This window comes from Colius striatus, chromosome 2, assembly GCF_028858725.1.
Source record: "Colius striatus isolate bColStr4 chromosome 2, bColStr4.1.hap1, whole genome shotgun sequence".
Lineage (NCBI taxonomy): Eukaryota > Metazoa > Chordata > Aves > Coliiformes > Coliidae > Colius > Colius striatus.
Window position 1 is genome coordinate 114,268,919 of NC_084760.1, and position 288,358 is coordinate 114,557,276.

Genomic DNA, 288,358 nt, shown 5'->3' on the forward strand with positions numbered 1-288,358 from the left:
CAGGTGCAGACAGAGTAGTTTCCTGGCAAACTGACTCCTCTTCCTGAAAGCAAAACACTTGCTTCAACCATTATCTTCAACAAGGATATTTATCATGTGCTTCTCATGTGTTTTTTAATTTTCTTGACATTTAAAAATAAAAGTGCATTTGGCCTTACTAACTGTCCCCTCACCGGTACTACCTGACACACTGCTCTGCTGACTGGGCACATGACCTTCTGCTCCTCTGAAATTAAATGAAGACTCAGAGATTTTGTTACCAAGACGACTCCTTCTGATATTTGTACAAAGTTACATGCTTTGGAGAGAACCTGCTGAACCCCACAGGAAAGACACCTGTGGCTTGCTCTTTCAGGCTGATGTTCAAAGGACCGCATCCATACAGGCTGAAGCTCTAACAAAGTCCTGAAACAACTGCAGTATATTAATCTGACCGTCTAAAACAAGAGGAGCTCTGTTATGTGAAAGTAGTACCAGCTTGCATATTGCTAGAAAGGATGAGAAATCTTTGCTAAACGCTATGCTTTCAACACAAACAATATTTCTGCAGCCCAAATGAGAGTACAACCTGCAGAAACATAAAACAGCCTTACAAGAGAGCAATAAAACTGAAGAAGCAAGTATCTCTTGGATGTGTCTGTACCAGAAGTCCCAAAGGGAGAAGAGGTTTATTGAACACGGTTCCAGAGGGTAATGGACATGTTAATGAGAGCATCTTTTAATTTTCCATGGAACAAGTGAACATGAATAAATTACTCTGAAATGACAGAGTGCTCAGGAGCTAACAAAGCACTGCCAAAAAAAGAAAAAAATCCTAACTAAATACAGCTCATGTTAAGCAATGCTGAAAACTCCAGGGCATGGCAAAGAGAATGAGCCTCTCCAGCAAGAGTCACAGAGTAGCTACATCGAACATTGCTGTAGGTAAGAGAAGTCATGAAAATGAGAAGATGATGAGATGGCCATTTCTGGTATTTTAGTCTTGCACAGACTCCATGGGCTAACATGAAGCATGAAGCCAGCAGGATGTTTCAATCACCAGGAAAAGAGACCGTTGTATATTTGTTCTTTAATCCCATTACTGTTATTCTTACAAGGGACCATATACAATCCAGTTTATAATTAGTGCAACTAGAATTTACCAATATTTCCCATGATAAGATGCTGTTCTCAGTTGCTTACAACTTTGTCAAACTATGAAAATTGCAAAAGGAGTTTAATTTTGCCATTTTAAATTTTACATTTTCAACTTGGAGCCTTAATACCTGCATTTTCTAAGATAAGGATGGGTTTGGATTTAATCAGAGAATAATGGCATGGAGTATAAAATCAGCAAATTGAAAATGTAAGGGGAAGGATCATTTTCTCATTAATTCAAAGCTTTTTTCCCAATTCTACAGCAGGACTTCTGTGCAAATCTGCATGGAGGAGAGAACCAAGCTGAAAATGCTGAAAGGTAACAAATGCTGAACAGTACTTCAGTTATATTGAGACCTGCTCATCTCTCCTGAAATCACATATCATTTTAGGAAGACAATGCTCTGAATAAATTCTTGCTTAGCAAATACAATCTTGATTGAAAAAGGTCAGTAAGAAAGTAGATAAAGTAAATATCTGCATCTCTGTGAACTAACTGTATCAAGACCTAAATTCAGTTAAGTACATAAATATATCTTTACAGAAAACAATGTATTATACCTTATTAGAGGTTTCTGACTTCAAGGGCATCTAGAAACAAACAGAACTGAGTCATTCCAAGTTATGGGGAAGTTTGTTGTTTTGTTTTTTAATTAGTAGCACACTCTTTTCCTTTAGAGTTATTCAAGGTCTAGGTAAAAAAGATCTGTAATTATAAATTGTCAAGTAAAATTAAACTGAATTGAGCCTAACCATCCTCTGCTGCTGTTAGCAACCTTCAGTCATGCTTTCTTTTGGCTTTCATGTTGCTTCTTCCCCTTAAAGGAACAAAGCCAGCATCTCTTGCCACCAAGGGAAAATGTTCAGGAAATGTAGTTGCCTCCAGCCTAAACAAATCCTAATATAAGTTCACCCAGCAGTACACAAAGACCATCATCATTGCTCCTAGTGGATGGTTAATTGGGTTCTCTGTCTTATTACACTCTATTACAGTAGCTACTGTAATCAAATGGCCATGTTCAAAGAATACATCAATGACCTGCTGTATGCAATTTTTCTTGAGATATGCTCTTGGTTTTCACCATCAGCGACCATTCCCTAGAGATAAATACACAGAATCTGTACCATCTATCAGACAGCACCTGAAGGAGAGATCTGACTTACTTCCCCATCTGCTTTTTTTTTCATTTAAACCAGAGCATATATCTCAGAGGAAGGAAAGCAAAACTGGCAGAGGAAAAGATGATGCAAAATTAAACAGCGGCGCTTGCATAATGGATGGCGTGACTTGCTAGAAATTTTTAATTGCTTTTTACCATTTGGTGCAAGTATTTTCAGATACACAATCATCCTCCACAACAGAGCATGGATCCCTCTGCTACCACAAGAGCACTCTCCTTCACAAAAGCAGGCATATTTACTGTTTCAAAACTAATTAGCAAAAAGAAACACAATATTCAAAGCATGGATGCAAGCCCTAAGTTTGGATAGTGCCTGTTCCTGGTATTACTGAAAGACCACCAATTTTGAGCCCTTTATAACCACATCTGAAACTCCAGCATCAGGAAAGGGGCAGGTCCAGCCCAAGCATGAAAGAGTTTTTGAGACATTTGAGAGGCTTGTATTTCTTGTGCTTGAACTCAAAATGACTTGGCAGCATGCTGAAAACAAATAAACAAGATGTTTTCTCCTCCATACAATGCTTAGTTTAATTCTAGAGCTCTCCACAACTGAATGTTGTGGAAGCCAAATTATAAATAGGTTGAAGAAGGAATTAGACTCATTCATCATTGATAGATATTAATCAGGATGGCCTAGCCACAGTCGCCTAGTGTGGAAAACAGTACTCAGCAGATTACTGAGAGCTAAAAAAAAGATGTGTGGAAAGATATTTTAGGCACACATTTTTAAACACATACAGTTTTCCCAAGTTTCTCCACAAGTAGCTACTGGTTGAGACTATTTGTGAGGCTCGATCAAATTCTGGACTGAGCCAGAATGGCAAAAAATATGACTCTAAGAAAAAGTACTAAGAACTCTAAAATAATTCTTGTTTTGTTTGGTTTCCAAAGTTTGAGCAGAGAACCTGTACTGTAATTCAATCAACATGGATATTATGTTTGCACTGAAAATATTTAGCTATTTTATGATTGAATCACAATAAAATATAGTCATTGAAGTCAGCCCATCCTTTGTAAGAGTGTTCCTTGATGCAATGAAAAACAAAATTAAACACAAAGACAGATAAGGCACAAAGGAAAATATCTATCAAATTCATATGCAGTGAAGAAATGCTGTAAGGTTTGCACTGAAGCAGTAACCCCAAAACTTTCAGCGGGAAATGGGTGAGTGCTTTCCATTTACCTCCCAGAAGAGCTATGCACTTTTTCAGCAGCCATTTGAGATTCTCCTTTTTCCAGATCTCTTACTTTGAGCTAAGGAACTACAGTTTAGGAAGAACTATTCCCTTGTGATGTTGCATTTCTTGTGCTGCACTTCTGAAAGTGTCATCAAACCACAAAGAGGAAAAAATCTCATTCAATCTGGTTTTGAATTAGGGTTCTGGGTTAATTTAGACATTCTTTCTCAAAAACCATATATGACAATTAGAATCTTGCAAGAGTTTTACAATGAGGTATGAAAGAAAGATGTAGACTTATCTCTGGGATGGGAAATGTACACAGAATATGAAAGGAATATGGAAGAATCAAGTCAGCTGCTTCAAAGGAGGAAGGAGGAAAAAGTAAAACATATACCTTCTCCAAGTAGAAATTCATTATCAAAGAATTAAGACAACACATTTACAGTTGGTACAAGTACAAATATAGTTATATGTGGCTTGATGTTACTTTCTTCTACAAGTCACCATAAAATTACTCAAAACTCCCTAATTTAATCCAGCCAAGGATTAAGACTTTAACAAAAAGATTTGCATTTGCAACTTCTGGAACAAAGAAGACTAAGTCAATTGTAACTAGTTTGAGGTTGAAAAGACACTTAAGAATATGCAGTTGTGCATCAGAACACATTTGAAACATCTGGTAGAGGCCAGGTTTTTCAGAAGTGGCCTTGGTGAACATCTCCAAAGCGCGTAATCCTTTGGCAAACAGAGAAGGATCTGTAAGTCAGTCATTTTTACAAGCAAAGAGGAAGGAAGCAGCAGGAAAGCAATTTAAGAGTATCTCCTCAAGAAATTAACATGAACAAGCTCCAAGACAGTAAAATAAAATAGTAAAAGTAAAATAATGCAAGGGCAAAGAAATTAAATGCCAGATAATCAAGCGTGACCTATGTTCCTGAGTCAAGATGGAACATTATCTGGTTTCCCTTTCTCCATTGACATGTTCCTTGTAGATGAATGTAGCTGAAGTTGACTGACTCAAAAATCATCAGGGAAAAAGTAGGACAGACTACAATATCCACATGCACTTACAATCACTGTGTAACTGCAAATGCCAGATGCCTTGGGAAGCCAAACAAGACTTCAGAAAATTGTTTAAAAAAACAACTGAAGGCAGCATCTCAACTGACTCATGAAAAGATCAGAGCAGAGCAGAAAGAGTCATGAAGAAGGGAAACTTTAACGATCAAGAAAAGCAAAGTGCATTTATGGAAAGCAAGCCAAGACAATGAAATGCAAAGATAGGTTCAAGCAATGACAAAGTAGCAGGAAATGACAAAGAAATTGTCACCAGAGTGGAACCCATGAGATGTGAAGGAAGGAAGTAATCTACACTGAAGCCTCTGTATCCCAAACATCCTGCACATTATGGACAGTCAAAATACTCCAGCTGAGAGGGACTGAGGACTGATGTACTAAACACTTGTCTGCTGAAATCAGATGAAACCAGAAAATTTTGTTGTTTTCCTTTTTAATCATAATGACCTGCATATTCCTGTCCCTGACACATGACAGGTTCCATAAAATAAATGGATGACAGAGGTCAGAACAACAGTTAAGTTGCAGAAGCAGTTATTGCCATCTCCTTACAATAAAGCAAACCCTGTATTTCAACTCAGAATGTGGCAATACAATAGTAACAGGTATCAGACAAAAGAATTCCAGGGGAACTTTCAATACAGTTATGCAGGTAGAGTGGGAGGTTGTACAAAAATCTTTAGCTCAGGAGAAATCTTGAAATCTATCCAAGGTTAGATTGCACAAGTAATGCGTGTGCACAAGTAATGCATATGCAGACTTCCATCACTTAAAACAATAACAGTGGGAAGAATTGAGGGAAAGGAATGGTGTTGAAACTCAAGATATCTGAAAAATCTGGCAACAGAGAAGAAAAAGAGAGCTAAAGATAAAAATCGGAAAAAAACCTAAAGTATAGTGACAAATGAAGTAAATGTGGGAAAAATAAGTGTCATACTATAGAGATAAGGATTAGGAACTAAAGAGAGCACTTAATAATGGAGGAGCTGATTCTAAGCACTCAAAAATACACTAACATCCTGTCTGGTCTGGTTTTTTTTCTAAACTGTCTCTCCTTACAATGAAATAAAATATTTGCACAGGTTTGGTAGACTATACAGTACTCTGTAAACAACCTACTGATAGCTACAGTATAAGGAAATTCTAAGAAAATGTCAGGATAAGGAATTGGTTGTATCTCTGGAAATGTCCCCTGGGGAAGTACAGACCTCTAAGTACTGAGGATGATTTTATATTCCAATTTCTTGTTTCAGAGTATCAAAGCTGAAAATCATACTGTTCCCTGCTTAGATCACGTAGCTGGCTCAGAACAAGATGAATTTCCTACTGATACTATGTTTAAGGAAATTGCTCATCGCGTGTTCCCTCAGGCTGGATGCCAAAAGGAAATTAAAGATACATTGGCCAGCTCAGCTGCTATGCAGTAAAAGCATCTGAAAAATATAGCTCCTGATCTTCATCATGTCAGGGTAACCTCTCTGCAAATGAAAGCTAATAAGGTTTGGATTGAAAGGGGTGGTGATCAAGTTTCTAAGGTCTGGGACAGACTCTCAAGCTGTAAGAGCCAAGATAGAGTACTTGCTGAGGACAAGGGCCCTCAAAACTGTCAGATCTACCACAATCCTTCCTACCAAGTAATTTGTAAGAGAGAAGGAAAATGCTGCACCTCACTAAGGAAGACTTTGTCAGTCCTCAGGACAGTGTTTTCTAACTAGTATGAAGTCAGAGGTTTTTGACTGCTGATTTCATCTTGGCAGGGAGAGGAAATGAGCTGAAAAGGAATCAGCATTTTTTTTTCTTCCGTAAATTTAATCCTTCTTTAAAAAAATCTCTCCAAAGTGCATATGACTGGACAATCTGTACACAGCTTGAAATGAAAATAACACCTTAAACCAGCCAGCTGTTGAGAAAGCAGCACAGGCAACAAACCACTAAATTATGCAACCGCTTAGAACAAGGACACCTGGCTCCAAGGGCTTTCACCTCACTGCATTCCTCTGAGGCAAAGCTTTCCTAGTCACACAGATATTCAGTGACATCCCTTTCCTTTGAGATTGTGAACACTGTCGCAAATCCTGAATAACATTCGAAGATCAGAGTAATCCTATTGACTCCTTGACATCTCACATAGTCTCAATAACTAAAAGCAAAATCCATAACTGAGCCCATTTTCTGTTGTCCACTGTCTACATCACTCCATCCTTCCCATCATTGCACTACTGACAGCCACAGACTTGTGCGTTTCTTCTCAATATCCCTACAAAGAACAGCAGAAATCCTTCGGAGAAAGGGGAAATAGTCCCACACATCTATTTGGGCTCCCTTGGACTCGGCTAAACTTACCTTTCTTTGAATGTTGCAGTCATCTGAATTTCTCCTTTAAGTCTTAATTTAGCCAGTGTCCATGAGAAAGTATGATTTTCAGCACTGGCCCTCATATGATTACAGCATATCTGTAAGATACTTTTAAGGTTCTATCCACTACAATGCAGAAAAAGTTATGCCTACTGCAAGCATTGTCAGGGCTTGCTAACAATAACCTCAGTGAGAATGAGCATGGGTCTCAGATGCAGAGGGAAATGTATAAATATTCTCCACAGTTACGGATTTGGAACAGCCATTTGAAGAGCGAGTGCCTTTGTGTTCCATTTAGTTTGATAAAGGTGGAAGTATCTTCAAAACCAAGTCTCAGATCCTATTTAAATCACAGCCAAAATCCTGATTCTGCTATCTATAACAGAACACACTTCCAAGAAAACACAGCATGTTAATGAAATTAATAAGATAGAAATGATACATAAGGAAGGTGCATATTCAGCATGAATGAATGCTTGGCTGATGTTATATGGTGAGTATAATAAACCATGCAGTAAGAAAGATCAGCTAGAAAACAATCAGAAATGTAGAAGACATGACTTATGAGTGAAGAGGAAACTGATGTTCAGTCTAAAGAGGAACCATCTGAAAAAGTACAAAATGTGAAAGCATTCAAAAATACCTCAAAAAAGCATTGCAAGGAGAGAAAGAAAGAAACAAAGAACTTGTAAGAGCATTCCACCGAAAGTTATTAAGTAGAGAAGCCACAACAGGCTCAGAAAACTCTATGATCCAAAATGGATCTGGCTATACTTTTATAAGTGTGCTTATCACATATGCTTATCATGGTTGCACCCCTCGGGCATCTTGCTGTCACTTTGCTCTGGACCACAAAAGCAGCTCTTGTAATCCTACATGTTCTCCACACCCATGGTAAGTAGAAGACAGAACAATTAGGCTTAAATCTACACAAAGTAAAACTCAGGTTAGTTATGAAGAAAGAGATAACCAAAAGTGTGTCGGCTGCTAAGGGCAGTGACTCTTCTAACTGACTCCTCATAGAAAAGTTAGTATCTCCACCACAGGAAGTGTTTCAAACAAAACTCTTGTCAGGGATGATACAAATCCTGCCTTTGGTGAGAAGAATGGACTGGATGACCATCATGCCTTCTCACTCTATGAGGATTTAATATTAAATGGTTGATAGCCTATATCCTCCCTGCATTAAAGATCTCTGGACTGCTTTCAGAGACCTGGTCTAGTGAGAAAACATCTGGTTGGAGCACATCTATCATGCTGTAATATCATTTTCTTGAGTAGTTTTCTAATTAAAAAAAGGTGAGGAAGACAGCCTATCTACCTGAGGCTGCATCTGGGACAGTTACTGAGCACTAAGGAAAGTACATCTGCCAATAGGATCCACAAACCTTCTTCATATGCTGAAAATATCTTGCAAACTGGTTGCTAGGTGCTCTGCTCCTTGACATTTACATGCTTGAACAAAAACACATCTGCTGTTTAGCAAAACGTCATAATAAATGCCATTTTTAAGCATTGTCTGCTGCAGTTCTGATTAGCTTGTAAGCAAAACATAAGCATCATTTTAGTTCTTAGAGGGAAGTCCTGTTATGTGACAGCCAAATATAGGCTATCTCTTCAAAATGCTGGGGACTGGTGCAGCCACTTGTAGAAAGCAAGTTAAAAAAAATTGTCTATTTTACTGACAGTAATATCTCAGTTTAAAAGCTTAACTAAAACAAATGGCTTTGTAGGCATTTTCCTATTAATTCATCGCCTTTCAATAACACAAGCTAGAAAGAAAGTGAGCAGGTTCATGCAATCCATTACATAACCTAAAAAGAAAGGAGAGTATATCTTTTAGTAGACATTAGCCTGGACCTCAAAAAAGAATAAATCTATACTTGAGCTCTGGTTCTGGCAGACAATAGCATCTATATTAGTAGCTTATTCTCCCTGTATGGATTTTGCAGGTGTTGGAGAAGAACAATGCTATTTATCTAGTTTAGTTGTTGCAGGCACTGCATTCACCTTTGGTGAATGTTCTGGGCAACTGCTATGTCATTATGAAGGCAAACACGGGCACAAACACAACTAGGTGGCTTTTCAGAGGGAATCCAATGGTTTTGCTGGACCAATAAACATTACGATGGAATACTACAAAAACAGTTTCCTCTTGACAGCTCTTTACTTCAGCTTTGAATGGTTAAAGATATTATTTGCTGAGCATGCCAGGAACTCACTGTTACAATTGTCTGCAGCAGGGGCAGTATGAGATGAGCATTCACTGCAGCATCGCTCCAGGGAAGAGCTGGACTGAGAACAGGTAGTCTACATCCCATCAACTTCTGCTGAGCTGTAAGAAGCTGTGAGAAGGGCAAATGGAGAAGCAGGTCCTTATTTTATCCCTGCTGCTATTATACAAAGAAATCAATGGAGAGCAAAGGCTTTCAACCTCTAAGCACAAGACAAAGTGACAATGATGAAAAGCCTTTAACTGGGCTGGCTGTTCAGTGACAAGGCACAAGGGAAAGGTTTGAGCAGTATGCCACTGGCTTCCAAGGGGTGTACATCAGCATTGCAAGAGGCTGACAGCCTCCAAAATGACAGCAAAGAAATAAGCAGCAATTCTACAACATTACAGGAGTTTGGGGTACCCCACATATCCACAACTTCTGCAGTAATATTCTGGGAATAGTACACTTGGACTAGCTTGAAACCTTCAGCTATTACTTCACAAAGAATAAGAGAGAGGAAAAAGTCTAAGCTGATCGGTCTCCTGGGACAGCAAGGTGAGACCAGGCAGCACATCACAGATCAATGTGACAAACTCCCAAAAGCAGTTAAACCAATGCTTTCCTTGCACCTACTTTGGCTTGACTTCAACAACCAGAACTCTTCTGCAGCTCTGAGTGCATTAAACTACTCATTAGCTGATTACATCTGAATTTAGCAACATTGAAGAAACTCACCACAAGGGCCAGTTTTGTCATGGTACATAGGTTAAGGAAGCTGAGGAATCGTACTACACACTGAAATGTATGAATCTACATCTAGCCACAACATTGCATGGAGTGTAAGGCTGGAAAGTTTAGAAGGAAAAAATGGTCTTGAGTAAAATATGAACTTGGGTTAAAAGGAAAGGAGGAAAAAATGGCTTTATATGTAAATAAGGGATTCTGGGAAACAGAGATGGTTACAGTTAATATAAAACTAATCTAAATATGAAAAAACATAAAAGCTCCTGCTCTGCATGTTCAGTCAACTGCATTTTTGAAAAAGATAAATATGCTGAAGGGTTCCCCATCATTTGAGATGGAAAGATCTCCATTCTGGTATTTGTAATCAGGCACATCACCAGTTACTGTTACAAGTGATGCATTTGCCCTTATGGCTCAGTCTGTTGTAACAAATCTAATGGTCATAATAATGACAGCTTTCACTTCTGTCATAGGAGAAAGGCTGATACTGTGAGAAAAGAATATCAATATACATCTGACAACACACATTTATAAACAATACAGATAATACTAGGAGGCATTCAAGTTCCCTAACTGCGCTAATTAGAGCTACAAACAGTTAGCGGGGGAGGCCTGTTTCACAGCATCTGATGTTTATGCATGTTTTGGGGGCTATATTTAAAAAGCTGAAGGCAGAGTAAGGTTATTTCAGGAGCATTTCAGTGTGCATTTCACACAAAGCTTAAGTAATTAGTGCTAGGGGTAATTTGTGTTGAGGTGCTTATCACCTTTGTGCTAGTATTTTTTACTACAGTTTTTCTATTAATTCAGCAGTTTGATATCCATCTGACACACTGAAGGCTGATACAATGGAAAAGCAGAGACAACATGATAAATAAAGACCATCTCAGAGTGTGGGCATTTGACAGCTATGTTAAAACAAGTTGAACTAAGCATGCAAAAAATAAGTTAAATTTCTACAATTTATTCAAGGCCACCTATTTAGTGAATGGGAGGAATGGAAACCTGAGATTCAGTATCCTACCTCTGCCATATTTTCTTCTTACAGCTTTCAAATATCATATAATTTAGACAATTATATAAGTGAAGGTTGATAGTTTTATCTCTACAGTAGTAGACTAAGAATCTAGTTCAGGTTTAAATATTCAGATATGTGCATCCTACTTGGAAGGAGGAGAATCTCATGTAAATTTTTGCTGGAGTGATCTCAAACATGTCCTTATTTATAGGGAAAGGATACGAGCTAGTATGAAATAAAGAACAGCCTAAAGATTAGGATTCCAACTTGAGAGAATTCTATTGTTATAAATTGTACAATAGCCTTCCATGAATCAAGTAATGAATCAAGATCCAGTTATAAGCACTCTTCAGAGTTAATGGTAACCATATTAATCAACATGTTTTAATTCTTTGTAAAAATTATTATAATAAACCTTTCAGACTCATGTCAAAATACTCTATTCAGACAAAGCCTTTAAGGAGCTGAACTACACATGAGAAGTCAACATTTGGATCAAAACAAAACCCCCACAAACTAAAATAAATGCATTAACTCCAATGCAGTCCTCAGAGGCACTCTGAAAATTAGCTCCATCGTTTGCAATAGGTGATATATCTTTTAGAAAGCTGAATCCTGTGCAGTGCTGGCCTAGTCAACATAACAACAAAGCACAGTGCTTTTAACTCATTCCTTTCCACCACCTGAGACAAAGTCTCAAGGAAGGCGGACATAGGCTCCATTTCACGCATTGTAGTATAAACCAAATTGTCTAATTGAGGATGAATCTCTGGTTACATTTCTGGACTATACTGCAGAGCACAAAGTTTTAGAAACTGGCAATGCATCGCTCAAGTTTTGGTTTATGGTTAGAGCAAAATATCTCCGTTCATTCTGAACTTAGTTTATCACATAGACTGGCAAATTTCACTTCCACATTTCCTGACACAAGAGATACAGCATCTCTGATTTTATGTGCAAATAGATCTCTATAGTCATAGAGTTCCAATCTTTTCTGAGCTGATTACCAGACTGGGATGCAACTCCCTGACATGCACAGAAGAAAGATTAGGAAGAAATTTATGAGATCAAAATACTACTTGGTATGTACTTGGGAAAAAAACCCACACAAAACCAAACCACTGTAACTGAGAGAGGTTTCTTATGACTACAGAACTCAAAGAAAATAAAGACACCTAAAGCTTTTCATATAAAAATATTACCTTCAAAAATATTTTAGATGAGCTTGCCTATCCTGAAGAGAGACAAGAGGGTAATTTTTATCATTTAAAAAAAAATCACAAATCATTGGAAAAATATTATTCTTCTCTAAGTGTTCTGCCCTAGCAATTTATTTTTCTAATTCACTAAATCAAAATAGAGAATAGGTCAAATTATCAAAACCTAATTTGTAGTGCAGAGATCACAGTGAGTAATCTCACTTAATGAAGCTGTAATCAATGTCTGAGCAACTCCATTATTAATATTATTACGTTATTTATGCTCTGTATGGCTAAACTCTTCACCATAAACAGTCTTCGAAGGCAACATTTGCATAAGATGAAGCATGTATTACTTCAGAGTTTTACAAACAACCTCTTGCACAAGTGAGGTGTGTCTCATGCAAAACAACATGAAATTTAGAGGGTCAGGTTCAGCCATTGGTTTAAGTCAGCCAGATGAAGATGATGTGGGATTTGTCTTATCACAACAAAAGCAGCTTAAAAACTTTTTTCTTTAAAAAAATCAACATTATTTAAAAAAAAAAAAAGAATTTATAAACCATTTAAGAAAGTTTAAGGGCAAGTGCCTCCATCTCCACTCATCCAAACAACTCTTTTGTCTCTGCATGCCTGCTATGGCACGGAAGCAATTGCTAGTCACTTACTCAGTGAAGGCATTTCTCAGACGTTAAATAAACGGTGTCAGCTCAGAGTACTAAGAAACCCATTGTTTCCTAAACTGACTTTTTCCCCCTAGTGGCAAAAATGGAGCAGTTTTGTCACTATTATTCACCACGTATTACACTAGTTTCACCCAGTGGCACCTGTAAGGACTTGGGACAATGACACCCAGAATGCTCGAAGACCCAATATCTTCCCAGCACTAGCAATGAAATATAAAGACATGGTATGCAGAGGTTGCTTTGTGCCAAAACCTCTAGAGCCATCTATCCTAAAAGACACAGAAGCCAAAGCATTGCCATAAGCTTGTAAACCCCTAAGAGGCTCTGCATTTACCAAGCCAGAACAGATATAATAAAGTTTGGTATATATGAAAATAGAGATATTTTTGTTTTATTGAAAGAAAAAATGAATTGCTCTCATCACTTTTGTTAAAGTATTCAATAAGTTGGTCAAGGCCTGAAAAAAGTACAGCAGTCCTATAGGTCCTGCAGGAAAAATTATTAAACTTAGATGACCTCTTAAGTTCCTTTCTCTACTATTCTGTGATTCAGTGAAATGTCTTCATCAACTAACCTCAAGCATAAGAGGTACTGCTGATTTCATGAGACTCAGTTTTACCCACTGATACAGGTGCAAAGTAATATTTTACAATCTTCAAAAAGATTGTATCATTATTCCAATATGAAAAGCTGCATCCTGTCTAGTGATACAAAAATGAAATGTTTTCCTAGAGATATGTACTTCTTAGGATCACTTGTCTGTCTAGATGAATATTAAACAAAGGCTAACAAAATATGGAAAGCTATTAAGAAGCCAGATCCCCCTGTACACCACTGGAATAAATTAACTGGCTGCAACTGAAGAATAATACAGAGATTTCTGGGAGAAAAGAAAATGTACAGACTGAAAGTAATTTCTGAAGGAGTATGAAAAAATGATAAACTTGCATTTCTGCCTAGGAGTAACTCAAAGTAATTGCCCTTACTTGTACCATTGTACAAGTGACCATAAAGCTGTACGAGAGCACACACATTCAGCATGCTTTGAAATGATAACCAGTGACGCCTTTATTAACTTATAATAATAAGTTTGAATATCTTTCACCATAAGATCCGATGCTGCAGAACTAAATCTGCAAAGTGATTATCTGTTTATTCAGTTTGTGGTCTGTACACAATGTTTTTGCATAGGCCATTGAGACATGTTCTGACTCTTTCAGGTGCAGATAAAAGGAATTAATTACAGATGGAAAATGAAGGCTTTAAAATTGAAACAGAAGGTCAGCTCTTCAACTGTTATAGAAGAGTTTACCTCTGATGATACCGTTTAGCAGTCTCCAGTTAAGCAATCTTTCAAGTCCACATAACAATGCCAAATCTGAAAGGGGGCATGCTACATCTGGAAATCAGCTCTGCTTTCATTCCAACCAGAAGATTCCCTAAGTAAACTTTGTGTTATGTGATAGAAAGATTACACATGTATTTTATTTTGAAATGATTACTAGTATCATATGGCATGATCCAATTACAGTGGTGCCAACCATTTTCATTTTCCAGTGTTCTATGTGGAAGAAGCAAACTGTGACGCCAAGATTTAGGTCTGGACTAATGGAGATCTTCAGGCAAATCCTATTTTATTTGTAAATAAGCGTTAATTTATGAATGATACAGCTAAAGCAGAGATAAATCCCCTAGAGCTTTGTCTTAATACACACTACTAGTCCTGTCTTTCTAAACACAGGGCATGGATCACATTCTGTAGCTTATCTCCTCTCAGGTGTTGCACACTCAGAGAGCTGCAGAAACTGCAAAGACAAGAGGGGCTCTGAAGACAGAGCCATATTCATGTATAAGCAATCCAGTGTATGGATATTAATCACATGTTCCATCTATGCTTTATGCTATGTTCAAGGGGCAAGAGTTAATATGAAAATGGTCAGCATTTCCTGTAGGCAGTGGTTTGCTTTCTACCAAGAGAAATTTCCTCAAGTTACTGCTGGCAGCTGTCCGTTAAGGGAACAGCATCATGATGGTTAAAACAGTACTTTAGCTAATTTAGCCAAACTAAAAATGAAGACACTGTCATGATTCTAATAAACTGGCATGTTATAGCAGAACTTATCAGAAAGATCCTTTAAGAAAATAGAACATAATTTCTCAGAGATTGCCTTAGAAAAAAAATAAGCATTTGGCAGCCCAGTTTTGTTACTGGAGCTCTTCAGTATGCTTCAGAGTCTTCTATCACACGTCTAGTTACACAATAGTTCACTCAAAGGAAGACAACTGCTGAAGATGAAGCATGGAAATTTACTGCAGCTGATGACCATTGGAGAAAAGCAAAGACAGAGTCAAAGAAAGCTCCAAATAAAACCAGAATCCAGTTATGTGAGGGAAAGTTGCTTCTTTTAGGAGGTATGGAACTGCTTTACACTTGCTGTTTTGGGTGCACTCCTATAAATCAACAAGACTATGATACAAATTAATCCTTCTTAATCCAGTATTGTTGTATACTTCATATCTATTACTGAGAGTAGCTACAACTGGCCCAAACATATTGCAGTCAAGTGTTGACTTAATGCACTAGAATTTTCTTTTAAATCTCATAACAGATTATGTTCAAAACAAATGCAATGGTGAATAAGCGCCCTCTTAAGGGCATTTCTTATGAATAACGTTCCTTCAATGCAATGGAATTGAAAGGCTACAGAAAACAGGTTTACCAGAAGCTGAAGCTTGCTCAGAATGCTGTCAAACAGTCTTTGCTATTTAAGGTCTCTCATCTGATCACAATGGCAACTACAGGCTCCACAAACAATTTGGATAAGTTGAATAACCTCTCCTTCAACAGGATGCTCTAATGGTCATTTTCACATCTGAGGTTAGTGAAGGTATCATCTAAACACATGTCCTTGCACAATGACGCTGTAGGGAGCAAATACCTAGGACATCGCCAAATTTTGTCATATACATTTAGCTGTAAAACTAACTTAAAACTAATAAAGTAACTTCTTCAGAGTTTTCCATCTAGAAGGCCCCAAAATCCAGGTCAACTCTATACTTCAAAGCTGTTCATCAGGTCACCTAATGTTATGTGGACATCAAGGATTTTCTTAAACATCATTCTTATATAGCTTAAATAGGGTGAAAAAGTACATAGAAGCATGTATTTCTGGTAGGAGACACCTATAAACTGTTGAACACAGGAAAATCTCGCCCCCAACTTGACTACTTTAGCTTCAGGGAAACCAAATGATAACATCACTTGATCCCCATGAAAGCAGCTGTTTATTCTGGTGTTGGTTTGGGATTTTTTTTTCTTCTTTCTAAGCAAGCTGGGTCATCCTATTCCTTTTGGTTTCTTTCTTAAACAGCTTCATTGACAGACTTTCTACTTTCAGAGTAGCTATAGCAGTCAGTGCTTCAGCAGGTAGACCAGTCTATAAGGAAAAATATTTCAGGAACTCAGTTTGAAGAAAGCTTACTTTTGGACACCACACTCCCATATTTCCTTTCCTGTAATCTTATATTTTAGATAATTGCTTATGGAGCAAACACTAATATTTCTCAAAATAAATTGACCTAGAAGTATTTGTTTAGGATATTTATAGACACAAGCTTTGGAGTGTTCTTTCCAAAAATGCACTACAGTAGCCAGCAGAGAAAGAAGTAATCCTAGGAAAACGTATTACCAGGTATTACCGGGCCAAAAGAAAGGTAGCTCGGTAAACTTCTCCTAGTCTGCTTTTGGAAGTGATTATTTGGAAATTTTCTGTACTCTTAGAGAAAGTAAAAGAGAAATTGAAGGAAGGATGACTGAAAGAAGAAACTGAAAGGGAGCCTGTGTTATGGTTGATACTAATGTTCCCTCAAGATATATCTCAGCTCTTTTCTGGTGTTTTTAAGACTTTAGCACCAGTTCCATATGGGCGGGATGCACCGGTTGCTCTGACTGTGTAACATTATACTTCAGATCAACACTTCTGGCTCTCCACTATTTTAGTGGGCTAAGCAGGAGAATAACCAAAATATTTTCCCCCTTTTTCACTGCAGATATCTTGCTGGTACAAGAGCGCAAAATTCCCAAACCACATGCCCAGCTGAACAGTGCCGCACCTATACACATCACCTTCCATTGTCAGCTACCTGCAACTCTTCAGAGTCTGCATACTGAGTAAAAAATTGCCAAGAGTGTTACATAAGCTGCTTTGATTTCTTGGATTAATTATTTATCTTAGAAACATACCTGTTTTGGGAAACCATGGTGAACAGGTGAGTAATCAAGGACACCACAGTGAAAATTGATGTTTTACAGATTTAAGCTACTGGGTTGCAGAAACACTGTGGAAATACTAAAAGTTATTCTCTCATAGCTGTTTTTATTTGTAAGAACTAATTTACTCAAAATAGCTGTTGAACAATTCTCCTAGTTTAGCATAACCAGGCATCAGAGGACATATATTCATGAAGCAGTAACCAATTAGCTCTGTAATATGGTATTGCCACTGCTAGTTACAGCCCATAAGCTTTGTATCAAGTTTGTAGGACCTCAGGACTGAGACTTATCAGGCTTTGCTCTATCTGAACTTACCTTGGCCTGCCTGCATCTGAGTTTTAGCTTCATTTAGCTTTAATAGGAATTTTCCCAATTGACTAGGTGTCTATGGCTAATTCGGTTTACTTCTGTGTATCTTTGTATGGCACCACCACAGTTCAATGACTAACAATGTGATACAGAGAAATGCAGCCTGATATGACATCAGAGGCCTGAGGATGTGTAGATACAGGATGCAGTATAGAAGTACAGGCATGAGATAAGAGATGGGGCACAAATTTGGCACTGGGAACTCCATAGCTCTGATCAACTCACCAATGGTCGTTAAAGAAACACAGAGTGAACCTGGAAAAAAACTCAGGAGTAATAAAGGGGACAAAGATATAGTGTCTAACATAATCGAAAAGGTCACATATAGTAAATTTGAATGTAATGTGGAGCTGCAGAACAAAGACAAAAAAGCGAAGATGTACAACTGTGTTGCAGACAGATAAAAAGGAATTCAAGTATATTCTAGGGTAACAAGGATATCCTAAGGTAAGGAAGAAACAACCATCAAGAGAAAAAACCTATTTTTCTTGGTGAAGAACTCCAGATGCTAACAGCTCCCCCATCAACAGCAGAGTGAAGCCACAGGTCATGGTACTTCAGAAAATGGAACAGTTATGTCTGTATAGTTTGCAATTTGGTAGTAGACTGGTTTATGTACTGAGATGTTATCACTCTGTCATGTAAATATATCAGGAGTAAAGCTAGGCTAAGAGGATTTCTAAAGAAGCACTGCATTGCACTGAGCAGCACATATCCAGGTCAATATAGAACTTCAGATGAGCACTTTTATTCCCATATTTCACTGAGAATTTAAATAATAAAGCAAGAAACTCCTTCAAGGACCATAACTGAAATAACTGCCCAGAAAAGGCTCTGTCTGATGTTACTGTCATAGATATACATTCCTCAATTAATACCTAAATAGCAATCTGGTTTTCAGCATTATCCCAGTCATACATGAATATACTAGCAACAATCCTCTCTTTAGACTTGCACTTCGCTACTTCTAAGTACATGCAAGGCTTTTTTTCCAGACAGATTAGACTCTTGCATATATGCAGGGCTCTTCTTACTCAGATTAGACTCTTGCATATATGCAGGGCTCTTCTTACTCAGATTAGACTCTTGCATATATGCAGGGCTCTTCTTACTCAGGCTCCCCAAAGTATTGGTATAATCAGGGAAACAATACAAAGGGGCAGGGTGGGAGACAGCTAGCTTTGCACCCTTTCTCCCAGGAGTCTGTCACAGCTCTTCAGTTACACTGCAGTGGAAATGCCAGTTTAATTTGCCAATACTCTCCTCAGTCTCTTAGGTTGCAAAATACAAGTTGCATTGACATAAATCATTTTCCATAATGTAAAACGAGTATTAATTGATGTATCTAGGACTCTACACTCAATTTCACCATTTTTTTCCCTGTGAAGGGCTTGAGCTGGTCTTCAGGAAGATAAAAGTATGCTCTACCTGTTCCTCTTGGACTTTGAGAGCTAATTATATCTAAAGTGTGCTTCTGGGCCTTCACAAGATAAACCATCAGTTTTGTCAAGTGTCTCTTAATAGCAATGGATCCATTACCACATAGTTCTGCCCATTTCTCAGACAGGAAGATAGTGCATATGTTGCTTCTTTTGTAATCATGGACTAATTCTGATTAAATGTTGTTCTTCTCAACAAGGCCACTGATAGCCTAAGATTATCCTTCTTACAATTACACATATAAGGAAAAAATGTTTAGGACATGCAAGTGAAGAGACGAAAGGCAGCTGGAGAAGCAATAAGGGTGACTAATGGACAAATTTGCTTTGAATATTTTCTCTGTGGAAACTTTCTATTCCTGCTCAAATTTGCTCTATGAGATGATACTCTCTCTCACTCCCCCACACGCCCATTTGCATTTCACACACAGGTCTGACCAACAGTAACTGAGGAAGAGAAATACTATTATAGACAGTAAATGTGCAAACCTGACCTTTTATCTAATTGGATAATGTCTCCTAAGACATTCCAAGTCTGATTTTATTCTCAGTTACAGGGATGTAAATCTGGATGTTTCTTTGAGATCAGAGGAATTATATTCTTAGCCCTTATGCATTCTGGTGGTCTATTATACAAAAGCACTCATGTCCTTTTGCTGTAGATAGCCAAGGCTGTTGTCTGTCTCTAGTACACTGCCAGTAGGATCCAAGATGAGCCAGACCCCTTAAGATATGGGGCAAGATCCAATGGACATTGAAATAAACAAATGATTTATCCAGTCTCTGAATCACCAGCACAATGACTACCATCTAAAATACAGCTTAGTCTTAGGTGACATGGTACAACAATATTGCTGTGTAAGTAAACCTGTTCATGAGGATTTGCATTCTGCAGGACAGCTTTTAAAGATGAGGTTTAGAAGGCACTAGAAAACTAAAAGGCTTTTGTAAACTTATGACAATTAGTTTCAGTCATCTCTACTGCTTAATATGTAAGTTTACCTTTATAATCACTAGCTATAGAAACAAGACTAGCATAATAGTTTCAAACAGAATTCCCATCCTTTCTTTTTGGGATGAGGCTACCTTCTGGCTATAAAATTGACAGCCCACTGAGAGCCTCAGAAACAGCTTGTAAGAATGTAAAAAAGCTCTCTTGGCAGAATTCTGAAGTTCTTATCTTCATCTCAGTTTTAACTTAGAATAAAAAAACTCTTTCAAAAACTGTTCCAATTAATTTTAAGAAATCCGCCAAAAGAGCATTTTTGATCAAACAGAGGATGAACTCTGGTATATAAAGAACCAATTTTCGTAGTTAGTCACAGAAAGCATTGCCACAGTCACTTTTAATGAGTGAAAAACAAAAGACTTTGTAGGAGCAAATATAAGCCACTGAAAAAAAATGCAGCATGTCTGAAATCTTAGTCCATAAGCTTGTCAAAGAATAAACATCAAAGTATTTTATGGCATTAGTAACTGAAGATGGATTTAATCAAAGGAATATTTCCATATGAATAATATAGCTTGTTACACATTTATAGCCATCCATGGAAAATTAATTTGCAATGCAAACCAACTGGGTCAGCTAACAAATGCCAATAAATGATGAACATTGCTAATGACAGAACTGTGCTTAATTGGTTTTAAAAACCTTACTTCTCCTCTTGGTAAGGGGTTATTGTACACTATAAAGATTTTTAAATGTCACTGTGCAACTATAAAAGAGACCAGAACTCACCAAGTACTTGAACAACAGAACAGTGCTTAAGCTTCTACTCTGTCTTCCCAGAAAGTATTTCATAAGGCAATTTGAGTTAACACGTCCTACTACTGAAATATCACTCAAAGAAATTAAAAATATCCTGCTCTTCTAAATAATTATACCTTTAATTTGCCAGTGACATGCAGTGGTTAGGATTCATAAGAGCAAATGAAGCTGTCTTATCCATATTCTCCCATCTGGAAGCTTGTAATATTACACACCTCCATTCCTTTTGGTTAGGAGACCAAATAACATTTTGGTGCCATCTGTTATTTTGGGACTCCTCATGATTATTTCATGATCCTGCCAGAGTGCCACTTTGCTGTTATTGTTTATTAGGGAGGATGAACAGCTAGCTCTGACATTGCTATGTGCGTAGCTGCACATCCTGTGAAATCTGAGACATTTCCTCCCTCCAGAGGCTCTTGTTAGAGGAAAGTAGGAGCTCATAAATGGGATGTGTGAAAGTAAAATGAAATACAATCCTTTGCAGTAAATTATACATGAACTTGATATCGGTTCCACTCATCCATGATTATTAAAAGTTGCAAGGATGTTGTTGTAGAAGCCTCTTTCTTCAACTCTAGGACACTGAAGACAAGCTACGACATTCCATTTTTAAACATAGGTTGTGTTAAAAAACATAGTACTTAACAGCAGATGCAATGGTTTTTTTCAAAGTTCTCTTTGAGCAAGTGAAATTTTGCTCAAAATTATGATCAAATTCCTTCTGGTTAATAAAAAAACCCAACAAAACCATGCAAGAACATACATGTTTAAGTATTTTAAGTGTGCCAAAACAGGTAAAAGTGCAAGAAGGGTTTAGTAGTTCACATGAAAATCTTGATAGAAATACTGTTGCCATAACAACAGCATATTAGAAGGATGGGGGGGAATGCCAGAAACACATAACTTTAATAATGAAAAAGATCTCGTTTCAAGTCTTCTCTATTATATGGTACAGCTCATTTACCACAGCTAAATAAGCACGGACTGTACGCAACACATTTCAAACCAGCAAGTGTCTTTTTTTCCTTGCTACTCCTAACCTTTATCATACCTAAATACTTCAGAAAGCTTTAGTCATTAAAGTACCCTTGTGAGGAAAGTGGCTTTATCACTGCTATTTGGTATTAGAGGAAGTCAGAGAGTACCAATTAACCTGCCTTGTCATTGTAGAAACCTAGCGCAGAAGCAGAACCGTGCTCCAGGCTGCTGTACAATTCACCAATGGCGAGCACTTAGTAGATGCTCAGCCCCTTACCTAAAATTCAGAAAAGGACATGGATATTTTGGTAACGGAGGAAGTGCTGTTCTGAATAACTGCTGTAGTGAGCATTAGAGATTCCCTCTGCATTTGTTCCAATTACAAAATAAGCTTCCCAGGTTCCACCAAAAAAAGCAAAGATTTCCTCATTTGCACAGTCTGTACTTGTGTGGAAGGAAATGCTGGGAATGGGATCTCTCTTTAAAAGGACAGTGGTCTCCAGAAAAAATTGTAAAGCATAAATTTATCATCTGTATTACATTGCCTGGAAGAAATGCCCCTCAGGACAAAGCACGTGAAGCTACTAGTAGATGTCATACTTTTCTTTTCCTCCTCCTATTTTTGTATTCTTCTGGAGGCTGAATTACTCCAGTGCTTTATTTCCCTAGAGTTCCTAAATGCTATTACTATTATTCCTTGGATACACCTGACTCAGAGCCCTACAACTTGCTTCCTCACAGGTTTCAGCCTAGCCTCTCTGACATGGGACAAATTCTTGTAAAGGCTTTTTGTTTGATTTAACATTTTATGTATTGCATGGAAGGGTGCTTTTAAGCCATGACCCATTTTACCTCATCAGCTATCTTCCCTCAAATATATTTAGGATATCACAAGGATTTTTGGCATATTATTCTCTGGACCTCTGTTGTATATTCCTTATGGCCATTGAAGGTTTCTCTTCTGCGTATCTGTCTTGTGGTTATGAAATTAGCCTCCACATGGTGTTTAAGTCAACTCCATCATAACACGATAACAAGACACTGGCAGATAAAATCTGAGGTTAATAGTGCCTTTTACCTGTTACACTACTATGTTGCTGCTTTACAATGACATTAGAGATTAGCCAGTGACATGGCACACAGCACCCTGGTGCATGTCTGCTCATGTTCCTTCCTCCCATCCATCAAAGCCATGGTCAGTCTCAGTGCAAATGCCTGCTCCTCCTGTGGAGGTTTGACCACGTCTCCTATCTCTTAGCATACATAGTGCTCTGCAAGACTTGACAGGTGGAGAGGAGAACACAAGGCTTTTGCTAGGAATATTCAAAAGAATATTCTGCGTGACCACCTTACCTCCCCTGGAATACAAATTCAGGTCTCTTAACAACAAACACTCATCCCTTCACCTTGACTAACACAGAATCAGTACAGCAGTGACAAAAATCACTGAACCCAGGTTTCATTTACAGGAGCAGATCATTCCCTGGGTCTCTCTCTTTGTGCAACAAGGTAAAGGGACCTCCACAAAATACCATGCCCTTCACTGTATTTAGCTTACCCTACGCACATGCTCCACTACTGGAAGGAAAACATCATACTACAACGTGAAGATAGCCTCACAAAATCAGGTGGCAAATGTTATGTTCTGGACTAGCATAAGCCTTCAGTTCATAGCCTTGAATTCAGATAATAGGAGAGAGTAGTTTGTATCTCAGAAATACTTTCCTGACTTGGAAAAAAATCTACCAAAGAGAAAACAATTGCCGAAGGCTTTCTGAAGTAAATGGCAGCATGTCATTAGCCTCTTAATTTCCCATGTCATCTACTTGATTGACCTAGTCACTCACCAACCAGTCTCTAGCATTTTACTAGTTGCATTTCCTCAAAATACCAAAGTGCTAAATCCCCCATTCTTCATTTGATGAGAAAACAGTGGGAATCTCTAAGGGTAGGTATAACCATCCAATCTCTTAGTAAATCTGAGTGATCCAAATGTCTTTGCAATTTTTTTGTGTATTCCCTGAAACTCACTCAAGGTCACAGAACCTTTGTGAGAACCAGTATGTTGGGGGTTTTTTCTAGACCACTACTGTAAAGACTTGAATATACCATCTTCAAATACTTCTTTGTTACTTCTAATAGTACAGTAATTTTTTTGGCCATCTTTTCTCTCATTGTAAAGTTTGTCCCAGTGTAGTTTTCTTAGCTATCATGACTACATTTGAACTTACTTCATCTGCGTTCCTATTTTTCTTAAGGATGATAAATACTACCAAGGGCCTGTGGCAGGTCAAGTGTGATGCCACAGCCCAGGTTTTTAGTGTGTTTAGATTTCCAATTCGTGAAATAGACTGAGAACTACAGTGCTTCCTTCAAAGTTTCACACTGTCTGGGATTGTTAGGAAAAGAGAATAACCTACACATTTCTTCAGCATCTTTATTTATATCTATCTGTCAATGTGCTAAAGTAAACAAGTTATACTGGGAAGATAGACCTTTGTGCAATGAAACTATCTCTTTGGAATCCTTTTCAATAGGAACCCAAGCCTCAAGAGCAGCAAACTGTTTATCCTTTCTTCTTGTTTCTTATGCAGCACCATCCTGGAAGAATATTGGCTGCTAACGTCCCCCCTGGAGCTCAGGCACAGCATGTTCCCACTGCAGAGAACACCCTTCTCCTGACCCTGATGAATGATTACAGAGGAGCTCTGATTCAGCACTAACTTTCCTGCACTGCATCATTAGGCTGGAACACAATAAAACTGCCTCTGCATTTGTCCACAACTCTCAGCAACCTCCACACTGGTAAAAACTAGTTATTTTCTGCTTCCTCTATTAAAAAACACATCTCTGCATTTCACAATGGTAGCAATGTAGCTGCTTTATTCTCCTCAGCAGACTCACTTCTACATAATAACCTTATCTCTCCCCAGACAATGAAAATCTTGGTGGTAAATACCCAGTCTTGCAAGCTTTATACTTTTCCAGTAAAAAAACAATTATCTAACCTCATTTCAAGCAGCAATGACTGAAGTTCCCATCTGAACCCCTATCACACTCCAAAACAATTGTCACACATGCTAACTACAGTTTTGTACCCTCAGTACTGTGAATCCATCTCAAATATTAGCTTTCTGAAAGATTTTGTGAGATGATGTAATATACAGTGTGTAAAGATTAAACAAATTTTATTATACAGAAACAGTGAGCAATTATTACACTTTCATAGTCTTCCCAAGGGCAACTCATAAATAGTACAATGCTTATTAAAGGAATGTATGGGTCCTAAATTTCTACACAAAGACTCTCTGAATTTACATCCACATCCTCACTTTTTAATATAAATACAATTGGAAGATTTCCTAACAGTTTTCCCAAAGATCACAGAAGGATGCCAATAGACTTCAGTTACCTCAGTTGTCACACTTCCCTCATTTACACCTACTCTGAGCTGCGACAACTTCAAGACTTACTGATCAGGGGTTTAGTGTAAATGTCAGTCACTACACTGCTCTGCTGTGTTCCCAGAGCAGAGTCTTTAAAATCAATGGATTATGGTCTCTTGCTCTGCCCTGTATCTTTGAAAGTAATGAACTAACTACAGAAGGCAATAAGGAGTGCACAAGGTCACAAAAAAGACCCCAAAAGGATGGTTCAGAACTATTGTTGTACCATTAGCAACTTTTGAAAACAGCATTAGCATGAAGCAAACTGTTATTAGAACCATCCTTTCCTTGTCTTTCCAAAAGGCTGCCTGCCTCTAGTTTGATGAAAGAAAGGCACTAGTTCTACATTTCATGAACACGAGGAGAAGAGACCAAGAAGTACATTCCAAATGGAATTATACTCTGTAGAAGTTGTAAGTATTTTTAGATGCAGTACACTAACAAGATCCTCATCCAAAAAACAAAGTTTCTCCTGGAATTTCAACTCTTGCAGTACAATTCTTCTGACACCCAGCTTCCATTTTTTCTATAGAATAAAAGTCTTTAAAAACAGGAGACTTTAACAGTTCAGTAAACACCGAAAGTAAAGTATAATCGCAACGTTTAGTCATGTTTTCAGTCTGATTTCTTTTCTAACCTGATGCAGGTTAAAATGAAGGAGGCATGCCACAAAATATTAGAAAGGTACAGGTGCTATTCCAAATTTGTAGACAGAAACATTGATTTGGTCACTCTGATACTTTCTTTAACGGAAAGAGAAGAAAGAACAACACTTAAACTTGAACAAGAAAAAAATGATCCATCATATAAAAAGATTCGAAGACAAATTCAGGAAAAAAAAATACAAAGATAGCACATAATACTGTGTAGTTAGAACAAATGAATCCCAGAAGAATTGAGAGACTTTTCTGGTATATTTACATGCCTGAACCCAAGAGATACCAGTTTATAAATACAGATCACCTTTGAGTACCTACAAAATTAACTAAACAGGAATTGGAAACCTGACCAAAGAGCTATTTCTATAAAATTAATCAATTACACTTTGAGTGTATGTGTCCTTTGGGACAAACTATGTGAACTCAAATCCCCGTTTCTCCCATGCCTCTCCAAGGTGGCACACAGATTCTCTCTGCCCAGCTCTATCACACCTTGACTTGCTTTGCCACAAGGCCAGGACATCTTCAGGAGGGATGTTTATGACTGGCAATCGATCCAGAGGCTCCTTACTTTAGCTTCCAGTGTCTTCTTACACCCCCATCCCCAAGGAAAAAAATAATTCAAACATCTGCTCAGAGTGGGCAGGAATTTTAAGATTTCTTTGGCAAATAAGCTAGCACCTCCTTGACTGCAGAGGCATAGCAAAGTACCAGATGCCTCTTCTTCAGCATATGTAGCAACTTCAGGTGCTATGCCCATTCTTTGATTAACTTATACCTTTTTCTGGAGGGTTTTTTATCAGTTTGGATCACACATGTTGTTGGCCTGATCTTTTTATACTTGTTAAAAATATTTTAAAAAGGATTTATGCTGTTTTACAGATAGATAAGGCACAAAAGGGAACTCAAGTCCTGGGTTGAGAAAAGAATACAGATTCCCTGTCCTACTATACTTGGTCATGCTTTCTTCCTCAACAGTGATCAGAGTATGCCTGATAAGGCATCACACTTGCTCCCCCTCACAACTAACCATGACAGCTTAGGCAGACATTTATTTGACTACCAAATTTCAGGCCAGCTCCTCAGCTGGGGAGAAGCAACTCTATCCAGGCAGTTCTGACTTCCTGCAGGCACTGCCCTGGGGACCTCTGAGGCACTTCTGCATCACAGATTTGAGATGTGAACTTGACTTCACAAGAGGTAAGCATCCAACATACCTCTGCACACTGAGGAAAGATGGTGGTTTCCATGGCAACACTCATCTTAGAAGAGCTTTCAATTCATCCAACCTGCTCCTCTCTGCCCTGTAGCCCAGGCATGTATCTCTCCCAGTGCTCATCAACATGCTCACAAAAGGAGTATTTAGACATGCACGGCTTTCTGCCTTCCTTCTGCTTGCAGGATTCCCATGGGTACCTGCAAGGGCAGAGAGGCCTTTGGGGATGTGCCTAAATTTTTCAAATACAATGAACAATTAGATGGTGAAAGCCCCAGTGGGCTTGAGAGGATGGGGATGTTTTAACTGTGAGTGGTTCCAACTTCAAATGCTGTATGACAATATGAAAATAGAATGGTCTTAATATCCAGACTAAGGTCCCACTGATACAGTGAAAGACATAGCAAGATACAGTCATTGCTTTGGCAATCTAAAAGCAGTTCTCTACATGCCATTTGTTCACTCATACTGGTACCTAAAATCTCGTTTCTCTTTTCCTGTACTAGTAGGGGGTTCTAGTCATGTGAAAAGGTAAACAGAAAAACACTCCATTATCTTTTTAATGTAAAGTATCTGAAGCTGTCATATGTAATGCATGCTTTCACATGTAGATCTATATGGACAGACAGAGGAGGACTCCTGTCCTGAGGTCCAACATGCACAGAGTAGCTCCTGAGTCATGACATATTTTGCAAGTTACTGATACACCATCATTACTCTATTTCCAAAGAACAGGTATGTGGGGAGGAAAAGAGTTGGTCCACAACTCCTCTACAGAATACATGGAGATCCACTGAAGTGGTAAATTTAACCAAGCTGATGCCTTTCACGTAACATCCTGCAAACTTTATGTCTGTACAAAGCAATGCCTCACTCTCACAGGAGGAGCATAAATGCCCCAAAAAGGAATTAATGATTTAATGTCTTATTATCACATTTTTCTAGACAAAGTTGCAGTGTATTTCTTAAATTGTCTGGACTTGCCTACAACTCAGGAGCTGAGATCTTTTTTCAATACTTGTATTTGTAATAGAAACAAATTGTCTGAGTGTGCAGGTTGTAGGCTGTAGATTGAAAATGCAGTACTACTCCTGCCCACTCTGTGTCAGTGACTGATGACATAGCATGAGGCAATATCATGCAGTGTCCCGCTACCAGCATGATGAGCAGCAACACAGAGGCAACCGCCACTGCTACAACTTGCCATACTTTTGAGGGTACCAGCACTCACAACAAAAAGGCAAAATCTGGCAAAGCTCATACATCATGCAGTAACACCCCTGGACAGGGCACAGCCATGTTTACAGTGAATTTACTCTCAAGTTACTGTTTGGCAGTATTGAGCTCTGAATACTGATGCTGTAGTGAGGGAGAAAGAAAGGAAAGTTACTGCCCTCTGCACGTACACACAGAACCACAGAATCACATGATAGTAAGTCTTTTCTTGAGACAGAAAAAAACAGTCTAACAAAATAACCAACGGCAAATCACAGATGAAAGTGTTAACATACCAGTTATTTCCATAATAAATCAATTAGCTGGTTTCTTTTGTGTGTTGAGGTTAGAGCCAATGACTAGCAATAAAAAATAATAGCAATAAAAAAATCTCACCCCACCTTCCCATAGTAGAGGAGGTTACAGAGGTAGCATTAATTAGTACAGCTAAAGGTCACTGAAATCTCCACTTTGTCTCAAGAACTTGCCTTCCAAAATAAAAGCAATGCAACTTGGAAACACAAGCTGACAAGCTGAGCTAACATAAATCTAGGGTATCAGATTTTGGTATATAATAATCTATATTGATAGCTAATGTTGAGTAATTTCACAATTAGCTACAAAGGTATTGTTTGGGGTTAGGAAAACAAGTATCTGCTCTTCCAAATTGGCATATTAGATGTCAAAGTTGCTGTAAATCATTAAAAACCCACAATATATAATTTCTCTGTGATTTTACTTCTTCCTACTCACCTTATGGCACTGCGGCTCCCACCCAGGTTTGATCTTTCAGACAGCATAGCCACAGCTATTCTGGAAAATGTCAAATACATTTCATATCTCCTTAACTTCTGTAGGAATAATATAGTATTTGCATGCTGTGTCATAATGACCTGTAGCTTGAATCTTGCAAAAGAAGAACCATAAACAGCAATTGGAATGCTCTAAAGATGAATTTTGACTATCATTTGCTCTCAAGTAAAAGGAATATTTATCACGTGAATACATTTAAGAGGTGTCAGCTAAGGGCTAGAGGGACAAAATGCCAAATTTATGTTTACATTGAAATTAAAAAGTTAAACGGAACAGAGGTAGACTTGGAGTTGAAGAGTCTTCAGCATTTTCTGACACTTTGGCTGTACTTTTTGCTTTTCAGAAGTTTTACAATACAATCGAAAACTGAAATGAAAAGTAGACAGAAAATAGTTTTCATAAATAATGCTTACTGCCCTCATTACTACATTTTGAGATTCAAGATTCCTCTGGAGATATTTACCCAGAGAATTCAAAAGTTTGTATTCAAGAGGAAGAAGGTTTTCTAGACAATACCTATCTACCACAACAGAATCTACACTCAATCCCTTCCCCCCCTCCAGCCCCGTGTTTCCCAGCCAAACACATCTGTATGAATATCACAGGTTCTCATACACAGGCAAGCTTCAAGTAATTTGCAGGAAAAGGCTGCAGCTTTGCACCACACGGTGCACTTCTTCACTAAGAAGCATCAACTACAAGGGACAGGAATGGGTAGAGATGTTACAAATCGTTTCACGGTATGACACTAAAAAAGTAGAGAGAGAGCAGAGTAATGTCTATAAAAGCCAAAATCAGGAAAGATTCAAACACCATCATTTGCCCTGAATTTCTACTACTTGGAGTTTCACCGCAAACAATTCTTTTCAAAATAAGAGCAAAATAGGGTGTGCTATGAATTACGGGGAAGAAATAGCAGCAAGAAGAGCGTTAATAATCTGTGGAGGTGCAGTAGCAGCATAACACAATGTACTGTTAATTTGATATTTAGGAGCAGTTCTACCAATGCCCAGCACAAAGGCAGTACATACTCTGCTATGTCAACTTGCAGTCTGAGAACTTACATTTTCAGGAACTAATTTTGTTTCTTGCAATAGTTTGAATAACAAATTTACAGCATCCTCAGTCACTTTTACGTTACAAATTCATATTGCAGTTTGTTAAACTAAGTTACATCAAGTGTGACTACCCTAGCACAAAAGCTCCTCATGTCCTACTAACACAATCTTTTTATATTAGATCATATTGTCCAGTGGTAAAAATTTGACACAGTCCACAGAGAAGGTCAAAAGGGAGCTAGAATCTATTTATATTAGCAATGGACCAAGGTCTAACATTTTTCATTCTAGAACTGAAAGTAATTTAGGGTGCAAAACAAAATCTGTTGCCTCAACTCACTTCATTTTCTTGTTCTTGTTTTCTCTTGTTCTTTCTTACTAGCTTAGGTCTGATCTAGTTCTTTCTACAGAGGGGGAAAAAACTGCAGTCCTTTCAGTTACATTTGACTTTCCCACTCTTTCAGAAATTGACATAATTACTAATTATGATTGTGCACATATCAGCATGTTTTCTTAAGAACATTTTCTGTTTAAAGAGATAAGCTAGCTCCCTACCTCCCGCACTCACCTACAGTCCAGCTCCATTATGAAAGCAAACATACATTTTTCAATCAGCTGACGAAAGTCTTGGGTCCCATTCCCTGGCAGCCACACTTGATAAATTACCAAATCATACAAGCTTCACCTAGTCTGTTTGCTTTACTGAAAGTAGTTTATTTTTAATATTAGAGAAGGAAAAAAAAAATTAAGAGTCTTATTGAATAAATGCAATCTAAAACTAGATTATTGACCCTGGACAGAAAAAAAAGAGTATGAGATTTCTGTATTTCAGAATAGATAGACATTGCTTCATATGTTTTTTTGACTGCTAACATTCAGTCTCATGTTGGCTTACATGGAGAAAAAGAGACTTCAGTATAGAAAACAAAATCACCCACTTAAAACACTGATTCTCTGCATCTATTCCCAAGGCAAATTCCTATTAACGGTAATGTCTTCCAGATCTCAGCAAGGACAAAAGAGTACTTAATGTAATGCTAAAGAATCCAGTAAAAATCTATTTTAAAAGTGTTTATTGGGGGGGAAAAAAACCCAAACCAATCAGCACAAGACACTCAATGAGGGGAAAAGAGCATCTAGGGGACAAATGCTGAGGAAAAAGCATTCAGAAAGCTCCAGTGGTTTGAAAGAACCTAATGTGTAATACTATAGAGATGTGCAACTTTCAACCTAAATCTTTATTTTTACTCCAATTTTGCACTTGCATAGAAGGCTGTAAAAATACAACCTATCATTGAAAAGAGGACTTATAAATACAGCCCTGTGCTCAGAAGTATAGCTTGTGATTTAAAGTATATAACTGCCTGAGTCAAATCTGAGACAAGAAGATGTATTCCCTTCTGATTCCATGAAGAAGAACTCACTGAAGTCCGAAGAAGCCCACTGATTTTGTTGGGCACCAGGCTGGACCTGCAATCATGATAATCACTATAGTACAAAATCTGCCATCATTGACATGCATCATTTAATTCTAGGCTCCAAATGCATCCTCCATTTGGGAAATGACAGTTGTAGGCTGCTGAAGCAAGCAGAAAAAAGAAAATTAAGTAAACCAAAATCCAGGTTCAAATCTTGTCCTCCACTTGACCTCCTCCAGAGTGTGTGCTTCTCTGCATGAACCTAAGCTTTTCCACTGATTTACTGGTAAACACTGACTTTTCTGAAGCTATCTTTATCTCAGACTTCAAAACAGCACCTAAGGAACTGACTCACAAAGTCTTTGGGTCTGCGAATAAAGCTGTGTTCTTTGTGAGGCTGTTCCCTCATGTCTACCTCTGAAGCAACATGAATGGATTGTCTGTGACATTCTGCTTCCAAATACTGTCACAGGGGTCTGTCAACACAAAGTCAAGCCTTAGCACCTCTCACTTTCTCTCTTTTGTTTTGATGGCAAAGGCAGACATGAGCTAATACTTGCCATGATACCCACTTAGCTGGAGTTGTCCATTTCCTCAAACCACCACTAAGGGAGCCTGTTTGAGTACATTCCTAGGAAAGCTGCCAAAAACTAGGTGTTTGCATCTTGGACAATATGAACAGCAGGTCGCATTTGTGGTCAGAAGAGTTAAAAGCTAATGAGGTGTTCTCTCTTGGAAGCTTATATGAAGTACAGCAGTGATAAAGAAACACTTTTGTACTTGACCTTAAATAACTTTCAAATAAAATTCAGAAAACAAATTTAAAACATTGCACTCTACAAACAAGAATAAATTCAGCTGCTCATGAAACACTTGGATGACGCACAAATCTAAAGCACATATGTCACTCTGACTTCTAAGAGCAATATTCTTGTTTCCAACAATTTTAAGACATGAGACTTGGCAGACAATGTTGTTTACCAAGTCTTCAAAATGCAAGATGATGCTGGCTGAATAGAGAAATCCATTTACTTTGGAAAAGGAGACTGGATTGTAGTATTTTTATTTGATAAGTCCGCACCTCCACTCTACATAAGCTTGTAGAAGATGAGAAATAAATAGATAAACCAAAAAGCACCTTTATTTCCAAGCTTCTGTAAGGAACATTGTTTCACTGAGTGTTTTTGAAAGGCAGAAAAACCTCTGGGTTTTCCACTGACTCATCTTAGCAAAATGGAGACAATGTTGTTTGAAAAGAATTCATAGTCCAACTGATCATGTTTCTTGTATTTCCAATGATGTATCTAAATCCTGATCAAGAAAACATTGAGTCTTCATTCTCATAATCATCTCTTCTCAATTTGTTCTTGCTCTTCTCAGCATTATAACTCAAGACACTTGACTAGAATAAACTGAGAACAAGGAAATGACTATGAGGGACAGAAAAAAGAGCAGTTGATGGCAGAAAGTAGAGAAAATTGGGCAGAAGGACACAGTAGTAAACCCAAAAGACAAAGCAAGGTCTAGTGAGCACTGGACTGGTTACAAACACGGCCTGGAGCATCCATGGCTGACACTGCTTGCAACGTAGGGACAAGCTGGCAGAAAGATATTCTCCCACAGACCAGGATATTGCATCAGTTATGAAATCTCTACCAGGTCATGAATTAAAAAGACTAGGCTCTGTACCCTAGCTGATGACAACCAGGTTGCTGGACTTTGAAGGCATCATCCCAGAATGCTTGCAACCACGGAATCAACCTGGTAGCCTGGGTAGGAAGACAGGAGGCAGAGAAAGAAAGGGAGGGAAATCCAATTGATGATGTTTCAATAGCTAGAGGCTGGCACAAATTCAGTACTTAACTGCTTTCTTTGTGGAAGAAAAGCCATCTGTCAGTTTGCTTGATAGCCTAATTCTCCCCTAATTCAATCCTGTTAAATTCAGTGTTAAAATTCTACTGAAAGTATTTTTGGTGTTGCAGTAAAAGGGAGAGAGGATGGTTTTGTTTTGACATGGGAAGACTGTAGATACAGCATTTTGGGGTTTTTTAAAAGCTGCCATCATAGCAACATGAGTCAGGAAGTATATTTTGTGCCTCAGCCTGCATTATTCCTCAGTTTTCTTTGTGAGCTGCTCAGTTTTCTTGGTATCTTAGAAAAGAGAAACTAAAAATGCAGCCCTCAGGTCTATTATAGCCCATAAAAGTCACCAAAGAGACTTTTAAACTATGACTTCCTTCAATGGCATCACACCACCCCACACAAAAAACCCAAACAAAACCACCCACATGAACATCCCCTAGTGTAAGGCATACAGGCATGGGGTGGTATGGCTGACACTGGGGATTCCAAGACCATAAGGAACTTGGCAATGAGTAAAAAAAAGTAAATGCAAAGCCAGGAGCTTTGGAAGAGCAAACATAACATCTGAGAAGGCAGAAGCACTAGGAAATACTGGTGAGATGTTCCTAGCAGTTACTAAACCACACCATCACTAGTGTTCATGTACTTCAATATTGCTTTGAGAAGAGGCAATCTAGAAGCCGTCTATTAAGGACTTAAAAGATTGTTCCTCAACCAGCATGCAGCAGAGCTGGGAAAAATCCATTTGGGAAAAAAATCCCCTCTAGAAACCAGTGGAAGAAAAGTTGAAAGGAAGCTTTGAAAATAAGTTCTGGATGAAAATTACACCAATAATAAGATTGTGATGAATGGAAGGACGTAAGGTCAAGTGTTAAAGGAAACATGCAGCCATTTTTCCCAGATCACGAGTCTAGTGTTTCTAAGGCAGGAAATCAGCTCAGACTGTAAACAAACTGCCAAGTGCAAGGGTTTTTTTCATCTTTTTAAAAAGGAAATGGAATAAAGGACATCACATTTTGAGCTTATGGTTAGCTATCTTTAGAAAAAAGGGATTAACAGGTGAATGACAATTATAATACATTTCCTTTAAATACTGTATTGCTCCTTCCCCATTTTAGCCATACCAATAAGCTTCTCTAAGACTTACAGATTCAAGCAAGTTCCATATCCATTTTCTGCTGAGCACCTTAGACAATTAACAGATTTACCACTTGGCAGCCCACGTAGCCATTTTACGGCTCTTAATTTATTACTTTATAAACTGACCATTACCAGGGCATGAAGAAAAATTTAGAGTTCTCTTTCCAGAAAATGGCTGAACATCTGCAAGTAAAAACTTGAAGTCAAATTCAAATCTAAAAAATTCATCTACATATCATGGTATCCTCTCAGCTAATACCTCTTTACTAATTCCTTAGTGTATTGCTAAGTAGTTTTATGTTATGACAATTATTTGATATCAATATCTCCCATTATCTTAATTCCTCAGAACTGAAAATAGTACATTTCATTTACTGCAGTGTCTCTTGCCATTTACTCACAACTGTATTGAAAAAGATAAATTAGCCAAAAAATAATAATGAAACTTAAGTTTGTAAACATGAAATGAGCAGCAAGAAGGATACCATCTAGAACACTATGACTTTTTAGAAAATTCCTACTACATGAACAATCGGGCACCAAAAGATCCCACAATAAAAATAAAGCTCACTTTGAGTTACTTGAAAAACAGATGCAGGACCCATACACCACCTCTTTACAGATTAATGCTTAATAAAGACTAATATGAATCTACTAGGCTTCACTGAACTTCTACAGTTCTTGAAAACTGATGCACATTCTACCTCATACTCTCCAAAGAGTAGCAATAGGAGATTTAGGAATGTTGAGTAACAAAAAATGAAGACCAACACATCTCTCTGAACTTACTTGTTTTTCCTCTAAAGCATGCTATTCTTCCAATCACAGGAGTGCCTGTGATTCCTCTTAATCTTAAGAAACTTATAAAAAGCCTGCATGAAATGGAATGACAATATTTCTCTGTCAATTAGATCCCATTTTTCTGAGCATACTGATCAGAACAAATAGTCAGATGTTTACATGAGCCCCATCTGGTTTAGAATCACTGGCCAAAGAGAAGTAATGCAGGTCAAATAGCATTTCCTTTCATTAAGTATAAGGAGCATTATTCATCAAAAATACCTGCCTAATATTTCTCTCAATGTATTTTCTTCATTTTGCTAAAACCATCTTGTATTAGCTTGACGTCACATGGCCTGTCATCACCGCAATTTTTACCATGGCAACCCATTATCCTACATAGTTGGATGAACTAGAGCTGAATGTAGCACTGTCCCTATGCATATGAAGTTTTAATTTAGGTCAGTATTCACTGCTGCCAACTAACAAAGTGCAATCACAGGCTGCCTCTCATATCTGGAGCACAGGAGATGTGCACAGTGTATGTACCAAGACAATTTATATAAGGAAGTGTTTTTGCAATGCCACAGGATTAGAAAAACATTAGTTAGACCTCTCAACTTAAAATTGATTATTTTTTTTCCTTAACTAATGTAATCAAACTGTCACTTGTAATGGAAGGATTTGTGGATGAGCCCCGTAGGGATACCAATGACTTCTACATATGTACAACTTGAAAAGTATGGTTCCTCTCTAGGCAGCTAAACAAAAGGCCATGAGCAAAATATTTAAAATACACTCCTAAAAACCCAGATACCTCATCCTACTGCTCAAGGGAAGCAAAAAACTTTGAGCTTAAGGATCCAATCAAACTTATATCTTGCACTGTGAAAAAAAATCATCTCAGTAATATAAAACAAACCCTGGAACTGGAAATTGAAATCCTGCAAATATTAAGGACCTGCTTCTTCTGGCACTTCTGTAAGAGGACATGAGTTGCCACGTCTATTCAAGACTGACGTGACAGGAGCTGTGGGCCAATACAATTTCAGCACCAGCAACTAACTATTCCAAATGAGAAGGCATATATTTGAACTTGATACTGTATTTCCAGTTACCTCACAGTATCTCACTATTTGTTTCTAACTGGGTCATCACACCACTGAAAGAAGAATGGGTAAAAAGCTACTTAAAAGCAATCACAAAACAAAGTGGTGCCTTAGCCACAAAAAAGGAGTAAGTTACACATTAATGTGGATTGAGGGGCTAGTAAGTGTTTGGAAATTGAAATTATTACAGAGAAACAAAGCTGCAAAACTTTAATATTTTCTTCTGATTTTTCGCATGGGAAATAAAAGCAGTTCCCAGAAATGACAGGAAGGATTTCAAATTATGCCACAATGCAAAGTGTTGTGCCACTGTGTAAAGAATATCACATTTGAACCTATATGAGAAGCGAGCAGAAGAGGACCATCTGAACGTAACAGGTTACTTAGTCTGACCTTGGTGTAAGATCTTAGAACAAAATTCTGAGATGGGGAAGAAAAGACAGAGAATAAACAATATATAATAGAACAATATATAAAAGAACAGCCTTCCAGAGGGTCATTTGAAGAATCAAAAGCAGAAGTCCAAAGTACATAATCCCTAGAGAGCATCTTTCTTGGCCTTTCATTCCTCACCACGCCCAGGGACAAAAAAAATCATTTACTTATCTTTCCCATGCCCCTAAATGGAAAGAGGAGCATTAGTTCTGTTTTTTGGGCAAATTCTCAAAAAGCAGTGTCACATTAGAAAACTCTATAAATCCCTGTTGCTAGGGAACCCTATGGGCTTTTTGTTGTTTTGTTTTGTTTTTAAGCTTCATTTCCTTTCCAATTTCTCCTTCTTGATCCTTTTAATCACAGTGCAATCTACAATTAGCAAAGTGGTGCAGATGAGTGCTCTCCATTTACAGAAAAAAACTCAACACTTAAAACCTTAGCAGAGATTTCCAGTCCCCCATAATAGTGCCTCCCTACTTAGGGTATCAAGTGAGCTTTAGTTGAACTCCAGATAAACCAGAGATGCAAAACCAGTAATATCCAGCTCAGAGCATATGCACTTAAAGAGAAGATGTAAAAGCTGAGACATACTAGAAAAGGACTTTAACATAAGATCTAAATACAGCATTGAGTTACACACAGTATATGGAGCCAAGTCAGGAACACTTCAATCCTACTAAAAATTTATTTAAATGAAGAAAAGCTGCTATGAAATGTCCTGCTATTTCTTCACTGTTACATTGATCCACATGTCTCCATAATTCTCCAGAATAACACAGCTAATGCAGTCAGACCCTACAGCATCTGCTCCTTCTTTCCTGTTCCAGGTCCCTTTTATGTGTGATCATGTAGAAGAACACATGGAGTTAACTTGTTTTTATTTTCAGCCGTCTTTGACACCGATACCACAAGCAGATTCTGACCCAGCATTTCTTATAAGTTACATAGTCCTCATCTGAGATCTCAGCTTGAATAATGTCCACTTCATTTTGCCTAAAAGCTTTATCCAACCAATCTCTTAAAAAATTACAGGAGCCTTAAACTGCTTGCCAAAAACCAAAACTACCCTTCAGGTGGTTTGTAACTTCAGTGCCTGCTGCTCATGACATCGAGCCAGAAACTGCTGGTACTGAAACAAGAGATGAGACTTTCCAGTTCAAAGGGCTGAATGTAATTACAACTTTCTGTAAGTGTCCCTGTAATGATGGATATATTATATTACTCCTTCTGTAGTTTCCTACCGTGCATAAAATATGCTACATCTGGAAAATACAAAAGCTGCACTTCTGGTTATCTGTTTTCACAGAAATGACTGTGTTGAGGAATTCTTTTACAGAATGAGTGCTGAAAGTCAAACTCAAAAAGCAGACTCTTAGATTTGACTATCAGTGACATGTCTCTCTGAAAGCAGAAAAGACAAGCCTTTTTAGCTCCTCTTAAAGGCTCATACATTGCTTAATAAGACAACAAGATCAAAGCACTCTTAAGCCACTGAATTTCAGCAGTCATTGAAGCTGAGGAAAGCAAGGCTACACCTACAGGACTGCAGTATTACAGATTCAGACTCATGTCCACAAAACAATGATTTGATCACATCCAGAGAGTATTTTTGTGTTGTGCCAATTTGTCTCAATGAAGCCACACAGAAAAACTAAAGCATATGATAAAAACCATCGAGGAGGAGACAGCTTTTTTGAAAGTGAGAATATAAGCAATAAAAGAAATCTGCAGCAGCACACTGGATTGTTTTTTCCCTTGGACACAGTTATACAGCGTTAATAGCTTCAAGAATGCAAAATAAGCTTAAATCTGTTGTTAGGGAACATTACCTTCCTCCTCTTGAGAAAAGCTTCCAGTTTATTTGGCACTGAACCTCCTCAGGAGCAATAATCCAATCCTTTGTCTGGCCAGATTGTATTCAGAGTGCTAAGCATTGACATCAGAAGGCATTTTGGCCTGGCTAAATGGATGAGTTACTCTTGGAGTTCCAAACTTAAGAGGGTATCTACTCTATGTTACTCACAACACTTTCTGATCCACATGCAGAGCTTGCTGTAATAGACAAGGCATGAAGCTTTAGGAAGGTACATACTGGTTTTAAATGTACAACAGAAATAGATTACATGGGTGCTTTTAGTAGTTCTACACATCTTAAGAATGCTGAAAAACGGTACTTAAAAATATCCCAAAAGTCCCATTAAAGGAGTTTGTTTACTACCTTTGAGGATAAGAAACTTTGTACTTCTCTAACAAGCATCACACCTGTATCACAGAGAAATGTCACAGCTGCTCCATGGTCAGGGCTTTTATATTTTAAAAATATCAACATAATTCTAACTCACTTGTTCTTGAAAGGCACCATACAGGTAATTTCTAATTAGACAGACAAGGAAAACTTATTTTTTATAGTAATCATGCTTAAGTCTTTCAAAGCCCTAGTTTAGTCTGAGATCTCTGATGTTGACACCCAAGATAAATACATTTTGGAAAATTACAGTTCCTCCCTAGATTTCATGGTAAGGCACAGCATGGTACAGAACTTCCACAAGACCACAAAAAGCACTATCAGCTGTAGAACAACCACTGATCATTCAGTAAAATGCTTAACAACTAGTCAAGTAAAATGCTTAACAACAACAAGTCAATCAGACTGACTTGATAGTGTATTCTTTTAGTAAGAATCCACATCCTATATATTTTAACTCATCTTAGGAAACCTCTGCCGGAACACAATTAGGATTTTGACTCCACTACAGCCACTGGTAAAGGCTACTAGAGATGTTAAGCCTAGGATTGACAGCTTTCTCGCCACCAATGTGTATTTTTACAAAGGCAAAAATAAGGTAAACTGACAAGTCTCTTTGGAAGATTTAATTACTCTTCAGTTTCCTGACCTGCTTGTTTTCTTCATTCGAAAGTGCCTTTGTTTCACAATGCATCAAAATACTCATCTCTAAAACGTTTTGACCAATATCTTCTTTCATTTCTCTGAATTCAGTTTCTGCATTCCTTTCTGTGTTTGGTACCTTTCCTAATTCAAAAATGACAGGCAATATTTAATCATAAAACATAGTAAGAGCGTAAACACTAGTACCAGATTTTTGCTCTTAGACAGGAGAGAAGAAACAATTAAGTATGTAATTTTAAATTAAATAAGTGCCAGAAAATTGCCTAGTAGAAGCATAAACTCCATTTCCTTTTGACTTTGATTTTTTTCAGTTTCCAAAATTACAGCAAATACAGAGAAATATAAAGAGGACACATGATAAAGTTTCAATTTTTCTAGAAATGACAGGCAACCTGTTACTAGTATATTGCGAGATGACACAGAACTAAACGCATATCAGAAGGGAAGATCTCTAGTGGCTACCTCTAATGTTTTTTTTTTCTCTCTTCTCCAAATGAAGAAGGGCATTAAAGGATTAACATGAAGCTAGATTAGCTATGCAGATATCTATTTTCATTGTTTTGTGTTTCAGCATTACCCTATGTTCTCAAAAGTCAAAGTCTTCATACATCTGTATGGAACAAAATCCAATCCTAACAACACATCCTCTATTAGAAAAGCATGTCCCCAGTAATAATCGCAAGACCAATCTCCTCAGTGTGAGACTAAAATAGAAGGTGGTGAAAGGCAAGAAGTTCCAAGAACTGAAATGGTTCAGAGTTCCTTAAGTCCCAGCACAAGGTTAGAGGACACTATCTGTTCTACGTTTAACCAAGTACAATGACCTTAAATTCTTTCTTTGCTACATGGGAAGGCTTCATTCACCCAAACATACCACAAATATCAAATATTTAGAACATCTTCCTATCTGGACAGAAATTTTCAGCTGGCTTAGATTGGTTTTCTTTGGGGGGGTTATTATTCTTCTCTTTCTTTGGGGGATTTTGTGTGAGGCTTTTGTTTGTTTGGTGGTTGGGTTTTTTCAAATTCAGCCTGATTAATACCAAGGGCGTAGGTTACATTAATTGTTTTGTCAGCAGTGAAACTGCTCTAGATTACCACCAACATCTGCTGACAGTTCTTTTCCCAGCATTGTCCCTACCAACACAGCTACCATATTGGCAGATCTGCCATTGGAAGTATGTAGCTAGTTTTTAAGCCATATCTACCTGTTCTTGTTTAAATGTGGATTTTTACATGAATGATATATGGCATTTACATAATGAAAATCAAATCAAAGCTGTCTTGGAATAGCTTTCCTTTGGAATAGGCAGAGGAACATTTCCTTGGCTTGATTTTTACTTTTATTAAGCCTGACCATATCACAGATAGTTTCAAGAAAGGTTCACATTTGAATCAGTGTAACCAAGAAAATACTAATCTTTGTGAAGACAGGATGAGTGACTGGCATTACTCAGATCTGTTATAGATAGAGCAATCTCATAGAAACACAATGTTTTTTCCCTCCAGTTTCACAGTATTTGCTCGTTTAATAACCACACTTTATCACACTCGTGTTGTTGCTGCAGTAATAGCCCATTTTTGCTCAAGACAATGTTGACAACACTGTCACACATTTTCCATACTAATAAGAGTCACCAATAAACACCAGATAAAATTAAAATGTGCAAATATTATTTTGGTTATTTGGTTTTCCCCAAAGGTATATCTCAACAGATGGAGACAAGAGCTATATGTAGATACATGAAATACATGTGTATTCACCAATCTTGCAATAAAATGGTTAAGATCAGACAGAAATGTAAAAGCTGTATTTTATGTGGCCTTTAATTCAAATTTTGTAGCTACTTAAAAGTCAAAGTCCAGAAAGTGACTATAAGATTTGGCAGTTTTACACAAGATAAATCCAAGCTATCAGGAGAACCTGGTATACTACTACATGCCATCGGTGATCAAATCATTCTTTCCACAGCTTGTGGTAACCAATATAGCACAGAGCCCAGATGCAAGTCTTTGCTGAACACACAGTGCAGAACACTGAAAACATTTACTTACAAGTTTCTGCTCGTACACTTGGGAAATCAAGTTACATACTGAAACTATCCATATGCCAGCCTGTAGTCTTCTGCTTGGATTAACAGACAGATGATTTTGTTTTCCAACACAAAGACAAGGTATTCAACCATTTCTATCTTAAACGTTTGAACTGAACTTTATTAAAAGGAATTATTCTTCAGGAGCACTGGGAAAAGAAGGTACAGGACAGTCTGAACAGTATTAGCTATTTTTGTTGCCATTCGTACTAGAGACAAGTTTTCTATGTTGTTGCAAAGCTAAATGCACAAAAATGCTGTTATGTCCCAAAGATGTTACCTGTTTACAGAACACTACTTTATTGCGGATCGTAAAGCTAGTTACAGAAAAAGTAAGATCTTTAGAAGAAAATAGTTGTGTGGTCCAATTGTAAATGCCATAGGAAAGCCCCACACACACAAAAAAAAAACCAACCCAAAGCTACTCTATTACCTGTTACAGCAGAGATGTTTTCTGTCCTAGACTGGTGATAGAGCAAGAGTAGAAGTCCACTCCTAAATGAAGGAAATGGCGATCAAAAAGGTTATGTGGGCCCTACAACAGTGACACAAGGGAAGTGGTAGCATCTCCCATCCCCAGGCCCTTCCTTACCATCCCACAAGGGACATGCAGACAGCATGACAGACCCAATCTCTACACTTTTAACAGCTTGTAAAGTCCTGATCTAACAGTAACTCAGTAACACCAAGAAGTATAACTCCTAGGAGAGATCTAATAAAGTTGAATTTTGCTCTGGAAACTATTTTCAGCTTCAGAGAGTATGGGCAACCTCATGAAAAATCTTCTGCACTTCGCAGATCATATTGGATCAAGCTACTGTTACAGATAGCATTAAATATCATGGGGTTAAGAATTTGTAACATCAACCACACTAAAGTGACAGTAAAAACCCTGCTGAACCGCTTAATATCAACCACAACTACAAGTCAAAACAGGGCAGCTGGGCTAGACTCAGTATAGATTTAATGCCAAACCATTAATATACTTTCCCCCAGAGATTTGTGCAGGGTTTTTTCCAGTGTTAAGGACCAGCAGTGTTGCTTCAATTACTCAGAAGACATACAATGACTTTTTGGTTGTAAATGAAGCACCAGTACTGCAGCTAGGCTCATGTTAGATCCTGCTGCAGGAAAAATTTCCCCACCTCATTAATAAAAATTTAACATCATTGGTGTACTCTCTAGACTTAATACTTACCCTATTTTAAAAATGAAGTAAGGCTGCCATTACATAGTACTCTCTTCTATTTCTGCTGACTGGTTTTAACTAATGGCAAGCATAATACCAATCATCAGTCTCCCTTACTATATATAATAACTAACCTCCAGTCAAATACCATGCTACTATTTATAAGAGTGCTCATTCACTAGGGGATTCTCAGCTCCAACAAGAGCTGTGATTGCTGTCTGGTTGATCTAGTTTAACATTCTTTACTAGACCATTATCCTATCTAACACATACTTACATTGTGGCCATTATTCTCTCTTCAACTCATTTAATAAACATACCTTCAAAATAATGCTGTGTTATACAGAAGGGCTACTGTACTTTAAAGATGGGGAACAACAGTAGGTCTCTGCCTCTATAGGGATGCAGGCATACCTGGACCCCAAAAGAGGGGCATTCAGTCCTCAAACAGGTTCCCTTCCTATACAACATGTATGGAAGGCCAAGTGCTTCACAAGAGCCAGCACACTCAGAAGAGATCAACACAGACTCTAAGAAAGCTTAAAGAAATTAAATATGCTGAACAAACCTTTCTGGACAGGATGCATCTTTTGGAAAGCTGCAAAAAAGATCCACTTCATCTGGCACTCATATTTGTGCAGAGATCCAAGAAGCATTCAGGCACCATGCTCCTCCAAGTAGGAGCAGGAATTTGGTGGTGTGGAGATTTCACTCACTTTGTATCATTGCACATATTTCTCTCTAGATTCATCAGGAGGTCAAGGGAGGTGATCCTTCTCTTCTGCATAGTACTGGTGAAACGCATCTTTGGTGCCAGGTCTAGTTCAGAGATACATAACTGGAGCGAGGCCAGCAGATGGCTACAAATATGAGGGGCTTGAAGTATCAGACATGTGAGGAGAGGCTGAGAAAGCTGGAGTTCAGCCTGGAAAAAAGAAAGCTCAGGGGTTCAGTGTACATATAGAAACAGTGCAGAAGGGCAGACAGCATTGTTAATCAAGAGGGACACATATTTCTCAGTGGTACCCAGTGGTAAGACAAGATAGACACAGACTGAAATACAAGGAATTCTGTATTAAACAAGAAACAGTAAAAAAAGCTCTCAGGATGATAGAACACCAGAACAAGTTGTCCAGTGAGGCTGTGGAATCCCTGGTCCTGGAGATTTACAACATCCAACCAGGCATAGTCCTTAAAGCTTCTTGTTGACCTTGCTTGGAGGCAAGGGGTTAGACTACATGATCTACAGAGATGCCTTCCAAGCTTAGCTATTATGTGATTCCCATTATAATTGGTGGAGAGTTACAAGTCCAATGCTCTAAGCCATCTTCTCCTTTAACAACATCAGTACCCTAGGCTCCCAGATTGAATGCTTTTTCCACTCCCCAATCCATCTGTATTTACTAGCAAACTACCTGCTTTGAAGTCCATTCTGCACTTATACTTTAGACAGTCAGATTTTCCTAATAATACTGGAGGGCTGTGTTTTGGTTTTGGTTTTATTCATTTTTAAAAAACAAGACCAAAGGATTCTTTGTAACATATTGTTTCCAAGGAACAGAGCAGCACAACAGCACAGTATGGTCTCACAAGCAGATTGAAAATTGATTTCTGTAAATTACCGAGTTTCTTGATGCTCCATATTAAAAAAACTTATATAAATAACAAACCAGGTAACCTGCATCATTGGAAGCACCTTGCCCACAACAGTCATTTTCACCTTTTAACCCAGTAGCCCACTCCTTTACACAGATTGCTTAAAACTTCTGTAAAACTGGTGAGTGGGAACAATCAGCTCTCTCAGAGCTGCAGAGAAAGAAGTTAGGACTAATTATGTTTTTCTTCTCACTCTTTCACATGACTCTGTTCTTATTTATCATCTTCTGTCATTCACTACGTAGCAGAAAACTGACTACTTTCTTTTTACGTATTTGACAATCTCCAGAGATTAAAAAGAATGATTTGCCATTAATTTATAGCCTAAGTAGATGTCCAAGATAGCAGTCTCACCTGGGCTGCCATACCACAAGCACAAGATGCTTGTACACTCTTTCATAAAAAGAAAATAAAAGAAATTGGGGGGGGGGAAGAGTGTGCACACTAGAAGTTTATGGAATTTAATAGGACCTCATTCAAGTAAGCAAAAAATGGCATTGTTTGCCATCTCATCAGGGAAAAGCTCCTAAACTTCCTCAGCTCTTTCCCTGCCTTTAACTCCATGGAGAGCTGGCTCCCCTCAGACAGGCCCCTCAAGCTGATTCCTCCTGCCTTGCTTCTGACATCTGCTAGATATTTGCAACTGCATCTGTTCACTCTACTTTACTGGAAGAGCTCTATTTTTCCAGCATGAAGCAATGCGAAGCAGAGTTATTGTACCTGAATGAAGGCTCTAATGCACTTAGCTAAGATACGTAAACTGCAGAGAGAACAGAAATAATATTTTCTATGACATATGCTAGCTGTCCCCATCACCCAACACATGACAAGTGCTCATCACAAACAAGTTTACCTTCCTCCTGCAAACATTTACCCATTCTGTATTTCTGCTCTGTTGCTCTCTGATGGAAAATCAGCACCTTTAAGCAAATTGTTGCTTACCAGCTTGCAAGTATATACCTGGAAATCTTCAACTTGTTTTCCTCTTGATGTTGCATAAGTACCAAGGCTGGAACTCTACTTCAGTTTTAGACACATTTTCTATGTTTATAAATGAGCAGCTGTTTGAAGAGTTGTTCACTGTTGCTTACTGAACCATAAGATGTTTTTTGTTTTTAAAATACTTTTTGAAAATAGATTTTGAGAAACAGTGCAGGAACCTCCAAATCACCTAATGCATCCAGGTACTCAGAGCAATACATTCAGTGAAAATACTCTAAGGAAGAAAAGCAACAAGAGTTCAAGTCATCCCACCCAACATTCTCTCAGCGCACCTTGTTTGAAACATATTGTCTCTCACACCTTTAAAGCTTTGTGCTAGAATGTAGTTGCCAGGTTTTTTCCTCACATGACCTTTAAAATGTTTATGTATTTGCTATCATAGTACTTAACCTCGCTGTACATTAGCTCAGTGATTTTTACAAGTGAGCAGTTCACTATCTCACAGTCCATGCAGAACTCACTCATGGTCTCCAATTCTGTGGTGCTTTTGCCTGATGTTATGAGATTCATATTCAAGTCTGCCAGGTGCAACCTCACACAGAGATTTTGTTCCAAAGAGGGCACTACATCACAAAAAGCAACAGAATAAAATCATGGCATTGGAAAGGTCCTAGAGGGTTCTTGAGACATCCAAGACTCTTCTGTACTTGTCTGCAATGAAACCTTTTGGCTTAACTTGGTTACTAACAGATATAATTTGTACAGTCTCTCTTGTAGAATTTTTCTTACAGAAATACATTTCTTAAAACTAGCGAACAACAGTAGAAAGTTCTGAATAGTTTTCTCTTTCCTGGTTCTTTTATCTCCCTCTCCCCTCACCCCCACCCCCCGCAAAACTTCTTGTAATAATCCCCTCTAGCTTCTTTCTCTTGCTGCGCTGTACAAATCTGACTGACATCCACACAAACGTGAATTTAATTCCTACACAAGAGGTGGCAGTGTTTTCTGTAACAACTTCATTTCGCTAGTCTAGATTATCCTTCCATTCATATGTCGTCCTGCTATCATAATATTTCCCAAATTCTACCTCAGCAGCACAAAACCAACATCATCTCAGAAGTTAGTTCTCATTGTGACAGTATTTCCTGCAAGCCAGTAATGAGTTACACACATTACTCACCTACGCATATGCAGACTACGTGCATCTGCAACATGTAGCATAAAGCATCATAAACATAAAAGAGACTGTTCTGTAAGATTAAAATTTATAGAATAAGGGCAGCATCCTTTTACCCCATTTCCAAGCCTTCCCACACTCTGCTCCAGGGAAAGGCAGCATTTATTTCAAAATAAGCTATTTGTTTATTGCCAAGTTAAATACTAGAGCAATCATTAACACTTCATTAGCACTTCTGTTTACTATCTAGACAGTAGATGACTTCCACAAACCATGCCCAAGGGAAATTAACATTTCTAAAAATTTAGATGCTAAACCAAGCATCCTTATTAAGCTTCGGGGCACAAGAAAGCCAGAGAGAAGATCTGAATCTACACCAAAATTTCAGAGAACATCTGGGTGCATCAGGAAAGAACATATCCCAAAATAGGACAACCCTTCTGTTAACCTTCCATCTAGTGTGAAATTCACCTCCTGAATATAGCTGAACGACACAGAAAAAGAGAAAACAATATCTCAGAGCTGGCAGTGCAAGTAGGACTAGTGCAGTTTTCCTTTAGGAAATCCAAGTACAGGCATCACATTTACTAGACTAAAAGACAGGAACACAAAACCAGATTTCCTCTTGCATTTCTGTTTGGGACCATGGGTAAACTGAGCCCAAGTGGCAGGAATGGCATTGCACTTGCAAGGCTACATCAACGTCCCAAAGCTGAGCCATTCTTGCAGGACACCCCAACACACTGGTAAAGGTATTCAGAAGGTGCCTAGGGAAGAGTGGAAAAAGACCAGCTGAGAGCCTGTAATGCACAGGAAGACACTATTTCCATGAAAAAGAGCCTCAAAAGAACTGATGGGAGAACAGACAGTAGGGTCAGAGGCTGAACTGAACAGCCTCCCTGCAAGATCAGATGGGCTACCTCTAAGACAATGTGATAGAATTCTGAAGGGAGCTTCCCTGTCAAAAGAAGCTACACTGAGTATTTCAGAAAGGACTTTCATTGGTTTTGCTTCCTTTGCCCTCCCTAAACTGTGATCTTATTGCAGTTCTATTTCCTCTTTGTCTGTAAAAGGCTTAATTATATATCTTCTTTTTCCTAATAGCCAAGGTTTTCATTCAAACTTCTCTTAACCTGAACAAATTCTTGCTGTCCTGAAACATTCTGGCCTCTAAAACACCGATGACCTGTAAGGACTAGAGACTAACGTATCCTGTTTCTGAAGCACTCTCCCATCAAATAGTAATATCTCAGTAACCAAAAAAAAACCCAAAAATCCCCAAGAAAACAAAATATTGTTGAACAAGAGGTCAGGTAGATCCAAAATCCTGCAAATTTCATCAGCAGATATGATTTTGAAAAAAGTATTGCTAGAGCACACATTGTTTGAGCTGCAGCTCAGGAAAGGATGATTTGGAAATCTTTACACACAGCAATATTTGGATTGCAACTCTGTGGGGTAGGATTGTTTTCTACATCTTTATTCCCAGTAAAGGACCCCTGCTGCAAAGCTGGAGTCAGTTTCATGAGAGTTTTTTTGTGTTATGACTCATACAATGGAGACAGGGATGACACCACAGAGAAATAGTTTTGCCTCCTTCTCTCAAACTTTTTATCCATTGCCTGACTGCATGACTCATTTAACATCAAGTACAAATATAAGAACTTTTACTCACTGAAAAGCAGTTGTATTTCATAGCTGCCTTAAATGCCAAAAGAAAGTGAGAAAATCTGGACTGGTAATTAGGTTATTTATGTAGTTATATAGAAATTGGGGATGAATTTCCGTGTTTGTGACATTTGTAAGAGTCTGACCTGTAAAAACAAGTTCAACCCCAGCTGAGGCTTAAACCCATGTTTTATTCATGGAGAATGCACTAGTACTGTATTCTTCCCACCCTCAGTTTTTCAGAGCTTAATCAGCACTGTTTGTACTGAAGAACACGGCAATGTGCAGTATCTTGAGAGAAACCCAATCTTTAGGCCCACTGATGATTGATTCACATTTGTGAATCTTGTTATTAATCCTAGTTTGTGTGGCTCATGAGTCAGCCTGTTATGAGCCAAATATCATAGCCTTCATAGCCAGAGGGGTGTAACAGCTTATGAGGTCAGCACATTCCATTCACTTGGGCTGTTTCCTACAACCTGCCAACCTGCCCTGACCAATATATTGTGCAGCTCTAACTCATTTAAGGCATTTGAATATCTAGCCAGCTCCTGACAGAGAGGAAGCCCCTAAATTTTGCAGTATCTGCTCTTCATAACATGATACAAGAGCTCAGCATGGCTGAGAATCAGTGCCTTTAAATCCAACCAAGAACAACAGGCATTAAAGGAAAACCAGAAAAAACTACAGAAACTCAGTGATGCCCATAATGCAGTAAAGCAATCTAAACAAGTCACTGTGAAAGAGAAATACCTTTAAAAAATCTGTCAGATTTTCTTCTACCACAAGAAGCCATCCACAAACCTCTCACCTCCCAATGTCACAAAAAATTTAAAATTAACAAATCAGTCACCAAGTTGTTCTCCCAGACAAATGTGAAACAAATCATCATTGGAGAAGCAACCACAATCTGTTTTCTGGGCTGCTATTTCAAGCAAGACTCTGTATAAGCAAAACCCTTTGCTTTCTTTAGCATCTACACCTTTCTGCAAAGTTTTTTCTCCCAACAGGAAGCCCACATTGCTGTATCTCACAGAAAAGAATGGAAGGTCCCAGTACAAAAGCATAAAAAGGGGCAGGCACGCTTTGTTTAATGATGAGCTATGACACAAACGAAAATGGCTTCCAGAAAATGGCTCTTCAGAATGCATTTACTATGCTACACACTTCAGTTCTCTGTATTATTGAAATATTCTTCAGCCAAGCTACAGTAAAGTGTGTTGTTTGCTTGAGTCACTACCAACAGCAGAGTACTTGCATTAACATGCACTCTAATGGTTTTTCCTTCCCTATCCTTTCACACTCTTTCTGTTATTAGATTTTTTTTAACCTTCCAAGACTAATTCTGTGAAATGATCAATGACATTTGTAATGTTTAAATAAGAAAGAAAGAGTGCCTTGATGCTTCTTGGCCTGTTTGTACTTTTGCAGCTTCAATGGAAAGTCTACAAGCTGGCTTTTGTTTGCTAATTACTTTAATTTGCAGCCTGGAGAGAAGAAGGGTTAGCACATGGCAGATAAGCTTTACTCTAAATATTAAAGGCATCACATGGCAGAACATCCAGGCCCTATGTGAATGATTTCCATTCTCTTTATGAATCAGTCTCAGACATAAATTACATTTTCAGAGCAAGAAGAATGCATCCATGTTCCAGACTCTACCTGCAAAGGAGTATACAGGCTCATTGACACCTATGCCCTCCCTTCATTTGCTATAGAAAAGTTTACACTGGAAGTAGTTTCAAAATACAAAGCAAACAATTGGTTTTTAACACCCTCTATTTCTACTGGCTGGCACTGCCTATGTTTCCCCTGCTATCTGATTTCTGTATGCTGTCATCTAGGAATCTGTGGGGTCCTAAAATAGATGCTATTCCTTCCAATCTGCAAAGCCTCAAGTCTCCAGGAAGCTGTTGTTAACCAGCTACACACCCCATACTTCAGTTTTAGCCAACTAATGCTATTCCTCAAAACAGTGGGAAATTAGATTTTTCATTGATACTGGGAAGAGAATAACTAGAGTTTATTACTGACATTATTACAAGCTGTCTGCTTGTCTGCACCTGCTAGATGCTGCTCTGGTTTTTTTTTTATGCTAACATATGTGTACACAGAGGATGAGCTGAAGAGGTTCTTTGTAAGTTGAAGGGGCAGCTTTAACACCGCTCAAGAGCAGCATGCCGGGTGCTCCAGCCCACTCCACGGCACACGGAGAAAGGAGAGGGGACAACATTGTTCTTCCACCGATATGAGGCTTCATCCAGCCACTGCAGAGCTAAAGACACACACCTCACCTCATCTCACTGCTTCATGGTGGGCAGCTGAGCTGCTAGCAGAGAATTTGCTGGCACTACACCAATGCAGAGACCTAAACTAATGAACTAAAGGGTCAACAACAGCACAAATATCACAGACTATAAATCAAGGAAAACCTAATTGAAATCAACCTAGCAAACTAAGCATGACATCAATGCAGAGCTCTTCCAGCAGAAGAAAACTCACTGCAACCTTGAAATTTTTTTTTTCACTTTCTTAAAGCTATAATTCTGAAATATCAACATAACCTATTCACATTTATAACAGTGAGAGAAGAGACAATAGAGTTCAGTGTATAAGAGACCCCGTCCCAGCAGGAAAACTGGAATATGCTACTACTTTATTGAAGAAAATCCCCAATATCTCAGTTTTCAATACACTAGAAAATGGAAAATAACCAGAGATCTTTTCTCACTTCACCTTCTTTAAAGAAGCCAATATTTAACTTTTTGGATAAGAAGAAAACAGAAGAAAAGACAGTGGTTAAAAGCATATACTGCTTTTTGACACAAATGTTATTGAAAATCCACCCTCATAATGCAATTCTAGTGTAGTGGACTGCAGAACACTGAGGTCTATTACAAGGTCCACAGTAATTTTTTCCTTCCTCTCTACTTTTCCAGTTCTGACAAATACACTAGAAGATATCAGCAAGGAGCTTGGGTACATTTTGTCCGAGCTCCTTCCCTCATGCCCCTTGTGAGTACAAGACCAAGCAATGCCACTTACTGAGCTATTGCATAGTTTGGTCTCAACTGCCACCCAGTGGCTTCCTGCCCGTCCTGCAGCCTGTCAACACTTCTTCCTGTTAAGCTCTGCAGTGTAAATATATTTTTGCTAGACACTAGGGTCAACTCACTGCAGTACAATGGCAGGAGAAAGCCACAGCTTGGTGTTCTCGGCACACTTGAAGTCAAAAAGGATTTTGGGGTGGGGGAGAGAGTCTGTGCTTTTTCGCCCAAAACAAAGCTTTCTTCAGAAACCATGAAGTTCCATGAAAATTCCTCTCATAATTAAGATGGAAGTCTTCATTAAAGTCTAAGGGAATGAGAACAGCCTTCAGCATAATCATGATTGTTTCCCCTGATATGTTTTAATTCTGAAGTAAGCAAAACAAGGATTTTTTTTGCTGCATTTCTTCCAACTAGATCAGTGAGCACATTTTAATTGTCAGGTTGTTTACCTTACACTGTATGAGCTGTCAAAGCCCATCAGCACTGAATGGAAAGCAACTAGCCACCCACTCAGTTCCACATTGCTGATGCACTTTGCATTGCCTGGTCTAACAGTCCTTGACATCCCTAGAGGCAGGAGCACTTTCACTCCTTGTATGCAAGGAGCCTCAGAAGTAAAACCCAAATCCCTAAAGTAAGCAGTAGCAAGTTTCACCTCATGTCCTCAGTTTCAGGCTTTTGCTTGTGAGGACCATTTTAACTGTTAGTATAGAAAATAAGACAGTCCTGTACTGCCTTTGGCTTCAAATGTTGATGGAGTTTTATTCAGTTGTTGATATTGCTTGGTTTTAAACCCATATGACTGGCAGAACATGAAGACCAAGGTAAATCACTCCCTTTCAGCAAAGCTTCTTGGAACATTGCTGAAGTATTTCAACATTGAAGGGCAGCAACTTGCAATGTTACATGGAAAGTATCTCTGAAAGTAGAAGACAAAGAAACTCTTCCAAAACCACAATAGATACTCTGTAACTGCAAAAGTTCTTCCCCCAGATACAATTACCAATTTCAGATGAATCATTGTAGAGATCAACTGGAGTTTGTTTTAAAGCCTAACAGATCACACATCCAGCTCACAGCCCCAGGAACCTTCTTTTCTACACAATACTGAGAACACCTCTTCACAGAAGATCATAGAATGGTAGGTAGAAGATAGGGACTGAGTCCAGCCTCTTTCTTCTTCCCAGGTGCCAAAGTCAGAGCCAGAAACTTCCCAAATTCTTGTCCTTTTATTACCTATTATTGCTATTCACTGGTGGTAACCTCAAGAAATTAGAGAGGTAGAAAGAAAGAGAAGGTGCAAACACACCTTTCTCAAATGGAGAAAGGAAGAAAAGAGGGTACAAGGAGGCATCTCACATGGTAAGCTTCACAGCCCTTCCAGTTAAAGTACTTGCCTTTTATTTACTGTTGTCAGATAGTCCAGCTGCATCCTCCCATTTTGGGTGCATACAAAGGACTTTCTTTGGTTGTAAGAGAGATTTACTTATCAGAATGTCTGTAGTGCACTCCTGGAAGAAAATGGAAACCAATAACCCAACCAAGAAAGCTTTTAAAAAGTACAGAGCAGAAAAGTAAAAGGCACTGTACCCAGCACCCCTTCAGTGGTGAACACAAAATGCTGTGCTCATACATTCACAGTGGTATTTTGTTTGGCAAATAAATCAAGCAAAACTTCTCCCAAAGGAGTCAGGAAAGGCAGTCAGACAACAACAACAAAAGCTGCATGAAGATTAACTGTATCTTAGACTCTGAAGTTGAACCAAATAAGGGTAAGAGGCACTGGAAAGCTTTTCAACATTACAAAATACAGTGAAAGGATGTCTGCTATCTACAAATCATGCAGGTAGTACATGAACTGCCCACTAAAACCACAACTTGCAGCATGAGGGCACAATAGCCGTTCCTGTGTGAAAAACATTGCCTAATCAGCATAGCTGACAAGCCTTAAGAACAGATGCCAGGCAAAAAAAGTCTAAAATTTAGCTTGATATTAAAGAAACAAAATGAGGAAAAAAACCCTTTCACTCCAATGTAGGGCACATGTTGTTAAATTTGCTGATGAATACTTTTAAAAATAAGTAATCAAACTTCAGAGCACTGCTTCCAGTTACTTTAGTTTCTTCAGTGTCCTAAAAACACCACATTTGCCATTTTCACTCATAATTACAGAATTAGTCTTCTATACACAGGCCTTGTAACAGAATTACTGTTCTTTTTGTAAGTCATAACATGATTAAGCTTGTATTTAAGACAAGATAATGTTGCTTGAGGATACTGCTACATACAGTTAAAAGAAAAGTCTGAAGAAGTCAAGAGTTTCAGTAAATCCAAGGACATGCAGAATTTTTCTTATTGTAACTTAAAAGATATTTGCATTTTGTAACACTCTTTGTGTGATAAAACATGCCTTGTAAGTGTTACACTGGTTGAGACAAGTGTAACTTCACACAGCTGGGATTTTAAGTGCTAGCTCTATCTATTCCTTGCAAGCCCAGGACACCTTCACCACACCATACCCAGCAATAGCGGGGCCATTCCAGCTGTTTAAGCAGCTCAGGCTGTCCAGTAGCACAACTTCTTCTCAGTATGTTGTAATTATCTGGCCAATGTGGTCTCAGAAAAGCAAAAAAGCATACTCATCAACCAAAATCTTAGTATTCTTTCCCTTTGTTTAACTGTAAATATTTGGTACTAAGTAAAATGAAAAAACTCAACTCTCTGAATAATGTGTTACTCTAAATTATAGCTTAGATTACAAACAAACAAGCCAACCCAAGAACTACTAAGAATGAAATACTGCCTTCTCTGCCTACATTCATAGTACTTTGAAAATACGAAGATCAATCTCTTTTTCTACAGAACTAGTGCAGTGTTACTCCTCCAGATGCAATTGCTATGTGCTTTTCAAAGCACAACTTTAAAGACTGTTTTGGAACTTCAAGCTCTACCCTTAATACCACCAAAACAACTATTAACAAATAATAAAAGCAAAGGAAGTGTTTCCTTTTCTAACACACGTTTCCTTGTGGTACCTTCTAATTCAGAAGAAACTATCCTCTTTCCCTTTGTTGGTCTTATCTTCATTTTTGTTTCCTTGCATTTCTCTGACCCTACAAACTTGCTTCTGTGTTTCCCTTTCACTGCATCTTCCCTTGTGCCAGGCTTAGTAATTGCTCTCTTTCTTGCAAGTAATCTTTTTCCCTACAAAAGTGCTACACAAAGACCTTTAAAATGCTGTTAACCAAACTAACTTTAAATAGTAAGAGCAAGTAAAAACACAGCTCTTTCAATCACTGTAGCTGGTATATAATAATGCATTAAAATAGTGATTTTTCTAATCTGAATGCAATCTAATCTAAGACTAAGTGTATATCTGAAGATCTCTAAGTAAAACCAGGCCACAAGCAACTTCTAAAAGGACTTCAGCCATTTTTCCTCATTCAGATTAGCTCCCCAGCATCTCCAGACTACTCCTTTGAGAAAACAATTTCCATTTAACTGACATGCAACAACAGCAACTAAAAGAATGTTGCTTATGTGTGCAGAATCTTAAAAAGCAACAAGCTAAATAGGAAAGGATTTTGAAATATGACCACCAACTCTCAGATAAAAAAACCTCATCAAAAGAACAAGTACTGCATAAAAACATAACACAACAAACGCAAATCATAGCAATGAATGATTTAACAAGATGATGCATAATGTTAAAAAAAAAAAAAAAGCTGTTTTTTCATCCTCTAATAATTTCTTGGTTTGCATTTAGGACAATAAAAACAAAACAAATACCTCAGGCTTTACTCAAGCCTTACAAAACAAGAGTTCATCAATCATCTGCTCAACAGCATTCCCAGCTTCTCAGACTAGTCAATGAAGTATTCACAGTTCCCACTCCCCTCTCCTGATTCTCTTTAACAGAAAAGGGAAAATGAACAATGAGGCTTATATCCTGTTCCATAATTTGTTGGTTTATGTGTACAGCTACTTCCTTTGTTCTGAAGGAGGTCCAGCCCAGAGGTCTAACCCTAGCCAGTTTCATACTCCTCTAGATGAGTCTGGAATTGTGCTGCACAGGTCATGTGCAAGTTCACTATTTTATGAAAGGGTGCCCAAAAGGATGCAGTTATTTTTCTGTAACACCCAACAGACTTCTCTTCCTCTTTATCAGGTATTTGATAAGATTGTCAAGAGAACAATGGCAAGAATGATGAAAACAGAGACAATATTGAGGTGTCTTGAGTCTCATCTTGTCTAATACAGAGAAGGGTTAACCTGTAAGTGCAGATTCCCAGTCTTTGCAATCAGAAATCCATGAGTCAACAATCAGAGTGAACCACCAGTTCTTTCTACATGCTTGGAACATACTTAAATTCATAAATTGTAGTTTTAATAGTTCACATAATCGAGTCTGGCTCTTGAATAATTGAAAATATGAACGCCTCAACAGTGCAACTCTGTAATTAGAAACATCACCTGTATTTACAAAACAAAACCACTGTTGTGTCACATTTTCCAACTCATACTCTCAACCTTTTCAGCTGAGAGACTGAGCAGGAGCTTTGTGCAGGTTGAGGTCTCTACTCATTTTCCTCAAAGAAGATGAGAAACAGCTGTCCAAGAGGCACATCCTGTACTCTACAGAGGCTAAGGCTACTCTAAGGCTAAGTCTCTGAAGGACTGGATTAGCTATTTAACAGTGCAGCTTAAATAAGAGGATCATGAGTAATCCACACCTCCACACAGAAGGACAACCCATTCTACACCTTTCACAGAGACAAATTTTTCATTTCTCTGGTTCAGCCATACTGGGTGATACGTAGAAAACAGAGCCATTTCAATGTGGATGAAAAGGACTTTTTTCTCTTGAAGGATTAGTAGCTTTTACCTTCAAAATGTTCTTCCTCCTTCATCATTTAAGATCAGACAAAAAAAAAAAGAGCAATTTATTAGAAAAGGTGCCTGGCAGGATTGAAAAACAAGCATTCTCCTCAAAAATTGGAGAGGGTAGCTGACACCACCTGTCAAAGCTTGCTAACATTCAGGCTTGCAGCCAGCTTTGTGAAGGCACTTACTTTTTCTGTTTGGTGGTACGATCATTTAGAATCTCTTCCTTGCAGCAGTTTATGATAAAAGTGGAAGAAGTAAGTTTATGTATATGACCACCTTGGCACTTCAAGTTTGAAGAAAGTGCCAGTTGTAGAAAAAGTTAAATCTATGTAAGGATACATCTGGAGTTGGAAAATGCACCTAATGCTATTTCTGGGGGTTCTGCAGTTTTTACTCCTTGGCCATGCCGGTGAATCCATGCTGACAAAGAAAAGGTTGTTAGGGAAACTGTTCATGGCATGTGAGGAACAAGCCACATCTTGAAGAAAACCAGTTCTTTGCATGGTAAGAAGACTGAGGATGGTTCTGTGAATCTCAGTAGTGCTTTAGAGAAGAAACTGCTGTGGGATATGACACACGAGCAACAATCTTTCCTTGCCTGGAGATCTCAGAGAACATGCAAGATGTTCTTAAGAACTAGAACAACAGGGGATGCACTTACATGGCCTTTTCTATTACCGGTGAAGGAATTCGATTGTGGTGTCAAATATGATAAAAGGGGTACAATTTCAAAATCTGTAAATCATAAGCTAGAAGAACTATTTAGGGTTACCATCATTCATGCTGGTGGTTGATTCTGAGTGGTTTTTTACCTAGTAGAAACAGAGTAGCAATAGTTGTTTGTTCAAAGTACATCACCTCAGCTCCAATGTAGGAGTGGATGCAAGGTGTGATACCCAATCCTCTGATGGCTGGGTCAAAAACAGCAGGTGATTTTTACTGGTTTGCTCCCTAAGCTATCGATGGGAATGGATGGCTGCAAGTAAATTCATCTTGTTTATTAAAAACAATTACCTGAAAAAGGAAAAAATTCAAAGAAGCCAACTTCAGAATTTCAGAGAAAACAGACCAGAATGTGTCTACAAGTGAATGAAGAAACCAACAAGGCTGGCTTATGAGTAAGAATCTCATAATGGTCACGCATTAAGTACACAAAAGTCCGCTGCTTTAAGTTGCATTGCAACACCAACTGAAAAACAGATCAAAGAGCTCCATTACATCATAGAGACATCTAATCCATGCTGCACTGTGCCTCCCACAAAGAGAAATGCTGCCAATCTTCCCAGTCACACCAGCTGCTCTTCACACACAACCAGCCATCAACAGCTACTAATTTGAACAGAATGAGAAAGCCAGTGCCTGCACCATGCAGTCAGGGGCCAGATTTAAGTCTCGGCACAGCTAGAGCCAAAGAGCTACAATCAGCTCAAGGTAGAACAGAGTAGAGCTGCAGAACTCACAGTATGAGGAATAAAGCAGCATGTCCACCAGTCATTGTGCAACAGCCACTTGGAATAGTATTTCGTTGACAGGGGATGCGGACCAATCAGTCTGTATGCCTGCAGAGGAGTTAAAATAAGCATTTTTCTGTTACACTTTTTTCCTCTCGAGAAACACTAGCTAGGTACTATTGCAACATCCCTATTCTGAGAAAGGTCCAGAGCTGGTCTGCAAGACTCTGTGTTCACTGGTCCTATTCGGGCAATTCGAAGCAACTCCAGAAAGTGTCAACATGCACTAACACTTATTCAGAAATTACATGAGCTTCAAAACAACTCAATATTTTCCTTCTGTCCAAACATGTCAGACCCACACAAACAAAACCACAAGCTAAACAGAAGAATTTGCTCAGCAGCATAGTATGACTTCACGCTTTACATACACAAAGGCTGCAAACAGCAAAGGATAACCTAGCTTAACAGCCTGAACCAGAGAATTACTCAGTTTTTGCCGTGGCTATTCTGAATGTCTTTGAATAGCTACTTCATTCCATACTTTTTGCTCACCCTTTAAAACAAAAGAAAAAATCCCATAGTGTTTTGAACAGAGCTCTCTAATTGGAACAAAAGGTGGCAGTTCAAATCCTTTAGAACATGTAGCATCTGCTTAACAGTTCTACAGTAGAAACAAACCACAAGCTAGTGAAAGCATATTGAACTTGTTCTGGCAGAAAACCACATCTCCCTCAGGGAAGGAGGTGGTGGTAATGCCTTAGGGACAGAGATTTTGCTGGCTTCCCTCTATTGATTAGGTTTAATGACATACTTTTTTTCTTTACATGCAGTTTTTCCTGTTGAAAAGCACGGCACTTGAGCCACAATACTCTGACCTTTTCTCCCAAGTTAACAGCAAAATCCACGAGTCTGTCTACACTGCAAAAAGCAGCATAAGGAGAAGAGCCTTGAGCCATCTAAAAACAAGCTGTGAGCATTAGAGTTACAACACTTTGGTGGGCTGCAAAAGCTCTTTATTGAGTGATGGGGCTAATTTATACCAAGTACAATGTCATTCTCATGTGGCCACGCAGCTTTCAGGAGCCACACATACTACATGTATTATGTTGGAACAATGTAATTTTGCAATGTGTGGATATAACCAAGTTTGGTGTATGTCAAGCATACTTGCAACAAGAAGTGGAACTCGGCAGGTACACTATGTAGATTCAACTATGGTGGCTGAGATGAGTTTCACAAATCAACAAAACTTGTGAAAGAAGAATCTACCCATAGTTACTAAATGCAAGGACGTCAACTCTGGTCCAGAGATTCTGGAGATTAATCTGTCACCTAACACATTCTTGAATGCACAAGCTGCAACATCTGTGCCTTGTTCCCTCTGCTTGGGCCATCTGCCATATGTCAGGTACATCTCTCATCTATTCTGAGGTTCCAGGCATCTATGTCCCAGTCCTCTTACCTAGTTTCTTTCAGTCCACAGTTCCTTCATCCCCATTTGCATCACTTGAGACAGGAGATTTTACCTGTTAGTGACACTTACATTTACAATATTGTTCTTGCTTTGAGTTACTTCAGTGATTTTGGAACTTCTCAGACTGTGGCCATGATTTACAAACTACCCCTCATGACTGTGAATTACTTCAGACATTAGTATCCTATCCTTGTAACAAAATGTTCCATGTCCCCTGAGCCCAGGCTCTAACATGCTCTGCCTCCTCCCACAAAATCCAGGCTAAAATACTAATTTTAGCAAGATGAGCTACATATCAAAGGGAAAGGGCACATAAGACTGTAAGAGGCCAGATTAACTATACAGCAAAAGACATGACAGACAGGTCTCTAGCAGAACTGTGAAACAATTATAGATCTCAGTTACCTGGGTAAGATATGCTCCTCCAGGCATTGCTTAACCTCTCTACTTGCACAATCTTGAGAAGGAGCTACAGCCCAAATGAAGTTTTGCCTACTCTCTACAGTAGCCCATTGTACAGTGTAGTGGGGTGATACATTTAAGACATTGTCATGACTTTGCATCTTCTGCTCTGCCAATTATTTTGCTTACTGCTACAGTCCTTTACTCTAAACTTTCCCCAGTAAGTGTTACTTCATCTCTCTTCTTAGTGATGTCTGGCCTTTAGAATCACTGACCATTATTATTTTAAGGGTCAATATAAAATGATGAGGATTTTTACCAATATACTTAAAGCACAGAGCTTTTAATTTCTCTAATACATCTTGTCTTAGAAATTTCAGGACACAGGGTATGGAATATTGCAGAGATTCATTTGCACATCAAAGAAGATACAAGAAAGTTTAGTGCTTTGGCTATTGTTGTGATCAATACATGCTATACAGTGTATTAAACTATCCTGACTCTACATCAGACCAGTGCTAAACATTTTATCCTTTGTAACTTGAAGTGCTAGAGATTGCCTGAAAAACAAACCAAGTTGCATTTAGCTTTCACAAAGCTATGTTACTGTTTCCAAAGAGTAAACAAGAGCACATTGGCAGTTACACCACCTTGAAGAAGGCATTCATTGGAACATCTAACACACATTTCACTCTAAGACTCAAAATCCACTGGAACTCAGAAGGAAATAGAAGTTTTTCCTCCTGTGAGGCTTTCTTGCTCTCATATTGCTCTATTCTGGACCAGAACTGGGAACCAATAACTGCCCCAGTAACCTTCAGAAATAAAGACAAGTAGGACACAGAGTTTCAACCACCAGTAATTAGAAACAGGATTTCCCTGAACCACAGCTGAGTGTCCAGGCCTCTGGGTTATTATGCATGCAGAAGGATTTCTCCATCTGTAGCTTCTAAAAAGTCTGCCTGAGACTTGAGCAACTTCAACCAACAAAACTGAAACTTGTAGATGCATAACAGAACACTGACTGATGTGGGCTAAACTCCAACATAGCCACTAGCAGATGGACTAACAGCTCTTCTCTTCCACAATGCTGTTCAAAGGGTATGTCATATGGGAGGAAAAAACAGAATATGATTAGAGCTGGGATACTACCTCCCCAAGCTTAGCCCATCCCTGAAGCAATTTTGCATACTCTTGTGGCAAAAATACCATACTGGAGCCCAATCGGCTTTTATGGGAATTCCCTTCCATCAGAAAAAAAGTTTGGTGAAACCCTCTAAAAATCTTAACCTCGCTGCCACTCTTTGAGGGCCTGAGCATAGGCAGTGCTTTGCTATACCATAGGTGAAAACAAGCATTACAATACAGACAGGAGAGGTGTCTTTAAGCTGTGTTCTCAGTGCATTGTCATATAAGACAAGATTTACAGTTTTTGTACTTGTTCAAGACTAAGTGTTCTTTTGCATTTTACACTTGAGAGACATTCACACCTTGGTTTAAGCAATGCTGAGAAACTCAGCTGTTACACATATACATATTCAATGCTATTTACTAGATACTTAAGCAGTTTTGCCTATTATTTTATATTTTGAGCTCCTGCTTTTCATGGGCTGGAAGTGTAATTTCAGTTTGAGCAGGAAGAACAATCAGTCTCACACTGGTTCCTTGTGATTTTTATTGATATAACACTATTCATCCATCTCATAGCAGTTTTCTCTATCCGCCATTGAAAAAAAAGCTATTTCTAAACCCGAAAGCCATACCATTCCACAAACTCACCAGTCACCTCTGAGGATTGGTGACACAGTCATACCACATCAGTTCAAGAAAACCAAGCAAGAGTAAGGAAAGAAATGCCGTAAGGAAAAAAAACCCTGCAGACAGGTCAGCCAACAGAAGATAAAGCATCTCTCCTTTTCCAGAGAAAATAAAAGAAAAACCACCTTTCAGCTGAAGTTTCCAGTATTTCCAGCAAATAAACATAAATCAGGAAGCTTAATAGCTGGCACTAGTTTAAGAATCAGCTCAGGCCTGAAGGTTTGCAATAATGTTATCCAATTATTTTTTGCCTTACCTGACTACTCCGTAACTAGGGTTCCTAAGTCCCGAGGTCACAAGAAGTTTCAGGTTCAGACCAGAGAGGTATCTTCTCCTTGCAACAGTTCGTTCAAATAAAGTACTCTGAGTGACAGAAAACCGAAGAGTGCAGGCTGCCAGATGTCAACTTCATTAGCCCTGCACCAGGGCAGCTGGGGATGTTGCTTCTCCTCCTACAAAGCCCTCAGAACTGCAACCTGTGTGTGGAAAGGTGCTCGACACTTGCCATCTGCCTGCTGTTTTTCGTCACTGAAGTTTGTTGTCTGGAGTTGTTTGATGCGCTGGTAAAACCACCCCACTGTGGGTAGAGGCCTCTTCTGCACTGCCTCTTCATCCCAGGGCCAGTGAGCTTCAGGAACACACAGTGCTCTTGTTGTCAGAGGGCATTGGCATGGCAAAGTTGTGGTTACAAGAACACGTTTTCTGTGGAAGAAACACATTGCAGAAAAGCCCTGAGTGAACTCTGCCATCTTTCATAAGTTGTGAGGCATCTTTACTGTTAGAATAGATAACAAGATGCTTACTGCAGTGTATGTAATTAGGAAAAAATCTCCAGTGTAAAATATTAGTGTCATCACAAGTAAGAATTAGACAAGCATGAGTGAATCCTTCATAAACTCAGTCATCCTTGTTGTTACCAACAAGCCAAATCAGAAATCCAGCCTACTGCTGTGCAATTTGATCACATTTTGCAGAGAGATAGAGAGATAGGCAGGGTGCCTCCAACACTGAGAGAAGCTATGGGAGCTGGGCTTGTTCAGCCTGGGCAAGAAACAGGTGAAACACAAAACCAGCTCCCCGGTAACTATAAGGTATTTGCTGACACGATGGATCTTGGATGTTTATTGAGGTGCTGGAGTGTCCTTGTGGTGAGTCCTTCCCGCAGCCAGGCAGAAGCCGGCCGCTGGATGTCACCCTGCGCTCACCGACAACGCCGCTTCCACCGGCAAACAAAGCCGCGGGAAGGCTTTTGTAATTACAAGCTTTTTACTTCAAGTAATGACTTAGGAGTATGACGCTTCTTCCAAGCCAACTTTGCTGAAAAATACACGACAATTTAGTTTAAAAGCTTCTGAATCCCCACCTAGGGCTGAAAACTTAATGCTAACTTCAATCAAAGAGATGCCACAAGATCACAAGATAAGGGTGCAGTTGGAGGCCACATCAAGAGTCCTACACAGTCTTGTATAAATGCAAAACTGAAATACACATAGACCTGCGAGTATATTTCCCCTACACTGGGATAAAACAAACAGAAACAAGCTGTAAGATTTTGCCATATAAATAGCCCACACTGCATGTAAGATACTGTATACATATTACTTAAACAGTAATGATGAAACTGCAGTGATTTCTATGAAGAAACTGCAGGCACAACCATCCCTGTAGGGAAAAAAGCAAAAAACTAGAAAATCAAAAACATCCTTCACTGCCTGCTAGCATAATATTGATTCCCCTCTCTTCCTGAAAGTCAGTTCCTGTTTATTTGAGCCAGATACACTGCAACATGAACACCTAGGTGTCTGGAATGGCAAGCTGAGTTGTTCCAAAACAAGCTTCACCTAAGAATATGAAATGCAGAAAGCGGATCTGTGTTCAGTGTCAAAACTTTATCTGTCAGCTTCATATTAATAGTGCTGCCAACTGCAAGCAGTCAAAAGTTTCCTTCACATAGTCTCTGCTCCCCTGCCATTTCTCCACCTCCTGCTTCCCCCTAGATTTTATTATACAAGTCTGGGATCATTTTGGTTTTCTGGTAAGACTAAGGTTGTCATGTCTGCCCACATTTGTAAAGGGTAGAAACTTAGCTTTTCCTGTAAAAACAGGAGATTTTCTTGGTTTTTCAGTCATCATAATCGGGCCTTAGCAATGGGAACTTTAAGTTAATCAAACATTGTGAAATTTGCGATAAAATAATGAAAATTGGCATATGGAAAATCAAGCACTGATTTGATTCAAGTGAATGAATGACAATTGAGGCATATTGTGCATCCTCTCTAGGGTGAAAAGACCATGTCAGTCTGCAACTCTTTTGAGCACACACACCATCTCTTGCAAAGAAAATCAACTCAAGCATTTACAGGGGAGCATTTACAGCGAAGAGTGCCCTCAGAGAGGCAACAGCCATAAAGATCAGGAATTGCTGCATTCATTTTGTCACATCCCTGATGACTAACGAAGTCACAATTCTTCTTTGGACAACTGAAAAAAGGATCCTACCAATAAGTCACATAATGAAGCTATAAATTTATCTATCTAGTCCATCATACTAGAGTTCAGATTGTAACATAGGTCACCAGTGCTTGTGAGGCAACAGTTTTACACAATGTGGATGTATAAATCAAGTACTCACAACTTGTGCAGACAAAAGGTGCTATAAAGCTTCATTAGATCAGAAACCATCCAATAGTTGCACATTAGAGACTGAATTCAGTAGACAAGTATCTTTGCTGTACAGTGCTTCTTCACAATCAGATGCTTTATGAATACCACAAAGCAAGCCCTTACCTTACTTTCCTCAAAATTAGATTTTCAAGGAGCAAAGACAGACTTTGATGCCCCTTGAAGGCCTGCTGAGTTATTTTTCTGTACAGAAGAGATCACCACAGAACAGGGTCTCAGATGTCAGTCAGTTAAAAGGCAAAGAGAAATAAGTGCAGGCTGCCCACAATGGGCCTCAGACTTGCCTTAACTAGCAAAGAAGTCATGGCAGGCTGTTTTTCATTGGTGCTCCAAACATTGTCCTTTGTGGAAGCTCAAAAGGACAATATATGTATACCTATTCCCACTGTAAGCGTCCTGCACCGAAAGCAGTCTCCTCTTCAGTTATTTTGTTGTTCTGAAGTTTTGCTCACATAGACTGATTAAAGAGCAAAGACAAGCTGAAACTTGTTTCTTCTGCAAGCTTTTCTTCATGAGGACATGGGTTAAGGATTAAGCACTATGTCAAGGACCACAAACACTGGTCTTACTTTATACCACAGAATGTCCAGTTCTGGCCTGGAGCTCCTGCACTGTAGGCAAAGAGGAGAGGGTGGTACTTTTGTGGAGAAATGTGTATGAAGTTTTTTACATCTGCTTCTTACATACTGAGGTAGAACTGGGTACGTTAATAACTGTAAGCAAATATATCAGATAATCTTAGAAACATCTCCTATGTTCCAATAGCAAGCACTAAACCTCACTATACAATGTTTATTCGTACCCAGAGGACAATTTAATGTATTTTATGTGTTGTTTGCAAACACCTACATGTACTATTTTGGTATTCACAACTTCCAATCCGTGGCAACGTGCAGCATGCTTTGTCTCCACAGAGCAGGCCCATCTGAAATGGACGCACGCAATTGCAAACACCTCATCTTGGAAAGCTGCCCTGAGCCGGACGGATCCAGGCAAAAAATTACACTTAGTTGGTTAAAAAAACACCCCTCATAGAGAACACTGTCAGAGGTCTTGGGCAAATGCAAGTACTGATAGTTCTAAAAAGTTTTGTCATGCAACCTCCATAAAATCATGACATTTTTACCCGAAGAATTAACTTTTTGAGGCTGAACTGGCAACATGGAGCCAGAATACCACCACCATCTTCAGCCACGGGCACACTGAACGCTTGAGTCACACAACCTCCCATCCCAGGGGAGCTGGAGAATCAGCCCTGTGGCTCCGTACACGTTTCCCCCATCCCGAGTGGCGGCAGCAAAGAGCTGAGCATGCGGTAACCGTCCCGGGGCCCACGGGCCCGCCCCGCCACCCCGCCTCAGGCGGCCATTTCCCGCTCCCACCGTCGCGAGCCGGCGGCGTGAGGGGGCCGAAACGGCCGCCTGCGATTGGCCGCCGCGCGGCGCGCGCCCGAGCCCGCCCCTGGGGAAGCTTCTCCGCCCTGAGGGCGCGACCGGCCTGAGGGCAGGCGCTGCTTCAGCCGGAGCCGGGCCGGCACAGCGGCCACTCACACAGCCTGGGCTTCTGAGGAGCGTACCCACCGCAACTCTGTGCTTTTAGAGATGTGCCTATTCATTAAAAAAGCCACCAATTTTTCTACTTCGCCCACTTCCATGAACGAGGCTCTCCCCACCATAGCAGACTTCCCCGTGCTGCCGCCATGACGGCTAGAGCTAGACAGGCATCAGCAAGATCCCTCCTCCAGTTCATTGAATAGCAGGGTTGGAAGGAACCTTTAGAGATCATCTACTCCAATACCTCTGCAGAAGCAGGTCAACCTAGATCAGGTTGCGTAGGAGCATGTCCAGGCGGCTCTTGAAGACGTGCAAGGAAGGAGACTCCACAACCTCCAATTCCTTGTACTTAGGACATTTAGCAAAGATTAAACATCTTCTGCACCTGTGCTCAGGAGAGCAGCACGGCACCCAGCTCCCTCAAAGCCTTACCCCATCCTCCTCTTTCAGCCCATGACTCAGCCACAATTTCAGCTTGAACATACCCCATGCCAACACAGACGATGGGTGAGATACCCTCTTTTCAACACACTCCTACAGCCTATGTTTAGGTACTGGTGATTCTGCAGTTGTTGGGCAGCTCTTGCAACAAAAATTACTTATTCCAGTGAGTCAAACGTGGCTCATCTAAGAAAAGTATTTTTAATATCTGAAGGTCAGATGTAAGGTTATGGTAGGAAAATGCAGGCTGGAAGTCACACATCTAATCCCACACATGGCACACTTATACGACACACACTCACAGCAATTCAAAGGCTATTAGCTTTATTACCAAGAAACATAGCAACAAAAAATCTTAAAGAATCCTGGGTAGGACTATTTCTCCATTCCAAATCACTACCTTTAAACAAAAATATTCTTTGTTTTGAAGGACTACTTGTTTTACAAACACCTATTAGAGGAAGGGCTCTTCCTTCTCTCAGGGAAGGTGTCCAGGTTTTCTCCTGTCAGCTTTCATTGGTAGCAGCTGAGAGATTACCAGATCGCTTTCAATGCTACTCACAGAAGAAATCAATGTCCTGAAAAACAGTTCAAAGGAAAGATGTTTTGAGATTACTGAAGGATTAACATTTCTTTATCACCCCCTAAAGGTACATGAGTAGATGCACACACAGAATACAGTATAATATACTTGAAAGTACACCATAATATACTCAAAGTATTCTGGAAAACAAAAAGGTCTTTCATCCTTTTGCATAGCTGGGATTGATTGCTTCTGCCTGACATTTTTAAGGTGAATTAGGCAATACCACCTTCTCCATTTCAAATTATTCCTTTATTTCCCTTCGTTCTGTATTCTCAGATCCATACCTGGATTAGTAGGCATACAGAGCCCTTTATTCTTAAACAATTCCTAATCACACATGAGAAGAATGCCTTAAACAGACTCAGGCTGTGCAATACACTTGCTACAAAGAAATGTGACTAGAAAATAAATGCCAGTATTTTGCTTGAAAACTTCCAGCACGGGATAGACTTACACAGCATATTGCTTTCATCTAACTTGCTGCTATTATCTTATATGGCTATGTAGATCTCTATTTTGCTGCAGGGAATTATCACACTGTGGTGTTCAAACTGAGCGACATTTACATTAGACCAGCGTTATCACATATAACTGTCCACTGGAAGCAGAAGACAGGGAGCTGTTTCACAGCAGATGCTTACTGGTAATGAAAATACTCTCAGCCAGCAAATGGCCAGTTTTAAGTGATGGAGGGAAGGCAGACACTGCTTTGTAGTACACACAGCCTATTGTGTTGAGTCTACTGTCCTCAGTGTGATTCAATGGTTCAGAAGTAGCAGCACTGGAGGGGAAAACAAAGCCTAAGTTTCATTGCTCACACAGCAACCAACAGGCATCGATTACCCAGAGCTGCACAAAAGTATGCTGAGCAAAATTCACAGGCAAAAATGTTTATGAGGAGGGTCTGAAGCTGATAGTATGTATGGAATCCTAAGATGAAAGCTGTCTTTTTTTTATGGAAAAAAAATAAAAGGAGGGTTAGAGACATAGGCCCCCAGGCTAATGTCTCTTTCAGGCTTCTCATTGCAGCAGATGCCCCTCACAATCCTTTTCTGCGTCAAGTTCCCTATCAATTTTTCTTACATTCAATGCCATTGGTGTCTGCCACCCAGTGCTTTGATCAGAGGCAGGTCCCACATGATGATTAATCGTTAAGGTTTGGGCAGCATCAGGTTGCCTCATAAATGGCAACCCCTTTCCACAGGGCAACCCTTTTCCAATGGAGAGCACTGTAACACAAACACTCAGCTTTGTAGGTGCAAGGCCAGGAAAGCAAGGTGAAAATATTGCCAGCATCTTGGGGGAAGGTAACAGTTTTGAGCAAGAGACCAGCTTCTGACCTGCAGATGAAAGGCTGCTGGCGTTACAGCCATCTGTGTCAGTGTGCAACACTCACTCTGTAAAAAACAGCACCTTTAAGGGATATTTGTGGAGAGAGCAGCATGCCCATTACACAGATTGGTCAAGATCTGCTGTAGACTGTTTTCATTGTGAACTTTGAAAGAGTCAGACCCTTAAGGTCATGTTTGCAACAGCTGAGAGCAGTAGATCAAGGAGAAGAACTGTATCACACTTTGGTTTTGTTACAAAGTTCCTGCATAGGGTGAAAGTGAAGTAAGGGTGGAATGACTATGAAAGTCCATGTTGCTTGTTTTGCAAAATAGATTTGCTTTCCAATTGAAGTTTTGCATTACAGCCTGACAGCAGCCCATTCTGGACCCTGAGTCAGACTGGAGGCTAAAACATTGCTTCATCCTACCTCTGCTTCCAGTTCATCTTGCTGTGCAGCTGACTGCCTGTCATGTAGTTTAAATAAGAGCTTAGAAACGTATTTTAGTCATTCTTTCATGTTCTGTGACTAATTGCTGCAATGCTTCTGGGCTAAATTCAGAATAATCTAATGTGGTGTCAAGAGAAGCAATCACTTATCCAAGACTCACATTTCCTCAAATAAAGGTTGTCTGACACATTGTAACACAAATCCTAGCAGCTATTAACATGAAACATCCTTTCACTTATTTCTCATGTAACTGAAACCCATCTAATATCTGGACCTAGGATTAAAGATTCCAAACACAATTTCAAGATTGACATGCTAACTGTATTTTGCCATGGGCTTCAAAAAGACATATAGGTAAATATTCAATATTGGTGAAGGTAATTACCATAAACCTACCACTCCATTTGTTTTAAAGCACAGAAATAAGCTACCAGTGAGCATTAGCTGTCAACTAAATTGTATCAGCCTCTGAGAAAGGACTTTCCTCTTCTAGTCCTCTGTGAAGCATTTAAAATCTTTAGTATAATTACAGATTGTCCAGTGTATGAAATACTACTGTACACAATCAGGGAGAATCGGCCTTTCAGAAATACAGCCTAGTTACTCCCAGAACACCAAGGCGTGTCTGCAAAAGCTTTTTAATTCAGCTTTTTGAGGAACCAATAACTGTTATGAGAAAGCAAGCATGCTTGCAGTAAAACAGAAGTTCTATATGACAGTGTCCACCTCTATATACAATTAATAGCAAGCACACTTGTACACATTTCAAAAATACACAGCACAATATCAGACTCCAGAGAAAGCTTTGGGTAAAACTTAACGTGGCCTTGAAGGAATACTATTCAAACCAATAGGGACCTCTAATAGGATCAAGCCCTTAATGCAGCATTTGTAACGTCTGCAATATCAGAGCTTATGTTAGGGATTTCACTGAGGCTATTTGCCTGTATAAAGGCCCACTGATTGGATCCCTAAGCATCTGTGATGTGCTACAATCAACTGGCACGATTATGATTTGTTTTTACAGAAAATAAGCATTATGCAGCCAAGTATAATTATGTAGCCAGCTGGGCTTTTGCAAATTCCTTACCGTTGTAGGAATAGTCTTATTTGCTTCTTGATAGACATGTTGTTCTGAGACTAAACTTCTAGGGAAATAACCAACTGTCCCCATATGGTCTTCATACTGTTCTCCATAAACCTTCAAGCAAGGAGATGGATAATTAGGTACCTTAAAACAATCCTCATCTGGTTTGAGCTAGTTTGTAATTCAGTCAAAAGCAGTTACTAATAGTGCTTCTTACCCTGGTTTTAGATTTTCTAGTTTCCAATTAGCTGGCACATGAATCTAACTATTAACACAAGTTCTGGTACAGACATACCTCCCACTTACAGTTTATTTGGGTATTATTTTTTACAATAAGTGTAGCTAATATTTCTCTTCACTTCCCTTATATTTTAAGGGTTTTATGACCAACTGTGACAAAAGCTTCCTCCAACAAAGTTTCAGTAAAAGTTGAGCCCTTCTGTTAAGGTTCAGTTCATAGTTACCACATAGTTATTGAAGAGATTTCATTTAAAAAAGCCACAAATCCTCAAGACTCCTCAATCAGTTTAAGCTTAAACATTCACTTTGAACACTAAGCTGCTGCTCAGAATTAGCATTCATTTCTCGACAGAAATGCATTTTTGGTTTGCTTATATACACAAGAATCTCCTCTTACACTTCCAGCCCAGAATTCTCCAGAGCTTTTTTCTTTCACTAGTTTTGAGTAAACATAAATCAACTGCCCTTTTTTAACATTAATGAATCTGCAGTCTGGGGCATCATAATCCTCTTCTGCTCTCACTAGAGAAATGGTGTCTAGAAAAAAACCAAAAGAAGGAATGAGGTGGAGGAATTGAAGTACATATATACTTTGAGAGAAAAAAATAAATAGGTGTGTGTTTGCATGCACACGTGTAAAACTATTTCTTCAGAAAAAAGTAAGTTAGCCTGAAATTAATGTCCTCAAGAATTTGTTTTGCTTTTTTGTGTTCTTCAATAAGCAAAGTAATGGCTCAAGAATGTGCCATTTCATCATCAGTGAAAGTTACAATCCAGCTCTCTACACTTACCTTTCACTTGAGTGAAAAATGTCCTTTACAAAACTCCTTTTGCAATAAAACTGCATGTGACATTCCACACAAACCCTACCACTCTGCTTTTCAAGTTGTCAAGCCAATGGAAATATGAGAGCTAAATAAGCAGAGCAGTTTTCCCTCACACTATGGTATCCCTACTCTGCAGTCATTTTTGAGACTATTTTGTCCTCAGAATTAAAAGTAAAATTACTTACAGACACAGTTGTCATCAGCACAGAGCTTCTTGCTGGCAAGCTTGTCCATAAAAATTCCAGTTACAAGTGGACACATTAATCTGAGACACAAAAGTAAAAGAATCAAATGAACACATTGTGTCATCTTTTTTTTTTTTTGCTGCTGTGCTTGCTGAATGCGTGCTGAGTCCAGCAATCCCACTCTTTTATGGAAGAGGCAGACACCTGGACAAACACACTGGGCCAATGGGAAGGGGTTGGGGGAACATTCCAACCCACCACAGGAGCTACAGGCAGCAGGAAGACCTCAGGGTCCACTCATGAAACCAAATCCCCTTCCCAAATCCATTCCACATTAGCATTTCAATCAGCAACTGTATTATTTAAACATTTTAAGCCTTCCTGCAGTTGTTCATAGTCTTAATCTTACCGCAAGCAAAGTTTGAGAATGGAAATTAAGTCAGACCCTCGTAGCAGCAAAGAAAATTACATCCTTCCAAATCCACAAGTTCTTCATTTTCACACGTGCTCGCTGACAAGCATAATCTTCATTGGACCATAAACCCTCAGTGGCACAGATTTGTATTAACAGTCTACTGAAATAACCTACTAGGATCCCAACAGATGGACACAGATGTGAACAAGCCAGGAGGGAACCTAAACCCAGTAAAAAGGCTTTGCAGGTCAGTAATTTCAATTTGAAGTCTAAAAGGTTCAAGCATTGCACACTTGTATAGGCAAAATCCCTCCCTGCAGGGATACACAGTCAAGAGCAACACATCCAGGTTATACTAGGACAACAATCAGTTCATTTCTCTTTACATGGCTGAACTCTGTTGATGCAAGGTGCTGAACACATAGTGCCATAGCCTGACTTAAAAGGTCTTCCATATGCAGTGGAGAGTCTTACAGAACTCATCCAAATTCCCCAAATCTCGTCCTAGCATATACATGTCAAGATTTGTGGGAAGTATTTTAATCAAAATAGATGCACATACACACACAAAAGGAGCAACCACCAGAGTTGTTGTACTGTAAGCAATTCACATCACAGATGTCAGGCTACACAAGGCTGCTCTGGACCAGTCCTTAAAAGTGACCAAGAGCAAGTTTGGGAATTCCCAAAACAGCACTCCAGAGAAGCTGTCAGCTGTTGCCAAAGATCACACTCTTTTAATGAAGGAACATCTTGCAATTTCTAGCATCACCCTCCTATTACAGCTGTCTTCACCACATTCTCCTCATCTTCCAGCTCATTATTCCTTCCTCCAGCCTCTCTTATGTAATGTCCAACTTTCTTTGCTGACAGCTCCACACAAACCCTTCTAAGGGAATAAGGGTGAAGAGCAGTGGTATGCAATGGTAGTCCCATGTACATAGACTAGTGGGGTGCAAAGATAGCATCATTAATGCCCATAACATTATGATTGCAGGAGAATAAAAATAGTTCATGATGGAATAACACAGTTGCTTTTGCTCTCTTACAGGCACATTGAAGTGATTTTCACTTGCAAGTATTTGATTACCTGGAAAATCACACACGCAGAAAAAGAATCACTAAATAAAAATATGTATAGGGAGATAGGACAGCAATTGAGATGACTGTGGAAGTGGTATCATCTTGCCAAATACTCCGAGAGCAGAAGATTCTGTGATTCTAAGATAAGATTTTTCAGGTCTTGTGCAAAAATTATTGCTTGTCTAGCTAGTTTTACTCTTTCAGAAAACACAGCACTTGCTCAGAAACTCAGTGGATACGCCACAACTACCAAGTACACCAAGATTTTAGAAAAAGCAGTCGTGTTTCCTTGAAGGTGCAACACTTTGTCCAAAAGAACCCAGTTTTAAGTCAGAGTCTCTGCAGCTACAGTCGAGCCCACACAACACAGGAATGGACTGCACCAAGCCGTGGCCACAGCCCTTTCCTCCCACCCTTGTTGACCAAATTACTTTGGAAACAGAAACAAAAATCAACACTTGCAATGTAGCTACAAATGCAAATTCCTTGTAGTTTCTTGCCTAAATACCAGCTGCCCTAATGCTTGCCTGAACTATTTCTGAAGGAAATCATGCTAACTGTATCCTGCTTCCTCTCAAACATTAACCTTGGAGGGTCTGACTGCAATTCTCCTAGCCAACACCATGCCACAGCTACTGCAAGATTTACCAAGAAAAAACCCATATTTTAAGTGTATCTCACTATTCCCTTAAACTGAAACATCTTTCTAGTTCTTCCATATGAACAAAACATAGAATCTTAGAATGGTGGGGGTTTGAAAGGACCTCTAGAGATCACCCAGTCCAACTCCTCAGCTAAAGCAGAACCACCTAGATCAGGTCACACAGGTATAAATCCAGGCAGGTTTTGAAAACCTCCAGAGGAGGTTTCAAACACTTCAGCTTTTGAAGTGATTCTTGCACCCAAATACTTAAAACAGTTACGACTCACGATGCTACATCTGATTATTTCACTGCATTCAGTATATTTCATGTCATACAAGACCTGCACAGCTTTTTGACAAATGAAAAACAATCCCAAACCTAAAAACCAAAACAAATCCCAAGATACACAGAAGTACTGTGAAATGTATTTCAGAAACAACTGCCTAAAAATGGACAACTGCATTGTCTTTGTGTAAAGAGATGTCTTTGTAAAGAGACAGAAAGCTCTTCCCAAACCATTTATTAAAATCACTGATAATAGGGATGAAAAGAGCAGAAACCAACAGACAAACCTTTACGTTTCTTCTGTGGATCTGCTTCTACTACCAGCCATAATTATAAAGACAAAAACCAAGTTGAACAGCACTGTCAAACCAATCCCTTTCTATCCTTATCTGGAAACAAAAACCCAACCACTAATGATAAGTTTTTCTTCTGGAGTGACAAAATTGTTCTTGCTGAAAAGCAGCTGTCCCCTTGATAACAAGGCTGAAGATTGACAGTTGAATTTATTCTTAATATGTTGGCATTTAGCATTCCTGCTCATGCTTTTTGCTCTGGTAAAGAGCACTATTTTTCCAGCACTCACTTCTGAGAAATGAGTGTCACCTTAAAAGTAGTTAAACCAAAATACTCAATAAGCCCTGCAAGCCTAACAGATCAATACCAAGGCAGACCTGAGGGAAAAAAAATGGCTTGAAAACAGCATAAACTGAATTTATTTTATAAAAGTATTTCAATACAAAAATTTACTATCCAGTAGGACCATGGAAATTCTACTTCTTTCTTGGCTGTTGTGGCAAGTTTATACAAGTCTTCCAAGTTTTCTGCAGAGAACAACAAACACACTAACTCATCCAAGTATCACTGTATTAAGCAACAGCCATGCACAGAAGTCCCTTTTCGGAGCACCCGATTATTTCTTTGCATAAGTGATTTTCATAGCGTGAGATGGGGTAATTTTGAATCCTTGGAGAGCATCTCGAGCAGCTCCTGCTTGATTTTCATTTTCAAACTCCACAAATGCAATGTCATGGCGGCCAGGCACTAAGCGTACTTCTTTGAATCCAGGAAACCTTTAAAATAAGGTGAAAGTGTCAGATAATAGCTCCTAGTTTGATCATACATCTCTGTTCAGTAGCACTAAGACCTTATCATTAGCATCTACTAAAGTAATAGTACTAATGAAAGACTTAAATAGAAGGGATTTTATTTGTACTGTCTTTAGAACCATGCCTCAATTAAGGATCATTACATGCAAGCAATTTAATCAGTCCTATGCTCAGATAGAAGCAACTAAAGATAGTTTTAAAACTGCTCCTGCTGTCATGGGAGTCTTTTAATACTACAGTCCCCAGCTTAAATCCAGTACAGCTTGACAGCAGACAACTTGCAAAATCAAAATCAGGCATGAAAAAGAATCAGATTTGCTTTCTGCACCAAGTCATCAAAACTGGTATCTGTAATCTTGGCAATAATACAAAGAAATGAAATACCTTCAGAAGAAACTCTTACTTCTAAAAAGTCAGCTTGCCAGCTGAAAAAAAACCAGCATGCAGGTAACAGAAGAATTCAAAGGAAAAGGCCTTTCTATTCAAAACTTACTGATTGAATAACATGGACAGCATCATCTCGTTTGTTTCCTCAGGCAAGTTATTAAGGAAAAGGATGTAGTTTGGTGGGTTATCAGGCACCTGCAACAACAGAAAATCAAAGCTCAGTAGAATATACACAGCTACCTGATCCTCTTCATCTCTGCCTGACCATTTGAACCAAGGCTCATGTATCGTTTGATTTGCTCCCAACTTTGCTAGCTGGACTCCAGCACACTTCCATACAATATGGAGACTGAGTCCCTTGTTCTTTTGCAAGGACCTATTAATTTAAAGAAGTTCTTATTTCCACAAAAATCACAGTACCATATTGTCTTACATGTCATATTTACACTCAACAGCTGACACTGCAGTACTCTCAGCACAGCCAAGGTGGGATCCAGGAGCCTAAGCACTGGCTGCAGTGCTGTTCAAGACATCTGCATGGCAGTGGAATAACATATGAAAGACTCTCATCCTGTCAGAAGAGCAGCAGGAGGCCAAGATAAATATGCTGTTCATCCACAGTAGTACCAAAATCCTATCTTTGGGCAACTGAAACCCACAAAATCCACATGGCTTTAATACAATGTTCTATTCAAATTTATTCAGAAATCTCAACAGATTTAAAGCCTCAGAATCTTTAACAGATTTGCCTGACAATATAAATTTGTAGCAACCCACTAGACAAGGCCAAGCAGTCAGTTTGCTAACACTGAACTGTAAAAGGCCGGAATCACCTTAAATCATTAAGGGGATAACAAAAACTAAAAGAAAAGCAGACACGACAACTTCTAGGCAATGTCATTAGAAAATAAACTTCGGAAGTTCAAACAAATACCTAAATACTCACTGTTGTGCTTCAACACAAATTGGCCTACACATATTGTGCCTTGCTACAAATGATACCTTAAAGAAAAAACCCAGACTGGGAGCAAGATGTTTTCTCCTGTGGATTACATACGCAATTCTCAATGACAGTACTCGAGAAAAGAGATTTGGGGCAAGCAAAGATATTCTTCTACAGTATTTACCCTCCTGCAAATGCTAGCCCTTTAGTACCTCCACTTCTAGCACACATGAATCACTTAGGTCACTGAGCAATCAAGGTGAGTGAAGTGTAGGGAGTTCTTGCTACAGCTCCACACAATCGTTTGGAAAACAAGACACTTAGAAGAAAAAAAAAATGAGCAGAGGATGCTCAAGCTTCTGAAAGGAAGCTTTTAGACACATATTCTGACTCCCTGTGTGGTCACCTTTCATCTTTCTATGGCTACAGAAGAACAACTTAAAGGGAATTTTTAAACAATGAATAAAAGACACAACAAACCCCTTCAACTGTTACTAAGCTCAGTCTAAACTTAAGGATCAAGTAGGATTTAATGTGCAGTTTTCTGTATAGTAATGAAAAGCTGCACATTTTAATTTTATATCAACCAGATATATTAAAAGTGGGGGATTTTTTGTTTAGTTATTGTTATTCAGCTGCTAGACAGATGTCTGACAGCATGAAAAGGAAGCTGTAAAATATATCCTCAAGTTTCCATGTGTAACAAATCATTATTCAGAGAACAATTTTAAGCATTAGCCACAAGAGCACATATTACCTGCTGATTCTGGGCTGCAGTCCCTGGGGCACTGGCTGAATTTGGTGTTGCTCCCTGGTAAATAAGTACAAAATAGTTTTACAAAGGTGTTCTGTTAGAAATACATAAGCACACATCATTAAAAAGTATGTTAAGGTGTTTTTAAGCAAAAATCCAAGGAACTTCTGTTGCTCATGAGATACTCCCCAAAGGGAAACATAAAGCACGTGAATTTTGTTGAAATCCAAAACTGAATAACCAAAGAAAAGATGTCTGTAGTATCTGATTTGACTAATGGTCAAGTCAGCAGATACAGCAATCTATTACTATTACTCCAAATTAAAAAATAATGGTTTAATAGATAGGAAGAAGTAGTTTGGGAAATGAAGGCCTAGACAGCACATACCCAATAGGAGAAAAATCAGTGTTTCCACTGAGGACTCCAGTTTACCAAGGATAACTGAAGTTATTACCATTAGAGCTAGCAGCAATTATTTCTTAAGAGATTTGTATATAATGACTGACTAAATCCTGAGAAATCTGAATATTCTAGCTAGAACATGTTGCATTCTATGAACACTCATCTCTCCTTGATGCCAGCTTGTGCCTTAGCAGGAAGTGTAGTTAAGTAACACAATATTCAAACTCTGTGCCTTGATGTTGTCTGCTATACTTCAGCTTACAAATAACTACAAGTTTTTAGTTTAGGCCTGGCCAACCCTTAGTAGAGATAGATTCCAAGCAAACTTGTTTTCATGTAACTGTTCCCATTCACCATTATTCGGTGTGAAGAGAGCAAATAGGGCATTAAAACACTGAAATTAAAAGCTGATTGAGCTGGTATTTAGGATAAACACACACGCCCTTCTTTTTTTCTTTCTCAAAAAGAGGTGATTTCCTACTTTGGTTTATTGTACCTTTGTCCCACATCTTTATTTTCACTTGGTAACAGGAAAAGAATGTGTGGGGGGGAAAGGAAAAGCAAGGACTTTATAATCAACCTTCTCTCCTTCAACTTCCAGTGACCGCTCAAAAAAAACCAAAGAAAGAAAAAAACCTCTTGTGTGTGTTGGTTTCTTCTTTTTTAAACAGAGATGCAGCTTACCTGGATAACTTTTTTATTTGCTGCATTTGCTGACTGCTCCAGAGATTTGGCCTTCTTCTTTTCCTTCCTTTTTTCCTTATCAGCAAAGGTACCCCGCATTTTAGAGATTATATCAGAGTCTGTTTTTGCATATTGAATACGCTTTTTAAAACAAAACAAAAGGTACAATTTGCAGTTAATAATAGTTAAAACATTTTGCACCACTTCCATTAACTGTGTTCTACTGTGCATTTACACTTCTTTTTTTTCCCCCAGGAACTTCTAACATTAAAAACATTGTTATAAACTGTAGGTATGTTTACAGAGTATCTAATCATCTCAACTCATTCTGAACACAACTACAGAGCTATTAAAAAAAAACATCCAAGATGGAAATGACCAATTCTAACTCATTGAAATCAGAAGTCTATTCATCTACCAGCACCTTTTTAACACCTGTCAACAGATGTAAAAAGAGATTTAAAGACCAAAAATTTTCACTATTAAAAAATCTGAGAGGAGCTAAAATTTTACAGTGATTTCCCACATCTCGGCAGAAAATTGATTCAGCAAAACTCCTCTAAAATAGAAGAGTTAATCCAAACACTAATCCACCTTAATCCAAACCCAACTGCATAAACTGTGTCAACAGCTGGCTTTCTGACAAAGTGTGCCCAAGTCAGGAGGGTTAAGCAGATTCAGCTCTGAGTATACAGACGTGCAACACTACATGCACACACAATCCTGTTGCTTTTACTGTCAGAGACTCTCTCAATACAAAATGACACAGCAGTTTAACATGCCTTCTGTTAGTACTTAGATACAGTATGCATGCTGCAGGCAATATCCAAAGAAAGAATTAAACCTGAAAGCTTATGAAGCCTTCATCTTTTTACTTCCCATTGATTTCTACTGAAGGTAAAAGTCTTTAAGGATAACAGAACTGAGCTTGCACAATTCCTTGGTAAGGATTTCATTAGAGAATCTGAAAGTGTTAACGAAAAAGCTCATGGCTCAGCAACAGAACTCTTTGTGCTCTCCTTAATACTCAAAACCATGAGCTGAAAGAAAAAACCTATTTCACTGTGAGGGTGAGGGAGCCCTGGCACAGGCTGCTTAGAGGGGTTGTGGAGTCTTCTTCCTTGGAGGTCTTCAAGACCCACCTGGACATGTTCCTATGCGACCTGATCTAGGTGGACCTGCTTTTGCAGGGGGGTTGGACTAGATGATCTCTAAAGGTTCCTTCCAACCCAACCATTCTATTATTCTATTGATGTATCTATTCATCACTGAAGTCAAGTGGGCTGCTACAGAGGCCTAATTATCCAAACAAGCAACAACGTGACAATTGTGCTACTATGCACCAAGTACATCGTGTTTTATCACCAAACACTGTATTTGCTTCACTGAAGTTACACTGTAATTCAGTGATTTGGTTTGGTGATCTCATGCATGCACAAGCAGAACTAGCCATCGATTTAAAAAATAAATCACTGGTCTCATCTGTTGACTTCTGCAGAGATCTTCACTAGTAATTATGATTCCTCTAGGCAAATTAATTTCAAGAATTACAGAATCAATTTCATTGCTTTAGCAGAAGACATAATGAGTAAAATGCAAGTACTTAAGAACTGTAATCCAGCACAGAAAAACGTGAAGCCATCACTCAGGAAATCATAATGCTAAGTTCAGCCTCTATGTATAATAACTTACCATTGGTTTCCCATAAAATGGAAAGCCTTGCAGTTGTCTCAAAGCATTGGTAGATGATCCAAGTTCTTTAAAGATAACAAAAGCCTGTCCTCTCATCTTCATTGTCTTTAAAGCCACAATGTCGACCACATGACCAAACTGTGAGAATAATGCATACAGGGATCTCTTCAGCTCTGTTGAACACACGAAACAAAAAAAAGATTATAACAGTTATGTGCAAGTGTCCACTCCTCCAGTTTGCTGTTCTTCAGATACAATGTTTTTTTGCCAGCCTTACCCAGCGATGTGTAACACGAGTTTAGTCAAAATTGTGGCCTGAGTACAAGTTTATTTGCCCAATTTTTCTAAGCTGGTGTGTAACACTTGGTTTCACATCTCTAATATTCAGCTAGTGAAAAAAGTTGAACCACCATCCATTCTATGAGACTAACAGTTACAGAGACACGTATTTATATTTTTTGATATACACACATACTCTCACACATTCAAGTATGATGTGTGACAGCCATCAACAACTGACCAGAAACGTAATACTGTAATATGCAGTATGAAAGAGGTATGACTTAAATAACCCAACAAGACAATTAACTACAAGTAACTACTTAAAGACTAAATGTGAAAACTTTGTAAATATTTAATCAATGTCTTTTCATATTCTGGGTCCAAATGTTTCTGTACAAGCACGCTGCACCTTACAACTGCAATGGATTTATTTTCGTTATTGAAAATCACCTGACTACATGCCAGATTTGACGTTAATATTACTCAATCAAGTTAAATAAGCCCTCTGTATTGCATGGCTATTCCACCTCATAAATCTTACTTTGAAATATTTCAGCAAGGTAAAAGCACTGCCTCTTGTTTACTCTTGTATTTATTGCTAATACCAGTCCAGTCACTTTCTCCAGCTGCTCTTGATGAACTGCAATACTTTAAAAAAGCTTCCCTATAAAAATATTTTCATGATAACTTAAAGAACTGTATTAAAAATTAAGTACATTGTATTCATCAGCTTTACAGATAATTTTAAATCCTACATTTAAAATAACCATGACATTTCATAGTGGAGATTTAATAGTTTATAGAGTACTTTTCAGGGGCCAAGTTCAATGTCTTCTGAACCACCCTGACAAGTCAAGAAATAATTTCTCAGCAAAGCTGTTTCCACTTTCAGATCTCTTTGTGAAGCACCCTGAAGAAACATTTAGACAGACCTAGCTTGGTCTAGCCACTTGGTTCACAAACAGCAACAAATTACTATAACTTTGGATTAAAAGCTAACCAGGAGTATTAAGCTAATGGTTCTACGCAAACATAGAATATACAGCTAGATAAAGGCCAGAAATTTTTGGTTTAGTACACTACAAGGAGCTAAAATTCATCAGCATGAAGTCATCTCCCTCTTGAGGGCTGCAGAAAGTGCAAGGCAGCTCCTTGAACACGATAATGCAATACAGGCTTGGTCATGCCATGTTCACTGCTTTTGCATGGTGCTAAAGCTAACAAGGAGCACACAGATGTACACAGAGAGGGTACTGCTGACCACCAAAACACGTGCCAACCTGTCTGCTAGCATCCAACAGATATTCCCATTACTCCAATTAGCTACATAACTACAGTAGTGAGACAATGAGAAGCTTCCTTAGAAGCAAAGGCCCTGTCTTACAAAAAGGCTTAAACACTGTGCTGTATTTGTTGATTTTAGCTGCTGCTTCATTATGAACCGTCAGTTGCCAAGAACCTGGTTTGTGACCACCACGTGCAGGGTGCTTCTGCGAGCCGCTGAAGACACGGCACTGTCAGAATACCCAGGGTTATGTGCCAGACCAGGCGGGGAAGCCGGCCCAATGCGATACTGTCTGCTTTCCAAAGGCGAGACACAGACGCCGATACCTTCTTTCTTAATCTTGTCATTGATATTGTTGATGTAGATGGTGTGGTTCGGCCTGATGTCCATCCTCCGGGGCGGCTGCAGACCTGCCTGGGGGCAGAGCACACGCAGGAGCCATTAGCAGCGGCCAAGCCGCGGGTTCGAGCCCCCCGAGAAGAGCTGTCAGCGCCGGCATCACCCCAGCCCGCGGCAGCGCAGCGTAGGCCCGCTGGCGCCGCGGGCCCCTACTTCCGCTTCGATCCCATCCTCCCTCCCTCCCTCTCCGCGTGGCGGGTCCCCAGGCCGGCAGGGCGGTCGCCTCGGAGGCGGGAGGCGGGAGGCAGCCGCCCGTCCGGGCCGCAGTCGCGCCGCCGCCCGCCTCACCTCGCCTCACCTGCTCCCGCCGAGACGTCAGCTGACCCCTCCCGCCCCGCGCACGTGCGGACGCGGCGCAGGCGGCACAGCCGTTCCCGCAGCAGTCGATGCGCCGAGCGCCGACGCCTCGATGCAGAGCCGCGCCTGCGCACTGCCGCCTCCCGCCTTGGGCAGGGGAGGGCGGGCTGGGGTCGCCGTGGTTGTGTTGCTCTGTGGCTGCGGCCTAAAGGCAGGCAGATAAATGTGGTTAACGGGTCATAAAGCCCCTCCACACGTAGTTCGATTTCAGTAGGGCAGATTACCGGACGGTATTGGTTATTTATTCCCTCACCTCAGAAGCAAAGCAGCCTGTGGGCAGCCCTGGTCCTGCTGTGGCCTGAGGGCCCGCATTTGCTCTGCCCGGACTGGAGGCCTTGTGCTCACTCCACGGTCTGGTGAAACCCTCAGAAATGCCGCGAGGAGCTCAGGAGCAGCCCTGAGGTCATAGTCAGGGCTCTACAGAAACCACAGTGAGTCTTGAAACTGGCCCCAGTGGGGATTTCCCGCTTCAGGTTTTGGCTCCGCACTGTTCCAAGAGAACAAAAAGTAAAATTAGCTGTGATTTTTCTCTCGTCACAGCTAACACCTGACACAGCAACCTGTGGAGAATGAAGAAAAGCAGTAACTTAAAAATGCCTGTAGACTTTCATTAGCTAACATTTGATTTTAGTTTTGATATTGGGAAGGCAATATATCAGCATTTAATTTCTCGAAAGTACTTTGAAAATCCCTGTAGCAGTGGTAGCTAAGGAAAAATAAACAGAGCAGAGATTGAGGTTACAGCCCTTGAATGTTTGGAATAATTTGGCAGGCTGCATACCTTCATTTCTATGGATAATTATGCAGGCTTTTTCAGAAACAATTTGTGAAGGTTTAACCTGATTACATATCAAAAAAGTTCACGGAGGTAAAGAATATATTGGATAAGACAATTCTTGCTCAAACTATCAATTATGTTTGGATGGGCCGTCTCTTTGCAAGGAGGCAGGAATTTTAGGTAGAGAGGTCTTGGTTGAGTTATATATGAGGAAGAAAGAAGTTACTTCCAGATTCTGGAGCTTTAGTAAAAAGAAAAACTGGTATTTAGGAAGCCCAAAAAACCCATTGTGGATTATAGTGCGTGGGATATAAACATTTTGAACCTTCTTCTGCAGGGGAGTTGGACTAGATGATCTCTAAAGATCCCTTTCAACCCCTACTGTTCCATGATTTTTAAAAACTGTTGAGATGTTATTTACTGGTGGAAGAGAGCAGAATGCTCCTAAGTGGTTCATGGTATGGTATGGTATGGTATGGTATGGTATGGAAAGGCTGACTGTGCTATTTTATGCATTGACCAGCAGTGTAGTCTTGTGTGTAGTTTCATAGTTTAGTAACAATGTTCAAACTACTTGTTATCGAGTCAGCATAACTAAGGGAATTTGTCTCGTAGAATCAAAAAGATCAACATCCTGTAAATGATTTTTAAAATCAAGTCCTTCAACTGTTCATAGAGAAGACACTCTAAAGAAAACACAGTAAAAAACCTCAACCTGACACAAAGTGAGGAAAAATTCATGGCTTCTTTAGTTCTTCCAGCACAGCATGCCATGCTCACATTGGCTCACAGTCACTTGGAGTACAGATGATTTATTCTTGCAGAATTTGAATGCAATAAAGCAGAAAAGCTGTCTTTCCTGCTCCTCAGGTGGGATTTCACAGTGTCCTTGCCAGTTCAATAGAAGTGATATTCATTCCTCAGACGCCTCCCTCTCCTTCCCAAAGTTTATTTGGATTACTTCTGTTTTCTTAGTCCCCAGTCAGAGAGGTACAGTGCTCTTATAGTGACTGAAACAGTCCTTTGTTTAGAAGTGCCTGAAAGCTTCATGTAAAAAATATTTCAGGTTTCTTACCAAGAATGCCTATAGCAACTTAGTAAGTAACTATAATTAATCACCAACATAACGGCCTGGAAAGAGACTTCCAGCTTGAACAGGTAGCTGCTTTGTCAGAGGCTGTCAAACAGTGTTGGAGAAACAAAGCAAGGAGCACAGGAATATTGGAAATACCTTTGTAGCCACTGCTCTTCCCCCTTCCTTGCCCTTTGCCCAAGGTCAAGGAAACATACCATTTCATTATTATTGCTGTGGTTTGTTACAAAACCTGCAATAAAAATCAAAGGGTTTTTTTTTTTGCCTTTATCTTCCTTTTCAAAATTCAATGCAATTCTCTGAACTAAACCAGAACAATAACCAAGAGCTGTGTATAGTGGAAGCTTCACGACACTGGGCAATCCTTACAGTGGTGATTTGTTCCCCATGCACGTAATGATGCTTCACTCTTTTCACAGTGGTTATCTTCTGATAAGAATACTGTGAGATAAGTAAAGTTACTCTGATTTATCGGTATAAAAGTATTTTTATCTCACCTGGGTGTGTAGTCAAAATCACACAATAGAAAGAAAGACGAGTGTGAGTGCTGTGTGATATGGCTGGATTTGTCTTCAGTATATTGTTTCTACCCTTTGATGCTCTGCCAAGGAATATGATAATGCAGCACCTCACTAAACACTGGAGCGTGGACTGAGGCAATGGACAAACGGACAGGAAGTCTGGACATTTCCTAGCGAGTGCAAACAGTGGTACAGTGAGCACTTGCACTGTCAATGTAAGTGAAACTTCACATTTAAGACACAAAAGGTTCTTTGAAGGGTGAACAACTTCAGGATCTATATTCAATTGGAAGGTGCAAAAGAGAAGGGATTGCGCCCTATAAATCAGTGGTTGCTGGGCAGTTGTGCTGACTGCCAGCCCCTAGCGTCAATTGCCAGTAGGAGCCGAGGAGGCTGCGGTGATTTACAGATTATTGTTAGCAGGTTCAGGGTACATGATCGCTGCAAGCTAACAAAGCAGGCTGAATGGACAACGTGATGGCAGGAGAAATTTAGTATTGACAGATGTGTGGCAAAGCACTTGGAAAAGCTTTGTTTGAACTACCTGAATTACCTGTAACCACTCAGGAAGAGGACCTGGCTCACCCCCTTTGAGGGCAATAAAACACCCAGTGTCAGGGAGGCAAACAAAACACCCTACAGAAGGGGGGAAATGCACTGCAGTTCCTTAATAAGGCTGTTTCATAGTCTCTAAAAAGGTGCTTGAATGTATTACTGCTTGATCTGGAAGAAGATAACCTCCACACATTCCCCTGACATTTGTTATTGGCAGTTTATACTTGTAATTAAGTATACTACCTGACAGACCTTTCAGGTAGATGATGTGATTTAGTCAAGGGGACTTCACCAACCAAGAGAAGGGTACACCATCACAACCAATTATTTATTGCTATTGTTTCAGAGGAAGATTGTTCTGTCATGATTAATACAACTGTTTGCTTGTTTTCTTGACCAAATCACCTTTCTCCATTACCAGCACCTTATTTCTTTGGATGTGCTTCTAGTTTATGGCAACAGAAAGCAGCTGCATTGTTCAAAAAAAGCCCAAACCGTTGTTAAGCGAAGCAGAACTGAGTTTTAGATTCTTGCTATTCAGAGTTAGTTATATCCAGTATAAACTGTGAAATGAGTATATTTCATCTTGGTGCTTTATCAAGTATGCTAGGAAAAAAAATTCTAAACCCACTGTAACTAGGAAGGGAACTCCACAGGTCACACAACAAACTTGTTCAGCAGAAGGCATCCAAGTTCACTAAGGGACTACTCCCTTTTCCATCTCAGGTGGGAAGAATATCACTGCACCAGCTTGATTTATTATTGTGCAAAACTACGTGCATTCCTTCCTTTTTTTTCTCTTAGTCTGGGTTAATTTTTTGTTTTAACTGCAATCAGCATACTCATGCGATGTGACTTACACTGAGTATTTGAAATTCAACACTTTTGAATCCTAATACATGTGATACATTGTGGTAGAATGAAATCAAGGCTTTTTGCTTAGTTGTTTACAATCGTCTGGCTGGTTCCATCACTTTTCCTTTTTAAATCTCACAAACCACTGGTCTACCATTGTGAATATCTTCACCCACATTGATACAAACCGGTTGTAGCTGCAGCTCTTGCAACATTTCTCTGGTGCATGAGTTCATGGGGGGTCCTGACTGTGGAGCTGGGAAAAAGGAGCAGTGCTCTGTGCAACATGCTTGTGGGGGGCACTGGATGCAAGAGCAATAGGCTCTCCCAGGGCATGAAGCCCTGCCCAAAGCAGAGCTAGGAAACTAGGAATTGACTGCAGAACATGACCTGCTAGAGGAAAAAGCCTGCATGATCCATGAAGCCAACAGCATTTGGTAAAACAGCTACAGAAGGCACCACGCTGTCAGTAAGCAGCAAGGGCAAGTGGGTCCCTGAAGGGCAAGGCAGGAGCCCAGCATGGCAGGACAAACAACTGCACAGTTCAGAACCAGAAGCACAGACCAGCCACTGTTCACAGACCACCAGACAAGTCAGGAGCAACAAGACAGCTCTGAGATCAAGTGTACATCTCTGTCACTGTGAGGTAACTGGCCAGGCACAGTTGCAGTGCCACTCAACTAAGGACCAGAGGCTGTAGACTGGGCCTAACCACAGCTTGCAAGCAAAGAGAGGAAGCCCTGTCAGAGCTTCTCACAACCCTTGCCACAGCAGCCTAAGCCAGAGCCACAGCTGTTTGATATCAGTGCTGGCCTTGAAAAGCAGCTGAAAGGAATGTGCTGGGATTGCTAATGCAATCCGCACACATCTGAGGGACTGCTGAAGGTGAAGACAAGTGCTGGGAGTATTACCTGTGTTTCTGAAGTTGAAGCAACTGGGAAATAGCAGGCTAGAGGTGATGGCTGCAACATCCCAAATAAACTCCTTCAAAGAGGTGAGTAGGAAGCTCAGCCTGTTTTAAGCAGCTTTTCTGGGCTGGAAACTAGGCCGGTGGTTGGGCACAGTGGTTTCAGATAACTGGTGGTACCACCATGGAGCTGAGGGTGAAGGGAATAGAGTATGTCGCAGATGGAAGGGCAAGTCTGTGTCTGTTTCTCTGTCAATCTGTGTTTTCAAGGGCAGGTTTGCCCAAAAGGAGGACTTCAAGGGCAGAGAATTGGTTACATGAGTCCTACCTCAGGAGAGAGGTCTGCACAGCTGAAGGTTTCCACAGCACTTGCTGGCAGCTTGCCATCAGCATCAAGTTAGGGCTCCATGAGCAATAAGATCCTATCAAGAAGCTCTTAGATTTCCAAATCCTTCTTTCTCAAGCCAACTGAGCCTTGAAATTGCAAAGACCCATGTCTGCATCATGCTATGAAGCCATAAATAAGCTTGTTACTAGTCTTATGGTAAATAATTACCAGAGTTTGGGCAAACAGTAGTAGTAAGCTTCTCTAAGGTGTTCTGCCTGGGCTTGTACTGAAGCTCTGCCAGTTCCCTGTATAGATACTAATAAAGCTTGTGAGTTATTTTGATTGTCTCATTTCTTCAAACACTTATTGATTTAAGTCTTTTGGTTCTCAGTCACAGCAGACACCGGGGAGCTGCTGGTAAATCATACCATCTCTGGTACTTGAGTTGGCTGTAAATTTACCATATCTGGTAGACTCAAGATGACTATAAATTATTTTAGTGCTCGTAAAACTTGGCTCACTGAGGAAAAGCCTGCATGTGTTGTGCTGCTTTATGTATGCAGCCATGCCGGGCATCAGAGGGCCTTTCAGTGCTTATTTCTCATTAAGCCTCAGTATGGTAGAGCCCCTTCTAAGTGTTAGGGTTCTCCTGTGCCATCTGCTTAAAAAAAAACCCCTACATCAACAAGTAGTGTAGGTCAAGAGGAACATCAAACACAGCTTCAATCTCCGCTCTATCAGAATTCTACATGGAGCAGCTCTGCGTGGATTGGCTTTCTAAAAAATCTCCAATCTGCCTATGATTTATACCATCATGCCTTCAGTAATGTAAAAATAAATCTCAGCTGTGTGAGATGAGATCTTACCTCAGAATGAATAAATTTCCCACCCCCAAGGAGTGAAATGAGAACATGTGCTTGGATATATGAAAGTGTGAATCTGCTGGCTTAAAATTAAGTGTGCAGGTGGATTAAGACAATCCTTTCCACTGCACTTCTGGTTACAAAGTAAGGCTATAAAATATTAAGCAGTCAACATTCTAAATCTAATAAAAACTTCTTTTCAGCCTGAAAGGCAATTATTTCACCTAGAGCTGGTAGTGTTTTTTTTCCAAGAGAAAACTAATAGTGACAAAAACTCTTAAGAATATTTATATATATATATATACATATATATATATTTAATAAAAGGTTTTTGTTCTTCATGAAATGTATAAAACATTTTAAATACTTTCAAGCACTGGAAAGTTTTATTTAAAAAGGTATTTCATTCTTTCTTTCAAGACAGAGGAATTATGAAGTCTCTTGATACTCCTTAATTCTATGTGGAGCGATGGTTTATCCTGGAGAATCCCATTCAACCAATACAACTTCATCACTTTGAGGTTAGTAATTTTTCAGATAAATGTGAAAATGTGATCTTCTGAAAGTAAGTCTAGGTCACTGCTCCAGCACAGGGAGATGTTTCTGCTCTTAATAGTAATTTAGCTGGCTTGTGAAGCAGTAACAACAAGATGACAAAAGCTCAGAAGGGTGAATGCTGCGAAACTACTAGTGATCCAAGGTACTTGAATGGCAGCCTTTCACTGCTTTTCTCTCCCCTGATTGATTCAAGTGGGGACTGAAACCATCTGAGTATGCCTGAAAATGTGCAGACATAAAACAGGTAAGTGATCTCCCCACCTCTCCTTCATTCCAGAGCATAGGGCGGGGCAGAGCCAGTTTATATGCATTTTTAGTGAAGAGGCACCTATTGGACGGTGTTGCTTTAAGATATAGTACCTTCTTCTAGACTACCCTCTCCCAAACCTTCTATAAAGTGTTAGAAATACAATACTACCTTTTCCACATGATGTACAATCTCAGCCAAACAATATAGAGAAGGTGTAGTCTCTTTATGTTTGCTGATTGCAAAATATTTGGGGGGAGTTTGGGGTTTTTTGGCTAGGTTTTAATTAGTCCATTGGTCACTGTGAATATGAATTCCTTCCTAACATTACATTAGGAATAAGTCCCAAGCCCTACCATTCTATGATTCTATGTTAACCATTCACAAGTAACAACAAATCAACATTTGATGGTTGAAAATGCAATTTTTTTGTGAAAGGGAAGAAATAGCTATAACCTGGCCTATGCAATAATATAATATCAAACAAAGCCACACTTCTGATCCCATTCCCCTTTACTGGATTTGAGTGTTCCCAGTAAAGACTCCTGCTAGCCTGTCTCCATTCAAGCACCAGCTTCTGCTTTGCAAACAGCCCTGCAAGGGCCAGCCTGTAGCTTCTCACCTCTGGCAAATTGTCCTCTGATCTGAAAACGGAGACTGTGAATGGAAGCTGGCATCCAAAACATGTCTGAGGGAGAGTCAGCTGATTGGTTGCACTTGGGACTCCATCATGCTGCAGCTGTGCCTGTTCTTTATTAGCTAAGCAGCAAACAGGGCTTGGGACTGTCATTGCCCCTTTGGACTTCAGCAAACTTTGAACTCTCAGTTTCCACTGATAGTCAAAAGGAGAAATCCACCCCCTGGGGAAGGCATAGCCTGCCCTTTAGCCTAAGCAGATTTATCAATGAAGAGAGGATGAACATTGTTCCTCGGTGCTCATGTCTCTGTGCCCTGTGTGACATTCCCCCATGGCTGTGAAGCTTTCACCTCTTGCCTCTGTGTACCAGACCACACGTGTGTATAAATGACCACAGCTGTGGACTCTCACAGTTCATATATCAGAGATTGTCTTTCTTTTCCTTGGTCAGTCCTTTTTGTGAGACATCTGCTTTACACAGGAAACGTCCCTGTGCTGACTTTGTTCAACAGCCACAGCCTTTGAGCATGTCAGCTGGGGATGCTGTCACCCTAAGAAATACTGCTCAGCAGCCAGATTATATGCCATGAACCGTTTCTTCAGGGAATCCATCTTAAACTCATTTTAGGCTAACACAGACAGAGCTGTATATTACAGAAAGGGGCAGCTAACCCTTTAGATCTGCTAAGTGTGATTGAAAAACATTACTCACTTTCTCACTTCCTAGACAGTTTTATCCAAGAAAACAATTGTTGGGGAGAAAAAAAACTTGCTATGCAGACAGTCATAGAGCAATGTTAATGATCCAGAAGGTTTCTTTGCCCTGACTTTAAACCAGAGCCAGCTGCCAGAGGGAAAAGCATAGACAATTAACTATTCCAGGGTATGCTCAGATCTTTTTCAAGTCAAAGTAATTTTGCCTTAGGACATTGAAGTATTAACAATATTGGCAGCATCAGTACAAACCTGATTGTTGATCCTTTGTCAATACGGTATTTTTTCCTGATGATAAGACCATACAATGTATCTTCTCTGTATCTACATGCTGTGAAGCATTTTGGCATGAGCAAGCCCTTGAGGAAGTGCACAAGAGTCAATTCATTTGTTAAACACTGCAACATTAAAGCCTCACCAGGGCTGGGGAGGGAGCTTGTAAAGAGTGAGAATCAAATGAGTTGTTCATCAGAGGACCACAGATACCCTGCATAATCTAATATAACCAACATAATGGAAATGAAAGAGAGAAGCCTCCTGGTATCAGAATACTGGTGTAAGTTCTCAGGTACTAGGAACAGGAAATATAGTCTTTGCCTTTCTCTTTCCATGCATTTCAAAACCTGTCCTCATCGTAATTCAGCAGAAGTATTTTTAGTTGCTTGGTTGTGGGTTTTTTTAAGCAGTCCAGGTTTCCTCTAGGCTGAAAAAGATGCTTGCTAGCAGGTATCATTTCAGATGGCAAGTGCAGCTGAGGAAAGCTTCTGGTGAACAGCCAAGTCCTCAAACAGCAGAGAGCCAGGAGTGTGCCGTGCAGCCTCCTGGGGTAGCATTGCAGTGGTTTGGGAGGATCTTGCCCCTTCCCTTCTCATTTTGGTTCAGCTCAGAGGCTCCAAAACAGTGGTTGACTATGAAGAGGAGGGTTAAAGAAGGACAATTTTTTTTTTAAATTTCAAAACAGTTGTGACAGTCAACTTTTGGCATGGCCTTTCTCACCCCTAGCCTGCTCAAAACATTAGGGAAGACTTGCTCTTCAAGGGAGAAATACTTGTGCATTCACAACAGGATATATTTACAAAAAGCATCTCCTATTCCTGCTTTTCTGCTATTAGTTACTTCTCCCTTAGTTTCATAGAATCATTTCGCTTAGAAATGACCTTTAAGTCCAACCAACAACCTCACACTACCAAGCCCACCACTAAATCATGTCCCTCAGCACCTCATCTATGAGTTGTTCAAATATCTCCAGGAATGGGGACTCCCTCACCTCTCTGGGCAGCCTGAGCCAGAGTAAAACAACCCTATCAGTGAAAAAGTTCTTCCTAATCTCCAATCTAAATCTTGCCTTATCATTCATTACTTGGGAAAAGAGACCTTTTGGGTAGTTGTAGAGAGTGATAAGTTCTCCCCTCAGCCTTCTGCAGACTAGCTTGGTGCTAAGGAGGCTCAAGGATCATATCACTCATATAGGAGAAAACATTAACATCCTCATAACGTGACTCTTTGTCTTTTAGTCTTGGTATTAATGAAGCAATCTCTCTGCTTAATATGGGAATGCTAATGGTTTTCCTTTGAAAAATAGATATATATGCCTGCCATTAAATTTGTCACATTACCACACATTGATACTGTAAAAAACAAAAATCCAAGCCAAACCATCAAACTTCCCAGCTACAACCAGACTGATAAATCAAGCTTGTTCTATGCAATATGAACAGAAATGGGCTTTTACATTTTGGGGTGAAATAATATGGCATGAATCCAAAAAGCAATGCCTAGAAAGAAAAGTAGAAGTTGGGATTTTTTTTTTATTAAAAAATCATGGTAATAATGCTTTCCCTGTGCAAACAAAACAAAAAGATGATTCTGTATATTGCAGGAGCAGATACCAATGATCTGCTCAGTCATTTCAGCGGGCTCTCTGCAGGTCTGCCGCCAGGATGAATACACATTGTTAGCATTCATGGAAGTGCCTCGGTGCTTTGTTGCCAGGAAACAGTAATGAAAGTATAGGGATGCCAGCTTGATGATAGGGAGACAGAGCTGTGGCATTAATCCCATGCTTTGCAGACACAAGATCTCTATCATTTGCAAACATGAATGCCTGCACAGGCTGTCAGAAAATTCGGAAGGTCATTTGGCTAGTGACTTTGTAGAAATGGGGAAGGCTACAAAAGCTTAAGTCAACAATAGCATCATGTCAGAGCTCTGAAAAAACCTCCTCTGCCCTATAGAAAAGCTTTGTGAGATATTAGGCTTGTGCATAAAGTATTTTTTAGGTAAGGAGACTATACCTAAGGTGACTTGCCTCTGCAAGGATCAGGAACTGTTGGGATTGTCATTAGTTAATAAGCAGAAGGATGCTCATCTTTTTACTACAAAAGGCAAAGAAAAAACCTGGTAAATTAGGATGGGTCTTTTCTAGATGAGCTTTCCTGTGAGCAGAATTAAGACAAGAGCTTCCCTAAGACCCAAGGGTGAGGATGCAGTGGTCAGGATCTTACCTAAATTTGAAGGCTTTTATTTTTGTTTCTTGTGTGCAACATCTTGTAATATTCACTCAGTAGGAAAGATGTAAGGTTCATATATTTGCATTCATAAAACAGTGGAGTTTCTTAAAGCTTTGCCCCATACAGGGTGCTTCATGTTATCCTGCTGCCTTTGAAGGGATTAGTATCAGTTCTGAGTAACGGAGAGGAACTCTTGTAAGGTTTTATGATTTTGGCTTTTTGTTTTTTACTACTCTTCAGGAAAAAAATGGTTCAAATATGTGGAATAGGAATATAGTGAACTCTGATTGACTGCTTGTCTTTAGGCTACAATTTCCAAGGTGGGGAAAAGCCCTGTGAAATAGTGGGGAAAATCTCAGTAGCCTGGAGCTCTGCTGGGCTCTCATACAGCAGACTTCTTACAAGGAAAAGAGTTGATTGTAATGAAAGTCTGAGCCTGTTTTTAGTCCTTCTGTTCTTTACTCTCCAGGAAGAACAATCTTTGTGTGTTTGACTTCTAAAATTATCCCTATGTGTTTTATAAATGCTCAGTGTGAAATATAGCACAGCTGAAACAATGTTGGGGATAAGGATATAGGTAGCAGCAGCCTGGCAGGTCTCCTTGTCATTAAACAGCACCCATCACCCTGGAAAGCTCACTCATCTTCCCATAGCTGGACTGCCATTTATGTGTCTTCAACTACAGTTGAAGAAAAGCAGCAACCCTGTATTTTGTTCTTAATTATTCAAATAGCACTTCTTGAGAAATGTTTAGATTTGTAATAATATTCTAAAATTCCCAGGACAGAAAGTGATGCAGAGCTCCTGAGTGCTGCTCTGGGGTTGCAAACAGAGAGGCTGTTCTGTAATGTTGCTTTGGAAATTAGATACTGAGATATGACATTTCCTTTTAGCAATCTTGGGAAGCTCTTCCAGAGCTGATAGCAATCATCTCCAAAGGAAAAAGGTGCACTAACCTCTGGTAAATATCTCTTGAGAGAAGCAAAAACAATCTTGTGAAAGGTATTACCTGGCTTCTGCAGGAAGGAGCCTTGGTAAATGTACCTGTCACTTTGACCTTTTTAGCTGATGGGACATGAAAATGGGGAGATTAGAGAGGCAGAGCTTGTTCATTGGAGAGGAGCTTCTGAGAGAGGACAAAGCAGAACGAAAGCCCCAAAGCAGAGGTCCCTTCTAAATGGATTCAGGGAGAAAGGGAGAAGTGAGGTGGTTCCCTGGAAGACCTGTAGTTCTGTGAAACAGATTTAATGGGTACGGCTGCTTCTGTCTAATTGCAAATGCCTGCTGCTTCCACCTTTAGGAAGATGCCCTTCCTCAGCAAGCTGAATGCCAACTTTGCACTGACTTGAGGGTCAGTGGACACCTGGAAGATGTGTGGGATGGAGTGACCAAGCAAGATACTCTTAGTCAGAGATGTCTTTTGGGACTCTATTGAGAGAGGATTCAGGGCTACATTGCAAACATAATGGTTGAAAACAGTGAGAACTGTATTTAGCCTGTAAGATCCTTTGCTGTCCAGGGCTGCTTCTCCTTCACTATCAGCGTGCAGGAACCACTGCTTTTCCACTGTTAGGAGGTGTTTCATTTCAGCCTTTGAATGGTAAATACACCTTAAAATTGCACTGACTTATATTGCAGGACTTCGTTGATTTACTAGACTCAATTTCATACACAAGCAGGTTGGATTTTGTTTTCAACAACAGGGTCCATTTCTTTGATGTGTCTCAGATTGGGCAGGTACAAAACATGATATTGTCAGTCTTTTGCTTCTTTTTAAATGGTGGAAGGATTAGACGGGAGGATGCAGGGGGCTTTTCCTTGGTTTTCTAACATGACAAATACTGAGATATATAATGTGACTCCACGTGACTTGGGCTGTGAGCATATGGTTCATGAAACCTCTGTTCATTGACCTCATGCATCTCCTTTCCCTTCTTTCTTCCCATGCTCTCTTACTTGTCTTTCCTATTCAGGCTGCAGATTCCTGGCACAGAAGGAGCTATGTTGCAGCCTATCTGCTACCATGAGCTTTGTGGCTTGACTGAGTGGATACTCCAGACAATATATATTATATAGACAATATATTATATAGCAATGTGAATTGTTATTGCCAATAATAATATTACCATATTTATCCTAAGGTAAGGAAAGGAAACATAAATTCTCTCTGGAAATGGTTATCGTCTGAAAATATGTGTACAGCAATATGCCATGTAAATGCTCTAAATATGCCATCATCATTATAGCAGCAATGATGCTTCTCACAGGCAACATAAATGCTATCAGGTTTTTTAGGCAGTCAGGTATTGGTGAAATACTGTATAAGTGTTTTATGTGTTTATATGTGGAACTTTTTACTAGTAAGAAAGTGATATTAATTTAAGTAATTGTAATATTGGTTATACCTCATGTCAAATACAGGAAACTGTATCAGTTGAAATATTTGGCAAAAATGCATTTGTATCTTACTGTTTCTTCTGTTTGGAACTCTAGCAAAGAGCAGTGACTTTTTTGTCATTATATGACAGACTAGAAATGGGCTTTCTGCTTTTTTGCTGCATCAGTAATTCAGCAATTGAAAGGCAGCTGTTCCCTCTACAAGCAAATCATTTCGATTGTAGTTTTAAAACAGATGATTCTCCTTGTAGCTCATGCACCAGGATGTGCAAGATCTCAGCGTGCTGCCTTTGACCAGCAGTATTATATCTGCTAGTGAGACATAGCTAAGCAGAAAAGTAGACATTTGAAAATGAAAAGCAATTTCAGGTCTTCCTCACTCTTCTTTCTTTTCCAAGATGATACGATTTTTCTCTATGCCAGTTTTTTTTAAGGAGAAGCAGTGGCCACTAGAGGGAGAATAGGTTATACTTTTGCTTGGGACATGCACACTTTTTATTCATGTTAAATACATCTTCTATATGCAGTTACTGACACATAAAACCTGTTTTCCTTGTTCTGGTTTGTGTGTTCCTAATCTACTTTTATCTCATTGAAGAAACACAATGAATTAAGGATGACAAGCTGTAGTTTTATTAAAATACTTCACTTGGCTGGATTTGAGTGTAAATTGCAGGGAGCATTGCCTAATGGCTTTTGTGGATCTTATTTAAAAAAAAAGAAATAATGTTGCTAGTTGGAAGATTCCTTAATAATAAATGAGTAATTTCTTATTAGCAGTGGTCATTTCTGAAAGGAACTAGGACCAGGTAACACTGCCAACTTAGAATTAAAAAAAAAAGATCTTTCCAGTCATGTTTAGCTTCTTGCTAAATTCTCCCCAAGATGCATTTTTCAACATGTACCACTCCCCAAATCTGGTGGGGTTTTTTTTTGGGTGGACTGAACATCCCTTTTCTGCTCATGGACAGTGTATTTTGCATCATTAAGTGAAGGGAGTCATCAGAAGCCATCTGCTAAGGGCCACGTTGGAGAGTGTGTTTCACAGGCCCTGGAATGCTTTACGGGGGATGCCTTCTTTGTGGAGGCTGCTCTGCAGCTGGAGCAACACTGATGGTGATTTTGTAGAGCACACCAACTCTACCCATCCAGCTGCCTTTCAAAAGAGGCCAAGTCCTGCAATTCCTACTCCTTATTCAGGCAAAACCAGCCTTTGAAGCTAATGGTGAAGCTTATTTTATCTTTTGGACAACAGAAGTGGAGTCAGAGAGATCTGCAGGCGATAGGCAGGAACTACGGGGCTGGATGTAAGCAGTGGTCTTCTTGTGATGTTCCCCCAATGGGCTGAATCCTTTCTTGTCAACCACATGCAGAAACAGAGCTTGCATTCATCAGTCAGTTATTGTCTTTGCACCAATGCTTCCCATGGGCTCCTTTCTTCAGCAGGAGCCTGCCTGCCCTCCCCAGCCTCGGGCAGCAATCTCTTGCCACACCTTTGCTTCTGTTTGCTATTTCTTTTCTCCCTGTCTCTTTTGCCCCTTGAAATTCACAGCAGGACTCAGGCGCTGGCGTGCTGGGTGGGAGACTTGGCCTGCCAGCCTGATTAGAAAGAAGGTTATGTTTATTTTCATGAGCGAGTGTCAGGAAAATGGTTTTCCAGACTGCCTAAATATTTAATTCTAGTCATGAGGAATCTGTAGATCCTTTGAAGATGTGTGTGCCGTTCTTTCAAGTACTTCCTAAAATAGTTTTCTTATGTATATTACCATATTCAGCAGCTCAGACAGCCTCTTTCCCCCAGAGATTACAGATAAAGCCTGATCTTATTAAGAAGGCTGACCTGTACTTCAGAGTGTTTTTCTACTGATTCTAATCTTAATGTTAAATACAACAAGATTTCATGTAGTAGTAGTGTATTAGGACATAGATGTGCTCTATACTAACTCAGAGTAATCTCTTTATTTCTCTCTGAATTTAGCTTATCCAAATCCTCTACATGTTTTCTCAAGGAACATTAGTCCAAGAATATATTTGTCTGCTTTTCCCTGTAGATATTGATCAAATGATATTGAAGTCAGTACAAGATTTCTCAATGATTTTCAGTTTGTATCAATTAATATTCTCCCAGGTTGCTCTTCTTTTATTCTAAGCTTGGCTACAACATTAACCTTAATTTCCACTGGAAATCCAGTAACTGCCAAGAATCAGAGAAAAAAACTGAGTGTAAAATAAATGCAGTGATACTTCTTGTGCCCACAGCCTTCCAGTGTCCAGCCTCAAGAGATCATCCCTAAACCCATAGTATAAATTGCTCCCTAGTTCCTACCCTCAGCCTCTCTAGGCAAAGGAAAAGGGTCTTTCTGCCACAAGAAGAAATATAAATAACTTTGGAAATAGAGAAAGAAAGGTGAATTAGTGTTCCTTTCCCATATGACATCAACTAAACCTTCTCTGGCCTCCAGGAGATCTTGTGTGTTTTAACTTCTTTCATGCAACTCATGCCTTGCTCTGCAGCCTTGTGTACCTCAGGGTGCGTACCTGAAGAACACTTTTTTGTCTTAAACCTTGATACTCTGACAGCAACTGTAGCTGAGCTCCTGGGTTTAACATGCCAGACAGATGCTTTTCACAGCCTTTATCTCTTTATTGATGAGGCTGTTGGCATCCACATGATCTGTTTTGTTTCTGGTTTTGTTTTGTTTCAAAGAAGTGGTTCTTGCTGCTAAACTCTTTGGTCCCTTGAGCACTGTGGCTTCTTGAGAGGTGGTGTGACTGTTGAGATGGAAACAGGTAGGTGCTCAATCTCATGTCTCACTGCAAAGTCTGGAAGAGACTTTGCAGTCTCAAACCTCTTCCATCTTTAATGCCAATAAAGGTGATGAAAGGGGTCCCAGAGTGAGAAGTAAGGAGGAATGCATTGCCTGTGTTTTAAAAAGCCAGGAGTAAATGGCAGTGCTGCATGCAAAGAATTTCCCTGACCTTGTGGATAAAACTGCATTGGCATACCCAAAAACTTAGCTCTGGAATAGTATCAAAATATATGGCTGCTCTTGCTCCTGAATAGTGACATGTTGATATGTTGTATAAATCCCTGGGTGCTGCTGAGAGAACATCTTCAAACACGGCACTGCGATAATTCATTAAACCTTATTATATCTTTCTGTGGCTGGCTTGCTTATCAAGCTCTGTCATGTTACCTTTTGTATATAACAGATTGCCTCTGTGTTAATTGAACGATACACCAGAAAACAGAGCAAATGAGAGAGCTCAGAGGCTGCCACCACCCCTGAATTGTAAGTAATAAGAACTTGATATGGAAAAATTATCAGAATATCTCCCCATTATATTTAATAAAGAAACAACAAATTGCTTCATTCTTGGATGGTTGGGAAAAATAATGAGTTGAACAATAGACAGTCTCATTTCTCTTTCCAACTGTGCAGAAATTAAATGTCAACTAGAACCACTTATTCATTTCCACTTCTCTGTACCATACCTTTCTTTGTCAGGCTTCTTAACTGAAAGTGAAGCAGGAGAGGGAACAAACCCAACCTCATTTCTAAGAAGCCAACAACATGTTTAAAATGCTAGAGCATACTCTCTGAATCTCATGAGTGCTCTTTGTAATGAGAAAAAGTTTCTGTGTAGGGCTAACTTCTATTGTGCAAAGCCATCTGCCATTAATATGTTAAAATAGAAATTAGGTGACACTGTTTTCATGGCTAGAGTTCAAGGTGACAACTGTGTGTCAAAGGAGAAAGTAATCTCTTGTAGAATATATATATGAATATAAGCAGTGTGTTTGTTTCTCTGTTGTTATATTCCTTATTTGCTTATTCCCACATGAAGTATGTTTAAAATGCTTTGAAACTAAATGGGGATGGGAAGCACAGCAAAAGGAAAATAAGCTCACATAAGAGTTAATTAGCAGTAGATCAAAGCAGCAGAAAGTCAGGCTGCTGTCTCCGTGGTTCAGTTCTAACTCAGCTTTGGCTGAAGCTGTTGTGGTTCAATTCTGGGTTGAGCCTAATACAACAACTTGAAAATGATGATGTGTACCCTGTGGTTTGAGTCTTGCTTGTTTCATTTCCACAGATAATCAAACTGAAAGGCTATTTACGAACTGTTTCCTCTTTTGTATGGTCCAGCAGAGGACAGGAAACTTTTGAGTGGGGACTTTAGTATTTCCCCATCTGCTGCACTGTCGCAGCTTCTTGGGTCTCTCCATGGTAGGGCAAGGAGCTGAGTCTTCTTGCCTATCCCAGTGTGACAGCCAGTACAGGTGTAGACCCTTTGCAACCCTCCCTTGTGGCTCAAACACAAGTCTGCATAAAGGGGGGCAACTCAGCTAGCTATTTCCCTATATCCTCCAGCCAGGAATTTAGAGGTTCCCTGCACATGTGCTGTCTGCACTGGAAACAGGCCACTATCTTCTGTACTAGACTGTCATGATGCAGCCTCCAAACATTTGTGATGGGCACTGGGCTTTCCAGGAATGGATGTATGTGGAAAGACAGCCTTCACTGACCATGACATCCAGCTGCTGATGGTCCCTCTGCCAAGCCCAGGAGGAATAATCACCAACTGTGAGGGTCAGCAAGAGGGCTGGATGCAGATGACAAAGCTGCAAGGGAAATGGACCCACTACCATTTAGTTCAGGCTAATTTCCCAAAGAGTACTGGCACACAGGACTTGGCACACCACTGCTGCCAAAGGCATGAAATCCTGCCATGTCTTCTGCAATTGCTGCTGCCATTCTCCTCAAGCTGTTGCTTAGGATGGTGCTGACAGTGCTAGTGCCAGATGACCTACCTGGGCTGCCCTAGATTTGTTACTCCTGCTCTGAGGCACCGGCAACACTCCAGCAGGTGGACTGACTCGATGTCCATGGCATTTCATTAAAAAGAAAAAGGCAACGGCAGGAAAGAGCAAAGGGGGATAATACCAAAACCTAGTGCTGGTGGTAGCTCATTAAAACCACACAGCTCCCAAGGAGAATGTCAAGCTGACAGCTTGATGCTTATTTACTTGAAAATGCATGCTGAGACCTGCTGGAGATTGGATAATTCTCCTTATTTAGTGTGGATTCATGCAGTACTTGGTTTAATTCTTAATAGAGCAAATTCCTTTATTTTTCAGCCATTGGGTGGCTCAATTTGGACTTTCCTTTGGGAAGCTGTAGCAGTGAAGCCCCAGCACTCACTGTGGCTAGCAGAGGGGCACTCATGCCCTTGAGAAGTTAGCCCTGGCAAGTTTCTCTATCTGAACGCAAGTGTGAGTTCAAACTGGAGATGTACAGTCAACGTAATGCCCTTTCTGAAATATTGGCTGTGGAGGACTCTCTTAATTTCTTTAGCAGCAAGTGTTGAGCTTTCTTCATCGCATTAGTAAATGCTGTTTTGCTAATCAGCAAACTGAACTGAGGCTGATGATGAGCTTTGGCCCAACAGCAAGTCACACAGGATGGGGAGATGCCTATGCATCTATTCCCTCCCTTGCCTGCCATCTGGAATGGTATCTCTGGATACCAGAGTGATTCCTGCTCAGAAACATTTCAGATTGCAATGGGAAAAGAGGTTTTTAGCAGGTTAAGATGTAAACATTGGCTGAGTCGTTAATTCCTGCCCTTTGAGGCTGTTTGCATATGAATGCAAGAAAAAGCAACCTACCCTTATCATGATGGGGAAGCATGCTTCAGAAGGACCTGAATGAAAGCCTTTGCACCACTCCTAATTAGTAAGGTCCAGCCTGTCATCTCTTCAGCCTAGGACCTGTTTTGCAACCACAGGAAATGATGGTATGTGCCTGAAGGTGTTACTGAACAAACAGGTCCATTGTAAGAGGTCAATTAACAGCAAAAACTGCAGAAGGTGGTCAGTCAGGAGGCAGTCAGGTGTAGTGCCCTTTCCACCCCAGCAGTCTGGAGTCTCACAGAAGCTCCAGGGATCCCACCTCTGAGTCTGAGGATCATTTCTGCTGGTTTTCCCAACTCCAAGTGTAGGGTAACAGAGAAGCTCTTTGTGATAACACAAGAAAAAAACTTGGAAAGGCATTGTTAATCATATCTGAACCATGTGCTTATTAAGACACTCATACCAAAGGAGTGGAGGAGTATTTGGGAATGCACGTGCTTTGGGTTTGGTTTGGATTTGGGTCTGCAAACTTTGCCAAGTGTTTCTGAGTATAAAATATGTAGTATTTAGAAAATGACCAGTAGTTTCCACCAGATTTTAAAGGAAAGGAGGTTGAAGCATTTGGTGTTGGTGTGTGTATTTATATGCTTTATATTTGGAAGTTTTTTTGGTTGATATCTACAGACTGTGACCTATGTACAGAAGTCATAAAACTATCCCTTTCTGGCAAGCATTATAAAAGCCAGGCTGAGAACAGAGTGTCTTTCTTACCATCTCAATCCTTTGAATACCTGCTGAGCAGCTTAACTACAGGACACAGTGCTAAGAAAGCAGCCTTCCTTCTGGATCCTCTGCTTGTAAAACTTACTTGTTCCTTACTGAAATTGTGGGAGACATTACACACAACGTGCAATAATTTAATGTGGCACATTGAGACAATGGGAGTTTCAAGCGAAGCACTAACACATTGCTGAACCAAGAGGCAGAAGAGAGGTACACTGAGACAAAAATAGGTCAAAGGAGGAAACCTAGGCTGCCTACAGATGTATATTAAATCCAGGCAAACTGTGCTGATGCTGAATGGGTCTAACTTGGGCAATGTTAAACTGAGTTCTGCTTAATTTTACTGAGCAGACTAATTTATCCCCCTTTCCTGGCTAGAATTTGCATTGCATTTAATTACAACCATTCTGACCCAGCTGCCAGGTCACTCTGCAACCACTCAAGCACTTGATGCCGGTTCTAGCCCATGGACAAGGATTCATCAATGCTGCTGGACAAAATCAAGTCTGGCTTTATTCTCCATGGAATGCCTGCAGCATTCATGTCCTGTCCCTGTGACGGTAAGAAATTTCTGAAATAGCAAGGCACTGAGAATTGCAGGAGGAGGAGAGACCCTGGGGATGTTTGGCTGCTTCATGCCAGGTGCACTGTGCACACATTAGTTGGTTCAGGTCCTGTCTGCAATGGGCACTTGCTATGGAAGTGGAAAAGTGTTTTCTATTTCATAGGGTGATCTGTGAGGGTAGAGAAGCCAATTTTATCACCTAATGGCTGGATGTCTCAAAACACAGCATGCAGGGATGTATTTACTAAACCAGATGTATTTCTTGACTAGCTTTGCTAATCAGACAGAGGAGAAACATGACTGAGAGGATTTAGTAGATGCTCTACAAATTAGGCTGTGTATTGGTTGGCCTTTCTACAACCCCTAACTGGTAGTGAAAATCATTACATTTTATTGTATTTTTTACTACTTCTTTTTATTCTTTTATCCTCTTATGCATGTATGTACACATCCGTTTTTTTATAGGCTTTTTAGCTTGTTCTTATCTTTCTCATGTGTTTGGGCTATTTCCTGATAGCTTGTTGTGTCTCCTAGATCCTCTTTAAGCTTTCAATATGCTTTAATCAATTTGCCTGATGCCTTGGCAGAGGTCTCCCCTCCTGCACGTTTGGCTGCTGCAGCATGTCAGCTCCTGTGCTCGCCAGGGTGCTGCAGTCCTTGGCTGAGTTTTAAGAAAATATTTCTCCTTCTGTGATTTCCCAATGCCCCAGTTCCTTCTCTCCCAATGTTACACCTCTCTGGCATAGCACAAATGATCCCTTTGCTTCTTTTTTAGTGTTCCTGTGACATCTGGTCTGTGATACTCTGACATTGGTGCCGAAACTTCCCTTGACTTTTTTCTTACCCCTGGAGTTTGTCTCGGCACCAGAAAGAGTGGTTCTCTTTTTGCATCTTTCCTCTATGCTTGTCCTCTCACTTTGCTGAAAACCTCAGAAAAAAATCCATGTTATGTATCTGCTACTTCCTTACCATCTCCAAGCCTTCAAAACTATTTTTAATCTCTGACTCTCAGGCCAGAGGTCCCATCTGGCTGTTGAAAGTCTCCTGGGTCTCCAGCAACGTGCTCTTCTCTCTTTCTCTCTCCATATAGACCTCCTTCCTCCTTCTTTCCTATTACTGGTCCTATATTTCTTCCTCCCTTCTCTTTATGGCTGCTGCACCAGTGGCTTTCTAACCCCTTGCCCTGGACCCCTCTTGTTTTCATCTCTCCTCTTCTCTTTCTTGAGCAAATTGAACACATGATAGTTTCTCTTTTCCTATAAACCTGTCCTTTGGACCTGACCTGTCTCTTTCAATGTCACCTAATCTCTCGTTTGAACTGATGAACTGCTGGGTACATCACTTTTCTGGCTTCCTTATTCATCCTCTCCTTTCTCCACCTTGTGACATCTCTTTTTGCCCTGGTTTTCAGCTGTGCTTCCACGTCTGGTGTACTTCCATCCCATCCCCTTTGACCATGTCCACCAGTCAGTTATCCTCCAAATCTCTTTTGTGTTCCTCTGACCCTCTCCTAGTGCTTCCCCTCACCTCTGGGGTGTAAATATTGGGATTCTTCTATCTCTCGCTTTCCCATCTCTGATATCCATCTTTTCCCAGATAATCTCATTCATCTATGTGATCCTGGTTGCCACCAATGCTAATTGCTCATCAGCTGATGTTTTTACTCTCACCTTCCCTTCCTCATTTCTTTCCCTTTTTGGAGGTGTTATGTTGTCCATAGGAGTCGCCACTAAAGATGAGGTATTTGGGTCTGAAACCCTCTTCTGTGTCTTGGCAACTGTTTTTTTTTCCAGCTTGTCAAGCCAGTAACAACTTAATGACTTGAATGCAGCTGTGTTTGTGCAGTGTTTTAAGGCAGTGAAGTTGGCAGTGTTCCTGTGGGAGCCCTGCTGCCAGCTTTGGTATAGGTTTGGGGTGAAGTCTCCAACTCCCTGTGCAGGATGCATCCCCTGGGACGGGGGCTCACCCCCACAACATTCCAGGCATCCCACATGGACACCTAGGCCGTGTTCCTGCAAAAGTAGATGAGGGCATGGCTCTCCATCATACATCACACCTTAATGTAGATTTGAATCTACCCTTTTTTACTTCCACTTTTCTCCAAGATGTCCACAATCAGCTTTTTCCTGTTACACACAAAATATGGAGCCAGTGCTGATACCTGTTGGGAAAGCTGCTCTATTATAAGCAGTAAAAAAACATTAGTGCTCCAGCTTTAACATGTTATATACATAAAAATTATTTGGCAGTGATGTCCACTGCTTAATCCTTTCCATCTCCTGGAAAGGTTTTCCTTTCTTCTCTGAGCCTGTGCCTTCTGTGTCTGGGCAGTGTGAGATGGTGGGGTGGTGGATCCAGGTCCTGCCCCCAGCCCCATGGTCCCGGTGCAGTGGCAGCCTGACCTCACTGGTATCTCCCCAGCATCAGCCTGGCTCTGTTCAGTGGGGATTGCACCTATTGCTTTAACACCTTCTTTTAAACACCTGTGTGCATACATGCATGTATATAACCAAAGACAAAGAAAATATATATGGATATGAATGTAGATAGAGATATATACATATCAAAATAGGTAAGATAGAGATATATACATGTCTATATATTAATATAGATATCTTTGTCCCCCCTGTATATGGAGTTGTGTGTACATATAGAGGTGTGTATATATACAGGACTGTGTGCATATATATATATATATATATGTATATATAGGGAGAGACATGTACAGGGTGACTACAGAGGGATATATATGTGTGTGTATATTTATGTATACACACCTGCTTACCTACAACTCTCTCTACATCACTCTTCCTGTAGATAATGGGGAGATATCTACCCATAGGAGATGTGTGCATATATATGTACATATAGGCACATACAGCCCACACTCCCATAAATATATACAGCTCGGGGGACGGCCCGGTGGAGAAGCTCACCTGCCCACGGTAACTCGCTCCCTCCGTACCTCTCCACCTCAAGCCCCCCTCTCTCGGCCTTCCTCCTCTCACCCGCCCTCCTCCGCCGCGGCCGAAGGAGCAACGCCTTGTTACGCTGTTTGTCCCTGCGCTGCCGCCATCGCCGCAGGGCTCGCAGGGGAAGGCGGCTGCGGGGGGCAGGCGGGCGTTGCCATAGCGACATGGCCTAGGCCAGGGGGCGGCCTGCGCTCGGCCCCGGCAGGCGGGGAGGGCCAGGCCGGGCCGGGCGGGGCGAGGCCGTGCCGGGTCGGGTCGGCGGCTGGAGGAGGTGTGGGCCCGAGCGGCCCGGCAGGGATGAGCCATGGCATCGGTGAAGGTGGCAGTGCGAGTGCGGCCCATGAACCGCAGGTGAGTGCGGTCCGGAGCGAGGGGGTCGCCCCGGCCTTTCCCGTGCCCCGCTCCTGAGGGGCCGTGCAGCCCCGGGCGCAGGGCTGCGGGCCCGCAGCCGCCGCTCGCAGGGGGTGCGCGAAACTCCGTGTCCCACCTGTGCAGGCGGGGACTGCCGTGACAGCGGCGGAGGCCGAGGGGGGGCTCTGCCTACTACTTCAGGGCGTTTTGAGCGGCACCGTGTTCCGGGAGCGGCTGCTGAGTCCGCCTCGGCCCCGGTTCACTCTTGTGCTAGAAGGTGTGGGGCTTTTCCTGGAAAGTTTAGGCTGTCGTGGTCCTAGGTGGTGTTGTGCCAGATCCTTTTGTAATGACAAAAAGGTTACTTCAGTGTAGACAGAAGAAAGTGAGAGGCAAGGACCTGCTAAGGTTCTACCACCAGACTTGCAGAATATGGGAGAAAGCTACTTAATCTAGAAAGTACAACTTCATCTAGAAACTCAACTTTATCACCACGGAGAAGCCGTTGAAGTAAAGGTTATTAGTAGGCTGTTTAACCTAAAAGTATAAAAGAGGCAATCTGCCATGCTTACTGTATGGGCAGGACTTTATTACCCCCTTCCTGACATGTGTCACAGAATCTTAAGGGTTGGAAGGAACCTCAAAAGATCACCTAGTCCAACTCCCCTGCCAGAGCAGGACCACTTAGAGTAGGTCACACAAGAACTCTTCCATAGTTTTCTTTGGTGAGACGTATTCCTGCTTTTTCCCCCCACTGCCTGATTTTAGCAAATGCTTCTTACTAATTTTAAAATCTATTCTGTAGATACCTTTTACTTGTCTTTTGAGGATCTGTGACAACAACATAAGTTTCTAAAATATTGATGGGACTTTTTATGTGAAGTGTTTGGTAGCGTAGACAAGTGTTACTTGTGGACCAGAACTCTGATCTGTTGAGAGAAGAGAGAGGGAAATGGAGAGCAAACGGCAGAAAAGGACTCATAACTGTGATAGGCAGTGGAAACACCAACTGATGAAGTGTGAGCAGGAATTTGCAAATGTGGTAAAAGAATGTCGCAATGACTCTGGACTTGACATCTATATTGCACATGGGAGGATAACTTGGATGGGGCTAGGTCACAGCATACATTGAAAATGATGATAATTTTTTGTGGTATGATGGAGGAGAGTGAGCCTAAGAGCAAGGCAGATGGAGTCCTGGTGTAATGAAAGCCACAAGCCAAGAAAATCATCTTTGACACAGCATACTGAGTGGCAATGAGTAAGCTGTGCATAAACTTATCCCGCAAACTGCTGTCTGACTATGGAAATAAGCAAGCTGTGAAACACAGTTGAGTTCAAGGTGTTTATGCAGTAGCACTTGTTTACAAAACAATTTATAGTTCAATGTCATGGGATACTGCTTCTAAGTCTTGATCTTTTTCAGAGGCATGGTTGCTGTACCCAATGATACCCAGTACTGAAGCCTGGGAGCAGCTGGGATCTGTGGTATTTCTCTCTTTCAGTCAGCGCTGGAGTCATGTGCTGTATATTGCAAAACTTTGATCCTAAGCTTCAGAGGATCCAATAGTTTTTCCTGTTGCAATGGCGATCCATAAGCCAGGAGCAGTAATCAATTTCCCTTGTACATACCTTCTCTGAGCTGTGCTCCCTTCCCCTTTATGGGTTGTTGCAGTGTTTTATGGGAGGAAGGCCTTTCTCCCAGTTCAAAGGAACTTTCCAATCAGGTGTTTGTTCTGCAGCACCTATTTTCAAAATCTTTTAACATTATACTATATAGAATTAAATTTAGTTTTGTATATGTCTCAAAATGTGCTTTGGTTTGTTTGAAGCTTAATCATACAATGCAGCTTATTTCATGAGTCATTTTAATTAGAGAAGACAGAGTTAATGAAAGGTTATTGGTAAGACTCTTGCATTATGGAGCAGTTGCACTGCATGGTGTCATAGCACTGCTAATTGTGTAATAAGTCATGAACATGGATCTTGGAATGAATCATGTGATAGGGAGGGAGTTGTTTAGGGATTATTTGCTGTTCCATTGCTTACATGACAAACTTCAGTATTTTTTTTTCCTGCTGTGATTTATTTTAGTCTTCTTGTTCTCTGTCTTGACCTGGAAGGAATTTGTTCATTTTCAGTGCTGTTGTCTAGGCCCTCACCTGTTCTTCTTGAAGTAGTTAACATCACAGATTTTGTTACTCAGAGGTTACACTGGAGAGTTTTGCATGTATCTCTGGATAACATATAAAAAATTCTGTCTAATGGCTTTACAGTTACTCCTTTGAAACCAGCTGTGTGCATGAGTTTAGGTAAATGTCCATCTGTGCTTTGTTTTCCCTCATTCAATACTGAACTGCAATGACAGCCTTTCAATTTATGCTAATATTTTTATGTTTCATAAGGTGGCTAAGAACCTGCCAGCTGGCAGAAGACAAGGTTTTCTTCATTGAACAGAAATCTGTGGGGGAAGGTGTGGTTGATGTATTTTGCTCTGGCAAGTTCATGGTTTTGGCCACCATTATTTCTAAGGTTCATTTTACAGAACAGTCACTGGAAGTATTCGTTTATCATCTTTATCATCATCTTACAATTTGGAGGACTTGACTAGAGGATCCCATATTGAGTCCCTCAAAATGCAGTTTCTCAACAGGATCCTGTTGTTTCTCAGAATGGCTGTTTTCTGAGCAAGTGTAATCATCTTCAAGGTACTTTTGTGTTCACTTACTGAACAGATGACTTGGGGTTGCTGGTTAGTAGTCACTATCTATCATCTGCATAGTGTGAGGCAGTTAAGATCCTGTTAAGCCTAACCTAATTCTGTCTGTCTCTTCTTTTATGCACTGAATCTGCAAAGTTCCAATAAACCCATTGTTTTATGTCCATCTGTTCAGAGCTTTCTAAGAATGAGGGGATGTATTTTCTTACTTACACTCTAGGTCATGTTTTCTTTGCATGAAAACTAGAATTCAATTAGTGTTCAGAGAAAACACATTTATACTCATTTTTGCTCATTAAATAAAACCATCTTAAGTATGGTAAATAAGAAAAAAATGTTTTTATAGTTCATAATAATGAAATATCAACTTGATGCTTTCAGATCCTATCAGTAATTAGTGTGCCCCTCAATTTCTTACACGTGACAGTTCTAATGTATTTGGCTTTTAATTCATGAAATAAGACAAGTGCTTTTTTCCTGATTTTTTTGGTCACCTTTTCATCTGTTTCTTGCAGTTGTATAAACTGGTTGAACAAACTAAATAAAAGTCATATGCTGTCCTTGCCTGCAGAAGATGCAACCAATATCAGAACGTGGCTTTGCACTCCTGTTAAGTTTTCCCTTGTGCTTATCCAGTGCTCTTGATGTTTTAAAATGTGTATTTAAATTAGTCATTTACACTTTTCCACGGCTCTGCTCTTCTTTCCAATATCATGAAATAAAAATTCTCATTTGATTTAAACTTTAAATGGTCAATTTAACCCTGCACACACACACACACACTCCTTACACTTGCTGCTCTCTGAACAGAATGGGGAATGGCAGAAATGTGTGTCAGTGGCTGTGGTGCTCTATGTAGTTATACAATCATTCACATTTATGGCATGAAGATTTAATAGCTTTTAAATAGGGAGACAGAAAAAGGTTTTCTTGTGTAGAGAAGGCTTTTATGTGACTCTGAGATTTATTTGGATCAAAAGCCATGCCAATGTCGATACTTAATCCACAAATGCATTGTGCATGATTATTCGTTCCTCATAAGGCTGGCCCTCTTGGTTTTATGTTATTACACCTCTCAGACTGTAAGTCTAAGTAACTCCTCTGCGTGCAGAGCTGGAATCTGAGTACCTTGGGAAATTTAGGACTAACATTATATTATCTTTAAAAATAACTGCTTGCACAACCCAAGCCTTAGTATCAATAGCAGAGTTTCCAACAGCTCAAATTAATATCGCAATGCAAAGGACAGAGATATAAAATAAGCTGTTTCGTTTTACAAGGAACAAGTGACTAGAGTATTTTTGTAACAGCAAAAAGAGATAAACAAGTAAACAGTGAGCCACCTGAAATATTAATTTCCTTTCTGAGTGTTTACAAGTGATTTAGGTAGGAGCTTACTGGGAATATGAAAGTTGTAGTTAACAGTCTATGCTTTTTAGAATTGAGAAGTGAAGTAAAAGACAGACATGGAGAATATATTACAGAATTTCCAGTGCAAGGGAGAGATGTCTCATGATGAATTGCTGTCTAAAATATAGATTACTGTATGTATTTTTCATTTTCATAAGTTTGTAAAGCTAGTGTTTTGACAAAATTTGTGTAACATCAGCATAACACAGGTGGAGTGAAGAAAAAATTGAGAGATTACAAGCAAGGTATTTATTTATTTAAATACCATATTTGTTTCTGAAGTGCATGGTTAAATTTTTGCTGTGTCTGTTCCTGAGCACTGATTGTTGGTTACTGCTCTTAAGAGATGTCCAGAGTGACAGCAGAAACATAACTCAGAGCTTAAATATGGCCAAGTGTTGCAATACTGGCACTTTCTGAATTGTGTGCATGAGGATAAGGCATTTATCAGCAAACTGAGTTTGCTCTTTCTTATGTTAACTCTTTGAACTTCTGTTTTAATAGTGATGTTTGTGATTTGACTTACAATCATGTACAATTTCTCTATTATAAGAAGTTGAAACATCTGTAAGGACGCATGAGGCTGTGGTGTGCCTTGGGTGAGTGTACCTCTCTCTTGCCTCTGCCTTTATCTGCAGTTGAGTCTCAGTCCAAGTAAAATCTGCTTTGATGCTGAGTTGGCAAGATAAACTAACTGTTCTGAATGTGACTTTTTTACCTTGCTGTATTTTGGGTCCAAAACCTTGAACCTAGCAGATTTTTCCCTTTGGAAAATTGTTTAGAGTGGGTAGACTTCTCTCCCTGGAAGTGAGCTATGCATATATGTATGTGTAAGGACCTTCATCAGTGTGCTACTTGGGTTGTTAGCATGGGACCAGCGTATAAAGATGTTGATTCTTGAACTCTTGAATCTTGATACCAAGAGATCTTGACATCCAAAAAGGATTTCAGTCTTTGTGACATACATTGAGAAATAGTTTTGTTTTGTGTCCCTTATTTCCCACCTCTTCAAGAGGTAGGTAGAGTCTTATTCTACAGGCTGGTCATACACACCTTCTCAGAACAGGCCCTCACCTAAAGAGTGAGGAGGACAACATACATGTCATCTCTCCTTAATAATCACTCCATTTTACCTGACCTGAGTGAAGATGTGCATAATAGATGGATTATGGTTGACATTGACTTGATGATACTCAGTGGGTATGACCAGGTTCTCAGGTGGGGTTAAGAGCAGTGGGCTGCTTTGTTCATTTGTCTTGGCAACTAGGCACAATGATCCTGCCAGTTATGAGACAGCACAAAAATCTAGCACGTGTTCAGTTGTGAGACAGAAGGCCTCATCTGGAGTCCTGTGTCCAGTTCTGGGCTCCTCAGCTCAAGAGGGGCAGGGAAGTGCTGGAGAGAGAGTCCAGTGCAGGGCCACCAAGATGATCAGGGCACTGGAACATCTTTCATACGAGGAAAGGCTGCGGGAACTGGGGCTGTTTAGTCTAGAAAAGAGGAGACTGAGAGGAGATCTTATTAACATTTACAAATATCTAAAGGGTGGTGTCAGGAGGTTGGGACATCCCTTTTTTTAATAGTAGATAGTAACAGGACAAGGGGTAATGGGATGAAGCTGGAACACAAAAAGTTCCACTTAAACATAAGAAAAAACTATTTCACTGTGAGAGTGACGGAGCCCTGGCACAGGCTGCCCAGAGGGGTTGTGGAGGCTCTGTCCTTGGAGATCTTCAAGACCCACCTGGATGCATTCCTGTGCGACCTGATCTAGGTGAATCTGCTTCTGCCAGGGGATCTCTAAAGGTCCCTTCCAACCCCTACCATTCTATGATTCTATCTGATCTGTGTTTCCCTATAGGTGAAATGAAATAGTTACTTTATGGCTGCATATTTAAAGTCCAGGACTTTGAGAGGAGAGGGGTAAAACACACAGGTGTGCCTTTTCTGACAAGGCTATTTGTACCTGACCAGTGTTGGAAAGGGCTCTGCTTCTTAAATGTGGTGAGAATGTGAGCTCTTTGAGCATGGGTACTAACAGTAAATTGTGACATAAACGTTTATAATCATGTAAAAATCCCCTCAAAGATTATAAAAGTCTCACAAATGGTAGTTTATGGCAGTTGTTATTGCTGTCTGTAGTTCTGGAATGAGCAATTGAGCTGGCAGTGTCTGGTAGGAAGCATAGGTGGCTATGTATTGTGAGGCTGCTCTAAATGCTATCTATGCGGATCATATATTTGAGAAAGGGATGTAGTAAGCTGTGTTATAAGGCTGCAAGCAGACCATTTAAAAATTGAGGAAAGGCTAGAGAACTTACTGTTGAAGCAAATGAAGTAGAAGTGACAGGTTGCTGACAGCAGAGCATTGACTCAAACTTGTAGGGATCTGAAAAATATAAATAGAGAAGAGCCTAGTGAATTTACAGAAAAGTCTTGTGTATCACTGGCAAGAATAAGTAAGTGTGACAAAAGTCTTATAGTAGCAGAGGAGATGGTTATGAGCAGGTTTTTTTTTTGGCATAAGGGTAGTAAGTAGTACAGAAAGAATAGTTTAGGCCTGGTTATCTAGGAATGGAAGAAGTAGCAGCCATGATGTGGGGGGAAAATGCTGAAGTTATTTTACTTAGTAGTAAAGAAGGAGAACACTGCAGATGTAAAGCAGAACAGTTGCTTTCCTGAAGAGTTTGTTTTATGTGTTCCAGCCATGTATTTCCAAAGGGCTGGTAAAATGTAGTATTAGACAGCTGTGTTAAGAACAGGGCCTAATGGAAGCATGACCTTTGGTAAAATGAGAAGTTAAAGCCAAATGGAGAAGCTGACACCAAGGACAATTGTTGGCTGGCAATTTGAGTGACACAGGTCAAGGTATTCTAGAAAAATTTGTCGGACTGTCCTTAGGCTTCTGCACCATGGCAAATGCCAGCAGCGCTGAAGCAAGCGGAAACTGAGAGGTACAAGCAGTAGAGAATGCCAACACTCTGGTGGTTTATTTCTCTAGAATTTCTCACCTGTGCTAAAGTACATGGTCTGTGGACATCAGTGGCTTGTTTTCCTGTTCTTTCTATGCCCTTTTCCTCTCTGGTTAATATTTGAAGTTTTGCTGCTTCGAGGCAACACTTTTGATTGTGCTAAAATCACAGTGTAGTTCTTGTTGCGAATATACTGCAGAGCCAAACACTGAAGCAGTGGTTGGTGCTTCCTCCAGCAAGCCCCTGGGTTAGTATCCTGTTAAGTCCTGTTTCTGGACTCTCATTATGTGAATTATGTTGGAAAGGATCAACAAAAATGACGGGAATCATCGATTAAAAAAATATTAAATTACACATGTACTCTATTCTGACTACTGGAATAGATTAGGAGATGCAAATCTAGAAATATTTGCAGGGCTTAAAAAGAAAAATTAAATATTTAGTTATGGCTCCTTCATAATATCTTGGGAGTAATGGATAGAAGCTAATAATGGATCAGCTTAAACAGTACCTAAGGAATTACCGCTAATGAGATAGTTCAGGTTGTGAAAGAGTCTCCCTAGAGGAATGAAAGCCCAGGCAGTTGGGAAGAGCTAATTCCTTTGAAGAAAGTTATTACAGGAAATGATCTTGCTTGAATGGAAAGGTGAGACTAGACATGGGTGACTTTTAAAGTAGCTCCTGCATTTGCCATTGTACGTTGGACTTCCTCTGCAGTGGTTTTTGCACAGCTTTATACACAGGAGAGAGAATAAATAGCATATGCAGTCTTTAAAATGGGATCTTGCTGTTTTCATTAAGCAAGCTGTATCAGGGATGGAGGGCCTCGAGTGCAGAGCTTTATCGTTGTGTTGGTGAACAGCAAACCTGGAGCAGGTTTGACTACTGCAGAAGGAGCTCTAAGGACTTTGAGCAAAAAAGTGGGTTCCCATTAGCTGAAGAGTTAATGTCTGGGACTGATGGTTCCATCATAGACTGGGAAGCCCACATAGAGCCTCTTGTTCATATGTGCTTATTTTTCTGTCCTTTTTAGTGCTTTAATGCAAATGCTTCAAAAGTTTTCAAGCCTGTGGGATTTTTCACAATTCCTACCTTGTTTCAGCTGTCCTCTTTCTTAACATTGAAGAACAAAGACCTTCCAGTGCCACTGGGGCCAGAGCGTGGTGGCAGTGTGGGTACATGTGGGGCAACATAATTCAACTGCCTCATTTACAATTTCTAATCACCAAAACTTTATGATCTTAAGCATTTTGAACGTAAAAAACTAGTTTTAGAATAACATTTCCTGATTTGTTTATTTCATTATTATCAAACGCATTGCCAGGTTATGTGTGCATGTTGTATCACTAAAATGATAAACAATAAAATACTTTAAGACTGCTTTTTGGTGAGAGCTCCCTGAGATCAGCAGAGAAATAGGTAATGAGTCTCTGCATTTCAGTCCTTGTATTGAAACAAAGGCAGAGAAAGATGAGTTTGTAGGTTACTCAGGCTTTGTCTATTTAAAATTAAGACCAGTTTAAAAATAAATGGGATTAGCACTCAGCTGTTTTAACCTAGCTGAGCTCTTGGACTTGAAGACTCTTAGAAGTCTGAGTATCTGAAAGGCAGATATTGTTGGTAAGAACAGCTGACTGAATTGAAGAGCAAAGTCCATTATTTCGCTGTAGCTGTGAATACAAAGCCAGGGTTATTTACTGAGAGAGGGTTTTTCAGAGTTGTCTAACAGAAAGAGGGTGTAGGTGGCACTTAGCATCTTAGTTGCTGATGGACTGTAGATTCAGACACTTCAAGTATTGACTGTATGAAGTCTTTTCTCCAAAGAGTTTGTATTGTAAATACAAAGCAGTAGTGAGACAGAGAAAGCTGGAGTGCAGCCATCATTCTTCTGTATGCTTATACATTTGAAAGACGCTTGTATTTAGATAACTGGAGTCATTTTTGTTGTTCAGTCCAGATTGTATGTGTCTCAATAGATCAAAAGAATGACAGAACAATAGCCCTTTGGGTTCCTTGAGGGGCTAGTAGATCTGTGAGGTCAGGCATAGGTTCTGTTTCCCTGAATTTCTAATTTGAGGACCTCCTGCCTCAAAAGAGAAAGGCCCTGTGGGGAAACCATGTGATTTCTTTGCACCTCACTTTGCTGTACACAGGAGGTCAATACTGAGAGGAGTAAAAGAACAAATCAGATGAATGAAGATAATAGAAGCAAAATATTATGTGGAGTAAAATCCAGGAGTCCTAGAGAAAGTTCATAGTGTCATAACCGTTACAACCAAATTCTGGGATGTCATTCAAATCAGCCTGATCGTGTCTGAGGTTATATTTTATGTTGCTTCTGCCAAGGATGTGCATTTGCTACGTTTTCTTAAAGACTGACATCAGAAATGTGTAAAACCTAGCTGTGTAGTACTAGTTCCTTTAGGTAATGGCATTACTGAGTGTGGTCTGATGCTCCATCTATGCATGCCAAGCAGAAAAGTCACTTTTGAGGTGGTCTGCTCGTTGAAGATTAAATATTTTTCAGACTACTATGTCATTGTTGATCATGGCATGTGTTGATACAGTAACTTTAAAAAGTCAGCTGTTGCTGAGGCTCTTAAAACTCGGTTATGTGTCTGCCCTGATATGAATTGTTGGAAGGTGAAGTCTACCTATAATATTATTAAAAATACAATTTAAAAAGCAAGTCAGATACAGGATTTAATGTAGCATCCAGCCTGTATGTGTTACCATAAGCATGCCTAGTTTCCCCCCAAAAGCTAGATATCATTTGACACAAGACAGCGCAAGGACACCTGTATGTTCATTTTCCAGCAGGGCCTTACTGCTGGAGATTAAACTACTGCCTTTTAGTATTCTTGCTTAAATTTATTCATATGGCTAAAAGCATTTAATCTAGGTTGTCCTTCATACAAGAACTGTTATGTGTGTACTAGTATAGAAACTTGAGTATTTCTGTTTCAGGATATGAACAAGATTTCCCCTGCTTTCTCTGTCACTGAGTATATTGTTCTGGTTTCACTGGCTTCTGCACTGTCCAGAAAGTTTGGGGAAAGCTAGACCTCTAATTTGCAAAGCTTGCCAGTGCTTTTTATAAAGCCCCTATCACAAATGGGAACATGAGTATCGTCATACTATTAAGATGATACTGATCATAGAAAACCTTAGGCCCAAACAAAATGTGTTTTGTGAGAAAACTCTCTTTTAAAGTACCAATTACGTGCACAGTTCTCTTACTGAGGTACCATCGAAATTGTATCCATAGAATGCTGTTTCTTTTAACTTCAATACCCTGGATTTTTTTCTTCTGTTTTCTTTTCTGGCTTTACTTAAGCTGTAACTTGAGAGATGGTAGAGCCTGTCTGTGAGCCAGTTAGGTCTCACCTAGCAGCTTTTTGAGTATGTTGGCCAATGTCAACCAGATTGGACAGCCTGGTAGGGGTCTTGAAGATAATGAAGATGTGTTGTTCAGACAAAATGTGTGACTGTAAGAGTCTGCAGAGCTCCCTGAATGAGAAGGAGACTGCAGCCCTCACCAGCTGTCAGAGGATCCACCTCAGAACCTCCCCTTAAACCTAGCCTGTAGGACATCTGATTGCTGTTGTGCTGCTTGATGTACAGTGTGTAATTGTTAATTTTTGGCTATATTTGTGTAAATGTGTCTTCAGTCATTCAGTTATGGGCTTGTAGTCATGTCAGTCAACAGCACGAGGTCACTTTGAGCTCAGGATATGCTGGGCTATTGCTATGCTATGGAGACAACTGTGATTTCTGTACAGTATAATCACATGTGATTAAATCAAATTGCTTGACCTGCTCTGATTTCAGGTCTCAGCCAACGTTATATTGAAATTACTTGTTATTGATGTTTATAGAAAAAATTACTTCAAAGGGTAATGAAGATGTTTTATAAACAGACCACTGTACCTAGATATGGATTCACAGTTTTAAAAAAAGTTGTGCTTTCTACAAAAGGATTCAATAAACATTGAAGAAGTTAAAAAAACAAAGCCACAAAAGCAAACAAAAACCTCTGGATAGGAACAAGAAATTGTGTTATATTTGAGGTTTCACCAACTGTACTTTTCCTGTAGTTACAGAAAGTAGCAAAGAATTTCTTATGTAGGAGAGTTTTTGATTAAAGCATACAGTTGAATTGAATTTTCTTGTATTAAGAGTTACTTGGACAAAGGAATATGCTCCTCGTCCATGTAATTCAACTGAACATGAGGGCAGATGTACAGTTAGTATGGTACTGAGCTGCGAGAAAAAGCCAAGTTCTTTCTGTGACACACTTTGGTCTTGTTTTTCAGTTAAATCTACCTTGAATTGTCCTAGTCAGTAAGCAACTCTCATGCCTTTGGTTTGTGACCTTCGAAATACAGCAGAGTAGTGTACAAGCAGAGTGATAAAACATGAACTGTGTGAAGATTGCGTCTAAAATGTGAATATAAGAAGCAGCAGGCACTTTGCTGAAAAGAGAAGCCATTGAGCATGGTTGAGTTGCTTTTACAAGTGCTCAGACTATGGTTTTGAGTAGCTGAAAAACAAAATCACACACCTGCTCTTCAGTATAATTCTTTTCCAATAGATGTTCCATTATATATCTACAGTTAAGTGAATTTCCTAGAGTATATTTTACAGACTCTTTCTGTTTTGACACAGAGGTGCTCTGTAAGCAGTTCAGGTAGTGCCTACGTCCTTGTCTGTGCAGCCTTGCAGGTTTGCTGAAGTGGTCTATTTGGGAAAAGTCATGGCACTTCTGCCCTTTTTTGGTTTTCTCCTCCCACCCAGATGCAATGAGTCTTGTTCATTCTGTTTGCTTCTTGGAGTCACATCTGACAGATGTAACAGTGTTCACAACTGATTCTCATAGTATCCGTTTGATGGAAAACATAACATCATGATTGTCTCATGACATAAGCTATAATGTTCTGCTGTCTGAATAATACAGAATGGATTAATAAAAAGCCACTGTTTAAATAACTGAACCTTCCATTGAAGGATCTTAAAGGTAAGAAGTTGGAAAAAGACCAACATATTTACATATCTGTAGTAGGGATTTTTCTAAAGCTTCCCTCGCTGATTTATATTTGAGGTAATAATGTTTTGCCATTCCCTACTCACTTCTCCCTATGGGGGAGGATCTTCAGAAAGTCTTCTAGAGGAGTGAATAAGAGCCATAATGAACAGTGGTCATTGAAAGTTGCCTTGAAATCTGGAGTTGCTGCTAATATTTGTCTACCTGCAGTATGATTTCGACTAGATGCCCGTAGAGGTGCAAAAACCATTCTGGTCTTTACCTTGAAAATAAGCAAGGAATACAAGGGAAGATGAGATGGAAGCTTTATATAGAGATATCAATGTTTGAGCTTCTTCCATGAAGCTGCCATGTTTTGATATAGCTGCTGAATCATCTTCAGTTTGGGGCAGTTCATAATGCAGGTGCCCCTTGTGATGAAAAGAAATTATTAGAACTTTGCCCAACTAAGCCATTTATCAAGTTATCCCATTACAAGGCAAGCGGCTGGTTCTGTCAAGCCTGTATTGATGTTGATATTACATTAAAGTACCAGTATTATTTGAAATAGTTTTTCTGATAGTTTTTGTTTTTCTTTCTTTCCCTTCTCCTCCTTGCAATTAAGTGCCACATCACTGGCTGGATTTAGCAATAGTAGAGGATTAGTAACAGCACAGGGCTGATGTGTTTCCTGGTGTCTATGCCAAGAAGCTTGCCTACTCTGTAGCTTGGTTAGGGGCCATGGGATCACGGGTTATAAGTTTCCTTCCCTTGTGATTGTGAAACCACGTGGTTGGTGTATGAAACAGGAGTGAGAACAGCCTGGAGGCTGGCCCTAAACACTGCTGTGTGAGCAGGCTGGGCTTGGTAAAGAGCAAGCTTTCGTAAATCATCAAAGCTTTAATTGGGAACTAGTTTTGGCAGCCAGCCACCTTGTGATAAGAGGGCTGGAATCTGCGGGGGCAGAGTCTTTGGTTAGTGTCTGGGGCTTGTCTCTGGGCTGACACAGGGCTAGTGGTTCCTGTGGATGCCGGAAGAGTGGCTGGTTGCACCAGGGTTCTCCTAGCCCTGAAAGTTCTCAGAAGGGTACCTTGCACTACAATACAGCTATTTACAGCCTGAGCCTTTAATTAAAATGGAACTTGCAATCAAAACTTTTTGAAAAGGACTCATCCCCTGCTGAACTGCATTAAATGAGTGCCTGGGAATTATTGACATCACGCAAGCAGTTGTTTTTTATAGTATGGACTCTTTATATGTACAATAAATTATACTTGGGTGTCTCATACTAAAATGAAGTTTTAGCATTTCATTCATCTTAGTTCTTTTAACTTCTCTCAGGTTGGCTTATTGATTCTGATAATATTCTTGTTTCAGGTTGATCTCCTCCCATCCTTTCTCCTACAAAAATGCTAAATTGTATTTATGAACCTTTGTAATTGAGTAGTGCTTTATAAGGCCTTTTTTTTTTTTTTTACTTTGAAATCCTAATTCTTTATAATGTCTAGTATTTTTATTATCACTTTTATTACAAAAATTGACTGTAAGCCTCTCAATTTTTTGTAGCATATATATGGATGTTAGACTTCAAACATTCTGTATTACTTTTCCATCATTGCGTAGCTTTAGGTTTTATAATATGGAAAGTTGGCAAAGTCTGGGAAAGAAAGCACCAACATATTTTATTATTGTCCTTCATCCACGTCAAGCATGAAGAAATCCAGACAAAAAGCAATAATTCTGGCCCAAACTTGTTCCTGCTTAGAGTTCTTGCAAACTTTCTAGAGGAAGTAGGTTACAAATGATGTTTGAAACAAATTTTCTTAGTAAAATAGAACATTTATTTGCACCACAGTACTTTATTACACCTTTGCTGAGCAAATAGCTGAGGACAGGTGGAGACTGTTGAGGAAGCAGTATCAGTGGTAGCCATCCACAAGCCACATTACTGCAATGCCCAAATCTGTTTCCTATGAAAAAATACCATTGGAAACTTCTCCATCTCTCTGGTTATTGCTTATAGCTGTCTTTTAGTATTTCAGTCTCTTAAGCATAGGCTTAGTAAAAGCTATGAAGGATGATGTGGAGGTGAACAAGAGGCATCCCTTAAAGACATGCCTCTTACATTTCACTATGGTAGGTCTAAATTCAGTTGTATAATTAATACTGTAATTATTACAATTAAATATTGTATTAGTTTAGAAAATAACTTACTTTATTGATATTTAAATAAGCACTTTTATTTGCCAAATCTTTATTTGTTAATGTAGATTTTAAAATGGATTTTGCAAACCTGAATGAGGGTAGCTGCAGAGTCAGCTGAGGAACAGAGGTGATCCAGCACACCAGGAGGAAGAAAATGTCAGAAAATCTTAAACTCGAGTATACTCCCTCTTACTAGAAAGAAGTTTATCTTCTCCATTTTTGGTTGGTGCAAACAGTGATCCAGTGATCACCGAGACACCGTTTAATATGCTAAAGCAGTGCTGTGTTGCTCTTAAGCCCTCTACTTTCCTTTGCACCAATTGGGAGTGCCAGTTTGTCAGGTGACTCGGCAGATGGTTTTCAAACAGCCATATCTGTTAGCATTTGGGGAGGGAGTTTTTTACGGTGTATATAGCAGCCTTCCTCTCCTGGCTCTTTTTTTCATTGCATGTTTTTAATAATGCGGGAGTTGTTATCCTCAAGGTTATCATTCAAGAGCAGCCTGTATTACTCTTATGACTTAACTAGAATGAAATCTCATCTCTAGCAAGCAGGTTGATACATGGTGGTTTTAGACACTAAGCTGGCAAATTTTTATGATAGTTTTGCAAACAGTCAGGAACAACTGACGTGAAATAGATGTGGGTGCATGAAAACACTGCTGCAGATTTTTCTTCATGGAAGCTTGCTCCGGGAAACAGCAAACCCATGTAACACTACCTTGGTAGCAGAACCTCTCTCCTACATTGCCATGACACAACAGCTCAAAAAATATATTGGGTACCTCATTTCTAAGAGTGTTTTAAAATACAGGAGGTTTATGGTTTAAATATTTAGTCTCTGTTACCTAGACTGTATGGGTAAATGGGAACTGCTGCTACTGGGACAGTGGTAAGAGGCTGGGGCTTATCTTGTAATGTTCTGTTTGGAGATTCCTTAGAGCCACATAATTGACCTTGCTGGGCCTTGGATCAGAATTCTTCAGATTAAGAACAAACTACTTAATTGACTTGCAGAGTCAAACTTCTGAAGCAGGTTTCCCCAACTGCTACTTTTGTTTCTAGACGAAGGGATTTGGAGGCGAGCCCAAGTACTTCAAATATATCCCATAGCAGTAAATAAACATTGGTCACAACAATTAAAAAATGAAATAAAAATGAATTCACTTGACAATTAACACTGGCATACATCTTGCTGAGTGGAAATATGACTCTTGATGACCGTGACGTGTTTTATTTAATATACTCAAATTTTGTATGTGTTTGGTTTTTTTCCCAGGGAGAAAGATCTAAATGCAAAGTTTATTATTTCAATGGAAAAAAATAAAACGACAATCACAAACTTAAAGGTGAGTAAACACAATTGTAAATAGGAAGTCTTAACTGAATTAGCTGCCAGAGTATGACTGGACAAAACAGTGGTGCTCACTGCACTCTGGGGAACAGTCACAAGTTTTTAAAATACAGTGTTGAAGTAATCCTTTGGAAACAGGTTAAACTGTTAACTTCCTGCACCATGATTTTCTGAAAATCACTGAATAGGCTGTATCTCAAAGGTTTTTCTAAGATTTATCAATCTGGTCGTTACTTAGCTGGAAGATGAAGGGCAATGATAGAAGAGAGTTATGTGCCTGGTTACTAGTAAACCTTTGCTTCATCTGTAGAAGAAATCTTCTGGAATTCACAGGAAAATGAGTTAACTCCCCTAAAAAAATCTCTTTCTATAATATTTTGATGGTAGTTTTTAACATTTTTCTCAGAAATCAGTTTTTTTCAACATAGGTTTCAATGGCAAATATATGAAAAGGAATTTCAGTTTGTAGTTTGTTTAGATTGATGCTCTAATTACTATTCCTGGAGGTGTTCAAAAGAAATGTAGATGTGATGCTTAGAGACATGGTTTAGTGGTGGATGTGGCAGTGCTGGGTTAATGGTTGGACTCCATGATCTTAAAAGTCTTTTCCAACTTCCATAATTCTGTGAATATTGCTGAAGTATAGTGCTAGCTGTCATGTCTTGAGCATGATGATAGCCTTAAGCAGCAGGTATGTGGCACCATTTTAATTACGATGGCATATTGAAATGCTGTTCACAGTACAAAGGTCTCTCTGGCTCTTATTGTGTAGGATAATCCTCTATTCTGAATTACATATAGGACTGATTTATCTGAATGTAAGTATGGTGACAAAACTGTACTGTGGTGTTTGGAGCAGTCAGCTAAAATCCAAGTAACTCCTGCTCTGCTGTCTTGTAGCATGACTATCTTTCTTGTGGAAGAGTATATATATTGCTCATTTTCTCACTGTTGTTGGAATAATAGGCTAACCTATTGTCATAAATTTTTAAATGTGTATAGCCTTATGTTAAATTTACATTCTGATTGTTTATTATAAATTGTTTTAATGACATTCATCAGGATGTGTTGTACCAGCTCTTTTTGCTTTTAATAGATACCAGAGGGTGGTACTGGAGACACAGGACGAGAAAGAACAAAGACGTTTACCTATGATTTTTCCTATTTCTCAGCAGACAGTAAAAGTCCCAGCTTTGTTTGTCAAGAAACGGTAGGATTTCTGGATGTTAATAATTGATTTCTTTCTTTCTTTCTTGTTTCTTTGGCTTGAAAACATTCTTTGAAATTTCTTTCCATTGAAAGTGATTTTTATATCATTTAGAAACTCCCAAGGTATCCGAGTATTTGAATTGTGTTTTGTTTTCGGGTTTTTTTACATTTCTCTAACATTAAGTGCTGTTTTTTCTAATCCAGCAGGCTAAATGCTTTCTTTCTAGTTCTCTTGTCTAATTTGTTTTGTAAGGTCAAGTTAGAAAACTCTGAGCACTGGATTTGTTTTTGAAAAGAATCACTTTTGAGAAACAAGCGTCTATCTTTAATTCACTTAGACAGAAACATCCTTCTTACCTGGTTGAAGTGGGGTTTTTTTGTTGTTCCAAGTCTTGGTACACATTGAAGAAGATTCTTCTTTTTCCTCCCTTGAGTATTCAACTTAAGAAAGGACAAAACTGCATCTGAAGAGAAAATCAAACTAGTTTCCAGCAGTTCTAGTCACATGGCTTTATTAGAACCTTAGCAAATGCTTTCAATTGAGCATGCAGGGTGTTATTTACCTTAATTAAAGCAACTTTGATTGTGAATTTTTGTGCTCTGGTTCGAACTGAAGCTTGAGATTTTGGTTGTGGTCTGCAGATGCAACAAATTGTTGCTCATACGAATTGATTAGGGTCTCAGTTAAGTATTACTTAGTTTCATGAAAGTGCTTGTAATTCTGAGCAATAACTGACTATCATTTTCTCAGTTCTTGATCTAGATGAATACATCTCCATAAAACAGTATTAATGATATCTTGGTACATAGGAAAGGTCTGCAAAGTGTACTGTAAAAGTAGTTATACAAATTCTTCTTAAGCACTAATTTGTGGTGTCAGTTTACAGATATTTAATTCTTGCATCCTTTAGGTAGCTGTTTATTTACCTGACTTCACTTTTGGGGAGTAAATGTTAGACAAGACCTCATGAGAAGAATCCTAGGAAAACAATACATTATGGAGTCAGGTTGTTGCTGTTGCAATGCAGGTTTTTTCCAGAATCTGAATGTATTGTGAAATAATGAAGTTAATTCTTGTTAAAACAGATATTTACAAAAGAAACTTGATTTAATATAAATCTATATCCAAATTATATCCATTATTGGTGTACAAATCCCACATCTAAGTGATAAATCAAGTTTTCCTTGAAGTTTTTTCTTTATTGGTGCCATTTTGTTTCAGAGTGAAGCCTTCACATTGAGGCAAGATCTATATAACTTGCCTATGTCAGGAGCTTATAGAAAAAAATGAATTGAAATGCCCATATAGAGATCACTGCAGCAGCCTTAGGCAATGATTTTTTTTTTCTCAAAGCTATGAACTTTGTGGTTTGTAGTAATAGGATGCTAACAATAAATCCTAAACATGGTATAGATGTCCATGTGTATCCCATAACTCCCGACTGCCTCCTTCATCCTTACTGGTAAGAGTGCTAACTTCTCTTGCTCAGCCACAAAAATATTGTTGTCCCCATGTCAAGTGTAGTTTTAGTTACAATGTGCACAGCACGTTGAAAACAAAAAGAGTTTTCAAACCAAGAGAATACAGTTTCGAAACAAATCTTGCAGAAGCTATTGTTTTGCTTGTGTTATTAATTTCATATTTAATTGGAAGACTTTGTAGTTAAGCTCTTATCAAGTTGCTGCAGAGTTTCTAGTTTACTGCACCAGTGGCAGAGAAGGACTTCTTTCATTCATGTTCATCTTGCCATGGAATGAAATTGATCTTGATTGTTGGTAATGTGGTTCCTAGTATGCTTTGTTCACAGTTGTATTTTTCTATTTGAAAGGCAGAAAAATAAGAAATGGCAGTCTGTCTAATACTACATACTCAATTAGTATGCCTTGTAGATGCAAAATATGCTTTAATATTAAAAATATACAATGGGAGTGACAGTTTACTATCAGGCTACTTAGTTTGTGTCTGTGGAAGAGAAACAAACTGAGTTTTGACGTTTACAGCCCTTTTGTGACAAACCAGTGTGCCAATCCTTTGGTTCTGACAAAGTCCCTTCCTAACAATGTCTTCTCTTCAAACCCATGTGTTAGGCCTCTCTGTTCACCCAACACCTACTGTAGCAGTCCTGTGTACTACCTAAAATCACTTTGCAAGGTATACACACATTTTAAAAAGAAAACCACCATCAAAATAGTAGCATATAAAGACTTGATCCAGATGCTGAGTTGAAAACTTGGACATAGAGAAAAGGCAAAGAGGGGAAAAAATAAAGGAGCAGTTATTTGGGGAGGGGATAATTCAACTAAGATGACAAATGACGAGCAAAAAGGAAATTGTGCTTTGGCTGATCTTTATATTCTTCCTCTTTGAGAAGTATATCTGTTTACAGTACTGTAATTCCTTTGCTCAAGGGAAGGTCAAGGTAAGTATTCCAAAGGCATGCTTGCAACTGAACATTAATGATTAAAGAAATTGCCCAGCACTCCTGCAAGAGAGGAGTGGCATGATTATACTGTGCACATGCCATTTGCTATTAATAATGACTTGTACACCTTGATTCATTTAAACCACATATGCAGGGGACTAGTAGGCAAATTATGTGAAGCATCTGTGAGATTTTTGAAAGTCACATGTGGACTGGGAGACCAAAATTAATATTTTCATTGGCAGAAATGCTGCACCAAGTATTACCTCTTTCCCAGGGGACTAGTGAAGTTATGGATGGAAATACGGGGGAATGGTAATGAAAGGCCAGGAATCTGGGAGGGATACTGGAGCCAGTATTGTAGAGGAAAGTGGTGAAGGCATCTGGTTGGAGCTGAAGTTATTGGATGAGAATAGGCTCCCATATTATGGGATGTGGAGGAGTGATTGTTACCAATTTGTAAATGTTGAGGGCAAAAGAAAGGGGACTAGCTGATGAAAGAGGGTCCCTTGCTATACAGAAAACATGCTTCCATGTTTGCCAGTCTAAAAATATTGGTATGTAAAAGCCGGTTAGAGAGGAAGTACAGAGAAAATAATGGGCTATTTTCTTACAGTTGATTAAAGCAAAAAACCAAAACCAGCCAACCAAAATCCTCCAAAACCACAAACCAAGACACTGACAGGTTCACAGAAACGTTTCATTTTGAGAAGGGGCTGGCCAACGTGGAGGGTTGGCAAAGATACAGAAAGTGAGTAGATATTAACAGTAAGGAGAAGTCAATGAAATATCTGCAGTTGCTGAAAGAAATTGGAGCTATAGAAAAGAGGTGGCATTTCTTGTTCTTCTACATGTCAAGGAGAGCTCTGACAGAAAAAATAAGTAGAAAGCATACTATTGCAGTACTGCAAACTAAATAGGGTAGTCAAATGTAGTACTTTACCTGAAGTATTAATTTCTTGTCCAATAGTAAATATCACTGGTTGGTGACAATAGCTTATATTATGGTAGTTTGTTGTTTAATATTTGCCATACTGCACTGATGGCTACTTTTTCCCCCAAGCTTCTGTTTTCTTAAGAAACTTTTCTTTGTTTTTAAGGTTTTCAAACATCTTGGCACAGAAGTGCTTAAATCTGCTTTTGAAGGTTATAATGCCTGTGTTTTTGCATATGGACAGACTGGATCTGGGAAGTCCTACACCATGATGGGAAACACGGTATGTTGTGTTTTCACAGAGTCATAAAATTTAAAGGTTAAAAGATCTCAGGGGTCATCTGGTCTAACCTTTCTTGGCCAAAGTAAGGTCTAAACAAGACTGCCTAATGCTCTGTCCTGCCGACTCTTCAATGCCCCGTGTTGGGTAGCTCATCACTTCCCTGGGGAGTTATTCCAATGACAGTTTGTTCTCATTGTGAAAAATTATCCTCGCATATCCAGTCAGAATCTCTCCAGAAGTAACTTGTACACATTACCCCTCATCTTGGAATCTCTCCACAAGTAACTTGTATAGATTACCCATCTTTTCCATGTGACTCCTTGTAAAAAAGGAGTCTCCATCTTCTTTGTAGCCCTCCTTTAAGTACTGGGACTGGCAATAAACTAAGCCTCTTTTCTCAAGGCCGAACAAACTGTGTTTTCTCAGTCTTTAAAAGCCTCATAAGACAGGCTTTGCAGTCTCTTGATCACCTTTGTGGCCATTCTCTGGACCCTCTCCTGCCTATAAATATCGTATAGTGTAGACCAAAACTGAACACAGACGTGGCCTGACAAGCTGTCAGTAGTGGGATAATGATTTCTTTCTCTGGTGGTGATGCCCTTGTTGATGCAACCCAGCATCCTGCTGGCTTTCTTTGTTGTAAAGAATGGGAGTAATTTCTTCCAATTGCCTCCTTGACTGTCCAAGGACAGAAAGAACCCTCTAACCTGTTGGGACCAATGAAGCCTGTTTGCCAGGCAACCTCTACAGGTTTCCTTCTTTAATCCTTGGGGGGAAAAAAATGTCATGTCTTGTCCCAGCAGAATTGAAAAGGGAAATATTGTCACTTGTCCTTCCTAAGACAGATCACTCTTCTGAAATGAAGTGAGATTGGCCACTTTGCACCTCCTTTAGGAGAGTAAATTAGCTGTAAATCTTTTTCTTTCTGTTCTCACAGAATAAGTAGCTTTATGTTTAACTTCAATATGGTAGGCAGAATAGACTTTTGTAACCAGAAAAGATCTTATGACCTAGATGTGGATTTCTATTTCAGAAATTTATAAAAGAGACATTTTTATGAGACTCCCTCACTGTCTGTAATGACCTTAATCATCAAGACATTTTGCAAATGAATATGTGCTGGAGTTTGTTTGACACTGTTCAATAATAAAGGTCTAATCTTCTTGCCATGATACATAAATACTTTAATCTGGCTTTATACAGAGGATGTGTAAAATATACTCATCCACCAAGTTAAATGCTTGAAAATTGATGGCCCTGTCAGAGAGACTGTGCTGCTAGAAGTAAACTGGAATTGGAAAGAAATTTTCTTTTTCCCCTGTTTCTCCTTGAAAAAGTATGAATTCTATTCTCATTTTGCTTTCAATATCTGCTGGTTTTGGCTCTGGAAGGCTTCTTCTGCAATACTGTGTGCAGCAATCATTTCAACAAATATGTTTATCAATTAGAATAAGTCTTGAGCAGAGATACTGTGATATATAAAATATGATCTATCAGGAGGTCAGACTTGTGTATGCAGGGAAAGGAAGACTGTGGAGGAACCAAAGTCTTCCAAGATGTGATAAGCTGTTGCAGAAAGTAGGGGAATGATTTGTTCCCTATGTCCAAGATAGAAGGGTAAGAAATGCACGGAAAGAAATGCATAGCACGGAAAGAAAACAGGCTTTTCATAAGGAAATTCAGCTCTGGAGTTAATGATCTATATTGGTTCTACAGATTTCTATGACTGGAAACTCTTAACACAGAAGAAAACTCTCAGAGATGTAGTTGATCCTGCCCAGGAGGTGCAGGGGATGAAAGGGGAGAAAATGTTTAAATATAGTGTACATTTTACTGATAAAATATGCTGGGAACTGTGTGTTCTTCCTTTCTCATCACTGTATTGCTGTGGTTGAAGTTACTCAATTAGAGCTAATATTTCCTATTTTAAGAGTCTTTGCAGTTGCTAAATTATGTCAGACGCTAATGATTTGCCTAAAACTTTGTGATGGATCTTTCATGTTTTTTCCCTAAGCTTTAATTAAAACTATTCAGGTGTTTCCAAGCGTGAGATGAAAGAAAAGTCTTTCTCCTCTTACTGTGTTTTAAATGAAAAATGTGTGCAGATTTCAAGCTCTGAACCCTGAAACTTTATCTGGAGGTAGGAATTGGTATGTTATTGGGAAAGGATGCTCCTCTGTTACCAAAGGCAACGGTCTCAAAGAAAGCTTTGATTAAGCTGCAAAGTCCTCCCTTTATCTAGTGGTTATTACTTTTTTTAAAACCAAGGTGCAGTCAGGTGAAGGGCTAGGCATGATGGAGGGAGAGAATAGATTATTATTTTGAAGAATGAAATCTGGTTTGAGAAGGACAGAAAGGCTCTTATTAAGAGGAGGAAGAATCTGGACAAGGGCAAAATGGAGGGATAGAGTATGATTTTAAAAAAGAAAAGGGCTAGATGGTGAATCAGGAATTATATCTGGGCAAAACAAAAGAGGAAGAGGAGCTCAGAGATGGCACCTGGAAGAAGATTGCTGGGTCAGAGAAAGCAGAGGGAAGCTGAAGAATGAGAACAGAGGGGAGCAACGTGGAGGATCTTGGGTAAAAATGGACAGGTTTTATGTGGGGATCTGAGTAGAAGACAAATCTTTGCCTGTGGAACACTTGCCCTGCCAGAGTGTGGTGCAGGGGAGTTTACTGTCTTTGTGTTTTCCTGCTGCCAGGTATCTCTAGAATCCCCCCAGACAAACTCTTGGGTGCCTGGAGTGCCTATGCTCACATTGGATATTTTGTCTGGTTTGTCCTAAGTTGCCTCCTACTTAATTACAAGGCCCCTAACTCTAAGCAAGAACATTTCTTGCCTCAGCGGTGCATAGAATTAGAATTAGTCCATTGCATCAAATCTCTTACATGTTTTTGGACTGGAGGCAAATTGTAGCTGACAGACTGTTTTGTAAGCTACTTCTGAGTTTGCAGCTCTGAGCCCAAGCTCATCTGTATGTATATGTCCCTTCTCTTTATTCCTGGAAGCCATATTAACTCATTTCAGCGCTGAAGGAGTGTTAGATGCTGTCTTCTGAAGTGGTGGGGAGGTGGTGTGCTCAGCAGGTAGCTGGTCATCTACCTAATCAGACTTGGTGGGAATGGGGCTACTGAGAGGAAGCAGCCCCTTGTCAGCTGAGACCGCAGCTGCACGGCACTCTCCTGCTCTGCTCTGCTGCTAGGAAAAACCCTGGCCTTGACTTACTGTCTTGCTGCTTGGTTGGAAGAGGGTTTCCTTGGAGCAATGGGAAGAGGATTGCTGCATGCTGAGTGTCTGGATATCTCAGCAGTGCTAGCTGCTGCCTCACAGTCTGACATGCGTTTGACATCAATGGTGTAGCAGCAGCCTCACTGGGATGAGGCTTAATTCTCAAGTGCTGGCTTAACTGAGAAGTTGACATCCTGCTGTTGCTGGCTGCTGTGTTAGCTGAAGTGACAAGGACCTTGTAATGGATAGTTACAGCCGTGCTAGTAAACCATGTAGTCTGTAGGGATCTTTAAGCAAGAATATGGGGTTTTTTTTTTTAGATTGCTTTATTGAACTGATCGAAGACTTTATGCGTAACTGCAGTTGAGCATTCAGAAGTTAAATACCAAATTCGATTCACTACAGTGAATGTAGTTTTCATTTTGTTCTTAATTGCTAATTTGTCTGAAGGGCCTGCTGCATCTTTGATGACAGGAAGGAGTGTGAGCTGGGGATTGGGAGTTTGAATGAGAATGGCTCATGGATGCCTGTGCATGTCTTTTGTCCCATTCTCTGCAGATGTTGCTGAATCTGTAGTGAACTGAGAACAAGTTAGAAAAACAGTATTGAGATAAGGGAGATCATATATTCCTCTGAGGAGCCAGGTTCTGCCTTAAGCAGCTGGGATTATTTGAACTAAATGAGAAGGGCAAAATATATCCCAATAGCAAAGAATTTGAGCTAGCATATATGTTCCAAAACACACACGAGGATTGAAGTGATATAAGTGACTACAGTTAAAAAAAGGCAAGAGAGTCTTTGTGCATATTCCCCCTTGTTCAGTTGTAGAAACTCCCAACTAGTTATCTTGGGTTCTGGTTTTAAAAATGTATTGTACGTGCAAATATAGACTTGGAAGTAAGAATTGTTGTTATTGCAGGGGGATGCAGGTTTAATACCTCGAATTTGCGAAGGATTGTTCAGCAAAATAAGTGAAAAAACAAAGCGGAATGAGGCATCCTTTCGAACAGAAGTCAGGTAAGTCTTGGCATGGTAATTGTTTGCTGGTTATCAAACTTGTTTCAGTTACAAACACCCTGTTTCACCTTATCTCTGAGAAAAGTGTGTGTTTTTCCATGCTTGGCCTCAGTCCTATAATTGATTTTTGTTGGCAGTTGTAGTCAAAATGTGCAATATTTCTACCTTCAATCCAACAGCTGTGCATTTTGCTTTATTTAAATGATAGTGGAAATGCTTTTGCTGCTGGAACAGCATCTTCCTTATTTTTACCCTTTATTTCAGGGTAAATCCTGATTTTGTTAATGTCTGCTCCCTTTCTACTTGGTTCTTGCTTTTTTGTCAGTAGTCATTAGTATCTTAAGGCAACATTGGATCCATTTGCTTCTTGCTTTCAAACACAGTGATGAGATGGCTTTCCTTTTTGAGTGAGTCAGTGGTTTTCTAATCTTTTTCTTGCAGTTACCTGGAAATTTATAATGAACGTGTGAGAGATCTTCTCAGACGGAAGTCGTCGAAAACTAATAATTTACGGATACGGGAACATCCAAAAGAAGGGCCCTATGTTGAAGGTAAAAACACTTTCAGTGTTTTGCACTGGGTATTTTATTACCTTTATATATTCTAGATTGCTGTGTCTAGCTGCATATTATTTTATCTTTTAAAATATGAGTGATGGTGGATACAGTTTCTTTGATATAAAAGCATTAAGGGAGAGTAGCTTCTCACTTTGTATCCCCACATGCTTTCCAAATCCCAAGATTATTATACATATAAATTTTTTATCTGTAAATGTATAACCGTTTTAAAAGTATTGAGGGGTGCAATTGATGTTAAGAATTTGTTGACTGTAATTTAAAAGTCTTTAATATTTAAATGGAAAGAACCTATTAGGATCTAATTGTCTTAATCTGTCATCTACCAAGGAAGGGTAATGTCTCTTCAGGGATTATCACAGAATCATGGAATGGTAGGGGTTGGAAAGGACCTTTAGAGATCATCTAGTTCAACCCCCCTGCCAAATTAGGTTCACTTAGATCAGGTCACACAGGAATGTGTCCAGGCGGATCTTGAAGACCTCCAGAGAAGGAGGCTTCGTACCCTCCCTGGGCAGCCTGTGCCAGGGTTTCCTCATGTGAACAGTAAAAAAATTTTTCCTTATGTTTAAATGGAATTTCTTGTGTTCCAACTTCTTTCCATTACCCCTTGTTCTATCACGGGTTACAACAGGAAAAAAAGGATGCCCCAACCTGCTGACATCCACCATTTAGATACATGTAAATATTAATGAGATCCCTCCTCAGTCTCTTCTCCAGACTAAACATCCCGCAGCCTTTCCTCATGAGGAAGATGCTCCAGTCCCTTGATCATCTTGGTGGCCCTGCACTGGACTCTCTCCAGCAGTCCTCTGTCACTCTTGAGCTGAGGAGCCCAGAAGTGGACACAGAACTCCAGATGCGGCCTTGCCAGAGCAGAGTTAGAGGGGGGAGCAGAACCTCCCTTCACCTGTTGGCCACACTCTTCTTGATGAATTCCAGAATGCCATTGGCCTTCTTGGCCACAAGATTGTGCTTATGTTGCTGCACTAAATACTTTAATAAGATTGTATATTTTTTTCTTAATTTACTGTAAATGTGTAAAGTCTGCATTCCTCACATCGGGCCTCGTGCTTTTCTTTATGTGATAAACAAGGCTGCCCAGGGGGATTGTGGAGGCTCCTTCCTTGGAGGTCTTCAAGACCCTCCTGGACATGTTCCTATGTGACCTGATCTAGGTGACCCTGCTTCTGCAGGGGGGTTGGACTAGATGATCTCTAAAGGTCCCTTCCAACCCCTACCAGTCTATGATTCTGTGACAATAAACACTAACTGCAGTAACAAGGGTAATTTGTAAAAAAAATAAATGCATGGATAAGCCTGCTGTAACTCTCTACTTTCCTTTAGATTTGTCTAAACATTTAGTGCAAAACTATGCTGATGTAGAGGAACTTATGGATGCAGGAAATATAAACAGAACGACGGCCGCAACTGGAATGAATGACGTCAGCAGCAGGTCACACGCCATTTTCACAATCAACTTCACTCAGGTAGTAAAACTAAATCGCCCTCCCCCGTCTTAATATGTGTTTGCTTTCAGGAATTCATCTGATGAGTAAAAAGATAAGGTTGTCAAATAAGCAATTATAGGTGGATAATGACTACGTGGTTGTCTCGTGATAGAGAAATTTAAAAGTGTGAAAATACTGTTTTGAGCATTATAAATATGTTGATTGGTGATTATAATTTTAAAATATCCAGTGTGATGTGATGACAGAAAATGATATTTAATAGATTTTGAGGAGATAATTACTGGGAGTTGAGGCTGGCTGAATAACCGTGACTGGTGCTGGTGTGTTTCACCATGCTGCTGTTGCAGGAGTGAGGGAGGAGTATGGTGTGTGAGACTTCAGCCGGAGCTGAACAGGGGCTACTTTTAATGTTCTGATTGTTGTGCAGGGTTTATGAAAAGACCTGACTCCATGGCCCAAATTGTAAAATGTAGGAACATTTTTGAGTGATTTCTCGATGACTCTTGATATGTTACTATTGGAAATGTGTTTATATTCCTTGATTTACTGAAGGAATAATGGAGAAATTTAACTTTCTTTTTCCTCAGAATAGTTATCTTTTTGTTTACATGTAGTAAACTCCTTTTCTAATGACTCTTGCTCTTCATTGTTGTTTTGGGGAGATGAAGACAAGGTAGCATAGAGGTGGTTCACACTCCTGATGGGTATTTGTGTGTTTCTCCTCAAAAACATGCACATAAAATCCCATCCACCAGCTCTTTGTTTGTGATGAATTGCTCATTGCAAAGCTTTCAGAAGAGGGTGAGAGGCAGGCAGCAAAAGGGTTTTGTTCCGTTATTGTACTGTAAAAGTAGAAGGAAGTTTGAAACAGGACAATCTGAGTTGATTTATATGAATTAAGATAAAAACTGTGAAGAAGCCTCAGTTAAAAATCATAGAATAAAATTGCAATTGCTACTTAGTTGAACTTGGAGGTAGAAGGAGAAATTGAGTGTAAATGTGTCTGTGTAGGCTATAACTTGTTGAAAGCTAAATGTAAAATGTTGAAAGCTTAATAAAACGAATGCGGCACATATTCACTGTGTATCATCTAACTACCAGTTCACAGCTGTCAGTGCTTGTGTCTTAGTGACTAGAAAGTTGCAAATACTACAATTGAAAGAAGAAAGATTGTGTGGGAGTTATGCAGCAATTCATGATCAAATGCCTTTCTGTGGCACCCCTAATACACCTGTCTTCTGAAGCTCTGCTATTGTAAACAAGTTAAATTCAATCACGACAGGAAAAAGGCCACTCAGTTGGATTCAGTAAGCTTTCAGAATTTTGTACCTTAGCACATTTCTCTTTGTGTTTTGTTTTTGTTTTCTTCTCCTGTAGGCTAAATTTGATTCTGAAATGCCTTGTGAAACTGTTAGCAAGATTCATCTGGTAGATCTTGCTGGAAGTGAGAGAGCAGATGCCACTGGTGCCACAGGGGTTAGATTAAAGGAAGGAGGGAATATTAACAAATCTCTAGTTACTCTGGGAAATGTAATTTCTGCCTTAGGTAAGTCCCTGGTGTTTGTGCTTGTCTCTTAGTTTGGTTTTTAGTCATGAAATACCATTGTGTTTATTGACTCAGGTTTCTGTTCATTTTTACTTACACAAATAATGGCCTAATGCATACTGTTTTTGAAAATGAGTGAAAATACTTAATTGTCTTTTTTTTTCCGACCTCCACATCACAGCTGATTTATCTCAGGATGCAGCAAATCCTCTTTCAAAGAAGAAACAAGTATTTGTGCCTTACAGGGACTCTGTGTTGACTTGGCTGTTAAAAGATAGCCTAGGAGGAAACTCCAAAACTATAATGATTGCCAGTAAGTGTTTTTAAATTACTTTTTTTGCATCCTGAACAGTTCATGCTTAATACGAGTGACTGCAAATATTTAGATTCCAGATGCTTTGTTAAAGCAGGACATTGTTTACACTTCTTTGAGTTTTCTGGTAACCTCTGCCTTTACCTGCACTCTGGGGAACATCTCTTCTAGCAGTGAACAGTCTAGTTTATTAATGTCATAAACAGTAGGTATACGTCCTAAGTTTGAGAGCTTCATTTTCCTCTGCTGATTATCTGTTTGGGTGTGTATATATCTCTGGCTGAGCATTTGGTCACAAATCTAACTAGGCATCTGGATTATATATGTACAGTTGTCAGACATTTGGTTGCATAAGTAAAGATCATTCAAATTTATGTGCCTAATTGTTTGCATTGGCTCTGACATCTGTCTACCTCACTCCTGTGTTTCTCTGACATATGCAAAGTGTAATGATTAGCTAATCTGACCAGTTCAACTTCGAGTAATAATCCCTGTTTATTCTTGAGGTTCATTTGCATTACAGACAGCTCTGTTACTCATGGTAAATAAACCTGGACCTACATGACGTCTTGTACTCCCCTGTCCTTATGTCTCTCCTCCCTAGGTTACAGATTTTGATTCCCAGTAAAAAAAAACCCCAGTGTTGTGCATCTAGTCAATACTGATATGTGAATCAGTTTGTTTTTCCAGAACTATGTTGTGTTTTTTCAAAACGGTGTTGTTTTTTCTTGCATTAGTAGCAGAAGCAACCTTATCTCTTTTGGCATTTGATGGGATAAGACTGTCGTTTTTATTTAACTGACTTTTTGAGTGCACACAGCGCTTGAGCTTCTTGTCTAAGTTTAATTATTTATGATCAATCATCTTACAAACTTTTCTTAGAGTTTCCTTTTTAACCCTAGGAAGCTCTGTAAGGATCACTTAGTTTAAAAACCTGCCTATGGCATTTGTATTGCAGGTTTATCAACAATTTGGGATGGGAATTCCATTCCCCAAAAAAGGAAGTGATGCTGGGATGATGTTTTATGTCGAGGAGAGGATTTTGGATGTTGAGATGTAAGATGTGAAAAGAGCAGCTCTGAAATGTCTCTCTTTCCTGCTGAAGTGAAATGCAGCCTGACTAATGCTGTCCTCTCTCGGGAATGGCAGAAGAGCAGATGATCTTTAGAGATCCCTTCCAACCATTCTGTAATTGAGGGATAAAATGCATTGGATTGAGTTCTGTCTCTGAATGGCTTTGTTACAGTCAAATTCTCTGGATAGTGGTTCCTTTCTGCCATGATTTTGGGGATGTTTCTTGTATCCATGCCACTGTTTCGTCAGACTGATCTTAGTACCAAAACAGCATCTTGGATCAGGCTCTGCTTTGTTTTTCTGGCTGTTGGAGTAACACACTACTGGCTTCTTTCTTCTTGATCCTTTATTTCAGTTACATGGTTGAGTAATTTTTATTTTTTTTCCTTGACAGAGGGATTGAGAAGTTTTTGAAACACAATGAGCTTTCAATACCTATACTAATGATTACAGTGCCCAACTGCTTTTTCGGCTACTTCCTTATCCTCTAATGATGCTTCTGCTAGGCAGAGCCCTGATGGCTGATCTTTTCTCCAACAGTAACTCTACTGGTAATGTGGCTCAATTGCCTAACAGAGCCTGACAAGCTGTCCTGATACATTTGGCCTGTCTTTTCGGTAGCTAAACACACAGAAAAGCAGGAAAGTCATCTCAAACTATAGGAAAGGATCTTACAAAAATACATCCAATTCTGATTTGTCATGCTTCTGTGACATATTGTAACATTCTTCCAGAAAGAGAATAATTAAGTAGTGGTGAGGAGACAGTAAAGTAGGGAAGTGATAGTATGGACTAGGGAAAGTATACTCAGTCCAAGTACATCTCCCATAATTAAGAGAGTCTTTAGCAGCAGAACATTATTTATTGCTGTTCAGAGAATGAAGAAGGGTAGAATATTTTGGTTACTTAATTATTTTCTCAGGTGTGTTCATTGTCTGCCTGTCTAGGTCTTGTGCTCTGTTTGATTATCAAGATTTCTGGTCTCTCATAATTTTTGCATGGTGTTCTCTTCTGTATTTTTGCTCATGTATTTGGATGCAGTATTTTTTTAATTGGGAACATCTTGTATCTTGTCAGGAAAATGAAGTGAAGGATAGCTTTAGCACTTTCATTTAAACTCCCATTGTTTTTCCTGGTGAAGTTTTCTGTAAAAATAGTACTGGTTTCTCTTGATGCATCAAATAGGGAGCAGTTCTGTGTGCTGTCAGATGCCTGCAGCTCAGCAGAACAGATAGGTTTATAAATTATAGAAACTCTTCTCTTGTTAAGGTTTTCGTGTCTGCTTTTTCTGTGATTGCTGTTTAATTTCCCTTGAAAACTTAGACTGAACCTACTGTGCTTTTGCCTGAAATGACTTTTCCATTCCATGACTATATTTGTACTTATAAAATACTGACTGTTTTGCCTACTGCTCTTGTAAAAAAATTGCAAGAAAACCTGTAAAATATTCAAATAGAATGTTTATGCTTACCAGAGAAATAGAAATGTTAACTAGTTTGACAGTGAGATTTCTTTACAATGCTTTTACTGTTGGACCTGGTTATTCTAATAATCTATTCTACAGCAGTGTCGACTTAAGCAAAGTTACAATGACATGAAAGGAGTGGAGCTAGGTGGAGTATTGGAACACATTGTAGCCATACTGGTTAATCATACATTTCTATCTTCATCCACATTAAGTTGATCCGGCTTCTAAAATATAAACTAACTTTACGAAATGAAACGTGGTGCTGGATAAACTGTTTCTGATTTCATCTCCTTAGCTATTTCACCTGCTGATGTCAATTATGGAGAAACTTTGAGTACACTTCGCTATGCAAATAGAGCCAAAAACATCATCAACAAGCCTACTATTAATGAGGATCCTAACGTCAAACTGATCCGTGAGCTGAGAGCGGAAATAGCCCGATTAAAAGCCCTGCTTGCTCAAGGGAATCAGGTTAGCTTTACTTGGAATTTATGTGTAATTTTCTGTGAGTTATAACATCTATTTCTAGAATGTAATGAGATAATTATCTTTCATTATATTGATTTGAGTAAACAAGCTCTATGAAGCTATGAATGAATATTATTTTCCTGATTGAATCAGTTTCCATATGGCCAGTAGATTACCTCTTTTAACATAAGAGGGGAAAACTGTCATCCCAAAGCTTTTAACTTTCTCTTTATATAAACAGAGCTTGATTGCAGTGTGCTGTGGAACAGGTAGTCACCACAGCATAAGGGGACCGAGCAGTAATATATTTTCTGGGTCTAGCCTGATTGACTGAAGACATACTTTATCTAGGATCTTAAAAGAAGTAGAAGGTATAGAGTATTTGACACGAGTAAATCTAAAAATGTAGGACTACAGATGGATTTGAACAATACATTTGGTTTGTGTTTGGCTGCACATTAGAGAGAACAATATAGAGAACATGTAACGTGATAAACATGTGAAAGTATTTTCAGAGGTGATATAAGAAAATTTGTCACACAATTATTTGTTTTGCACAATTCTCTTTGTTCTGTCAGCATTAGTTGCTATAAATGTGTGATGTACAAGCTCAGACTTAATTTCTCCTTTGTTTCCAGGATGGTGAGACAAGCTAACTGTAAGCTTCAAGTTGCACCAGGGGAGGATTAGGTTGGAGATGAGGAAGAACATTTCACTAGGAGGCTTGTTAGACATTGGCATAGACTGCTCAGGGAGGTGGTAGAGTTCCCATCCCTTGAGATACTTAAATCTGTATAGCTGAGGTGCTGAAGGACATGGCTTAGTGGTGGGCCTGGCAGTGTAAAGTTAGTTAGTGGTTGGACTCAATGATCTTAAAGGTGTTTTCCAACGAAACAATGCAATGATTCTATGATAAGGAATATGCAGTGGGCTCAGACCAGTCTTCTAAATAACGTCACTTGAGACTGCCAGGTACCATACTTCAGCAAATACAATTTGGAATTACCTGAAACAATACTTGAGATTTATTTCTAGAACTCTCTAATTTTATTGTAGGTGGTCTGTGAAATATGAACTGTCAGTTCAGCATAGACTTTGGTATTTCAGCTAGATTTCAAACCGTAAAATATTTGCTGAAAAAGGGGATGGGACCACAGTTGGAAGCAGTAATAAGTATTGTAGATGATTGAAATAGAATTCTACTTTGTTACAAACAATTAGAAAACTATGGGTTTGAATTACTTTCTTAATGTTTCTCCCGTGATCTTTATGAGAAGAAAATTAATTAGTTTCAAAATACGGTTTGATTTAGAGTTAGCAAGGTAGATGGGACTTGGACCCCTTTGAAGATCTAATGCTTTGACCTAGTTCCAAGCTGTAAAACAGTGGATATCAGAAAACAAATCTGGTTCAGTTGTAGGATGTGATAGATGGCTGTATGACAGACAATAGAGAACTTGCTTAAGTTAATTGAATTTGTGATGGCTGGTAAAACAGCAGGTGGTGTTATTATGTATGCACGGTAGAATATAAATCTCTGTATAATTTCTTTTGTGGTTTTCCTTTATATTCCCAGAATACTGTATTGCAAATTCCTCTGTAGATCACTGAAGATACTGGTTACCAAAATACAGTTGCTGGATTCAGTGTAGAAAGTCTCATAACAATGGGAATTGTTTGTGTGTGTTATGTAGTAGTTTCTAAGGCCCATTAATACATATTTGTTAAAGATGAGTGCTCTACATTTGTGTTACAACAAAATGGTAAACTCTTAGTGCACAATAAATGCTACAGAAATATAGGGACAGATGTATCAGGAATTATGTATTACAAACTTGTGTCTGGTTTCAGTGTCTCCATGTGTGTTACTATATACACAGTGAATGAAAAAGGTACCCTCAAGCAGATGATTTGTATGTGAAATATCTGCTTTGACAAGATTTTGACTATTCTGTTTACAGTATTTCAAGGTAAAATGATGTATAGTGGAATTCAAAACACTTCATCCTAAATACTCCAAGTTGAACAATTGCATTTCTTTCATTTGATTATGCCAATAATAGTTACTTTTTTTCTTCTTTGTTATTTTTTAACTTGATGATGTTTACCTTTTACACTTTTAGATCGCACTCTTGGATTCTCCAACAGCTTTAAGTATGGAGGAAAAGCTTCAGCAGAATGAAGCAAGGGTGAGTTACAATTTCATAAGGTAGTTTAAAAAGAAAGAGGCTTGGAAATATTCCCTGTTTAGATAAAGTTCAAAAGAATAATTGTTCTCTAATTTTCAATCTTTCATTCTTTGTTCAGTCATTCCATGTTACATCTTTTCTATGTACTTGCCTGTTTTTAAAGCTACCCCAAACCATTTTTAAAAAAACAGACTTCAGAAGAAGAGAGAGGAAAGGTATTTGGAATCATTCAGCTACGTGGCAGCAAATACTCAGTTCTGACTGTTGTTAGCAAGATGCCAATCCAATGTAGATATGATGCTTTCAAAAAACAGAGGCTTCTGAGCTGGTTTTAATTGTAAGGTTTATGCTGATGCTGCTTGGTCTTTCACAATTAGAGAATAAATACATTACTGTTTTGAGCTAAGTAATTGGTAATACCAGTTTTAAAGATATGTTTCAATACCTTTTTAATATCTTTTAACTGAAACTTAATAGCAAAAATAGACGAAATACTTGTATTTGTATGAAGTATAGCTGCTAAGTAGACTATGGGCTTCTCTGTAAGGCAAGTTTCTGCCAGGAATGCATTTTACAGCATTTTTTACAGTATGTGCAGGAATCTGGACTGTGGTATATTCAATAGTTCAGGTAGGACCTGTACAACCTTAGTGTGAGCCTTCAGTTGCAATTTCTTTTTCATATTCATACTGGGTTTGTAAAAAGATTTTAACTGAATCAGAGATGAATAATAATAATAATATTGTTGGTATGTGTAGTATTCTTTTTTATGCACAAACAAAAAGTTTTAATCTAACAGTAGCTGACTAATATAAACTGCTGCCTATATGCTAATTAGAGTATGTTATTCATGCTCTGACAGTAATCACTGCTTGTCCTGCTCAGAAGTGTTGGCCCCTCTATGTGGGGAGCATACTGAGCATATTTCATTATCTTTTGTCAGCCTCATTAGAAGGTTATGTGATTATTATTCATGGTAATTACAATAGACATAATTACTGAAATTTCTTAGTAGATATTGCAGTGGTTATATTTTTTTATAATTGAATGAGTGCAATAATTAATTTGTTTATACAGATCTAAAGACTATTATCACCATATTTAAATTATCTGCCAAATATATAGTGGCTTTCTTTAATGAGGTGATTTGTCCTTATGTAAGAATAATTTAAAACTTATTTCTAAGGAATAAAATTTGTTCTTGGATGGTGAATAGACTTACAGACCTTTTTCATGTTTTTCTTGGATCTTTTCGGGTTTTTTGGTTTTAGCATTTCAATTAGGAACACTAGGAATGATAATGATGCATTGGAAAATGTGCTTACTTTTCTTTGTTGAAATCTTGAGATACAGATAGAGATGAGATTAGTTTCTTTACCTCTTGTTAATTAATTTGCAGCTCATCTGCAAGGACAACTAGGAAAATAGACTGCGTGTGGCAAATGTGAGGGTGTTTGGAGGACCTACATTAATGACTTTTTTTCTATGGTGGTCTTATATGTGAAGTAATAAAGGGATATAGCTGTGGTGGTGAGGTTTTTTTCACAGCTTGTGAATTCAAATAATAGAAGTTTATGTATGCTTCTAGGAGATTTTATATTTAGTTCCTGCACAGAAATCTGGTGATGTAAAAAATTAAAGCTTGTATGTGTGTATATATATATATTTATTTAATGTGATGATGATTCAGCGTCAGCCAGAGCTCAACCCAAAGCACATTCTATGCACGGCTTGCTAAAAAGTCTGAAAGGCTCTGAAATGAAAAGGGCCTTTACCAATGTAGTAACTGTGAGAGTTAACTTGTGAGATGAACAACTGGATGAGTAGGAAAGTCAGGACCTCAGCGTTCTGTCAGTCTGACCTTGGAGCCAGGAAGAGTTAAGGAGTAGATCATCTGGAGTGCCATCACACTTGAGTACACATAAATACCTGTGCAGATCATGTGCAGGACAACCAGGTGATCAAGCCCAGTCAGCATGAGTTTATGGAAGGCAGGTCCTGCTTGATTAACCTTATCTCCTTCTATGTAAAGAGGAATGAGGAGGAAAGGCTGTAGATGTTTATCTGAGCTGTAGTAAAGCCATTGTAATGTATTCCCAGGGCATTCTCCTGGAGAAACTGACTGCTTGTGGCTTGGACAGACACATACTCTTTAAAAAGCTGTCCGGATGGCTGAGCCCAAGGAGAGGTGGGAATGGAGTTAAATCCAGTTGGTGGTCGGTCACCAGTGGTGTTCCCCAGAGCTCAGTGTTAGGGCCAGTTCTGTTTGACATCTTTACCAATGATGTGGATGAAGGGATTGAGTGCACCCTCACAGTGTTTGCAGCTTGAGCGTAGGAAAGCTTTCCAGAGGGATCTGGACAGTCTGGATTGATTGGCGAATGGTATGAGATTCAACAAGAACAAGTGCTGAGTCCTGTACTTGGGTCACAATAACCCCATGCAATCCTATGCAAAGATATTGAGGTGCTGGAATGTGTCCAAAGAAGGACAATGAAGCTGGTGAAGGATCTAGAGAACAAATCCCATGAGAAGTGTCTGAGAGGGCTGGGGTGTCTGGCCTGGATGAGGCTGAGAGGAGACCTTATTACTCTTTGCAACTACCTGAAAGGAGGTTGTGGCAAAGTGAGTGTTGGTCTCTTCTCTCAAATAACAAGCGACAGGACCAGAGGAACCAGCCTCAAGTTGAGTCAGTGGAGGTTTAGATTGAGTATTCAGAAAAATCTGTTCACTGAAGGGTTTGTCAGGCATTGGAACAGACTGCCCAGGGAACTGGTTGAGTCACCGTCCCTGGAGATATTTAATAGATGTGTAGACTTGGTGCTTAGGGACATGGTTTAATGCAGGGCTTGGCAGTGCTAGGTCAACAGTTGGACTTGTTAATCTTAAAGGTCTTTTTTCATCCTAAACTGTTTTATGATTCTATACCCATCACTTCCCTTGACTGTAATGCCTTTGCAAGCAGCTTCTCACTTCTGTGCTGATTTCATCCAAATGTGTGATTTTTAAGTGGCACCAATTTTTTCTGATTCTCTTTTGAAGGCTGCCTGTCTGCTGCTTCCTTTGCATTCCATCCTCTGAGGGCTGGTTTAATCTACTTGCATCATAGGGAAAGACCTTAGTCTTGTTACAGCTAAGAGACCAATCTGTGGCAGTAGAATTTCCAGGATATATGAAGCACTTGATGGAAATTACTCCCATTTCTTTGAAAATGCCTGCTATTATTGGAAGTGGCTATCCCTGTCCTTTGTTTAATTTCATACTGTAAGAATCTTGTGATTTTTTCCTTTTTGAAAGAGAGAGATTGTAGGAATAGCCACTCATTGCAGGAACAACAAAGCTCTTCTAAGCAGTTAAGTATGAAATTTCATCAGGAACTGCACAAATTCTTGTATGTTCTCTGAGAATGCATTAACAATGGGTTTAGAAGATGTGATTTAATGTTTAATAAATATTTTCCTAATATTTATTTTCTTTTATAGGTACAAGAACTGACCAAAGAGTGGACGAACAAGTGGAATGAAACTCAAGATATTCTAAAAGTAAGGCAAAGAAATAAGTTTTCAATTTACCATTCAAACTAACTTTAGCATCTTACATTAAAAAGTTCCTGTTCTAAGTGACATTCTTTTTCTTTTTTTAATAACACAAAATTTTCACATTCATGTTTCAGCTTATTCCAAAGAATTAGTTTTTGAGGGCTTGAATAAGATTTTAAGTAATGTTAATAAAAATTAGCATGGTGACTTCAGTGCAAAAGAGCTCATTTCTACCAACTCTGCATATTACTGAATGTTTTTACTGAGTTGCAAATGAAGAAAACCTGGGGCAGGGGAACTGAATCCCTCATCCTTTTGGTATTTGTGTTGGATCAGTAAGATCTGTGAATAAGGACCTTTTATGTTACTTTGGGTATTTCAGTGAATGTGGTGCACAGTGAATAGAGATTTTTCCATTGGTCTTCAGATTCATGTTTTGGTCAGAAGTGGCTTATAAACTTGAAAAACAACTTTCAGTGGGATTTCTGCAGTTGAATCTCCTCCAGTAGATCTTCATCAAACCGAACAGAAGCATCTGACCTAACCTCCCTCTAGAGTCCCAAGCACAGGCATTTTTGCAATTGATTCAATATAAGCTGGCCTGTGTTGCATTCTTTACATGACTCCACACTCCTTCTGGAACAGTTACATGCACAAAGTGCTCTCTTTCATTTTGTAGGTTGAGTACAGATCCAGGAGGGCGACTTGGTGATTTCCAGGTTGTGTTTTTTGCATGAGACACTTGTGTTCTCTGCATATGCATTTGCTTTCCTGCTGTGCAATTGTACTGATAAGATTTTATGTTAGCATTTGGCTCATGACTGAGGTGGTAGTTTGAAGTGGTATTTTAATGGGTTTCTTTATGATTCCATACATATGTAGAAGCACACATATGCACAGCACACACACAGAGGAATAATTCCCACACTGTCTTTTCAATACTACCTTTTTTTTTGCAAAATATTTTAACTATTCTGTTAAATAAAAATTTTGAGAACAAAGCTTAAGCTTTCATGACTTGCAGTATGTGTTGAACATAAACTTGTCAGAAGTGCAATTCCAGCAACCACTTAGAAATAGTATTTTAATTCTCCTTATTACTGATCTGAAACTTGATATTTTGTAGTTGATTTTTTGCTGTGTATCACTTTTTGATTCCTGTAAAATTTTGTTATAGATTCACCACCATGTCTTTTATCTAACTTCCAAATAAGTTGAATGGCTCCATGCTTAAAAATAAAACTAAAGCACAAATAGCATAGAGAACAGAGCAGGGTTGGTAACTGCCTAGCAGATGGCATGACAGAATGGACTACTTAATGTCTGTCTAGATACTGAAGTGGGAATTACCATTTGCATATTCCTCAGAGATCTTTTAGTTCCAAATTTACATTATTTCTGTGTTGTTGTTTTGAAGCATCTATACATACATAGTACTTCTTTCCTCACATCTGGATTGGGGAGTTCATTATCACATGGAGAATTTGTGAATTTTGGTCAATTGTGAAAGTAAATATGATGTAACATATGGGAAGTTTTTAAAGCTTTGTGTTGGAAGTGCCCTGATTATTGCACAGAAATTACATTATTGTAGGAGATGTTAACTGAACAATTCATATAAACAAAGGAAAGCTGCATTTGTTAAATAGTTGAATAGATTTGACTTAAACAGATAAGCTGTAATTCTACTTTTCTGATACTGAGCTTTTGTTAGTTTAACTCATACAGCTTCTATATTTTGCACTTTTACATGCTGATAGTTGAGTACATGAATATAGGTTGTATTTCACTTTTGGGCAGTGCATGAATCATTCTTGGCCTGATAAACTGAAAATCTGCAAAAGATTTCTGGGTTGTACTGTTCTGTTTTTCCACTGTTTTCCTGAAGCTATCCATATAGCAATTCCTGCAGTCACTGCCAGCATAGGAATGGAAAGGACTTTTTGGAAGTTTGCCACGCTGATTTTAAACTATAGAGAGCAGCAGAGTTTCTTCTCAGGGACTCCCTAAAGAAGTTCACCATCTTCTTTGGTTTGTTATTGGTGTATCTCCTCTTGCACACAGAGACCATACGCGTTCATTTCTAAAACTAGAATGTCTTGGCACACTTTGAGAAATATCTATCTCACCACAGTCACAACTGCAACTTTTTCCACACCATAGTTCAGTAACTTTCATGACAATCTTCATTAAGGTACTTAGAACTTCCTGTTTCTATTTATGGCTAAAACTTGTTTCCCCTTGGGCTTGCAGTCTTGAGATAGTTGCTGCCTTTCAGTTCCTGCCCTGCAGCAGGCTTGGAGGATTAAAAACTTTAACTTTGCAGTCCCTAACACCTTTTGATCCAAATCTTTTAGGGAGTTGACTTTGAAAATTCATATAAACATCTACCAGTTACCTATTCATATATGCAAGCCAAGTGCAAGTGCACTTTCTAGTAGCTGAATGGGATTTCTTACTCCATTATATGTAGCTATGCTTTTTCATACCAAATTCTAAATATCAGAGTTCACTTGCTTTTGAATTGTTCTCACAGGCTGATGGGAAAATCTGTTAATGTGTAAATCTAAAATAATTGAAAGGATTTTCCGTAAGCCTCGTAAAATATGGGAAGCCAGATTCATAGGGCATTCTGTTGTCTTCTACTAGATCAAAAGATACTGCTGGACAAAATTGCTTCGTTTTTTCTGAACACAGCCCTTTCATCAGGCTTGACAAAGAAGTGATCCATACCGTTTTGCAGGAGGATATTCTTCAAACCAATTCACTCTTGCCAAGTATTTTGAACCTTGTTTTAAATTAGACCAGCAACATCTAAATGCTACCTTGAAAATAATTCATAGAGAATGGAAAATACTATCCAGCTAGAAAATATTGAAGAAGAGAGAATACTGTGTGAAGGCAAGTTTCTGATAAAAAATATTTGGCAGCTTAAAATTCAATTATTTCAGTGGGCACAGTGCCACGGGTGCAGCTGACATGTGCATCCTGGTATTCTTCCTTATTTCTGCTTGTAGCTTTTATTCCCTTTGACGTTTGTCTCTACATATTTCACCCTAAGTTATGGTTTTCCATCACAGTGTACATCTTCAAACTTTAAATGTTTGATGCAGAGTCTGTGTGGCTGAATGCCATCATCAACTATGAACATCTTTGTATAATCCTTCATCTATCCTGTTGTCAGTTGGGGCATATCTTGGCCTGGTAGTACTGCTCTCTCTTCTTTCATGCATTTGGAAAAAGCCCTTTTGCAGGGCAGCTGTCTCAGGTTCATCTGGAGTCTGAATTACTGTCAACTCACACCTAAAGCCCAAATCTGCCTGTTTTCCTTTGCAAAGATGAAGACACTGTATACATTGGGGTTTTCAATTTGTACTGACTCCATGTGCAGTGTACTTTATTGTGTAGCATGACAGTTTCGTTGCTGTCTGAAATGACAAGCATTGTTTCCAGTGATGTTGTTTATTTTCATCCTTGACCTCCTTACTATAATGCAACATGACACTCTAACCTTACTAACCTGGTATTATAATCTATCCCCTGCTCATCTTTTTAATCAAAGGGAGGACGTTTTAACACTTAATAAACCTAAGAAACAGGTGGAATGATGTTTTAACATTGAGTGAAATACTGTATCAAACCCCAAAGTGACAGTGTTTGATTTGAAGCCCATAGGCTTTGGGCTGTTTCTTCACGTGTCACCAGCTGTCAAAAGAAATGCACTTCACAAAACAGCTCTACTTTACATTGCTTCTCTATCTTCAGGTGTCTTCAACCTCAGCACGCACATAACTCCCGGATTTTACTTTCATCTCACTCTCATGGAATCTTTCTATGGATTTTTTTTTCCCCTTCTGTTAATCTTCTTCTGTACACATATCCAAAAAGACAAGGAGGAGGGAAGAAAAACTGTTTGCTCTTTTCCTTAGTTTTTAATCCTTTTTGTATTGTTGTGTTAAAGATCAGTCCTGGGGTCTGTAATTTCTTTGGATGCTTTCTAAGATGTTAGGGTAACCTATCCAACTTTCGATTTTTCTCTTTCTTTGAGGCTTTAATTGGTATGAAACTTCTTTTGATGTGGCTGCTGTATTTGGCTGCATGTGTTATCATTCTCCTAGAGATCTTTTCTTTCACTTGCATCTTATTTTTGTCATCTTTTGTGTGTGTTCCAATTTCTTTCTTTCTCTAACCTTTAGCAGCTTTTACATTAAACTTTTTAAAATGTGTACTCTTTTATATAATCCTCTGCTGTTTCTTCTTCCCAACTTTCTTTTGATTTTCTTCTCCCCTTTACTATTTGTGTAGAAATTGGTTTGACTTGTAGCTTTTGCCTTTTTGCTCTGTGTCATTTGTGTCTAGCATTAAGGTATTTTGCCTTTTTTTTTCTTTTAGTTTTAAGTAGATTTAGAGTTACCTTTTATTTTGTTATCCTGCTGTTTGAGTCTAATCATATCATTAGCTTTGTGTAGCAGAGCCCAGCTAATGTCAAAGGATGCAGAGATCTGCCTGCACAGAGTCTATTAAAGGACAGGGTCTTTTTTTGTGTGTGTACATGTGTGTCTACTTCTCATGATCAATAGTTTAACTAGTAGCTGCTTCAACTGGCTTTGTCCTGTTGGATTTAGTGACACAGCCTCACTTTCATCAATAACATTAATTCTGCAGCAACACTTTACCACATGTTGTGTAAATATGATTTTGAACACTGTTTAATTGATCTTTCTCTTTTTTTGGTGCCCTTTGATTGAGTACTAGTTATTCCTTAACAATGGTTGTTCCTACCTTGGGAAGAAAACTCTATGTCTATCTTCAAGCCTTAACATTTATCATTTATTTTTTTAATGTCATGACTCTTTTTGGGGGAAAATGAAATACTTTTACCTTGCCATGGGGAATAATTACAGGCTATCAAGCAGTTATTTTGGTAGACACGCTCATCTAAACAGAGGAATTTTCTTTCTTTAGGAATCTTGACTATACTCAAGTAATTGTGTTGCTCTTTATGAGGTGCTGATTAGGGTAACACAGCTAATAGATTTTGATTTTAAATAATTTCCTTTCCATGCTGGTTTATATACCTTAGTGAACTCTGTCAAGAGCAGTTTGTTGTGTTCTATGTAAATGCTGCATTACTCTACATTTATTTGCATTTTCAGGTAATTTTTAAACCACAGTTGCTGAATGGTATTTAAAAACTGTTATCTCGGTGTAAGGCATATCAGCATTTTACTGTTTTATGCCTTTTGTTACTTCCTACTAACCTTGACTGACTTGTCTCCTTTTCCTTTTCGTACTTTTTTGGTGTTCTGCTCCCTTCAATTAGCATTTGTTTGCTTCATTCTTTCATGTCTTTAACAACCTCAGTCCTCAGGTGAAAAGTGCTTTCAATTAGCAGCTGCCACTTAGACAAAATCCTCCTATCTACTAAATCCAGTTTTTGTTGCCTGTAGGGTTAGAGAAGTTGGGCAAGTACTTCTTCAGGAGCCCAAACTGTAGAACTTTTTCACATACTTATTACATCACTAGTAATGGTGATAGTCCATTAACCATGCCACTGCTTCTTGTCCAAAAACTCTTCCTTGTGATACTTTCCCATTCAATGCCTTTAGTAACCAAGAAAATGTTATGGGTTTTGTGCCTATTCCATTGTAAGATTGCTAGAACATCAGGAACCTAATGCATTCATTAAATCACTAATGGATGGCTGAAGTTGGTGGGATTTTTAACTTTTTGTAATTGATTTATTTCTAAATTATCTGGTGAACAGAAAAAATACATCTTGATATTTGTAATTACTTGTATAAAGTTAATCATTTTTCCATATTGTAAACTGAGTATTGGAAAAATCACATATTATGGGATTTTTACAGAAGGCTTTAGTCCCGTGTGTGTGACTTTTTAAGACATCTGGACATATGCTTTGTAATACAGATCCTACAGTGGTTGTATGTACAGGTCAAATGCAAAGGAAGAAGTTACAGGAATGGCGTGCATTTATATACAAAGGGATGTATGCATGATGCTGCATTTAAACTGTTCATTTTCAGCTTTGGCATATGTGTTTATTTGTATGTTTGGCAGGAATAACACTTGTTTCTGTGGTTTTTTTCACATTTCAGCAAGTGAATCATTTTTGTAAGATTGTTGCTAGTTAGACGTGTTGGTGTTGCATTTTGGTTAGAATGTCTGTTGTTGACTGTGTTAGAAGCATAACTGTGTACTTTTAATGGGAGATTTAAATCTGCACTTTCATTTCAACAAATTTTATTTGTTATTTTATAACTTCTTCTATCTGTGATCTGTATTAGACAACACTCATTGCCTGCTTTCAGTTTTTATTTCCTTTCTACAAGCTGTGTCCTCTGCTGGAGTTTTTAAGAAAGAGGTTTAAAAATCAATGCAAGATTAAAATCGGGTCACGTATCTTTGGAGATTGCAGAAAGAATTGAAGTCAGATTTCACTTATGAATTTGGTTCCTTTTAGAAAAGTTGATAGAATAAATACAATATCAACTCTGTTCCTAGGCATATTTGCTTTCTCGACAATCGTTTGCCCTCCAGCTATTATGTAATAGATGTACATTTATCAAACTGAATGTGTATGTGAAGGAAAAATGCACATTTGCATTAAATAGTCTTTTATTAAGACATTATGCTTAATAGGATTCCATTCAACTTGTGAATGTTGTGCAGAAGACAAGATACTAAGAAAGCTGGATTTTTTTTTCCTGTTTATCACAGATATCCCACCATAAATGTTAACAGCTTCTCCTTTTCTGTTGAAATGTGGTTTTTAGTTTCTTGCACTAGATGTCACTGCAGATACAAAAATCAGGCTCTTCTGCATGCTTAATTCTGATTTAATTTAGATATTTGAAGGCAAAATGATTTGCTATACCTTGACTTTCATAGCTGTTCAGATCTACTAAATTAAGTTTATGAGAATGCCAGAACGTTGGTTCAGGAGCAAGTCCTGAAGAACCTGAGTAACTGTTTTGACAGAAGTGCTTCCGAACAACAATTCACACATGGAATGCACTGCCATGGGATTATGTACATTCAGAATTATTCCAATGATTTCTCAGTACATTTTTCAGCTCTTTTTCAAATGATTGCAGATCTAAAATGTTTGACTAATTACTTTAGCTAGAGCTTTTCAAATATATTTCTTTTCTTAGCATTGCTGTAACTCTGATACTTTAGGGACCTAAAAGAAGTTTCTGGGAGAGGTAGTATCTTTTATTTGATCAGGTAAAATAGTTGAGAAAGCAAACAGGCTTTTGGGCACACAGATCTTTCACTACATCACTTCTGCTGTTTGCTTTCTCTTTTAATGGATCTTGTAGTTGAAAAGCCAGTGGCAATGAAATGCGGCTTCTATTTATAACTGTTTCTTTTAACATTTTTCTCTTCATTAATCACTTCTGTAGATTTAAAATTGAATTTCAGTACATGAAAATTTAATAAGTTTATTGGGTTTTTTCCATCTTTTTTTTTTTTTTTTGAGAAAGTTGTCTGATAACAAGGGAGTACTCACTGTGCTCAATCCTCATGCAATATTTTCCCCCAACTCCTGCCTCCTCAGTGATGACAAATAATGTCTAGTTTAACTCTTGGTTTGATGAGAGTTTTTCTATACCTGGTCTGGCACTTTATTTATTTATTTCCCAAATGTAACAGTTACTGGAAATGGTTATAGTCCATAAAAATCATCTGTTCTGGTCAGAAGATTTAAAGTTGGAATAAATTGTTGTTACTAAATGTCACAAAGCTCTCCTCCAAAGCCTTTGCAGATGGACTTTTTGTTCGTTTGTTGAGAGTTGGTTCAGAATCAGAGACATGAAAAAATAACATTCTATCTTCATACTACCCCTCCTCCTCTTCTTTTTTTTTTGGGTTATTAAGTTCAAGTGAATGCATTTTCATTCCAGGATCTTGATGCCATTGTCCAGCACATAGATTTCTGCTTTAGAATTTGAGTTTGGACAGAGCACATCAAAACATGATTTGTTTTGCCTTAAATAGCCATTGTTTTGTCATACTATATTACTGAACTGATGCCATCATTAGATGATGATTGTTACTTTACCTCGTCTTCTGCGTTGCATCAGTCTAGTAAGTATGCCTAGGTCCATGCAAGCTGAGAAGAATGAAAATACAGTGAGAGAATTTTTTACAAAAGCAACCCAACAAACTTCTCTTTTTCTTGAGGAGAGCAGCTCCCATTGCTCCTCACTCACTAATGATTTTTTTCAGTGCTTTGTCCATTCTTAGCGTTGGCTTGCTGTTGTCAGAGGTGGAAGAAAGAAACCTAAATTGGGAACTGGTGCTACTGATCTACTGTAGCTTTTTTTCTAATAGAAACACTATTGAAAGGTTCCTAACCACCTGGGGAACTCTGAGTGCAGCAGTCAAAAGTAGATTTTGAAAGAAATAGATGTCTGATTTTAAGTCTGTCTGCCACCTGTGTTCATTTTATTAAGAAACCTCCTTTCTCTCTTGCAGCCTCTTTGGTTGCTTGTGATGCCTCTGCAGTGAACTGACCATTTTTAACTTGCAGTCTCTGCTAGAAAGTTGCTATCAAGAGATGCCTAATGCTACTGATTGTTTTCTATTTCAATTTAAAACTGTTTTTCCCACTTGAAACCACCTGGACCATCAGAGAAGCACAGTCAGGGGCTGCCATTTCTGAGCTCACCACCCATGGATTAAGACAGGGTTGAATAGGGTGGTTGATTCAGGCTGTGCATTCCAAAGGAGGCCCTCCGGTTTCTAGGAATAACCACACTCCCAAGTATTTTGCTGCTGTCCTCCTTACAACTGAGGCCCTGCATTTGTAGATTATCCAGGCCGTGCTTAGCTTTAATCCATCCCTAGGGCTTGTAGGCGGTTTTCAAATGAGAGAGTCAGACAGAGTGAGTTGCTTTTGAAATCCTTTCTACGGCTCAGATGCCACTTGTTCAACAATTCCTTCTGGGCATTTGGTCTGCTTTTCTATTAATTTTCTTGTGGCAGGAAGGGGAGCTAAATTGAAAGCAGTGGAATCTCCTGATTTAGCCTGAAGAAAGAAGAAGAAATATACCCTAAAAGCTGTTTCTTCTAAAGGATCAGCAGAGAAGTGATGAGGAGGAGAAAAGACAGAATGGAAATTTCTCATTGGACTCATTATGGGAGAGTAAAGAAGCATTCCAACATTAACATTTTTGATGAAAGACATAAATTTATCTTGAGTCCCTCACAAAGGAACTGTTTCTAATGTCAGTGTGTATTCGATATGAATGCTGGAAGCATTTCATTCTGCTAGTGTTTTAAAGCAGTTTATTTAGGAGGTTGTTACTGCACGATGGTGATACCTTTGAGTACACGGTACTGTTGTGCACCTGACAATGCCCTAAGTGGCAACTGAGCATATCCTTGATTTGTACAGCCATATTGCAGTAGTGACATGCTTTTCTTTGCTCTCCCCAACTATAGAGATGATATTTTTCATGAAATCTACTCAGAGATGTGTTAAACACAAGTGGCAGCACAAATGTGCTGCTGTTGCGATCAGACTGTGTTCCTGAACAGAGGAAACCACAGGTCCAGTTTCTGACTGCTGCATGTCTCATTCAGGTATATTCACTCTGTACATCAGTAGCTGGACTGTGAGGGACAGGAATGTGCCAGCAACCAAGCCTGTGCATCTTCCTCTGCAAAATACTTTGTTAGTGTCTTGCTAGTGCTGAAGTCTGTTTTTTCTCCTTGGTAGTTGTTGCTTGCTGGTATGCATAGTCCTACTTCTTTCTTCCGATTTCTTACAATAGCAAGGGTTGCATGTTGACCCTGAGGAAGGAATAAAAAGATTTCAGATAATCTATTATTTTAGATTAATCTCTACAGAAGTAGAGATGAATTTCTAGGAAAATAATAAGCAAAACAGAAGTCTAGCTAAGTGAAACACTTCCTAATTCTCCTATCCCCCAAGAAACACAGAAAACCCAAAATATCTTTTAAAATGAATAAATGTATTAGCTAAGAGACTATTTTTCTTCCTCTACCATTCCATGACTTGCTCATCATCCAGCTTTAGCAACAAATGAGGTAGGAATCCTGTAGATAATAGTCTAGTTGACTGCATTCTCTTGATTCATTCCCAGAGTACAGTCTATGCAATGAATTATTCACAGGTCCTGGAGAAAATATATAATCATGTAATTAAAGACTGTATTGTAATGCATATGGGAGGAGAAGATGAGTTAAGATAGCCTATTTCTCTTCCAGCCAGGCCCTTTCCCCCTTTTACATACCAGCATGAAGGACATCGTGGGCAGAGTTGCTGTCTCTTAGCTGGAAGGTATAGTACCTCACGCTAGGAAGGATCTCTAATGGCAAGAGAAGTCTTGTTCTCTACCCTGAATGTCAGTGCTGCAATGCAAAGGCTTATTTTTATTTTAAGACTATGTATGCTCAGTGTGGTCACACATAGGAAGCTGTGAAGAGACAAAGCCTGCTCCACTTGAGACATAGCAAAATGCTCTGTGTGCCACATTTTTTGAAACAGAAGAATAGCTTTCCTTTAGGCCCAAGCTAGTAGGGGCAGAAACCAGCCTGCAGCAGATTCTCCAGCATGGAAAATGGCAGCTTTGATGGTTTAAGTTTTATAAGCTACTGGAAAACAGAATTTTACAGGCTAGTGTCCGGGAAGCTTGAGCAGCCAGACAGGCATGTCTACTTACAATTAGCCAAACCCTGCAGTTCTATTCAAGGAATTTTTCTCAGATGTCAGTAGTAGTTCTGTCTGTACGAAGTCTAAAGTGTCAAGGAGCAGGCATTTTAACTTGTTAAGTTTGTCCTTGTAATTCCAGGGATGAAGGCTGCACTTCCAGTAAAAAACTACTTGGAATCTGCCAAGGCTTCAGATGGAAATCCTTGCAACACATGAGGTAGAGTGGTGCTTTAGGGTGCCACAACAATAATAGGGTTTCTGTGTCTTAGTAGTCAGCATGTCAGCAATGAACATGTGGCAACTGATCCTGAGGGGGAGAAAGAAGCAATGAAAAATGGAAAAGATGAGCTGGCCTTAGGAGACTAAGAGCTGCTCCTGTAATTCCTTTACTCTTTAAAGGAAAAGCATCATTAATTTTTCGATCATTTTAGCTTCACTATCTTAGCAGTTGCTCATTTAAGCAGTTCTGCATTCTGCGTCTGCCTTTTTAATTGACGGTCATTTAAGGGAGATGTGGATGCCTGTGTGGGCTGCTGCTCTGGAGCACCTGCACTTTCACAGTAAGGTGTTCAAAACAAAACTACAGTTTTCTGATTTTGGTTGTTGCAGAGCATTTAATGGCTTTTCTGGGTTGATGAGAGTGATGTGGTCTGGTGGTCTGATGGTCTGGGAGACAGGGGAAAAATCTGGTTGGGAAGTTTCTTCTCAGTTGTGGTTTTCATTGTGGCTTTGGATAGTAGAGGTATCTTCCCTTCAGAAGACTAAAGTGTTTTATTTGTACTAAAAGTTTAGTTTCAATAGTACTGACACTGACTTTGGCAGCAGCAGAATGGTGGTGTTTATTTGTCCCATTGACCAAAAGGAGAAGACGTGGTAGGAGTTTGTGCCCCATCTGACGTACATGTGTGTGAGGGGATCGATAGCCCCTTTCATAATTATGGTTGTAGAAATAATTTATTGCTTATATAGGAAGAGCACATTTTTTAATTTTCAAAAGGATTTTAGTGAAGTCCTAAGATAGTACAAAAAGCAGCTTTGGTATGTCCACAGATGATAAAACATAAACCTCACAGCTGGTGTGTTCCATATTTCCTGGTCTCTTCCCTTGCCTCCCAAATACCACCTAATACTTTGTGGCTGGTGACTCAAAATGTGTTTTGTTACCCCAGAAACCATACCTGTGTTAAGCTGAACACAGAAACAGATAGGGTAGAAATTGGATACTGCACTTGCCACTTTACAGAATCCAAAAAAACCCCAACTCATTTAACAGATCCTCACTAAGAAGAGATGCAGCTTCACTGATAGAACACAAAACAAACGCGTTTTTCCTAGTTAATGTGTAAGCTGTCACTTTAATGGGACTCTCAGATATTTCAAAGTTGTTTTCTTGGAACAGATGTTTTTTTTTTACCCTGGAATCATCTTGTCAATCACAATTAGGCACAATTGAATTTTTCAGCTGCTGCTCAGTGTTTTGTCTTGGCTGATCTCATTGTGATAAGTATTTTGTAAGGGAGCCAGCGTGCAGAGCAAGAAGGGTGTCCATGGAACTGGTTCCCATCCGAAACATAACCAAGTGAAGTCAGCTCTGCTCTCTTCGTCTTTTAAGGAATTATTCCTAGTAAACCCAAACCAGACTTCACAATTTATGAAGTCTCAGTTTCTCCTCTCCTACATCTTGTTCCTTTCCTCCATACAGTGTTTTCTCATACTTTGCAGCGGAAATTCTTTGTCCCTCTTGTAGTTCATTGACTAACATTATGCATTCAGAAAGAAGTCTTTTTAAATTCTAAACTTTGGAAATGCTGACATTTCTGATGTTTCCTGGCATAGATTTCCAATATTTCCTAATATTGGCAGGATAACTGTGCATATGCTATTTATCTGAAGAACTGTTGAGATGTCCGCCCCTCTCCCAGGAGGCACTGTAGCATTTGGAAGTAAGGAGTCTCTTCCATCTCTTCAGTGTATAGTCTGGATAGTGTATGCAAACGTCAAAATCTCTGGGAACATACCTGTGTCGTTTCCAAATCATTTTTCTGACACTGTTGTAGATTTTTCTAGTTTGTCCATAACAAGATTGCTTTATTATGCAGGCTTTTTTTTTCCTGGTACACATATATTTTCCTCACTGAGTGTGAGGATGTTATTGAGATGTATTGTATAGACAATACTGAGCCCTGACAATCTAATGTAACTTAATATCCTTCTCTTTCCATTCCAGTCTTCCCAGAAGGAACTAAAAAATCTTGTCAGCAGTGATTGACTCATCCAATAGAGTCTTGTTAAAGAGAGTGAAGGTTCAGTTTTATTTGTTGGAGGGTAATATGCCAGTGTTATCCCTATTTTTGGTATTGAAGTATCAGTTAGTGCTTGAAGGTGCCCAATTCCCATTTGTTTTCAGTTGGATTTGGCTGTATGAATACCTTGAAAACACAGGGTTTTAAACAGAATGCTGTGAGGTAGTAGGTTTTTTTTCTTTTCCCCAGCACAATTTCCTTCTGCATGAAAGAAGTCTCACTGTGTTGCAGGAGCGTTTTCAGCCAAAGATTTGCATTTTTGCTAAGTTTTTGACCTAGTAATAGTTCATCCATGAATAAAACTGCTTCTATGTCTGGAGATTTTGCCCTTAAGTAACTCCAGAAGACATAATTAAGACCAACTAATCCACAACAGACTGGCTAAAGACTTACTCATCTTAAAAATGTTAATTTCTATAGAGCTTTTTATTAAATATTTACAGGTGATTTCTTTAAGAGTCTGATTTGCAGCATTTGGACAAACCATTGCTCAAGGATTTTTACTGAATGTGTTTTTTTAAAACAAATCTGGAGATGTTACATTTCAAGATGTAAAGAACAGTCTTTCAGCTTCTGTTCTGTAGCAGTCCAAAGGTACTTGGACCCTAACTACGTGAAGAAGCAGTCTGGTGCTGTAAGGAGTGGAATTGGTTTATAACCTGCCCTTAGAAGCTTCTTTCCATCATTTTTGATTTCCAGTCCTGTGCTCAGGCTACAGTAGCAGAATTCTAATTTCAGTTGGATAGTGGCATGGTCAGCATGAGGATTTGGCAAAGTGGTGGTAGACCAAGTAATGTGCTGATATAACTCAAGAAAATACCATCTTTAATGTTTTGAAAAAGCAATGACTGGTCTCTCGTGTTTTCTGTTGAATGTGGGGATGTTCGGAGAAGAATTTCTAGTCAAGGGAAACAGTTCAAAATCCCACACTCTAGTAATCATGGGAAGCCTGATGGCTCTAAGGATCAAGATAAGCTGTCCAGAAGCTTTTATTTTTTCAAGGTAAGGATATCTAATTGTGGATTATGTGGATGAAGGAATCACATGTCTTTAGTGGTGTGTGTGTTCATTTAATTATTGGGGATTGTTTTCTTTTTTCAAGTGGGATTCACTTGTTATTTTTGCTTCTATGGTGACGACTTTTTAATGGGAACTCTTGAGAAATCTGGGGTTTGGAATATTGATATGGCAATTGCTCTGCAGTATTAATTTATTTACTGATTGCATGTTGCAGGGACACTCTGAATCTTACAATATAGTCAGGCAGAGTGACTATCCCATAACAAGAATTATGGCATTTAAAGGAATGTGTAATTTTGGGGTTTGTTGTTTGAGTTGTTAATTGACTCCTACACGAAAGCAGAGATCTGTTTGTTTTTTGGTTGCATATACCAACTTACTTCATGTATGTACTGAGAACTTTCTTCATTGAGAAATGTAACTGCTAACGTGGCAAATACAAAGTCACACTTTTAGCTGCCTGAAGTGTAGATGTTTGAAATGCTCAGCTGAATTACAGTAATCCCCCTGCCATTTGCCTCTGTTTACACAGTCTTTAATTACGTGATTACATTGTAGTCTCTCATTATTTCTTACTCTGGTTTTAGTCAACGGAGAGATGGCTACAAAATCCAACATGGAGTTCTGAGATGTGGAGGGAAGGAGGCCATGGTCTGATGGACCATGTCTGATTTCAGAGTTAGGGTCATATCTAGGGAGCAGAGCAGAAAGGCAAAGGAGGATTTTAAGGTTAACAATTCCTTTAACCTAGGGAAATTGTATCTTATTGTATCCCTAACTCAGGGAAATGTGAGAGGATTTCTCCTGAGGAATTTTCTTTTGGCAGTTTTCCTTGAAAGTTGCCAGTCTCTTAAGACTTAAATTGATTAGCTGAATTTAAGACACTCATTAAGGCACTTAATTGAAATATGCCTGGGAGAGAATTTGGCTATATCTGATTTTATGTTTAAATCTTTGTAGTTTTGTCTGAGTATAAGTTACTTTAGATAGGAAATATGAAAGTTTTTTCTGTGAAACTCCCCATGTTTAAATGTGTAATACCATAGATTTGTATTGGCTTTTGGTAAAACAATATGAAAGTTTGTCCTGAACTCAATAAGTAGTATTCAGTATAAGCTTTTGTTTACTGGTGATCTTTTTGGTCTTAATCCACCTGTCAACTCATTTTTATTAGGAAAAGACATTGTACACATTACATTGAACTTGACCTCAATGTCATATAGTCCTGGTTGGCAGCATATTAAAAGATACTGTTAAGGTACTCCTGAGAGTTTATGTTAATGAAGCATTGAAATGAAGATTTCTAACAGTCTGTGGTTTATTGAAATAGTTAAAATTAGACCCATTATGAGGTCTTATTTAATTTTTGAAGTTATAAAACTCTTAGTGTTGCTTGCCTCAAAGGCTTTGGATTGAAAGAGTGAATTTACCCTCTCTGTGTTGTGGTTGGTGATATTTACTTGCCAGTCATTATACATCATTGAAAAGTGCTACATTGTACTCCATCAGTAGTGCACTGATCTTTTATTTTGAGTCCATGTAGATAGTGAGATGAGTTAGCTCTACTAGATCTCTACTTTTGAGGTGCAGTAGTACTTGTTAGGAGTCTGTGAGAATTCAGGTGGGAGGCAAGGCTGCCACGATACACAGTATTTATACACTTAAGTTTCCAAATCTCAGTAAGGTTATAAAAATAACATAAAGCTTTGTCACTGAAGAAGAAAAACTTTCCTCCTTTCTTACAGTATGTAAATATAACAAATGTCATACCTCCTTTGGTGAACATGACTTTCTTTTTTAATTATTTTGTATTACCTGGCAAAAAGTAGTCCCCAGGAGGTTTTTCTGGGAATGTAAAAAGATGACAGCTATCCAAGTTTGGCTTCAGATCCATCAGCAGGGTGCAAAGGTCAGTGACTGATTCAGGAAGTTTGAGTAGATTGCTTTGTGTTTTCTTCCTAAAGATACAGTGTGTTTGCATCTTTACAGGATGGTAGTGTTTGGCAAAGCTGTGCTAGTTTACTCTCTCGTTGGATAAATGGGCTCTACATTTTAAAAATACTCAAGTCTGGCAAACCTGCAATCTGCCAAGCATGCCATCATATACTGTAGTCTAGATTACATGCAGTGCAAGAGATTCCTCCCTGCTGATTTGTTTTTCCATTCAGTTGTAGTTGGACTTACCAAAAAAGTGACTGGAGCTTTACCCTTCAGTCAATATTTGGAATGTCTGTCTTGGCTGTGAAATATTTTAAGTTTTGAATTGCTTTTATTTTAATCAAATATTATATTCATTTTGGCCTAGGTGCCAGAGATTGATCCCAGGTTATAGATTTCTCAATACAGCTTGGTTTTATATAATTATTTTTAAAAGGACACTTCCATTTGATACAAACGGTACCTGTTTCTTCCAACTATATTTTAGGAATTAGACTCTTGTAGTCTTGTACTTTCCCCTTATTTTATGTGTGTTGATCCTCTTCGTTTGACCTACTGCTTTTTTTTTTTTTTTAAATGGGTGCTCTGGTCTTTTTTGGCATCTATATGTGTAATTCGTTTTTGTTTCTGATGAAAATTGAGGTCCTTTTAATATTATTACAGTTCAAGCATTTGGTGTCTCTGTGCTGTTCTTGAAAGCAGTTAAATTACTATATTGTCCTATTGCGAATTGCAGTGGCTTGTTAGTTTTTATTTCATTGTTAAAATGATGAAATAAACTATAACTTCATTAAATGTAATTAAAGGGCAGAGGCATTTTCCATATATCTTCTCCTGTCTTTCAATCATACTGTAAATGTTGCAATTCAGAGAACTTAAGTCAATTGATGGTATACTATGTATATGTATTCAGTTTTTATTGATACGTACATATATCTATCTTGTATGCTATTTAATAGAATTTGAGGTTGTTTTTAGATAGGGTTTATTTCACTGTAATTTGAAATAAAGAAAAATGTGTATAGTTGGTAAGGAAAGTTTAATTTCCCCAACTGAATTGACCAAGTTTACAAGAAAGGAGTATGAGCAATCCTCACATCGTGGCGTACAACCAGTTACTAGTGCCATTTGTGCCAGCTTAAAGCAGCAACTATTTCAGGCTTTGGGTACACAAAATCAAACTGATAATTGTTAATTAAACCAAACCTGTGTTGAGTTTCAGTGGAGCTGCTTTTTTGCTTGGTAATGGGGTGAGGGGGCTGCACTGCTGCCCCTGTAAGTTCTTGAGACTTCCCTGGCTCTGAGTCAGACCCACCTCTGGCCCAGCCAGGCCGATCTGGTGCCTCCACAACCACTGTTTGAGAAGAGGAACTCCACAGCGGGAGGAGGAAGTGGAAGGAGTGAGACAAGATGGAGGTGACCAGCAGACCCAGCTCACTGGGTGAGGGAGGGGAGGAGGTATACCCTACCCTGGACCCCTCTGCAGCCTGCAGTGAGGTGGTGGCTGTGCCCTGCCACCACAGAGGGCAATGGCAGGACAGAAACCTGCCCACAGCTCCAGGAGGACCCCACTGCAGAGGCGCGGTGGCAGCTATGTGGAGAGACGGCCATGAAGCACTGGCCAGGAGAGACCTGCACGAGAGATGTTGAGGAGCTTCAGCCCTCGGGATGAATCCACATCAGAGAGGTTCATACAGGGCTGTTTGATGTGTGTGAGACCTGCTCTGAAGCAGGAGGAATGGCAAGAAGTCCTCCCTTGAGGAGAAAAGTCCGGCAGGAATCATTGGTGAGGGACTGACCGCAACCTCCATTTTCCCGCCCTGTGCGCCACTGAGGGGAAGGAGGTGGAGACACTGGGATCGGGTGTGTGAGGGTGGGGAAACGGGAGAGGTGGGAGAAGGTGGGCGGGAAGGGCTGGTTGTACTCTTCATTGTCATGCCACTCTGTTTTGCTTCCTTTTATTATTGTTGGGAAATTAAAGTAGTTTCATTTAATTCCCTGAGTTGATCAGTCCAGTCTGTTTTGCACGGGACTGTAATTGGTGAGGGAGCCCTTTGTCCTCGGGAGTCTCAGTGAGGCCCTCAGGACTTTTTCCCTGTCCTGCCACAGGCTGAGTTGGGGGGAGAGTAGGTGAACCTCTGCGTGATCCTTTTGCCTGTCTGAGCCTAAAGTTGGGACAAGACACTTTATTCTGTCTTTTTGTAGCATCCTCAAATATGTGCCTCAAGGTCAAAGAGAATATTTTTTGCCATGATTTCTGACCTTTTAATAGCCCTTTACTTTGCATTAAAACCTTCACACAAGTAACAACTCATATTTGCTGTTGCTGACCTAGTAAAACCTAGGACATTATTTCTGGGAAAAAAAATGGTTATACCTTTGTCAATTACCAGGAAAGTAATTATAAACCATTCTCAAAATGAAATGAAGAAGAAATAGTCTGTTAAAATACTACCTAGCAAAACTAAATGTTCAAAACTAAATGCAAATGTTAAATTCAGAACTGCCACTCTGATCTACATTTACTGTGCCAAAGTAAATTTTGGAGGGACTCAAAACACTGACTAACACTACCTCCTGAATGGCTTGTATTTACTGGACTAGTGGACTTTAATGGTAAGTAATGTGTTTATTGTGAAGACTTCTTTAAAATGGTGTATTTATTTCTGCTGTATGTTTTTTAAAAACTGCAGCGATCATGGCCTCCTTCTTCCCTCTAAATATCTTGTTTTTTAAATAGTCATTTGCTATATAACTCATATTTAGAAGGCTTTCCATAGTCTGTGATTGTTTCTAGAGCTAGCTGGTCCTGGTTTGTCTGTTGAGTTTGTGCTGGGTCTGGTTCTGTCCGACAATGATCCCATCTCAAAACAACCATAGGACTGATTCTTGTCTCTGTATGTCAGTAAAGCATTTGACTCTGGGGCACGTAGGGAACTATTTCCTTCTTTAGGTAGTGTTGAACTTAGAGTTTAAATAAAATGAAAATGATTATACAGAGAATGTGATGGAAGTGGTGATACTAGGAGAGGAGGGAAATTGGTAGTAGTGTTCTTTTGGGGGAGATGATGCTGGAGCTCATTTTTGGGCTTGATCGTGTTTAATGATTTCTTTAGGTGTGTTAACTGGTGAAGTCTGCTGGTCTAGGTGATGTAATTTGTCTAGCAGAGCGTCTCACAGAGAACAATATAACCCTAAGGATTGGAATGATAGAAGGATGATTGATAGCAAATTATTAGCAGTGCAAAAGCATCAGGACTAATAATACACCATGGAAAGGGAGGTGGATGACATGAGCCTTTACTATCATGAGATAGTACACCTGCATGGAAGATGAATCTGGAAAGGATCAGATGAATGTTTTGTGCAGTGAGTGGAAAATAGGGGTGCCATTGTAAGTGGTGCTGGTGAAATGACATATACATCGTGAACACGATGTGTAAGTCATCAAGGTCAAGGAAGATGACCTTGAGATAGAATGTGTTAAATGTCAGAGTGTGGTGAGCCCAGTCGTGTGAAATGATATCCTTGGAGTTTGGCCTGATACAACCACAGTAAGGAGAGTAGATTCCGCTGCCATCAGTAACTATATCAATGAGTAAGTGCCGGAGAAGGGAAATAATTATTTCAGCTGAATGCCAATAGTGATGCATACTACACAAGTAACAGATGAGAGCTTGAGTGTAATCTATTACAATGATTTATTATGGTATTTGGGAACTGTACCAGGCAACATAGGAGGTCACTTATGTTTCTTTTCCCTCAGGAGAAACATTGCTGGCATTTTAAGCAGGTGTAAACTTCCCGAAATTTTGCTTAAATGAAAGAACTAATCAAGTAAGCTCTTGTGTGTTTTGTGGGCTTATTGACAACTTTACTGAATTTTTAGTATGGTAGCCTCTTAATATTGTGAGTGCAACTTAAATAGTTGGCTGTGTCTTCTTCATAAATGCAATAATTAGTATGCGATGCAGTTGAAAATTCATGGTAGTAGCCCATCTGTTTATGTAGCACTTTTATTTCAGATAATTTCTGTAAATAGAACCAGAAGTCTATCTGCAGTGTATTCCTCTTAATGGATTAAAGATAGCAGGATTTAAAAACCTTTCCAAACATTAAAACTCTACCATCCAAATAACAGGAATAAGCTTTGAGTGTAAAATAACAGTTAGAAATTCTGTACTTAGACAAGGAAAGAAATAAGGTGGAGATGGAAGTTGGCACTGGTCTACAGCTGTTTTGTACAAGGGTAGCGAGTTTGTTGCATAGTTGAATTTACAGGATGGACTTTTGTCAAAGCTCTTATCTGGACTTCTGACTTCCTAACAGGTTGCTGTTTTGCAGGCATTTGCTCAAACACCAAAGAATATGCAATACTAATACTTGGTGAGTTTTGCATCAGACTTGAGACTTTAGCAAGTACAGTCAGAGAGAGTTGCATGCAAGCTGAACTCCAAGACCAAAGTTAGAGAGATGTTTTAATGAAGGGACAGTTTTTGTGTACCAGTGCCATATGGAATTTAATATATTTGTAAACAACATTTTTAAAGCTTATATAAAGAGAGTTGCATGCTGGAGGATCATCTGTCTTATTTAAGTAGGCTAAATATTCCCCTGTTTAAAAAGAAAAACAGAGGAGAAACACTTTAGTAAACAGTCTTTTTTCATGTACACTAAAAGATTTGATTTTTTACAAGAATATTTGATTAATATAGGTAAGTGCATAAATGCACAACTGTATGCAGGTTGATATAGAAATAATAAAGACATCACATATCCCAGTGATATATCTGGAAAATTTTGTAACTAAAGACAAATTAGACTTCTGTGGCACGCACATGATGCATACGATAACAAGATAATACTTTGTTGGTCTGAGTTCCTGGTTATTGGATAATATATTTAGGGTATAAAAGCAATTCATTGTATCAAAGAAGCAGTAAATGTGAAGGAGCACTGTTTCCTTGTGTTGATTTTTATGCATAGTATCTAAAGAATTCACTGCCGCACTAGTTTTAGGTGTAACAATTAGGAATCTAAAGAGACTGAGAATTTTTATTGGTAACATAAAATTCTAAGGTATGTTTACTGATAATATACATTAAGATACGAAGAAATCTGGTTTAAAGTCAAACCTCAACCATTCTTGTCCTTTATGCACTTGTAAGAGAAAGATTGTACTGGCTCAGATGAAATACCTCCATGGGTGAAGTGGCGTTTCTTCAACAGTACTCTGTTTTGGAATATAAAATAGGACAATTGGATAACAATCCTTTCCCAGAAAACTTCCTAGGCTTTCGGTGTCTGTGGTTCTTGGAATGATGGAACCTCAGAGGCAGCGTATACCCCATGTCTTTGTCCACAAGTACGTCCTTGCCTTTTCTCACCATTTCTTCAGTCAATTTCTTGCGCCGATGTATGTTATTGACATTTGCAGTGTCCCTCAGTTTCATAAGGGCTTACTTTTTCGTTTAGAACTGCTGAATAGTTTTCTTTTCTACTCTCTCATATAAGAACCAGCAAGTGAGCTCTGCTTGTTTGGGAATTCCTCTGCTCAGGTTTTTTACAATTCATCATGGTCTTGCCATGCAGTTACTCTTCATTTCCCCCTTTTTGAAAGGTTTAACTCTGGGAATGAAAGTATTGTAGCTCTCTTAAGAGTACATATACATGAACTGGGTTGCCTGGGATAGGCATGACTTTTTTGTTGTAATTCAGTAGTGAGACCCTCAGCACTATTGGATTTGTCCAAGGCTCAGCAATGGAAAGTCACCTGATCTTTTACCATTCTGAGATGGAGAATATATAAATTTCTGGCTTCAGTGAGTGAAGTCCTGAGGTTTCACCCACCTTGATTATGGAGTGACCAGCTGAGGCTGCTTCATCCATATTTTTTATTCTCTCTGTTTGCATAGCCTCTTTAATGCCTTGCATCTGCTGGATTTGGAAATTGACATTTTCAGGTGCCTTTGAATTCTGAGCAGCATGCAACAGAATTAAGAACTTCCCTTGTGTATAGTTTCCATCTATATATTTTATTGAGAGCTTAATGTTAGTGCCGAGCCACTGAGTATCTTCAGACATTTTTGTGAACTCAGGATATAATAGCATATTTTCAGTGAAATCAAATGCACCCAAAGTACCTGTTAGCATAAGAATCTGCTCTAGTGTAGTCTGGTTAAATATTAATGCAAAGACTTTTGCAGTTGCAAAGTTTTACCCATAATTTCTTTAATTTGGTATTACGCAGGGTTTTTTTGCATAATTTAAATGTAGATATCTGAACATTACAGTGGCTAAGTAAATTGTCATGTTTTACTGAAAGTGTCTGCACAGTATTCTCAGGACTGTGTGACAGCAGCTAACTGTTCAATATTTAAATGAGAGAATTGAAGTTTTGCATTGGAAAGGGGAACAGAAATTGAACTTCTCCAAGAGGTTCGATTCCTTGAAAGGATGGTGAACTAATTACATGTACTCTTAACGAAGTGCTGGGATAGTTGGCAGCATATGTTTCATTCACTGGTAGATTGGTCAAGGAATGTTAAAAACATCTTTTAGGCTTACTTTCTCAGTTGGCTAGAGAAGAAAACTTGTGTGGTTCCGTTTTTGTGTGTGCATTTGAAGAAATCCTATGTATCTGAGAGACGTTCTTCATCCTGAGCAGTTGTACATGATGAACGTGAACTCTGCAGCTCAAATAAGTACTTTACACACAAATTTTGTTCTTAAACTACCAGAGCATGTCTTAGTGGTGAGCTTGGACATGCCACTGCATCAGTTAATACAGCAAACTTAGTGTGTCAGTGTAAAAGGCAGGAGATTTCATAATAGCTTTTATACCTCACAGAAGTGTTTGCTATGTCAGGATATTTCTGACTGCGGAGTCAGCGCTGAATTGAAAGAGACCATCATTTAAATACACAATCATCTTATTTTAACTTTGACTAAGGGAAGTATTTTCTTGTGTAAGGTCTCACAATTATTTTCAGAGTTTCTGCTCTTCGAATGGGTCCATTTGATCTAGAAGCTCCTGAAGAAAACCTTTTTTTTTCTCCTTACACAGTAGCCGTTTATATTAACTGGAGTGTTCCTTTGTGAATAATACTTGGCTTACTTTATTTTCCACAGTTTATGAATGCATCTTAGATACTGAGGGAGTATGTGTACACTTTGCTGTTCAAGGATAATTCAAGCTAAGATGTTTGTGGTACGTTCAGCTTGCTTAAACTGTACCTTGAGGTTTTCATAAATTTTCTGAATTAGTATTTTTTTAATAGGAACAGTCACCTTTCCTGCTCTTATCATTTGACTTATGAATTCACAGCTTCTTAAAGTTGCGTTGCACAAATGAAAGAGAATCAACAGATTAAACCTAATAATTTCTCTGCCTTATAATAGCTTACAGACCTTCAATTTATTTCAAAAGAGGTCTGTCTGCCTTGAGAAACATCCTTCCTATACTGTCAGGGATGAAAGAGAGGCAGTTCTGCTACTTCTTCCTGGCTTTTTTCATCTCTTTCTCTCACTGTGGAAGAACAGAGTAATAAAGATGTGCTGTTGATGAGGTTTTTATCATTTTTGGTTTGGGGCAAAAGGGTACAATTTGGTGTTGGGAGACATCCTTGCAGAAGCTTTTGAATCTGGAATTAAATTTTAAGCCAAGGGATGAAAGTTTAGCAGTTATTCTAGTTAACTGATTATGATTCAGGAGTTTTAGTAAATTATATCTGAAGATAAATGCTAATTTACAGCAAGTATTAAGGAAAAAGAATAGTTGATCGCAGCCACTGCCCACTGCATTTATTCTAATGCTTCCATCAGTTCTACATGTGAATTTACAAAATAAGGGTTTAGAAACTCAGTTAATTTGTGTTGTTTAATTTCAGATCTGAATAAAGACACATGTATTTAAAATCACAATTATACATGGTTTATTTCTGAATATAGAAAATGCGTTAAATATTAAAAGATGGGACATTGAAGAATCATTTTTATTTCTTCACTCTTAATTATTTGTGAGATATTTTTCTTACGCGGTGGTAATTTCTGTGCCTCATGGGATGCCTATTTTTTCCTCAGTCAGAGATGTTGGCAAATGCTTTGTTAAGCTGGGGAAAAAAAAATTCAACTCTCAATATTTTATCAGTTCCATTGGACTGAAGGTGCCAGCAGTTGTTTAAACGGCCACCAGTCCTCAGTGTTTAAAGTTTTTAACCTCGTCATATGGGAATGTGATAAATTATGTATAACAGTAGATGCTACTCAATAAATATTTAATAAGTGATAGGTATTTTTGACTGAATTTTTTTCACTTGAGCAATGATTTAAGCTGTATTTTTTTGTTTTATAAGGTGACAGTTTGATAATACCAAATAATAGCTGAGTGCAGTCTGAATGTCAGAGAGCTGCAGGGCAACATGAATCACAACTTCTTTCTTTATTTCTGAATGCTGCAGAACATCTTAATTCATTTATGCCAGAGTGGGATATCCTGGTTTTGTTTTGAAGTGTCTTCTGTATGTTATGTCATCATCTTGTCTTCCTCAGATGAATCCATACTTTTTTTTAAGCAGTACCAATATTGACAGTGTTTTGTACTGTGCAGGGAAATGAGATACTGCATCTGCTTCTTTTAGATTTGTAAAGTTGCTGTATTTGGGAAAATACATCAGACAATCTATCTGGTTTTTTTCCTTACAGTGCAGTGGTGTCTTGATTGGCTCTAGAGAAGGTATACTGATGACTTGGAAAAGGAGTAGTTACGCTGCTGTCAGAAACCCTATTTTCTGTGTTTACTAGCACCAGGAGAAAAGTGAGCAGCTTATAATACACAGAAGCGATACTTGCTGACATTGCCTCTCATTCCTGGGTTGTCAGTCTTCCTTGGCTCATAAGGGCTTGGCTATTTTGAGTAGAAAAATGCATTTATTCTGAAAGGTAGTGTGTGTTCACAGTTTATGTTGCCATTATCTTCCAAGCCTAGAAGCCAATAGGATTTGATTTCAAAAAAAAGCGAACTTCATAAATACTAAAACTTATTTTGATGCTGTAATTAATTTCTCATTTATTGCATGGACTATCTGATCAGTCTCACTCATGGTAATTTGTCCAAGGTTCAAGTGTTCCACTTGTAATCGTGCTGAGTGGTGCTCCGTCCTGCAGGGAGCTGTACAATGTGGCCCAAAGGAATTTTGAAGAATTGAGATTATATGCTGCAAATACTTCCTACATTTATGTACCGTTGTCAGTGCTTCCCTTGCATGGGATGATGTTTTAACTGCTTAGGCTTACCAAGTTCTCAGATGTGTGAGGTTTTTATTGTGTGAGGTTCCATTTATTTCAAGGATTGCCAAAGAGTTTTCATTTTTTTTGTTCCTTTGCTTTACTGAATTCTGAGTAGTTTCAGATTCTCCTTAGCATTATGCAAGGTGGTAAGTAGCTTGGTTTTAGACAACATTGTTTTGTTATGCTCTTGATTGATCTTCCTTATCTGGTATTATTCAGCTGTTTGTCTGGTTTCTTTCAAATAACACCTTCACAAATTTCCTGAACAGCAACTTGGAACGCTCAACAGCAATACAACAGCTGCATTGAAAATGGGAAAAAGAAACTCAGCTTTTCCTTTTTTTCTTTTTCTGGTGGTGGTATTACAGAGAATGTTACATTAAACTTACTTTGGAAGGAAAAGAATGAGCAGTGTTTCTTGCATATCCTAATAAATAGACTTTTGTCCTTTACAGGAACAAACCTTGGCTCTGAGGAAAGAAGGGATAGGTGTTGTCTTAGATTCTGAACTGCCTCATCTCATTGGGATTGATGATGATCTGCTCAGTACTGGTATCATCTTGTACCACTTGAAGGTAAATATACATCTGTGTTTCTGTAGCCTTTATATGCCTTGTAATTTTTCTTTTTGGTAGACAATTTGTAGTATTAATTTGCTATCTAAATATAGTGCTCATTACATTTCTCTGGCAGACTAAGAAAAGCTCTGAAGAGGTTGCAGCTTGTTCAATTTGTTAATTTTCTACTTGCATTTATCCTGATGGTAGGCTGGTTAACGACAGATAGGTAGTTAATATTCCTACTCATATGTATTGAGTTTTGTCCATCTCATTGTAAAACTTGACCAGTAATCCAAATTAGTTGTGTCGAAACTACAGAGGTGATTCTACAAAAGGCATTTGAAAATTGAATTTGCTGATAATATTGTCTAATAATGACTGTGAAAGCGTTCTAAAAAGGTCACCTCATTATATTTTTTTAATGTACATTTAAACATTTGTTTTGTTCAGGTTACTCTAAGAAAGTGGAAGGATAACATATCTTTATGGGGGAGGAAGAGAGATTTCAACTGAAAATAATGTGTACTTATCTCTTAATTAGGAAGGCCAAACATATGTTGGCAGAGAAGATGCTGTGACAGAACAAGATATTGGTATGGAATTTCATCTTTTTTTACATTCTTTCTTCAACCATTTTTCTTTGTTCTAACATCCCAGTATGTGAACAAACCTGCTTTTTTTTTTTCTCCCTTTTTCAGTTAGTTGTCTATGCTCTTGCATATTTTAAGTTTCAGAAAACTTGAGAGCTGAATTATGTGGGATTTGCTTCAAGGAGCATGACTTCTAGAATAGCTTGTGGGCTTAAAATTTATTCATACACTTGATATTAATTTATTTCTTTCCTCTTTTGAAATAGCGTCAGGTAAAAATACCATCCTTTTTCATACAGTACCTGTCAAAATTACTGCACAGTCATTCTCTTGACCTTTGTATAATGACAACATTGTTACACCTAAAGTCATCATTGGTCTTAAAATTTGAATTGAAGAAAATTCTTGAAGTTGGTAAAAAGTTAGTAGGCTTCTTGTACTGATTTTCTTACTCATTTGTTATCAAAGCAACTAACTGCCAGACCTGGACTACCCTGGACTACCTCATCACATATCATAGAATCATAGAACAATATTGGTTAGAAAACACCTTTAAGATCAAGTTCAACCACTAACCTCACGCTGTGAAGCCCATCACTAAACCATGGCCCTCAGCACCTCAGCTATTAGTCTTCTGAATATCTCCAGGGATGGTGACTCCGCCACCTCCCTGGGCAGCCTGTGCCAATGTCTTAAGAACCTTCTCAGTGAAAAGGTTCTTCCTACTCTCCAATCTAAACCTCCCCTGGCACAGCTTGAGGCCATTTCCTCTTATCCTATCATTTATTACTTGGGAGAACAGACGGAGCCCCACCTCACTACAGCCTCCTTTCAAGTAGTTGTAGAGAGCAGTAAAGTCTCCTTGCCTCCTCTTTTCCAGGCTAAACAACCCCAGTTTCCTCAGCTGCTCCTCATCAGACTTGTTTTCTAGATCCTTGCCCAGCTCTGGTGCCTGTCACTGGGCACGCTCCAGAAAACTGTTAAATAAAGCTGCATCCTTTATATTTGAGGTGACAGATTGACAGTCAGATACTTAATTTGGTGTATTTCTCCAGTTCAAATGATGCCTAAATTAAAATTTCTACATAAGTTTTGTGAAACTAGCAAACTTGCATTGCTCTATGGTATTGAGCAATACAGGTAGAGATAATAATACAGGTAGACAGAAAGTAGCGTAACTGATGGAAAAAGGCCTTATTTCAGCCATCCTTTAAAATCACACATTATATCCTGTCTTTTTAGATTTAATCAAGGTTGCTCTAAGGTCAAGAAGCTTTTGTTATTTCCTAGAAACTGGTAAAAAAGCCCAACTTATCTCTACAACCGTGTAAATTTTGTTTTTCTGTTTGCTGTCAGGAAGTATTTGCTACTCTGGTGCTAAATCGTAGGAGGAAAGAACTTTAAAAAGCAAGCAACTCAAAACACTTCTCTTTGTACTGCAGTAAAACAATAAACAACATCAACGCTTAAGACATGCAGGATGGGATGAAGGAAGAAAAAGACATTGTCCAGATGAATGATACTCTCAAATACGTAGTGTGATATGTTCTTAGTAGATTGATATCAGTGTGCTAATCTTACTTGTTGTTAAGAGAGTAATGACACTGTTGTATTTTTTGTCTGTTTAGTTCTTCATGGCCTTGATTTGGAAAGCGAGCATTGCATCTTTGAAAATCTCAATGGTACTGTGAATCTAATACCACTGAATGGAGCACAGTGTTCTGTGAATGGTATTCAGATTACAGAGGCCACACACCTAAACCAAGGTATTACCCAGCACGGTATCTTTTTTGATAAAGCATACTTATTTTCTTCTGGAACAGCACTGAAAAAAATCTGTGTTTACATAAAGGAGTCACTGTTTAATTAATTTTAGTCCCACGTCTTCTCAACTGCAGCCCAAAACCTTCAGGAGTGCCGTGAAGTTTTTGTTCTGCCAAAAGAATTGCCATGTGGTGAAAACATAATTCTTTACTAACTTAAACCACTTCATAATTCTGAGTATGGTTTGGTAGTTACCCTTTGATTTCGTTCAGTATTTATACAGAAAGTGAACTTCATGCCAGACTGCTTAGGTTGCTGTAATATTAAGAGAAAGAATATTGGTCTCCATAGGACTAAAATAGTGTCAGAGATACTCCTTGCCTCTCTCCCCAAGCTTCAGGCCAGTCCTACTTAACACTGCTGACAAATCCTCTTGTATAGCAGGAGATTCAGCTGGAGTAGCTGTTCACTGCAGCTGTAGGGAAATGACAAAAAGGGGGAGAATTATGATTTTAATATAAAAGGTTTAAAAACTGGAAATGAGAATGCAGCTGGGACAGCTGGGAACAAAGGTGCATTGTGTTGGCCTGGAAAGGACTGGCTAACAAGTAGGCTGGTGAGTTCTGCAGCAGAGATTTGGAACGTTTTATCTGCTAGGAACACCTAGAATGTATTCCCATTTAGCAGTGAGCTGAAGACCTGTGTAGCAGTAAGACTGTGACACAGCTCAGCTGCTGAAAAACAATCTCCGTTTACATTGCTGGAAAGAAGCTTTCAGTGTAAGCTTATACTAACAAAGGAAGAATGCACTGTTGAACAAGGAAAGTCTTGCATCTTTTGTGAACTCAAGTGCTTGAAAAGTCTGCTTTTAGAAAGTAAAGATTTTTGATGTAAAGAGGGGATGTTGATTTGTCAAGTGTCTATTTCTTCATGCAAAAATGAGAGGCATATGTGCTTCTTTCTGTTAAAGATACTAGGCTGAAAAAGAATGCCCAGTGGATTTAGTCCTATGTTTGAGTAAATCCCATTGATAAATTGTTAGCAGTAAAAACATAGACATTAATGGCAAATAACATTGTAAACAACAAGAATTGATTTGCAGTGACTCATCTTTACCCTACTGCATTTCAAAGGCAGTAAAAGTTTGATGTGCCTAAGAAGAAGGCAGAAGTTTTGATGCTGTTTCGCTCTTCGAAGTGTATATAACAACTTGGGTTTTGTGCTTCGAAGAGTGCAAACATGACTTTTTTCCTCCCAAATTTCTATGTGTCTCAAGAAACTAGCTATACAAAAGCAGGGAAAAGTGTCCCTTTGAGTTCCCAAGTTGTGAAAAACAGCTGCATAAGCTGACCTGTAGCCTGTGTATCCAAATTGAGTCTGACAGAAAGAAGACAGCTATGGCATCAGGTGAGCAAAGTTGATGAAATAACTAGTTTAATGACTCATGCACAATCTGTGTATCCTAGCTGTGTTAGCATTTAGTCTCACAGCATGAAGTGCCAACCTCCTGAAATATCGGCTTTAGGTAACGCTGATTAACTGCTGATATATTTAAATGTTTCCGTTCATCATTAGTAACTGTTCATTTGAAAATGTGTTAAATTTTTAGACTTGTCATGGAGTTTAAAAAAAAGAAGGCATGTTAATTAATTGCAACTTCCTCCCTCACATTACTTCCAGCATTTGTGATTTCTGGCTTGTGTGGCTTTTTTTTTGTTTAAATTCAGCTTACTGCAATATTTTTTATGGTTAAAAATGTATGTTAGGATTTCTAGAGGTAACTGAATTAAATAGTTGTCAGGAGAATTTGTCCTTTACCTTCAATTTATCCTCAAGTAGAAAAGTTTAGTGTTTTTAGGCCAACAACCTGCCAACCTTTCTGTGCTTACTGTAACCTCCCACTGGTTATAGTTCGTTAATCAAAAAAACCCAAACCCTTCTGAACAAAAAAAATGACTTTTAGAATTGGTAAGGTCTTAATTATAGATAGATGTGTGTGTATAGTTCCAAAATATTGCCTCTGTAGGTCATAGATACTTGATTATGTTCAGCAAACATTCTTTTTTTTCCTTCAGTGCTCTTTGATCACTGATATGTTGGAGTCAACCTGTGAAGTTACTACATTAGAGCTCCATAAAGGATAAAAACTTCTTTTGCTTTATTTTGTTGTCTTTCTTACTACTATCACTGTGTTTGACAAACTCTTTTTCTTTGCCATTTAATATTCAAGGAGAAAAAGAATTTTTGCTTACTGTAAGTAAATATAAAGCAAAGGGTTCAGAGACATACTAAAAGAAACCTAGAAGTTTTCATCTAATCCATTGTCTGGGTTTCACTGTCATGTGCTTACTATTAAGCTATCAATTTATTTCAGTGGCTTCCACCTAGTAATGTGGTTAAAAATGTTTACCATTAATTATTTTTAATATTCATTTGAAAGTAACTGAAGGATTTTCATAGAACTCCTCATTGTCACAAAACCCTGGTGATGTGTAGATATTGAGAAGCAATGTTATAACTCTAGTGCTTTTTGCTATTTATTTGCCAAGACTGAATGGCCTTATTTGGGTTGATATTCCTAATTATGCTAATTTTAAGAAGAGCATTAAGGACAACATTTCATTCTCGGATGGTAAGAGTTTGTCTGTAGTAAGCAGTCTAAGGGCGTTTTTTTTCATATTGTGAGTGTAATGGAGTCCTTTTTCTTTTAAAAAATGCATCACATTGACTAACAGATAAATGCTGACCATATACTTCTTAATAGCAAAGTTTTAATCTTGGTACCATTGTCTTTAAAATATAAGAATTGCCCAGAATGATATTGTGACTTGCACCTCAACTGATTAAATACATTAATGGATGTGCATTGAGCAATATGAATTACTCAAGGTTCTTCCCTCAGAAAATAACTATTGGCTATAAAAGTCAACTAATACTGTTCTGATAAATTTCAGTGTTTTTCTACATAAAGAAGAAAAAGGTAAGCTAGAGTACAGATTATGGAGATCTGGAGCTGTCCGTGTAGTGGATGGCTAATCGTTTGGTTTTAGTCGCATTGATGGACATTCCCATTGCATTTGATACCTCCTGGTAACCTCCAAGGTAGCACTGTTGGAAAGTGTATTTATTGGTCGTGTTGGAGCATAAGCTTCCACTGCTTCCTCCATTTGTATTTGTTCTTTAACTGAACTGTATGAACAGGATTGACCTTTGTGTGTATGAACTTGTTGTGGGTTGTTGTTTTTAAGCAGAAGGAAGAAGGAATAAACTGTTTACATCAGGTAACATAGGTGTGACTACGTGCTGTTACACACTTGAATCGTCAAAATGCATTTTAATTTTCTTCTTGCTTAAGGGAAGTCTTTGCTTACATATTGCCTGTCTGAAAAATTACATGGCATTTTCAGGTACAGAATGTTGTCAGTGAGTGGTGTGTGTTTTCTCATCAGGTGCTGTTATATTACTTGGAAGAACCAATATGTTTCGCTTTAACCACCCCAAAGAGGCTGCTAAGCTACGGGAGAAAAGAAAGGTGAGATTAAACCAGTGTGTGGAAAATGCAAACCTTTTCATAATTTTCTTACTAATATAGATATGTCTTGACTGTTGTAGAACACCATTTTATTTGCTTCACATCCTGTAGTTAATGTTTCATCAAGAGCACATCCATATTTCTCTAATACAATTGTTTTGTGGTCTGTTGTTAGAGTGGGCTGCTGTCTTCCTTCAGCTTGTCTATGACAGATCTTTCAAAATCTTGTGAGAACCTGTCAGCAGTTATGCTTTATAATCCAGGGTAAGTATATTCTAAAGTGCCATTGTTAAAATTGCAACCACTCTTCATTTTAGTGGTTTGAACGTTCCAAATGGCAGTAATGGAAAATATTTTGTTCTCAGGTCAATAGTATATGCTTGCAAAGTAATGGGCTTGTGAATGGAACCAGAACTTTTCAGACATGTTATTTGGATTAGTCCATGCTAGAAAATGGGGTGAAGGGACACTGACGAACCTTCCACCCTGCTTGAAACTTGCTTTTACCTGTGATTTTTATACTTAAACATGAGTAACTGCCCCAGCAAACAGCCACACTGACAGATCTAAAACAAAATTCTTGTACCCGGAGTCTGAGAGACAACAGTTGCATTATAACCTAGGCAGTGCAGCACAATAATGACATGACAAGTACTCCATTTTTGTTTTCTTCAGAATTACAAGTTAACTATTTTTCCTGAGAAAAATGCTTTGTAAACTGAAAATTAAGGGTTCTTTGAGTTCATATAATACCAATACAAGCATAAAAAGGCTGGGAAATGAATGTCTTATGTTCTTACCTATATACCTCCTAGTAGGTGGCCAATTTAGGATGTGGAAAACTGTTTTATTATACAGTTACAATGACATAGACTGCTTATTGTAGAGAAGCTCTTTTAAAAATGTTTTTACCAGTCTTCTTAAAGTGACTCACAGAGAATTGATGGTGTTTTGTTCTAATTTTTTTTTTTTTCAATAGCTGGTGCCTGTGTTTTGAATTGAGTGTGAGATGAGGCACTTTAACCACCTGTGAGCTTTTGAAAAATTGTCTGTAAATTGAATTATAGACTTGGGTAGTGCAGCTTTATTCCAGAGTTTTACAGTGAGGTTACTCTTTATCCATTAGAACTTAGAATGATTGGGCAGGTAATAATAAACAGTATCTAAAGTACAACGAGCATGAGTAATAACATTGCTTCAAATACAACTGTTTCTCTTTTGCTGCTGAGCTACCTACAGAGATCTCAAGACAGTGAGCTAGTTACTGATAAATTACATCTTTTTTTCAGACAGACATGAGAGAGAAGATAAAAATATATATATATGCATTTTCCATTTCTTCAGCTTTTCATATAATTTGATCTAAAAACTTCTAGTGACAGTTGCTAGTGTTATACTTACTGTGGGCTGGGGAAAGTTCCTGGTTGTTGTTGGTTACCTCTGGTTTTTGATGAGCTACTGTGGGCTTTTCCAGGCTAATAATGTTACTCTACTGCAATACTATTATTGATAATTACATTATACTGCACAGTACTGACCTTGACTTTGCAGTCAGCAAAGAGTAGGACAAATTGTGTCAGCATTGCCTCACCTTTAGTCTTTCAGATTTGTAGCAAAAGATAATGGCATGGGTAGGGCCTGGTTGAAAGTGGGTTTAAGAATGATTTCTTTTCCCAAGGAGCTCATACCTGTCTTGAGTAATGCCAAACCATGTCTCACAGAGAGGGTTTTTCCTGTAACCCTTCTTTAAAAAAAAGTAAAGGAGAAAGTCTAGGAAGCTACTTGATTGCCTCGGATGGAGTAGATGTCAGCAAATTCTTCTTTTTCCTTGATATCTTTTTTGGAATATAACTTTTTTTTTTTTCTTTACCAGTCCTTCAAACACCTTGCCTCTCTTTCCTGGAAATCAAACAGTATGAATAATGTAATTAAATTATCAAGGCATGCAGCAGTTTTTAGAAACGCTGCCATTTTCCCCATCTAACACTTCTTGTAACTTTAATTTTCCTTTCTTGGTTGTGCTTACGAGACCACTGTTGAAATTTATTGTTAATTATTGATATCCTCCTGCTAGTCTGCATTCTATTAATCTTTGTGAACTGGCTTGCAGGAATAGATATTTTGTCCTGACTAATTTGTAAACATAAGAAAGAATTATGCTTGAGGCTCACATTATAGGAAGAATGCAGGTCCCTGTGTTCAGCTTGGTTAAAACATTCAGTAAGTCTAATCTCTGGGTATCTAGGCAGGGTAATTGTACTCAGATGCATTAGGTGGGGGTGAACATCTTGCTTCCTGGACAAGTGCAGATGAAAAAGAATATCTTATACTAAGTTTGGTTTGGATTTATTTTTCCACAGCAGGAATAATGCAGGGCATGGTCCTTTGATAGGATCTTTTATTACAATAGATTGTAGCATCAGTTTCCCATTATGTAATGCTACACTACCCACCAGCAGCATAGTTCAGTAGCTGGCCTTCTGCTCTTTTTTGTGCAGCTTTTGTAGCTGACTAGTGTTCTGCCTGTTGTTAGTTTAGCACTTTCAAGACCACCTTTTCTTCCAGTTGCAGTATTGATAACGATTGGTAGCTAAACTTTGCAATTCCTGTAGGTTGCAGTGAACAGCTTGTAAGATCTAGCATCTAGCAATCCATGGCAGAAGAGCCTGTGGGGTATTACCTTCATTTATTGTGAAAGCAGATAAACGATGGACCTTGCTTATTGTATCTGTATCTTTCCCATGTGAAAATCAGTGTTTCCTTCAATTGTGTTTTCAGATGGGTGGTCTTTGTGTGTGGGTTGTCTTGTGCATGTGTGGTTTTTGTTTGGCTGTTGATTTCCCTTGGAAATAGTTGCATAAAATTTTGGCTTAACATGCAAAATTCTTTGTTTTGCTTTGTTCCCAGTCTTTGTCTTTAATCTGGTTTCATGCAACACTGCTTCAGATAATAAGCTTTGGATAAAATACAATTTTGCACATAGATTTCTGCTGAAGGTTTAATTTGTGGACCTTTTGTAAGCCACGTTATACTGTGACTCTAAAGCTACTCATGAGAAACCGTGGTCTTGTCATGGATTTAGCAAGGAGGGGTTTGGTTTTTGTGTGTTGTGGATTTTTTTTAAATTAATCTAATAAATTGGGCTAATGAATGGCATTGTGACATCATTGTAATTCGGCCAGTACTCAGTCTTTCCTAACAGATGTATGACCAGGTCGCACTTTTGTGCCTTGTGAATGAAGCTATTGTAGTAGTGTGCTAGTAGAACTGACTTCTTTCTCTGCAGTTTATCTACACTGCCTCTTATCACTAGATATGCCAGGTTTTCCAGGAAAATGGTGTCTTTTTAATTCAACTCTGATCAGATTAAGTTCCTTTGTGGTAGATCTACAAAAGAAGAAAGAGTAGATTCTAGTATTTAATATCTGTGTTGTTTCTTTTTAATTTCAAACAAATACTTTTTTCTATTCACAGAGCTGCTCATATTAATAAAGGGAGTATAGGTTATGTGAAAAAGAGTTTTATTAATAGATTGACTAAACTGGAAAACGTCAGTCTTGCATTTGTGTCTTGAAAAAGTAGCAGTGATTTGTTTTATTCAGTGTGTTTTTTTTGGTGATGGTGAGATAATTTTTTTTTACTAGTTGCTTAAAAGAACAAGGGTTCTGCAATCATTGCCTGACCTGCCTCCCCAGATTCTCTCCTGTCCTGAAATAACTTTGAGCCCATAACCAGTTTGAAGCAAACTTTGCTGAGATAATGGGCTCAAAAGTGAGGAATTCCTAAATATATTGAGAAAATAGACAGACAGTTAAGGAAGACAGGCATCATTACCACCCCTGCGGAAGTAAAGGCTGCATTGTGAGCACCATTGAAAGAGAATACAGATATTGTGAGTCATAAAGACAGGGTAGGAGAGCCTTCAGTGGAGCTTAAACCTTCTTGGTCACCACTGAATGTACATAGCAGCAAAACACCAGACTGAGTTAGGCCTTCTGTTCATAGGAGTGCTTACTAGTCTAGAATACATTTAACATGCATTTTTAATACAGCTGGATGTAGTGTTTGGAAACTATTGATGGAGATGTTGGTGATGATCCATATTTGGCTTTGGGAAATAGCCGTTTCCACTGAAGGAACAACCACTTCTGCATAGTTTACTCCTGTTTCCTGAACAGCCAACACCAACATCATTTCAGTGTGAGGTAAAACCGACTCTCAGGACGCCACTGTTGAAGGTATTAGAGATGCTTCCTCAAGCAAAATCTGAGTTCTCACCATAGACCTGTTTCTCTATCAGACTGATAGCTGTGATGGCTCATTTTCCTTGTATCAGAGCTCAGTCAACAGCTAGCTACCACTTTTAGGCTTGTGCAAAATGTTTGCCAAATTAGGTGTTTCATAGGACTGAAAGATTTTTGCTTTGAGTCTTGCACATGGTGTTACCCCTCTGAAACATTTTACTTCATTATGGCTTAACCAAGCATGGGAATACTTGTAACTCATATTTGCCAATTGTCTGAGCAAAGATGGTCTACATCTGACAGTGCCTAATGGACATTTGCATTTCCACAGAGCTGAGCTGTGTTCCCCAGGGCCCATATTATTTTGGAGTAATGATGAATGTAGTGGCATTTGTCAGCCAAGCCCTGAATAAGAAGCGATAACCAACAGCTCTGAATTCCAGAGGTAGCAGACTAGAGACAAAGCAAGGGCTTTTTGAGGCATAGCTTAAATACATAAAACCCCACATTGAATGAAGCTTTTGCTTTCTGAAGGTCCCTTAAGATTTCTTCTTGTTCTCTTGCATAACTTTGTGGATTTAGCTTTCCTGCAACAGAAATTGTGATGAAATGAAAAATTGCCATCTCTCCTGGTGCTGTAATGCTGAGCTAGTGCCCAGTGGTGCCCATCCCAGTCTTATGCAAATATGAAGGGACTCTTGGTGAGACATTTACCTGAAGGTTCTGGATGTGTGCGCTCATGTATAAAAGAATCTACATTTGCTCATCTTTTAGGTATTGCACAAGGTGTTTCTTAAAACAACTTTGTAAGAAATGAAGAAAAATGGAGTTTAAAACTATTTTTTTCTACATTATTGCAGCTGTTAAAGATGCTTTTTGAGAAAGTAGGAATCAAAATGTAATTGCTTTATAAAGTTTCTGATTATTGGTGTGTTTTCTGCATGTTTCCAAGAGTGACTCCTTTTTTTTATATGCATTTCTGTGCTTTTAGAAAGAAATATTAAACATAAGTCATTAAAAAAATAATTATATAGTTGGGGTCATGACATCTAAAACTGCAGTTGCTCATGTACTTAACTGGTGGTGCAGTCTTCATTTTTTTCAGTGTTTATAAACTATCTCACTAACCCGTAAACTCTCTTCAGCTGTATTTCAGATCCGAAATAAGTGGTTATTTGTGTATTTCGTTGAACATTTTAGTTTTTATGTAGGTTGTCTATGCTTTAACAAATAAAGAGAATATTCATTTTGAGAAACTTCCTTAAAACCCATAAATCCTACAAAGAAAATTAAAATATGGGCTTCTGCGCAACTGTAGTCAGGCCTTATAGCATAACATACGCTCTCATAATTATTGAGAAACTTATCAAACTAAATACGTTAAAAATTCAAAATGGGTTTGAGTTGTGTTCTGTGCTTAAATGTTTCATCTTGCAGGACTTTGAGGTTTTTCAGCCTTCCTGGTTACACCATAGAAATATCTGGGTACTTTGGGATTTGGGGGATTTGTTTCTTGGGAGGAAAAAGAAGAACTGGAACAGGCTGCCCAGATGGGTTGTTGAGTCTCCTTCTCTGCGGACATTCAGAACCCATCTGGATGAGTTCCCATGTGACCTACTCTAGGTGATCCTACTCTGGCAGGGGGTTTGGACTGGATGGTCTTTCGAGGTCTCTTCCAACCCTTAAGATTCTGTGATTCTGTGAGTGTGCCATAGTGTAGTCGTGTAGGTCTTTCCCTTCTCTGAAGCGGCCAAGTCAATAAACTATATCATGATGAGCATCGATTTAACTGTGTCATTGGCATTTGCAACCATGTTTAGAATGAACAAGTATTTGAATAGTTTTGAATACTAATATGATGAATGTTCCATGAATCTAACCAATTTAACCTTTAATAAACCAAACTGTTGTTTACTTCAAAATATACTGTATCACTAATATGTTTTTTCTGTCAATTCCTCTCTTAATTGATCACTCCGTTTCCCCCTGCCTCCCATGGCAGTCTTTTCCCTGTAAAAGGACCAATCTGTCTAAGGTAGAGAAATTCAATTTCTACATATTGATTGCCATGTCTGCGTGTGGTTAACTTGCAGAAGCTATGCTAATCACTCATCTGCCTTGGTTAACTTTACTTTTTAAATAGTTTGGTTTTTTTCCCCACAGAAATTCATCTGCTTTTCTGTTTGTGCACTGGTCAGACAGCATGATATCTAATTCATAACCCTAATGAAGGAAATGTTTTCTGTTACCATAGGAAGTAGTTTTGTAAAACTTTTGTTTTGTCCCATTGCTGTAAACTCCTAAGCAGGCACTTAATTGCATCATATCTTCCTATTTTTGTGATACCGAGTAATAACCTTCCTACTATTTTGGTTTTGTTTTAAATCAGGTTAGAATTTGAGAGACAGCAACGAGAGGAGCTTGAAAAATTAGAAAGTAAAAGGTAACATTCTCTATGATCTTTATGTGTGTGAATACATATCTACATATGCAGATTGTAGACTCCTTTAAATGATTAATTTGAACTCACAGTGTTACTCAGCAAACAGAGGGTCCTGATAGAAATAATTTTATCTTGTCTTATCCTCTATGAAAATGTTGGGTATTTTCTTGGACTGTTCATTGTTACTGGTTAGTAACAGATAGACAAACCAAATGGTCACTCAGTGTGATCTTTAGTGAATGAAATACCAAACACGAGGTATGAGGATGGTAGGTCATACAAACGTAATATGGTAGTCACGCTCTTAGTTCTCATGGTATTGTTTTAAAAGATGGTAAATTCTTTATCCAGACCTTTTTTATTAATTAGTTGCCTTTGGAATGAATCTTCATTAGAAAAACCAATGTTGTAAACTCTTCTCTCAAATAGAACCACAGTGCTAATATAGGCACACCAATCGTGCTTATCAGGATGATATAATCAGTTTGAAGTACAAAAGAAGGTATTGTTGTCAGCTGACAAACTGAGCTGACTCCTCTGGCTCATCATAACTGCTAAGATTTTTGAAGTAATAGCTCTCGCCTTGTTGCAGATCACAGCATTGATTACATTCATAAGCTAAAAGACTTTCTGTCGTCTCAGCTTTAGACTGCTTGCTCCGTTTTTGAAACCTGTTTATATAGCCGGACTAAGTTAAGTAAACTCAGAAAAACCCTGAAACCCTGAAGCATTAAAAGGAGATATTTAGAAAATGATGCAACAAAACCACTGCTATTTACCTACTTTGTTATGTTGACAGGATTTGAATTCGGGTTGTGGTGAAGCTGCTTTGCTTGTGCTTTAATTTATCTGACTTTAGCTTCCCACAAAATAACCATCTGACTTGCAGATTCTCTCTACGTATGTTCAGGCAATGGTGTTACGGGGGTAATGGTGACCTTCAAGTCTCTGTCCTCATTGGGAATCCACTAGAACCTTTAAAAGAGAGACTGCACAGGACATAATAATTTGTCTTAAAGTATTTTCTCTCACAAATACGTCCATTCCTAAGCTTATAATCCTGTTTATCAATAATTCAGTTGGTTTTACCTGAAAAGAAGACATTATTGTAATTCATCTGTTTGCTTCAATTTGGTGAGGCAAATTTCTAATCAAGTCCTTTTATACAGATTTTGTATATGAGAATGTAGGTACATGTGAATACATATATACATATATATTTACTTTTCATTGTGTTCTATCAGTATTTTAATTGGATTTGATAGATGTAGTACAGTCTCTTTTTTTGCTAACATAAATGCTTACTAGCATAACATGTCTTCCTATAATTTCATATATCCACAACTTGTTATGTTAAAATAGATGATACGAATCTCTACCATTTATCCAATGCATTGAGTCACTTCCAAGAAAGTGGAACATCTTAACCTGTGGCAAAACAAAACTATTAAAAAAACACCCATTATACAGACTGTAAAATCCTTGTCCAAACCATTTTAACTTTCTAAGGGATATGTTGTCATTTGGAAAAGTTGGAAATATTGCATGTAAATGTTTTTCTGTAGGAAACAAATAGAAGAGATGGAAGAAAAACAAAGGTCTGACAAAGCAGAGCTTGTAAGAATGCAGCAAGAAGTGGAGTCTCAGCGCAAAGAAACAGAAATAGTACAGCTGCAAATTCGGAAACAGGAAGAGAGTCTGAAACGGAGAAGCGTTCACATTGAGAGCAGGTTAAAGGATTTGCTGGCTGAAAAGGAAAAATTTGAAGAAGAGAGATTACGGGAACAACAGGAGATAGAACTTCAAAAGAAGAAGCAGCAGGAAGAAATTTTTTCGCGGGTCAAAGAAGAGTTGCAGCGACTACAAGAACTTAATCATAATGAAAAAGCAGAGAAAATGCAGATTTTCCGTGAACTAGAAAAACTGAAAAAGGAGAAAGATGAACAGTATATTAAGCTGGAATCGGAAAAAAAGAGACTTGAAGAACAAGAAAGGGAGCAGGTGATGCTGGTGGCTCATCTAGAAGAACAGCTTAGAGAGAAGCAGGTCATGATAGAGCTCCTGAAGAGAGGGGATGTACAAAGAGTTGAAGAAGAGAAAAGAGATCTTGAAGATATTAGAGAGTCTCTTTTGAAAGTCAAGGAAGCCCGGTCTGAAGGTGATGAAAACCGTGAAGATGTGGAAAAAGCACAGCAAGATTTCATAGAGTTTAAAATGAAACAACTGGAACAGTTGACTATTTTGGAAAAAGATTTAGTTCAACAAATGGATCACTTAGAAAAGGAAATAGCAGATGAAAAAAGTGCTCTGGAACACTTAAAATTTGCACATGAAGAACATTTAAATCTCAAGAGAGACGATGAAATCTCTGTAGACTCTGTATTCAAAGCTGAAGAAGTTGACAGGATAAAGTCAGCGGAGTACAGACTCCAGTCTAAAGTACGCCAGCTTGAGTACCTGAAGAGTAATCATTTGCCAGCTCTGCTGGAAGAAAAACAAAGAGCTTCTGAAGTCCTTGATAGAGGCTTGTTAGGGTTAGATAATACTCTCTATCAAATAGAGAAAGAAATAGAAGAAAAAGAAGAGCAGCTTGCCCAATATAGAGCTAGCAGAAATCAGCTGCAGCAGCTTCAAGAAACCTTTGAATTCACAGCCAACGTAGCTCGTCAGGAAGAAAAGGTTCGGAAAAAGGAAAAAGAAATCCTTGAATCGAGGGAAAAACAGCAGAGAGAGGCGCTGGAGCAAGCTGTTGCTAAGTTAGAAAGGAGACACTCTGCTTTGCAGCGTCGTTCAACAATAGACTTTGAAATTGAAGAGCAGAAACAGAAGCTTGCCACCTTGAACAACAGCTGCAGTGAACAGGCGGGTCTGCAGGCCAGTCTAGAAGCTGAGCAGAAAGCCCTTGAACAAGACCGAGAACGGTGAGTGTTGTGGCAGCTTCCATTTGATACAGCCTAGCCACAAAAAGTAAATAGTTTTATACCTTAGCTGGTGGGAGACCAATTTGTTCTGTATCCCAGTATTTGAGTTTCTTGATGAGTTTAAAGTAGTTTATCCAGAATTGAAGCGCTGTACTGCTTGTTAAAGAATTCTTGCTTACTCATTAACTTCTGTTGTGTTTGGATACTTATCCCATCCTCAGCAGTGTTTTCATTTGCCATCACAGTTCTTAAATTGTTTTGCCTATTTAGAAAGCTCAAACAACTTCATGTTCTGCCCTTAGAAAAACATGTACCATCTAACAGCTTTTTTTATCTTAAAATATTAATGTATAACATTTTTGTTTCATTGTTGGTAACAAGTTAGATGTTTGTTCAAGATTTGGAGACTGGTAGTTACAGTATACTACCAACTGTCTCTCCCAGCTGATGATGCACTGAACACTTCTGGTATTCAAAGCAAATGTGTAATGTTTAGTTTTTTGTTATTGGTTTCAGAGCTAAAAGAACAGAGTAGCCATATATCCATGTAAAATTTGATGGTAGTTTTTAAGCCTGTTAGAAAATCTGTAGATGCTTTAATGCAGCCATGGGTGATGACAAATCCTTTTAGGTCCAGAAGCAATGTCATCAGTAGTACACATGACATATGATAGCAAAACATTCAGCCTGAGTATGAGAGGCTTAGAGAGGAGTGATGCAGGTGAGGAAGGATCTTTCTATGCGGAAGAAGAGGAAGGAATCATTTGTTTTATTTTTGACCTGAGCAAAAATCCACTGGGATTGATGCATTTAATCCATGCAGCATGGAGAAAGGGCAGAATTGCCATTTTTAGATGTGTTGTCTGATTTGGTAATGCTACAGCTTTAAAACCTGTCAGTATTGTTGAAACAATGAATTGTTTTTTCTTGAGGTAGTATTAATATTCCAGTAATGATACGACTCTTTCTTCATAACCCCTTCAAACAGATGCTTGAATAGAACAAACACCTAAAAAAGCATCTTGCCTTTAGCCGAGTTGAAGAACTCTTCTTTAGCCTTTTTCTTTTAAACCATTATCAGAAGAGAATAGTTTCTCTCTGTGAAGAGGTTACTATTTCAACTTTTAGAGCTACATTGTGTGGATTTTTACTTAAACATTTTTAATACTGATTTATCATTTTATTGTGGATATTGCCATTATTTTTTGTAATTGTCTTGGATAGAAAATCCTGTTTTCTGCACTAAGCATCTCGCTTGACTAAAGTCAGCCATAAACAACTGGAGGTTTCACAAAAATAGACAGCTTAGTTAGCCCTCAAGAGATTGCTGGCTTGTGTGATAAGTGGAAAAATATGTTGTCAGCAGAGGTTTGGAAAAGATAGCAAGGAAGTGAAAAGGTCTTTTTAAAAAAAACAACCTTTTTTTTTTCTTATTTACTTTAAAAGCCTCTTGCACAAACTAAATAAAGCTTCGAAGCCTTTCATTGAATCGCCCAGGGGCCTGAATAATTCAGTTCAGGAAGTTTTTATGAATGTTGAGGCAGAAGAAAATCTTAAGATGCATGATAGTATCTTAAATGTTTCAGGCTACTTACTGCTATTGCATTTGAGTTTACACTTCACAGAACACAAGGTCTTGGGCACTAGAGTATGCAGTATATGTGATGTATACGTTTCTTATTGTTTATCTAGATACCAGTATGTATGGATGTGCTCTGTTTCAGATCAGTGTTAACTCTGAAAATGCTTAAATGCAGTATTCATTTGAAGTGGTCTAAGTGTGTAAGTCTATCATAACTAGATAAAAGGATTTTTCCAATTTGGACATTGTTAGCTCAAATTATTTCACCTACAGGGGTGAATCCTGAAAGGATGATTTGAAGTTAACTCCTACTGGAATAATGCATACATGTTTTGTCTTTACTGGCAGAGGTCTGTGGCATTAGTATGACCATCACACAGATTTAGAGTAATCTTTGAGACAAAGGGATGTGTCGCTCACAAGTGACAAGTGCAGTGTGGTGTATTTAATAGCGGGTGCACCACACGGATGGAGAAGTTTATAGCTAAAGGAAGTCATATCTTTTGGTAGCACAATGTTTACAAATCAAGAGATAAGCTTTGTTGCTTTAATGTAATTCTGATTTTTGTGGTTAAATTGATTTTCCATAGATGCAAACACTCTCCTATATCCATCAGCCATTTCCCATCCACTTTCCCCCAGGATGAAGGATTGTTTTGCTGCTAATCAAAAGAAACAGATGGCTTCTGGCAGTGCTGCAAAAGTAGTCTAAAAAGGAAGTAACAATTCAGCCTGCTTTACTCCAGCCTAAGCCTCAGCATTCGTCATGTCTTTAATTTTCTGCTTTAGCCTTCAGGATGGAATAAAGTAGTTGTAGCATTGTACTTCAATTTAGATATTTGCAATTGCAAGACGAGCAGGAACTTATTTTCTTTTATTCTTTAATTTTCAAGTAACCTCTAGAAAACCAATTACCTTTAGAGACAAAAGTTGTAATGGAAATGGGGAAGATTATTACTGTGTTACTAATCTAATCTCAGCTACGTTACAAGTGAGAAGTGTGTTCTACAGGTTACTTTGTTATAATATAGCTTAATTTGACTAAGTGATAAACGTAGCAAGAAGTGCTGCTTATTTTATATGCCATGCCTCAGGCATTTTCAGTCAAAAATATGGTACACAATTTGACATATTCTACTCTGTGTGTATATTTGTTGAAAAAAGTGATGAAGTTTCCATTTCAAAAGATTTGTTATATATGTATATATATAAAATAAATACTAAGTTTGAACGTAAATTTTCTTATGGGCATGTGTTGCTATGTCGTTGTTTTATGTTATCTTTGGTTTTTGCGCTAAGTACTGTATTTTGAGGATTGAATATATTCCCTTCTATTTATTCCTTTACCACATGTTGAAAGCTAGTAACTGAGGTCCTTGATAGACCTCTGTAACAAAGTTTACTCCAGTGATTCTAATAGACAAATGGTCTTTCTAATTAACATTTAATGTGTTGAGTTGGATACATTTTGCATTGGAAGTTATCGGTTTATTTGACTTAATACTGCTATGCCAATGTGTTTTTGAGGTATCTCTGTTTTCCTATGTAAATATGCTTAAGAAAAAACTATGATTTTTATATCTGCAAAAGTATTAATACCTACAACCTTATGTACATGTATCCCTCTGCAAGTACAGGACTTCTCATAAGAACTATGTGAATGAACTCTAAACCAAAACAAATTACATTTTAAGATCTCTTTATAGCCTGGATCAGGAAATTCAGCAGCTGAAGCAAAAAATATATGAAGGTGATGGTGGTCAGAAAGTAAATCATGGAACATTAGAAGAGAGACTCTCCCATGCCACTTCCCCTACCAGCCCCACAAAGCCACAGCCGCCCGCTGCACCGCTAGTTGATGACAGGTAGGTAACCTGCATCTCTGCAGTGTTTTACAGGCTATGGCTTTAAAAAAGAAATGTTTCGAAAGATTGTTCTACCAGAGTTGGTTTTTAATTAAATACTGTAATCATACTTAAAGACTGGTCTGGAAACAATTAATTCGCAGTGTTTTACTTTAAATAACCACGAGCCTAATGTTTTGCTCCTGTTCAGTTTGTTTTGGAATAGAGGGCTGGGAAACTGTAGTACGAAATGTATTTCGGTTGGTTTTGTGTTTACAGTTACTTGTCTATGTGGTATTCCTTTCTATGCACATCAAGCAATGAAGTAAATGAAATCATTTTAGGCCTTTTTTATTAAGACAGCTGCCTGGAATCATTTAAAATCTATTTCATCTCATTTTTTTACACTTAATCGTACTGTTGTTAGTCTTAAATGGATGGAATGTTCCAGGAGTTGAAGACCAAATCTTTGTTAGTCCAAGTTGCCAATATCACAAAGGGATAAAAGCAAACCATTAAGTAACTAAAGATACAACCCTAGCCTTCTGTTTCTCCTTCAGCCTTCTTACCTTCACTGCCACTTGAGTGTAGAGCTGTATGCATAACAGTGACTTAACCTGTGGTCCATTAAATTCTCTAATTATGACAACAAATTGTTAACCTTTGCCTGATAAACCCTTGTTCAAAAGTCCGCGTTTCTTAAGGAGAGATAAAACAGGTCTACCATTAAGCCTGCCAATTAAGAGTTGTGTGGTACCTATAGTTCATAAGTGTTTCAAAGAGCCCTTTAGCCTGTCTTGATTTTTATCTAAGAATAGACTTTTTTTCCCCCCTCCCACTGTTCTGTGTCTTGTAGGATAAGTGCCTTTATTGAACAAGAAGTGCAGAGAAGGCTCCAGAATATTCATAATAAAGCTGAAGATAATGATGTTAGCCTGTCCTGGTCTACAGAAAGTTTAAAGGTGAGCAGAGATGGGTAGAAAATCGTGACCTTCAGTGCACTGTGTGTAACTGATGATTTAGTTCTGTTGTTTGGCAATTTTCATATTTTCCAAAGCGAAGTAATTTTAATTTACAAAAACCATGAACAGGAAATCAGTTTTAGATTTTGATCAGCTCCTTTTTTTTCCTGTGGCTGAAATTCAAAAGTTGTATTGCTTTTGCTTTTTTCAGGGAGGAATGTGTAAATGGCAATAGAAAGCTGGCGCGTAAAATGGAAACTCATGTCTGTAAAATACTTTGATAAAATTCTATCCAGAAGAATGGGAATTGCTTATACTTTAAAACCAATGCTCATTTAAAAACTGGTGATCCAATTAATCCAAAGTCTGGGTTGATTGACTTCTAAGTGAGTGATTTAATGAATATTGATAAGAAAATAGCTATTTCTGGCTACTGTAAAGAATGTCTCTTTGTCTGAATACTTTTAAACGAACTTCTACAAGAAAGGAGCTTTTTTTAGTAATCACCTGCACCTTTTTTGTTCTTAGGATAATGAGAGGCTTAGTAATGGCACTGTTCAACGCAAGCTCAAGTATGAGGTAGGTCATAATTTGTCAGAATGAAATGGTTGTTTTAAATTATGGCATGCCCTGTAATTAAATTTCTTAATGTTTAGCTGCATAATTAGAATTTCGAATTTGCAGCAAGATGAATGGCAAATGGAAACAGCAATGCATTTTGCCAGCTGGAATTGAAGTGATTTTATTTTTTTCTTCCAGATTAAGCATAGCTTTTTCCTTATTTGAAAGGTGTGGTGTTATTGTGGATCTTTCTTCCTCCTTCTGTCATGATTCTTAAATCTGAACAGTATCCCTTTCCTGATTTATTTTTTTTAGAGGACAAAAAACATTTAGTGAGGAGAGGTTGCCTGAATTCAGAATACTGATTCACATTTTTAACTCTTAATGAACTACTGTAAGGATGTCTGTAGTATTAGCAGGTAGCATTGGGCAAATTTGCCTGTGTCATGAAGGATTCATGTATGTATTCTTAAATTGAGACTTACACCCCTCCCACCATCTTTGCCTAACTTTTGCATGAGACATGGTTAATTGCTTGTCTTGCTGAATAAATACTAAACACCTTTAGTAGGAGGACTGCAAGGCCTCCAATTTGGACTGGTTTTGACTTTGATACTCTTATTTTTAAACTGTATTGGACTTTTTACTCTGTCTTGGATAATACAGGATGACTTTCTTGTGTATGTGTGGAAAAACATTAAAGATGTTATCAGTTTCTGCGTCACTCTTGGACTTTCCTGTGATTTTGGAGTAAAGCAAATAGAAACCAAGTGAAATGGATACTGTACAAAATAAAAGCAGCGGTGGGCTGAGAAGATGAACAATTCCTGAATCAGACCTCAGTCACTTCTGTTGGATTTTCTGTCTCTAATTTTGAGAGGTTCTACAATGATTCTACCTATTTTGAGTAGTAGTACAAACCAATCAAAAATCAATCCTCAATTTAAGAAATGTTTGAATCAGAAAGTTTTATAAGGACTTTTGTGTTTTCTTCTTTTGAAATTCTTAACAGAAAAGTCAACAGTGGCAGCCACATTATGGCTTACCATTTATCTCTAAAGATGGCAATCATGCTTCTGAGTTGTGTGGAGAAAACACAGGAGTAAGAAACCATAAAAGACAGAAGGACTATAACGAGCTATGGGATTTATATTCTGGTTATGGAAGAATCTCCTCTCCTTTTACATCAGAGAAGGCATTTGAGAGTGGAAGAAGTAATTCAGAACAAAAGAGCTTTGCTTGTTGTTGTGACATTGAAAGTAGTTTAATTCACTCTAAAAATACTAATACTTTAAAGAGTAAGAATGTTCCTCATCAGAATGTTTTATCTACTTTACAAAGTCATGACTTAAATAATGTGGCTTACTCGCTCTGCAAGGGTGAAAATTTCAATCATTTTGATGATAAAATAATTACTTCTCCGGATTGTGACAGCTCAAGAACTGAATCTGATTGTTCCCACTTGAAACAGCTGTCTCCTGTAGGATCCTTAATGGGTGCTAATGAGCAGCCTGGCTTTAACAGCATATCGTGCCTATTTTTTTCTCAGTCTAATATGCATTCTGAAATAATAACTTGTAAAGAAAACAGCCCATTTAAGACAGTGCACCCGACAATCAAGGACCAGTTTAGTAATTCTCAGCTTCCAACACAAAAAGCCTCCAATTTGATTTCTTTCAAGTCAATAGCTTCTCATTTTGATGTGAGACCAGAACACACTCACGGTTTGGGATATCTTTTCAGTAAGCTTTCCTGCCTTTACAAAGATACCAGTAGTCATCTGCTCAACAGTACGGTGGTTTCGAAACAAATTAAAGAGTTGGGAAGTTTATGTGACAGAAATGAGAGATGTGCACAAGTGGTATCACTAATAAAAAATCTGCCATTCGTAAGAAATTTGCAAATAAATGTATTCTTCAAGTCAGATGTGGATCAAGATGTGTCCCACTCTACTAATGATGCCAGAGCTCATACTGCAAATGTCATTCAGCCTGAATCCCCTGTGCAAGAGACTATCACGATGTGTGTAAGTACAGAAATCTCTGATGCCTGTGCGAGAAACCCCTCTGAGGGTCTTGTCTGCTGTTGTAAAAGTGAGGAGCTGGAAAACAGTCTCGTATTAAAACAGAAATTTGTGCACTTTCCTGATGTCTTTTTGAAGCTTCAAGTCTGTTCTCTGGAAAAAGTGCTGGAATTCTTGACCTACACCTTACCTCAACTTTCTCTTAGAGTGGAGGAATTGAAAGGTATATATTGGCTTGCTGTTGGCAGTTGCAAAAAACTTGATCCAGAACCTGCTTGCTTGCTTTTGTTCAGCTCCGTTCTGTATGTTGTTGTTTCATCAGTCGGACAAGACGTCTGCCAGAGTTCCTTGGCAATGTTTTGTGAGGTTCCCATCATCACTATCAAGGAGATTCAAGTTGGCTTTGCTGGACAGAGTATTAGTCTTCTGTGTTCTGCTGAAGATGGTTTACTCACAATATTTACCTATAACAAACACTTCACTCAAAGAGTTTGTCATGACATAATGAGTGTTTTGATTCCTACGACGGATGATGCTGTTTATTTAAATCACCAACTCTTGAAAGATGATTTGATGCAGATTTCGCTGGACTGGACATCAGAAGTAAATGACTTAGTTCTTTCAAATGGAGTGCGACTGTCCTGTAAATTTAAGTCTGAATTAGCTGATCTGGTTTACTTACTCCATGAAAACATGGGAAGCGTTAAACCTTTATTAGGTGACATTCACGTGCTGCTTTATACCTTAGTGAAAGTCGAGTGTGCTAAGCAGACTGTTTATAGAGCTCTTGTTCTTACGACTACTCATATAAGTCTCTTAAGGGAAAATAATGGCTTTTATCCTGCACCTAACTTTACGGATGCTTCATGCCAGCAATCACAGTTTGACAGCCTTCAGTTGTACAGTTTGAATGATATCCGATGTGTGGTTTTGCCAGACAAAGAGAATTGCGCAAAAATTGAGCTTGTGTTTTCTAGAAGGAGCAAGGTTGGATCTGATTCAGGAATTGGTTTTTCTACACATTGTGGCAAAGAAATAAATACTCGACCGACAGCCATCCCGTCAATTCTTCAAAGCCGTTTGCATATCCCTTCGGAAATCTGGAAATTAACATTCAGTTCAAGTGAAGAAGCCATTTGGCTAATTATGCATCTGACTAGGTGTTGAAATCCAAATATGTTTAGATACATTCAAAATAAGAGGCTAATGAATATTGATAAAATCTCTTTCTTTCTTTTTTTTTTTAAATCAATAAGCAAAAGAGTCCTTTGAGCCTGTGGGGGGATGCTGTAGGAAGTGGAGATACATTGTACCAAAGATCTTTGTTACATGAGTCTCTGATATGCTGTAGATACATTTTCTTGTGAAAGTGAGGAAATTAAATGTTTCTATCTTATGTGTTAGGTGGATCAAAACTGTAATTACAGCTGTGTCTTCTGATTTCCATTTTGGCTATGTTTTCTGGCTCCCTCCATCTACTCTCTGTCTTCATTAACGTCTTCTCTCTTCTTCCATGATTGCCTTTTCATTAATCTTTCTGAGGATCTTTGTTTTTCGTTCCTCTCATTTATTTCATGCCCTTGATCTTGATATTTCAAAACATCATTTTTATACCTTTTTTAATTTTGCGTTCACTCTATGCTCTTAATACTAAGACTGTTTATAGCTTTTATACTTTGAATTTTGGGAAGAATAGCCTTGACAATTCTCTTCTTTGGAGGGTTTTTTGAGTATTATTGCGCTGTTTCATTAAGGTTTGTCACAAGTGCAAAAGGAGTGGTGTTTGGTTTGTTCAAAGCGTGTTGGCTGACTTACCAGGAATTGATAGATTTGCTGTATTGCTTTGCTCCTGGGTTTATCCCCTTTGTCTAGGGCTAAGAGTGTAGGAAGCAGTGAATCCAAGCAAGAAAAATGCAAAGAACATCTTATAGTCCTTTTAGATTTCCCCCTCCTCTCCTTTTCTTACAGGGAAGGAGTTCATGACTTTAAGTAACGTGTATTTATTTTGTCCAAATAGTTAACTTGTACTTCTCGGCACCAGAGCAGGTCTTTATATTCCCTTGATGTGAGTTTTTAAGTAAAATGTGAAAATGAACCTGATGAAAAGATGTAAACAGATGTTGATTGTGCTTTAAATAGTATTTTGACCTTTGGCCATGCTGCCATACCTGTGGTAAGACAGACATTTTGGGGTTTGTCATCTCTGTACGTATTTTGTCCTGTGTTGAATGGATACTTGGCAACTGGGAATACGGCCTGACGGATGGAGTAAGTTTAATTCTGGAGTTCTCTTCATGTCATGTGCCTGGCCTGACTTTCCTCTTTTTCTACTTGCTAACTAAGGGGGCTGTTCATGCTGTGAGTTTGCATCTCTTTCAATTCTCTTTAATATTACATTCCAAGAAATAATGGAACCATGGAATATAAGTGAAAGATTTTTATTAGTTGAGGCTTGCCTTTAAAGCTTAGTACAAGGTTATTCTGTACCTGTTTCCCCTGTCAGATGTTCAAACAGTAAATAAGCTGTTGTCTTCCATCTTTTATTTCTTCCCTTGTAAAGGGAGATGAATACCTTTTGAATCCTGTTGCTTGAATGTGCCATCTGCCTTACTTGAGGAAGATGGTCCTTGGCAGAAAAAGCAGTGGGATGTAATCTGAAATTCTAAATTCTGTAAGCATATTGCCAGTAGAGGTGCAATTCTTCTACTAGACAGAGTTAGACTTCAGTCTCTCTACTAGTATAAGAACATTTCCCATTTGTTCTTACCATATGTTAAGACATGATAATGTAACTCATGTGGGATTTAAAAAGACAGGGTTTGCATTAGATGAGGAAGCTGTGTCTGGGAGGATGAGTGCTGGTTTGGATAGAGAAATATGTTGGTTTTTTTAATAACTGAACTTTCTGCTACCTCAAGTCAAAAGGTGAGCAAAATGTGTCACATTATTTTTAGATATGGCTTTTGTTTTTAACAAAAAAAGTACACACAAGTATCTCTCAGAACATGGAATGGACAGAGTAGTTACAAGTTTGGAGTGTAACCTTGTGTCAGTCCAGTTCACAAGTGACTCCTACACAGACATCGCCAAGGCATTTCTTCTGAGCCTTGCCAAAAGCTAGCATTGAGTAGCATGATCTGGGAGGACTGTCTTAATGAGGGCTGTTCAAGGAATGACATTTCAGCAACTCATTCCTTTTCAGATTATACCCTGAAGTTAAATGTATGTGCACATTGTGTTCCTATTAACATGATTTTCCTCTTTTCTGTTTATTTTCAAGTCTAACTCAAATAATATTCTGCAGTTTTATACAAAAAATTCTTCACAGCAATACCTTTTAATGTACTGTAAGTTAAACATAATGATTGATGTTTATGAATATCTAAACATTATTTAATGTATTAGAGTGGGTTTTTCACATCACTTTGAGATGATTTTCCTTTCTGACTATTAGCTGTTTGTAACAGTTCTCTGAAAATGACTGCAAATAAATTACATGTTGACAGAGGTGATTTTAAGACTGACTTTATGGTTTTATTTTTGTTCTAAAACAGATTATATTGTTGTCAAGGCAATGAACTCTTCTTTCCCCTAAGGAAAGAATTGCTTACATTTCTACGCTCCAGAAATGAGTTTTAGTTGAAAAGCGAGTAACGTGGGGAGAAGGGAAAGAAAGGCAAAATGGAGAGGAGAAAACACTTGTTGTGTAAACAAAGGGCACTGAAAAGGTCACTTTGCTGCATTTTCTTCTTCACAACTCTTAATGCTAACATTAAGGGAAATGACATTGGCATTTCTAATTGACTGGTAATGAAATAACAGCCTCCTCCTCCTTGAGAGCCAGCTGAGGATGCCAAAAGGCTGTCTGTAACATGCGGCATTTTTGAATGCATTTCAAGCTTTTCTCCAGCTCCTTCACAGCATCATGTATGCTGGAAGTCACCAGGAGTTGCTCCAAAGCAACCAAATGTGGGTGACCAGAAGTGTGAGTCATGTGCATGTTTGGAGATGTGTTGGTCAAGACTGAAGAATTTTGACCGACATATCTCGTTGTAGTTGCTAAAGGATTGAAAAGAAATGTTGAGAATACAATTACAGATCGAGTGATGAATACCATAACTAATTACAAATATAGAACATAGTTATAACTTTAAAGTGATAATTTTTAAATCTTTTTTTCTTATTGATAACTTATATTTGTCACGGTGCTGTTGTTTTCTAAGTACAAATTCATTAAGGTTTTCAGACCATACACATTCAACTGAGAAAGTGGAGGACCTCCTAAAAGGCAATTCCTGTAGTTGTTCACTGTAAATGCTTATGCTACTTTTGGACCAGTCACTGCAAAGCATTAACTTTGTCAGTTGAAAAAGTATTTTGTTTTTGTTGTAACTTTAGAGTTAGAGTTTCCATCTGGCTGTTAGTCAGATGAGTGTGCTCTCATTACAAGTACCTTTTCAGATATTTTTGTCCAGACTGTGCAAATTTATCCTAGTTGAGTTTTCTGTTAGTTTGATATGATTTTAAGAAAATAGTAGGAAGCTGTTGTGACAGTGGATTGCTGTGTTATCTATACCTTATTCAATTATAAGTCAAAGAGTTTTCTGAATTGCCCTGCAGCTTTGCATGATATTGTAAACGGGTTTGTTACACAAAGATAAAAGCATACAAAAAATGCGTCTGACTGTGAAGGCTTGATTCAATTTTTGTTTTTTAAAGATAGTTAATACAATGTCTGCTTTCCCTTAGTTTTGAGATCTAAGCTGAAAATACCTTTTTAAAGGAAAAGCAGTATTTTTAAAGACACTTCACCTTAATTTTTTCATGCATAACAAAATGCAAGGGCTTGCTCATAAAAGGAGATTCACTCTATTTTCACAGAACTCCTTTGTTTTAGAAGTAACTTCTGCCTCCTCCATGCTCTCTTTCCCTACTCTTCTGCACAAGAACACTTTCTCATTTTTAGTGAAGTTCTTTTTCTTTTTTCCTTACATAGTGATTTTGGTTTTCCTTTGTTCTCCCTATTTGGTACGCACATGAAAGCGGATGGTCTGTCGTTCACTGAGAGCCAATCCAGATGACCTAAAGGACCCCATTAAAATTAGTATTCCACGCTACGTTCTATGTGGACAGGGAAAGGATGAACACTATGAGTTTGAAATAAAGGTAAGTGCTTTTCAGTTACTTCTCTACACACCTTGCTTGCATTTGTAGCATCACAGTAACAATATTAGGAGAAAAATGCCGTTGGTGTGAAACCAAATAGTTCCTGGTTTGCTTTGTCCAGTCATTGGTGTTCACTGTGATAACATCATCACAGTTAGCAAAAATGGAAATGACGGCTGGAAGTGCACCTGAGAATCTGCAGCTTTCAGAAATCACCTTAGTAACCCCAGTAGGGTTTGTTCCACTAAGTTTAATCCTTGGTTCTCCTTCTGTTATCTAAATGGCCCCAGTACTGTTATAGGAGAGGCTGGGACAAGGCATGCAGAATACAGGACACTATCAAGGCAGCTATTTGCCAAGTGTCAGTGGTACACAGGAGGCTGGTGGTCAGACTCGTGGGGTGAGCAGTTGAAGATCCAACTTCAAATAATTTGGTTAGAAGTGTTGGAGAGATGAGGATTAAATGCACGTTGGTTATAGGAAAGCCCTTTATTGAGCTGCGAGTGTCAGGTATGGAAAATAATTAGGCTTGAAATATTTACTTATAATAATGAAAGCATTAATTAAAGTATTTTGCACATATCCACAACAAAGGCTTAATTTCTTTCGGGCTCTCTTTGTTGTTCTGGTTCTACCCACTCTGTATCTCCAAGGTCTTGCTCCTCCAAACTGTTACCTGCTTCCCCTCCATTGCAGTGGCTTCCTCGGTTGATGTTCTGTGCAGAAATGCTGGAAAAAAATGCATATTCATTATGTTTCATCTGGTGCTAAGCCAATGTTTTTTCAAAGCAAGATGTGAAGTCTAATTGGAAATGTACTCTCAGTGCATGTGGACATGTAGCATAACTGATGTACATGGCATCAGAGACAAAATTGGCAGCCTTCGTCGCTGAATGTGCTGCCAGATGCTTCGTTAGCTGCTGTAAGTTGGAGGAGTGACCTGCCCTCACAGTGTGCAGGACCATTTTTGAACTGTGCTCACATTCTCTTTTACAAAGGCTTTTACTAAGGTGGGCAATCTTAGCTCTGTTTGTCCTAATTAAATTTTCATCTTGAAACATACTACACAATTTGTACATGGAATACTTCCTTTTGCCTTTTGAAGTTTGAATTTCCTGGGGCCAGCAAAAGGCCAGAGCCAAAGAGAAGAGTAAGCACATATTGAACTCCCCAAGTACTGTTCCACTCATTAACTATTTTCAGCACACAGGATCTACTAAATTGGATAATGTTTAGTGAAGGGAGATAAAATAAAAAGATATTTTCTCTTTTTAGTAATTTTAGATATCTCTGCCAAGTATTCTCTCTTAATCCCTTAAACTTATGTAAGCATCTGCAAGATCTTAGGATGAAGGGGCAGTTCAAAGACTGTGTGCAGGAAGACTTGGACTTACCTGGAAGAAAATGTAGCAGAAGAAAAATGTTAGAAGGGAGTGTGATTCGTAACCAGGAAGGAACAGGATGATATATCAAGGAGAGAGAGAAATATGCATATGAAACTAGATTCTAGCTGTTCTGGTGCTTGTATATTTTTTTTCTGGGAGAAGTAAGACTTGCAACCTAACAATGATGGCATAGAATGAATGAATGTTCTAGCTAAGATCGGTGTATACAGAGTGGCTATTTTCTTCTGTCATAGTCGCCAGTACAGTCTTTTCTTTCTCTCCTTTGCATCTCTAGGCTGCTTCTGACAGAAACTGCTGCTTAGATCAGGGCTTTGTTGAAGGTCAAAGCAAAGAAGTGAATGACATAAGGAATGGGCTGTCACTTTAATTGTAATCTGTTGCTGTGAACTTCCTTAGAACAGTAAATATTTTTACTGAAGCTCCTATGGACCTTAGTTTGGCAATCTTTGGGGTGTTTCTTATAGTCATTCCCTTACACAAGTCAATCAACTGTTTATGTCACAGTGGGCTACTTCTGCTGTGGTCAGGATTTGGCCTCAAGCTACAATCCACAGACCGTCCACAAACTTCTCTGTTTTAAACCTTCCCCCTGCAGAGCTTCCAACTGCTGCTATGGTTATTCTGTGGGAAATCAGATACATGGAACAGTTTGGTTTTCTTTTTTTCTTTTGCCTTAAATATCAGGAAAGTAAAGGTGAAGGTACAGGGAGGAGGAAACAGGTAGTTGTTTATTTCATCCTTCCCAATGGGTCAGGATACAATATCAGTTGTTGAAACAATTCCTGGTTTCAGCCTTACTTTACTTTGTTCTAGTTTATTTTTGGGCGGTCTCCTGGCAGAAGATGTCTCAGTCTTGGAGAGGTGTTGTTAGTTTCATTTCTTTTGCTGGGTCCCAAAGAAGCTTTCTTGCTCTTGCAAAAATGGGCAGCTGAACTATTTGCATGTAAAAGCACTTGAAATCTGACAAAGTGACAAGGGATGATTGAGTTGATTTGTAAGACAGTCCCTCAGGCTTAGAATCCTAGGTACCTCACAAGTATTTTCTTCAGCAGATGTTTCTAGTCATTATGTTTGTAGATAAATCCTGATTCTATTGCTGTACAGGGAAACAAATCTAGCAAATTTCTGTAACAAATATATAAACTTTTTTTATGACATGCAATAGTAAAGATTATTTCCTTTATATGTCAAAATAGAGAAGGCAAGTTCCCCTTCCCTTGGCAACATCACATTGAGTTTGTAAGTCTTTCAACTCTAACAACCAGCCAGAAATATTTTATTTTAGTACAGGTTCAGCACCATGTCCACTTAGACATACAAAAGCCAGTAAGACAGTTTGTCCACTCAGGTATTCCACTTGTTACAGATCCTACTTTAAGATGTTGACTGAGTTGGACAGAATTGGACAGAAGGCAAAATAGAAGCAAACCTGTTATTAGAGTTTAGACATCACCTTCTTGTTTTGCAACACGAGATGTCGTGGGGCTGTTTGCTGGTCTGCTATGAAGCATTCAGGGTTAATGGATGTGTTTCCAAAAACCCTTAAATTTGAGCATCAGTTTTATATGTTGTCTTTAAAGACATGATGAAACAGTAGTAACTTGATCAGGTCTAAACATATTTATGTTAGAGCTGAATTGGAATGCCAGAAAACTTCCCTTCCTTTCATGTTGTTGTGATATGCAGAATATTCAGATGAGGCTGTGCTAGAAACAGTATGTGGGAAGTGCTTTTGCATTGATAAGACTGTTACAGGGAGTACCTGCATTGCAGACAGTACCTGTAGACAGCAGCAGGGAAGGGGGAACTCCAGCTCTCATAAAGGCATATGAGGTGTCCCTAGAGCAGCTGATGGAAGCAAAGCCTGTAATCAAGCACAGCCAGCCCTGCAGGGGATCCTCTGCAAGAGGGAAAGGTGTAAATAAGTCTTTTCATTTTTTTTAAGCTTTCTCTCCTTGTTCTGTGTTCTCTCATTTTATTTATCCTATTTGGTATTTTTTCAAAACTGGATTTGTCTTGTGTTTCAAAGCCTTTATTTAAGTCATCTCTGAGTTCTCTGCAGGAGTTCTCAAAGCAGTGCTTTTCTCCAGGTCTAGTCACAGTTCTGTTCATCCAAGTGCTGTGGTAGCTCTGCCCAAAATGTCCATGTTTCTAGTCTAAGTTTCCTTCTGAGCTCAGTGAGGTATTGCATAAATGAAGTAAACCAGAAGTAGTTACGTAGCTCTTAAAGAACAGGATGCATATCCCATATCTACCTCAATTAGAAAAAAAGAAAAAGCCCAGTCTTCCCTTCACTCTATCAGTTTAATATCCTCAGTATTATGAATAATAGACTATTATTAATAACTTAGAAATAGGTTAGAAGAAATTTTCAGACAACTTTTAGCTTTTCAGATTCACAGACAGTGTGAGGAACAGCTTCATGGCAGAACATGAATTTTCACAATGCCTGTGGACAGTTTAGCCAGCCCAGGTAAATAAGATGGGAGTTTCCTGATCAGGTGGAATAATTCATTGTTTGTTTGTTTTTCTCCCCCTGTGGTTTTACTTTTATTTGTATGAGGCAGAAGGAGAACAGATTCTGAGACAGGCTGTCAATTAATTAAAAATGTTTGTTATTTTCTGTCAGTAATCAAGAGGAGAAAAGATAAGGAGATGGGGCTATAGTATCTCATTTCAATTTATAGGTTTTACATAGCAAATGGTGTGCTTTAGTCAACCTCATTTTTTTGTTATTAAGAAAATGTTTTTTAACTACTGTAGGGGAAAATTCCAACTAAAAAATAAAGGGCTTTTCAAATCTCCTTTACTTATTGTTCTTCAAAAAGACCTGTATATGTCCCAAAGCCGTACTTAAACAGTATATAGTCTGTCATACAGCTTTTTAAAATGGGGATCAGCTGTAGAAGTACAAGTCCCTGTTCTGGAAATGTTATTGCTATGCCAGATGTGCTGTAGCTTACTTCTCTATATGAATGGAATTTGATCCTGTCTGTGCTAATAACATTATTGCTGAGCTTTGGGGACCAGTTTAAATTTTGTTTAGCTTTAAAATGAATTTTCCAATAATATCAACAGTAACAACAAAGTATTGCAATGTGTTACCTACTAGTCTTGTTACAAGAATTAGGAAAGTAAACAAAGAGAATGGACAAGGACCTAGTCAGGACAAGCCAAGCCACCAGGGAAGACTCTAAGGGAAAATCCCTCCATTCTTATGGCTTTGCTGTTCTCCTTCCTGTCCATCTCTAACAAGTTGTTAAACTTTGCAGAAGAAAACTAATAGTTGGCTGTAGGCAATTTGATTTGGGTAAGTTTGTTACCACCTTATCACCTAGTCAACTGTCAGATGCACAGCTGACAACTTGATTGGCAAGGTCATATACATGCTCTCCCCATGCTGTGGAGCTGGAAGAGTCCTAAATGCTTTGTGCTAGGTTACTCTGATAAAGACATGCTTCTGTGAAAACCCTAGGGAGAAAAGATTTCTTTTGAGTAAAGATCATTTACAAATGAAATGATCACAGCAAAATTTCATGACTCAGAAGTATTAAAATACGATATTAAAGCAAAAAGAAAGCGAGAATGAGTAACATCTGTATGATTATCCCTTGCACTCTGGTGTTTATTTGAACATTAGAATCATAAAGCCCTTGAAAGTAACTATCAGAACTAAATGGTTGATTAATTGAGATCAGCATAACATTAAAAATCCTGACTAGTTACTGCTTTTTTCAGTTAAACCTGCCTATGCATGTTAAAGCCATTCACTGCTTTGTAAAGCCTGAAACACTGTTAACAATATATTGAGGGAATATAGGCCATTATACAGGAATTCTAGAAGCAGTCAGGCTTACTGGTGATGTAAAACATGAATTCTATAAAAAACAATGGGTTTGCATTGTGGAGATGGACTAGAAGAACTTATGTTTTAATAAATGTGAAAAATTTTGAGGCAATTAGTTTTGTTTATTTAAATCTTTTAGTTACAAATAGGAAAAAACCCAATCCCCAAATCTGGTTTCTGACGTTAGAGCAGCAAAGGCTGTGGGCATGGGGAAGTGTGGACCAGAGATGAGTTTGTTGTGAGCATGAGATAGCAGCTGTCATCATCAGTGCTTGGATGCTGGTCTCCTCTGGCTTTATTGCTCTGTTTCTTTCTTCTTCTACTTGGTTATCCTGCACTGTTGCAACCTCCTTTACCTCTGTAACTTTCCAATGCACTCAGCAGTGAGGGAACTACTTGGTAATTTTAGGAACCACTTTAAGATTAAGAAGCCCATGTCTTTATGAAAAGTGTTTTATGAAAATGATTATGTTTGATCTTTGTGCATAAATTCATAGCTAGGCAAAGGTAATATCACATATTAAGCCTCTTAGATTAAAGAAGCAACAGTCTTTTCAGGTTTAGGCTCTGCCAGTAGGCGTTCTCCAGCTCTAGTAGTCTGTAGAGAAAAACACTCACCTCTCCCTGCAGTATTGCTTGTTGGTATCCTCAGATCACCAGACAGAGGCTTTGTTGTAATATCAAAGGTACGAGTCACAGCACTTTACTGACTCACTTCAGGATTTCTTTCATTTCACTTAATTTCAGACAGTCAATTTTTGTTTTCCCCTGAATTTTTTGTGGTTTCTCAGGTCCAGTGAGGATTTTGTGACTAACAGGTGCTAAGGTTGGCTTGCCCTCTGTCTTTGCTTGTGTTGCTAAGAGCTTTATTCACAGGAGTTTTTAATGAAACTTCCCCTGTAAATGTGCATGTGTGTGTTTGTATGTATGAGAATATACATTTCTCTGAATGTATAGAGAAGCACTTGTGCTGGATGTTAATCATTTGTTAATGGAACACCCACTGATTGGAATGCTGAGAGCTACATAGCTGCACCAAGGTGTGATTGGGGATTGGAGGTATTTTAATGTTTTTACAGCCCTGTCAAACCACTCTGGAATAAGGAATAAAAGTGTTCATTTTTTTTTGCTTTGCAATCAGTGCTCCTTATTAAATACAGTTCTGTCACTGTAATGAAAGAAAAATTAAGCCAACCTATAAAACCTTATGGATTTAAGGCAACTAAGAATTTCCTGGTTTAATCTGATAAACTGTTGTATACTGCCTGGTTTTTAGTGTTGTACCGTGTGTGATTTTTACATCTGTTCCTTCTTTTTATGTTGTCTGATACAGATAACGGTCCTGGATGAGACATGGACAGTATTCAGGCGGTACAGCCGCTTTCGAGAAATGCATAAAACTTTAAAACTGAAGTACCCAGAGGTAAGTTTCAGTAAAACTTCTTTTGTGAAAAAGAGAGGAAGGAGGTAGACACTGAAAAATAAGTGTTTTTCAAATGGGAGGTGGTCTGAGACAGCCAGTATGGCTTCACAAGGGACAGGTCCTGCCTGACCAACCAAGTGGCAGTCTATGATGGAGTGACTTACCTAAGTGGACAAGGGAAAAGCTATGGATGTTGTCTTCTATGTGGACTTCTGTAAGGCCTTTGACATGGTCCTCCCTGACATCCTTCTCTAAATTGGAGAGATATGGATATGATGAGTGGACTGTTAGGTGGATGAGGAATTGGTTGGATAGCTGTGTCCAGAGAGTAGTGGTCAATGGCTCGATGTCCAGATGGAGATTGGTGGCAAGTGGTGTCCATTGGGGGTCTGTGTTGGGACCAGTACTGTTTAATGTCTTCATCAATGACATAGAGGGATCGAATGCACCCTCAGCAAGTTTGCAGATGACCACAGGCTGAGTGGTGCAACTGACACAACTGATGAACAGGATGCCATCCAGAAGGACCTGGGCATGCTTGAGAAGCAGGCACATGTGAACCTCATAAGGTTCAATGAGACCAAGTAAAGGTCTTGCACCTGGTTCAGGGCAACTCTCAGCATCAATATAGGCATCAATCCATGACATGAAGGGCTAGGGGATACTGGCAGATGAAAAGCTGGATATGAGCTGACAGTGTACTCTCACAGCCCAGAAGGCCAACCATATCCTGGGCTGCATCAGCAGCAGGGTGAGGGAAGAGACTCTGCCTCTGCTCTGCTCTAGGGAGGTCCCACCTGAAGTTTCTGTGTCCAGCTTTGGGGCCCTCAGCACAGGAGCTGTTGGATGGGGTCCAGAGGCCACAAAAATGACTAAATGGCTGGAGCCCCTCTCCTGTGAAGAAAGGCTAAGAGAACTGGGATTGTTCAGTCTGGAGAAGAGAAAGCTCCAGGGAGACCTTATTGCAGCCTTTCAGTACTTCTAGGGGACTCATAAGATGGGGACAAGTGTTTTAACAGTTTGTTGGACTAGGACAAGGAGTAATGTTTTTAGACCAAAAGAGGGTAGATTTAGACAAGATGTAAGGAAGAAGTTTTTACAATGAGAGTGGTGAAACGGTGCCACAGGTTTCCCAGAAAGGATATGTATCCCTCATCCCTGGAAACATTCAGTGTCAGATTGGATGGGACTCTGAGCAAGCTGATCTAGTCGAAGTTATCCCTGCTCATTGCAGAGAGGGTGGGACTGGATGTACCTTTAAAGGTCCTTTACAACCCAAACCATTCTGTGATTCTACGATTCCTCTCAGCTGTACACTTCTAGGAAGCCTGGCAAGCCCTTCAGCAGTTCAAAGCTCCAAGGCTGCTAGACACGGGATGGATGCTGCAGTGAAACTGTGACTCTGTGTGTTGCCTCTAGCCATTAATTCCCTTTACTGCTGACTGGCATCATTCCCTGGAGGTTGCTGTTCTGTTCATTGCAAGATACTTGCAGTCAGATCATGTCATCCTGACAACTCCTCATTTAAAAGAAGAGCGTTGTTCCACAGATACCCTTTTGTAATAGTGGCTTCTGGGTTTCTGCAAAATGGAAAATTGATCTTTCTGACCACCTCAGAGACTCTGGGCATTCAGGATATGAGGAGCTGTGCCTGACAGAGCTTTAGTTCATTGGAATGAACGTTTGGGTAATTACAGTTCTTGGTTTCCACATCTAACTTGTAATTATTAACATTTTGCTTCCTTTCTTCTTGTTCCCTTGGATATGAAAAGAAATAAATCATTCAGGCAATGAAAGGGAGCCTGACTTGAGAGTTAGCACGAATAAAAACATTCATATGCTCATTTGCAATAGTGTGCAAATGCTTTATTGGTCTTCATCGATGGATTCTTTAAGCTAAAACGTAATTGAACATGAAACAACATTTAGTTTTAAGGAGTAAAATATGCAGACCTGTGATTTTTGGAGATTCTGGGTCTTAAGATCATACTCATTCCAAAACAGTGTGAAAACAAGAAACTGCTTTCAATTTTGTGCCATGCACAAAGTATTTCAGGAAAAGGGGTTTTTTTAGGAAAAAAAGAGAGAAGAAAAACAAAATGAAATCATCTTTTCTGATTGTCAGAAAGTTTTCAAAGGTAAAAATGAGTTTTGCATGGGAAATGGAAAAGTTCTCTTTCCACAAAGGCTTTTATAAATACTGCTTGCGAGTGAACATCAGTATTGTATTTTTTATTTGAATGGATGGCCATTTCCTCTTGGATGTTAAAGTTCTAGTCTGTCAACAGCAATATCCTAATTGCATCTAACTCTTGAAAAAACAACTAGGCAGTCTTCCAGTTAAAATAGGAAAGGGCCACCTGAATCCCTCTGCAGACTCATCTTCCCATTAAGGAAAGTGTGTTTGAGTAGTCTTTGTCAGAGTCTGTTATCGGTCCTGACAATACACTGAGGAACAATTGAGTGTGGCTTTTACAGTGAAGTCAAACAAAGATCAACTTTTCACTTGTACATAGTAATCAGGTTCAAGAGGAATCAGATGTTCTTAAAGCCACTATTAAAATGTCCTGTGTGCTGCAGCATATTAATGTCACCTTTTAAAATCAAGCTTTTGTGAGTCACAGGACAAATTTAGACATTTTTGGTTGCAGAAGGGAGTGGAGGGGATTTTTTGTTGTATTTTTGTTATTGTTGTTTTGAAGAGCTATGAGAACATAGGAATAGTATCACTAAGTCAAAAGTCCAACATCTGAGAGCATACAACTGAGACAAAACTCCCAGCCTAGAGCACAGGTACATAGTTTTCTTCATCTTGGAGTCATCCCAGATAAAGTTGTTCTTGTTGTAATTAGTAGTTCGTGATGAATATTTTTTCGTGTGGATTTTGTCTGTATTTTTTATTCTCTACACCACTTCATAGGTACCTTCTTGTATAGGCAATTTCCTTTTGCTGCTTTTTTGTAGCTTCTTTCCTTGCAATCGTGCTTGCAAGGTCAGTACATTCTCTAGTGTAATCTGCCAGTTTGTTTCTTATTGACACTTCTGTGTTGCCATATGTCTGTGTCTTTGGTAAACTTACTGAGATTCACATCTAGTACGTTAACAGAATTATTGCTTCAACTATGCATATGAATGACTTTCTAATTTCCACATAGGAAAGACATTATAGTATGTTTTATTAGGTTGTCTCATCCCCTTTCAACAGTTCTGTAAGTCAGGACAAATACCAAGGCTTCCAGGTTTGCCAGTATGAATATCCCTGAAATATGATACTCTTTGGAGAAGCGTACTAACATGTTTTGCTTCTAATATGCTTGAAAGAAATATTTCTAGTCATGTTTTTTTTCTGAAACAACAGATCTGTAACTTTAATAGTAGCTTCTTCCAGCCTTTATTGAGCCTCTGCTTCACAACAACCTTCCATAAATTATCGGTGAGGTTCCAGAATGCATATCTTGGCCAAGTACAAAGCACAGTAAAGTTTATGAGAGGGGAGATAAGCATTTGATCATGTCATCTACTGCTTTTAGGTAGGTACTGTCACTTAAGTACCTGTTTACGGAACCTTTCTGGCACTGATGTTATCTTCTTTATTTTACATAGTACAAGCTGTTTGAGTCACCTGAGGGAAATAGTGTTTGGGCAGAAGAAACATAGCTAATATGCATTTGGTTTCTTCTACTTGTCAGCATTCCTACAAACTACAGTGTCATTGTTTATCAGAGGGGAAGAGCAGGTTGTGATGGATGAAACACATAACACCAAATGCTGTAGTGAAGATTTGGTGTTTGTTTTCTTTGAAGGTATTTCGTTATCCATGTCGCCTATGTGAATGATCCATGACTTCCAATATTTTAACCTTGACTTAAAATTGCTTTAATTTATGGTAGTTTTGGATTAGTTTTGCAACATGTGTAGGAGTTCAATTTGTTTGGTAAATGGAAAATCATCTATTTGCTTCTACTCATCTGACATTGACCTAATTTGAGATTCACCATGATGCTAAAATGCATGTTGATACCAAACTTGGCAAAGTTACCTCCTTAGCTGCTGTATATTGTTCCAAAGAAACTTGATTTTATTTTGCATAGTTCACCTTCCAACTCTAAATTAATATTTATAATGAACAGCGAAAATACTGTGGATGTGTTTAATGTATGAGTGTCCTGCATTTAGAAGTGAACTTTACAGCTCATTAGTTGCTCAGCTCTGAGTTACTACATCAGTATTTTAATAATTTGCTGATCTTGCATTTCATGTTGCTGCCACTGAACTCCCAAAGGAGTGTATTGGCAAACTGATTTACGAGGAAGGTTTAAAAAAGGAAAAGTATCTCTTTCAGAAGCAGAAACTATCTAATGTCTTCCAGTCTTATAATATGCCATATATTTTATGTACCTGCATATTTCTTCTAATGTAATTAAGTGTCTGCTGACAACTGGATATCTAATTGGAATGTGACACATGCAAATTTGGAAAGACTGAAGAAGCTGCAGCAGGGTGAGATTGTGCCAGTGGTAGATAAGCACCAAGCATTTAACAATGCCTATTTGTTCTTTGAGGTCTACATGATTGTCATTTGCTCAGCTTCAGCTTTCACAGACTACTAGATTGTTAATGACTCACATTAGTTTTGGAATTTTAATTAAGACCAAACCTGGCTTTCAGTTGCAGTAGTCTCTAATGAATATACTTTTCTTTGTTGTTGGTCAGAAACAGGAGCAACTGGGCTTTCTAATACAGAAGTGACAATTTTCAGAGTAAAATTCTCCTTTTTGTTTTTTTTCTCCTCCTTCATCTCTTCCTATCAATTCATGCTTTTGAGATACTATCAGAGTGCTGTTTTCTTCAGAAAGCCTTCCCTTCCCAATCCCTGTGTTGCTGTGAGGGAAAACTCACTCTTCCGTCCATGTTAGTTCAGCAAGTTCAAGTGATGCTCTGTTGTGATGACCAACGTTCCCTTCTTAACACTTAGTTTTCTCCTCCATTTTTCAAAGGAGAGCAGAGTAAGAATTGTCTGTTTGTCTTTTTCTATTCAAATCAAGTCCGTCCTTCACATGGGAGTCTTTAATTCCTATTTGCATCCAGGTAATTATGCCAGGTTTTATAGGATGTTCACCCTGCCTGTGAAGTTCCCTGTCAGTCTTCTTGAAACCTCTTTCTGTGTGCATAAATATCTCTAGGTGGTGTTATGGGAAACACCTGCTATTGAGGCATTTTTATTACTAATGGTGATTCTTGACTTAAAATTTTAGTAAATCCATGGAGAGCTGCCAAAAAGAAGCCAAAAGGTATGTTTGCATTTATAGACTCATTCATGGAGATGAGGACATATGTGAGTAGGCAAGATTTCTGCAGGAGTGCCAAAGCTATTGATTGCTAGATTATTTAACAGAATGTAGTAATTTGTGTATTTGTAGGTGATGTATGGAGGACTATATATAAATATAGATTTGTATCTTTCACAGGCTAAAGCACAAAAGGACCATTTATAGTTTTTAAAGAATTTTGGATTGTGATTGAACCTCTTTTCTCTTCCGCTGCTCTGGTTTTTGTCATCTCACATGACCGAATGGGTGCATATATCCATATCTGAATCAGCAGGAATGTCTGTGTAAACTTAAACCTTCAAGTTAAAGTTACCATGTGACCCCTGTCTGCTCTTCGCACCAGGCAAATGAGTGTGCACGATATATTGCAGCATCACATCAATATCATGAATCTCGGAGGTTAGGATCAGAGCCCGTTGCTTGGATGACAGGGTTTTTCAGGTACATTAAGTATTAGACAACAAAGATTGTATTTTATAAGCATTACCAAGAAATGCTCTCTGCTTTCCTTTTTGGTTTTTTTTAGTGCAGTGTTTTGTAGGGAAAAACTCTCACCAGTAGAGTCAATGAGAGTTAGATAGTCTTTGTTGTCATTTGTGAAAACAGTATCCTCTGCTTATCAGAAATCTCTTTGACAGAGTATCATTCTGTTTGAGTGAACTCTGGCTCTTGTCAGGTGGAGGAGTAACAGGCTGCTCTTTGCTTTGTATGCCTATAATAATTGCATGAACTCCCAACAGCAGAGAATATTTCTCAAGAAATGTTCTTCAGAAATAGTATGTGACTGTTTTGAAACTATATCGAATTCAAAACATTTGTTGCAAGCTTATTTAAATACATTTCAGATTTTTCAAAGCTCAGAAATTGTCTATTTTTTACTCTCAGACAAGAGAGACAAGAAGTGTTTTGTACCTCAGCAAAGCCAATTCTTGTTTCGTCCATAAAGCCCACAACCATTCATCATACTAGCTGTATGTTTGCTATTAAAATAGAAGAGACATCAGTTTTGTAATCATTTAATAAGTCCTTTTTAGATTCTAGTACTACCTACAGTTTAGGAGTAATTAAGCTGAATGAAGAAGCACGAATTATTCATGTAACCAACACTAACTGACCTCACTGTCCTTCCCTTTTACGTCTGTACTTGTCTTTTGGGTGGTTGCCAGGGCAGGATCTCTATATTCAAGTTGTCCATACATCTGTTGCTCTTGATAAGTAGTAAGTCGAAGAAATCTTCAACATGAAGTGCTGGCATAGATAATGGTGAATTTGAGGTGAAGCCATTCATTGTAGAAGACCATCCTTGGATTCTGGAAGAGATTCTCTCCAGGATCATTGACAGAGAAATGCAGTTTTTCACTCACTTTCAAGACATGGTTGATGGGGATTTGGAGGTTCTTATTCTTCCTCTCCAATAATCTCAAGGATAATTAGGCAGTGTCTGTGTATTTATGTAATTTACTAAATTATTTTTTGAAAGTCTTAGCGGAGATTCAGAGTTCTTCCTCCCAGGGAAGAAGAGAAACAGAGAAGTTAAACCAGGAACGAGTAATAAGGCAGCAGACTTGTGCAGAGCACTTTGGGCAGCATTTTGACTGGGATCTTCGTTGCCTGACTGCTCTGATTCGGGTTTGTGACTGTGCAGCTGTAGTGTTTCATCAAATGTAAAATTTGTTTTAACCTCCTGGGATAACTTTGAAAGGGAAAAAGATGAGGAAGCAATAACTTTGAGGTACTTGGCTTGCAGGGCTGACGAGCCAGTTGCCATGTAACTAGTGAGCTCCTGGAGCTCAGTAGCTGCTTTGGCATCAGAAGTCAAAAGCTTGATATATCAGAGCTGGTTGGCCTGAAGCTCTGCTGGTTTTACCATTGGATTTTCTCATTTACTGGCATCAGTAGCTGTATATTTAATTAGTATATAAGATTTAGGTAGTATTTGCACATTGAATGCAAAATTCTGGACATTTGGATGCTTCTAGTGTTCAGTTGTAGTGCAGAGTACAATAGTTATAAGTAAAGGTAACTAAAAGCTTCTAAGACAATGTTTAAAATGAGTTTGTTCAGAAACCTGTGATTTATGCCAAAGGCCTCGCTCCTGCAGTGACCTAAGACCCAGTCCATTCCCAGATTCACTGATGGTTGAGATTTGATGTTTTTAGAAACTGTTGTGACTAAGAAACAGTTAAAAATCACAGGTTACAGGTACTAGAGAGAGCAGAGTGTAGTATATAGTAATGACCATGATGGTACAAATCTTGCTACAAACGCCATCTCATTAGTTCAGAAAGTTGGGTTTTGTCTGTATGTGGATTCATAATTCAGGTTCTTTCAGCCTCTGGGAACTCTGTGACCCTTAGCAAGCATAATCTATGACATTTCTTTAAGATTCATTCCTCTGTTTGAAAATTTCATCCAGTGAAGAAGTAAACTTGTTCATATGTTCTGCCTGGACTGAAATGGTGTTTCTGCATATTAACTAGAAAATGTGGATTTTTTTTCTTTAACTAATCAAAAATATGTACTATAGTTTTTTTTTTATACAGTGGAAACACGATAGGAGGCAACCTTAGGAAAAACACCAAGAAGGCAAAAACAGTCTAAAAGCTTATGGGTTTTTTTGTCAGAAAGTGTATATTTGGGCAATGTTTTCAACATTAATGTGGTTGTAAAAAGGAAATGCCATGATGTGTATAATTCTGACACGGGTGTTAATTGAGTAAATATATAAAAAAGCATTTAAAAAGTAGGGTTTGCATTATAAATCCTAAACTAACAGCAGACATTAATTTTTGCTTTCTAGCCTGGAGCTTTGCTAGCCTTGGTAGTATATCTTTCCATAAATACTGAAAGAAAAATCAAGTGGTAATTTTTAGAATACATATGTGTGTAAACCTTATAATACTATCATACAAGTAGGTGATTATAGCCTTCACCTTTATTCAGTACAAATTACAATAATTATGGTATAGATAATTGTAGATCTTAACACTGATGTTCTTGTCACCTCTAAAAGCCTGGAAGTACATACACAGGAAGCATATTTCATCACATACATGTTTCTAGCTCCTGTTGATGATATGTTCAGGGCATTCTGAAAGCCTACGAGTTTATATACATAGTACTTCCATATCAGCTTTAGTTTGCTGCTAACTGCAGAAGTGATTTCGGAGGCACATCCTTCAATGCTTCATCTGGCCTTTCTTTCTGCAACACAAGGCTTTTGGCTGCTGCTATTTTTAAAAGAAATTTCAGCACTTTACTCAGTCTACAAATGAACAGGAAAATTGATTTCCTTAAGTAAAGTGTGAAAAAGATTTCTGGCTAACCATATCATATACTTCAGTGCAAGTTTCATTATGGGGAAATGTATTTATTCCCTCTGAATTAGTAGTTGCTAACCAGGGCTGGAGCATCTGAGACACAGCAAACCTGCTGGCACATTTCCTTCCAGCATGGTATGCAATTCCCATGCTATTTCTAGTGGGAAAATTAATTCAGTGTATGAATTTCTTGATGTAAAACTGAACCTGAATGTGTAAGAGCCTTGTGAAAGTCTGGCTTTGGGATTAATTTATGATTATTATTGTTTTGAGGGCAGCAAAGTTCTCTTGACTTGGTACAGGCAATTCTGCAGCAATGCAATTTCTATCTTTCCTTCTTCCTCCCTCCTATGTTTTACTTGACAATGAAACATGGGTTTTTTTGGTCTGTCCTGAGTAGATCATGAAACCTGTGAGTTTCAGAAGGTTTCTCTGGGAAAGTACTGTTACGTTTATAGACATTTTTGATGAATTCAGCACATGATTAACCTGCAGGTAGACACCACATGCCAACTTCATTGATTGTACTGTGCAAAAGTCTTACATATTAGTAATGTAGAAAAAAAGAGGCATTTTGAGAGGCCCAAGTACTTCACCTCATCATTTACAAAGCATTTGACAGAATAATTGCTTTGATTATTTGATAATTGTATTTTCAAGATTCTACTCAATTACCTAGTACATTTTCATGATATCAAAATATTATTGTTGATTTATCAGTAAAATAGATTCAGAGGGATAATAGCTACCTGTGAGAGAGGAATGTCTCTCTGAAAAACAATTCCTAGGCTATGCAACCTGAGATTTAGGTGCTAACTGAGATTCAGCCATTTCTTAGCTGCTCCTTAGTGTCAGTTCGCTTGGGGAATGCTTTAGGCTGCAAGACTGTGTCTTTGTTTTCTTCCTGCTTAGTAAGAGGCAGAGGGGAGGATTGCCGTTTCTTTCCTTTTTTTAATGATTACCTTCCTTTTGAGGACTTTAAGATTTGTGCTCAGTTAATCACTAGCTGTTATTGACAGTCTCACTGTCTTCTAAGAGTTTTGTGAAGAACAAGTTATTCTCACTGTGTTGGTCAGGGATATGCTACAAGGCTAAGTAGGCTTTCCAAGTAGAATCCTTTGGTTTCAGTTGATTTAGGATGTGATGGCTCAGCTCTAACTCTACTTTTTTGTGAAAAATACCCAAGCTAATTTTGAACAAATGCTATAGATTTTATCCAAAGCTGTCTGGTTCCAACTGTGCTGCCTGTTGCATTTTCCCTTACACGTTTAGACAATACTACCGGCACAACTAGAGGTGTGAAGCTGTTATGATCGACTTTATTCACTGCCTAATCTGCAGGATTACACCAAGCTTCTCTTGAGAAGCATCTTCTCTTGGCATCTTTTGAGCAGTATATTAGTGCTGTCCTCTCTTAGGAACTACTGGGAGAATGAAGAGGGAAATACAGGTTGTAGATTTTGCAGTGCAGTAAGAATATTTGGCTGCTTCTTTTGGCATTGCTATATTAAGCAAATGAGTGACTTGCTGTCTAAACAGGACTGAGATTCAGGTGACTGTTAACTGATGAAGGGCCCATTCCAGATAAGGCTGAGGTAGTCTGCTAGAAAGAAAAGGTGCTGAGAAGCAGTTTCCCCCCACTCTGTGTTACACAACAGTTGTTACACATCTTAATATATGTTTATGGCAGGTAGTTTATCTAACTGCTTTTGAAGATTCAGGGATGATATGTATTTTATGCTGAAGTGTTGACTTCAGTCCTTCAGGTGTAAAGTCTAAATTGAAGCATGATTCCTTGTGTCCTTGGGCCACATTTGCATTTACATGATGTTTCAGAGGATCCAGGATGTGACTCCTGCCATGAACTTCCCACTGGAGGATCCCACACAACTGCCAGGGAATGATAAGACTGGGGCTGATCCGCAAAAGAAGACAAAGTAGGATCTGAGGGTGGTTGCAGCACAGGTCACAGCAGGACCTTGGTGACTAGGGCACAGTCCAACTGTACCTGAGCAGGGCCAGGATGGTGACAGTAACCTCTCCAGTTGGCAGTCAGGGATCAGCTGTGAAGGTGAGATGACAAGTCTGCTCCAGTGTCCATCCAGGGGAAGCCCATTACTAGTGAAAACTTGAGAGCCACTAATGTAATTGCAGTATTCTGTTGTAAATATCCTCTTTTTTAATGTGCTAGGTCAGTGAAGTGGTGAATTTGCTTCAAAAATCTCAACCCCAAAAAACCCCAAACAACCCCCCAAACCCAACCTTACAGTTTGCATTGTTACAGTCTGCAAGACACACTTTTTATCTCAGGGGTTTTTAATATCAGTTTATCATGTTCCTGCTAATGAACTTTCAGAGTCGATATGGTGGAAATAATATTGTATTTCTTAATTAAAAATGGGTTGATTTTAAAAGAAAGGAGGAAAACAAATTTCTCAGACCTGTGCAGCTGATGATATAGTTTGTAAATGAGTTTCTAAAAGCCTTTGGTTTTGTATTCACCATGAGATCCTCTTGCAAGGCTCTCAGGATATTTTCTTGACTGCTGTAATGTAAATACATAAAAAAAACCTGGAAGAATTTTTACCATCTGTCTCTGTAACACAGAATATACAGAAGGCTCCATCTTATGAGAGAGAATTGTCTGTCCCACTCCAGGGCCCAAAGCAAGAAAGCCCAAGCAGTAAAATTTATTAGACATCCCTGCATGACAAAAATCAATAAAATACAATCTCTTAAGGTTTAATATGAAAATAAACATAAAGAAGCAGTGACTCTCAAGAAGAATATTGAACTGTAGGTGTAGAATTGAAAATGTCAAGAGGAGAAGACTGAAAGTGGAGGATGTTGGCCAGTTTACTGTAGGGCATATTTCAGAACCAAAGTCAGGAATAAGAGTGCAGAGGGCAAGCTGTCTGACCATGTCTGAAAAACAGAATTTGTTGTTGGAATGTTGGTGATGTGAGTGCAAATGAGATGAAAAAGCACACTTTTTATGAGTGCCAACATTCAGGAGCCGGTGTTAAAGCATTCAATCCATCCATGGTTATCTATGAACAGTTACGATGCTGTGAATGGTTAAACAGAATCAAAGCCACAGTTTTGTTTGACTAGTTCCTTCTCTAGTGTATCTATTATTTTCTATCATACTTAGTTGTAGGTGCTGCTGGGTGTTAATGATACTTTAATGATTTGTGTTATACAGTGCCATTGGCAGTGCAGGCACTCTGAGGCTGTTTGAGTGTACGCTCTGTATTTGCTATGAAATACTTTGAGTTTCCTTTTAAACTTCATCAGAACACTCCACGTCCTAGCCTCGTTATGTATTTTTTACAACAAAGCTTTAGTGGTATTTTAAATACTTAAATTGCTCACTGTACGTAGAATTCTAACCTATTTTTGCTATTTTTGTTTGTAAATCAGGGAATCAGTAAGTACACCTTTACTTTTGAGTTCAGTTCAATTTTTTAATAGTATCACTATTGCCAAAGTAACTGCAAACTACTGGGTTTGTTTACATATGTAGAGTAGCATAACCTCCATTCTGATTGTACCTGAATACAACTCCCTGTAAAAATGCTGTAAAAGAAAAAAAAAACACATTGTGGTCTTTTAGCTTCCCTGTTTTCCTGCATTACTGTAACTGGTGTAGATGAGCAGTATCACTCATACAGATTAGTGACAGAGTCCTTGTTGGGACCAAAATATTACAGTCTTCTAGAAAGCATCTGATCGACAGTAATTTTAAAGTTACTGACATGTAATCTGAATCCAAGTACTTGCCATAGTTAAACACATCCTGGTTTTCTCTCCTGCCACGAGTAATGATGTTGACTTTGATATCGTGGCATTTTAATAGAGCATGTCTTTGAGCTTTCCATGTATATCTGGTACAGACATAATTCATGCTTTTAGAGCATTAATCTTTAAGTGCTTGATTGAGAAATTGTATTATACTTGCAAACAAATATCTATTCTCACCCACCACCATGACTCTAGGGTCTCAAGAGTAGTACTAAATAGGGTATTGCTTGTGAAACTGAGAGTCGTCCCCATAGTTACTTTTTCTGTCCTACAGATTCAAAATCCTTTGCCAAGCAAGCTCCTGAAAACACGTGTTTTAAGTTTATTACATTTAACTAATTGTCATCTTAAGCTTTACCTAGTGACAAAAGTCATAGTGAGAGGAAAATCACAAGTTTGAGAGAGTTCTGTAATGTCTGTAAGACTCGACATAAGTGAAAATTTATGTATGACCTCTGCAGCTATCAGTCGCTGTTACTGTTGGAGGGGAGACTAAGTAGTTCCTTTAAGCTTCACATTTGTGTTGCTTGCATTGTCTTTTCTGTGGCATTACTGTCTCAAATGCTGCAGAAGGCCAGCTAACTGCTCCCTGTAATCACTCCAGTTTGCTGGGAGAGTTGCCACTTCATATCTGTAAAAAATCAGAGACATACTGTGTATTTCTTTGCAGGTGTATTTCTCTGTGACAGCTGCTCTGTAAGACCCTGAGATCTGCCATTAATTTTGAGTAGTCAGAAACGCATCCATCTAGTCAGCAGTAGAAATTATTGCTGCTGTTTGATGAGTTTTCATTATTAGCATTTCTCAAAGGCGAGGATGACTGAAATTTATGGCCTCAGTTGGTCACACGAGACGGGGATGTTTCATAAATGCTGCCAGATGTCACTGAGATGAGCTTATATGCAACAAGCAAATCTTTTTGGGAAGAGCTGTTAAAACTGCTCTGGTGAATTCTTCTCTTAAGTCAAATGGTGTTGCGACTTTTTGGTGTGCAGTCGAAGTGACCTAATAGCCGATGTAGCATCGGCAGGGATGCAGTGTGGAGCAAGGCTATTTGCAACCACAGAGAAGACAGCATCTACAGTGTGGCTAACTTTGTACCAGGGACACTTCCTTAACCTTGATTTAAATCCCAGTGGGAAGATAAAGACTCAAACACCAAGTCATTTTTGAGAGGAAAGTAAAGCCTGCAGAGAGTACCAGAAAACTCCTTTTTTTACCTTCTTTTTGAGATGTGGGATTTGAGCCATGCATTGATGAAAATTGATTAATGTGTTGAGCTTTGAAGACATGACCTTGCAAACCAAGCAGTTGTTGCTATTTCTTAAAAGAAATAACCAAGCACCATGACCTGAGACTACATGAAGAAAACGAATGTTTAGTTGGCAAAATCTTGAGTTAGAAATGTAGAGAGTATGTGTTTAACTTGTCCATAGACTCTCTAGGTCAGCACATACCCTTTTCTTAGACCATGGTCTGCCATGTGGTACTATTCTTTTCCCCCCAGGGATTCTGCTCTTGTGGCAAGGGGTAGATGCACAAGGGATCAAAAGCAAGGTTGCAAGGACATGGTATGTTACAGTGTTTTCCTGCTTGTTTCCCAAATACCTCTACGAATAATATTTGGTTATTTGTTTTTGATGGGTTTACAGGTGAGGTAATTGTATCCTTTGGGTTGTGTGTGCTGTTTCTCTGCCATCTTACTCTGCCTTTCACAGAGAACTTAATACTTTGGGGTTTTTTTCCATTTGAACCAATTTTTGTTCGTCTTTACTTGGTTGATAATCCTGAGCTATGCAGGTAGTGGTTTATATTTAGAAAGATGCCCTGCCTGTATTAGTTTCTGGTTTTCATAAGAGAGATTAAGATGCTAAAGCTGCATAATTTTATGGAACTGTGAAAGGTTTGCATGAGCTTTGATACATCCTATCACTTATTTTTATAGTTATTCTGTATTTAAACACTATGGTACTGCTTATAATGAACAAAACAATGAAGTAATTTGTCAAATCTTATGCTGACCATCCTTTTTGGCTCTAATTTGGTGTGTTATTATTCCAACTAGTCTAGAAATTGCTTTAGGGAAAAGAAAAACACCCCTGTAATGCAAGGTAACCTCTTTGGCTGCATTTAATTTGATTTTTTCTCAATAGCAGGAGACACACTGAATGGAGTTTAAGTAATGTGATAAAGAGCAGCTTCCACATGTCACCATAGCTCGAGAAATGCATATTGAGTCCAGGTCAGCCTGCTTGTTTAAAGAAGAAACTTGCATATGAGAACTCTCAAACCTTTTTGATCACAACAGATGCTTGTTTGATAGGCAGATGGGCACGATTCAAAGGCAATGAGGCACAGATAGTGAAATGTGCCAGAGAAGTCTTTGATATTCAATCCTACTTGGTAATTTTGCATCATCAGAGGGAGACTTCAGGGAGGTTCACAGGAGGTGAGTGGGGGTTTTTTTCCTCATATCCCTCTTCAGTGGCAGAGGAAGTTGAAATGTTCCTTGGAGAAAGTTATGCCTGTGTGAGGAAGATAACTGGCAAGCATGCCAGGAAGACGTTGGAAGTTTAAACAATTAGTCACAGCGGAGGTGTGAGAACTTGTGCATCCTGAGAAGATGCTCATATATTGGTGAATCCAGATAAAGATGATCTGTGGTTACTCACAGCATCCAGATTTTGAGGGAACTCGCAACAGAACTGCATATATCTATGGGAGGAGACATAAGTGCTTGAGCTTCTTGGCATGTCTATGGTATAGATGCCTATTTATATATGAGTGATCCTTCAGAGAGATAAGTAGGAAAAGGCAAGGGATTATAGCCAGTCTTTCAGTGGGGTAGCTGGAGAATTGCTTGTCTGGCAGGTTAATGCTAGCAGGGTCACCAGTACTCTCCACCTCGTTGGGATGTTTTCTGGACAGAATAAAGTAGACTTGGCTCACTGGGCTGCCTGCTCCAGGGGCCAGGCAAAAAGCAACATGCAAACCAGGAATTGCTCTTGCCAACCAGAAATGCAAAGGTTATACCAGTTCTGGGTGCAGATAAACCTTTGACAAAGACCCAAAAAGATGGAGAGCAGGAAGAAAAGGGTTGTCAGGTACATGGGGCAAAACAGCTTCCTCTGAGAAAAGGCTGTTATGTAAAGAGATGGGAAACCAGGTTGTGGCTTAAATTGTATCCAGGGAATACCAGAAAACCCCATACCTCCCCCTCTCCAAAAAAAAAGCCTGAAAAAAACCCAATCCAAACCCAAAGTTCCAATACATCTCTCTCCAGTGTGGTCACTCATGTATTTGTCAGAAGGGAGATATTTGCTGATGGATTTAATTAGGATTTTTCAGAGTAGGCTCCCTCAAGGAAGGAGATACTTGTTCCTTTCTACGTGTTTGAGTGACAGCTTGTAGCAGCAAGGAGAGACAATAACAGAAAGCTGGAAGCCTGCAGCTCTGATGGAGGAATTGAGAGGCAGCAGGGATGAGCCTAGAGCAATTCCTTAGGTCTCTAAAGTGCTAGTGTGTTCTCTCTGCTTGATTAGTTGATAACAGAGAGTGTGCTTTATTCTTCCTCTCTTATGAGGGCATCTCTTACCTGTAGCATACATATTAGGGAAGCACTGTAGAGTTTACATGGTGGAGGATTACATTAATGTGAGTTTTTTAAAGGAGAATGAATTTAGAGTTTTATTGTCTCTGATTTGGGAAAACATCATGTGATCATTAAAGAGTTTGAGCTATGTCATCCCAAACTGTGACTTAGGTGGTTAAAGTCACTTGGTTTCTCTTTCAGTGGATCATATGTGTTCAAATGGTTTGTCTTTGTTCTCTCATTGGGTTGTCTTGCGGTATTTATGAAATAACCTTTAATCTGTTCATTAAGTGTTAACTTTTTCCCCTTGTCAAAGGCTCTCATGTGAAATTGTGTAGAATAGGTGGTTTGTTTCAGACAAAATACTAGCAAAAATATAGAAATTAAGCCTTTTTTTTTTTACCTTGTTGTCAAATCCCTAAATATTTAGTGCAAGTCCCTAGTTAAGAACACAGCTTTTGTCCAATTTCTTTACAGTCTGGGAGTCTTAGTACATCTTGAGAAGTTGAGGCTTAAGTTACTTTGTTTAAACTTCAAAAACCGAAAGTAGGACAGTTTTTTCTTTCATTACCCACTGCAAAATCAAGTCAGGTGCAGCCACACCGACTGCAAAACCGTGCCACATTCTTCTCTTTGATTTTCCTCATCTGTGACAGAGATTTCTGGTACAAAGGATCAAAAAGTCAGACATGCCCTTTGAAAAATGAGAAAATTCAGAGTTGTAAAAGTAACATGAGAGTTAAAGAAGACTGACTTTTTAATTTAATAGTTAGCATTTCCTTAATTTTCTTTTCTCCCCTTTTCCCCCCATTTAAATATATCAAAACATTGAAGTACAAAGAGAATTTGAGATGAAAGATTAAAGATGACTCAGCCTCTATCAATGTCTGCCCTGTTTTTCTTCTTAAAAGAAAATCTTTTACCATATTGTAGGCACTAAAACATAAATTTTACCCACCAGAAATAATGAGATGTTTCAATCCTGTAGATTTTCACTTGATGTTGGAAAATGTCACTTTTTTTAATGTTTAGGGAGCATAACATTTCTAACAATTTCACACTTCAGAAGTGATAAGCCTACATGACTGTATTATGTGATATTTTACTTTGGTCCACTGTATATTGAAATATAATCTGCAAAGTACTGTACAAGACTTGTTATTAACATAGTAAGTTTCAGTGTACCTTCAAACCCCTGACCTGAATGAAATCGAGCAGATCCCTAGCAAACTTGAGTTCATGTCAGTGAAGAGTCTCCAGTTGAATCTAATAGAAATTAAAGGACACCCTTCAATTGCTGATGTCTTCGTTTTCTAAAGGTGCTGAAGTTAGAGTGCATCCTGTCCTAGGCAGAACCTTTCCTGGTATTTGAGCCTTCATCTATACTCCCTTGGCTTCCATAAGTATCCAAATTTGCATGTCTTCCTGGGGCTCAGTAGTTGAAGGCTATGAAGACATATGGTTTCACTTTAAAAGAGTATGCTTCCATGTAGATGGTTTTAGGTAGTAGGTGCTGCTTCCAGAAACAGATGGATCTTAAGGTCAAAGTTTTGGATGTGAGATAAAATAGTAGACTAAAAAAAGGTCACTTCCTGTCCTGCCATGTGCTCTTACCAGCATTAAATGCCTGCTGACCAACCTCCTAGCTGAAATGAGAGGCAGGTATAGGAATCCATAATACTTGCTAGGTATAAAGCACCTTCCCCTTGAGGACTGAACCTAGTACTATCTAAACTTCATCATACTGCTCTCACAAATACTATATCATGGTAGGTAAGTATCGTTTCTTGCATATAAGGTTTCTGAGACACAGACAAAATAACATGTCCCCAAGTAATACAAGACCAAGGAGTAAAACACAGCCTGTATTTATTATAAAGAAATTAGGGAGTAAATTGCAAATGACTGTTTGCCTCTCCCTAGGACTGCTACTGCCTAGCAACAATTGCCAGGTAGGATAAACATCATTAACTGTAAGAAACTCAATGTCTAAAAGACATGAGGTATACTGATACACAGTGTTGACGTGTCTCAGTATTATCTGGCTTTGCAGTTTGGGTCTAAGAGCAGTCCCAGCCTTGCCCACGTTTTGTGTGTGCACACTTGTATGTATACAATGGGATTTGTCTTGCAGTAATGTTATAATTAAGTATGGTAGGGAAATGCTTCTGCAGCCAAAATATAAATTAGAAAGCTTGCATACTACATGCAGAAGCTTCTCAGGAAATCATTCGAGCTCACTCTTCCTGTCAGCCTGGGGAATATGGCTCTTAATTTCCCTTGACAGAAAACATATCACCTCATCAGCAGCCCTAAAAAATGACAAGACATCCCCACCGAAAAAGACTGTCTGCCAAATGCTTTCATTGCCACTGCAGCAAGGGGGACAGGGAGAAGGAGGGGTGTGCTTCAGAGATTTCAGTAAAATGTAATACTTTACCTTGCTGCCGGTAGAGTCCCACTGTTATGCCTTGTATTGCTGCAAAACGTTCAGCAAGGTGTGACTCTTGAAGAGTTAATTTGAGCCAGAGGGTAGATGGCCATTCAATTCTAAAAGATGAATTTATATTCCTGCATCTGGATAGTGTGAGGTTATCTTACAGTGTCTGAGTCAAGACAGACATCTTGATGCAAAATCTACACCTGCAGATCTCTTACATATTTAAATGACAACAAATGCAACCAAGTCACATACTGTGCTGTGTACATTAACCTGTAGCAGTGATTATCTCATGTGAAGTTCCTGTGCTGTTTCTTAAAGGCATTGTAGCACTACTCATAGGAAAAGTTACATGTATTGAAATATATACCACTACAGCTTGGCTTAAATCAGTCAAGTATTTTGTAACAAACCTCAACATTCTCTTGAATGGTTGCGTTTCTGAATGGCACACTGTTATGTTTAGAGCCTGTATGTCAAACTGCATCAGGGCAGAGGATCTTCATATTATCATAATGTTTATCATTACTTCAGTATATTTGTGTTGTTGGGCTTTTTTTTTCTTTTCTAAACCAAAATTAGGACAAGATGAGAACATTTTATCATCACTGACACGTTTCTGTGCCACCTGATCTAGGTGGACCTGCTTTGGCAGGGGGTTTGGACTACATGATCTCTAAAGGTCCCTTCCAAACCCCTACCATTCTGTGACTCCGTGATTCTTCCACCAACATGTTTTCCCCCACACTGGAGGAGTAACTTTGTAAGTCAGTGTGACGGACATCAGTGGTGCTGGGGGTGTACATCTGTGTATGTGTGTGTGTGTTTATATAAAAAAGCATACTACCTCTGGTAAATACACCAATACTATATTTTTAGGTAAGTCTGTTACAGTAGACCAGCTTCCTATTGCAGTGAAATTACACAGACACCTAGAGGACTGCATAGCTCACACATGAATGGTTCTAGTTCTTATGTTGCAAAGTTAACTTTCAAGCTGCGAACTGGGTGGAAACCAATGCTGTCATGTCTGAATTAAGTATTTGGACAGCCTGAAACTCAACTCTGGAGAGTTTTGAATGTCTCTTTTTTTCATTTGGTGGGGATTAGGCTCTTGGCATGTGGTGGAGAAGAACACATTGGAATAATTCAGGGTTTCTGAGAGTTGCTGAAGTGATGATGAAATATACGGCTGGAGGTTTTTCAGCCGTACAGTTGGATCATCTGTTGTGTGACAGAATTGTCTCTGATTTTTATTTGTTAGATGGATCCCTGCCAATCATTTGGCTAAAAGTGAAGCCAGAGGACCTTGGAAAAGAGTGGGACACAGAAATGTTCCAGCAGACCCAAAGTTGTGTGCCTTCTGCATCCAGCCAGTAGAGCTGGTGACTTCAGTAGATGATCAGTCCCCTGTAATCTAGTGACTTCAGTAGATGATCAGTCCTCTGTAATGTACTCTCTGCAGGATGCAAAGTCTTTCCAAGTTACTTCTCTGTGTGTATAGGTATAATCTGTACACACACATGTATTACAAACATGAGCAATGTGTATATGTGGCCAAGTACATTAGAGTTCTGATGTGGATAGAGGTTTTTACTATACATAGTTCTCTGAATCCAAAGTTGTCAGATCCAGGTCTTGACCAGCAATGAAATTATGATTTTCATTTAGGTATGTGTTGTAACTTTGAACATTTCAGAGCCAGATTTACTGTTTGAGGCCTTTCACTTGTGTATTAAATTCATGACTGTAATAATGGACTTTTGTTGGCTTGGTTGCAAAGATTTGTACGTCTTAGTGATTCGGGAGTTGAGAAATGTTAAAACTATGTGAGTAGCTATTTTGGTTTGAATGTCTTTAGCAAAACTTAGTGGCTTTAGGAGATGCTGCTGTTTTTCTCCTAAGATGTATGCATAAAGCTAACAGATTAGGAAAACAACTTGCCCATCCTGAAGTTTTGTGTCATCAGTCCCCAAATGCCTGTTAAATTCAAACTTTGTTTAGATTAAAAAATCATTTGTGATTTTAGCAGCAATACCTTGCTTTGACTCTACAGAGCATGTCTAAGAACATTTGTCTAAGGACTATTGTAGCAGTAGCTTTTTTAATTAGTGCAAATTGGTTTTTTAACAGACACTACCTATAATTAAAGTGTTTATTAGTAAATAAAAGTAAAACCAATCTCCCTAGGGCCAGGAGAGAATTGTGGTGATAGTTTTTTGTTTCTGACAGTTACATGATGCAGTACTGTTTAATAAAATATAATATCTGCAAGGGTGGGATTTTGAAGTCCTTGAAGATATTAGCACTGTATCGGTTAAGGAGTGAGTAATGCAGTGAAAATAAGTCCCAAGGACATAATTACAGCATGCTGTTTGATTGTGTACTGCTTGTCCTGCCAACACGAAGAAGCAGGCACACTGAGAAGAACATGGTTAGGGAAACTTTAGGGATATAATTGGGGTGTGCTGGTGAGACTGATGCAGAGCAGACATCTCTTCTGTCTCCTCTGGTGTCCCACATCACTTTATGTCACTCATTTGAAGACATCTAGGCATTTCTTCGAAATTATCTGACTTGGAGTTGAGCCAGAGAATGGGAATAAGTTATTTGTGTTGCGGAATTCCCCTGTATTATAAATGATACTTACATTCATTGTTAATAATTAAACTCCTCAGTTAATTCAGTATATTTTTGCTTCTTGTAACCAGACAGAAATTCTCTACAGTTCTGCATGTGCTGATAAACTGGAAAATGATGCATCTTGTTTATTTCAATATCATCAAATGGCTGGGGGAATTAATGCAAGAGGCATTTTTACACAGAGCTTTTGCCTGCAAAACAACCCCAGCAGTACCAAAGTGAGTGAGGTTGCATATCTGTCTCGTACAGTGAGAGCTGGGAAGAAATTCTTTTTGATGTGTCTTCAAGTGCAAACACAAATGACGTTCAGAGGACTTGCTTTCTTGTGCATCATTCCCAGCAGCAGTGGCTTAGCAGACCAAGTTCATTGGTACTTGTTACATCTCTTGAGTCTTTTGTGTGTTTTTCTGGATACAGCTGGTTGTAAGCATTTGATTTGTCAGTGTACAAGAAAGGAAGCTAGTTCCCTGCTCTCTCCCTTACCAGTGTAGCTTGCCACAATTCCAACAGGATGAAAAAGAAATGAAGACAGCTTTGACCACCTCTGTGGAAGAACTCCTAAAAAGACAGATCAAAATAGTCATTTTTAGGAACTATGCTGCTGCCTTGTTTTCATTTTCAGTGTAGTAAATGGGATTTTGCCCACTTATGTGAATTCTCATCAGAAATTAAAGCTATGAGCTTCCAACACATTTCAGTGTGATTGAGGTGCATTGACTTAGAGCTCAAGAAGCCCCACTTCCCGTCGTCGTGGCTGCCATCACGGTGTAGGTGCATGCTCTTAGGCTGCCTTGCTGTGAAGGGACGTGTCGTACTTAGGTCTGGCTCAGGTGTCAGCTGGAGTCCAGCAATGCCAGCTTCCACAGTGTGACTTCAATGAGAGTTCTTGGATCCAATCATCTTGTGTTTGCAATGCAACATAAGAGAAAACAAACAAATGTCACTATGAGAGACCACAGTATTTAAGAGACTGAGTGCAGTCTTTTAAGCTGCACAGAATTCCTGGAGAAACCTGTCTGTCTCCATCGTCTATTATAGCAGATTCAGTTTGCAACTTTGTAATCTTTGTGGGCAAATGATGGCAGTCTAATTGCTAAATGTTGCAGTTTTACCTTAGCAGTGCTACAGACCAAATCCCAATAGTGTCAGTAGAAATGTGTAATGGGGTATTTGCTATATATGCACAAGTGTGGCGCATGAACATTTGGCATTTTCTTCTTCCTAGTTGCTTTGTAGTTTAAAGACAGTTTTCTTATTTGAGCTTGCCACTTCTGATGTTGATGCATCCTGTATTGTCTTCCAGCTTGCCACTTTGGAATTCCCTCCAAAGAAGCTCTTTGGAAACAAGGATGAACGAGTGATCGCAGAACGACGGAGTCACTTAGAGGTAACACCAGCTTCTTAGCAGGCTTTTGTGTGTGCTTTGGTGGAGTACTCTGCTTGACCAACAGATACCATTCCCATGTGGTCAAAGTTAAAGAGCCTGTGTCTGAGTATAAAGTTACTTGCTGCATCGTTTAATACAGGAGATGGCAGCAGTAGATTGTGAAGTGATGAAACATGCCTTAAAAGAAATTAATCCTAGTGTAGGGAAAAAAGCATCTCTTCAGAGATATTCATAGGAGGCACATTTATTGAAAGGGGAAAGGTTGTGGGTGAAGTGTTCACTATAGACAGATGGTCTCTGTGCAAGACAAGATTAAGAAAAATATTGTTACTTTAAATGCCATTTGTTAACTGAAGAGTTACTATTTTATCATAGTTACTACACCCAGACATCTCAAGACAGAATGAAAGTGATAGTTAGGCATCTTTCAGCTTTATTTTGTAACCCAGCTTTCTGAATGTATTTTTTCTTTCAATTAAACAATAATTGTACTGTGGACGAGGTTCCTGAGTTTATGAGGGTTTGGAGTTTTTTTGCCCTGTTCTGCAGTACTGTGTGGACTGCATCATTTTGACTCCTATCCCACATTAGATGTTTACATTTCTATGTTAATACATGTGTTGTTGCAGCCCAGGAGCAGAAGGTGGGGCTTTGGGAAAGAAGAGACGTGAACAAAAATTACGTCACAAGTATATTGTAGCCACGTGGGGGTTACCTGATCATCCAAGTCATTAAGACTTATGTTCTTCATACAGCTAAAATAGCTTTAAGTAAAGCTTTAGAGAAGTTAATATACAAGTAGATGGCTTCCAACTGGAATCTCTTCTCACATATTTTGAATGTACTCACATATTTTTCTATGTACTTCACTTTTTCTTTGATCTACCAACAAAACATCCTCCCACTGACTTTTGATGTGAGGCTGTCTTCTGCGTAGCACAAAATGTAATCTGTTCTGTTTGTTTGTTTCATGTCCTCTATAGAGGGCATAAAGGCATGGCTAGATTCCAGTCTAGTACTCCATTTGCATATTTTTGTACCAGTGAGAAATTTAATCCCTTAATCTTTCTGCCCTTTCATTGATTTGCTAACAGATTGTATTGTAATGTTTCTAAATGTTAAAACGAACTTGTATAGTGATGCTTTGCTCATGGTCATGTAGTACTTAACGTTCTATATATAGATAGTTTTTAGCTTGAAGTGAAATTCTGTCTATTTTAACTAGATTGAGTCATTACATCTTTACCTATAGATTTTGCAAACATAATAATATCCGACCACTGTTGTCATGAATATGTTTTGCCATATGCCAGATAGCACACTCAATAATCCTGACAAATCACTCAGTATTGGAGAAACTGAAGATCCCCTGTGGCTACGGGCAAGTTAGATAAAAAGGACAAGGAGCCAAGCAAATGTTGCTGTCCTTGCCATAAGGAATTTGATGCAACAAGCTGATCAATACCTCCTTATTCCTGGATCTCTAATCGTGGTATTTTCTTTTCACTACACATTTTTCAGTGGTTTGCTCTGACTTTGCCAAGAACTGGAGAGTTTCGGCTACCATAGCTTACAGCCTCCTTGAAGAGTGAGAGAAACCACTTAAGTAGTGATGGTTTCCCAAGTCATGTAATGCTTTGAAGGCTCAAGGCCCACCTTGGGTTATACTGGGAAAGTGGAAGTTAGTCTGCAACAGTGGAAGATGGTACAGGCACCAGTACTATTTAAAATACTGGCTGTTAATGCCTCATGGCTTTCAAGAGCGCACTTCAGTGGGCTAACTGGGAAGCAGTAAATGGGTGAATACCCTCTAGAGGGGATGTGGTTTCTTAACCTTTTGACCATAGGATGCTCCTCACGTCGGAAAAGATAAAAGGTTAGACCTTGGTAACAAGCAGAAATAGGGCTTATATTCAGTTGGCTTTCATACCTGATCATATAATGTGGTTTGCTTAAAACCCTTCACAGTCTCTTTCAAGCCTCACAGGTGCTGTGTTGTTATAGCTGTAGTATGGTATGAAAACTCACTTGATTGTTCCCTGTGGTTAGTCATTAGCTAATGAGCTCTTACAGTGTTTTTAGAAAAAGCAAAGCACAGCTTCCAGACCAACAAAAATATATATTCTCATCTAACGTCTGAGCTGACTTTAGTGACTAAAATTAGATGACATCCTGACAAATATCAGTCTGTTAAGTGTGCTGAGCAAATATTCTGTATTATAACATCATTAGTAGAGCTGTCATCCCAGTGGTGGATGACAAAGAAATTACTCCATTCTTCCCATTTTTACGTTAGATATTTATGCATCTTGAATAGACTGGGACCTGCCGTTGTTTTTCCTGAACTTTTTAGATTCTAAAGGGATAGTACAGCTTTGACTAGTCCAGTGCTTTGCACAAGTCATCTCTGAGCAACAGCAGTTTCTTCTTTTAGTTTACTTTTTTCTCTTTCTAAAGTATTCACACAACAAATTATCATCCAAACTCTTAAAATACACCTCTGTGAGGGACAAAACAACTCATCACTTCAGTCAAAGAACAGTCGTTGCTGGAATTAGCAGCTGTTTCCTGAAATGCCCTTGCAGGCTCTTTTTTTTCACATCAGAAGTAAATGACAGCTCTCAATCTGATCTGGGAAAAAGAAGCAGTCATTGTAAGAGCAGAACTATGCTTCCAATTAACTACACATAGGACAGATAAATGGTTCTAGTGCAGATATCTATGCTCTACTTGAGTATAAAAAGATTTGTCCAAAACACCCTTTGTGGGACAGTTTAGGAAGAGCTTTTTCTACATCTCACCTCTGGGAATCTTGCCATAGTGGGAGAAAACAGCAGGCAGGTTCAAGGCAACTGATGAAATCAAGGGGACTGCCTGTAGAGTTTGCTTTATTTTGAGATTGTCATGTAGAGTTACCTTAGTTCAGCTTGAAATTAAAAGTGATCATCTTTCATCATAATAAGAGATGAAATTACATGGAGTAAAAGACTCCAGAGAACCCCAAATTGTGAAGATTGTGATTTACAGTGTCAATAAATGCAAAATTTATGTAAAACATGGGGTTCTTTTGTCCCAGCTGATACAAGTCCTTAATAACCAAGAGCTTCATAATACCATGTTGGTAGGAAAGTACATTATGCGTACTTTTTGCGAGAGGTGAACCTGAGAAGTCTTTGATCTGTAGCATGGTATGTAGTTGCAATGTATGCACTTCTGCTTTGCCATTTGTTGGTATAATATAAAGTCTTTACAGCAATATCTTACATTTCCATAGAGGTTTGGAAAAATAATATACAAGTTTGCAGAGGAGTTTTATCTATGCATCTTCAAGAGAAAACACCTAAGTTGTATTTAAAATTACCTATCCAAAAAGCCCCATTGCAATCTATTAATTTTAGTTTTTCATCAGAGACCTGTTGCAGGGCAAAGCTCTAAATTAATTGTTCTGCAGTCTAAAGACTGTAATTTCACTTCAGAGCCAACCTTGCTTGATTAAATCCGCCTTAAATGAAACAGCCAAGTATTCTTTTGATTAAAGTTAATGAATAGAAGTTAGTGTGTATCTCTATCCCTTCATGCAATTAGAAATCAGTAGATAAGGGTATAGTATCCTTTTTTAAAATTAAATCGTATGATGTACATTCCTTTTTTATATTTTAAGCAAAACCTTTGTAAAGGAAGCACGTGTCACAGGAGACAGGTGATTCAGGGAGTGTTCGCATTTGAACTGCAAGAGATCCAATATTCCTTGGGAAGTTGCTACATCTGTGGATGACAGTAAAAAGAAGTTTTTTCCTGAAATCCCATCTTCTTTGTATACCACATTTCTATACCTTATTATTCTCTTGATTATTTATCTTCTTCTCTTTGACTCAGGCTTTGTTGTGATAATGAAGATTATTACTAGCCCCATTTTCCCATTTGTGCAGCCCAAAAAACTGGGCAGGATTCAAAGCTGCCATAGCATGTTTCTTGACTCTTGCAGCCAGGGACCCACCAGGCTTTCTTTTCTGCTCTTGCAGTCACCAGCATGTTGGGGAAGAAACAATTGTTACACTGACAAAAAACCAACAAGTTCTTGCTTAAAGGAAAACAAACTCCCTCAACCTTCAGCCAGTTTCCTTGTCTCTGTTTCTTGTTCCCTGTTCTCACTGCTGCATTTATTCAAGTTTGTTTGTGGACAGATAGCAAAGGGAAACAAGCAAAATCTCTGCCTGGGAGTGCACTGACAGACAGCTCAGTGGTCCTCAGGAGTTGTCTGTTTCCTTTTGCTGCCACATACAGAGCTCAGGGAACGAAAGAAAGTCAACCTGAACACGATGGTAAGGCAAGCCTGTGCCAAGTTCTGTAGGACCACATCTATCTTCCTGGCATTGTCTCTGCTCCTCTGTTTTCTTGGTACTTTGAACCTCTTTAAAAGATAGACACGCTCAATTGATTTAAAATTAATAATACATTTGTCCTTAACCTTCTCACTTCCTGATGTCTCCTGATGAGGTTTTCAATGATAGGTGTTAATGCGAGAGGCAGAAATAAATCTTGTATGAACTGCATAACTCAATTTTGTTCTTGAATCTGTAGAACTGGCTGGGGAAAGCACTGTAGACACTGAACTAACTGAAATATTGCTGTTCCCTGTGGTCAAAATAAAGCGTCCAAAATAAGATTCTTTAACTTAGAGGCCAAATGCTTTGGTTTTAGTTTGTATTCTCTCTTGAGTTCTTTGGGAGGTGATGATTTGTAGGGTTCTCTTTGATATAGGACTCTAAAGCTAGCCACTCCAGCTTCCTCCTTTAGAAGTGAGTCTCTGCTGGTTTTGCATGACTCAGATAATCTGATTCTTAAGGAAAACGTGAAATAATGGAAATAACACCTTTCCTTGAACTGGAATTCGTTCTTGTTATATACATGTATTATTAGTTTCAGAATTAACACTTTGGTGGCAACCAGCAAAACAAACATCTGAAGGAAAAAAATCTCAAAAGATTTGTCAACCGAGTTAGGAAAACAGAATGATTGAGTCTGCCTGAGACCTCATTTCTGAGGTTTTCCTTGAAGTTAGGAGTGCAGGAACATTTTAATGAGAATTCAAGATGATTCATCATCTGAATATTCAATAGGAACTTCATGAGTACCTCCCACTGGCTTTTGTTTCACAGCCCTATCCTTTAATATATTTAGCTGAGAGAACCTGCATCATGCTAGTTACAGGTGAATTGATGTTTCTATTGCAAAACCCCTGTTAAGTGGGGTCACAGTTACCATTTCTGTTTGATTTTTCCCGACTCTGACACCAGTCACAAAGACCTTTCCAAGTTACTGATTATGTGTCCGTTCAAAGTGATTATTAAAAGGAAATTATTAGCCTCCAGTATCAACTTACAATAACATCCCTAATACCAAAGCTTTTTAAGAAGAACTTTATGGCCAGCTGCTCACCAGCCTGCCTCCTGCAGATTGAATGTTTGCCTCTGACAGTGCAGTTGTAAATACTGTTCTTAAAAGCATCTCGGTGAGATGGACTTGAGAAAGCATTGAGAATACTTTTGATAATCATTGAAAGATAAAAGGAAGCTTTTCTTTTTGTTAGAGACAAATGCACACACCAGATACAACTGCTAGTGCCGAAGCAAACTGCAGCAAATGTCAGTGTTTGATAGTCCTGGAGAAGATTGTTTCATACCCATAGTCTGAACTACAGAATGCAGCATCTTGGAGTGATGGTTTTAATTTCCTACTGGAGGAATAGGGATGCAATGGGAAAGAACATAAACGCATCCACAAAGATAAGAGAAGAGTGTGTGCGGTTGGTCCGTATTGTGGATATCAATTATCTGAAGCCCGTGTCAGGGATCCTTTGCTAGATTAACTACAGTTAGTCTCTCATAAGCTCCAGTAACCGTGAAAAAAATTTAACTACAGCTTTCCAGCAACAGCACTAACGTTTCGCCTTGCCTGCAGACAGTAAGACTTTGCAGTTAACCATCTGAGAGCAATTTCACATGTCAGGTTCCCAGCCTTCAGTGCATCACCGGGGCTGCCCAAGGCACCTGGCTTTTCTCCTTTGAAGCAGCAGCCCTCAAAGAGGGAGTTGGAGCAGCTCTCAGCAGTGAAGCGTTTTGTCTTTTGTTTGAGTGGTGCTGCTTCTTATGTGAGACCCTGTTGGCTTCAAAAGGTGAATACATAGAATTAATTTTACTCATTGATTACAATCACTAGATACAAATAAGTAGAAATTAAGACTTGGCCTATGTCAGCATTTGATCCCATACCAACAAAGTGTTAGTTTGATTAAATACAGCAGACTGCCAGCCAGATCCACAGCAGACGCAAGGCATAATTCTTAAAATAACAGTAGATGATAAAGATGATCTTTTAGAAGGAGTGAAAGCCTGGGGTTGTTTTCTGGATGAGTTAACTTTAAGCTCTGGTCCAACAGGCTCCTGGATGCAAAAGCGACAGCGAGTGTAAGCAGCCCCTTGGTCTCATTTGTTCAAACTCAGTATGTTATTCAAGATGAGATCTGAAATCCTGGTTTGCAGAGTTTGTTAGAGGTAACTTTACATATTATGCAGACCCTTTAACGTAATTCTGGCATTTCTTTGTTTAGGTCTGTAACTTCCTATCTCTACCTCAAAAAACGTGTCTTTTGTGATAAAATGTTTATGTCCATTAAGACCAAAGAGTGAAATAGGATGCGTGATCCAGCTGCACTTTTTTCCTTTCCTCCTTAGAGATTTTCGGAGTATCACAAAATAAGGTGTTACAGTTATCATGATTCAGTAAGTTCAGAATATGTGACAGCATATAGTTTGAACTCCAGTTTAGCTCCACATCCTAATGTATTTTGCTGTCAGTTCCCAATAAATTTCCCAACATCCTCCAACAAATCAGGTTTGGAAGTTGTGTACCTTATCAGTCTCCAATAATGGCTTTCCACATTCAGATGTGAGCAGATGAATAAAGGGAGCACTTGACCAAGGACGCCGGGTTGAACTCTGCGCTATCCCTTTTCAAAGCAAGCATATCACTCATCCTCCAGCATCTGATTTCACCAAAGGAAGTAGAGGGTGATGCATGTGAAGTGCTTTGGTAGCTGTTTGCCAAGGCCACACCGGCAGACGACACGCTGTCTCTGCTGGCCCAGGGATGCATGGTAAATTCAATCTTGTTGTTGTTTCTGAATAGATTCTGACAGGACTTGTTTTGACTTGTGCTCCAGAGAAAAGATTAGTTTCCTTCAATAGTCAGGTCTGTTTTGCTCTTTTTTAATATGACTGTTCACTTCCAAAAGAAGACTTACACTGATAGAGCGCCGGTAAATCATAGCCCTTACTGCCTTCTTATTTTTTTTTCCTGCCAGCCTGCAATTCAGTTTTCATTGGAACTACTTAAAGCCAATGAATATAAGCTTTTAGCATGCAGGCATTGTAAGAAATATTAAGTCCTGTGGATTTTAAATTAATTTCAGGCAGAATGAGATTGTAATTTGGGATGTAGACTGACTTCAGAAGTTAATTCAATTGATGCAGCATAATAGTAATTCAACATAATGTGCTCATGCTATTAGACTTGCACAGAAAAATGCTCTAAATAGCTATAATGAATAGTTTGGATTTTGAAAACCTAGGAGAGCAATTTCACCTTGAATCATAACTGGCATCTCTCAGAATGCTTGTACATTATGAAAATTCAAAAAGGTGTATGAATTCAAGTAATTTTCAATATCACCCTGGGTAAAATTACATTTTAGTGGCACTCAAACTACTTCTGGAGATGTAGTGGTAAAATCTGCTTCCACCTGTATTAGCTGTGGAGGAAACTAACCCTGATTCAAGGAATCTTTGTTACACTGTGCATAAAAACAGGGGGGAGGTTCCCAAGCGGCTAAAAATGTAAGTCCTGTTTTTTTTCATGGAATTAGCTATTTAAAGAGCTTGATTCTTACCCACTTAGTTCCAAAATCATTTAGGTACCTCTAAACATCCCCAAAGGAGTGGTGTGTATAGTGTTGCTGCTTCTCTCTCTAAGTCCACCATCAACACAGACTGCTGCAGTGTTAATGACACTGCAATGGCAAGAACACAAGTCTCCATAGTTCATTTTTGTAGCTCCAACAAAAGCAAAGGCTAAATTCTTGGCTATCAAAGTAAAATCCTGGCTGTATAGATCCAGCATTTACAGGCATGTAAACATTTGGGAGCTATATAGGTAAATCTGTTCACTTACAAGAGAGATGCATCACATTTTGGTAGGAGTTTTCAGTCTCATCTCCTATCTAGCTCTTTAGCAAACACATTCAGGCTAACAGGGTAAGAGTTTACGTATGTGTATCGCAGTCAAATTGGCAAGATAATCTTTAGAAGTTAAAAAACCTCCAGCCTAGCATAATCTGCCATACTTGTATTATTCCTACTAGGGGAAACTTGTAAAGCCTGGTTTCATAGGAAACATCACCAGCACAAGCAGCTGGGCCCTGCAGCAAACACCCTGCACCCCCCAAAGCTGTGCGTGCCTGCTGCATCCCCAGCAGGGCTGATTCCTGCACTGTCAGGCTTGCTTTCCTCCATTGTTAAGGGGATGTTCATGCATGTAAAAGCTGTCAGTAAGGCAGATGAAAGTTGAACACAGGTGTGCTTTGGGAGAGCTAGTGATGTGCATTGTGCATGACTGTGGAATTATAGGGAGAATCTAGATGTAGAATTCGGTTTGGATGGAAATGGTTGGTGCGTGGGGTGCAGTTTGTACTTAGAGATATGACGTGCAAACACAGGGTAAGGTGGTATTCACTGGCAAGTTCTTGATTTATTTCTTTAAACTTCTAGTTTTAACCTCAGTGACTATGAGGCATCTGTAAACAACCTTGCTTCTGATCAGGCCTGGTCAAAGTGAACAGGAAGGGTTTGATTAAAACAAGCCAATCCTCTGTTCTTGGCTTGTGTAACATGAGGCCAGTTAATCCATCCCTGAGCCTAATTAACATCTGCCAATCTAAAGCAAATAAGGGAGTTATTTTTGCTCTGTAATACCATAACAAGCACAGTAGTGACTTGTCATTTTCAAATATATGAATCTGTCTCTATTGTCCTGAAAAATCTTTGTGCTCACACAAGTTTTGTGCGACAGGAGGTCTTTGGTACCTGTGGCATAGATAGTTCTGGAGGCATTATGTTATCTCTTAGTCATGAAGGAGGCTTTGCACGACTTGGACAGTGTCTGATATTGTAGGGTTTATAAAGAGAACCCAGCCATCCTCATCTTTCCACAAAAGATATCGGCCCAGGTGATCATGTCGTAATTTTAGAAGCTTTCTCTCCAAATTTTTCACAGAAATAAGATCCTTCAGGCAGCAGATAGTCTCCCAGGCAGTAAGTCTTTTTCCCGTCGCTATGAAATCACAGCTGCATGTAATGACCTAAGGGTGTGTGCAGGAGATAAATGTGTATGGATCCAGAGGTGACATTAGGTACTTCCTGAAGGGCCTGAAATATCACTTGAGATACTGAATATCACATGCTGTCCTGCTCACATATTTTATTCAGAACTAGTTTATGATACCTTGCAATATATGTTGGGGCACTGGGGAAAAGAATTGAAGCCTCATGTTTTCTTTGTTAAAAAAAAAGAAGAAAAGAAGACCCCACAGAAGACCAAAATGTTTCTGAGCTAGTCATATCTGGTGAGCAGGGAATCAATCCAAATCTTGAATGACTTGGGGTGCAGATGTTAGTCATAGTTGGTCCACCATGTTTCTGAGCTGCTGTACTCCAAAGAAATACCACTTACCATTTTACATTCTTGCTATCTGCCAATTATTTCCCTGCTTGCTCAAACTTAACTCCAGAAATGGATTAGAAACTACTTTTAGAGAGCTCTCTGAGCATTATGTTGGCAATTACTCACTCCTAATTAGCCAGTTTAGCCTCAGGTGGTCCCCAAGGGAAGGGAAGATGATTTTAGTGGCAGGCCCAAGGCAGAAGCTTAACTGTAGTGAGCCAAATTGTGATATGATGGGCTGAGCTATCACTGCAGATCACAAGAGGAGCCTGTTGGGACCACTGTCTGGACAAAACACCTTGTTTTAGCTTTAACGCTCCTCCGTGTAATGCTGGGATATGTGGCATAAGAGAACCGAATCCCTTGGAACTCAGTTCATAAAGCAATTGCTGTGGCTAGTGTATTCCACAGCTGACCCAGATAATCCAGTCCTGATTAATGTTGGAGAGGTGTGTGTACCAGACGAGGCAGAGCTGTTTGAGCTTGCAGCCCTTTTCCTAAGGGTTCCTGTCTTCTGTGCTCTCTCAGAGGTATCACAGATTGCAGCCCCAGTGTAACTCCCCATACAGCATGTTAATTCCCCGACTTGTGCCAGTAAGAAAAAAAAAACACATGAGAGAAGCATATCCAATGAGAAATTTGAATCATGTTTTTCTTGAGAAGATGGACAGTCTCTTCTCGTCAGATTCTGTGTATCACATCACACTGGACAGGGCCTTTTACCAGCCTAAAGTCTCTGTCAATTGCCTGTCAGTGGCACTTAAGCCAAGCTTTTTTTCCCTCTCAGTAGATCCTGTAGTTGGTGATGATAGCTGGCATTTCTGCAGCGGTTCCTAGTTGAAAAACTGTCCTCAGGTAGTTTTTTCAAGATACCAGAGGAAACATCTAAAATAAATTGGTTAATTTGGGAAAGAATCCTCAAGTGTTGCATTTTCGTTTGCATATGCCCAACAGTTTCTTTCTTGGAGACAAAAGCAGGAGATGTACTTCCATTTCTGCATCACAGCAGACTCCCTTTGCATGTGTTGTCTTCTAAGCAGATCCTCACCTTTGTGAACACCAATTGGAAGCGAAGCATGTTCCCATCTGCTTGTTTTGGGTTAGAGGCTTCCTTGGGAAGATCTTACTTTGCAAATCCCTAGTTGCAGCAAAATGTGGCTCTTACAGAGTCAGAGAATGTGTTTTGATCTGTCTCTTTTTTTTTGTAATCAGATTCCTGTCCTATAGAAAACATCTGTTGGTACCTGCGTATGCTTTCCTCCATGAATAATTCAAATCCAGGTTTGATTTAAAGCTTGCAACACTTAACACTAGTCAATGGAGTAATTATGTGATTGGTGCTGAGAGAAACTAGCACCTATACTAAAGGCAGAGAGGAGCCCATGCTGGAAGTTAGATGAGCAAGTTGATTAATCTTGCCTGTGCCACGCATGACCTTCGGTGACCTTGCGGTAAAGCTTTTGACTGTCACAGTGATGTATGGGTGTTGAAAGGGTAGGATTGTCTCAAAGAAAAGAAACCATTGTTTCAAAAAATCCCCCCAAAGCCACATGAGGTTTATCTTATTAAAGTCTGTGGTGCATTCAGCTCAGTCAAGTATTAGCAGGTGATTTTTATAGTGTTAATTATAAAGTGTTATGTTGAAAGAATCTTAAATACTGCCTTTTTTGAGGAAATGTCTAGAAACAGCAGTAATAGAGCAAAAACTCAAAGTTTCTTTACTTTCTGGAAGTACCAGAGTTGATAAGTTTTTAAACACACTGAAGTTCAATGAAAAAAATCCACTTCTTACTAATCTCTGTTTTTGGACTCTGAGGCTGTCACTGTTCGTAATGGATTATGAGAACAATGTCATTGAACTGAATTCCTCTTTAATATGCCTCAATTGAAAGGGTGATAAGAACACTTTCACATTCCATAAAGCTTTTTGATTGTAATAACTCTAATAACTTTAAATTAAGTTATGGATTTATATTAAAATGTATAAAATTATGAGGTCCTCACATCACAAAGTAGTGCAAAAATCATTAGAATGACTTTGCTGTGCTGATGGATTGAGCACAAGACGAGCACTGGCCTACTACTAAAAAGGTAGACCCTATTAAAATGATTTTTAATAAGCTTTTAAAATAGTTGCCATTTTGCTAATCACATAAATAAAGGGAGGGAGGGAAAGCTGCTCTGACTAGTAAGCAGAGAAAAACGTTTGGTCCTCACAACACTTTCTCTAGTCTTGTTTCATTTGCAGACGCTTGGTTGCGGTCAGTTCATCTCACATGGACTTTGCCGCTGCTTCCACTCAGGAGGAGGCCTCCTCACACTTCCCACTGCTACAGGGTCTCTCCCATGGGAGATAGTCTTCCATTAACTTCTCTAATGCGAGTCCTTCCCATGGGCTACTGTTCTTCATTAAGTGCTCCAGTGTGGGTCTCATCCACAGGGGAAACAATCTTTCAGGAGCAAACTGCTCCAGCATGGGTTCCTCGTGGGGTCACAAGTCCTGCCAGCAAGCCTGGTCTGGCGTGGGCTCCTCTCTGCTTAAGGTTCCCAAGTCCTGCCAGGAACTTGCTCCAGCGTGTTCTGCTCGGGGGATCACAGCCTCCTTTGGGCATCCACCCTCTGCTGGGAGGCTGCAGGGGAACAAGCTGCCTCACCATAGTCTTTGCCACAGGTTGCAGGGGAATCTCGATTCTGGGCCTGGAGCACCTCCTCCACCTTCTCACGTGTTCTCACATTCTCCCTCTCTTGTTCTGCAGCAGTTTTTAGCACCTGCACAGAAAATTCTCCACCTTCTCCAATACGTTAATCCCGGAGCCGTTACCTCCATCGCTCATTTGCTCAGCCTTGGTCAGTGGTGGGTCCATCCTAGAGCCGACTGGCACTTGTCCTATCAGATACAGGAGAACCTTCTAGCAGAACCTTCTTACAGAAGCCACTCCTGTAACCCTCTGCTACCAAAACCTGCCCACACAAGCCCCCTGCAAACTAGTAAGCAAAGAAAAACCTTTAGTCCTCACGATACTTTCCCCATTCTTGTTTCATTTGCAGACACCTGGAATGCCAAGTTAAAACTTACAAGTTTGGTTGTCTGAAATTTTGAGTTGAAGGCTATGAAGGTTGTGATCTGTGCCAAGACAGCACTGCTTTTCCTACTTTGGATTGGTTTTTTAAACCTATCTTTCTATCTTTTAAGTGTCTCTGCATAGGCAAAAGGTATTTCCATTCTCTAAACTGTTATTCCTGAAAGTGTGTGTTAGACTGAGCAAGCAACACAACTGATGTATAAGTTACTGATTTTACATGTCTGTTTGAGTGCCAGGGTCTTGTGCCCTCACATTGAGACGTTTACAAAGTTATAATTAGGATATTTTCCAGCAAACCAGCAACACGGCAGGTTGAATGCTATTAGTGAAATGAAACTCCTAAGTGCATTTGGAAGAACACTGATTACCAGACTAAATAAGCCAGAACAAATGGCTTGAGTTTCAAAGGACTACCAAACAAAAATGAGTAATAAAACTTAAGTCTTTGGGAATTTTTCTAGCAGTTATCTCATTTTTTTCTTTCCAAGGTTATAATTCAAACCTAGCAAAAGCAAGGATTGCCATAATGCAGGGGTTTGCAAAGTGGGGACAATGACTTATTAGATGCTATGGCTGAAGGGCTGGTAGAAGTCACTGCACTGATTTGGATAAAATTTGGATATGTTTCTGTGAAGACATCCTAAACTTTCCAGTCTCAGCTAAGAAATTCTTTTTCAAAGGAACACATCAAAAGATACTGGAGTGCTTGAACTCAGCAGGAATAACACTGTTCTGTAAACAGAGAAAATGTGTCTGCTGCTGGAAATAGATTTCATATAAAAGTTTTGAAAACAGCTCTCCTCTTGCCCATCAAATCCTAACAGAGCAGGTCCTTTCATCTAGCCTTGCAGTGGCCAGCAATAGCCAGCAGCTTGCAGTGGCCTCCTGGCTTGCAATAAAGTCCAGATTGAGTCCCTTCTGGATCTCACCTCTGGTCCTCGTTGATGTGCTCCTGCCCCTCACAGCTTGCTGTGACCCTCATTCCTCCCTGTCCTCCTCCCTATCCCATCTGAATTTGGGAAGCAAAGGAGAACTTCCTTTTCTCCTCCCACTTTCTTCCCCTTAGTTGTCCACGTGGCAGCCGCTAGGACAGCGCAATGTGCACTCACTGCCTCTGTAATTGAGACATAAGCCTGTGGTGTGAGCAAACACTTGTGCCATCAATCGCTCTTACTTCACTGTGGGACTTAACTCCTAGCCAGCATATCTGGGCAGAGCAGCCTTTATTTCATTGAAGCAACAGCTTCTTCGTGTCAAGGGCACATCAGCTCGGTGCCATGCGAACACATCAGCATTGCAAACAAGGGCAAATGCAGATATGGGATTTAAAAGAGAGTGGTTGTTGAGGAGCACATACTGCCAAGCCATATGGCTGCAAACCTTTATACAAAATGAATTCCATCATAATCTGGTTAGGATCTGCTTGTTGCCATTTTCCCAAGGATCTTTTTCATGTTCACAGAATCTGTGATATTCACCGAGCAACTCCTGTAAGCAGACCTGAGAAAATAAGTGTACCTGCTGTTGCCAGTGCTTCCCTGACAGATAACTAGATGCTTAGAGCACAGGGATTTTTTTTTTCCCCTTCTATTAGAGATATCATGCCAAAACAATGAATAATGGCTCTCTAGGAAAGGCATGACAGTCAATTATCTGGCCACACATACCAAGGTGAATGCAATAGGTCTTGTAATATCGCCGGTGAGAAATTTCGGTACCTTTGAGCCTTGGTACCCATAAACTGGAATTACTGCAGTAACTTTTCAGCACAATGCTTAAACTCTTAACAGAATAACATGCTTTACATTTGATCTTCTACCATATTCATCTTGCAGGCATTACTGGATTGGGGCTTTTTTTAAGGGGCCCTGCTTGGTGAACTGATTATGACAAATGTTGGTGTGACATCTGTTGCTTGCTTTAAATTACCTCTTAGTCTGTTGGAAATCATCTTGGAGGGCGTTTCTGTAATGATTTTTTTTTAATCAGCATTAATACAACCTGTGGGAGATAGGAATACAAAGAGAAAATTCACCAGTCCTGCCAAGAGAATAGCTTCTGTGCCAGCTGCTTTTTTTTTGTTATCCTTTCTGTGACATTAATACAGTTGGTTTCCAAGACACTTAAATAGATAACGGGTTGTTATACTATGGAGGAATTCTCCTTGAGAAGAGAGTGAGTAATTAAGACCGTTTCCCAAACATGGAACCACTTCCATGACCCAAAAGCTGCTGCTTGTGATCTTCAGAGGAGATTGTGGGGTTCTATCTTGCAGGGATATTTCCCACTGAATCCAAGATTAGTGAATAAACTCTCAAATTATCTTTTCCTGTGGTCAGTGTGTAGCAGAGCAACAAATTTTATCTCTGTGCTCCAGATGTGTTTCACTTACAGCTGTTTAGTTGATCTTGGGTACTTCCTTAGCACCTGTCCGATCAACATTTTACCTGCTGTGTTTGCTTCAAAAGCTATACATATGATTTATTCAGTTGTGCTAAGTAATGACTATTAAATCATGCCCTAATAATCCAACCCATGTGTAAGGAAAACTTCATCAGGTTTGTGACAACTAACGTTGTGTTAACATACATCTGTCACAATTTCTCTAGGTATGAATGGATGTGAGCTGCACGGCAGTTGGTGAACATAAACCTTTGGGAAGGGGCTTGTATCTTATGTGTAAGACTTAAAAAAAGACACGTAGAGGGCTGCTCAGTGAAAAGATGGTGGTGGGTTCTGAGGTAATATGGAAGTCATGCAATCTTTGTACAGATGGCCTTGATCAAAACAAATCCTTCTTGATGCAAGGATCGTGGAGGCTTGATGAGGGAAAAATTTCTGAAGTCCTTTTGTGTCCATATGTAGTGAAATTCCTGCAGAATGGATTTGAAGGTGGCAGCTGCTGTTGTGTTTGGTAATGCTAGACGGCGGTATTAGCAGGTCACGATTAGCAGAAAGCATTACATGACTACAGAATAAACTAGGAAGCACCACACAAGCACAGAATAAAACAGGGAGAAATGCTTTTCTTTTGCTTTTCCTGAGCTTAATGCAGACGCTTCAGTGGACCTGTGTTATGGATGGATTGAAATGCTGATGGTCATTAAAAGGACCTGGAGATCTTGTTTCTTTTTTTATTGTACCACTGTTCATTGAATTCGTCAAAGTGGTCGTAGTCAATTTGATCAAGTAAACCTTACGGTGTTTGGCATTTCTTTCCGCAGAAATACCTCAGGAGCTTTTTCTCTGCAATGCTGCAATCTCCATCCTCTCCGCTGCACATTGACAAAGTGGGACTAACTTTGTCAAAACACACCATCTGCGAATTCTCCCCCTTCTTCAGGAAAGGCGTTTTTGACTACAGCAGCCACGGGACCAGTTAACTTTTGGGCCAAGACCCTTCTGCCAGAGGAGCACGGTTGGAGTGGTGCCTTCACTTTTGCGGTGTGAGAGAAGTGGGGACAAGAAAAAAGGTATCTTCCTCCAAACCTGGGAAGCTGCATCAAAACAACTCCAGTTAAAGACAGCTGAGGCCCAATGCTAGCCTGTGACCTTTACCAGCTCTCAAATTAGTGCCTGCATTTTTCTGGCATGGGGCATACAGCTGTTTTTGTTGCTCTGTTAGTACCGTGCGAAGACTCTGACTCTCGTGCTGAGTTTGGATCCACTCCTTAGCGGGAGCGCTGCCTTCCCATTTGCTCAGACAATTTGTTCTGGTGGTGCGAGAGCATCTCATGTTTACTGTGATGGTGTGTCATGCTGACAGAGGGTTTCTGAGCAGCCTTTTGGTTTCTGTCCAAGCTGTTCCTTAAAGGACACTTCCTCTTTTGTTTCCTTGTAGCATACTGTGTTGTTTAAGCTAATGTTCATACTCCAGTGTTGTTTCTTTTTTCCTTCTCAGACACACGTTTTAACTATTTGATTGTATAATTGTACAGTTTTCCTCAGAAGAATTCAAGGGCCTGGTTAACTCGTATGTTTACAAAAATATGTGCAGCAGAAAGAATATCATTTAAACACCATAAAAGTCTTCCACACTGGGTTGTTTTGAAGCAGAAGGAATTGTTCGCCGTTGACAAAGCAGCAGAGGAAGCAATAGCTAACGAAGAACGTGGTCAGCGTCTTTTCAGGCTTCCTAATTACCCAGACTGTAAGTGGATACTGTGCACTGTACACAGCTCTTAGCTATGCATAAAGCTAATGCAAAGTGCTCTGTTTCTTGTTTTGAGGAATTGCCTCTTCACAATAGCGTAACGCTGTGAAACCTCAGTTGCATTTGCATTGGTTAAAATTGACAGGATTGGACTAATAGTACCCTAAAATGACTCAGGACTCATTCAGACTTGCACATGTATATACAGGCACAACTCATTTTATATTGCTGCAGATCCAAAAATATGTATACACTGTGACTGGAATTGAGTACATGTACCTGTTAATGTTTAATGGGTTGTATAAAAATCAGAACTGAACAACGTCCAGTTATTAAAAGGTAAGTTTTGTGTGCCATTTGTTAGGAGGGTGAAGCATTATTTGTGAGTTGCCATCGTTGACCATTTGCTAAGTCTTGGTAATCAAACTGTTTCACGTTGTAGAAAATGACTATTAAAACCTAAAGTAACAACACTGGTGACATTTTTATTTCATGACCGAAATGATAACAGCAGCAATGCTTTGCATTTGGTGTGGTGTGTAAAGATTATGGAGTTCCGTTACAAAGCCTGTGTTGCTACAGTAAGTTTTTCTAATGTTTTGTTTGATTTGTTTTGGGCTTTAGAAGAAATTATTGGAATGGACTGTACAGCTTTTGAGAGTATTTTAATTGTTTTGATTAATTTCAGTGAAAGCAAAAGTTGGGGTGAAGTTTCTAAACCACGGGAGCCCCGTTGTCAGCAGGGTAGACTTTGATGTCTTCAGATGTGTCTGAATAATGGCTTCATTTGGAGGCCAAGGTTTTAAGCTAAGCATTCCTATCAAACATGTTGATTCTCAAACTGGTTTTATAGCATGTCCTAGCCATTCCCAGTCTCCCTTCTGCACCGGTGCATTTGTGCTTCGTCACCAGCAGGGGCCTGACCTCCTGGTCCTTAGAAAGATTCTTACAAGGATGCCCTGGGCCTGTATTGCACCTCTCCAGTCTCTTCCAGGGCCTTTCTGTGCACATATCATCCCCCTGACCAGGAGACCATGTCCTACCTTCCTTCTTAACCCTGCCATTTGGTTTTGCTCGTGTTCCCAAATCAGAAAGTGGAGACTGGGTACTTTCTGGGTTCCTACAGTGAGCTGAGTAACTGGAGTTTGAATTTGCAGCACACAATAATGGAAGATTGACTGTATTACCCTGATGCCCTTGTGAGTGTTTTGTAGAAGAAATTGGGCCCAGTATTGCTGGTTTTCATATTTGATCCAAAATCTCTCTCCAAAACCCAAGAGCATGATGTTCTCCTGCTCCCTTGGTGTGCTCCCCCTCCTGCCTCATTGCAATGCAGTATGATAAAACTTCAGAGTTTTAAAAAATGATTTTTACATAGCTGTAGAGCATTATTTCCTGTGTGTTACATCCATGAGAAGACCTGGCAGGCCAAGGAACTTCAAGCTGCTTTATCTGCTGTGCAAATCCAGTTTCTGCAGGGGTCCTACCAGAGAAACCACCAGCGGTGCCAAGTGGCTGCCCGTGGCAAACGCTTGTGAGAAGGGTTGAGCACGCAGGCCTGCCAGAGGTAAGTCCCAGGCTTCGTGTCACTTTGGATTTGGAGAACCTGTTTAAGAAAAACAAGCCTCGATAGGGAGTTGGGTCAAGTGAAAAATATTAATATTCCTATTTTTCATACGGATTTCAAAGATGATTTGTACTCAGTTCCTGTCTGCAGTACAAATTAACTCAGGGAGGACCAGCTGCTCTAGCGGTATAAACCTGCCAATAAGGTGGCTAATTTATGTTGGCTAGTTTATCTGGCCTGCAGTGTTAAATGTGTACATTGCAAATAACAAAGTAAAGGCCGATTAATCACTCCATTTAAAATGTCATGAAGTTAAAAGCTACAGAAGTGCGAGCGTAAGCATGCAATTAGGAGCGCAACCCCAGGCTACCAGCTTTCCCCACCTTCTTATCTATCTTTCAGTGGTACCCAGAGTTTAATCAATGACTCCAAGCTCAGGCTGGGCTAAGAGGCATCTTTGAATAATTTCATCAGTAAAAAATATGATGGCTCTTTATATCCTACAGTCTTTAAACCCAGACATCTTAAGAAGGTTTCAATAGAAGCTGAGATGCATGTCAGAATTACTAGCCGTTTTCAAGATGTTCTGACTGCATTTCTGTGAAGATGTCCTCAGGCTCTAAAACCCTCCATGAATTTTATTTCCAAAATATTGTGACTTTCAAAAACATTCTGAAAGTTATCTCCAGGGCTGAGACGGGGTTTTTTTGGTGGTTTTTTTTTTCAAGTGCCTCAGTAATTGGACTTGTGGGCTGTGTATCAGGCAAGTTGTTAAGCAAAACCTTAACTTCTGTATTGGGACAGAAAATGTATTTATATTTCAAGCAAAATGTGCCTTAAAGTGCTTTATTATACCGGGGCCATCGTTCTTACCTGTGCAACTGAAGTTGTGCCTCCATTTAAGGCACCAAACCACTTAGCTCGTATTCTTGCTGACCCTGCAGTGATTTTTCATCAATGAGGAAGCACAGAAAAGGCCAAAAGGCACACTGGAGAGATGATGCTGGGCTATTTTTCTACATGATGACTTGAGCAAGATGCAAAAATCCTTTTGACAAAGCCTTCTTCTTGGTCTTGACCCTCCACTGTTTTAACTGGAAGTGCCTTTCCTCTGAATATACCGCTTCTTGTGGGAAAGGGATAAAGCAGCTCAAAAAGCCCTGCTGCTAAATGGCTCCTGGTAATACCCTCGGTGCAGAAGCACTGAGAGCCCTCATGGTCAGTCTTTAAACTGATGCTCAGCTGCTGCTATTAGAGGTGATGGTAGAGATGAGGAACTTCAGAATAGCCCTAAAAATGGGAGGAGAAAAAACCCAGCTGTGTAGAGCTTGCTTCAAGTTTTTGCAGTTGCTGCAGATAAAATAAGGAACAGAAATAAATAAATCTAAAAAAAATAACAGCCCCAAACAAACAAAAACCCCAAACACAAAATACCAAACCCCAAAACCTAAATGAAGTCTGACACTAAATTTGTCCAGACAGTCACACCCAATTCTTCAAAGCTATTGCAGAATTGTCTATTTATTGTCCACGTGACCTATCCTGTAAATGAGAATAAGAAGCACATTTGTTCTTGTCTGTCATAAAGCTTGAGTTTTTATATGCTACTGGCTCACTGAAGCCCCCAAATTGGAAGAAATTATTTATTTTTAACAAGATTCTTATGTCTACTCCTGGGTTTGTTTTGTCTGGGTTCGTTTTCTCTGGGTTTTATTAGATCCTGGAAAAAAGAACCAAAAAACATTTGATAAGCTGAAGAGCAAAAAATCTTTTGACTTCCAACCTCACCGTTGGAAACAGAAGATATTCCTTTGCAGGAAAGTCAAGATCTGTGGAGTTGTATAGGACCTGAGATCCAGTTAAAGGTTTGAAGTCTGGATATGTTTTCTTGGCAGACCTATGAAGTGAATTTTTGGTATACTGGCTCCTGACACCTTTTTGGGGGCTTTATTTTTTATTAAGGTAGTATCTGGTTATAGTCAGTTTCAAACCAGAATGCTGTTGGAGATGCACTGCTTTTCTGTTTTTTGGTGTTTTTTCAATGCAGTGCCAACAAAGTTACTGAGAAAAAATAGGGAAAAGAATAAAGAAAAAGAGCAGAGATCTGAAGATGGTTTTCTGTGGGAGATGGGTAAACTTCCATGATGCCGTCCTGTCTGCGGCGATGAAATCGGTAAAAGAGCTTGTCCAACTGGGCAAAAATAGCAGAGCACAGGAGATGCTCTTTTGACTCCTTGAGATTGAGTTTTAAAACAGTTTAAAAATGGGTGTTTGTCTGGAGGAACCTTATTAAGGGCTCACATTATCGTTTGATAAAATGGAGGTAAGATTTTAGACTAGAGGCTTTAGCCTCATGTCTCTAGTGAGTAACAAGCCGTAGCAGCACAAATGCCAGCGGCAGCGTGGGAAGCTCTGGTTTATTTTCCTTTTTATAACATTATTTTCTTGATAAACAGTGACATTTTTCTCCAATGTCATGCTGACAGCTGAAGTGTCAGCTCCCCGTAGCACAGCTTGCGCGCTCACACAGAGTTTCGGCAGCATTTCTGTTGTTGTTTTTAAGGAATCGGTCTTAGAGGAAGAAATGGGTCTAAGAAAAAAGGCTACAGACTTTTTGTCAAAGCCCTTCTGGGTTTCTTTTGAGAGCTTCTTCTGTCTTCAGTTTTGTCCAAACGGCTTGTTCTCCTTCTTTGTAAGTTTTGGATGATTTCCTTTCTGTTTTCTTGTTTTATAGACGGTTTAGAAGAATGTGCTGGGAAGAGCTGAAGAAAAAGAAACCCCTTTATTATTTGAAAAGAGGTAGTTATCTCATCATCTTCTGATCTAGCAAAGTGGAAGGCGAGGTTTTGATCTTTTTACATATTTTGAACTTCTGAGCCTTCAAAGGTCCCGCATGCTCCAGCTTTTTGGGACATTATTGTACTTTTTCATGATCATTCCTATATTCTTTCCCGTTGTAATTAACATTTGACATAAGCCTTTCTTCAAACAACATGTTGGAGGAGAGGGAGCTTTCTACTTAATGACACCTTCTTGTTTAGGTCAGGAGATCTTTGTGGGACTCTGCCTTTTGTCACCATCCTTGCCCAAGGGTATCTTTTCTTCACATTAACCTGTTTTAATTTTGCCTTAAGACAGCGATTGCCTCTGTGAAAAGCTGTTTTTCCTTCAGGTATGGATTGGAGAGCCCATATTAAACCCAGTTTTTAGTCACATTCTGCAAAAATTAATGTTTTTGCTTTTTGGTGTTGCTAATTAAATCAGAAATCAGAATCTCAGAAAGGAGGGAGGAGAGAAAAGAGATGATTAATAATATTACCGTTATACATAGTGTTATTATATATACTATCTATATAGGCTATTATACATAATACTACTGTTATTATGTGAGCTGGGAAATCTCAGTGTGTTTTCAGGACTTGTGCATCGTGGTTGCCTTTTATTCTGAAACTGAAACCATCAGAGTGTTGAATAACTGTTGTTCCATTGAGTTCAACAGGAGACAGGATAACGTACTCCTACTGAAAAAATCAACCTGTGGCACATTTCCATCAGTAAACCTCATTTCTGTAGCTGAGCATCAAGGGAAGAGCACTGGACAATGTAGGGGCAATACAGCCCTCTGAAAGGTTAGCATACAACTGTGTGAGCAATTAGATACCTACCTCAGCTTGTCCTGTATTCCAATCTGTCCAGTTTTGAACTTGGGAATGTTGATTAGTGCGGTGTGGATAAAAGAAATTGCCAGTTTGTGGGAAGCAGGTGCTTCCAGGAGGTGGGGCGGACACCCTGCGTGCCCCAACATGAAAAGGTGGCTCAGCAGCATGTGAAATCAGTGTCTTGGACAAGCTTCCAGGCTGCCTGAGTGTATTGATTCTGGCACCTGCTTTCATAAGCAGGTGCTCAGGTTTATGTGTCCAGATGAAGTTACCTCTTAACATCTTAATTACGTGCCAGGCTTTGGCTTTGTCTGTTGTGTGAGCAGCACTGGGTGTTGTTAGGAAAGGCAGTGGAGAAGGAAAATATGCCCCCAAAATTGCAAGAACATTAAAAAAAATCCCAAACAAAATCAAGTGCTTGTTCTAAAAAACGTGTATCACAAATTTCTCAATCTGTGGTAACAATAACATTTGCATAGTGTTACCTACCGCGTGGAACCTGAATTGCTCAAATGTGGCAAGTCCCCAGCAAAAGAGAGCAGCCTTCAGCACAACTTGTCTCATATGCAAGAGATTTCATTGCCCCTCTTCTCCTGTAGTGGTGGAGCAAGGTTTTAGTGCACCAGTGAGAGGTGCTGAAAGCTTCCCAGTCTTAACTGGGACCCTCTTAGGGTGTATGGACAACATGTATTTCATTCTGTGTGAATTAAATCAAGGGTGGCATTTAAAAGTCACGCTGAGTAGTCTGGCCTTGAAATTTGGGATGAGATTTTACAAGGCAAGTTTTGGCTGCTTTATTGACACCTGTCAGGCATCCTTCAAGTTGCAGGACAAAAGACATATGTGTTGGGTTTGTGTGGCAGTGTTTGGTAGCCAAGGAGGGGCTACAGGGGGTGGCTTCTGTGAGAAGCTGCTAGAAGCTTCCTGAGCAACGAGTCAGACCTGCCTCTGGCCAAGGCCAAGCCAAAGAGTGGTGGTGTTAGTGCCCCTGTGTATAAGAAGGGAAAACCTGCGACAGGAAGAGGAATGGGATGGGAGAGAAACAACTCTGCAGACCCTGAGGTCAGTGAAGAAGGAGGGGCAGCCAGCAGCATCTGAGGAAGGGCAGGACTCGGTGGGAGATGGAGCAGTCTGTTCCCGAAGGGCTGCAGCCCATGGGAGGGACCCATGCTGGAGCAGTTAGTGAGGAACTGCAGACTCTGGGGAGGACTCATGTTGGGAGAAGTTTGTGGAGAGCTGTCTCCAGCGGGAGGGACTCCATGCTGGAGCAAGGAAAGAGTGTGAGGAGTGGCAAAAACAAGGTGTGATGAATTGACCACAACCCCGATTCCCTGCCCCTCTGTGCCACTGGGCAGGAGGAGGCACGGAAATCAGGAGGAACAGTTGAGTGTGGGAGGAAGACAGGGATGGGAAGAAAGTGTTTTTAAGATTTGATTTTATTTCTCGTTATTCTACTCTGGTTGGTAACAACAGCATCCAATAATTTTTGCTATACCATTTTGAAAGCTCTTGTTGTACCTGTCCAGCAAGAACTTGACAAGACTGGTAAATGAGACGAGGATATTGTGGAAAGTCAGTGAGAACAGGGCTTTCTTGGGTAGAGAGATTTATTATCCAGGTAGGAAGGGTCAGGCTGTAGTTATTGAGGCTGTAGAGAACTCTCTGCTGGAAATTTCATGGTCAGTATCTCTCTCCATGGGGATATGCTGAACTTCCAATAAATCACTAATTTTGTGAGCCTGTGATTTTTCTGTACTTTGGCCAATATTCACTGTTCAGGTGGGAACTTTTCTTCCTGTGGTAGGTGCCCATTCAAAATGCAGGGAACTAGTCGTGGCAGAAGGGGCCCAGGAAAGGTGCTGGTGCCACTTGGGCCCCTCAAGAGCCAAGTCTAACGCACTTTCCCCAGGTTAGCTTGGCTGACGAAGCTCAGGACTCGCTGGTGGCTTCTTACCACCTCCACAAGTTGTGGTGAAGGAGCTGCTCCGTGGTTTCTCTGTGGGTTTCCAGGGATGTTCAGTTCCTCCAGTTCCTTTACCCAAGCAGTTTTTTTCAGGTAAATCATGTTTCAGTTGTGGTTCCTTTGGAGATTAAATGCACATGTTGTGTTGATCCTTTTTCACTTCCCTGGTGTAATTTGTTTACTGTCCCCTTAGATATTGCCAGGGATGTGAAAAGAAAGCAAGCAAGCTGAGTACCCTTTTGTTTTTGTATTTCCTCTCTGTTATTCCACCTTTATGATGTTCAAACTCCGCTGTTTTCACCTTCACATAGAAATGCACCTTCAAGGACAATTTTACACTCTGGTTGGTCTCCAGGTAACCTAAATTTTTCATTCCCTTATTATTAAACCTAAGCTTGTAACTGAAACTGAACTCTCATCCCTTTTCACATTAACCCCTTGGTGCAGAATGTCAAGGATTTTCCAGCTCTATCAAATGGAAGTCACTGGAGCTGGGAACCTATTGACACCGAGGGGTTAACCCGTTAGTCACTATTTATTGTCCTCAGCTTTAATGTACAGAATCACAGTTAGCACTGTGACTTGCTAACCCCACCACAGAAGTGCTCAAGAACTTGTGCTATTGGGTCTGTTTTTTTTCTGAGGTAGGCTTAGGAGAAAACCAAACAACTTCACAGCTGTAAAGGAAAGCATAAATGGCCTGGGAATGGAAACCAGCAGTAATTAGAGAGAGATGCGTCCCGTGTTAACGGACCTTGGGGCAAAAACAACTGTTAATTATCAGAAATTCCTCCAGGTTTCTAATCTCAGTGCAGATGTGGTGAGATGGTGTGTTTCTGGTAGCTGTGGTGCCACAGTGGCTGGAGTGGGCAGGGCAGACTGGTGTGGAGTGGCTGCCTGCAGAGGGCTGTTGAGTTTGGCCGAGCTGTCCCACAACACGTTTCCCCCGAGCAGGCAGCCCAGCTGCCAGAGCGTGAGTGTGGGACTGCCAGGACCAGGGGACACAGAGCTGCTCCGCTCTGAGGGGGCATGCCAGGGCACAGAGGAGGGGTGCAAGTCACCCTCAGCCCCTGCTCCCAGTGCTGGAGCTCTCAGCAGATGGTTTGAGAAATGAAAGCCAGGATTTCTACAGACACACGGAGCACCCCGGAGAGACCCTCCTCACCTTGCTCAGGTAATGCAAATAGGCCAGGGGGGAAAACAAATGAGCTTCCCATTTGACTCCATCACCAAATGCTCCTTCCCTGTGGGGTGGGAGAAAGCCACAGCCAGACGGTGAGGAGGACCCCAAGGGTGTGGGCAGCCCCAGATGAGCACAGCCCACCCCTGCTGCCAGCGCCACACATCAACCTGACTCCTTCCCCGCTCCTCTTGGGGACAGTCTGGGAACACAGCATCATTTGCTGGCCACACAGCTCACACAGCGGATTCAAAAGCAAAATGTGAATGTGAAGCAACTGAGAGATGAGCAGGTGAGGGGAGGGAACGAGGGACTGAGTTTGCATTTGCAGAGGATGGTAAATCTGGGCATTCAGGGTTTTGGAGGAGTGGGCTCAGAAAGAGATTTACACATGTTTTCTTTCTTGGTGAAACACTGATTACAAGTGATTCAGAGGTGTGTAAGGCTGGAGACTAGCCTTATGTTATTCAAAATACGCTGTTTCCCTCTTATCGTCGCCCGGTTTTTCTTCTACAGCAATGCCTTGACAACAAGATATTGCAGCAATTTTCCCGACGGATCTGCTAGTCCATCTCTACTGTGGAGGCTTTAGAAGGTATTTGCTCAAGGAGAGCTCGTTCCCAGCACCACCAATTCTGTGCAAGTACTAAATTAGGGTATTAGTTATTAAATTCGACTGCACAAATAACCATTTATATCATTATAAATCTGCCTGTACCGAGCAACCATTTTTATGGTGATGATCCTCGTATTTACATAACGATTGCAGTACACAAGGTAAATTATGTATTCCAACCTGCATTTTTTGCCAAGGATTTACACATGCAGAATAAATTATTTTCTCCTTCTTAAGCAACAGTAATCATAGTGCAGGAGTATTCATAACCGTGGTCTCGCATGAAAGCTGCATTTTTCCTTCTGTAACCTGCTGTAATTACAGTGTACATCAATTCCACCATAGGTAGATACACCAGGGGTTTTTTTCCCCCCCTCTTTTCCTCATACAATTTTAATGACTGTCCCTGCTTAGAATACAACATTTTAAATTAAAAAATTAAAAATTTAGAAGTAGATTGTTTCCCTGACAACAACAACGGCAACATTTAATTCCCCCCCGTGTCATTTGTAAATAAACGCATACAGTTGCTGATCCTTGGGAGATAATGTGCCTGAGGCTAATTGTGCCATTACAAATATTTTGAGCCTGAGCTTGATAATGCAGGTCATGGTACTTAAATATGTATGAACTGAACTAATTTAACCTTCTTGCTGCTTACCAGCGTATTGACAAAACCCTTTGTAACGAGGCTACGTGGACATTACGAAGCAGCTGAGTTAACGCTGGGTTGGGTGTTGTGGGGTTTGGGTTATTTGGGCTCCTGGTGGCAGGATCCCAGGTGGGATCAGGAGTGATGTGGAGAAGATCCTGACGTCTTCCTTCAGCCTCTCAGATATCTTCTCCTGGGAGTTGGAGTAGGTTGTACTTGTGACGTGCCCCAGACCTTGCAGTGCATACGGTATATTCGGAGGAACTCTGGAACAGAGCTTTACCTTAGTAAGCCCTGCTTAAAGATGGTGTGCTTGGCTCTCTGATTTGTTAACCAGTCTCCAGGACAGGTACCAGGAAAGGATGAGCTGTGTGTCTGGTTGGGTTTTGCTCAGAAACATGAGTGGTAGGAGCACCCTGTGGTTGTGTTTGGAGTCCATGGCTCTGCAGAGCAGCAGCACAGTTGTGTCCTGCTCAGCTCCTGATGCCGAGGCTGGCCTGAATGCAGCCAGAGGCAGGATCCCCACGGGGTGTTGGCAAAGGCCAACCATACTTTTGGCACTGCAAGTTAGCAAGTCATTAAGATAGAAAAGGATGGTCTAATCCCCATCTTACACTGTGGCTTTAAGATAAATCATTTAAGTTTACAACCTCCCTGTGCGCAAGACATTTTGTCTGCTGTGATCCCAGCTCTAGGTTTTGTCCTGCCAAGCATCAAGCTCAGCTCTAAATGAAAAAGTTCTTCTAAGTCCCTCTGTTAGGCTCAGGACTGCTGATTTGCTTGTGAAGAGCTTTGGCCAGGCTCAGTGGTGCTGTGCCTCACAAAGCAGAGTGCAGCTGGATGTGAGGAAGGTAGATTCCTTGTCTCTGCTCCTCTGATCTCCAGGTTGAGCCTCGCTGGGAAGGAGGAGTATCTCCTGCAGGGCTTTGGCTTGGCATGCTCCCTCAGGCTGGTGGCAAACGAACTCTGGCACCATCACTGTAGTGTCAAGTTTTTATTATGGATAGAGTGAAATGTATAAGGTAGAAGTTCTCTTAGATTTCTTATCTCCACCTGTCATGTTCTTTCATAGCTAATTAAGCAGGTGCTGAAGCAAGTTAAAAAGTTACTGATGGTGCAGCTAGCGCTAACCCCAAATCCAGCGTTAGGAAACCTCAGAGGCCAAAGCGTGGTCCCCTCCCTCTTGGCGTGGCACTGACTCATCCTCTGTCAGACTTGCGTGTGTCTGCTGAAAGCTGCGACCAGCACAGTCTACACGAATCTGCTTGGACGCTTTGGAAGGTGAACAGGTTTGTTATCTCCATTGCTTTGGCAAACAGGTTGGCTCGGGTCCTGAAGCCGTGCCTGCTACTGGGGCTCCGCTGAAGTCAGAGCGGCTGGGATGTTTTATAGAGTCAGAGGCACTCGCTGTGTGCTGTGGGGAAATATAATCCTGAAAGTGGCGTATTTTAGGGGATGCAATTTCAGCAGAGCAGAGCAATGCTCCTGCAGGGCTCTTAGCTGGGAAATGGGCTGCCACAAGTCACCTAATAAAGCTCGGGGCAACGTGCCATGACGTACCGTGATGGAAGGGAGGAAAAGCAGACATAAAGGGAGAAGTAGTAATGAGAGAGAAAAGGCTTGAAAACCTGACCATCATGGTTCGAGTCACACTAAAAGGATTATTTGGTTGTGAATAACGGGGTCAGCAATTCTATATCTAACTGGGAGAACCGGCACTGGAAGTGCTGTCCTATTACAGCAAACTCAAAGCTTGTTAGATATAATGTGTTGAAATAATGTTACACATAGTCAGCCTTGGTCCATGCCAGTAATTAATGTGAGTGCAATTAATCTGAGTGGAGATGACACCTTTTGTCAGCAACAGGTAATCCTTGCTGGCAAAGGTAAAGCTGAGCAAGCAGTTGAAAAGGAAATCATTAGCGATGTTCCTCTGCTATTGCAAAGTTTGTCTTCACACCTTGTTACTTCCCTAGATGGATGAGATAAATGCAGAGAATAACAAAAAAAAAGACAGAAAAAGCCCTTCCTGAGCTTCAGAAGCCATTCTTGCTGGTTCAAAGGAAAGCTTTCCTTTGTATATGTTGGTATTTCTTAAATGAAGTGCTTTGATGATCCCTGAGGGATCTAGCTCATCTCTCAACAAATGCGGAAATTAAAGGAGGTACACAATTTGTAAGACAATCATATTGTTTGAACAGAGATTGGCTACAAGTGCCTTTGCTCAGATTTAGCACATTTAGGCATGTTTATATCCATTACTTCTTTGCTGGAGTCTCCGTCTGAAATACAGCCCCCGCTCGGGTACCACACAGGATGCAGCGTTAGACTGCTTTTCGTGGCCCAGCCAACCAGCGCTGCCTGCAACTGTCTGGGGACCTCTGCAGAAATGTCAATTAGCAATAAAAGTTCTGCAAACAAGCATTATGCCATCTCCTTATACCTCCCCTGCTGCTGCTCGCAGTCACACAGTAATGTCCAGAGCTGAAAAATGGATATTGTGGGCTTCTGCGGCTCCTCTGGTGCTGTAAGTGCAGCGTGATGTTTTTCTGGACATGCTGTCATGTGGAAGTTGGGATGTCAAATTGATGATAGAGGATTTAGCCACTGGTATCCCTTCTCAAGGGATGCTTTTCAGATTGGAGTGTCTGTAGCTTACATGTAATTCCTCCTGGACTAAATATATTTGCTTTCAGTTCCTATCTATGCTTTTTCTCCCAGATGGCATTTCTGCAGGTGACTCAGGAACCTCTTAGCTGCTGGGTGTCATCCACACAGCTCAGAGGGGCTCAGCAGGCATTATTTACCATTTCTGTCCCTGCATCTTCTAAAAATATGTATTTATTACAGCAGTCCCCTTGATTTTAAAGAGGAAAGCCCATATCTTTGAGCAGTGTTTGTCTTTGCTGTGATTAGTTATCGGGTGCTGCACAGATCTCTCCATCTCAGGGGCTGTGTAACTCAGGGAGTTAATTTTCCCAAGGGGAAATCCCTTCTGTGATTGCCTTGAGAGAAATGAGCTATGGATTTGCCTGCCTTGTGTGAGGTGGTAGGAGAGGCCCAGAGGCCTTCCCAGCACTGCCATCATATAGACTCAGAGCCGGGTGTGTGATGCAGCGCCTGGAAAAAGAATGTCATGAAAATTAGCACATTGGTGACAGCGCTGCAATGGGGATGAGTTAACAGTGAGGTTCAACCCAGGACCGGAGAGCATGTCTTGGTGTCTCAACACCTCAGGACAGGAGAAGGGCTAGGGCTAAACCTTTCTTCCATTAGGCAAGTACTCGGGTACCAGATGTTGTGATGCTTCCCATGTAATATCCTTGAGACTGAGATGAGCCTTTGGGTGCCCTTTTCCTACCTGAGCACGATGCACATCCTAGCCCAGCACTATGTATCTGATGCGTGTGATCCATCCAGCACGGAGTTTGGTGGGCAGCTCAGCATTTTACTTGCAAGCTGACGTCATCCTTTTTGAGCACTGTCAGCAGTCAGGTGCTGTGCAGATCTGGTACATGGGGCTCCTTGGCATGGAGATGCTTCCTCCCTTTTGAAGTAGTCTTGCAAAGACAGCATGCTCCAGAGATGAAGGGTGCTGTGGGTACACCCATGCATTTCACTTGGCTTAACTAATTTGTTCCTTTAATCATTCATTATCCAGTTGGGAGCTACTTCAAAGTGCTGTTTCTCAGCAAGATACTTTCACCCCTGTTGCTTGAATATGCCCAAAGCCAGTTACCTGCAGAACTGAACTTATTTTTTTTTTAACATATAGTATTTCAAAGTTGCTTTATGATTAGACCAGGATCACTTGCAGTCGAATCTGTCACGATCCAAAGGTGTTTCAGGGCATATATTTTCTAAGCTGGGGTGCAGGCATAAAGGGCTCAGCTGCAGAAGGCCTCCAGGTGCTCCACCGCTCCACATAAAAGAGCAATAATGGATGTTTTCGCTAATAAAAAGTCAGACCATAGCTTATGCACTCTTAATCCTGGAGTAATTAAATGGCTGGAGAGAAGGATGATTCATTCCAACACTCGCTATACTCAAAGGGTTCCTTTTCTGTATGTTTGAGCGTGTCTCTAAAGAATGATTTTGCTTTGTTGTGTCTTGTGTGTAATTTACTATGCCCTTGATAAAAAGCTGCTTTCTGGGGAAAAAACAACCCCACTGCATTTGGTTATCATGGTGTACCACACAGAGCTGTCTAGTGAGCATTGGGAAGGAGTAGTGGTCTGAGATCTTGCAGAAGAACATTTCTGAAAGAAGCAGTCTGAGGCAAGAGGACTCTGCCTGCAAGTGGAGATGCAGCCATGTGAGTGGTTTCGGTGCCGTGAGCTCCCGCTGTGCATCTCGTGGTGTTGGCTGTTACAAAACCCCTGTGTCGGGAATTCTTCAGTTCTTGGTGAATATCAGCTTTCATCAAAAAAGCATTTTAGTGGGTTGGTTTTTTTCCCCTTTAGTCCTCGTGACTTAAGAAAAATGGTCACAAATGTGACCCTGCAGGCTCAAAAACCCAATAAAAAGAACTCGGGTTGACTTAACATTTATCTCGTGATTAATATTGGGGCTGACTCGCCAATTTATACTACTCGAAAGGCCGACTTAAATAACCTGTAGCATTTATATACTACCCTTCAGATGTGGATTGAAAAGCCCTTTCAGATGTGAAACTCTGTCCCTTGTGATACACTTGTGATAGATTGTTACTGTGAAGTTTGGCTAATTCGGTCTCATTTTTCTGCGGTGATTTTTCTTAATTCTGTCTCACTTTTCCGTGAGTGATGGGCTGTATATACACATTGCTCTCACTGGGATCTACAGCAGCCTACAACATCCAGTGATTTCACCACAAAATTATCTGGCTGGGGACTTCACCTGCCCAAAAGTTAATCTGGAGAAGTGCACGTGTACAGAAACGAAGTGACAACCGAGAGGTGATATTAAGAAAACCCAGCAAGGAGATCCCCCCAGGAAGCAGAGCAACTCCACACATTCCCCATCTGAATGAGCTGAGAATAGACCCAGCCTGGGAGGAAAACAGAGTGCCTTTCTTCTGCTAACTTTAAAAAATGATCTCTGCTTGAGAAATGCCAAGCTGCTTCAAGGTAGACGTATGTAGGAATAAAATGCTGTTAGCAACAGAGCTTTAGGGAAATACTGGTGATAGACGGCAGAGGTTGATGCAGGATTGTTCTTGTCTTTGCCATGAGCTTTCTCTGCGTGCTCTGATCCATGGTCAAAGAACACTCAAGGGACCTGTGACTTGCACGGCCAGTCAGGGCTGGTGAAAGCCGTTGCTTTTCTTCAGCTAATGTGTTGGTACGGGTTGGCATTGCCCTCCCTGCGCCTCACAGTCTTTCAGCTAGAACCACCCAGGACTCACCTCTTGTCTTGATTGGGCTGGATGAAGTCAAAGTGCAGCCCCCCTCCACCTTTTTTGTTTTTTCCCTGCTGTCTTTTTCTGTGTAAGCTCTAACGAGAGCTTCCATGTTCACTTCAGTGTGTGAATAAGCACCTGTTAGGGAAGCTGTGGTGGTTGCTGTGAGTTAGCTGGCCCGGGAAGGCTTGAAAATGAGCAAACCCAACCTCACAGCTAATCCCCTGGCCAGACTCTCTTAGCATCTCATCACGTAGCTCTCCTTTCCCCACTTACTCAAAACAACTGGCATAATTTTCCAGTGACAGATAATTTATAGGGCAGACAAGCTCACATCAGCTAAACAATACACCCCAAAAATCTCACTGCTGTATGGTAAATGTAGTGCCGATGGCACGTACACTCATATTGGTATCTCTCGCTCCACTGTGTTTTTCCCTGCTACCACTTAGGAGGAAATTTCCTTCTTGCGTAGCTGTGAGCTGATGGTTGTTCAGCAGAGCTCCCTTGCCAAAATCTTGTCTTCTTGTGCTTTGCATTACCACCACCCACCACACAGCCGCCTCGTGCACCTCCAACAGAGTAAATGGTTAAGTAACCCCCAAATGCATGTCCCTCTCTGTGCAATATTGAGCTTCATTCCACTTTGCTGTTTCCCAGCTCTTCAGTGTTTTCGAATCCTTCCCCTTCAATGCTGTGATCCACCTCTATATTGATAAAGCCTCTGATTTGCAGTTCATATCTTCCTTCCCTTTGGATACCATGTCTGTTGAGCAAACTCTGTTGCCTCCACCTGTCCCTCAAGTGTCCTAGATACAGGCATTGCGGAGGGGATAAGGGAGATAGGCCCTGGTGAGCTGCCGAGGGATTTATGCAGCTGAGCATGTGTTTGAGAGGTCTGAAATATGTTTGTCAGGTTTTAGGATTATGCTTCAAATCAACTGACTGGTTTATGAGAACGTGCATTTACAAACCACAGCACGCCATGAGGGTGTATGTAGTTACATAACTTGTGCTGCCAGGGCTCGGTTCATGTGTGTGCCTGGACTTGTGATTCACCACGGGAGTGCAAGCCCCTTCATAACTCTGCATGCAGAAGGGAGCTGCGTGCAAGTTTCCCCTTGAACTGAAGGTGAGTCACGGCTGTAATCGGCTCACTCTCTGCACCCACCTGACAAAGCGAGCCCAGGATGTGCTTGGGGGAAGGGCTGATGTTTAATTCATGTGTGAGCATAATTAAAGCAGATTCAGTCTGCAAAATCAACTCGGGAGAGTGCTCCGATTATCACCTCTCTGAACCTCCTCCTGGATGAAAAGCACAAGGCAGAGATAGTGGGAGCTGGGCAAACCTCCCTTTATCTGCTGAGATTAAGCTGTGATTTGCCCACATGTCTGAGGTGAACAATATCACTAAGTGAATCAGATTAGAGAAAACAGCATAGGCAGTGGCACAGCTGCAGGGAAGATGGGAGCAGGAGAGATTTACAGGCTGGAGTTCTCCTCCCAGCAAATGAATGGGATGAGATGAAAGGATGAGATCAGTGAGCAGGTGAAGCGCACAAGTTGATTAAATCCTGCGACTTTGGAAGATTTACCTGAGCCTATTAAAATGCAGCAGGTTTCCCTCACCGGGATCACATGGATGGAAGCGTGATTGACAGCACAGCCAAGCCTTTCACCTACAAGCAAAATTAGGAGGGCTTGAAAAATAAGCAATGCCAGTGCATGAAAACCCCATGCAAATGACTGTGAGGCAAGAAAAGGAGAAGGGATGTGTCTGTGCAGGCGGTGTGAACATCGAATCAGTGCTCTTAACTGCAAGGGTGGTGAAAGGCTTTGCTGTGCTGCTCCAGGCAAAGCCCCGCGGTCGGTGTCCACCTCGTCACGTGAGCTGTGGTGCTGGGAATCTCTCTAATGATTTGGCTGGAAACCTGACTTAGGTTTATTGAGAGTCTCTGAATCCCTCCTCCACCCTGTGGGCAGAAGCCAGGATTTTTCACAGCTATGCTGTCGGTGTTGCTGTCCTCTGGGGATGTCACCGTGTCCTTGCTCTGTACAGCAGGACTGTAAATCACGACAGTGGCATTCGCACCACCGGGACTGGAAACCGTTACAGACAGTTAGGTTTTCTCCTGTCCTGTTGTATCAGCCAGGCTTTCTGTAGATTCCTTTTCTTAATTTTAACTTGTTTTATCCCTTAGATCATCTCATTACTGCCGTCTGTACGTTTAACTCAAAAATAATGCTTTGGAATTAGTGTCAACTGAATTAACCACACTTGTGTGAGAAGACCATTAAGACGCACAGTGAGGAACCCGGCATGGGGACTGATAAAATCAGAAGTCAGAGAGCTCTGGAGGGGAACCTTAATTAGCATGTGAGTTTTTTGCTTAAAAGTTCTTTAAAAATGAGAGAATTTTCTCCAGAAGTTTAATATGAGCTTCTAAATGACTTTCATTTAGGAGCTTAAGCGTTTGAGCCAAATCTTGTCCTTGTTACCCCCTTAGAGAGATTGCTGCGTTAACTACAGGGAAGCCCACAAGCTGAAGACCAATCTTCCTAAAAGCTGACTCAACTCCAAAGCCAACACAATCAGACTCTTTTCCCTTGCAGAAGCAGGGAGGCTTTGAAACCATATTCTTGGTTTAGGACAGGTACTTCTGGAGGAGGGCTGTGTTCTGCTGCATAGCTGCATCTGCTGTCGAAAAACAAGACTAGAGGCTGCTTTCCTTAGTTTACACGTGGAAGGCAATTTAACTGGAGGCTGCAGATGCAAGGCGAGGTTTGTTTAGTTACTGTCTCCTGGGAAATTACCAGTCTTTGAGGAACGCTGCAGATCTCTAGGTAGATTCTTCTTGTCCCTCTGGACACTCAGCAGATTGTCATTTTGGGATTTTATGTTGTCAGAAAACAGTGTTTGTGAGAATGCAACACTTCCCCAGAGCGTGGAGGTAGCTGAGCTCGTGGCTGAGCACTGAAGGCCAGCCATGGAGAACAGACAAGTGTCTTGAGCCTCCTGAACCCCAGGATATTGGTACCACTTTCTTTCTGGTTTTGTGTGGCTATGAATAAATGAATTGCTTAACCAAACTGCACGGCCATTACTTCGTTCAGTCAGATAGTGGCCCTGAAATTCAAACAGAGGACGTGGATTTTTGCTCGCTGTGAGTCTTCAGGTCCTATTTATTCCCTATGTTTGTGTTTCTCAGTGTGGCACAGACCAGCCAGAGGAACTCTGGCCCTTGCCAGGGGCTGACAGAGCAAAGGTTGTCTTAAATATCCAACTGTAAGGCCTGGAAGTTGCTGGAGGCTGAAAGAGATGAAAAGCCCATTTGTGGTGGCAGGTGGGAGAAGGTGCTTTCAGACCTTTGCCTATTGACATATCTCGTCCCAAAGCCACGTTAGTCTGTGATCTCTAGACCTAACTTGTGCTGGTTGGGGCTCTAATCACATGGTGTTGGAAAGCCTTTTGTCACTTGCTCACTTTCAAAACCAGGTGCAGATTTTTCTACTTCAGGGCTCTGGCTGTGCAGTGTCCTGGGCAGGAGCCATCCAAGCACCTTCCCTCTCTTATCTGCCAGCCTTGTTTCCTTCCAGCCCACGACAAGGAGCCTGCAGTGCTGGCCCAGCAGTGACCCATGGTGTTCAGTGACCCCTCTTTCATAGCAAGATGCTGTGTCAGTTACTGGTGTGTTTCGGCTGCTCTTCTGTTTTCCACCCTAAGTGGCTTGTTCAGAGTTTGGTTAATTAAGTGTCTGGGTGCAGTGAGCTCCTCAGTTAATGCACTGCATGCTGAGGGATGTTTATCACTGGGTATAGCATATGCTCAAATTTCTTAAGTATGCTTTTGCAGCAGAGGCTTTACACTCCCTTCCTGGATTTCTGATTCTCCAAGCATCTCCAAATGGCATTCTAGCTCAGGGAAGCTGCTTCCCTAGGCACTCCAGTACCTTGATGATGTTAACCACTTTTCCCCCTGTAACAAGTGTTTCCACATTCTATCTGTTCCTCCTGTTACTCTTTTTATTTTCCCAAACCTCTTTGGATGACATCCCTGTTTTTTTCCCCAAAACCTTTTTTCTTTCCCTCCTTCACACATAAGCTGTGGCAGTGGCTGACCTTGCTGCATCCTTGTCTCTTAGGTTTATCTGAGCAGAGCAGGTTGGGTTCCTTTTGATTCCAGTTGTAAAAACACAGCAAGTAGGGACCAGAGCAACATCAACCTCGCAACCCTTAAGATTCTGTGGTTCTGTGACTTACACAGAGAGGGAAAGCCCCAGACAGTGTGGCAATTAGAAATCAGGGAGCTGATTGATTAATGCCTAATGCAAGACCTGCACAGAAATGTTTGCACTAGACACTTCCTGTTAATTATTCATCCTGCCCAGGCAGACCTTGTCTTTGACTCCATATCCCAAGACACAGGGAAGCTGCAGAGTCCCCCGTGGGCAGAGGGGATGGGGAGAGGTGAAGAACAAGGTAGCACCTCATGTTTTACTGTCTCCTCCTGCCACGAAGGATCTCAACAGGGTCAAGTTGCTGTTTTGTTTCTGCACTCTTGAGACATTTTTTGCAGGGGAAGATTTATTAGCTGGGCAGACATTTCACGTGGACCTCCTCTGGCAGCAGTGATCACAAGCAGGCTTTGCTGGGATGCCTCATTTCTCTCCCCTGTTATGACACTCGTACCTGTAAGGACATAGGCATATAGTGGACTTTACAGAGAGGAAGGAAAGGCAGCATTCATGTTGGAGGGGCCACCAGGAGATGGCAGGAATGGTGGAGAGGGACCTAAATAGAACCAAAATACGTTGTATTTGTAGTCTACTGCTCTAAGACTTAAGGAAGAGAACTGTTGTTGCTTTGCTCCACGCCTTTTGTGTCTTTTCCCTGTTCACAGAGCTGGCTGCTGTCTGTATGCCCATCAGAAGTGCTTTGGTATGTAAAAGCCTGCAGCTGGCAGCAGTATCTTTGGGTCATATACAAATATGAGATACACAGTCACTGCATCACTGTGGCTTCAGGTACTTCGTTAATCAAGCCCAGCCTGTTCCTCACATCTTGGCTGTGCACATCTGCTTCCAGATCCCGCCCTTTCCTGGGACAGGACTGCACCAGCCTGATGAAGGCTACGAAAGCATAAAGTGGTGTCCAGCAGAGAATCAGCAAGAGGGAAGCAGATCCTGGGGGTGGGGAAGGAGCCCTTGCACCCTGGCACCTCTCGCCTCTCAGTTCCTTGGAAATCTCAGTCTCTGGTACAGATCCCCTCTGGATATGCCCCAGGCTGACAGAACCTCACAGTTTTTGTAGGTGTCACGTTTTAACCATCTCTGTTAGTATCTTTGACCTTATCCCCTGGCCTGCTCTGTAAGAGTTCTAAAAAAATTAGTTTCAAATAGTCTAACCCATCTAATGGATGAGATGGAAACTTCATTGACTGCCTTACCCAGGAGAGATGTGTGAAGCTCATCACACCTAAATTAAATTATATCTTGAGCACCTTTCTTTTGAGCACTGTCATTTTCCTCCAAGAGGCTGTATAAATTGCTTTTTCATTTTATTTGACGTGGCAAAAAGCCAGGACTGGAATCTCTCGTCGTTGAAATGCTGAGCAGCGGTGCTGGGTCAAAGCAATCTAACATGAAGGTTATTATCACCGAGTGCCTGGGTCAGCATGGTTGAAGAAAATAATGTATTTGCCTGAATTAACACCTAAGTGCATCCTGACACAGAAACTCTGTTCTCTCCAGACTTTTTTCTTATTCAGAAACTCCTGTGAACTTCATTGATTATCTCAGTCCCTGATTTCCCATGAGTGACACAGAAGGCAAATTAAGTTTGTGGCAGAAAGTTTTCTAAAGATTGAGTAAATCTTTATACCGATTCCATTAATAAAATAGGTGGGTAAGCTGAAGTGGTGCATACTGGGTGAGAGTGGACCACGTAATCAGACCATACAGGAGACTCATTTTGGCTTACTTATGAAAAAAACAAACACTAACGTTAGAATTTGCTTTATTTCCAGGCCAGGTCTGCAGAAAAAAAGGTGCTGGTCCATCGTTTCTGTAGCAACCACAGCTGTTGCACCACAGGCTGCAGGTCAAGTGAGTCGATAATGCCATGCACCAGGTCTGCTGCCCACCCCAGCCTGGAGATCTCTCTCTGCCAAAGGTTTGCAGGGCATCTTACTGCGGGTGAGGGCACGTTAGTGCTTCACTCTTTAGTTTTACCTGTCCATGGGTTACGTCAGGGGTACATCAGGCAATGTATACACCGTATGTCTGACTTGTACAGCTTCTTTGTGCCTGGCAACAGCTTTGTGAGCACCCTACTTGGGTTCTCACTGCACCCCAAGCTGCTCTTCTCCATCTTCCCAAAGCTGATACGGGTCAGGGCACTGAGCTGTGAGAGTGTGTGTTGGTGACAGCGCTGTGAAAGAGGAAAAAGCAGCACGAGATGAAACCCTTGTTTAGTCCTCCTCTCATCTGGGTGCCTTCCTGCCCCTAGGCTCACACACATGCACAGAAATCTGTGTGGCAGGACAGGCAGTAAGATACTCTTGATGTGCACTCAGGGCTCACTCAAGGAGTGGGTGATTAGTATCTGCATTTGTACTAGGGCAAACTGAGTGGGGAATCAAGCCATTGTCTTAATACCAAAGAGCTCTGACTAATTGGTTAGGATTTTATCTTCTTTTGTAATAAGTGTATTTTTGTGCATAAATATTCACATATGTCTAAATACATATATATATATATGATTACTGTATGACATACTCAGGAGGTTGGAGCCTTAACATTTGAGCTGAAAGAGATTAGAGTTATACAATTGCAAGTTGTTTCTGATGTCCCAGTATTTGTACTAACAGTTCTTTGTCATTAAACCAAGAGTTTATGTCTTTTAATGCACTCAAAATGCTACTAGTCTGCACAACAGCTGTGAAGCTGGTGAGCATTGTTGCCCTACTGTTGTTTAAAACTGATGGATTTCTCTTGGCTTTTTTATAGCTTTCTGTGTTGGTAAGAAATGAACAAGGTATGTTATAGAGTGACCAGATCCAAAGGCTGTTAGAAACAGTGAGAAGATGACCACTGACTGTTGAACCTTGGATCAGACCTTAATATTTTCTTGGAGGCAATTTGTGTGGCAGTTCAATCCCCTTTATGTTACGCTCCTTTCTGGTTTATGGTTCTTTCTGTGTTTGATTCAGTAAATCAGGAGGCAATAAGGATCAGAGTTGAGCTAAGGCTGCTCATCCCTTCTGCATTCCAGCTCCTGGCCAAGGGTTTGCATCTCTCAGGACAAGGATTTTGCTGAAGCCAGGAAGCTAAGCTGGCTGTGTGCCACTTCTCCCTTATGGATCCTTCCTCCTCTGGGTACAGGTCCCACCCTTCTGTAGTTCTCGACTCATCAACATTGCTTACAAATGGCTTATGAACATTAGCAGAGCATAAATCTGCGCAAGCTGTCTCCCACGATGTTAGCAGTGTGGATGTACTACTCATTTTCAGGCCATCACTGGCCACCTGCCACTGGGGTTTGTGAACTGCATGAAGTTGGTGGATAACCTGTGAGTTCCCCATCCAGTTTTGAAGCATCACTTTGAATTCTGGGGTTTGCTTTGCTTTCAGCTTTCTCCTACCCCTCCGCTGGCAAAGTTTTCCGAGGCTGGCTGCAGAGTGGAAGGGGTGAGGGAGATTTTCTTCTGGGTCTTTCTTAATTTTTAATTAATCAGTGAGGTTCCATTCTGGCTTGGTTCTAGCTTCAGTGCAGCCATCTCATTAATTGCAGCCAGTTAGCACAGTGGAGATGCAGCCAGATGTCAAATGCCATGTGTTTTTTGTCTCTCTTGTCGGCATAATTAGAGAGTATTTACTGACTATCATGTTGCTCAAACATACTCCTTGGTGGTATTTCCTCTGTTGTGTAGCTGCATCTTATGGCCTTTTAGCTGAACTTTCTGCAGTGGGGAAAGGCAGCTGGGAGAGGGGTTTATTCTTGATACTAAATAAAAACGTGGCTTGGGATGTAAATGTGTTGCTGGGAAGGATCTGTAGGCTGATGATAGCGTGTTTCCTTGGCAATGCAGGACCTGCTCCCCACCATGCACAGCACTCAGCTTCAGGTGCTGGCAAGTAAGTGCGTTGCCATGATGCAGTGAGCAGGGCTGGGGCATTTGGGGTATATTGTTAGTGCCCAAGGTATCTTCTCTGACTACTGCAAGGGATGTTGAGGGTTAGGAGGTGCGGAAAGAGCCTCAGTGGGACTCAGTGCTTTCTTCCCTGGTTGTGACTGGGCAGCCGCTCCTCCCTTCATGGTTGTCGTGCAGTGGCCTGGGTATGGCTGTCTGGGGGGGGAATAGATGAGGAGCCATTGCACCAAAACATCAGGCTCCCAGTTCTGGTGAATATTTTTCATGTTGTTTCTGAAAGTCTGAAATCCAAATGACTTGTTTCTGGTTGCATGAAATGTCTCAATCCATTATGCATCAAAATTAAACAAGGGTGGGTGGGGTTTCTTAGATAGCCTGTGACCTACAAACCCAAAAGTACCTCATGCATGGATTCAGCCTCATTTATTCTCCCAATCTGGTACGTAAGGCAAGAGCAACCCCTGCCCACTATAAATGAAATCTAAGGCAAGGGAAAACTCAAGCCATCCAAGCTTCCTCCTCCAAGTGCCCAGGCTGGCCTGCATCCCTCCACCCTGCCAGGGCATCTGCTTGCTGTTTCAAACTCTTTCTTCTGGTGTGAAGCCCTTGGGGGATTTTTTTTTCTCCTTTTTTTTCCCTCTAATTTGGAAGTGGAGCCTCGTGCAAGGATGTAAGTTAGAGTTCATCTCCACTATGCATTTCTCATTCTGTCTTCTCTCTGTGATCAAAGGGAGCAGATGGAAAACTTTGCAAAGAGAACAGACATCTCTGCTCCCCGCTGCAAGTCAGGAGGGAGCTCAGGTGTTATCTCTCATACTTCGTGCGGCAGTTAACTCGATTTGTCCAGGGGATTTGGGAAGAAAAGATGCCGTTGCCAGGCATCTGTGTACAGGTAATTTGTCTTGATACGTTTGTGGTGTTGCTGATGAGAGAAGGAGACAGACGAATGCTTGATTAGGGAATTAACCGTCTTTTAAAAGATTAAGATTTCTTTGAATTCATTTATCAAAAGGGGGGGGGAAGTGCTGCAAAGTGTTTGACAGAAATCTCTTTTCTCAATATGAATGAAGGGCTGAACAGTTAGAATGAAAAAGGAGCATAATTGCTGTAAAAACCTAGGACTAGGCTTGTCCTACAGAAGTACTGCGTTCCCTCGCTGTGTCAGTCACGTGTGCTGCCTCTGTTTTCTCCTCTCCCCAGAGCTACTCCCTGTCAGCCCCCCCCAAAGGGAACACATGCTAGTAACCCTGATTCTAACCCCCTAACATCACACAGCACTCAGCTTTGCTCTTGGAATCCTCTGTTATCCAATACCTGATGCAGACAATCATTTTAGGGCACCAGAGCACTTTCAGGGGCAAATGGGAGCTCAAGCATACGCCACAGTGAAAGGTAGTCGCAGGTATCCCGGGGTGACATGGAGGCTGTCTGATCCAATGCTGCTTCTTGCAGCCATACCATAAGTTATACCTCACATCTTGAAATTATTTAGAAGTTAATTCATCCCTCTTCCTCGTTATACAAGAAGGGAATAACCTTTTTTCCCAGGGTTGAGCACACAGCCCAGGTGTGTGTGTACACACCCAGTGCTCCTGTGTGCATCCCTCTGACTGAGACTTGGGATTTAGAGTGGTCAAAAATATTTACCTTTGGTGAACAGAAAGTAGCATGCTACAAACTGACAACATTTTTTCACCTCTATGAGCTGAAACCCAGCTATCGATGTTTTTTTCTCCTAAATCCCTTCCTGGCACTTCATGGAGGTTCTCTAATTCCAATTGACAGGTGCTTGTACAGTGGGCTGAAATGCCAAGTGACAACCTACATTTTACATCTTTATGTGTATACGAAGGGAGCAGGAATTATTTCAGGTTTCTTGTGGGAATGACAGGGAGTTAGATAACGTGGCCTGCCTTTTCTTTTGCTTCTGATGCACTTCATCTGCCCCTCATGAGAGCACAGCTATTAGTGGTTTCCATTTGCAGCCAAGCAACATCTCTGATGTTGTCTAATGTTTGCCACAATTGGTCTGGAGAGAGGGGGTGATTTTGGCTCTGAAGTGACACACTCAAACTCTGCCCCAGGCCTTGCTTCGAGGCTGCATGTAGGAGAAGGATGGCACGCAGCTGGAGGTTCACTGGCCCTGAGGCGATCCCACAATCTCGTCTCCCTTGCGTCTGGAGCGATGATTTCATGTCACTCGTTGCAGTAGAGGCTGTTATTGGTTTCTTGCAGGAACAGCACCTTCTCCATCCCACGTGGGTGCTCTCCTGGTGCTCACGTGGAGGCGGCTCATGACTGGACTCAACATGACAGAGTCCCTCAGGGGCTGTGGGCGAGACCCTGGGTGCTTGTGCAATTTCTGGGTGCATGGGGAGGACAAGCATCTCCCTGGGCGTAGGGGACTTCCAAAGCAAACACATGTGGAGGGGTGAGAGTGTAAGCACATGCTCATCAGCCTGGGAGTGACCCCACTATCAGGTGCTCCTTTGGAACAGCCCCCTTCAAATCTCCACCTCTGGAGGTTCCAGGTGTTCCCATCCTGGGACATCCCAGTGGAACCCAGAAAAGGGGATCCATGTGCACATCTACACCTGGAGCTCCCTTTTCTCCTGCAAGCCTTCTTCAGGCTGAGAACCATTCCCTGCACTGGACAGGGCAACTGGGACATATTTGCAGGACAGCACCCAAATGATTGCAAGCGTGCTGGGCATTGTCTTTGGAGCCATTGTCGCTTGTGTGCTGAAAAAAGCAGCGTAAAAAGAAAAACCAGCAGAGCTTGACTGAAACCCAACAAAGGAGCTACTTTGGGCTGGAAAATTGGAGCAATAATTGGCACCTCATTTGCTGTATATAGCTACAAGAATAGCTTTTTAGCCTGATGCAGTGCTCGTTAACAGCTTTGTAAAATGAGGGTTATGGCCATGAATTTACCCAGATGTGGCACCATAACAAATCCCTTTGTGTCTACTCCTTAAGCTAATACAGCATCCTTGGTAATCCTTGGTCATGCTGAAAGAGCTGAAAGCAGCCTTGTGCCCTGAAAACAAGGAGGTGATGCTCGTTTATAGCAGCTGGGCCTCATCTCTCAGGCACCATTCTGGACTGCCATATCCTTCGGGGCACGTGATTATTTTACCGTGTGTGTTATTTACCACGAGTAAATAAAACCGTTTCCGATGGCATCACTGAAGGGAGACACAGCTAGATTTTATTCTTTAATGAAAGCTGCTGCCAAGGTGTACCCATTGCACGAGGGCTGGCATCCCTCACCTTGGTGGGAATGATGATTTCATCTCTCTTTCCCCTCAAAGCTACGGCCGTGGCTGCGTTTCCCGTGGCATAATTACGTGGAATTGTTTAAGTGAGCCATAAAGTGAGAGGGCTGAAGGGGAGACACAGTAGGCAGGCTCCTGTGTTGGCACAGTTGCCTTACCGCAGGAAGATTGCTGGGTCTGGTTGTAAAGCAGGCTTACACAAGTCAGACCCTGTGTCCCCACTCATAGACCGGAGCAGGCTGAAAGTAAAGGTGTTTGAATGATATCTGAGCTGTCCTTTTGAGCAAGCCCTCGGCCCCGGCTGCGAGCCCGTCCTCACACCAGCCTCTGCAGAAGACAAATCCAGCCAAGGAAAACCAAAATCAATGGGGCAGGTTTATCAGACAACTAATCTATAGCGGTGGTCCCCCCTCGAAGCTCAGTATTCTCTGTGGGCAATACAATGATGATTAATTAAAGCAGCCTTACCCTTTCAATTAAAGCATCCAAAGCGCTTCCTAAGCATTAAGTGCAGTGATGCTGTACAAGACAGACAATGTGTCATCAGCCCCAATTTGCAAGAAATCTCTAGTTTGCTAAAAGAGCCTGATTTAAGAACAAGAGTTAAAATCCTTGTCCTGCACATGTTTAAAGTCCCTCAGAGTTCAGTAGGACTGAGTTTCCACTTCAGGGACCTCCCCTCCCCAGACAACCATGCAAACAAATGTCACGTTCAAGCTGCAAAGCGGAAGAAAACTTGGTGCGTTGCCTCCAGAGTTGCTACAACATGTTGAATAATTTCCCAGTAACTTGTGATGAGGCACCTGTAATTACTGTTTGAGTTTAATTTAGGGTAGGCATTCACCGATCAAACGGTATCTGACACAGTTCTTGAAGGGGTAGAAGTTATCTTAAAAGAAAAAAAGGAATCAGTATGTGCATCAGTAATATTCCAGAAATCGATGTTGTTCAGCAAGCCGTATTGACCTTCTTACAAGCTGAGAATTTTTTTAATTACATCTCTGAAATAAGATTAAAACCTTTCATTATACCTTGACAATTGCCTTAAAATAAATAAATAAATGGCACCAAAGCATTTCTCATTGATTTCAAAGTATCTCAAGGCTCAATAATAACAACAGTCTTGAAATCCAAATAAATCAAAGTTTAAAAAACCAAACAAAACCAACCCTCCTCTTACTGTTTTCTGCACTGGGGGGAAGTTAAGCTTTGGCATATATTTTGTAAATGTTTTATTAATGATGCCTTCATTGGGGGGGGGGTTTATTGTTTCTTCTTTCCATGTGTCAGCAGTAAAAGCTACCTTGAAGCTCCCGAGGCCTCTGTGAAGGTGGTTAATAAGAGCTGTTATTTTGGCACCTGACACTCTGCAGCGAGTAACAGCGCCGGCACCGACATCTGTTGCTCATGAATCATTGCTCATCCCTAGAATGCAGAGCTGAGGATTTGTTTCAATAATCCTAAAACCTGACTATTAGCAGTGGGAGAAACGAATATAGAAAGATTTCAGCTCCACAAGGAAGGAGCAGCATCCCCGTGCTGAAAGGTGCCCCGAGCTCCCGTGAACACCCACATCGGCGCCCAAGACATGTGGAAGTATATTGAGAGGAGGCAAGCAAAGAGAAAATGAATGTATTCGGGGAGATTTAGCTGATTTGCAGGTTCTCTTTGGGAGCTTTAGCTGCTCTGGCCTTTTAGATTCTGTCTGTACATGACTGGGATGTTCCCAGGTATCCCTGGGGCTGACCACATGCTGCTCCTATGTGCTGGGCACTGTGGTCAGTAATGCTGCAAGGATAAAAGAAACGATGTTAAAATAAGCAATACATAAGCAATACAGATTTGGGTTTTGAGTTTTCTCCACAAGGAGATTTTGGGGGGAGAAGCAGGAATATTTTCAGGAACACTGGAAATAGTCCCGTTCAGCAGTTGGCAAGTGGTTGGGGATGAAGAAAAGGGGACTTTTTTTTCCTCTAAGATGTTTTAGTTTGTTTTGAAGCTGCTTATTTTCTACTTAAGTATTAATTTTAAATCTCTGATACTAGCTTTGAAGTAGTGTGGACAGATTAAATGGAGGAAAGGCTGTTGGAGAGAAGCAAAACAGGAAGAAAAATAAGCAAGGGAGAGATGGATGAGATGAAGCTGCCATCGCAGGAGTGTGGGTTAATTGAGGAGCGAGGAGACAGCACCAGATGGGCTTCACCAAGATGTAGGTTTTGGTGTTTCTCCTTTTCTCTTGCAGCACCAAAGGTTTCCCCCTTCCTAAGTGCCTTGATTTGGAATTTGTGTGCCAACATGGGTCCAGAGTGTGGTGAAGAGCAAGGGATGGGCAAAACGGCATCCCAGCGCTCCTCCTCAGAAGCCAAGGTAAGGCAGATACAACTCTGGACAGCAATCCCGAGCTGTTGGATCAGTGTTATTTAAATGCCTCTGTGGCTGGAGGATTTCCAGATGTGTGCTTTGGTGGTTCCAGCACATCCTTGGGTGTTCAGCCAGCCCCAGTGGGACCAGCTCAGAGCCAACTGCCACTTGCCCTACAGCCAGACTGTCTCCCTCCCAGCCTGCATTTAGGTCTTTTGCAGAGCTACAAGCATCTTTCCAACTGCTTGCAAGCAGGAAAACTGTGGGACCATGCAGCCCTCAGCTGCTGGGAGAGGCTTCCTGCAACCCCAGGGACACTTTCTGATGTTGCCTCCAGTATTAAGGCATAACACACCCAATGTGGTGGCCTAATTGAGTTCATATGAGCAGCTGCTTAGATATTTGGCATGAGCCACTGGCCTTATTTGTCCTGTTTTAATGCTGGGGGTTTGGATAGTGATGATGAGTGTCTCTGCTCTCAGCTCCTCCAGCTTCAGCCCAGCAGCATCTCAGGCAAGACGAAGCTGCACCAGCTTTGCTTTGGTCAGCTGTCAGTATCTTCCCCCTCTTTTCACTTGAAATGGTGTCATCAAAAAAGTAGCTTGTGTGACAGTGTTTTGTCTGCTGCTGGTGTTAGAGATGGTGAAGATACCCTCCTTATCTCATCTGGCAGGGTGAATCCTCATGTTTGCTTTTAGCGGAAATCCCATCTCTCAGGGACCACAGGAGGGAAGGAGGAAGCTTCTGCTCTCTCCTGCAAACACAAAAACAGATGAAAGAAGCTGCAGATTGACTTTGAGGATCCTTTTTCCTGGGTTCACAGCTGTTTTTGAGAGCGATGTCAGTTCATTTCTTCAGTCTCTGAGCTTTGTTTACCACTTCTGTGTCTTGATGTTGCGGAAAAGACCTTTAAAGTGCTTTTACATGGTGGGGGGTATGTGTGTGTGTTTGTGTGCGCTGTTGAGGTAAATGGCATGGTTGTATGAATGAACTTGGAGGATTATTTCCACAAAGACTGATGGCACCAAGGTCACTGTGCTGGGACCAGTCATGGCCAGGGACCCCTTTCCTGAGAAGGTGGACGAATGCCGATGTTGGCAACTGAAAAGCATGAGGAGCAGGGACAGAAATTGTCAGTTAATAAGAATGCTTATCTGTGTGTGAACTTACTCTGGATCCTCAGGACTATTGCCCCAAGTTTGCATCTTCAGAAGAGAGAAAGTATAGTGTTTTCTTCTTTGTACTGTTCAGCACAGCACTTCAGCCAGGGAGACACAGTGCCAGCGCTGTGCAGAGCTTTCCCTCTGGATCTTTGGGAGGATGCTGAGCTTTATACTCCCTTTGCATTTCAATTGGGAAATGGTGATGAAAGCATTGGTTCATGCTTTAGGAGAGGTATGCCTGATAGCAAAGCACATCCTTCCTCCGAGGTGTTAAAGTCTTTGTGCAGCATCTCACCCTGCAGACTATAAGCTCCTTACAGCTGGGATAATACTTTGTTTTGTGTTCAGGGAAGTGTCACATAATGGAGTTCTGCCCCTCAGGGCTTAGAGATACTGAGATAATACAAATACAACTAATAATGGGTAATTAACAGTCCTTGTGAGAAAGGATTGCTGCCCTTTTGTGATCCTCTGGGCAGGAAAGGCAGTGAGGTGAACTATTGCAAGCCTGGGGTGACAGGGTTTGCAGCCTCTGCTCGGCAGCCCTGACCCCCTCCGTGGCCCTGATGGAGGTCCCAGATCTCTTGCTCTTCACCTTGTTTGGTGCTTTGCCTGTGGTTTCTGGACAGGCTGTGGCAACCCCATGAGTAGCTGCTTGCTGGTTTGCTTCCCCGCCTTGCGGTGCAGCCCGCTGCCAGGTGGCATCTCTGCGAGCACCGGCTTGTGGAGTCAGGCAACCTCATTTCCCCTCTTTAGAAGAACACACACGATTGCTGCCTGTGTTTAAGCACTCTTCAGTGAACCCAATGCAATATTCATACCCCAGGCAGCACATGCACGAGGCTGAGCAGAGCCTGTCCTCCTAGGGAGGCTGTCGGTGGCCTGGGGACACACCAGAGCCCGTCATAGTGGCTGAGGTGCACAGCTTCACTGCCCAGCACTGCCTGGGCAAAGCTTGCTGCAGAGGACTCATCACTGTCTCTGACGCTAGCCCGGGGTTGTGGGGTGAGCTTACACTGGAGCGTCAGCCCCCCTGAACAGCCCATCCTCTACTCCCTGGACACAAGGCAGGTCTTTGACTCACCTCTGTCATAAGCCCAGAGCCACATGTGCATGGAAACGAAGACAGATCTGCCAAAATGACTCCCAAGAGGAACAAGCAAGTGCCAGATGTTACTGACAAGTGTTGTTGATGTTATCGTGACCTTAATGGAGCTACAATATGTAAACTAACCGCTGATGATTATCCCGTGTTTTTGCTTTGCCAATATTCAAGTTTGATCACACAAGCAATTGAATCATTTTGGCTTTCAGGCAGATTGTAAAGTTCAGCAGGTGCAGAAAGGGTGCACTTGTAGCCCATGTTCACTATGAGGGATGCCTTTGTCTTCAGATGTTCGACAGTGGTCTTGTCAGTCTCTGTGCTTCCATCTTTGGAAAGAAGTGTGCATCTTCTCACCAGTTTGTCACAAATACCTCTGCCCCCATCCCTCTACCGCTCTCTTTCCTCTGCAGCTGCTGTAGCAGCTTGCTTTATTCCTCTTTTTACTTCCATCAGTGTAACTCCACTAATTGCTGGAGGCACCCTCAATGTCCTCAGCCGTATCGCAGCACAAGGACCTGACGTGCATTGAACGTGGCTTCTAAAAACTGATATGTTGTCTGGCCTCGTGTCATACCTTGGTGTTTGATGCTTCCCAGGTGGGCCAAATGGGCACCAGAAGACCCTTTTGTTTTACTGGAGAGCCCCAGTGGTTCAGAAAAGTCAATGCTTTGGTTTTTTTTCCTGAGAAAACATCCTGCATCTTAAAGAAATTACAGATTCGATGGAGACATAAAAAAAAGCACTTAAATTTGCAAACAGCTGTAGCAATTTTAGGAACCTCACAGTATGTTGATTTTCTTCCAAAGAGGAGCCCTTATTGGTGTGAAAGGGAAGCCTGTAATTTGATTATCTCCTAGTAATTTTCCTGTCTTCCATTTCATACCTTTGAAGACGCAGGGAGATGTGAATGAATGTGTTGTTTGCAGTTCTGTTTTGTTTTGGTGGTTTAATTTAAGCAGTACTGAAAGTCCAATTGAAATTAGTGTAAAGATGCAGTGGAGTTGTAGAGACAGTCCTGAAGGGGGGAGGAAAAAAAATCCTTTCCATGTTGTTAACTTCACTAGGGAATTTCCTTTTGTGTTCTGAGCTAATCTTCTTTATATTATGCCTCCATTGTTAAACACTTAAGGACCCAGGCTGCAAAGAATTGATTAAAAATCTTGGCAATTGCTGTGTGCCATTAAACTTCATTTTTGCTGTAACATACTTTACTAATTTGCTATGATGTGTTTGATTTAGTAGTTCATTTAGCCATTGCCAGAAGCATTAGAGGAAAAGGTAAATTTTCAGCTTGTTGACTTGTTTAATAATTTGATTTAGTCCTTCCTCTTTGACAAGTTTACACCGATGGCAGCGAGAGTTAGAACCATTGCTCAGTCAATGCTGGAGTTTCCCCGTGCACTAGGAGATACTTGGGGCAATAACGGGGTCAGGCTTCTTTGTGACCAAAGCTTTCTGAACAAACCAATGTTGCAGCAGTGTAAGCAGTTCCTCTGTTTTCTTTTTCTATGACGAAGTCAGTGCTTACAAGCTACTTTGAAGAAAGAATCCTAATACAAATATCTACAGGGTGGGTGTCAGGAGGTTGGGACACCCCTTTTTTCTATTGTAGCTAGCAACAGGACAAGGGGTGATGGGAGGAAGCTGGAACATAAGAAGTTCCATTTAAACATAAGACAAAACTATTTCACTGTTGAGGTGAGGGAGCCCTGGCACAGGCTGCCCAGGGAGGGTGTGAAGTCTCCCTTCTTTGAGGTCTTCAAGACCCGCCTGGACACATTGCTGTGTCACCTGATCTAGATGACCCTGCTCCTGCAGGGAGGTTGGACTAGATGATCTCTAAAGGTCCCTTCCAACCCCTACCATTCTATGAACCCCACGCAGTAGGTCCATCTTAATGACTTTATTTGTATGCCTCCTTGTATTCCTGCATGGTCTTGGATTGAATTACAGATGCAAGGGTTTAAAAGATGGTGTTCCTTGAGAGGACACTCTCGCTGTGAGCAAGGCTTGGGGGGGAAGGATCTTTTCTTAGGAGAGGTTAAGTTAGGTAGATACAGCTGGAAATTGTTTCTTTACCTAGAAGTGAAAACGAATTTGCTTCCAGTCGTTTGGGGTTCACTTACCATGAATATTACAGCAATTGAGTTTGGGAAAGAGGAAATTTCACCACTCAAATATTTATGAATTTTAAATATGCAGCTAAAAGTGCTCCTAGTAGACACGGTGGGTTTTCTCCAATGAAGAGGTCATAAATTACTGGATGAGTGTATTTCTAAGCGCTTTACAGGAGGCTAATGTTTTGGAGACATTTTATGCCACAGTTAATCAGCTGTTACAAGAAAACTGGCCAAACAGTTGCCCAGTGTGGGACAAAAAGCACCAAAGCGCCCCAGATCGAAGGGCATCTCAATGGATGGCTGCAGGATTCGGTACGTCCTGCACAACTGCACAGAAGCCACTGTGTCGCTTTGGTTTGTGCCTGGAATGTAGTTAGTGCCTACAGAAAAACCCAATTCTGATATACTACTTGTGATATACTACTTGTGTTCTATTATAATTTCTATACTACTTACATCTATGTGTGTTTAGCCTGTCACAAATCTGTTCCTTTCTTTAGCAGCAATTTTATCATGAGCAGTAGAACAATGGAGATTGGTAAATGTGATGGAGGTGGTGAGGGAGAATACTGTGACTTGGATCTAATTCAGGCCTCTAACTTGCAATTTGAACTACCTGTTGCAGAGAAACCTTGGCATTTTGAAGGCATATAGAGGGAGAAACCAATTTAATCTCAAGATGACAGGCTGTCCCTCCATGGTCCGTTGACTACCTAAGGCTCTGCTTCTTTACGCCAAAGGGAAATGTTTCTCCTCTGACATGATGCTTCTCACTGGCCCTTCTCGCTGCTATAGCTGGCTCTGAGGTACATAAACTATTACAAAACCTTTAAGAATTCAGGCTCTGCTGAAAATCCCTGTTGTCCAGATGCTCCAGGGATGGCCCAGGAGCCTCCAGGTTGGGGACAGATGCTCCCAGAGATGTCAGGATGTCTCAGATTCCTCTGCAAGCAACCCTTTTAATTATAGAAGGTTCATTAAGTTTCTTTTCTGTCAGTAGAGCACTGAGCATCTGATTACAGAACTGGAAAACCTGTACAGAAGAAAACCAGGAAAAAACCCAAGATTGCATTGATAATTAAGATTTCCCCTGTGGCCCTGAGACGTACCACTATCCCAGTTTCAGTCTGTGGCCCCACAGCGTGCAGAAGAGTGGAACCCCGTCTACAGGCTCCCGTTCGTGTGTTGCAATTCCATTTCATTTTCAGATTTACTGTTGTGTTTCAAACACACTTTTATTTCTCTCCCGATTCAGGTGCTCTTGTCCTGGTGAGGCTTCTCTTCTGCGTGTTGCCATCCACGAGATGTTGAAGATACTTGTGGGCATAGGTGAGTACTCCTTTTGTTAGCAAAGGGGGATCCTGAAGGCCACGGGGCTGTAGACATAAACTGGGGAGATTTAGACATTTCTTTACCGAGAGGGAGGTCAAACACTGGAGCAGGCTTCTTAGACAGTTGGTTATACTCAAAACCTGTTGGTGTTTAAGAGGCATTTGGACAATGCCCTGAATAATATGCTTTAAGCTCCAGTTAGCCGTGAAGCAGTCAAGCACTTGGACTAGATGATCACTGAAAGTCATTTTCAAGAGAAAATATCCCGTTCTATTCTGTTCATGATGGCACATTGCAAAGCGGGACGCCCCAAGAGCATCACGTAGCGGTTTCACCTTCCTTGGAAAACGTGACTTGCCACCGGCTGGTTATTGCAAGTGCAGCCTGGTGGGGATGGCCTTATGGAAAAGCATCATTGCCACGACCTTCTCCCAGTCTCTCATTTCAAGCTCCGTTGTGATGTTTCCAAACAGTGCACATAAAATGTGAAGATGTGTTACTGACTTGGCGTACGAGTGCCTCAGGTTTCCCATTTGTAGGATTTAGGGCACTCTGCCACCACCCGTTGAAAGCTTTGGGATGCAGAGTCCTTTCCAGAACCATTCTCTCAGGCTCTCTGAGAGAATTACAAAATTATTATTGCATTGATGACTCCTGGGCCACATTTTCTATCTGTTTCTTTTTTTTGCTTTAGCTCAGTAAAGCCTGGAAAACCATTTTCGTTAACACTTCATTGAATCTCCCTGACATTTTCTTTAGTGCAATGTAATTATTACAGCTCCATGTGTTCATCTGATATTCATCCTTTCCCATAGCGGTTCGACACCTTGATGTCCACGTGCACGCAGTCAGTGTCATCTTATGATGACTGGGAGCGTCACTGGCAACAACAGATTTGCGCATACGGTTGTTCACGGTCTTATTTCAGAAGATAAAGCCTGAAAGCACTTACAGATACACTTGAAAAGCTGAACAGGGTCCTCTCCTTCCAGCCTCTGAAGGGAGGCAGGGCAGTGTTTCAATCTTTATGAATAAGCTGGGAGCAAACAAGCAATTAGCAAGACGCCAAGGCGTGTGAGAGCGTGGCCCTGGGCAGGCTGTGCCGGGGCAGAGCGTGGCGCCGGGGCTAATGGCGAGGAAGGCTCTGAAGGAATGAAAGCTCCTTGGAGGTGCAGGCTGCTGCCAGCAGCCTCTGCGAGCCCTGGCGTGGAGGTGGAAGTGCTCAGAGCACTCTTACTGCTGGAACCAACAAAGCTTTTGCCAAGAGCATTGATACCAGACTCCAGAGATTTCTGGTTTAATAGACCTCTACTTATTTATAGACCTCTACTCAAATTCCTTAGATTTCTGCCCCCCTAAATCCCCATCCTCATTTACTCCTCATTTAGTACCATATTTCATGCAAGCATAATTTGGACTTTGGAGCTGAGTGATGAATGAGGAGAGAAATGCAAGCAAAAGGCTCAAAGTATTTAAGTGCCAGTACCTGCTTATCTGTTGTGCAGACACCCATGAGTGAGAGGCCTTTGAAATCAGCCCGAGAAGTGGCCGAGGAGCCTTAAGGCTGCAAAACAGTGATGTTTTGACTACAGACTTTGCAGATAAACAACTTCAAAGCAGTTTCAGCAAGGCCACAGTGCCCAAAGTGAGATCATTGCTTCATTAACCGTGAAATTCATATTACAGTTAAGACCCCTTTGACACTCTACCTATGTTAATGAGCTAAAAGGGGCACAGGCTAAACATATATGCCCACATCCCTTAGCTCTACATCCAAATAAGTCATGTTGCCATCACAGAGCAACTTGCTTATGGGAAAAAAACAGTCTGGGAAACATCCTGGATTCTGCATCTCTTCTAACAGAGGTGATTGGCTGAAAGAGGTGGAAAGGTTGCAGAGAAATGTCTTCAGACCTCTAAAAAATAGTTGCTAGCTTGCCACACAAAAGCCTGACTGTTGTGGACATCTAACCACCAAAAACTAAATGCCCGTGTCTCCTACAAACCTCCAGGTTTGTACCCTTTGTGTTTGCAGAGGAAAGCTTGGAAACATCACTCAAGTAAATCCTAAAAGTCAGAAACCATGTGGCAGCCCTAAGCTCTGTTGCCTTTAAACAAAAAAACGCACCTCCCCTTCCTTTTTTTTAGCTAGTCTTATGGTGGTTTAAGTCTCTGACTGAGTTTGTGCGTGTGTGTTTGGGATTGGCAGTACCTAGTTGGACACAATGTAAAAACAACCCACAGAGACCTGATCAGCCTCTTCCTCCTCAGAAAAAAATTGGGGAAAAAAACCCCCATATTATAAAACCACCAAGTCATTTGATTTCAACTAAAATTTCGGTGAGAAATGCAGATTTGTTCTTAATCCAAGCTCAGGACACACTTTTCCCTCACCTATAAAGTTTCTCCATAAACTGAGAACATCCTTCTGAAAACTAGATAACCCCATACCATGTTCCAGCATATTTTTGTTTAACAGAGGAAAAAAACCCCCAACTTATCTCTCACTGACCTTGGGGAAATATGGCAAGGGGAAATATGGCAAATTCTCTGGGGAATCTGGAAAGTGCCTTTCTGATGACTTTTCAAATGGTGTGTGTGCTATTGAAGGTTCACAATTCATTTCACTGTCTTCATGGGTTTTTTTGCAGCTCGAGGCTGGAGAAGCTTCACAAGGGTGTAGAATAAGAAGCAGAGACAGCGACAGAGGCTCTGAAGAAATGGAGAGTGAGGTAAGAAACCCCAGGAGTACAAAGAGCAGCATCTACTGTCGTAAACACTGGTGTATTGAGCTTGTTGCCACCTTTTTTCTCGGGCTGCCAGGGTGCACAACCTTTCACAGAGCACCCTTGGAGTCTGGCTCTAATCCTACCTGCCCAGAGCACTGCTGCAGCCACCCCTGTGCAGTCAGGTTTACATTTCACTTGTAGTTTCCTCAACGAGCTGCCACTGTTGCTATGACAATTCTTCTGCAGCTTATTAATAAGGGAAGAGTAACAGTTAATTCAGGGAAAATGAAAACATGAAATATTTACAGCTGACTTCAGTTTTGTTGTTGCTAGTTTTCTGGGGGTTTTTTTTGTTTCCTTATGAGCAGCACAATGACTATCCAGTTTGTGAAAGGACAGATTGGGTATCTATTTCAGGACTTGTGTATGTAATTAATTCATAGTCAGAAACCAAAAGCAAAAATGCAACCCCTCCAAAAAGAACAACACAGAGGACCATACGAAGCCAAACTTGTATGTTGATTTTCATTATGTAACTGTGAAATGCTCCTACTGATCACCCAATAATGAAGGAACAAGACTAAGCTTCCAAAAACGCAGTACCCAATCTATATGGACCGATAGACATAATTGATTCCTTTCATCGTGGAGGTGTTAACACAGGAAAAGATTAGGTTATCTGAGAGGAGCAGCCTGAATGTTTAGATTGCTATTCAATAAGGGCTTTGTATGGTACCAGCACTTGGAGGGGGCCGTTTCATATTTTCAGTCTTATCTGTCAACAGCTGTGCATAATCCGCCACGGGTGGATCGATACGAGCCGAAGGTATTGCGTTACGGGGTGGTGATTCCTCAGAAAAGGAGAGCGTGCATTTAGGCTTGTTTGATAGTATTGATGTCAGTGGGCAAGCTAAAAGCTTGTAATTATCCCTCCTTCGAACATTGACTGTTTAAAAGTTCCCATGGCTCGGCAGCAGGAGGAGCGGAGGCGAGCGGCGGAGGAGCGGGCGCCTGGCACGGCCCCTCGTGTCCGTCGTGCCCATCACGGGCAAAGGGACCACAGATGCACATCGTGTCACGGGCCCACATGCTGCTGGAAGAAACCTCATCCCACGCATCTCAGTGCCCCAAGCCAAGGGGGCTCTTGGACTCCTTTGGACTTGAACTGAAAGGTCTTTTCCAACCAAAATGATTCTGTGCAAGTGATTCTACGATTCTCTGCCTTCAGACACGGCGCAGCGGTGCCTGACAGAGGAGGTGGTTTTGATGCCTGGTGTCTCTTGCATGACCGGTGAAAACCCAGAGAGGGATTTTGAACCAGCCCCTCTGCGATTCCTCCCTCGAGCTACCTCTGCCAGTAGCCTGGATTCCCCTCCCCAGCAGTCAGGGCACCGTGAGCTGGGGCGGATGGTGCTCTATGGCAGAGGTAAAACATTCACTCGCATTGATTCACCCATCGATTTGTTTCAGGCCTGTCTCAAACGTGTCTGATCCCACCCGTGAGGAATCATGTAGTCCATAGGCTCGCTCAGGAGCTGCAGCGTGCTGTGGTGTAAGGCACCGAGATCACTGCTAAATTATAGATACCATATGCTGAAGAGGAATTGCATGTGAACATGTGTGTGTATTTTACACCGTGAAGTCTGAGAACCGTGAGGTTTTCCTCCTCTCTTTATATGAGAAAAGGAGGCAGCTTCCAAATGAAAATCTCTTTTTCAGTGATGACCATAAAACAGAATAAAATACCAGCAAAGCCAAGGCCTTAATTTTTCCAACCGTAGCTCCAAGTTGGGTTAGAGCAAGTGCACCTGTCTTCAGAGAGCCGGCAAAGAAAGGGCAGCAAAAATGCTGGTGCCGAGCCAATGCCACAACATTATCCAGAAAGCTCCGTTTCTGCAAGCTCCAAATTCCAAGATGGAGCCATTCTGGCTCTTAGCTCCAGGCCAGGGCCAAGGCAGCAGCGAAAGGCCTGGCTGTCAGCCAGGACCACAGTAACGAGAGCAAAGCCATCCGCCTGGCCCCACGGCGCTTCCACTCCCAGCCCTGAGCAGGGATCTTGGCAACCTGCCTTCTCATCCATCAGCTGCCTAATCTTCTGGGATCTTCTGCAGCCTAAGTCAGGTGTTTGGGGGGATTAGGAGCCGGGCCTTCTGCGGTGGTGGGGAAGGGAGGGCATCCCCGGGGAGAGGTCAGGGGAGCGCTTACGGTAATAACTCGTTGGCACCACGCATTCTTTATCCAGTTTTTTTGCTGTGTTATTCTTCAAGCTGCTTAGTTTAATTAAAGCTCCCCAGCAGGAGCTTCTCCCTGCATGTACTAAGTGCTGCCTTTAGGTCTTTCAGCGAGCTAGCTATTAATTTCTGTACATTAATCTGTGTGCCTGCCTGCTCCTCTGCCTCGGGGGCTGGGATGTTTCCGTGCTCCCCGCCGTCCCGTCAGCCGCTTGCTATCCCTCTGCAGGCAGACGGGACATTGTCAGACCTTCATTTGTTACTTAGTGCTCGAGGGCTGCATCCAGCTTTGCCCAGAGGTGCCAGCGGAGCAGCTACAACCAAGTTTTCCCGCAGAGAGCAGAGATTTTCATGTGTAAATCTCTTTCTAAGGAGTCACGAGGTGGCAAACACCCAAACGCTAATTTGGTTTGCCTAGCGGTTGTTTTAAACAGCAAACACATGAAGGGAAAGGCTTGCCCTGGTTATGTACATCTATTTACACATTTAATACACCCAACAAAGCAAGTGAGTACCTGCCCCGAGGTCGGAGCCAGCCTGTTTCGCTTCTCACCGCCTCTCGTTTCTGAAGTTTTCCTCATATCCATATTTATAAGTCCCACTGAAGAAGAACAGAGCTGTCTCCTGTCAGTGAAATGCCAGAAAGAGCCTTTAGCTCCTCAAAAACTAATAACCAATATGCTGGGATTGTTTCGCTCCCCATCCTTCCTTGACAGCACATTAAACAGATGTCACAGCACGCACCAGTGAGACGCACGTGGGTAAGCGACACCTGTCTGGAGTTTAACAAGGCTGAGGGGGAAGGAAACAGAAACGCATGGAGGACCTAGTCAAAATCTGATTCCTGGGATCTGGTGGGGACACCTGCCCTCTCACCAGCAAAATAAACCAAGGCTTAAAGGCACCATGTTCGTTTCTACTAACTGAGAGTTACATGCCTGTGGGAGCAGCTGCATCTCCATCCAGTGCACCGTAATATCTGCGCGTCTCTTGGGCAAATGCTGGGTACGGACACGTCTCCAGGCTCTCCACTGCTGCATTTCCCTTACAGCAACATTTCTCTTCAACTTCTGCCCAGTGCCCACTCTGGCTTTTGTTCATGCCATGTCTGTGAGCAGCCAAAGGAGCAGAGATGGTCTGAAACTACATCAGCCGTGGCTTGCCCCATGCTTGGTGCTGCTCCCACTACGGCGCAGGGTCTTGAAGCAAGCTGAGCCACGGCGTCCCAGGTGCCTGAGGAATTCACACGCTCTAGGCTCAAGTCCAGGATGGGAGGGATTGTTGAACTGTAAAAAGATGTCTGCACTAGCAGTGCTGCTGAGTGAATGCCTCTTCTAGGAAATCAGTATGTACAGATCACGTTTAAAACTGGACACAGACCTCATCCCCCCCTGGCCTTCATCCCGAGGATCTCAAAGCAACAAGTCTGACAAAAGGAGATGATTAATAGGTGACTGAGTGTATAATTATCCTTGGCTAGAAAGTGCATAGAGATGTCAATTAGGGGTTCATAGTCAGATTTGAGATGACATTATTGTGATCTAGTTAAGATTTGGAGGCTAAGATATATATTTGATCAAGAGAAGAAGTCTTTTCCTTAAGTGGCAGTCATCCTGCTCATGCCCATGTGATTTTGATGGTAGGTCTAATCTACTCTACAGGTGTATTACATTTAGCACTTACATTTCTGAGACATCCATTCGTGCACTCAAACTCGCGTCGAGAAAGCCAGAGGTGGGAGCGGCTGCGGCACTGAACCAATAGCGGTGAGGCTATTGTTCTGATCAAACTCTGTCAGGCTGCTTCATGTGACACTGAAGGACACTGTGTCCTAGAAGGCAACAGTAAATTACTGCTGGGGTCGCATATTTGGCGAGGGAAGGCTGCCCTGCTGACAGTGAGCTCCTGGTGCCCAGCTGAAACCATGCATTGTGGCGCTTGGTGGACTTCTTGTGGTTTAAGGACTTGGACATTCACATCAGGTTTCACCAAAGGGTTTCACCAGGAAAGCAAGGATTCATCAGAAGCTGTTTCCTCCTTCGGCTGTAGCAGTTTAGCCTTGTGTACACATAATGCAGGTTCCTCAGTGGTGTCATACAGGCCTTTTCCTGAAGCTGTGTTAAGTAGCACCGTTGGTGACAAGCCATTACTGTTTCCCGTAAGACCTTTATTTGTTGTTCTGCCGTATAAAGCGAGGCTTACGTTGTGCCTACGAGCCTCAAGGGTGCTGTGCCCAGCCCGCAGGCACCCGCTAGCTGGAGCAGTCTGTCCACATCCCTTGCTTACTGTTAGATTTCTTTTTTGGCCTAATTTAGACTGATGGCCCAAGTAATGAGCTTTCTCACAAAGCCTTGAAAAGCTGTGGTAGCAATGTCAGCGCCAGGGAGAGAGACCAAAAGAAAGGTACAGACTACAGGCAGTCTCAGAGCACGAAGTGACACAGCTCTGGCTCTTCATAGCGAAGAGAACATTAATTAGAATCCTCGTAAAGCCCAGAAGGAGCGGTTTCAGGAATTAAGTACCTGTTTTGTCACGTAAGGAGGGACATGAAGCATTATTTTGCGAAGGCCAAAGAGCTGTTTTGGCGTCTGCTCGCCGGCTTCGCGGTGGCTTCTTGTGGAAAACAGAAAACCCCTTCCTCTAACCCCCGCCTCGATGAGAGAGCTTTCTGCCTCTTTTTTGATGTGCAGCTGTACTGCCACGACTTTTATGTGTCCCGAGGTGAGGGAGAGAACCGCTCGGGTCTGTCGAGGTGACGATGGCAAAGCCGCAGGCGGCCGTGCAGCAGCGTGTTTGCGCTCTTTACCGCTTCGGAGGCTCGCACACGGAGTGAATGGCGCCAGAATAATAATGCCACGTCTTGCAATTCATTCTCATCAGCTTTAATGAAGATAAAGGGGCTCGCTTTATGAATCCACTTGGGCTTAACAAATTAAACACGCTGCTGAAAGGGTACATGTGAGCGGAATATCTGTCCTTATAATGTTCATTTAGGCGGAGGAAGTTAACTAACCTTATTCCATATATTTTTGTGTTCTCCTTGCTGCCTAACGAAGGCCTGGCAGCCACACCGTTGGCTCCGGTCTTGTTTCCTCCTTGTTAAACACAGTGGTTAATTACCATTTTACCACCAGTCCCGATGAGGTAGCATCATTTTGCTTTGAAAAAGTATTCAGGTGTCTGGCAGTCAGAGGGAAAGAGTGGTGGGAGCAGGGTAGAGGGAAACCTCCCTCGTTTCCTGCGGCAGCAAATTCCATCCCTGACCGGCCGCTCCCACCCGCAGGCAGTTCTCCGACTCCTCCGTGGAGCTTCGTTACGTGGCCCCGTGTCTATCAGATGCTGCCAGGCTTCAGCAGCCACCTGGAAGGGAGAGGGTAAGCCTCCCACCTCGCTGGGGAGGCTGGCTTCAGTCTGCACGTTGCTCAGATTTGTTGCGAGCAGATGCTACGGGGGAAGCTTAAAGATAATACCGGCTTGGCCTCCAGAAGCTCGAAAGCGAAGCGAGCGGCATCTATTACATCAAACACCTCCTTTCTGTAAACCACGGAGAAGAATAAGATAATAAACCCTGGGAAGGAGGTCAGTTAACAAGATTTATTTCCCACAAGATTTATTTCCAGCGATAAACAATCTCCTGCAAACAGCTATGGAAGGGTTGCAAATACTCACTCGCCTGGAGCTCTGACCTTGGATCAAGCCCAGAGCAGGAGTGGAGAAGCTGAGGGGAACCGACGCCAGGCTGCGCCGGGGACGAGCCTTTGCTCCTGTGGTCTGGGCACAGGGCAGGCCATGTGCTGGCAATGCTGGGAGTGGGGTCAGGATGAAAGGAGCCAAAATCCACAGCAACGCCATTCACTGCCTGCTTTATCTACCCTGTTAATGGCAGGGAAGAAATGCCTACAGGGGATCTCAGATGGTATCTTGGCTTTGACACCAAGCAGTGCTGTGTAGCTAAACAAGATTTGCAATCGGCCTTGACCTCTCATAGACACTCACTAGCGTTAAAAATGGTGTTTTACCTTTCTTTTGCTTTTAAGAACAGGAGGTGCCACCAGTTCAGCAGGCTGTTGAGATGAAGAGAGGGCCTGAATGTCTCCTGGAGGACAGGAGGGCCAGGAGGGAAAGCAACGTGAGCTCCTGTAGTTGCTTTTGTTATGAAGAGCAGATCCCGCTTTCTTGAAGACAAAACAGCACGTGCAAATGCCCAAAAGGAGAGATGAGAACACCAACTCCAGAAAATGCAGCTTTCCTCTCTGCTGTTGCCTGGTCCTTGCAGCTTCATTGCTGAGGAAACATGAGCACAGTGTGTGGTATTGTCAGTCACTCGAAACCTCGGTCAATGTGTACCAGCATCCGTCCCTTGGAAATATTTCAAGCGTTGTTTTCGGTCACAGACTCACAGCAGTTGTTAGGAAAAAAACCCAGCTTGGCTGGTGGCATTGGGCTGTTACTGGCAGGAGGCAGCAAGGGAGGAAGAAGAGGGGAAGGAAATGGACACACAGGGCAGCAGCAGGACCACAAGTATCCTGCAAATCGACTTCAGAAATCAAAATGGATTCAGCAGTGCCGACTTACACTGACTTGTAGGGGCTGCCTTGAAACACAGCTCATCTCCAGCACAGGCAGCATCCACAATTAGGACGCAGAGGTGGGCACCTTTGCCCCACACGGCAAATGACCTGAAGATTTTCCAAAAGAAAATCATTCCCCTGGGTAGCACAGACAGGTTTGTGTGGCCACAGCTCTCAAGGCAACGGCGTTAAAGCCGGTAGCTCGTAATGGAGCAACTAGACCAAAAGTTATTAGCCTAGCAGTTATTTAGCTCAGTGGTTTTCTTCTCGGAAGAAGCAAAGAGTTTAAGGCCATTATTTAAGCAAACTTGTCTGTGGCTTTTAAGAAGAAACATTTGAGAAGATGCTGGTTGTTTCTGAAGTACCTGTAATGATGATTTCCCACCAGCCATCCATTCATAAAGAACCAAATTTCCATCTCTCATTGTTGCCAGTCTTCTCTTTTCAATGATGAAATGCTTTTTCTGGAGTTGTGCTGGCCGTGGAGGAGACCCGCACTGCAGAGCTTGTGAGGACTCGCAGGACTTACACTGGAGAGATTTGGTAAGGACTGTACCCCGTGGGAGGGGCCCTGCGTTGGAGCAGGGCAAGAATGTGAGGAATCCTCCTCCTCTCAGAGGAAGGAAGCAGCAGAGACCATCTGTGAGGGACTGACCGCATGCCCAATTCCCTACCCTCCCTGCGCCATTGAGGGGGAAGGAAGCAGAGATATGGGAGCAGGGAGCTGACCCCAGGAAGAAAGGAGGGGTGGGGGAAGGACATCTTAAAGCGATGGTTGTATTTTTCTCATCATCTTACTCCGGTTTGGCTTTCTGTCTGATTTATTTCTAGTTGGTAACAGTTTAAACTGTTCTAGTTTTCTTCCCTAAATCGAGTAGTCGAGTCTGTTTTGCCCAGAACCATAACTGACAGCGAGCCCTCCCTGTCCTTATCTTGATCCCCAAGGCCCCTGGTTATCTTTTCTCTCCCATCTTGCTACGGAAGGGGTTGGTGTGTGTGTGACTGGGGAGAGGGAGCGGCCGCGTGGTGCTTCATAGCCATCTGGGTTTAAACCACGACACGTGTGCTCCAGCTACCTTTGATGTCCTTAACCATCTTTGACCTTTAGGTCCCTCGTGGCCATGCCCAAATAGATTCTACTCGGTGAACCCCTGCGGAAAGGAATGGGCTCGTGCAGCCCCCTCGACGTTTCTGAGGCAGGATGAAGGCGCCCTTATTGCCCTCCTTAGGGTGATCACACATTAAAAACCCTCTTTTGCCATCTCATTTATTACCTGAAATTGCATTGCAGTGAAACATTAGAAGATCCAGCATCCACGGAGATAGGCTAATTTTAATGATTAACTGAGGAACTGTTAAATTTTACTTCAGTGCTCCACTGTCATTATGGAATTAGTATTAACAGCCATGTACGGCGAGAGCTGTAATGAGACTGGCTGGAAATGACAGTGCCAGGGAGCTAGAGCCTTATAATTATAAACTTAGCACATATCATTAAAAAGGAAAAAAAAAAGCAGGAAAAAAACCTCTCAAGAGCCTCACTTTGTTGCCAAATTGTGCTTGGGCCCCTGGAACGTGAAGTCCAATAACTTTATTTTTCCCCTCTGTCCTCCTCCCTCTGTCTCTTTCGCTCTCTCTAGTTGCTTTTAATTAAGCCTGGATAAAATTAGCTGACAGAAAATCAACACTTGTAAAAACGTCTCATTAGAGGATGACGGCGGGACAGCTTCCTGAAAACTCCAGCGGTGTTTCACTGAGCCGGCCATAAAGCGAGCAGTGAGGCCAGGCCTCCCGGCACTCCTACGCGGCTGCTTGGGCAAGCGGCTAAACACAAGAGGCAAGTAGACGCTACAGTCAAGACTTCTGGTGTTGCCCTTTCCCCTGTCCCGGTTGTATGTTGAATTATCGAATCACAGAATGGTGGGGGTTGGAAGGGACCTTTAGAGATCATCCAGTCCAACCCCCCTGCAGAAGCAGGGTCACCTAGATCAGGTCGCATAGGAGCATGTCCAGGCGGGTCTTGAAGCCCTCCAAGGAAGGAGCCTCCACACCCCTCTGGGCAGCCTGTGCCAGGGCTCCCTCACCCTCACGGTGAAATAGTTTTTTCTTATGTTTAAATGGAACTTTTTGTGTTCCAGCTTCATCCCATTACCCCTTGTCCTGTTGCTGGCTACTATAGAAAAAAGGGATGTCCCAACCTCCTGACACCCACCCTTTAGATATTTGTAAATGTTAGTGAGATTCCCCCTCAGTCTCCTCCAGACTAAACAGCCCCAGTTCCCACAGCCTTTCCTCATAAGGAAGATGCTCCAGTGCCCTGATCATCTTGGTGGCCCTGTGTTGGACTCTCTCCAGCAGTTCCCTGT

At 40.1% G+C, this 288,358-nt stretch overlaps 3 protein-coding genes across 8 annotated transcripts; 1 reads left to right on the forward strand and 2 right to left on the reverse strand.

Moving 5' to 3' along the window:
- Nucleotides 1-66,543: 66,543 nt before the first annotated feature.
- On the reverse strand, nt 66,544-71,010 carry OTOR (otoraplin). Its single transcript, XM_010209823.2, has 4 exons — nt 70,876-71,010; nt 70,261-70,400; nt 69,627-69,737; nt 66,544-66,748 (listed from the first exon to the last, which is right to left on the reverse strand). Exons 1-4 carry the CDS (start codon nt 70,997-70,999, stop codon nt 66,725-66,727), a joined length of 399 nt encoding a protein of 132 aa, XP_010208125.1. The 5' UTR covers nt 71,000-71,010; the 3' UTR covers nt 66,544-66,724.
- A 2,776-nt stretch (nt 71,011-73,786) lies between these two features.
- On the reverse strand, nt 73,787-81,592 carry SNRPB2 (small nuclear ribonucleoprotein polypeptide B2). 2 transcript variants are annotated; one of them, XM_061990473.1, is made up of 7 exons: nt 81,536-81,592; nt 81,165-81,252; nt 79,272-79,444; nt 77,580-77,720; nt 76,496-76,549; nt 74,902-74,990; nt 73,787-74,372 (listed from the first exon to the last, which is right to left on the reverse strand). In XM_061990473.1, exons 2-7 carry the CDS (start codon nt 81,226-81,228, stop codon nt 74,213-74,215), a joined length of 681 nt encoding a protein of 226 aa, XP_061846457.1. In that variant the 5' UTR covers nt 81,229-81,252; nt 81,536-81,592; the 3' UTR covers nt 73,787-74,212. The 2 variants fall into 2 exon arrangements, with proteins under 2 accessions (XP_061846457.1, XP_061846458.1); XM_061990474.1 differs by having other exon boundaries at nt 81,526-81,583.
- Nucleotides 81,593-104,643: 23,051 nt separating this feature from the next.
- On the forward strand, nt 104,644-242,396 carry KIF16B (kinesin family member 16B). Of its 5 annotated transcripts, none has more exons than XM_061989218.1 (27): nt 104,644-104,862; nt 120,466-120,535; nt 121,637-121,750; nt 125,273-125,389; nt 129,538-129,635; nt 130,077-130,186; nt 131,558-131,700; nt 133,060-133,228; nt 133,410-133,541; nt 136,379-136,554; nt 138,675-138,740; nt 142,223-142,282; nt 167,992-168,111; nt 168,638-168,689; nt 170,315-170,452; nt 173,900-173,982; nt 174,158-174,246; nt 180,229-180,261; nt 180,616-180,669; nt 182,235-183,590; nt 186,867-187,037; nt 187,873-187,978; nt 188,507-188,557; nt 195,606-195,728; nt 202,315-202,404; nt 224,837-224,920; nt 241,005-242,396. In XM_061989218.1, exons 1-27 carry the CDS (start codon nt 104,816-104,818, stop codon nt 241,161-241,163), a joined length of 4,011 nt encoding a protein of 1,336 aa, XP_061845202.1. In that variant the 5' UTR covers nt 104,644-104,815; the 3' UTR covers nt 241,164-242,396. The 5 variants fall into 5 exon arrangements, with proteins under 5 accessions (XP_061845202.1, XP_061845203.1, XP_061845204.1 ...); XM_061989219.1 differs by having other exon boundaries at nt 131,576-131,700; XM_061989220.1 differs by lacking the exon at nt 180,229-180,261.
- The last annotated feature ends 45,962 nt before the right edge of the window (nt 242,397-288,358 follow it).

Bases quoted from the DNA above. Each gene is read 5' to 3' on its own strand.
- KIF16B (XM_061989218.1), top strand. From the start codon at position 104,816: ATGGCATCGGTGAAGGTGGCAGTGCGAGTGCGGCCCATGAACCGCAG. The intron at 173,983-174,157 runs GTGAGATTAAAC...GTCTGTTGTTAG, and splicing joins AGCTACGGGAGAAAAGAAAG to AGTGGGCTGCTGTCTTCCTT. The intron at 174,247-180,228 runs GTAAGTATATTC...CTCCCATGGCAG, and splicing joins GTTATGCTTTATAATCCAGG to TCTTTTCCCTGTAAAAGGAC.
- SNRPB2 (XM_061990473.1), bottom strand. From the start codon at position 81,228: ATGGACATCAGGCCGAACCACACCATCTACATCAACAATATCAATGAC. The intron at 74,991-76,495 runs GTAATATGTGCT...CTGTTGTTGCAG, and splicing joins CTGCAGCCCAGAATCAGCAG to GTGCCTGATAACCCACCAAA. The intron at 74,373-74,901 runs GTAAGTTTTGAA...CTTATTTTAAAG, and splicing joins CTGTCCATGTTATTCAATCA to GTTTCCTGGATTCAAAGAAG.
- OTOR (XM_010209823.2), bottom strand. From the start codon at position 70,999: ATGACACAATGTGTTCATTTGATTCTTTTACTTTTGTGTCTCAGATTA. The intron at 70,401-70,875 runs GTAAGTAATTTT...GTTTTTTTCTAG, and splicing joins TGCTGATGACAACTGTGTCT to ACACCATTTCTCTAGTGAGA. The intron at 69,738-70,260 runs GTAAGAGGAGAT...CCTTGCTTGAAG, and splicing joins GAGAATTCTGGGCTGGAAGT to GTTTATGGAGAACAGTATGA.